Genomic DNA, 243,793 nt, shown 5'->3' with positions numbered 1-243,793 from the left:
TCATTTGTAAAATCCCAGTTACAGCAGTGTGCGTGCGCGCGTGCCAGGCCCGGGACCACCTAAGAGGGAAGGCGGTAGGCGCCCTGAGATCAGCGCAGAGACAACTGGCAGCAGACTTTGAACCTGATCATATTCCGATTTGCATTGACAAAAGCGGCGGCGGGGGGGGGGGGGGGGGGGTCGAAGGAGGACCTGCATCTTTATTGTGTCATCAAAATTACCAGTGACAGTTTGCGTCCTCGGCCCGGAGCAGAGCAGAATACAGAATACCAGTTAATCTTATTGACATTCCCAATAACCTCTTTGTGTTTTTTTTCCTGTGTCGACACTATTAATAGCCCCCAAGATTTCTCTTTCTCCAACGCGCATTCCACTGCGTAAAAATAGAAATACAGTTGTCCATAACTGGCACCCATTGACACAATAGCTCCCGTTCCATAGACGTAGCTCCTCCCTATGCATGTGTGAGAGAGAGTGTGTGTGTAGCGGGTGGGTGACAGCTGGGCTTGCTGCGCTCCGCTTCAGTCTGGTAAGAAGCTTCATCTCCAAATAGGATGACCGTCGGCTTTTGTGGAAGGGACTGCGTTCAGCTCCGTAGCTAGTTCTGGGACACCCGGTTGTTTGTGTTCGTACAGTTTACCTGAGGGAAGTTTACGAGGCAAAGCGTCCTTTTTTGTCACTAGTGTGGATTTCCGATGGATATTCCGATTTGAGTGGTGTGATTTGAGCGCGGCATGTAACAAAAAGAAGCGCATGAGAAAAGTAGCGCTCGTATTGTTATCCTAAAGCGAGCACCATCTGAACTGCTTTGAGGGACACATCTCATGGATTACTAAAAGGCAGAGCTGTGTAACCACTCCGAGGGATATCCATTCATGAGCTGAAGGTGAGATTTCTTTGTTTACGTCTAACTTCATGCGCTCATAGCCCGTACCAGCCTTTCTCAAACCCCGGAGGCTTGTTTTCTGTGCAGCCAGGCTACCGGGCGACAAGTGCACCAGCTTCGCGCGGTAACCGTATCAACTTAGTATGTTTTCGGGTATTTACAAAAGCATTTTTATTAAATGTGTGAATCAGAATGTGTACATTTTACATTCATATGAGAACTGTGATCCTTTTCCGCAAGAAAAATACCATCTGGTGATTTAAACAGATCATAATTTCGTGCGTAATCCCTCCTATGCTGTTTGTTCATATAGTAGAAAGAAGTGTAAGTCTCGGAGGACCTATTTTGGATCAAACTAGTGCGTCTAAACACGAGAAAAAACAATACCAGTGTATAATTTCAAAATATGAAAATAAGGAGGGGAAACGTGTTTGTAGGAACTTGCTGGAGTGGACCGACTGTAGTCCTCCCGCCCCATGACTTCACAGTGCTTACTTTCAAACTACAGCCATTAAACACACTTATTAAGATATTAATGTTAATGTTATGAAAACGCATAATACTCGAGTCCTCGCTTCATTATTACAGTGCATGACGGGATTTTCATTTGCAATTTATTTCCACATTACGTGGAGTAAATGTATCTGTATTTAAAGCAGATATTCATAGGGTGGACTAATTTTGTTAACAATCTTTCTACTTCACAGTATTTCTACAAAACTCTTGATTGAATCACAGGGATGTGATGTGAATTAATCATTTTACATTCATGTTTTTATTGCGAAGTGAGCTACTCTGCGGGCTGAGACTTTCTTCCTCTCTCTCGCTTTCTGCGTGTGTTTCATACACACAGAGGGACAGGCACACTGGTTAGGGTGTGTTCAGCCACCAGGTGATGGAGTGGTCACTGTTACTCTTTTCCAAAAGATCAGTCAAATGTTTCTAATATTGACCAGGGGCGCAGGTTGAGAAGTGGATTAGCCAGTAGAAGAAGTGCTTCTGCACATTATTTCTATTTATTTATCAAGCCTGGAGGAGAGATAGAGGCCTCACAAACCACATCCAACACAAGTGCCAACACCCAGTTACTCTGTGATTGCCCCTCTCTTCCCTTCCCTTCTCCTCTCCTCTCCTCGATTTCCCCAGAGGCACTGGGAATAGCTGGAAAAGGAATTTTCAAACTCTGAATGTAGGTTATAGATTAGAAAGTGTGCAAGTGAGCTGATAGAAATGGGTGAATCCAAGCACTTTTGAATGCAGACCGCAAAATATGCATCATGTCAACTGTTTTCCAGATGCACCACATGGTGTATCAGCCTTTTTTTTCTAAGTGGAAAAAGAAAAAAAAACTTTACACCAGCTCTGAGAGGAAAGGGTGTTGTAGTTCATGTTTTCCCTGAAATGCCTGGAAATATTTGGGGCTCCTCTGTGTTTTTTCACGTGTGACCTTATGTTTTTTTGCTGTCAGCATACACACTGTGCTGGGTATTACACACAGATCTTAAATGGGGAAAGAGCAAAAATGTTTTAACATGTTACCTCTTCTCCTCCTACAACATTAGCCTGGAGGCATTGAAAAATCCTGGAGGCATTTTTTTTTCTTAAGATGTTGCACAGCCCGCAAGTCCCACCATATTGCCTCACGCAGCATACAGCACCACCAATAAGAGTGCTAATCCTACTATTAGCACTTTATATTTTGACATGTTGGTTGTGCTGACACATGAATTACAGCATGATTACCTTAGTGACAACAGTCTGCCTGTTGTCCTCCTGAAAAAAAAACCCCAGAATAAAGCAGGGCGACCAGAGTTGCTGCTTGTATTTGGAGCAATGCTCTGTGGAGCGTTTGATCCGCCGATCCCCTAACAATAGCAACGGGGATGGCATTGTGTGTGACTGATGTGCATTTGTCACACTGTATGTGTGCGCGCGTGAGTGTGTGAGACAGAGAGAGGAAGAGAGAAGCAGAAATAGAAAGAGCGAGACAGAGTTTGTATTTACCTATGCCAGTTAAGGACAGATGCAGATGTTGCTTTAATACAGTGGGTCTGAATAATTGATAAAGAGCTTTGCTCCTGTTCAAATGAATTGGCCCTCTATTATAAACAGCCACAACAGTCAGCCACTGTTAACTGCTGGTCCTCATTCAGTCAGTGTCAATAGTCTGCATTCAATAGTGTGTGTATTTATGCATATTTAATAAAAGCCATGTTTTATTGATGCACATCCTTGGTGTGTGGGCTTTTTTTTTTTTTTTTTTAGAAACAATTAGACTACAAGAAAGCATCAAACGCATCTTAGTCATCTGAATGTGATTTATTGATGCTTACCCCATTTTCAGCTTCCACGTCTTTCTAAATTGCCGCCGCCTCAGTTGCACTACCGTAACACTAAATAACAAACCTCTAGTAACAGAACAAAGCCGGAGAAAGAGCGTAATCCCGGCTTTGTGGATGTGCTTTTAACACATTTTGTTTTAGAAACGCGGGTCAGCTCAATCAAAGAAGCTTGGGTTTGAACTTTTGCATCACAGATGTTATGGCACAGTGTCTGTTTTTGGCTGGCTCTCTTTTCAGATTCAGTGGGAGTCTGCTGTGATTCAGAAGGTAAAAGAAAAACAAGCAGGAAGATATCCTAACCTGCTACAACAAATTATACAACTGCTCTATATAAACATTATTTTGTACTTAACCTTCTGCTGCTCCGTCGCACTTTTTTTGTTGGCAATGAGTTCTGTGATTATTTGATAACTACATCATTTTATCTGAAAAAAAAAATGTTGACAGAGATATAAAAGATATTAGACCTATGCTGAGATTTGCATCCACCCTTTTGTTTAACTTATATTTGTGATTCCTTAATAAAAAAAAGTTTATTTACTCATTATACACCATACAGCCTTCTTTTACTGGAACATGTTGCTCATTGTTTATATGAGATGATAAATGGTATTCACTGTACTACAGGCACTTGATATATATCAGTGCTGTAGAGTCCTGTATGCTCCATTCACAGCATGGCTCATTGAGAATGTAATCACTAATCACTAGCTTCTGCGCGTTGTTCTTGTTCTCGCTGTCTTTCACACACACACACACACACACACACACACACACACACACACACACACACACACACACACACACACACACACACACACACACACACACACACACACACACACGCATGCATGGATTCAATGTGTTGTTCTAACTGGCTGCTTTCTCCCACTTAGCCTTAACCCTTGTGGCTCCATAAAAAATGACTCTACAGTGCGTCCACAGAATTAACCATCCATGTGTTAAACACTCTTCATACTCATTACATTAGCATAATTGATTGAGCGTGTTGTAAACTGCATGCCAAAAAAGCCAGAGGCATGAAGGACCAGGCAAGCAGTGCCTGTTGGTGTTTTGGCTGTTGGTCCTTGGCAATGCTTTGTTGTTGGAAATTAAGTGAATTAGAAAGTGATAGCCAGCTCATCTAGGACAAGACTGAGAGAAGCCAAACTTTGCCGTGCGTGCTAGATGAAAACCCATCCACTGAAACATTTCAAATCAGCTTAAATTGTGCACTTTCTCTTCATATTATTATTTTAAGCACTTAGTGTATGCTACATTAACATGTGGTAATACCTTTGTCACAGCTGGGTTTGGTTGCCTGTCATTACTCAGATGGAATGGAAAGGAAATACATTTGCAGGGATAATCCAAAAACAGCAGGGCTTTGTGTGATTGCCTGGGAGATGGATGAATGAGTGGCCTTGAAAACAACCAAGTCTTGCGCTACAGTCCAGATGATGTAAATCACGGCACACAGTGTTAAAATATGATGTCCTAGTTCCCGTCCTGCTGTTGTGCTTCTGCAGGTAAGAGAAGCCAGCTGTGAGTCATGGACACATCCACAGTCTTTTAAGACTCATTAGGGCTGCATCCGCTACTGTGGTTGTGGTTATTTCTGTGGTTAGTTTGCTTGTTGGGAGCCAATAAGAAAGGTTGTGTGTCATGTGGATGTTAAGCATCAGAAAAAACCCTGCTTACTGCCTCTTAATTTGCTTATGTGTCTGTGTCTCTGTGTAGTGCCTAAGTCAGACCCTTTTCCGTGCGTATAGTACCACAAAGCACAGAGGGTGGCTAATGGCGAGGGGGGGTTTGAGTGTGCTCTCATTGTGTGTACTCTCTGCGTCTGTGTGTGCGTGTTTGCGTGGCGTTGTTCGAGTGCATCTGTCCCTCCTCCCCAGGCCCCAGCGATTGGCACTGCATCTCTCATCTATTAATCATAGAGAGCGCTTGCTCTCTCATTCCGTTGCCATAGTTTCAGGACCTGAGACAGTGTTGGGGTGCGTTACTGCCTAGAGAGAGGAAAAGTGAGAGAAAGAAGGGGAGGAGAGAGGAGGAAAGGAAAGGAAGGAGGTGTGACTAAGGAGGAAAAGAGGAAATTATATAAAGAGTGTAGTGTGGGGAAGACTGAACAATTGAAAGAGAGCAGAGGAGGGAAGAGGGGAAGTGACTGAAAGAGCAATGCCAGGATAACGCACCGAGCAGGTCCTCACGCTGTGGGTGAGAGTGCTTCAAGAACCAAAATGGATTCCATTTTTATCTCAGCAGTAAATCCTCTATCTCCTCTCTCTTTCACACACATACGTACATAAACTCTTTCCATCTCTCTGCTTTCTCCTTCCTAAAGAGAGCAGAAGAATATTTTCACAGTAGGCGTCATCTTGTGAATAGCAGGCTCATGGGGCTGGTGCATCTCCAGTGTGTTACAGTACATTGAACTGCTGCTATTTCACCTTGCTTTACAATGGAAAAATCCTTCCACTAAGCTGAAATGGAAGATGGGCAAGGATCGCCTGTTTCATGCTCAGTTGGTTGTTTTGATGGCAAATCATGCTGAATTCATGTGTTATTCCATGATGGATTAGTCCATAAATCGACCACTATGGAAATTTCCAAGGCAGGGAATACCTCATGCTATCAGCTCTTGTTTCTCAGTCTCTTAGCATTTTATCATCTGCCTATCTCGTTGCTTTTTTTTCCTTTTTTTTTCAGCCCTGTTCTCCTTCTCTCCAGATTTATATTTGCTTCCTTTCACGCAGAAGGAAAACATGAACATGTGCCGGTACTTTCACAGAAGGACTTCTTGTTTTGGCTGTAGGCTTTGTACCTCCCATATGACCTCATAATCTCATCTGGGTCTTTTAATGGCTAACCATGCACTAATGTGGTGGTTGTATTATCGCCTTGTCTCATCACATCATTCCCTGCTTGTGAGTATTTCCAGTGGGGGCTTCTGGGAGTGCAGTCCACTGGCAGCACTGTAATCATGGGATTCTCACTGCACAACCACCTTTCACTCAAATGCGTGTACACAATTACACACAAATTCACTCATACGCACACAAGGCGCATTTTTAGTGCACACAAATTCATGCGTCAGGGCAGTTTCTTTCATGTCAGTAAGATTGAAGAGGGATAAAGAAAGCTTGTCATTGTTACAGTGGTGCACGTAATGGGTGCTAGTGGGCAGAAACTCAAGAATACCTGATTGTACAGCACACTCTGTAATTCTCCCTTCACTGTGTATGGACTTTCTGCTGGGGAATTACTATTAGGGGACATAGGGACAAAGGAAGAAGTGAGAGGGTGTGTTTGCTCTTTGTACTGATGGCAGTGAGGTGCTTTTGTGCTTTTGAAGTAATGGGATTGCAGGTGACATCATAGTGCTCGCATTCTCAGGTGCAGCAGGTGAATTAATCCAGGTGGGGGAGGGGTTAAAGGTTGAGTGTGTGTGTGTGCAGATTTTATAGCTCTGTGAGTAGCTGTGCAAACAGACATGCACGGTTGTGCACGTGTTGATATACATGTATGTGTATCACTTGTCAAAGTAGAGGAAAGCCAGTGTGTAAGGTGATCGGTATGCTCAAGGCAGAGCAGCAGTCACTCTTCCAGAGGCTATAAGCCTCGCTGAATGTGGGAGGAGCAGTTGTCTCTGAAAGCCGAACTGCTGGTTTAGATACGCGAGCCAAACAGGACTTGACGGATTTCGTTTATGATCCACGTTTCTGGATTTTTCTTTTTCCCTCCACAGCAATATTTCTGTTTAAATTATCTGCCGTTCGATAATCTAATGTTGCTTGCTGTGATACAAGCAAGCATTAGCTTGCTCTGAGCTGGGCAAGCTTATACTTAAGCAACCTTTAATTGATATCCGAGTCAGCATGTGATTTGTAACAACCATCCCAAACTCATCTGATTCACTGATGATGATCATAGAGTTCTTGTAATTGGTCCCGGGTTCATATTAATTATTTACAGTGGTCTCTAGAGTTCTAGGCACATAAACATGAACGGTATTAAGAAAGGAGTTTTACATCTGGTCATATGCGAGCAATCAGAATCAAGGAGTAGATTTAGTTGCTAACATGAAAAACCTTACCCAACCAGTATTATCTTAGTTTATATTCACAGTGTTTCTTATTAGAGGTAGAAAAATCCAGACTCTGTGTGCTTCTTCAGCATTTGTCTCAACCCTTGTTAAAAAATCTGTCTTCCCCTGGTCACAGTGGCTGGTAGACTACAAGTGATTCCCCTGAGGGTCCTCTATTTCAGAATCCAATCAGGCAGAACTCCGAACAATATTACCTCTGTGTGTGTGTGTACATTTATTACATAGTTAATGAACAAATTGCAGCCATGTGGCAAGCTCTGGTGGCGTGGCTGGCTAACAAAAAAAAAGCAACACCGAAAGCATGTGCACGCACGCACACACACACACACACACACACGACTCACCACAAGGCTCCCAATGTTCTTGGCCTGTCTGTCCATCAGCTCATGCAGAGCGCTGGGCTGGGAGTACTTATCATCACTATGCTGAGTGGAGGCCTTACAAAGGCGTACACACACACACACACACACACACACACACACACACACACACACACACACACACACACACACACACACACACACATTCATGCATGCAGTTCAGTCAGCTCAGGGAAACTGCTTGGTATAGTCAGGGCTCCTGTAATGATTAAATGTATGGTGTGACAGCAGCCTGAGCTTAGGAAACTAAACAGATAGGCAAACAGGGTGACTAGCAGGCAGGTAGGCAGCTAGAAAGGCAACTGTATCTCCAGTTGAATATATTTAAATAGCTGCCATAATAGTGTTTACAGGTAATGTTTTTACAATCCAGGAAACGTAAATCCTTATACAGCAGAAAAGTCACAGGAAGGAGGCCGGGGTAAATGGTGCAGAATGCAGGACTTCGACATAAACACCAGTAAACCGATTCCTAATCCCACGTGTTGTTAGGTTCCTGAAACACTTGGTCAAAAGAAAAATTGTTGTTTTGGTTTAGTTAAAAATCCGAAGCTTTGTCCATTTATACTCGAAGCCAGCTGAAGGCCAATTTATGGTCCCGCGTTGGTGTCTGTTTTTGTAGCTTCCCACCTACGCAGGGAGATGGATTATGGGAATTCACACAACGTGGAGGCTCGCGTACAGTCCTTCAACGAGCAAACACCGTGTCGCCCCTGGGCGATGACGCTACATGTAGGTCAAATGATGATTGGTTGAAAGGTTGGCTTAACCAGGAAAGCGAATTAACACAGTACACCGCAAGAAGGAGAAGCGGGAGAAACAATGGAGCACGAAGAAGTACATAGGAGAAGCACAGACAGTAGCTGCAGGGGATCATTTTAATTATTTTTACACTCAGTTTCACCCACCTAAAACAAAGTTCTTTATAACCTTTGACTTTGGTGTTTCTAGCAGCAAAGAACAAAAAACAGTGCACGCATAAAAATAGAGAATTCTGCATTTCCAGTTGTTAAACATATTTTTGACTCTGCCCCCAAATGGCAGCAGATAGCCAAGCTTAGCAAAAATACGACAAACAGGGAAAACCAGTAGGCATGTTTCAATTACAGTGAAACTTAAAATAAAATAGAGAAATTACACATAGTTTTGTAGCAGTTTCCCAATGTAACTCAATCATTGTAAGTTGCTCACAAAATGTATTTGTTAGTGCTAATTAGTGACATAAACGTAATGTATAGACAGCAAACTTGAGCTGGGAAAATAAACAAGACTGTCAGATAGACAGTTATGCTAGGGGCATGCAGGAATGCAGACTTAGAGATAACTGGGACATTTAAAAAGACAGGTACAGAGGAAGACAGCCTGTCAAAGAGGGTAATAGAAAGAGTCTGGACAGTTAGGAAGGGAGGCAGTGAAGCTTTGAGGCACAGCAAAGAAACCAATGCATCTCCTTTTCAAAATGAATTCTCGTGAAAAGAAATAATATTTCATCCTGCCCCATCCATCCCCCTTTAATCTGGACAAAAGGTCCTCTGTATGTGGGCAGGTAATCAGGCAAGCAGGTTGATAGGCAGGAAGACAGACAAGCTGTGAGGCAGAAGAAGAGAATTTGTGCCTTGCATGATAATATATTCATTCATCCCCCACTCTGATAATGTTCACAGCATGCTTGGGTTGATTCATTCATCACAGCCTACTGGGGGCCTTTTTACGTTATTTGTTAAAAAGCTTTGCTTTTCTAAACCTGTTAAGGTTTGCTGACTGGATTATTCTGGAGGTGAATGCTTCTGGGCTTGTGAAGGTGGGTAAGGCTATAGTGCATGTATTGGAACTAGTGTCTTGTTTGTGTAGGTATGCACTCTTGCATAAATTGGTGTGTGTCGAGACTGAGAAATGTGCAGCGAGGCTTATTTTGGTCTCTGAGTTTGGTTTGATTGGGCAGTGCAGCAGCTGCATACAGAAACGCTGTATCTTTTGATGTGCTCCCATCCTCAGCTAATCTTGGACCTTCTCATCTGTTTCTCTGATGGTTTTCTGTACTTTCTGTGGGATCTGTTTAACTTCATCCCAATAACCAAGACATTTTCTGTCTATTGATTATGGTATTATACAGCAGTTGAACCCTTGATTATTTAATTGGGTTTGGAATCAGAGTGAGGAGTGATGGCTACGTGCCGAGCTCCTCTGAAGAGAATTTGATGAGTCAACGCTGGTCAGGCTTTATCACAGAGAATTATTTCTGTTTCGGGTAGATTATTACAATCTGTGCATTTTCTCAATATCAAATCTTGTTTGCATAAAGGCTTTTAACTGTTCTCAGCTGGTTGACAGGTAGGAAAAACAGAAGACAGCTAATTCATTAGTCAACCACTTCAGTTTCTCTCTCCCTCGTGTCTTTTTTCCTTCTGCAGGTTTTTGTCATGGTACATGTGAGCTAAGCCTGGATGGACAAGATATCCTAATTTTACCTGGTCTAGTAATGCTAGCCCGGTAACTAGATAGGAACACTGGGAGGAAGGTGATGCTGTGTAGACGCACTATCAGTTAATCATTTACAAGGTTTCGGAGGGTTTTACTGATGAAGGAAGTTTTTTTTCCCTTCTTCTTCCTTAAGTAAATTATTTTTGTGTTTTAAAAAAAAAATCAAATTTATAACAGAAAGTTATTTCTTTTTAGCTGGTTCCCACCTTTTAAATGTGTATTGAAGGGTTTAAAACATTTTAGAAGATTATTGTTTTGGTTCCTCTTTGGCTGACTTATTCCAAAAACTAGTTTTGCTCTTGTCTGAGTGTTTTCACAAAGGAAATCCACGGCTTTGCTACCTGGTCTTCATCTTGAGAGTTTACACTGCAAAATTACATTAGATTACATCACCACCCATGACAACAAAGAAATCAAACAGCAAGAAAAGGCAGTGTGATGAGTCTGTGGAGGTGTGGCTCTGACCTAGATAAGATTGGGAGTTTGGAGCATTGAGCTGATCCCGTGGTGTAGGCCTATTGTTGTCATTCAGTCTGTACCTGACTTTGATCTCCATCCTTCCCCCGTGCCACACTGGATTTGCTTCTCTGTTCAGTCCTGTGAGGTGCAGTCATCCAGGGCCAGTTGAATCCCCTCTAGCAGACTGGTTGATTGTTGCAGACTCTATCTAGAACAAACAGCGTTTTATGCAGCCAGCTGATAAGATGGGACATGGTGGTGTGTTCGCTCTGGCGCCGCTGCAAGCGTCATTTGTTTCACACATTAACAGGTGAAGGACTTAGTGTGTGCTTACAACTATGATGGTGTATGTGAGTGTGTACTTTGCGTTAGTCAAGCTATGTAACCCTGGCTGACCCACACTGTGGTAATTTAACAGTCACAGATAGCACAAACCCTGTGAAGAATGAGGATGTGGTTACCAGTAATTGCTGTAGCTTAAGTATATTGCCATATGCTTTATATGCACAGTGGTTCATGTGCTTCTTACGCACACATGACACCATGCACATAAGTATGCACAAATATAATCATGTGAGCTCAGGACCCCGTGACAGCTGAGCAATTAAATGACAGCCTTAAATACATCCAATAGGAGAATTCAGTATTTATGGCTACTGCGAAGTGTGCTTCAAGCTGCACATGTTTAGAGTAACATTATACATATGCGATGCAGTTTCGCTTGCCATTTTAGCAACACTTACATTTGTGATATTTAAAATAATACCACTCACAACTCATCCATCCATAGTGTAACCTGCTCAAACTGTTTGTCTTTTAATGCTTGAATAGTTAATATTTTATTCTGGTTCTGATTACAGAGGTCAGACCACTGCAGAGTTTCACTTATTTTCACTTCCACTTTACATCAGCATCTTTCACTTCACACCAGGCTTGTTCAGGGCAATTGTCTGTAAGAAGCTGCCTACACGACCTTAATTACCTGGGGAGGCTGTATTTCTTACCTCCACCACTTGCATAATAAGGCATGACTGTCTGTTTGAGTGCTCTCGTTTCCTGTCCCGCCCTTGAGGCATTCAGATAGTTATTCCATCATCACGGTGATTTCCATGCCTGTAACTCTGGGCTAATTACTTATAGTAAATACTGCCTGGGTTGTGACTACAGCGTCAACTGGAGCGGTGAGCACAGGGGAGGTACTTTTCATTAATTAATTGTTATTTGGAATCCTCTGTGAATGATTGGAGTCAGTTTGACACAACACAGGAAGAGAGGTGCTATTTTTATCCAAAGTACCTTACTGGATAGCAACAGAGTGGATTTTTGAACATGTCTGAATCAGTTGCAGCCACACAGAGGTACTGTGTAAACTTTAGTTAGGTGCTACGATTTAGTGGCTAAGCTTCAGTCAATTTAGGGTAACCAAGTGTCTCTTACTCTGTTCTGACTTAGCAATTTCTCATCTGCTTTTCATCCTTAATTCCTCGTGCCACTATACTGAGATTAAATAAAGATTGTGGTTGGGGGAAATATTGATTTTAGTGGCTAGAATGTTAGCCGATTCTCAAGAGCTTTTTATAGCCATTAGCAATGGTTATTCGTTCCCTGGGATGCATTGTGTTACATCTAACGAGAGTGTAGAAGCGGATGGCAAGATTGTAATCAATAGAAGCATTAATACTGTTTGCCCTGTGTGCCTTTCCTCCTCACACGGATGACCGCTGTCTTCCTCTTTTCGGTGAAACCACTGCTATCATGAGTTCAGCTCATGGGTCAAATATGCTGCAGTCACCATATGATGTGCTCATAAGAGTGCACCAATAAAACCGTAGTGGAAAGGTTAGTCATAGGAAACAGCTTGCTGACTACTGTAGGCCTGCCATATGCCTCAAGTAAACAGAGCTAAAAGGAGATATTATTCACAGTGGGACCTAATGAGGAGCTGAATGTAGAAAAAACGGGGGACCTGACAAGTGTTGAGGCTTTGGTTACCCTTTTAACTGATAACTATCTCTCAAATGGACAGAGAGACGAGCGCACCTGTACTGCAGACATTTGTATAAGAGAACAAATAGTGTATTTTATTACCTGGCAGATGATGGAACTTTATCCGCCTCTGAGGGGTTTTAAGGTGGAGTTTGATGAACAAACATGTGTGAGCGATAACAAGCTTTTGACAAGCTTTTATGGGATTATGACCCTTATCTGGAAATTCTAGAAGACCTCTATAAAATAATATACACGGTCAGGCTCAAGCACGCAGGTACGTGCACAGAGGTATCCAAAGAAACACACTTTGCCTCAAGTTAAAGGCATGCGATTCGATGGGCTGGGTTACCTGTCCGGTATCTGCTATCCAGGTTTTGGGCTGGATTCTGTGTATCAAGTGACGGTGGGTCAGATATGCACTGGGAGTCAGATGACTTTGTGGTCAGACGAAGATCTGATCCATGAGAAGGTGGATTCTCTGACTCGGGTTTTCTTTGTTTTCCTAGTGTCAGGTGCCTGCTGGAGACCACAATTTAATGATGAAGGAAGGAGTCAGCTGGGATGTATGAGCTTAAACTGAAAGAATTAAAGGGTTAATCTATTAGGCAATCCACTAAAAATTAATTAACAACTACAGTGATAGTCAATTAATCATTTGAGCCATTTAGTGCAACCATTGCTGCTTCCAGGATCTCACTTATGAGTAGGTGGGTTTTTTTGTCATGCACTGCTGAGTATTTGTTATAAATCAAACTATTCAATTAGAACACTGTGAGTTCTGGAAGAAGTTGTGTGTTTTTTACTGGTGACATGTGGAGAGTCCAGACCTCCCACCCCGAGACCCTGAAGTGGATAAACGGTTAAGAAAATAAATATGTGTTCCTTTTTTTAACTTCTTCTGATGACAATAAAATAATCTATTATTAACAGAAACAATATGGTGTATCAAATTGTTTTCATCATAGAATTACATTAATCATTACATTGATTGAGATACTTTTTAAAAATATGTACTGGCCACTCATAGTACAGTGGTGTTATATAAAATATAATCAATCCAATGTTTTAGTCAGAGAGAGAGAGAGAGAGATAATAGCGAATCTCTCACACTTAACACAAATGCTAGATCTCTCTGGCTTGATTGTTTTTGGCAGCATCATTTCCTACAACTCAACTGGGAGCACTAAAACAAGGTATGGTACAATATTGCTGCATAATATAACACTTTGTCACGCCATCTGCTGTTTCCAATTTCTTTGAATTACAATATGTTCACGAATACGAACATCAGAGTGAGGCCAAACTAAGAACACAGAGTCACGGTTTGTAACAGCGTGAGTATTTCTGCAATTACAATTTTTGGCAGTGTGGTGAATTTAGCATTTTTCCCCCCTCTTTGTGATGTGGAGAAAAGACATGTCACTGTGATGTAAGTAGATCTGATTGCAGGGTGTGCTCTGCGTTTCCTGTTGAAGCATATTATAGATCTGGTTTGCTACGTTCAAGCAGAGAAGAACATTAAGTGTTCACTTGAACCCATCTGATTGTGCTCCTGCCCACCCACCCTGCAGCCTGAGGATGTAAGCTATAAGCTGCAGTGGTGGATCACAAAGAGCCATTGAACAAAACTTCCTCCCCTAACCAGATCAAATATATAGATAAGACAAACAAACTCGTGTCGGGTGCCCAGCCAATTCATCTGATATTTCCCCCGTCTCCGTTTCAGTCAGTATGGCTGCTCTTGAATGTAGCAGGTTTGTTGTGTTAGCCTTTAAGGTGTAGAGATGCACAGGAAAGTATCAGGTCACGAGAAAAGCGGATCTACCTGCCTGCAGGTAGATTGAGAAATATTACTCGCAAGTACAGTTTGTCCTTGTACACATACAGATATTTTGGCCAGGTAAAACAAGCCAGGACAATTTAATGACACCTTTCATAGCAAGTGCCGTCCCGGAGTTGCATTGCAGTGCAATCGGACAATGAAAACGTATCGGTTTCATTCGTTTTTGTTCCCGTTGCTGTCTGCCTTGTTTGTGTCTCTTAAGCTACTGTCGTTGGCTCACAGAAGCGGCTCCGTTCTTGCTATTTAGTCTCTACAAACCTGTTGTCAGTACAACGCAAACTGTTGTGCATAAGGAATTTTCTCCAAGAAAAAGTCAGACTTCCACTGAGCTGCGGTAAACTGCAGTTTAAATTAGATCTGTGTTGTAGTGTGAACTTTTCTATTTTAGTCTGAAAATATCGAAAAAGGAGGAGAACGTTTTCATCCTTCTTAAAGATGTCAGCTGTTGACATGCTGTACTCTTTGTGTGAGGAGGTGGACGAGGGGAAGAGAAATAGATCTGTCTTTGCTGGAGGTTGGCTTCTCAAGTGCACAGTATGGCACTCTCATAGTTGAAAGCGTGTGCATGTTTTTGTGTGAACATGTGTGCAAGTGTGTGTACATCAAAGTTTTCATTTCATGTTCCGTGTTCTCTGTACTTATGCCCATACCCTGCTGTGAGCTCGTGTGTACTTTACGTGTGCGTGTGCGTGTGTGTGTGTGTGTGTGTGTGTGTGTGTGTGAGCGTCTTTGCTGCTGACCCCTCATGAGCTGAATATTGCAATGCTGGGAAGGCAGAGCCAGGCAGACCAGGCTAGAGCACCAGAGGCGAAACAGGGCAGACAGCCTGCACACAGACCCTTCTTTATACCCCATTAATAACACAATTCTACGAAGGACAGCCTGAGGCCACAGAAGGTCTGTCAAGGTAGTTCATTGTGTGGTAGGAAGTGAGTTGTTCATATGGTAATAGCTGCTGAAGCGGGTCCCTTCAAAGCCCGTTTGTTTTACTGAAAGTTGTAGTCACTCACTGAGTGGGACTGGATGGAATGTGACAGGGTGCACTGCTGTTTAGTTACTGTAGCTTAATTGACCCTGAGAAAGGCGAGTGAAGGCGGAGGGGGAGGGTGGAGGAGGCTGGGAGAAGACTGAGTGCAGAAAGGAACAGAGGAAGAGGGAGGAGAAAGAAATGGACAGGGCAGTAGGGGGCAAAAACTGAGAACAGATAGAGAAAGGGAAAAAAATGAAAAGAAACAGAAAGAGAGAGAGAAAGAAAGAATGCTACTTCTGCCATAATGAAGCTCTCCAATGGAATCTGTTTAGTCGACAGGAAAAGTCTTATTGGTGAACGCGCAAGTCCCTTTTTCTAATGAGCCGGCTTGTCTAGAATGATCATCTTTCTAATTATATACTTCATTCTTATTTATGGTTTGTTTATTTATCGGATGCTGATCCGCTGTTTCATTTTCTGGGTCAGGGAAAAGCTGAGTCTTGTCTTTTCTCATTAGGCTACATTAAGGAAACGGTCAAAAAGATGCTGTGCCCCTGCAGGGAAGCGGATGTGAACGTTTTTGCAAAACAGCAATATCGTCACCAATGTGAGATAATGCTAATGTCTACACCAAAAGTGAGAAAAGCCTTTATGTCTTCGAGTGGAAACTTGGCTCACACACAGCAATCAATATTAAGAAAAGTAGAAGGGACAAAAAAGTATAAAAACAACAGTTGATGCAAAATATATGTATATATATATATATATATATATAGAGAGAGAGAGAGACAGAGAGTGAGAAGCACAGTGCTGCATGAGTAAAGCGCTGTTAGAGACATTGTGGTTCAAACAAGAGTGAAGATATGCTGCAAACTGCCATCAAGTTACCAGGTAAAAACATTCTCACCACAAACGGTCTCCTCAGTTTATCTTCTTCAGCTGAGGAAACCATTAATGAACAAAACATTGTAGCTTTAAAGCAGAGCTAAGAACAAGAGAGGGTGAACATCTGTGCTGGATGTACGTATGTGTGCCTGTGCCACCGGATACTTCTCAAAGTAGTAATGGCCCGTATCAGATTGCTTCAGATTTTCTTTCTTTTTTTTTTTTTTTTTTAAATCTGGAGTCATTAAAGTTCTTTAAAAAAAAAAAAAGTCCATACCATATGTGTTAATCTTATTCTAATGTCTGCTGTAGAACTGTTGTCCCTTCAGAAGAGGAGTCTTTAATAATACAAGAAAAAGTCTTAAACTGTGTGTGTGTGTGTGTGTGTGTGTGGGTGTGTGTGTGGGTGTGTGTGCGTGCATGCACGCGTGCGTGCGTGTGTGTTTGACTGTTTGACATTTGCCTGAAGCCATTACTAGGTAGGTCTAATCTGACAGATATGATGGATGATTACTCAGACACAGCACACATGCTCTAACAGTACACACACGAACCTGTTGTGCATGAGCTACATTGTCACCTTTCTCTCTGGTTTTATACTCAAAACTCTAATTAGAAAAATAAAATAAAAAATATTGGCCAAGGCTCCAGACAGAGACAGAAAAAGTCAGAAAAAAGCTCCTGTCCCACTTTTCTATCTCGTCCGTATGAAATCTGTCTTCTGTTTCTACTCTCCGGAGGTCATGAGCTAATCAAAAATGTACAGACCTCGGCAGACCTTGGTCAGCCTCTCCATTATTTGGGTTAAAGCTGAGCTCCAATCGGTAGAACTATTTTAAGGCATCGGCTGCTGCTCGCCCTGTACTTCCTATCGCGCTCTCTGTGGAAACACGGAGTCATTGATCTATTGCCTAGCAGCCCTCCTGCACTTCCCCACCTCTCAGTGAGAACCCACAAAGCAGCTTTCACCTTCAGATGGCATACCGGCTATACTGTAAGGTAATGAAATACCATTGTGGAAGAAGACCAGGTGAAAATGCTTTAAGTGACACTGTCACCTTTACATGACAAAGACCTGAGCCTCAGCAGAGGTTTCTGTTTTGTGTTTGGTACACCGCAACTGTGAATTGTAATTCATAAATTACAGTCTCTGTGACACTTGCCCTGTGTAACATTTGAGAATATAAAAGTATTCCTCAGGTATGGGAACTGAAACAAAGATAAAATGCTGCCTGACTCTCCAGCCAAGCATTAAATAGCCTGGCGGAGCACTATTGCTGATGATGATGAACAAAGAGCCCATGCGCCTCACTTGGAGAGCATTCTCTGTTTCTGTTTTGCTGTTCAGAGCAGAGCCTAGTTTTTTATTTATTTATGTATTTTTTATTAAATGACTTTTTGGAGAGGATCATTTAACTGAAGCATGACCTTGTACATGTTTTTATTCAATAAACCTCTACAGCACATAAGATTTAAACTTCTTTCTATGGAAAATTTATGATGCAATTTCATGATGTTTTAGGAAAGACTGCTAAAGTGTCACTTAAGAGAATTTGAAATCCGATTGCTCAGACCAGGTGGAAGGTGTCCTGGATCTGGTCTGAGCAAGCTGGTCTTTCATTTTTAACTGGGAATGTTGACAACACATCCTTTTATGCCTCAATAACCCTATATCAAATAACAGAACATATCGATTTTATGTTGCAGTTAAGTAAAGTAAGTGAACCTATGTGTCTGTATATTTTGTTACAGTGGATTGTGGGTCTTATTCCAACTGACTGGAGCAAGTCTAAATGATAATTTCAGGTAACAGGCATTTCCCAAGTGTGGCTATATAGTATGTATAGACAGATATTAGCTGAAAAAGAGAGCTTGTGTAACAAACAGCTACTTGAAGTCTTGTGCACAAGGCTCTCTTCTTGCAAACAGCTGAGCTAAGATGCATGTAAATGCATGACCGCAGCCTATCACAATAATGCCTGAGAGTCGGGACTTTTTTTGCCTTACTTTGATCAGATGGGAGGTCGCCGTAAAAGCTTAACCTGTCTTGGCTTGTCAGTACTCAGTTCATTGGACAGGAGGATGAGCAGCAGGAGAAAGGATTGCTGGAGAAAACTCATGTCCATAAATATCTCACATTCATCCTCTTTTCCTCCGGTCTCTCTCTGTTTCTCCCTTCTTTTGTGTTATGTTCTCTTAGCTCTCTGCCAATGGCCAGTCTAAAAAAGGTGAGAACAGAAAATGGCACGTTTAAATCTGTGTGTGTATGTATGTGTGTGCGTTCGTTAATTAGACTGTCTGCTTGCTTCTTGGGCGCCTTATCTCTTAGAGAAAAAGTCAATGCATTCAAACTGTTTTTCAAAAGGATGAGGAGATGAATGTTAGCGTAGTTAAGAGGTGTGGAGTTTTAAATTCAGACAAAAATCTCTTGAGTCTGTGTCTGAATAATTTTTGTATCGAGATAATTTTGACTTACAATTTTGACTCATGAAAACCTTTATTTCATCTATAAGCAGGAAGAAATTAGCCTTTTCCTGCAAATTAAGGCCCCCCCTTAAAAGCTAATCCATCTCCGATAAGCACTTGAGGGAGGGGCTCGTAACAGTGATAATGCAACTATTGAGACATCTCGTCACTGTGACTTGTGTTACGGTTCACCAGCAATCACTGTGTTCATTCAAAGGCTCACCCTGCTCCTACTCAGTCACCACTTTAGTTTACATAGCTTGTCCAGCCGTGTTGGGTTCCTGTTGCAGACTCTCCTGCTATGTCTTTGTTTGTTTTGGTAATGGATTCCAAGTTGGTATTGTTGCTTATGTCACTTGGTGATTGATGGGAAAAATTCACCTTCTCTTAACCCCCCCTTCACCTCCCAAAAGCCATCCTTGTGTGCCTTGCGGGGTGAACACACAGTAAGTTCCATCGCATTCTTCTGACAAAGTGACTCGCTGGCATCCGGATGCTCGCTTTTTGGACCAGCGAGCCGTGTCTTTAAATCAAGAAGGCTCTTCTGAAAACAAGGTGGAATCTGTGTGGCTGTGACAGTGTAACTTCCAAAGCGAAGGCTGAGATTATATGCGTGGACGGTTTGGGGGTCTTTCTATTCATCGCCCTTGTCGCCCCATGGGGAAGGACTAATTGGTGGCCCCAAAGAACCCCCTGTTTTGTCCCCGCTGCTCACAAAGGCATCTGGGTGCGGTCGCGTAGAGGATGGGGGTGGAGGGATGCAGCAATGGCGATGGAGAGAAGAGCAGGTTTCCCATAGAATAGTTGGCTGAGATGAACTTGAGCTGGGGAGGAGGGGGGGGGGGGCCCTCACACCACTGGGTTTGCAAGGGGACATGACACACTCGTTCACTCACCCACTCACTCATTCACACGCTCACACATATACACCCTCAGTGGGGGATTCTGGTGCCAGTTGCTGGCCTTCTAGTCTACAAATGATCCTAGGCTGACCCACATAGTCAGCCATGTGTGAGGCTTCCCTTTATCCCGAAGCCCAGTTGAAACACTGAGTTATGGGTGTTTTCTGGTGCTCCCTGCCTTCTCGGCTGGGACTGCACAGGGGCCCCATGTGGGACGACATTGTTCACCCCGACCCAAGGACAATGAAGCTGTTGGCTGGGCTGAGAGAGAGAGAGAGAGAAAGGGAGGGGAAAAAGATGGGTAGAAGGGAAAAAGAAAGGAGACAGAGTGAAATAGATTGCGATGGACAGCCAATAGCTGGAAAGAGAAAGAGTGGATGAGTGGCTCAAATGGAAAGATAGGAGGTATAGAAAATGATTGGGGGGAGAGATTACACCTTTGGTAACAGAAGAAGAAGAGATACGAAGGCAGTAAGACAGATGGTGAGATTGACAGCGAGCTAAAGACTGAGCCAGTATGAGAAAGTATTGATTGCAGCGTGTGCTGGGTGTCTTCAGCTGTCGTGGCTGATCCAGAGCGAGGTCGTTAGTGTCTGCGAAGCATGGAGCCACGGACATTAGTGGCTCTTTAACAAACTCTGTATTGATTGGGACTTAGAGGAAGACTTACATGTATACCAAGGGATAATGTCCTGTATGTAATTAGCACCAAGGCTGTGACGGTGACATTGCACAGGACGTAAAGAGGGAAACCTTCAGTTGCAAGAAGAAAAATGCACTTTAAAAAAAAAAAAAAAAAAAAAAGTAAACTCTTCTTTTGATCATTTCTCATTTAGCAATTTTATGAGGCTTTTAGCCTTTTCACCTTCACCAATAGTCAATCTATATTCATGCATTTATGCTGCTAAAAGCAGCCGATGAAGCTAATGCCAATAGTTTATCTTAAAGGCATAAAAAGGATAAATCAGAGAACTGGAGCTACAAAGGTTTCAAGGATCATTTAATTTGTTCCTATTCCCTTCTCACCACCATAATTTCTCCATCTCCAATTGAACATGATTTGTGGCTGGACTCGGCTCTCAAAAGAGGGCAATTTAATTGACAAATGACTTTGAAGCTAATCCAGTGATTGAGGTGACTGAGAGAAAGTGTTGACTCATATGCAGCGCAGCAGGTCAAGCACACACAATTAAAAAGTGTATATTTACTGATTCTGTTGCTGTTTTTTTCACGTGTGCTCGCCTGATATTACACTGTTGCTTCTTCCACTAGGATGAAATTCTTTTTCTTTTCAAATATCATACAATGTGTGGGAGTCGTCTATGTTATGTGTAGCATATATACACATATATGTGTCTGCTTGTCAACACAGACACACACATCCACGCACCCTTGCTGAGTATGATGTTTATATTACCCGAGACAAGCAGATTCATCTGTGAGACGTCTCTTTCTTGAAGTAGTTCCTCTGAGCTATTTGTTTTGACATTTTGCAGCATTGGCATCCATAGGTACAGTTGAAAGATGGTGCTGAATCGGATGATAAAAGCTGCTGGTTCCTACAGCAGTACAACAGGCAGCTGATGTATGTCACCTGTCATGTTTTAGGTGCATCTGGGAAGATTAAACACTTGTTCGTGTGGGACAGTAAAGAGTCTGTGGACATTTTAGTCTGCATCTTTGCAAAGAGTTTGGCATCAAAGGCTTTGTTGCAGTTAATTGCTTGTAGCATTAAAGAATGTACGACAAAGTACTGATTTCAAGGCTTTTCGTGTGCTTCAGTCAGTCGCACTTCTGCGTTGCCTCATTTGAGTTCTTATCCTCAGCTCATATTCCAGCTTCTCCTCAGTTTACCACATAACCTAAATAAAAACAAAGGAATTGATGGTTTTTCTCACTGTGTGCGTGTGTGTGCTTGCACGTGTGAGCGGTGTCACTGATTAATGATCTTCATATGCATCTTTCAGCACACATACACGCACACCAAACCAAACCAGTAGCTCATGATCAAAAGCTTAGACTTAAGTGCTGTGTGTACGCAGCATGCTCGCTTCTGGAACCCATTTTAGAGTGGGGTAAAACCACATGAAAGGTCTGCCCCTATCCTCAGACCCTTATCCCCATCCCTCCATTTTTTAAATCCCTACCTCCTTCCTTCCATTGCTGTTAGAAGATTAGACAACTTTACTGGATCTTATAATCAGAGATGTCAACCACAGATTAAAATACCCAACCGAATGCATTTTGATAGCTCCCAAAAAGAAGGAGACATATGCAGGTCATTACGCTTTTTCCTCAAAGACAGCTGCTGCCTCTGGATCTCAGGACTCCCTGAAAGTCTCTGGCATAAATGGAAGGTAATTACCATATCAGAGATCAAGACTCTGGGCTCTGACACCACTTTTTCAATTACTCAGAAAGGTTGTTAAGATGCAAATTCAACAAAATGGCTCAAACCCCCAGAGAGGGATACAGTTTCACACCCAAAGCTGCTTCTTAAGTTTCTTAGCTCATCACATTTTGACAGACAAAGAGAAAGATAGAGGCAGAGATAGACTCTGGGTGGGGTGATGCAGGCGATCTATAATTCATTCAGTTTGTTAGCATGACGACTCAACGTCTGTCATCTGAACACAAACTTAATTTTAATTGTGCGCTCTTGGCAGCGGGTCTTCATTTTAAAGCATGAAAAATCACCGCATTCAAACTCGATTCGGGTCTAACTTTGTGATGACACTGTGGACGGGGGAGAGGAGAATATGGTTTTTCACATTAAATATACACGAGAAAGTTTGACTGTCCTTAAACCGAGGTCTGTATTTCCCCCTTAAAACTTCGCAAGTGTCTCCATGCCATTGCATATGGAGGCAACTCATTCTTACTATCCGTTCGTTTGCTTTTCAGAGTTCTAATATTTGGTTTTCTTGGAATTATGTCTTGCAATGTAGATGAATTATGCAGCAGCAATGTGCAGTATAGTACATCTCTTGCTATAGTTATGCAAATCTGGGATTCTGCCCTTAGCGCAAGCTCAGAGGAAATGATTTGCATTATATGTAAGGTGGATGTTGGAAAGATAATAAACAAAGTGGACTTAGTCATGACAAACTGGATGTGGACAAAATAAAAAAATGTCCACATTGGATAGAATGAAATAACAAAAAAATCTCTTGTTTTGTTTGTTAAAGCTGAGCATGTAACTCACTTGTTATAAATAACATAGCTTCCGTACAGTTTCCTTGCACTGACTAAAACGTAAAGAAATCCAAAGAATATTTTATTTTGTATGGCCTGTTAGGAAATTGGCTCTAGGTGTAAATTTGAATGTGAATGGTTGTCTATGCATCAGAGTTAGAGTACCCTGCCTCTCGCCCTGTGACAGCTGGGATGGGCCCCAGCCCATTCCTAACCCTGAACTTGATAAGTGGAAGAAGATGGAATGATGGCTGTTTACTTCTTACGAGTCCATTTTGATTAAATATCTCTACAACAAGAAGATCTGAGGGTTTACCAGTGGGAACCAACAGAAACTGTAATTTTGATGTTGTCGAAAAGCTGAAAAATTTGTTTTCGCTAACCGCCTGCCTGATGGTCTAGGCGACTGACCAACATTTGGCGTCCTTACAAACCCAATGCTCTTGCTACCACTGGGCTAGCAAGATCTGACTGATATGAACACTGAGTGAAACTGGCATACCCTGTGTTTGTGCTAATTTCACAGTTTCAAGGCACTGAAAAAGAAGAAGAAAAAAATCAAGACCTTTTTAGAAAATGTTTTTGAGAGGACTAGATGGTGCATCTTTATTGAACTTTAAGAGTTTTTTTTTCCACTAAAGCTACCAGTGGAATAAAACCAGATATAAGAATGATCACGGCTGTACAGGGAGACTTAGAGGAAATCATCAGAAGAAGTTACTAAAAGATATGGCAGACTCTGGTTGGACTGGTGCTGCCAGGAATGCTGGGAACACTCTATATATCTATGTGTGTGTGTGTGTTCATGGGTGTACATTTGAGTGCCAGGGCCTGGAGGAGGGAAGTCTCTTGCTGAGGTCATGCCATGTAAGCCTCTCCTCTGGGGCCCACCCTGCCTGGCAGCCACACACACACACTGGAGCTAGCTCCACACAGAGACTTGAGGAGACTCCGCGGCTTTGTGCTATGAATGGCTCTCTGTTGACTCTGTGTTTCCCTCATCATGATGGCCTCATTATGACGGACCTGAATTGTGTTGGCTTGGATGTGTGTGTACATGTGTGTTTTTGAGTAAACTGAAAAAAGGAGGAGAAAAATGAGAAGAAGATTGACAGATCCAGTGACACAAAGGCCTTGATGTGCGTTCATGTGCAGCATGTTCATTCAGTGTGTGCATCTGTGTGTGTGTGTGTGTGTGCTCAGGGGGTATTCACATTTACTAGAGTGCTGGAGTGTATCAACAGGATATTTCTTCTCGGTGGTAGGATGTCTTTATATAGTGAAAGAACAGGACTCCTACAGTTTCAAGGAAAGCACTGAGGGGCTTATGTAATAATTCATTAAACTACATATTATACATCAAGTTTGCTTTCTATTGTTGCTCCTGTGCCTTGTGTTTCCCTTGACAGTCTACGCAGAGGATTCATGCATTATGCAGATCACACAGGGGGACTGGTTTGCTGTGAAAGGGGAGAAAGAAAAACACAACTCCATTGCGAATTATTACAATACATACACTCAACAACACTTATATTTCAAGAAAGAAAAGGCATGAGAAATGTAATAATTGGAGTGAAGTTCTTTTTACTTCTCCCTTGCCAAATGCAGTTTTTTATACAATAAAAAGACTTTGGTGGCAAGAGGGGATTTATTTGTATTTCCATGCCAGGCTTTTCAGTGCCAGTCTTTGTTTTCCTTTAAGTAAACAGGAGTATATCCCATGAGCAGTGCCCTCTCTTTTCTCACTTCTACTTTCAAAATCCCCCCTCGCCTCTGCCTTCTATAGCCTAGCACTTATCTCTTTACTCCCTTGTGTAGATTATTTGTAGTGCCTCATCTCCTTACCCCTGATCATTCTCCACACATTCATAAGAAACCCTTATATTTACACCCAAGTCTGCTCCTGCGTGCCCTACTTTCTCCTCCCTCTTCTCTCAAGTCGCGTCATCCCCTGTGTACTCCCCTTTTTCTCATTGCACATTTGTGCTGCTCCCCATGGACAGAGCCCTCCCCATGGCCCTTCACCCAACCCAATTCACACATTGGTGGCATTGCAGTGGCATAATAACTCCCTGTGCACCCGGTGCTTTCATGATGGCCTTGGCTCCACTCCTGAAACAGGCATTTCTGATTGTCGCTCTGAGTGAGCATATGCCTGTCTCCTACTTGATTAAAAGAAAGCCTGTGCACATGATAAAGGAGTGTGAGGTGAGAAAGATGAAGACAGAAAGTGAGCAAAAGATGCTACAGGGCTAAAGTAGGGAAAGGAGAGGTAAACAAAGAGAAGGGGGACCATAATCTTACACAGAGTTTCAGAACGTGGGCGAGCCAGCAGTAGACGTCACCTTTGCTTTTAAAATAGTTAATCTGCTCCCAGAGGGACAATGACTGCTTTAAGTCCCCCTCCCTTCTCCCTCTCTCTTTTCTAAGTCCCTCCCCAGGGCTAAACCCCTCGGTGGCACATTGCATGGATTAGCTTGTGTTGTTGTTGCATCTCTTTAGCTCTAGTCTATAGCACCAGCTATAGATGCAAATACAGCAGTTAAACTTTTTAAACTGGCAAATCCACACACAGGAGTTTATAATTGTGGATAGAAGGGGCTGGCAATTTTGTAATCTGAAGGCGTATCGGGTGTTAATACACAGAGTAAAAAAAGACATGAACAGTAACTGGCTTTTTTCTTAATACGTAATGTTGCATTGCTTTTACACAACATCAATACTTCCGACTTGCCCTCACTACTTGTCTTGTTGTTGCACTTGAATGGAAAGCAACAAGAAAACTGCTCTGTTGAAATGTGGATCTATCTCATATTTGTGAACACAGCCACCAGGGCACTTAGTTTTGCAAATAAAAGTATTTGGGTTCTTGCCCAGTGATGTGCTCTGGTTGTAATTTGTATGCCAATTTATTGAAACTGCTTCAGCCTCTGGTTTGAGGGGTAATTTTACCTTGAGCCTTTCTGAAAAATGAAAGGCAGATGGGGTTGGTTGAATTCTGATTCTTACCACAGAACAATACTACCATTACTGTAGCTGATAAACTGTAACATCACTGAGCATAATGAAATGACATGTCTCGAGATTATATCTGTATGCCCTCTAGATTATCTATTCCATTTGGATTAATACTGTGTACTAAATTCATTTTAATGTACACTTATAAAGTCAAATGTAATTAGAGAGAATGCAGCTCTGTGAGTCATGTGGCCCTCATCCAACCCCTGTCCCCTAGAAATTACATTTATGTACTACTAATTTGTTTTTCCAATTATGGTTTGTTAGGCAAGGTAATTGTGGCCTGGATTATGTTACCTGCCAATGTTTTTCTTTTTTGTTCTAGGAACTATTACCTTTTTGTACTGAACATAAGCCATAAGGATGCGAGTGACGCAGGCTTTCTGTGTTGGAGTAAAAAATTAAGTGTAATTACTTCCTTTTGAATTTAGGTTGAAGGGCTTTATCACTTCCGGATAAAGAAACCTATCACCTTAGACCTCTGTTCTCCTTCACCTCATTCAGCCGACCTCGTCTGAGTCTTCTGTGCATGCTTGCGGTCTGCTCTGCTGCTGCAGCACGAGGGGATTAGCTGCCGCCGCTACCATTGGTCACCAAGGTAGCAACAGTGCCCTTAGCAATTCAGAAGGGCTATTTTGCTCCCCAGCCGCAGTTTGACAACACTTCACTTGTCAGTTTCGGTCTTTTGACAGATGTAGAAATGGTGTCAAAGGGCACGTGTCTGTGTTCTTTTGCAGACATGTCAGAAGCAGGCACACCTCTGTGTGCTTGTGATTGATTTTACAGTAATGGCTTGGATTCAACATGACAGAAGGATACAGACTTTGAGTCTCTTTTTACTTGCTTGTTGCTCTAACCCCCCCCCCCCCAGGAGAGGAACTCGTTTGAACAAGCTTTAATTAAAGACAGCTGCTGGTCACACAGTATTCTCACTTGCTTCAGCTGCAGATAACATTCGACACAAATCCCGCTTTCCTGTTTGCTTACTTAATTCCAATAATACGTGTGTCCTTCCGATTAAATATAGTTAAAAGTGGCGATATGAATCTGGACCTTCTTGTTAAATCTACCATCATACAACCACTAAAACACCTCATAAGCATCCATTGTAATTCCATCCTTACCTGTCAGTGTGGGATTTTAATTCATCACATTAATATGCCACGAGAGAATGAACCTCTACAGTATCATTTCACAGATGGCTTATCTTTGCAGGAGAAAAATGAAAATGAAAATGAAGTCTTCTGGACTGTCGCACTGAATTGGTTCGTCACAAACTAAAGGGACTACCAATTAACAACCCGAAAGAGAGAAACAAAGACAATAAACGATTTGACATGCAGTGTTAAATGTTATTTGCACATGCTAATGACTATTATTTATTCTGGTCAAAGTTTTCCTGTAAAATCGGACTTAGATCAGAAACAATGGGCCTGTAGTCAGCATTGTGTGATTACATTTTTGAATTTATAACCTGCAGTTACTTACTACATAAGATATGGGATTGGCTGATTGTGGGATTTATTTATTTATCTTTTATCAAAAAAATTCTAAAACTTTTACAAAAAAGTAGATTAAGAGAATGGATTGACACTAAAGGACTTATTTTACATAGTTTTAGCACTTAAAAATGGCTTAGAAAAAGAAGGAACTCAAATGTACACAGAAAAACAAGCCTGAAAAATTAGTCCAAGACAGGTATATCATTGTGTTTTATCGGGTTAAGTCCAAAAGTCTAATGCTAATTATCTCATTGTCATTGTACTAGCCTTGTTTTGCAGATTTAGTTTTAAAGTAACAATAGTAATCCGTAGATCCTCCTTTAACAATGAGACTAAATGTTGTGGAGGATCCGGACTGCAGCACTTAAGCTTTTAAGTTAATTACACAAAGACAAAGTTTGCATTTACACAAGCACACCATGGTGTGTTTTTTTTTTTTTTGTTTATTATTGTTTCAAAGACAAAAAAAGAAGAAGCCAATGTTAAAAGTCCCTGCACCTTTTTTTTTCTAAAATATTAGAAAGAAATACACAAAGTGCAGCTTTTCAACTGTTAAGGTTGTTAAAGTCTCTTCAAACGAGAAGTCCTCCAAATTCATTTCGGTTAAGAGTCTTAAGCCTCATTGTTTGACAAGACATCTCCTTTGCATTGTTTTCTGTTTAAAAATTGCATGTCAATGGAGTTAAGTGCACAAATGGTTAAATGGTTTAAGTTACCGGATGAGCAACTTGATCCTCTTATGTCTTTAGGGGTCCTGACTCTGTCAGTAAAGCACAGATTTCATTGTTGCAGCTAGCAGACTGTAAAGTGCTGTCTCTTAGGTTTTCTGTGTGATTGTGTGCACGTGAAGGTGTGTGAGCATGTGTGTGCATGTGCGTGGTGCTACAGCCGCTGTCCTTGGATTAGTGATGGTGGTGGTGCTGCTGGTGGTAATGGTTTGGACGGGATCATATCTGGTTGGATGAGAGGATTGGGTGGAGGGATGGATGTGAGGGAGGGGCAGGGTACTCCAGGGACTCATAGTAAGAAGACAAAAGAAAGGAAAGATGAGGAGAAAAAGTTGGTCTATCCTCCTCTTTGTTTCCCTCAAAGGCCGGTGTGACAGCAGCTGAGGCCTGCTTACTGCTTTTGCATTTCAGTTGAGTGGAAATCTGAACCCTGAGCAACCCCTGTCCCTCTCCTCCTCTATCTCTTTTTCCCTCTTGCTCCTTCATTTGGTGTCTCCAGTTCCATTAGGTTGATTTACGTTATTCAGACAAACTCATTAATCACGTTTTCCCCTGGATATAATCTGTTTGTCAATCTGAACCCTGGCGAGTAAGAGGGGAGTAAACCCCAAAAAAGGAGGAGTGACTGAGGTAAGTAAAGACGAGGTTGACAGATGGATAATGTTCCACAGGAGGGTCACTTGGACTAAATAACCAAACTGTGATTACGTTCATCTTTATAGATATTTTGTCTGGGTGAGGAGAGTCAGGCTTGCGTTTATCTCAAGAGCCAGATGGACCAGAGTAAGATAGAGAAACATCAAGAGAGGACATGAGAGGTAAAGCCAGAGAGGCAAAGCCAAAAATGGGGGCAGAAATGGGAATGAAGAGGAAACCTGGAGACAGAGGGAGGGAGATGGAGGGGAGAGACATGTGAAGTCGAGGGAGGCTCCAGTCCCAGTCTTTTAGTCGATGATGATGAATTACTTTGACAGAGACAATCAGGATGAAATGTTAATGCGAGTGTGCTGGAGGATGCAGTCTCAGCCAGACTAAGTCCTCCTATGGGGAAATGAGATGGTTGGTTACAGCACAAACACACAAACACAGGCAGACATACTGAAATGCACACACATGCGCCCAGAGATACATACAATAATAGAACAAACCTCTGGAGAAATGGCAGTTATATTTGCTGGCCGCTAGTTTGTGTATGTACTGGCGATGTGCTAGAGTAAGCAATGAAATGTATGAAATGCCACCGCTCTCCTGACCTCTGTATACAAGTAGGTGTGCATATGTCTGGTTAATGTTTACTTCAGGAACCAAGGAGAGATTTTTATACAGTGTAACAGAGGCTGTGTGGGCCGCAGGGTGTGCTGTCACAAAACAACAGAAAACTTTAAAGCGTGAACACATCCTGCGCTCTCTGTTTCCGCTCACTTGCTTACTTTACAGTGACGGCTGATTCTCAGCAGCTCATTGTCAAAATACTTTCCTTTTTCAGATTTAAAAAAAAAATCATTCCAAAAAGGCCTGGATCTATGAATGAGTCTGAACAGATCCCACTAACTATTGCACTGCTATGAAAGGGCATTCCTGGACTTCCGAGGAATAACCCCACTACACTATTAATCATCTGGTTGTTCATCATGATCAGTTTCCAGTTGAACATAATAACATAATTGGTAATTTCCCAAATTTTCCTTTGTTGCTACTATCATTTAAAAAAAAAAAAAAGTGCAATCCACTGTTTAATGAGAAGTTACTGAACTAATTCCACTTCTATCACTCTGAACTTTCCCTTGTGCTAATTAGCAAATCTTGGCGTTACTATTATGGCCCTAACTGCCAAACTTTTACACTTTTTCCCCCTAAAGAGAGTCAAAACATCAGTCAGCTGCAATAGCATATACTGCACAAATGAAGGTGTACAGGTATGGCACTGCGGGCATAAATCAATGTCTTCTCGCTCTCAATCATTCATCTTTGATAAAGCATTGCTGCTCTTTTGTCTCTTTCAAACTTCAAAGTGTTTGAGACAAAGAAGGAGCCCCCCTCCGTATGATTCATCAAACTCCCATCATCCTCTGGATAAACAGCTATGATAGATATGTCTGCTTAACCAGACATTAAAAGAACCTTTTTTTCATCCCTTCTTTAGCACGCCTCGGCAACCGATCCCCAAACTTCTTCTTAAACTCTCCTGAACGTTTGAAACCATATAATTAAGAGGAACTGGTTTACCTGATTGTGCTGAGAGTTTGTTGTCTGGCAGTCAGTCAGGCAGACAGAGCTGTAGACAAAGATATCAGGCAGTGAGGGAAATAACTAGGTTTATTTTCAAGGTTTTGATTGAAAGGAAGCAGTAATCTTGGCATTAGCTTAGCATCACGGTGAGTGGGCTCGACTGGCTCAGGTTTCCCTCTGTGTGTCCCACGGTGTAAAAACCTGGGAACTGCAGGTAGGCGCACGCCCACCATCCGACCAACTGACTGTAACACAACACCTGCAAGGGCAAGCACATAACCACGTCTCAAAAACACTCACAACCCTCCATCACTGCAGCCTCTCTCTGCGGTGTCTTCACACTCCATCCTTCATCATCACTCAGATTGAGCACAATAGTTCAGGGTTGAGGTTTACTCTGGCTCTCCTCACTTTTATTTTCTCCCGTACTGCCCTTTATGCTGGCAGGGTGTCGTAAATGCACATCTTTAGAAGTTGCCTGAGTGGGGTAACGCAAGAGGTTCGAAGGTTGCAGATGAAAGGCAAAAGATTCGGTCGAGGGTTTTAGCAGAAGGTTCACGTGTTTGAGGTTTCCTTCTAAACTCTTTGGTGGCGGATTTAAAAGCAAGTTTTAACCCCTCCTACTTCCCATCCAAAAAAAATAAAAAAAAGTAATCAGGATTTGTAGGCGTGAAATGGTAGGCTGTTGAAGCTTTTATCACTTGAGAGGAACAACACTTGGTGAATTATGGTGTGAAAAGGAGAAAATAGCTAGAATGGAGAGAAAGAGTAATTGTATCTTCCACCTTCCATGTAATTATGCGTAAACAGGCTTTCTTCTAGTTTAATGTGCACTTGTTTTCTGCAAATTATACTTAGCTTTTCTTTGTGTGACTCTTAAATAAATCTATCTTTTATTCTTGATCACACATATTTTTTCTGTATTGTTAGGGAATAGACAAAAGTATCTAGTGATCGTGATCCTAACACCCAGATACGGTGGCCTTTTTTTGGATCCAAGAACAAATGCATTAGACACTCCAAACATAGCGTGGTATGGTTTCATAGAAAGTCTCTAGCGTTGTCTGGCCTGGTTCACCTCAGCTCCCACAAGGGAAATATACAGGCATGATGTATGGCCCGAGCCACTGAATTAATGCAACATTTCCATTAGAAAAATTGCTTGACACGGCCGATATAAGAAGTTAGTGATCACAAAGAGGCTCTGACATAGCATGGAAAATTACTTATTGGAGAACCGTCATCTGCACTTTGCTGAAATTTGTGATGGAAGGCAGAGACAGGGAATGCAATATATGTGATCCTGTGCATGGGCTGCATCTCCTAATCGCTCATGCAATACTTAAAATTACACTTCGGCGCAAATGTAAATTGTGTTCTGATGCTTACAAAAACAGAAAGGAGGTGATTCAGATTTAATTTGACACTTTTTAAATACGAATTAGATATGATTTTGAAGTCTGAAGTACAACCAGACAACCAGTGCTCAGTGTAATGGTACACTGTAATTATTGCATGATTACTGTGCATATGAAATCTCGTGATGTGAGTCTTGGTTCCAGCAGCTTTATAAAAACACCATTGTACAGTACGTCTTAGCTCTGTGCGTCTGAATTGCAGCTTTTCTTTTAAAACCTCTTCATTGTCAAGTATGGAACCCAAAGGTGGCTGTACTGCGTGTGTTCATCTGTTTCGAAATTACCTCACAAAAGAAAGCAGCATGTATTCTTACTTCCATTACAATATGTACTTTTTCACTTCTAAACCAGTCAGGCATTTAGAGCGCCACACAAACTTTCATTACGATTATGCAACAATCGGAACATTGGGAGGATTGTATTTCTTCTCCCTGAGCTGATCACATAACATTTTTAACTAGATTCACTCTCATCCTAGGGCTTTCCTTATATCCTGCTGCCTAAATGAACTTGCAGAGCTGCGCGGCGTCTCCTCGGCATTGATTTTGTGGTCTCATTATAAAGAATGCACCTCTCTTGTGGCACCAGTATTCATACAGCTCATTACATAATGCTGGCATTCAGTGTTTATTAACTTTTGCTTCAGCGCCTGCCATGCGAATGCTCTCAGTTTTAGGATGTGTTTGCCAGTAAAAAAACGGATCCACAGATCATGTGGTAAGAGGTTAATTCTTACCTGTTATTTGAGACCCCAAATATACTACATGCACCGAAACCTAAAACATACCTCGAGTTTACTGTGGTTTTGTAATAATCCACCCTCATGGATGCTAGGGCTGTCATACTGAAAAAAAAGAAAATTGGTGGATATTACAATAATGTATTATTGTAGGGTGTTTATCTTACAATATAAAGCACCTAGAGGCCACTTTTGTGATTTGGTGCTTGAACTGACTTAAATATTCGTTAGCAACAGTGTCAACTCCTCTCCCTCCCCTCACTCTAGCAGCTGAACACATGAACTGTATGAGGAAATTTGAGAGGTCAGTAAAGCCCCCCATTTAACAACTCTGAAATTATTATAAATGTTAACCTGGCACCTTAATGTTTTAACTATTAGCAATTACCTGATAGCTAAAATGGCTAATAATGTAACATTAAGGTGAGAGGTTCCCATCTGTAAATGTATTGGATGGTGTTAATTAAATGAGATATCAGGAGAATTTGTGTCTCAAAGGTCTTTCTTAAAGCCCCAGATTTCAGCTGAGTTCTGTCTACCAGCAAGTAGACAGAGATAGCGATAACCTGCCTAACCAACTCTATTTGAGACACAGTGTCAGCAGTGAGTCACCAGAAGCACACCAACACCTCAGACAACACAAATTTTTTTTTTCACCCAGAAAATTATATTGAGTATTTTCCTGTGTATTTATATTGAGTTTGAAATTCTAGTATTGTAGGAACCTTAATGCATGCACAAACTTAAAGATGCTTTTTAAAAAGTTTTTTGCAGACTTGCAACTCATTACTAGTTTGGGCGTGGCTTTATGAATAAAAATAAATGTTATTTATGCTTTACTTTATAAGACTAGAAATAAAAAACAAACATATTTGTTCACATTTTATATTTTACATTAAAAATGTTACATTACCACGGGCTACCACTGAGTCATGGCTTGCCTTTGGACAAGCTTGCGTTTATCTTGTTATGAAGCGTGTCTTACGTCTAGCTACAGTAGCATGTGCAGCGTGGGCATAGTGACACACTAATTACACTGATCGGCCTGGCTCTCATCAGGTTTACAGGCATAGACAGTGGTTTGTAAAGGATTACTAGGTTATATCACTTCCCTTGTGTTTCATTTAAGGCATTTTGTCTTCCTTTGCATAAATGTACTCATTTATCCATATCCTGTTCTCCTGCAGGGTACATTATTGGCAGTTAAGCCAAAATAGCATTCAAAAGTCTTCCCTTTGTCAGAGTTGGTAACTGTACTTGTTATATTGTGTTAGCTCATCCTTTGACAAACAGTAATAACAATCTCCGCTGCAGACTGACAACATTCAGAACTATTTGCAGGTGTTCTGTGTTGTGTAACAGATTTCATTTCCATACATTTTGTTTTGGACACTGGTGGGATGTCTCAGTGATCTGCCTGCTGGAGCATTGTCATTTCGTTCATTAGTACAGAGCTGGATGTGAGCTGCATCACTCCTACAATATGGTCTGCGGAGATAACAATTCAGACAGATTCATTCTGTACATTGGCAATACAACAGCTACTGTGGTACAATGCGTTGTCAGTAAGTGACTGCGGCCTCGTGCTGCGGCAGGATTGAATGTCCTGGTTTATCACAGATGATTCATATTGCTATTGGATATGATGCACTAACACAAAACAAGATACTCTGTTATCAGTATCACAATATCACGGGCTAACACAGACCATAATTGTGTTTAGTTTATTCCATTCTCCATTATAAATATATGTTTCCTGTCATAAAAGAGCGAGCATCTGTGGGAGGAGTTTTTATTCTATTTTGAAGATGGATTTGGGGTTTGGTTGCGGGGTGTGCAGGGAAGTGAAAGAGAAAACATAAGGTATACAGACACTGACTGAAAATGTCTGAGACAGATAATTAGAAAAGGACTGAGAATGTGTACTCGCGGTGTGCTTTTCTCTTCCCGATCCGTGGCCACCTTAATAGAGATTAGGATCATGCTCAGTCAGATCTGATAGGCCTGTTGCTGTGGAACGGAAGGCCAGCCAGTCAGTTATCAGCGAGGACACAGACTCAGTCACTTAGCATAATGGAACCTGCATCAAATGAACTGGAAGCTCAACGAGAAAAATGTCATTAACAGAGCTGAAATGATTTTGTGTGATGGTAAAATCAGCAAATTAAATCAAGGTGCATTTGCAGGCTTTATGACAGAAACAGATGCACATAACGTGTTATCCAGCAGCCTCATTTACAAGGTTACATGGCATTTATACAGCATGTGCTTCTTTCTTTGGACCCATTACTTATGATATGTGTACGTTGATGTTCCAGTGTTAGCAGCACAGGGTTGTGAATTCTTGCAATAGCCTAAAAACAACTTCGGATTGATTGTCAAAAAAACACTTGAACATGCTGTAAAGTGTGCTGAATGGAAATATATAGTGATGACTGCATTAGGTACACAATGAGGCACTGACAGAGACTGTATCACACCTCGTAAAACTCTGAAGCACACCTATTATGAAGAAGCAGGAGGCTGCGAGATGTGAAAACTGCACCAGATGGATAGAACAACAGAAAATCATAACACCTCTTATTCAGTCCCTGCAGGCCACCCTCTTATATCCTGTGTCTGCTTTTCTCATTTAGTTGCAAGCAGAGGGAAAGAATGCAACAAAAACAGCTGCATAGGTTGACCGTTAAAGCATGTGCCAATCTAAAACAACGACACAAAAGGCCACAAGAATTATGAATTTATATGTGGTATATTCTTTGTCTTTTTCTGGTTAGTCACAGATATGTGTGATGCAGGGTTTTTAGATTTTTTACATACATGTCATATTGATTACAACTTTGTTTATTTAGTCAAGGTCCAGAAAGGAGAAAAGAAATGGAATTTCTTTCCTCCACATCTCCTTGAGCCTTTTATAACCATAGTAAAAACCATTTAGCGAGCCGTCGTTGAATATTGACTCTGAGACTTTTCTCATTTACAGCCCAGGCCTGTCGAGGAAAAGGGTTTGCAACTATCCAGCTCTTGGGCCAGAATACAGCTATTGTTTTATTGATTGCTCATCCTCTTTTATTTGTGGGGGAAAAAATACTCCGGGGACACAATGTCCCTCAGCTTCTTCTCCTATGCTTCTCTAAATGCCCACACTAATTTCTGCTGTGACTCAGAAAACTTATGCATGGATTGCTGCAAGTTTATCCTGCTTTCCCCTCTTCCTCCTAGTGAACTTTTTTTCTGCTTGTAGAAATTACATAAAAAATCATTTTAGGGCTCATGCATTTTGGATTTGGAAGTACCGCAGAAATGGATTTTTCTGTTATGCTTCTCCCTGCTGATGGCTCAGCTGATGTTTACTAAAGACAAGAGTCTGAGTTTCATTTAGTTCTTCCTGTATTGGGCACACATTTCTAAATATGTTGTCATATGTTTCCAACCCCAGGCACCCTAATTTAAAGCATTACTTGACTCACTAACCTTACAGACTTGAGGTCCCAGGTCTGTTTTATGACTAAGCATAGCATGAAAGGGTGCAGCAGTGCCTGAAGGCACCCTGCAGTTGGCCTTCATGAAGTGAGTTTCTAAGTAAAATGCGCATTATGCCGTGTGACAGTTTCAACACCCCAATCGCTGCTCCACAGGGCACCACTTCACTCATTCCAGCATCTGTCTCCATAGAGTTAATGTGGCATTTAGCTCAGTGGCATTCTGACTCTTTTTTAAAAAAAACATACATATCTTCCCTCAGTCTCAGTTGGTATCGCTTGGCTGCTTTTGCTCTTTTGACAAGGTTTTAACTTAACAGCACAGACAGCTGATCTTTACTCAAAATGACCAACTATGTGTATTGACAAAAAAATGACCTGATGTTACAAGACATATTAAGAGTAAAGGGACAGGCAATATTAAGAAACTGAGATAGAAGAGTTTCAGACCAAAGAGATAATTGGATCAAAAGAGACAGAGAAGGCCATGTGCTACCAAGCATGTCCTTATCAGCAGCAATTTTGTCTGCTTTGCCCACACAGCTCTGTATCAGCTGCTTGCAGAGTGATTAGGGTGCCCTGCTAATATCGTCACAACCAATGATTGACAGGGCTGGAAAAAGCTCTGATATTTAAACGTGTAACCTCCTGTTTTTTGAGGGGGGGGGGGGGGGGGGGGATCTCTTAAGCAGCCGTTGTTTGTGTGATGTGCGTTGGGCTTTGTGTTGGGGTGTGTGTGGTTGAATGTGTGTCACTGAGTGGGTCTTGTTTTGATTCATAAATGCCTTTTTCAGACGAAGCAAAGGAAAGGAGCAACCTACATCCCACATTCACCTTTTTCTTCTCTGCTGCTGTTCTCAGGGAGATTTGGAAATATAATTAGTAGAAAGAGAGATTCGAGAAAAGGAGGAATGATTTTAATAAGGGAAAAAATGTTTTCATTATGCCTGAGAGAGGTAGTGAGGCAACATTTTGGGCAACTTGTTATGTGGGCCTGACAAAGAGCAATAAATCAAGACTTAGAACAAGAGTCTTTCTGACACTGGGTTAAGACGCTGCAGGTTAGGTGCTAAATGCTGAACATGTTCACATGCTAAGGTGGAAAAGTTTATCTGGCATCTACCAGATATATTAATTAATATTATATATATTATAAGCATCCTAACATTTGCTATTGTGCATACAAAGCAAATTATAGGCTGTTTTCAGAAATTGCTAAAGCAGAAAAATGTAAAAATTTGTAATAAAAAACTAAATGGTCACCAGATTATAGCTAGTCATTATCCAGTGCATTTTGGCAAAAGCCAGCCCTCATTTGCACTGAGCATGGACTGTTAACTTGCATGCAATCAAAGCCTGCTGTGACTTGACTGATCAGTAGGGCATGGACTGCAGTGTACTTGCACTTTTCTAGTCTTGCTGATCACTCAAAGACTACAAGCTACATTCATTCGGCGCTTTATTCTGCACACTCTATCGGCCTTGGAATCATTCACGTCTTCAGACTGTGGGAGGAATACCTGGAAACCCGCGCAGGCACAGGGAGAACATGCCTGCTCCACACAGAAAGACGCCAGCTGGGTTTGAACCAGGTACCTTGTTGCTGTGAGGTGACAGTGCTAACTACTGCAGCACCATGCTGCCAAAAAATGAACTAAGAAAAGAAAACAGATTTTTTTCCCACCCAAAACCTGTTGATTCCACTAAAAACAAAAGAATTTAGCATTATTTCAAACACAATACATACAGTTTTTTAAATGGCAAAATAAGTTTGCATTGCAACTGCTCAGTATTATGGTGGATTCACTAACTGCCTGACCAGTTCTGCCATTGCTAGAGCCATGCCCTCTTAGCAGCACAGTAACATGTCAGCAGTAAAATGCACGCTATTTCCCTTTATCATTTGTTTCTAGCATTTAAACTAACTCTACCTCTGTCTAATATATTTGTCTTGAGGGTTAAACATTTATCTGTTAGAGGTTTTCCAGGGTAAATTTGGAAGCTCATCTCTGGCCCAGCAGCCCAACAAGTTCCTGACCTACTTTCACAAACACTGTAGAGTGGTAGTTATCTCTTCTCATCTTTCTCCTCTGCTGATTTGTGCTGGTGGCGAGGTTGGTGTGATGTCAGTTTACTTTGGATCATTCTCAGACAGTGAACACGCATTAACCTTCCCTCCTTTTCCCCTCCCTGCTTTGCTATCTTTTCTTTTCCTTTCCTCGTGTCTCTTTTAGGTTTAACTTTTTTCTTTTAATCCTCATTTCTATATCTATGGTAATTTGCTACGAAGAGTGTCCTGAAAACGTCCTGGAAAAGGATATCCATTGCTTCACAACAGATAATTGTTTTTAATGATTAAGAATCACAGAGGCATGTCGAGGCCTAATAGCTGTTAGATCACAGAGGCAGTGTTATAAAGATAGGCACTTATCACCAGTCTCTGAATATCTTTGTTTCAAGTTGGCACTTTGCCTCTCTATTCCCATGCTGTTCTCCTGTCTCTCTTTTCCCCCTTTTTTCCCCCTCTCTTCGTCTTTTTGAGTCGTCTTTGGCTGTCCTCCAGAATCAATCCGTCACCTCTTTAAAGGGAGACGTTCTCGGATTTTGGCTTCTGTTTCCATAAAGAGCCTAAAGCGACAGGGTGCTTCATTCATGTCCACTTCATTGTCTTTTAATAATCAAACCATGATGGATTACCACCATACAGATATTCGTTTCAAAGCAGCATCTGAGGGATGAAAAACGAAGGAGGAACAGGAAAACACCAGTATGCTTTTTGATAGCTCAAGGATTGTTGTAGGAGTATGCCTGCTAGTGTGTGTCTGTCTGTGTGTGTTTATATTGGATGCTAGTTTGGCTCTTGGTCTCAGAAAGACAGACAAGTTCCTCCTTCTCACTCTCTTTCCATTCGCTCTTCTTATCATGGCCTCTTGGGTTCAGGCAGACAGCTCCTCCTGTCTTTTCTCTCTGATTATCAGGCCAGGACTGACAAGGTAAACACCTGGCAAGGTATCCTCCCCATTTGGGAGCCCTAGGTGGTTGGATGTGTTCCATTTTTTTTATTCCCATATGGTGGATCAATGCATTGCTCTCACCTGTCTGTCTTTTCAACCTTCTCTACCTGGTCCGATTCTCATCTGCTTTCATACTTCACCTCCAAACAGCATTTCTTCCAGCAGGCCTGTGAACAGGTGACATAGTGGATAGTAGTGGCATCTCGGTTGGGGTTTAGCAATATGATATTTTTGTGGCTGTGTTGTAAAAGCGTCTGATTTTAGTGCGGTCTGGTGATGTGATTTGTGCTGTGTTAACACGCGTGTGTAAAGCCTGTTTCTTCTCTTTAACGCTGGGAGATTGTCACACAACAGAAACTTCTGAAGTTTTTGGAATTACCCTGCTGTCACTCATTCACCTTTAAAATCACTTTAGCTTTCATTGGGTTCCAGCAACTCTGAAAAGCAACAACCATACAAGGTACTACTTACTCTCAGACATACTTTTTTTTTTTTTTTTTTTTTTTTACTGGTTTTACTAATGTTTGAACCCTTGCTTTATCTCTTGTTTGGAGGTATTTTGTCAGTTCTGATTCCATTTGTCCAGGTTTTGATCCCTCTCTTTTTACTTTTCTGCCTCTACCCAAGCACACTGCAGGTGACTCAAATCACAGAAACACAAAATGACTTTTAAAAAAAACACACACACACACATAATAGTTTCTCTTCTTCACAGAACATGTGTCAACAATTTTCTTTGGAACTATTTCTTCAGGAGTAGTTCCAAAAGGACTACACGTAATTAGGCCAACACTTTCATTACTACTGAAAATTCACAAAAGAGATAAAACGAATACTAATGTGGCCTCCATTATGTATATTGTGAAATTCCAATTACAGATACAAATGGCTGCAACTGCTGTAAATGTGGTGACTGACCATAATTACAGACACGTACCAGCACATTGCCAGTAAGCTACCCTTCTCTTTGGCATTCCTGTCATCTGTAAAACCTTCAAAACCAATCTGTGGACATTACCCAGATTGCCAAATATAAACACAAGCAGACTGCGCTCGTATCAAAGCTGTCAGACAGCATTTACCAGAAGCTGTTACTTTAAAACCTTTATATGGAACACGTCCTCCATTCCTTGAGATGATCAAAAAGCCAATTGCAAAAACAAATGTCTCTTATACTCTGTAATGACAATGAGATGTTTGAAAATATCATCATCTCTGCTGTGCAATTTGTCTGATGAGAGAACATTAGGCACACCCACACAAGAGGTCTGTTCTGTAAAGCTGTGCCTTGTAAATCCACCTATACGTAGCAGCAATCCAAAGGCAAGGTCTCAAGTACAGACTGATGGCCGTGAAGTGAAGTTAAGTGCGAACGATCAAACACAAATACATGAGTATCCACAGGAGTGTGCAGCAATTGCAGCAAAGCTGTCATAAATAAACTCCTATCTGATCATACAGCGCTACAGTTACACTTGGTTAACGCTAACACACAGTTTGGGTCAAAATGTAGGAAACAAAAATAAAAAGCTGCCTTTTGTGTTAAATTCTGCTTTTTGTGGACCCGTCCACCCACCCAGACAGCTTCCCTCTTCAGGCTGTATGGCTTTGTACCAATTTCACATCACACTCTTCTGATAGACAATCCTCCTATATGGCTTTGTCTCTCAACAAAATTGTTGTTTTTTAGCTAACAGACTGTCGCTGCTGTTTCTCTTGGGCTACCAGCAAATTCAGAAGCATCAGTCTTTCATCAGCCGGTCTCCTCCACATGTAATTGAATGGCAGTCTCTCACTCCACTGCAATTAGCAAAGTGGGGGCTTCAGAAGATGAACATTTGGGACCTTGTCAAGGCTAACTAGGTGTGTAGGTGTGTGATTGTGTGCTTTACGTTTGTTTGTAGATTTAACGAGACCGACAAACAAACCTATAGCTAAATGTTGCCCAACATTTCCTTCCCGTTCATCACCTAAAGCGCACTCTGGCTGACCTTGACCTTGTCTTTATAATAAATGTGTGTTATTGTGTTCATGTTTAAGCTCCAAGCAACCATAGTTAACATGTTGATGCAACAGCAGCAATAACATAATTAGGCAGCTAATTTGTTTATTGTTAAAGGTAATGCAGCTTGGGTCAGCTGCCCCCACGGGTAGCTGCCTGCATCTGTGATTGTTTGTCTTCTTCGAGATGTATGCGTTTGCTTATTGCTTTATCACTGGGATTTATGTGTGTTTTTTCAGGCTCTCTGCTTCTAGTTTTGCGCACCACAAGGCAACTGAGCGTGAATGTGCCCGCATGCACATGTGTGTTATTCATAAGATGATGTGGTACGGCGAGGGATTCTGGGGGGTCCTTGTGTTTTTATTACCTGCTGGCGGCCTCCTGCCAACATCCAGCTTGATTAACTCCACCCCCTCTCTCTCGCGCACACACAAAGTGCTACTTTATCACTACAAGTCTGCAGGAGTTGTAAAGGAGCAGCAGCCAAGGTTCTCAAAATGTTATTAGCTATTAAAAGCCTGAGTAGGAGACAAAGGGATCCACTGTTCCACTTTATTTCTTACGACACTTTGTCAACGAGAGCTTTTACAAAAGAGGAAATCCACACGCTCCCACCTGTGCGATTCAGATGTTTGCTAGCAGGTAATTTATTACCAAAGCTTGAATTGCGGGATGTTCTCGGTTTGCGCGCGTCTTTACAGATGTCTACAGTACTTTATAAAGGTAACATTTTAAATAAGAGTCTAAGGCACACACGGTAACACTCTCACACAAGGAAGCAATTTGCTCTTCCATAGAACGAGTGTAATTTGGTAAAGACAGACTGTGTCCCGCTGCCTCCTGTTACTCATGTGTGGCAGCTGGTAATGAAAGGGCCACTGGAAGTCTTAGGGGTTTCACTTAAGCCATTTTGTGCTCAATTTATTTTGTGTATCAGAGTAGGCAGTGTGAGATGGTTTGTCTAACAGTTTTTTACAACCCACTGATATAGATGGACGATGCGCCTCTCCTTAGGCGTCCACTGATTAAAAGAAATGTCTACCATATGATTAATCTCTTGATGTTTAAAAAAAAATACAAGTACAGGATCTACGTGGAAGAAACAGGTATTTCCGACATAATTAGGTCCTATCTAAAAATACAATTATAGTTATTCCTCCTTACTGTACAGCGCTCACATCTTGATTTCATGGTCAGTGCAGCCTCCATCCATCATCCATTGAGTTAGGTCCCTATAGGGTAACCCCTCTGTCTTATGCCACTTTCTGCTCATCAATCAGTCAATTACTGGAGGAGTTCAGGGTCAAAACTCAGGCCACACATACATTTAAGCCCTCTAAAGTTGTTCATTGTACTGTGTAGAAAAAGCCCATTTTTATTTACAATTTGTATAAAGTCGCAGTGTGCAGTGCAAGCTCAGCTCAGTCAGCCTGTACTGTATGATGAAGGAAAGCTGCAGGAAAAATCCGTTTTTGTATTTTTTTCCCTTCATAAAATATAGTAGTACATAAAAAAACGAGTGTAAGGATAAGAGGACTAGACCAGGGAGTGAGAAAGGAGGGAGGGGAATGGAGCGGCTTGTGAGATCAAGGTCGTATCCAGGCTTTAGTATTGGTATTCTCCTCAGTGTTAAAATGATTCTACCAGTGAATAGTGTTTTCATTCCTCTCCTGAATGAGATTCACAGGAGCATGGAGAGAGAAAGGGGGAACAGGAGATGGAGAGAGAGCGAGAGAGAGAGACATGACAAAGAAAAGAGAAAGCTACCCCTCCCCTCTCCCTCTTTTTCTTTCCCCTTCCTCCCTACAGTTTGTGCTCCCCTTGGACATACAATAGCAAATGAAAATACAGCGTGGGATAAACAACTTTTATCAGACTGGAGCAAATGAAATCGACTATTTTATTCAATTCTTCATCCCTGAAGCATCCCTTACTCCATTTACCCAGCAACCTCACCCCTGCAGTTTCATCAGAGAAAAAAAAAAGAAGGTGCTTTATGCAAATCAAATGCTTTATTCTTGATTAGATTACAGACGCAATAATTGTCTTGGATGATTTATGGTTGTAATTGGTTGCCACAAACTGCTGCAACAAAAGCTCAGTTGCCATGGTTTGTGCTATGAAGACATTACATCAACAGATTTTAGGGTATCTCCTATAAAATCCACTTCTGCAGGCACATATAAGTTACATTAGAAAAATTAACTTGCTGAGCATGTGGAGTTTTCTAGGTTTTTTATTACTTAAGTTAAATGATGATGTCCACAGTTGCACTTTTCCCCCACCACAGACCATATAAAAGATGGACAAGGTTTAAAGGTCTGAAAATGAAAGTTTCTTAAATTTCCATGTGTTTAATGACCAGCAGGGGCCACTTCTCTGGTTGCAAAAAGACTTTTGGTTGTATAGACGTCTATGGGAAAGGGCTACGGCTCCTGTGCTTTATGACCTCAGTAAATGCTTTATGGGCTAAATGACTAATTTCAGGTCATACTGAATAGAACATGAAGGCTTTTCTATAAATTATGGTAATTCTAAGAGTCAGGAAAGAGAATTATCCAGGATATGTTAATTAGCTACTGACTTGTGCTTGACAAGTTGTTAGCCTAGTCCCAGTCCCTTATCTGTCATAGCGCCAGAAATGATTGCTGCAAAAAAGGCCTCGCTAACCAGTGGGTGATGTAACTATGGTTACGTTCACTTTTTGTATAGTGTCTTTGGTTTTTGCACATGAGGGATCTCCCTTCACCTCAGCTTTGGAAGATCAATGGCCAAGCTACGAGACCTGGAGTGGTTAATTAATTTTCCCAAGGGGCCACAAGAAAAACTGGGGTTATTGTGGAGGGCCTCAGCAAGAAGCTTATAAAGAGATAAAATTAATAATGAGCCGAACTGTGTTCCTTTTAGGGTTGTGGCCCTCCACAACAGTCCCAGTTTCTCATGTGGCCCCATGGTGAATTGAATTGCTCACTCCTGTATTAGACAGTGCCACAATAGATGATTAAAATTGACTCTCCCTCTCCTACAGCCTCCTACATCATGCAAACACTAAGCTGAACCTGATTGGTTGAAAGCCTCATGGTGACTGTCTTCTCATGGATTATAAAATGTAACCAACATGGTGGATCTTTGACAAAATTTTGAGTCTGGCAAAATTGTTTTTGAAAACACTGGAAAGAAATGAGGAGAGTTGAGAATCAACTTTCATTTTACATCGACAATGGATGGATAAAAAGTTTGGGGGGAGTTTCCAGAGTCATACTATACATCCCTAACTTGCATAAAGGAGGAACAAATGACTCGACAGCCCATCGTTTGAAACCCAGCACAACCCTATCAGCATGCATTGCTCGGCTGGAATAGAAGAGATGAATGGTGAAGCATGGAAATGATGAATCCTGTGAACAGATACCACGTGTGGAGACCAAATGCAAAAATAAAAAAGATGAATAGGAAATAATGGAAACAGTTCTCCAACCAGAGCAGTGCTGAAAATGAAATATTTAATAGCCAGACTTGTAATTGAGTCCGTAGAAGTCATCAACCTGTAGGAGTTAGGACATGGGATTGCTACCTTTGTAAGAGACAAGTGGCAAATTAGGTGCCTGCCATTCCTTTCCATTATCAGGTGCTGCTGATACTTCTCAGCAGGCTAATCTCACCGAGAGCTCTTACACTTCACTAAGACCCTGTCACAGACAGAGTCAGTGAGAGAGAGAGAGAGGCACAGAGATCTTCTCTGCTTGACATCGATCTGTGACGCATATCACCACCCCTAATCCAATTAATTTTGTTTTGCTTCCATCGTGGCTTACTTGAGTCATCAAAATTGCATACACAAATACATCTCTGGCACACTGCATTGGGCCATACAAAATGCACAAACAGCTAAATCTGGTAGAGTGAAAATTCTTTGGGTAATTCCTTTCTGTTTCTGCCTGTGATCGAGTCTCCAGCCTTCCTCATTACTTTGTTTCATGCAGAACCCAAGAAGCCTGAATTTATGAAAGAGTTAATTGAAAACACTGTTTGACAAACTCCTTTTTTCCCTCCTTTCTTCCCCTTCTGTCATCCCTCTCCACCTCCTCCTTGTCCACCACTTCTGCCTCTCTTTGTACAGGCTGAGGCAAATCTCTAGTAGAGGACCAGCAGCAGCAGTGTTGGTGCGACCATGAGGTCAGAGGCCTTGTTACTCTACTTCACACTACTGCAAATAGCCGGGGCGGGCTTCCCCGAAGACAGTGAGCCTATTAGCATCTCACACGGCAACTGTAAGTATATCCTTTTTCTTGCTTCTCTTCACTTTCTTTATGTCTTTCTTTCGTTCTCTGCTTGAGCACCGTCCCTTCTCTCATTACAAGTCCTCCCTCGCTCTCTGCGTGCACTCTTTTCCCTTTCCTCTTTGTTTTGTACTTCGCAAATCCCCTTCTCGATATCTGTGTCACTTGTTCTATCCTTTTTCACTCGTCCACATCCCTCTCAACACTTCTTTCCTCAGCAACCCCCACCATCCCCTACACTCAACGCATTCTGAAGGCATGGAGTGTAATTTGGCGCCCAAGGATAGCCCCTCTACACACACAAAAACGAAAGACTTAAGGCAGAATTTGAAATGGAGCCCACCCTACATCAAAGGATAATCCGCTATTTTTCTGTTGGGCTCCTAATGCTGTGTGTGATAGTGTAAATGCTGTGGCAGGCTATAAAGATATGGTCATTGTTTCTGCTGATTCTCTATGTGTCTCTCCCTGTCCTGTCCTGCTGTGCTCACTTTGGGCTTAACGCTGTCCGAGGGAACTGAAACGCAGGCCAGAAAGCCTCACATAGACCTGCGCTCCTCTATCACAGTGTTTATTCAAACTAAGCGCTTTCATCCAAAGCCACTAACAATAGAACGATTGCATGGTACAGTGCAGCATATTTTTAGCCTACAATTTATGGTTACACGAGAGCCTCAGCTGACAATTGCGGTGGCGTTTTCTTATCCAGCAAAGACACATAGGTTGACATTTGACCCCAAACTCCTGGGACGTATGACAAAAGCTTTGAAAGCCAAATTACAAAATCCCTCACACGAGCTACGATAAGTGGGCACACACAGGGATTAATTTTTGTCCTCCTTCTTGCAGACACAAAGCAGTATCCAGCATTTGTAGGCCACAAACCTGGAAGGAACAACACGCAGCGGCACAAACTGGACATTCAGCTCATCATGATTATGAACAGGACATTATACATCGCTGCCAGGTGGGTGATTGTACCTCAATTTGTGCAGTTTTAGAGAGACAGGCATTAATTCTGCTTTCATTTATGGAATAATTACAAGGAATAAATTCAGGCCATTGTAAGTTAAGCATCTTCAGGATTATTTTATTCTTTATGACCTAATACTAATTACAGTTGCTTTGTGAACTCCTGTTTTAGCTCAATAAATGTAAAACCCTCACATTTTGAACCATCAAGCTGAACTTCGGGGGCCTGCTGCGCTGGTTTCTTTTAAAGTTTTGGTTAATCAGGAGGGAATAATTCAGAGCAAAATGCTGAGACCTGAAATCACTTAGCAGTCTGGACTTTTTCCCTTCATTACCTCTTTGTTGTTTTCTATTTTCAGCTCACCGTCTGCCAAATCCCTCTTTACCTTGTACGATGTCCCTATAGACTTGTGCCCTGCTTTTTAAAAAAAAAAAACCATCCAAGCACACAAACACAGAGATAAACTGCAGATAAGTTAAAAACTAATGTCAAAGAAAACCATTTTTTTCCTGCTTTTTGTGTTGTCAATAAACAGCAATACAGGACATACAAAAGGTATTCCTTCATTTTATGGCGGCCTAGTTGCTCTCAAAAATCGATTTTTTTTTTAAACTCTTTGTCGCTTTGTCTGGCTGACCCCCACTCCCCAGTCTGTCACCTACCTTTATTGCTTTTTGTCCATCCATCAATGGGTTTTTCACCTGTGCATCTTTATTTGGGTGTGACTCATTTTTCCTGAGATAATATAACTCACTTACAGCATCTGGAGCCATGGAGAAAATCAATATTGATTTTTGTCTTTCCTCTTGTCATCAGTATTTTTTAAAAATGGCGATGTTGCTTCGCCTGATTGCAAAGTGAGTGGTTTGACAACCAGTCAGCTCCATTAACAGGCAGGTTTACCTTCAGCATATAACATTACAGTAGCATTAAAAAGGCCTTAATAAAACTGATCCTTATGTGCTTGTTCTCTGCCCTCCATAGCTAATTGAGTGGCAGGCTTGATTGGATCCTGTTGAAAGCCACAATAGGGGTCTTTCTTTGTTTCCCTCCGAAGCATGTCAAATTAAGTGGCTGAGGGAGGCTGCTGCTTTAAGAGAGCTGTTTTTTTAACATATCTCTGGTCATTAAGAGGAGGTGTATGGAGAGCGAGAAAAACCAGACTAAAAAAAGAGAGAGACTGTGTGTGTGTGTGTGTGTGTGTGTGTGTGTGTGTGTGTGTGTGTGTGTGTGTGTGTGTGTGTGTGTGTGTGTGTGTGTGTGTGTGTGTGTGTGTGTGTGTGTGGTGGTTTTTCCAGAGACTTTGGTCTGCCTGTCGCCCACCTGCTCCACATGGGGTGGCAGGGCCTTAGGGATAAGGGAGGGAAATGAGACACATGGGGTTTATTGGAGGGGCTTGACTGTGTGTGTGTGTGTGTGTGTAAGAGAGTGAGTGAAAGAAGGGTGCGTATATGTGTCAAGTTTAGTATGCTGACCAGTTGTCTGATGGCCACATGTGTGTAAATAAATATATACATTCAAGGGTAGTGAACATGTGTGCTGGTGGGTGTGGAAGCTAGTCTGTGATCGTGTCTGCAGTGGCTTGCATGTGTGAGGTGAACCGGTGCAACAGTCCTACACTTGCTAAAAGCAGACACATGGCCGAGGTATGTGACCCCCGAATGACTGGAATGGCTGCCTCAGATTAGACTGAGTCGGATGACCGCCATTGATCCGGACACAGAGAAGAATGCTGGGAGTCGATAAAATGGACACACAAACGACGGCCCTTCCTCAAACATCCATCGGCTCTAACAGAATGTCGATAAAGACACGTGAAAGTTAAATGACAAACAGTTTAAGGCAAACAGCACAGACAATTACCACTTCAGAAATCAATGTGAAAGTGAGCCAGCAGTTCACCCAGCAAGACTCATGCCACGAAACAACGCACAATGGTGGAAACGAGCCCCCCCCCCACAAAAAAAACTAGGCAACATCAATAGTTGCTTTTATGACGGTTGTCCAGTCAAATGGCTTGTTTATTCTGGAGCCAGCGTCACACAGCTCTGCCATCATGCCTCTAGACCAGTGAGCCTCAGTTCTTGGTGTGCAGCAGCTTGCAGATGGCCACTGTGAACGCAGTCCAAAGCCCAACACTGTTTCAGGCTGTTTTTTGAATGACTGCTCAGTGTATTAAATCCCTTTGGCTCCTGTTTTGGTGCTGGCAAAAAAATCACAAGATTTTTAAGCTGTGAGATGCATACAAACATAGCAACTAATGAAATTGTAAATAGACAAAAGTGCCTTAATCCATAGAGAGAAAGAGTCAAGTCTTTGGCAATGTGTGAACTGAGCAACAGATGCAGCGATTGATAATTTATCCTTAGTTTTAAGTCTTGAATGAAGTGTATTGATATGGTGAAATCAGGCGATCGAGACCTGTTTTAGCCAGTGTGTCTGTACAAGTGTAAAGAAAATAGCCTCTGCTAATGAGGTCATATATCTCTTCTAATATTTGTAAAACACCATTAGCCTTATTAGACTCTTATATATTGGGTGTTAATTATGTATTCAGTTCATGACTGCTGTAGGTTTTTAATATTATGAATATGATTCCATGGCCAAGTTTCTATCAAGCGCATTATCCAGAGGGATCCTACAGCTTGATAACATATCTGACTGCAGTCTTTTCATATGCAGCCTTTTAAAAGCCCGCTTGTTTGTTAGGATTTAATAAGACTGGCACTGGATTGAGTATAGTATTGATTTCTTTCACTTTAACTTAAATATTTTCTCTTATCAAAAGGGATGCATAGCAGATCTTCTGCTAATAAGATCTTAAATAGAAATAAAGTAGAATAGAAATACAACATGGAAGTTATGCCAAGAGGTGTTTGTAAAGTCATACTAATGACCATTAGATTCAGCCTTGCAGCAAACTAATTGCTTTGAAGCAATCAACAATACATTGTCCATGATAAACTGAGACATGGTGTATACTAAAGTGCAGGTAATGAACATGAAAACATCTTAATGTGCAAGCTTGGTGGTTTATGCGTGTCTGCTGTCATGTGTATTTTAGATGTTTAGCAGCAGAGTCACGTTTGGTAAAAGCAATAATTTGTTCAGTGAGAGACGGACGCGGGAGGACTCGCATCCCAGAGGTCCATATTTCATGGTCAGGGTACACTGTGTACTCCATTCAGAGGGAATTCATCATGGTGCAGTGGGAGATTCATCATTGTGATCTTTGCACGTGTGTGTGTGTGTCAGAGTAATATGGTTTTGTGTGTGTCTTCAGCTGTAAACAAAATAGCTCGTCACAAACCTCCACTTTCATGAGAACTGCTTTTTAGTTTGGAAACTTTGCAAACTAAGTCTAACCTTAAAGAGACTCGGTTACTTAAACATTTATTTTATTGTTTTATTACTTTTTGTTTAGATCAAGTTCTTTTGGGATATATTTTTTGTAGTTTTCAGTGACATCTTGGCAAATTTTGTTAATCCTGTGCTCCCCAGTGAAATTGCTGGACTCTGGAGAATGTTTGATTAGGTGAAACAGATAGACCGGCTCTTCACATGCGAATATATGAAAGAAATGGGATCACCAAGACTTTCTGTTTGGATGCTTTAAAAAAAGCTGTTGTTCAAGGTAACCACTGTTTTTGCCAATTGCTCTCCACAGCTGTTTGCCTGCATGCAACCAAAGACTGCCCAAACCTGTTTGATCAACAGAACTCAGACTATAAGCAGTTTCCAGTACCAGACGTCTCATCGACTGCCTACAGATTCTCTATATTCATAAGGAGACAGTCTTATTAACACTCTGCTTTTATCCCCTCACAATGTCTAACCACCTTTATTTGGAGGTAAATAGAAAGGATAAGGGCAAAATAGTGGTCATAATCACCCACTGCTCAGCAAAACCGTGTGTGTGTGTGTGTGTGTGTGTGTGTGTGTGTGTGTTTGTGGACATCAAAGGCAGGTGCAATACTTCAACTTTGGATGAAGAAGTCAGTCTAGAAATTTCAGAATTGCTTACAGAAGATAGACGTATGGTTTATATATATATATATTTTATTTGGCACATAAGTTAAACTGACATGGATATTTGTTTAAAGTCTGTACGATCATGTCACGGCCTGTTTCCAATATGTCGTTTGCCTAGTGTTGCCAAAGGACGTGATGGCTGAAACTATGAATAGGTGTCTCAAAGGTTCACGCCAGCTGGAGAAAAGACATGGAGAGAATGATAAAGACAGTCCATACATGCTTGTGCTTGTGGGTATGTGTGAACGCGTTGCTATATACCCTGCCTTGCGAGCATATCCTAGACCTCTCCACATGCAGGGCATAGTCGCCATTCCTAGGCCACAGTCGCCCTTCACCATGGTAACACCAACCACACTCTGTTTACACCCCTCTATGAGGCTGCGAAGCATGGGAATCAGAGAGACAGAATGTGTATGTGTGGGACAGACAGAGAGAGAGGGAAAGAGAGAGTGATCGCCGTGAGTGAAAGACCAAAACTTGTGATTACAGCGAGACACGCTCACAGACGCGCACTCAAAAATCCTGATTACCTTGTCTCCGTTGAATCCTCTAGAACAGCCATGCCTCTGTGGCTGCTGTTCTTCCCTGTTGGGTCTCTTTGGGTCTCGCAGTGGAGGCCACTAGAGTCTCTATTATTGTAGCTCCACCAAATCCTGTTAAAACCCACTAATGATGGGGATTACACGGTTGCCTCCTCTCCCTCTCCTCGCAGCACCGACGACATCCAGCTATGTCCACCCTCTGAACCAACTTTTGCAGCTTCGGTAATCATAATCACCTGAAATGAAAATTGGAACAAGTTTAATTTCATAAAATAACTCTGCAAGCATGTAGAAAGAAATGTCCTTTCACCCATTCTTTGGACATTTGCTGCTGATCATATGAGAAAAATATTTACACAGCCTGGCTGGAGTATACTCCTGCACTAGAATTAGTGCCACATTGTTCTCATAGCTTGTCTGGTTAGCTAGTGAGGAGTATCCTGGGTAATAGCAAAAGGCACTGAGATGCTACAAAAACTTTATGTGAGAGTATATGAAAATGCATGGTATCCTGATAAATGCACGTATAGAATATGAATTTAAATTAATGTAGTTTAAAAGTTAAAACTATCATGTTGAAATGTGTTAGACAACAGAACATCTTCAGCATTATTTTACTGTATGTTAACAATTTGCTTAATTGCATGTTCTTGGAATTGGGGTGCACAGGCAATTCACAATTTAATTACAAGGGAATAAAAAAAACAATTAATTAAAAATTAGGAATGACAAACAAAATATTTCCCATACTGATCTCCTTGGAAGTTAGATGTAAGATTACTGGGTAAGGTTCAGTAAAGAAATCACATCTTATACTGTGATTATGCATATCTGCTTAATTGTTCCAAGAGTGCACCGTCAACACATGCCCCTTACCATACTGAAGCAGCCACGCACAAAAAACACACATACATTCACATACAAATACACACAAAAGGAAAGGTGGAGGGAATGCTGAAAACCATAATGAGATATCCAACCTTCGAAAAGAACAACCTGCCTCAGCCTGGGGGTGAGTGAACCCTGGCTTGTTGGATTTCATGCCACCACATCACCGAGGGCCTCTCGATGCCCTCAACCCATTCAGAACTTCAACAGCTCCCTTCACAGCCTGAAGGTGCCTGCTGGCTTCCCCAGTTCCCTCCCGCCTACTTTGTGAAGAAGGATTTGAACCAGTGAAAGCCAAAACAATGCAGAACGGGCCATCCTCCACCACCCATGATCCAGTTATGAAGAAAGGGGAATATAGGTGAAGAGGGTGACGAGAGAGAAAGTGTGGGAGGATGGATTGCAGGAATTAGGTTTGCGGAAAGTGGAATGGTGGAATAAGGTGCGGGGCGCATGCTAATTGTGTTCCCCTATTTTCTGCCACTGGAGTGGGAGATAGTTTCACAAAGGCCCAGCAGATGGACCGCGCTGGCCTGTGGTTACCCCAGAAGAAATGCGCTGTTATGAAAACGACATTCCTCCACACAAAGAGCCTGTGTTCTCGTGGCCACGCATGGCTACATGTCCGACGCAGACCCTTTCTGTCATTCTGTTGCACTCAATCTCACACTCTTGCCCACGCTCAGTTAGTCTACTGTTCTGACTGGATCATTCAGCTCTTCCTCACTGTGTACCCATCTTTTTACAGTGTCTCCATCTTTGTCCCTAAGAGGATATTTGCATACCTTCCATCCTACTCACGCATTTTTTGTCCCAGGATTTCGGGAAATGAGAAGCCCACGCCAAGTGATTCACATTGATACCCAATGTGTCGCGTTCATCCACTGTCAAAGACGCCTGTTATTTCTCGTTCCTCACAATCTCACGGTGTTTCTAATTTCATCATCTGCACCACAGCGCTATAGAACCGCTTCCTTTGTGTTAAAGTACTGTGCCATCCTCAGGCTGTTTGATTTACAGCTGAAAGCGGGAAAATTATGGGAAAGTGAATGAGTTGCAGCAAAGCACCCTGTGGATTTTAGTTAAAAAGTTACTAAAGTCTTAACCAAGTAAAGACCGTGTCAAACGCATTTGCTTTAAAAAAATCTCACTGGACTGTAAATTTTAACATCAGAACAAGCAGAACTTGTAAAGAGCATGGCAAAGATTTCAAGATGTGACGAGTACCTCTTGAGGAGGTTATTGGGAGGAGGAGGAGAAAGAGTCGGCAGAGGGCACGAGACAAATATACTGCCTAAACTAAAAGATACAGGTGCATACAGGTCTTTTAAAAACAATGAGAGGTTTGCTCAGGGTTACCTCTCACAGTTACTGCAGCAGATTCTCCTTGTAAACACTTTTGAATTCGTAGCTGATTGTTGCAAGTTGTGTCAAAACTGTAACTTTAAACACACTCACACAAATAGAGCATCTTACAGGATCTGGAGATGTAATTATTTATCTCCCACATTCAGCATGAACAAACATCTATGAATCTCATGAGAAATAAGAGAAAAACAAAACTCCTGCCAACTCCACGACTTGCATGGGAATGATTAGGCTTTTCTCAGTTTCTTCACTACCAAAGTAATCCAGTGATAGTTTTGTATCTACAGTTACACTGCAGAGCCGCCAAGTGCAGATATTTCATTCTTTTAATGTTGCCAATTTGCCAAACAAATGTAGGCTACCACAACACGGCTCAAGTTGTAGTTGTAGTAATTTTTAAAGTATTGAGGTTCAGAAAAGCAATAAAGCGTAGACTATACCAATACCATGACTTTTTATATTCCTGAAGTTAGAGAAAGAAGGGTGAAGTGGTTTGGATGTACGGAGGAGGGATAGTGGATATAATGGGCAAAGGATGTGTAACAGGGAGCTGCCAGGCAGGAGGAAGAGAGGAGGAATACAGAGAAGGTTCATGGATGTAGTGAAAGACGAAGGCTGGTGTGACAGAAGAAGATGCTGGTAATAGGATGAGATGGAGGCAGATGATCCAGTGTGGTAACTCCTAAAGGGAGCAGAGCAAAGAAGAAATTCTGTGGATAAACTATGTGAGCTAAGAGTCATTATTACTAATGCCATGCTCTCTAATTCTTTACAAAACTTGATTCTAAGACACTTATCTGATCTAAAGCACCTGGATTAAGCTGCATACTGCATGCAAATTAAACAGAGTATCACATTTTTCATTCTCATAAATAATTTTACAAGTAAAATTTGTACATCAGTACGGCAAATGGATTCCAAGCTTGAAAACAATAGACAATGGGACACCTATTTTTGTATTCTCAGTGAACTGCTCAGCACATATGGAAATGGGCTGTTGCATAATAAAATTGGTCTTTGCCATACTTTTGCCCCAGCAGAACAAAAGCTTTTACTCACAACAGGTTGTTTAGTCTGTACTGTGCTCAGCAGGCAAGAGCGTCTCTGAAATCAGAATATGTTGCGGGGTTATTTTGGGGGGCTAAAATATTTGCAAACCATCAGATGAAATGCTGAAATATATTCAAAGTGACATCTACGATGAAGGCGTCCTATTTTGTAGTAACATAAAAATAGTAGTAAAACGTTTCCTGGTTATTTTCCTGAGGGTTTTTCAAATTAATGACTTCCCTTCAACCCACCACAATCTGAAAAAGAAAATCAATTTATGTGCCGTTCTCGAAGACTTTAGAGTGAAAAGTTTATATGAAGCCTTTATAATACAATAATAAATTTTTTCAGCAATTATTTAAAAAAAAAAAAAAGAAAAGAAAAATCCATTATTCATTTCAGGTATGTTTTCAAGAAAATATGTCAAAAGATTCTCTGGCTGTGTGAAGTGTGTGCTGTTTTTCTCAGAACTTATCCTGTTAAGAAAATATGCATTGGATATTTTGTGGGTGAGTTTACATGACAAGAAAAATTTACATTTTAGGGGGTCCGTATTGGAAACAACCATTTTTTGTCATAACATAAGCTGAAGGTCAGATCATACGTCATGACAATAACTAATAACAAATTAGCAACAATGTGACTGTGATGGATCATGTGTTTTATGCAGGTTTCATCTCTGGAAGTTGACTTTCATATAATAAAAGATAAATATAACTTGGAATACTGAATGCCTGGAACGTAGATAATTGATTTTAAAACTTCAAATTAAAAAATATAGTACTGATGTTTACAACATCCAGTTTAATGTTGCACAGATACATGTTGTACTCTGCCTCTGCTTCTTTTCTTTCTTCTGAGTGTTTCATTGTTGTGACTCAGAGACCACAAGGAAGTGACTGTGTTGTAATATGAGTTCAGGTGCAGGGCTGAATAGGGGAAAGGGTGCATGTGAAATTTTGTTGGGGTAAAGACTCGGGGGTGGGGGGGTTGTTCCGTGCACGTGTGTGTGTGTGTTTGGAAAGCTGGTGTTGACACAGACACAGCCGCTCCATTGTACTCCCCCATCTCCAGTCAGTATGTTTGAGGAACGCCTCATCGCTTGGCTCGCTCTAATCTCTGCTGGAACCAGAAACCTGCGGCGGGAAGGCCTCAGCCCAGAGGACTTTGTCAGCACCGGGATAAGAGAGGCACAAGTCAGGGAGAATCGCTGGGATGGTTACTACTGAAAATTATGGAGAAGTCAATTACAGATTGCTCGTGAGCTGCTTTAAATTTGCAGACAGTAAAATAACCCAGGGGGTTGCAATAAATCCGCTAAGTAATCCTTTGATTTAATAGCTTTATGAAGTTTGAATTTTAATATAAAGATAAAACAAGTTAACTTGCTGAACTTAAGGAGACAAATCAGAACATTTTAGTGATCATCGTCCACCGTTTTTATCACCTCGTGTGTTTCATCTCCATTTAAATGTGTCTCTGTTTTTCCACTATTTTAAATGTAGTGGTGCTGATTTTTATAAGCCAGCTTTTTAAATATTCACATTTACTCTAGAACATGTAATTCTGACTGCAGTGAAAGGGATACTGAAAAAGGCAAGACCGACTGACCCGGGAAAATCAGTCCAGAACAATTAGCACAGAGCAGTTCAATGGCAGTGGAACCAGTTAGGCCTAATGAAAAACATTTTGGAGGGGAGATTGTGGTTTTGGCCTGAGCCGCAACAACCTGTAACTTGTTGTTGCTCAGTTTTTAATCATGGCAGACTGCGCAGCGACAGTCAGCATCTGGCATTTCATGAGCAAAGGAACTTGGAAGGAAGGCCACGGGATGAATCTGAGTGACCTAAAGCTGACTTTGCTCTTGGCTTTTTTCATGAAAAGGGTTTTCTTTTTATTTCAGCTGAAAGCAATAATCACAAACATTTAGTTATAAGAGGTAATCCACAGGCCAACTTTGAAATTAGTCAGTATTGTCCATAAAAATGGACTTTTGAGTGCGCTGTTGTGGAAAATTAGTTTGAGAAGGGATGAAAAATGGGTGACATTTTTTGTTTTTAAATGGTAAATGGCAATTTGCTAAAGGAATTTTTGTGCTTTACATGACAGTGATGATATTGATTATGTATATATTTTTTATACTGATAGGTCTGATCAGTGGACAGTTACTATAGAAACCATAAACAGCCTCAGTGTGGAGAAATGAAAAAAAGATTCATATGATGTATTTTACAGTTTCTTTGAGAAATTTCAGAAGTTAAACCGACAGAAAAAACAGGTATTTCGCCCCCGGCCTCTCTGGAAATGTGATGAAAGCTGAAATGTTTTCCTAATTTCAACCACTCTTAAAGATTAATTATTCAATTTAAGAATTGTGGCTGATAATGTACAGTAGACTGGGTTTTATCCTCAATGAGACTGAGGTGGCCCCCAGGAAAGCGATATAAGTGGATTCATTTCAAGATGCCTGTTCCTCCAAAGACTTTATTAGATTTAGTTAATGAGAGAGCAAGGCAGGCAGGCTGGCTAAGCGCAGGTTGGGGAGCTGGAATATAATTAAGCCGTGAGTCAGATGATGCCACTGTTACACACTTTGATTAAAAACACGTTCAACAGCTAATCTTCAACAAATTAAAGCGGTTACATCGTTTGGCACGGTCACCTTTGGTTCTCTCCTCAAAAGAAAGCTTTTCTTTCTGACTCTTCCGTTCATGCCACCTCTACACCTTCTACCTCCCACCTCTACACCATTGTATCCTCCCTCTCCATGTCCGCACCCCAATTCTCCACGGTAAGAAGGTGTAGCGGCATGGCTGGTCAACTAGCCTTGTCTGTCTGTCTGAGATGTAGTTAACCCTTGTGATTTTTATGTCTTCCATATGCCCTGCTGGGGCCTTTATGCCTGGACTGTGTAACGCAGGAGAAGCTTGTATATTTCCAGGCCAACACACATAAGTCTTCTTGTCTGAGCTATAATGAGTGTTAGTATAGATTTCCTGTGGCTCAAACACTAGGCTTAATTGACCTGAACAGCTCTGAGTGACTTGGCACCTCCCGTCTCAAGCCTTCCCTCCTCCCTCACTCCCCACCAAGACCTTTCTCTGGGACAAAGAGGCTTTTGTCCCCAGGCCTGCGCCACGGCGCTCCGAACCTTTGTTGACTGTTTCTGTCTGACAGAGCAAATAGATCTGGCCTCCTTTTGTTTATTGTCATTTTTTGAAGTTTGAACAAAGTTTATACAAAGCTCCATTTTCTGACGCTGTTTGCTGCCTGCAGGGGGAAAACAGAGAGGGAAGAAAAGAAATGGGTTTATTGTTTGTTGAATTTTGACTGTCTGCTGCTGTCTGACCTCTTCTCATCTCTCCCTCTTCTTTCTCCCAATCTCTTTCTCCCTTCCTCACTCGCTTTCCCTCAATCACTTGCAGGGATCATATATACACAGTGGACACAGACACTGCCAACAGTGAAGAGATATTTTTCAGTAAGGTGAGTGAGACGTCTGCCTCTTTGAGGATGTGTTGTTCTCTGCGTGATTGACAGCGTAACCTCACTCTGACTGCAACAGTGTGTACGTATGTGCATGTGGGTGCATTTGTGTGCCTGCCAGCAGTCTTACTCACCCGCTCACCGATTGGACCTGGCGCGTTCGCAATGGTGACCCTGTTAAGAAGATTATTTAATCAATCAGCTAGCTTGCGTCATCCACGCTCATCAGTGGGACAGCCAGAGGTCTGATGGGTGCGTAACGGAAGCTGAGGGGACAGCGGAAGAAGAGCGAGAGGGAGGAAGGAGAAGGGGGAGGAGCAGGAAATGGAGAGCGAAAGCAAAGGTTAGATGAGTAGCAGAAGAAAGACAATACGGATGCAGAGGTGAAGAAGATCCCATTGTATAGTTTCAAATTATTCCAAAAAGGGGCCTCATATTTACATAGGGCCTCGACTGTAATAACCCACTCTTTATTCCATTTCAACCACTCATCGCATGCCCTAAACATAATGCATGCAAACAGAATTCAGACAAGGCCATTCTCGTGTATGCAACAACCAGCAATCCCTCCACCTCATCCACTTCAATGTCAGAGCCTGGCAAGTGGGTCTTAATGAGAGCAGGCTGCAGATGAAAGGCTGGTGGGAGACGCGCAGATTGATTGATGACTGAGGGTCTTTAATCAGTGGCTGAGCTCCAAACATGTTGTACAACAGCGGCAGGTACATAGTGGTCTGAACCTGCGGCTGGGAGCTGACCCTCAGGTGACACAAGCCAGGGACACACGTGGTGTGTATGTGTGTGTACATTTGTGTGCATGGCTATAACTTAAGTATAATTACCTGTATGTCTGTTTGTAGTCCAGTGACAAGTAAAAGAGGGCTGATCCACAGGTCAAGGCAGTGCGTGTGTGTGTATGTGCACACGCAAGGATGGCAAGCCTATTAATCCACAGATTTGTCCACGGATCTGTCCTTGGACAGTCTGTTCTGATCCGGGGTCAGTATTGTATTTCCTTCCCTCTGGCAGAAAATTCGATGTTCAAGGAGGTAAAATGATCTCCAAACAAACTTAGAATAAAGTTTGCCTCAGAGCAGGTGCCTCATGAGAGAAATCAATGATGTAGAATCTCAAATGATGATTATTGATCTTAATATAGATGGGTTATTGAGCTCCATAGTGCTGTCTGTTTTTTCCTCCTCCCACCTCACTGTTTAGCCTGCTTTCTTTGTGACTTGCTATTTTTCTCTTTAGCTTCAGTTAAACTTCCATCTTTTTCTACAGAAAATGACATGGAAGTCCAGACAGGGAGATGTGGACACTTGCAGAATGAAAGGGAAGCATAAGGTAAGGAAACACACACTACAACATCATTTGTAGAGCAAACGTCACTCGAGTTTTTCCAATTTTTTTTGTCAGTCACACACTGCATGGCAGACAACCTGTAACTGATGTAATTGCGCACAGTCTCTGTTTCATTGTCTTGCTCTCTCTCTCTCCCTCACACACACAGACACTCTTAACACACATTTTAAAGACACAAGATCCTGAAGGTGCAATAACACACTTCTTGCAGTTCATATAACCTTCTGCTGTCAGAATTTATAGAGCATATCAGTGGGAATCTTCATATCTCGTGGTTGTATAACTTTATTTTTTTCCTGAACTTAATAACACTTTCATTATTGTTTGAGAGGACGTTAAATGGCACATTAAAATCTCCTGCGGATTTGCCTTTATGTGCCGTGATCAAATGCATGTCACGATACTGTGTTTGTTACATATGCCTCTCCCTGCTCACCGCGTGCCACATGCTGCACTTCAAAAGACAGAAAAGCAAAAAAATAACAGCCCACATGTGGCTACAGATACAGATGTCACCATGGACTTCCTTTCTTCTTTTTCTCTTTCTTTTTTTCCTGCCCTGCTCTCCCCGAAGGATGAGTGTCACAATTTCATCAAAGTCCTTCTGCAGCAAAATGAAGACACCTTATTTGTTTGTGGAACAAATGCTTTCAACCCCTCCTGTCGGACCTACAAGGTAGGAAAACACACACACACACACACACACACACACACACACACACACACACACACACACACACACACACACACACACACACACACACACACACACACGAATGACTATTTTGTGCTCTTGCCCACTTTTGTTTTATCTCAGTGACATTTTTCACATCTATCATTTTGCTCTTTCACACACACACGCACATAACACACACTTATAGGATTTTTGACCCCAGCCATGTGAGAGTTTAGAGGGGGTGGGCTATGGAGCCACGGACATAGATGGATGACTTTCACAACTCAGCAGGCCGTCCTCCTGTGCCTTTACCTCCAGGTGTACTTTGACAAACTCAGTTCAGAAGCAGAGAAAACTACTCAATCTCACCTGCTTTCATGCATGCTCGCACATTGCCAGATCTGTTTTAACCTTTTCCTGAAAACACATTTCCGGCCATATTCAATTTATGGAATAGCATCAAGATTCCTTCAGGAAAAGTAAAACCACGAAAAGAAATGGTGCATTTTATTTCCTATGAGTCACTAAGGAGAGCACAGGTACACATTAAGATTGACTTTGTGCACCAAAATAGAGATGCCAATAAAAAAGCAGATGCAGAGAGATGATTAAAGTTTGGCATACGTGGAAGCAGATGAACAAACGTTAAAAGCAGATGGGCTGTGTTCAAATTGAACCTTTTTTATTTGCTGTCGACATAAATCTGATGTTTCTGATGCTCCAGTGTGAAAAAGTGAACATAATTGCCATTATAGTCTTAGTTCGTTCAGCTTGACTGACCTACTAAGTTTGCTAAGCAATAGTTGAAAATATTGGAAAATATTAAAGTTTTAATTGGTATTTGTCTAATTTTTTTTTAGCATACTCTATGACAAATCTTCTGGAAACCAACCAAAGATCAGTATCAGAGGTTTAATCATAGTAATACTGTACAAATACTATGCACTGCTGTCCGGACAGACCCAGTATGAAGGACACCTTACAGAAAAGGAAGAATGTGGGACAGTGGGACAGTCGGATAGACATGCAGACAGTAATAGAGACAAAAGGACAGGGAGACTTAGTAGCAGTCCTGTCCTGAAGGGTGTTGTTCTGTGGTTTATAAGGATGTGTTGTGATGGTCAAAGCACACAGAGATGTTATCTAGGTGGCCTGTGGGGAAAACGCCCCTGCTTTGGTTCAGCAGATCTGCTTACCAGAAAAGCAAGACCTCTTCGCTCCACTGCCTTTGTGGTTCAGCATGCTAAGCACACAAAGTGGACGTCTTTCAATTCACTGACTCCTCCAATAGGGAAAGTGGAATTTATGTCTCTGCATTTATCAGGCATGGTTAGCTTTTATAGCGCCTCCGGTTATGGTTTCAAGGTTTGTGTTTTAGCTGTTGCTGCACTGACGTCGCTGCTAGTCGGCTGAAGTTAATGGGAAGGGAGGGGAAGTGTTGTACATCAGTGTGAGGTTTGGTAAAAGAACTCCACATTTACACACAGCCTGTGGTATAAAAATGATGCTTTTTATTGATCACTTATGTTAAAAGTCAAACTTCAGTCAATAACGGTATGATAAAAAAGGCAACTATTGTTCTTTAAAGAACACCGATCATTAAAATTCATGTTTCGTATTTGCTCAGTCCCTGCCCTACCTTACCCAAGTGAATTTATGTGTTTGCAACTGCCCTTCCACACCTACTAAAACACTCATGTTTAGTTGAATAAAATAGCTGTTTTAGCCAGGAAACAACTGAGTTATTACCAAAATCATTACAAGAAAGTCTTGACACCTTTTAAAATGCAAGAAATATGACTGATTATGGGCGCAAAGATACAAATCCACACGAAACACATATACAAGAAAATGTGCACCCATGCAAACACTGACTGTGAACTGTGTACATTTTAAAATAGGCATCTCTCTCTCTCTCTCTCACACACACACACACACACACACACACACACACACTGTACTGCTGGCAGGCTGGCAAACTCTCTGGGCAGATACCAGACCTTTGATGGCGTGCTGGGCTCATCCACTTCGCTTGGTCAGAAGTGTATTTGTGTGTGTTTGTGTGTGCGTATATGTGCTTGTGGTTAAATCCACCTTGGCCACAGTTTGCCTCTCCATCTCCCCAGTGTGACAGCACTGAAAAGAGCTTCTGTTTCGGGGCCAGCCTCATCCCACATTAATCAACAGCGCTGCGAGGGCAAGCGGGAGGGAAAGGGAGGCATGGAAGGGGAGAAAAGGTGGCGGAAGACAGAGGAGGGAGACAGAGGGGGCAGGGAGGGCAACCGCCCAAACCAGCAACACCTCATGTTGGTTTTTGTGTTGTTTTTTCCATCAACCCCCTGCCTGGTTACCTCTGATTTTACCTGACTTTGAGTTTCTGACATTTATGTTTTTTTAAACAAACCTACCAATTTTCTCTCTTTATTAGCTGCTTCTTCAATTGGTGGTGTCAACATTAAAAAAAAAACATGCACTGTCACAGATGCATTCATATAGAAAAAACACAGGCAGACACCTCGGCAGCATGGCACAGCCCTCTCCCTTAGCACCACACAGCACCCAACTCCCTTTTTTCTTCTATTCATCCTCCCTCCTACCTCTCCTCTTCTCCCGCCAGCCTTAATCCCCCCCCTCCACTTCTCCCACCACTCCGCCATCTTTCCCTCTGTAGCTTTCTCCCTCTGTCACTCCCTTGCTGTGTTGTAATAATAAACACTCCGTCCAGCTGGGCTGATATATGACTGGAGTCAGTTTCATCGCCTGTTGCCGGGTGAAGCAGGGGAAATCAGTGGGGAGTCTTGGAGGCAGTGACTCCCAGGTGATGCGTCTTAGACCTGATACCGGCTAACTGAGGTGTACTGGGAAATTTCATCTCTTCTTCTTTGCATTTGAAACGACGAGGTGGAAATGCTTCCATGCATGCCATTTTTTGCTGCAGCTTTTCCAGAGGCTGTCTGACTGACACGTAATAAAAGACAATACAAATTTAATACACTGCAAAAGCATTCATTAATTAATGAATAACTCTTCAATAGTAACCACACATAATTAACAAAAGCAATTGTTATATTTGTGTAGGGATTCTTCAGCAAAGTGTATTCAAAAAGATCAGTAATTTTAGTTTATATATATATATATTTTTTTTATTTCCCCCATAAAACAAACTAAACACGTATCTCTTTCAGCAGCTGCTTAAATTCCTTAAATTTCCTGCTCTGGTGTAAAAGGTGGTTGGGGAAAGTTTTCACCCTCCCACTGCTCAGAAACAGGTTGAAGAGAAATGGGCCATGACTATTAATCTCCCCAGGAGATATGTCCTTGTTTGGTTTATACAACTGCTCCTGGTCCAGGTGTGAACTTGTACACTTGACCTTTATAGATGTGGAAGGTTGTTGCAGGTGTATGGATGGCATACAAATAAATTCTAAAAGCGTGCTACTACTGACTTTAGGTCACCATGTAAAAATGTATCAGTATGCCAGTGCCAGTATAGTCTGACAGTGGCTGGCCTTTCATGAGGTGCCTAAGTCATGCATTATTTTGGAAGCGCAGTTTTGCAAATGGATATGTCTCAGTAAATATGCCCTTTACTGTGCTTATTCTATTAAATAAACAAGTCTGGGATATTTCAAGGAAGCTGTTCCGAGCAAACACTTCATAAGTGGGACGCTGGTTCAGTTTACCCCATGTTTGTCCTCAGTAAGATTTCACAAATCCCTCAGCAATGATAAATAAAGCCCATAAAAGCGTCCTCATAAAAACAACAGAGACATGGAATCAGAACATGTCCCTCACCCCCCGAATACTGGTGCTGATGCTGAACCAATTAAAACACTCCTGATGGGCATGTTTTGGATCTACATTGTATTTGTCTAATTAATTAGCATATAGCCTATGGAAAACACCAATGCGCTGTTGTAGTAATTAATTCATCTAGATGCACTGTGCTCCCAGCCAAGGTTGCTGTACATTCTTCTGCTAAGCTACAGTAGATCCCTATAGATCAGTGCGCTTTTAAGGCAGGCCTGACAAAGTGTGACAGCGCCACTGTTCAAATTACTTTGAATTGTGCTCCCACTAAGTTGAAGCACTTCTTTCTTTTTTGCAGCAAGTGGAGTTGACAGTATAATAACATTTTCCGGGTAAACAAGGTAAAGGAATAAGAATCCATCTTGCCGCTTAGACATCAAATTTCTTCATGGTAGCATTTAAAAAAACATTGTGGTTTAGTGTGGCTGCTTTATAGATTTCTTTTGCCCTTTCAAAAAAACCCCACTGGTTATTGCTTTAGACAACGGCATGGAAGTCGGCTGTTGTTTCTCTTCATATGCAAACTTGACAGGAGACTGAAGCCATGCGCTATCTGCGGCTGGGTTGGGAGTGTCTTCCCCTGTTCAAACGGCAGGAATAGATTAATGACAGCCGGCCAAACCCAGTAGACAAAGGTCACTACCTTGGTGAAATCCAGCGGAGGAGATGGAGTGCTGGGGGTTGCTCCTTTGGTATGAGAGTATGTGAGTGTGCATTTGTGATGTGTCAGAGAAGGAGGGAGCGTTTGTGTTAGGTAGCTGACACAGAAGCTGCTGACGTTTCAAGCTTAACTAAGTTCCCATGTCACTCTGTACACACAGACGCTGTGATTCAGTAGACACGCATGACCTTCAGCTACTCACGTCTCTTATGGTTAACTCAGTCTAATCTATAATTACAGCCCCCTCCCCCCAATCTAATAACAATATATGTCCAGCTTGCTTCCATATATTGTCTTTCCACAATTTCTGGAGAAACAGAAGGAATGAGAAATCGAGAAATACACTGCCGCTGGTGGCTCTGTGTTTGTTGTAAAAGGTCACTTGTAATATTCTCTGCCAAATCAGCCTCAACAATTTCTCTGGCAAGCTTTTTTAGCGTTGCGCCGGAGTGTGTGTGTGTGTGTGTGTGTGTGTGTGTGTGTGTGTGTGTGTGTGTGTGTGTGTGTGTGTGACCTTTTTAGTGGGCAGATGATAACCGTTTCCGCCGAGACAGGAATAGAAAACAAAATGACCTGTTTAGAAACCAGAAAGGGCGGCGTAAGCAGTTTGCAGCCTTGGCAAGCTACGGACCTCTTTGTCGAGAGCAAGGGAAGCAAGGAAGAAGAGTATGGGATAGATAGAAGCAGCGATAGAGAAGAAAAATGACTATGTATTTGTGAACTGTTGGGTAAGTGTGTGTATTGTAATCTTCTTTGACCTCAGCTTCTGGTCAGCGCAGCGCAGCCTGTCCTCTGTGTGCATGTGTGTGTTTCTCTGAGCTTAAGCCATAGAGAGTGTCCTGAGGCATGCTGGGGAAGACAAGCCTACCCACGGTGGGATGATAGTGACCTCTCACCCACATCTGATTTTCTGCCATGCTCTGCCAATTGCACTGTAACCAAACTGGACTGGACTCCAGTTCACAGTGATCAACGCGCTAAGGAGGCCCAAACTAGCACTTTTTAAACAATGAACAATGGCTCAAAATAGTTCTAAGAAACGAGACTGCTGAGTGACTGAATAACAAAATTGAATTACTTAACTCACAATGCTGAGAAAAGACAACTTTCAGATTGTCTAGGGGCAGAATTAAAATTAGTATGTCTTATGAAATATACAAAATCAGGAGGTAAGCATTGCCCAAGGAAGAGCTCTTAGCACATGAAAAAGTTTGTGCTGCAAAATACGACTTAAAAAACGGCAGCCGTACTCTGGTTTTGTGAAAAATTCTCACATTCCCAGCTCAGGGCTGTGTGCTAATTTATTTTTCCTCTCTTCAGAACAAAAGCGCAAGCTTTAGAAATCAGGACAGGGGAAAGCGGTGCTGTAAATGGGCTGAAGATCGGTCTTGAGGGTCATTATAACGCTTCTTTAAAATGAGTACAGCTGAAGGATAAAGGATGACGGGGGAAGCAAACCACTACTGTGAAACGTGTTGCTGCGGAAATGTCTTTTTTTCCACCCTCCATGACAGTTTTGAGATTTTCCCAGTTGCTTTGGCAGCCCTCAGCAGGACACCAGAATGGCATACAAGTGATATTAGTTAGATTGATACACTCTCGGGCTGCTTTTTGAGGGCTATTTTATTATGACTCACACTTCAACGCTTTTTAAGTGCTGCCTATAGTTTTTGATTGTCTTGACATTTTGACACATTTCCTCTGCTAGAGTTTTACCTCCAACTGGGAACCAAGACTTCCTAAGTTTTTTTTCAAGTACATTGTTTTGTTTGACACCGCACACCACTTTGCTTTGACCCCCTCTTGACCTTTCATCTCATTCCTGACCTTAGATTGACACCTTGGAGGCTCAGGGAGAGGAGATCAGTGGAATGGCGCGCTGTCCGTATGATGCCAAGCACGCCAACGTTGCCCTCTTTGCTGGTAAGATTAAACATTTCTGCGCATGCTAAACTGAAAGCGATCTGTAATGCATTTAACATCACTGTGATTTTTAAACTTCAGTCACTGTCCTTTGGGTTAAAATGAAAGAAACCCAAATTTCCATAAGGTTAAAATAGTTTATGTGATATTTCTACTCTTCATTCAATGCCATGAGGCAAAAACATTAATCCCAATTTTCTCCTATCTGCAGTTACTTAACACTGGGAACAGTTTGAGCTAGATGGGAAAGTTGAGTGTATTTGAGTGAGGGATTAGTTGCGGTTGTATTTAATATTCTTCTTAATACCCTGCGGTTTACTCTAATGGCAATACTCTGACATGTCAAAAAAGAAAGCCAATCTATGTTACATGCACTAGAGCAAGTCATTCGATTTGGCGCTACATTGCTCTTCTTATTGGAGCCTTTTGGAAACACTTTAATAGTACTGTGGTAACAGATTCATCTGTCTACGCCTTCTATTTTCTGTGATTCTCTTTGTCTCTCATTCACTTCCATTCAAAATGCTCAAGATTAACATAAGTCACACATGGATGTGACCAGAATGAGTCATCTTTCCGTCGGCGTGGTGAGATTCTTCTGGTGCAATGAACCCACGGGCTGCTAAAGACATCCAGTCCCTATACACATTTGCTGTGAAGCGATTTATGGCAGTATTGATGATCTGTCCCTGCCGGTTTAAAGTAGAGGACAAGAGTAAATGCCTAGCTTGACCAGTTAATGTGTAGCAGAGCTGCTTGGAAGAAGCTGGAAGCACTGAGTAATCAACAGGGTTCCTCTGACTGCTATCCTTTCAATTATGTAGTTTGAGTTTCCACTGTGGTTATAGCTGAGGCAGGCTGAGGTCATGCTAGCGGTGGATTGTGTTTGTGAAGAATGTGTGTGTATGTATGTGCATGTAAGCGTGCGACTTTGGCTTTCTGTGGTGCTCGAAGACTGTATGCGAGTGCAGGGCTACAGTGTTTGTGCTTTTGGAGAGTGTTTGCAAGATTGGCCAATTACAAATGTTTAAGTGCGTACAGCCTGTTTGTTGTCCATCAAAGAGTGCCTTCTGGTTGTGTGATTCATTCATTTTCCAGGTCTGAATCATCTGAAACATGTTTGTGTATCTCACCACAGGGAGCAGGAATCTCTGGGTGGCTTCATGCATTTCTGTCTTGATTAACTTTACTCTCTTCACCTTTTTTTCTTTTCCTTTATGTCTCTCTGTGTCTTTCGCTTTTTGTCCATCCTCCTCCCTCTTCGTCTACATCTTTCCTCCTTATTGCTCTTTCTCCCTCTGTGTTCGCTCACCAGATGGCAAGCTGTACTCGGCCACCGTTACAGACTTTCTAGCGATCGATGCGGTCATCTATCGTAGCCTTGGAGACAGCCCGACTCTGCGCACTGTCAAACATGACTCCAAATGGCTGAAAGGTGAGTGGGGGACACAAACACAGTCCCTGTGGTCGGAAAGTGCCAGGCTGATTGACAAGTTAGAAAAAAAACCTAAGGTTCGGACATGCATGCTTGGCCACGTGTTTGTATTTTATGATTCATGTGCAAACATGTGTTTGTCCCTCTGTGTATGAATGACGGTATGAAGAGCTGGAGCATTTATGCTACATGCTCTGTTTGATGCAGTCATGTTGCCAGCCTGCACAAGTAGTGTTGAAATTACTCTGCCCTGGGGAGAAACAAGCACAAGTCCAGTCTGTCAAAACTCAATAGAGAAATCCGCCTTTTCTCGCATGTGAATTGTTTTGCTAATATGATGGATGATAGTTTGAGGCTCTCAAGGCTCGCAGTCGCTACCTTTCTGCATAATATGACAGATATTCTGGCGGTTTACTGTGAAATATGGTGTCAGAACTGTTTTGTCACAGCAAAAATGCTTCTTTGACTCATAATAGTTTTTCTTTTTCCCTTCGCAGAGCCCTACTTCGTCCAGGCAGTCAATTATGGAGACTTCATTTATTTCTTCTTTAGGGAAATTGCTATGGAATACAATACAATGGGAAAGGTAAGCACATACACTATTGTTTTAAACTCTAATCAGAGGTGACTTCCTATTTACAGGGAGAATCAGGAAGCGCCCGAGGAAACTAACAGGATATGGGTAACGCATAACGGGAAGGAGGCTTTTAGGAGCAGTAAAGTGGACAAACCCTTTTCCAGCAACAGATAAACACTAGGCAGGAAACGGCACCTAAAATAGGTTCAAAAAGAAAATATATGGATGTCTTGAGATCCCATTTTGAAGTCTAAATATATTACTTGAATTGCACGTCCGCATCCATCCTGCATTGCTCCCATTTGGCCTACCCTCTCAGTGTTTCCCATGAGAAAAACCGCCCAAGTGTCTCTTAGAAGTGAGACAAAGTATCAGAAGAAGACGGGAAAAAAACCCAAGCTTTTCTCAGGTATTACACCATAGGGACAGAAACGTTTCTATTAATCTCTTCATTCCAGGTTTGGGCCCTGTCCTGCAAAAGTTTAATTGGACACCAGGTAGAAGAAAATACGTTATGCAAATGAATCATTCTTTTTATATTGTGCAGAATAAATGAAAGAAAACACATAAGAGAGAGTGAGAAAGACCGAGGGGACGAGATGAGAACAGAGCGGAGGTAACATAGAAATAATGGATTCACTGCCAGAAGTGACAGCCATGTGTTATTGCAGAGCATGAATACAGATCAGGCCTCTCAATCTGCCGGGTGTTTTGAAAGCAGTGTCAGTATAATTATGTATGTGGTGGTAGAACTGATGGCGCAGAGAGCAATTTAACATTTAGTGAATTGATATCTCTTTATTATTACGAAAAAGACTGGCCTACCCTGACAATGTAAACAGTCGTCTGTGCTTTATGGCAAACTGATAAATCCGCTGTGGCAAGTTGTTTGCTTTAGATTTAATGTCGGGTTGTTACATTGTTATCTAGAAAATACAAAAGGATAAACCTTTCAGTGCACAAGTGAATTAAAAAGCCTCCACTAAGGCGTTTGTTTGGCGAAGCGATGTGCATATTTGGACCATTTATGTATATGCGTGTATTGAGTTGCGTCCAAGTCGCTCACAGATTAGCGAGTGCAGAAATGTGACCCACTGATACACTGTGTAATCTCAGTAATCTAAAATTTCACACTGAACGGGCCTGTGCAGGTTCTAGAGTCTTAGCTGGAATTGCTGCATTGCTTAATTCATATTTGTGCATGGTTCAATGGGAAAGCGGAGGGTCGTGGTGTGTTTGCAAGAGTGAGGGTGTGTGTGTGGTTGTCTGTGGGTGTGTGAGTAGGGATCTGTTTTAAATGCATGGTTGTTCCCATTCACACCATCAATTTCAGTTCAGGGCAAGATTTATAGCTGTTAAGTATAGTGTCACAACAACTAATTACAATTCTGGCTACGTGAACTTACGACAGAGTTGTAATTACAGAGCTCGGGCCTATTTGAAGCCGTATACTTTAAACTTTCTGTTGCCAGGTGCTGACTGTTTAACAGCATATCAAATGCACCACTTTTCTTCTGTCTTTAATTTGCTATAACGTGACGAAACCCTAGATTAACACATTGTGGTGTACCTACAATTTCTCCCATTCAAAAAGGCCTTATAGCAATAAGATTATCGATGTGAAATGTGTGACTGTAGAAATCTCAAGGTGAAATCTTAAGCTTCTTAAATATAACCCACGTTTGACTTCTTCAGGTGGTGTTTCCACGGGTGGCGAGGGTTTGTAAGAACGACCGAGGCGGATCGCCGCGTGTTCTGGAGAAGCAGTGGACCTCGTTTTTAAAGTCTCGCCTGAACTGCTCCATCCCTGGCGACTCCCATTTCTACTTCAACATCCTGCAGGCTGTGACCGATGTCATTCACATCAATGGGAGGGATGTAGTGATGGCAACTTTCTCCACGCCTTACAACAGGTAATGACGACAGAAGGTAAAAGTAAACAAGCAGTGAAAAGTGAGCAATAAACTGGTTTTGCTGAGGGTATTTTTTCCAGCGTTTCCCAGCATCTCAGATAAATTCACATGCACCAGCACATGAACTTTCCCTTTATTAAACCGATTATCTTTCTCAGTTTGAAAGACATTTTGAAATTCATCAACACTTTGACAGTCTGACCTTTGTTAACGTTGGTAGCGTGTGTCCCTGCCGTGCCTCTTGGCGGCGTGTAATTTCTAAACCCAGTGGGTCAACATTCACATCTTCTGTCAAAACAGTGTTGTTGCCCTTTTGACATGCAGGTGCTTAATCTTATTTTCCCTCTTATAATTCATATTCTGCACGGCTTTCATGTTCGCAGTCAGTGGGAGTTTTTATCTAAATTGAAAATTACCACAAAGCCATACAGCTTGGCTGATAGCTCACATATTGTAATTTTCCATTTTATGGCTGCTTTTTAGCAGATAAGACAATTGCTTGTGACAACGCAATTGAGCATGGTTAATGGACATTAAAACCCAATGAAGCAGTGCCTCTGAAAATTTCTATAAGCGGGAGTTTTGATCCTAGCATTAATTTTCCATTTCATAGGGGGTGAAGGGAGCACATTCAGACAGTAGGCAGCACTCAGGGTTTTGTGTCATTCGATTGTCTTGCTGAGTTGCTTCACGGCCCAGACTTTTGCTAACCGGCCAGCTAATTCTGTCTCGTTAGCAGCCCGATATAAACAGACATACGACTGTCTAACTTTTTGTACATATTCAATGCAGAGGGTAATTACTGTAATTTAGTAGCTAAGCCAAGAATTAACAGCTTTCTGACCTTGCTCTCAATAATGCTACCCTTGTGTCTGCTGTCTTCCAAATGTCTACATGATGAGTTTAACCCATGATGTAACAGCATGGAAATCCAGCAAGCTGAGAGAGAAAGAGAGGTTTCTTTCTGTAAACAGCCCTTAGTTTTTATTTCTGGACACAAAAAAAGCATAAAAAATAGAAAAGTGACTCAGTAATCTGCTATGCATTGATTTCACACAGACACAAAGAAATCAGTGGCTCCACTGCAATCATAAGATGGGTATTTTTCCCCTTAAAATGAAAAGTGATAATAAGATAATCTGTTGCCCATATTTGGCCCCAAGCGTGGACTGGTGATGAACTTTGATGCCTGGAGGCTTTCGGGGAAAGTCAGTGTTAGAGGTTACTGTACGGGAATGTGTGAACCCGTAAATCACTACATTCAATAACACATAAGTGAATGCACGAAAGCTCTGACATGGTGATCAGTAGAGAACAAAAGAAATAAATGCTTTTATTAATGAAAAAAATTGATCAAATTATGTTAAAAAATAGAGGAAAGTGTAAAGTGTCTTCTTGTATACCTAAGGGAAGTGAGGATAAACAACGCACCTCTTCTTTTTTTTTTTAATCTGGCAGAACCTTCACAACACTCAAAACTTGACTGTATCACCCAGTGTAAACAGGCAACAGCTAAAATAAGCCATCCTCAAGGGATTTAACCCTTCTGAGAAGGGATTGTAAATCCATTTTTCTGTCTCCTGGTGATAGCAAGGTGTTTCTTTGATATGCTCAGTCAAGAGGATTGTTTATTTAGTTGTGTGTGCTTGTGTGTGCCGTCGCAGTATTCCAGGTTCGGCAGTGTGTGCCTATGACATGGCGGAGGTGGCCAACACGTTCACAGGGCGTTTCAAAGAACAGAAATCACCAGACTCCACCTGGACACCTTTTCCTGAAGAGAAGGTTCCCAAGCCAAGGTACAGCAGCAGTTAATTAACCAGCGAGCACACTTGCATACACGCAGGCACGCACAGGATTTAAGGCAGCACACACACCAGTCACAGAGTGTTTCTCTTCCTGTGTTTCTCCTCATTCCTGGCTGTCTCACACGTGCACGCACAGACAAGATATGTAACTATGCAGTCAATTCCTAACACTTGTTATACCACAATGGGATAATAATCACTTATTCTTAACTCATGTTGCCTCATATTTAGTGCATCGCTAATTTCGTCAGAAAACGCTCATGTGTCAAATTGTGTCACACGCAGCACGCACCTACTCATGTAGAGACCACCTTTTTTCACAGTTGCACTCATATCCCATTACCTCACCTTACCGCTGCCACCCACGCCTCACACGCAGCTAATTTAGCTTCAATAAACGAAGCATGACATCATTTTACAGATGGCTGGCTAATTCCACAAATGTACCAACCTGATCAATCTCCCATCTATTGCAAACTAATTAGTGCACTAACAGGATGCTGTCCTTTCCTCCAGAAAAGAGAGAGAGAGAGATTTGCAACAAAGATCTGGGCCGTGATAAATGTGTGTGTGTGTGTGTGTGTGTGTGTGTGTGTGTGTGTGTGTGTGTGTGTGTGTGTGTGTGTGTGTGTGTGTGTGTGTGTCCCATATGGCTGAGGACACAGTTCCTCACCATCAGAGAGCCCGTACTGTATTTTGTGCATTAATCTCCATGCATTGTGTGAATGTGCGTATCTGTGTGAGTTCACGCACTTACCTCAATTAGCATGTAATTACTTGTTTATGTTCAACAAGGTCAGACGCTTCAAAGAGCAGGTACAGCCACCATTGTTTTTGTAGTAACTGATGTGATTGATTTCATTTCCATCCCTTGGTTCTTTCAGACCTTTTATCACTGAGCAAACAGACGGAGAGTTGTAACAAAGCCACCTAGGTCTGGCTCCGCAGCAGACTGTTACTCCATGTGTTAGACACTCATACTGAATCATTTACAGATTTTCGTATTTAAGAGATGTCTGCTTTCGTTCTGCTGCCCATATGCGCCCGGACGTAAATGCAGTAACAGAAATGTTAGAATTCTAGCACAAACTATTATTCTCTTCTTTTACAGTGAAGCAGTAATACTTGTGAGAATAGCTTAACATTAGAATCAGCTGACATGTTTTCTATGGTGTTCCCTAAAGTCCTGTAAGTTGATGTTTATATCTGGTGTGTTCAAGTTATTATCTTGCGCACCCGAGATAATTTGCTATAAACGACTTCAGATGCACACAGCCGCCATATAATACAGAAAATTCTGCTAATCATGTTCAGCCCACAAGGTAATTTGTTGTAAATTCACATGCGTGTCTAATGGCTTTAGATGCACACAGCTGCCATATAATGGAGATCACTTGTCTAATCAAATTTTTGTTTTGCACCAGAATGCCATACAGTGAAGTTTTTGCATGTAAACGTGGGGATTTCATTAGCACGAATGAATTTCTATTTCATACAAATCAGCAAAGGTTTCACTGCATCATTCTGTCAATAAAATTCTAATTAAATAAATTAAAAATAACATGTGCATATATACATAGTAAGGTTTGTATATTTTTATAACAGACTATAGGGTTTGGTCTTTTCATGTCACACATTTAGTGGCCAGATGGCTAATATTTCTGGGATCTGTTGTGGATTATATGCTATGGCAGGGTATCAAAGACCAAGCAGTAAAGGGTTTTAAAGGCTCTCAGAGGTGAGATGGCTGCAAAGGGGATATGCTATCAAAAGAAGCTTCTCTTTTACAAGAAGCTCACCAACTCCCCGTAAAAGGATCAGATAGATACAATGCTTCAGTGCTTTAGCCTGAAGCCACAGAAAAGGAGACATCTTGCGCCCTCCTATGTGACCAAAAGCCTCTTGGAATGAGAGTTTAGTCATTTAAAGCAGCACTTTCATTGATTTTAAGAAAGTAGAACTTTCTTTCCTCCGTTGAAGCTCTTACCATGAAAAATGGCTCATTCCTACTGCGGTCAAAGTGGTGGTTTTTCATTTGTGCTTTTTTCCATATTCTATTCACTATTTTTTTCCCTCTGCCATTATCGCTCCTCTTCATTACCTTGCTCTTCCGCCACTCCATTTGTAGGCCTGGCAACTGTGCTGGTACTCCACCGATGGAGAGGTATAAGGTATCCAATGAGTTCCCCGATGACACACTCAACTTCATCAAGATGCATCCTCTGATGGACGAGGCCGTACCCTCCATTGCTAACAGGCCCTGGTTTCTCAAGACCATGGTTCGGTAAGTATCGCACACTCCAGAGGCCATCATCATCATCAAGGCTACAAGCCTCTTCAGCCCAGGACAATAATTACATGAAGTGCTGCTGTGAGAATCAGGCTCATTAAAAGAAAGCCTGAAGGTACTCCAGCCACTGACCTATTTTCATTGTAGTAGAGGAAACACCTATCTATACTAGCTTTCTCTCTGAGTGACAGCGTGGTGATGTCATGAAGACAACGCAAACAGTTTGAATCCTTAGTGATGCTTATCTTCATGCTGAAACGTGTCATTTACACGAGAACAATGAGTTCAGCTCTTTGTCAGTTGTTTAAAATCCTCTTGGGAGATTTCACAGGGAAAAAACAAAAAAAACCTGATTTTTTTTTTTGTTCAGTGGTGACTTTTCCTTTGAGTTTCTGTAGTTGAGCCCATTTCTCAAAAGCCAGTGCACTGTGGCTGATGCCGTTTGATCATAAAGGTCTGTCTGGCTTTTACTTGCACTACACACAGACATTTCAGCCTCTGGGGGGAATGCGACAGCACACCGCCATCCCATCGGCAGGGCAAAAGTAGCTGACAGAGCATTTGGTAAAAAGTAAAAGATCTAGTTTTTCATTTGGACTTGGATATGGATTACAGCTGCTCAAGATTTAAAGTTGGGCTTGCCAGATCCTTGACAGGCCTCAGTGGTGGTAATATCACTTTAAAGATAGCTACATAAAGAATTCTTCATACGTTTTACAAGTTATTTGCATCATATCACATCTTGCTGCTCCTTTGCCGAGGTCTGACCTACATACTGCAGTGGCTTAGTCAGAATATGAACAGCTTTCATCAAGGTTATCCCTACAACTCTGTGTTCATTAGTGTGCTTTATCACAAGAATACATTATGAGTGACACGCTTTTTTTTCTTTATCTTTACATAATCAGCAATCAGACGATTTGATTTGATTTGAAATGTCATCACAGCGAGCACAGCGAGCTTGTAGGGAAGTCAGAGGCGGTTCTTGAAAGTATTATGTAGGCCCAAAAAGCAGCATGAAAGCATATGCGGTGGAAGAGGAGTGAGGCTTCTTATGATATCTGTCAGGGTTTCAATGTGGAATACTGTTCTTCAGCTGAAGTCAATTGGAAATGAAATCGGTAATAGGATTTGATCCTTGTTACACCCCAGAGGGGACACCTCAATACACAGAAAGAAGTTCAAATTTGAAAAATCTTTTCCATCTTGAGACCGCTTGAGACTTGCTGTGCAGTGGCACAGACCTCAGCTGTCTGGGCACAATGAATCACCAAGACGTGTGAGACAGTGAAGAATCCCCTTCTTGTGATTTTTATTATCATGAGTAGGAAAGACAGTGAACGTCTTATTCTTTGAGATTGTATTATTTAACTGGGATCAGCCTAATTGAAATGGTTATTGGAGCATCTGTTATGAATGAATAGATCAAAATCAAATTAAATCTTCAGACCGGTAGTAATGTTGACTAGATAAAGCTGGAGGCACAGAGCATTTCAAAGGATATACTGTATAAAGAAAACAAAAACAGTGAATGGGATAAGAGGATGTGGCTTTGTTTATTATTTTTTTAATGGGCTCATGGTGTAAAACTGTACTCGAGTAGGGTTAAGTTTAGTCTCATTACCCCCAAATAAATATGATCTGATGACAAACTTTTTCACCTAGACAGTATCTAGTAAACATTAACGAGGACAAAACAAACTTCCAAGATTTCTGAATACACTCTCATCTTTAGATCACATATACTTCAATTAAAAATAATTGGTGATTATTGGTGTTCACATAGGCAGCATGCCTTTGTGATTACTTAAACAGTATCTTAGTTAGATATTTGCATCAGTCGGTAAGAGTAAGCAGCCTCAGGAGGTATTTCTAAAACCCGTTCACCCACAAGGATAACAGGGCGCCGGTCCAGATCTCACTGACTGGCAGGTGTCTAATTTTCCAACCTTAAAGTGTTTGGTATGCTTCTGAGTTTTATGCACATCCAACTGGTGCTAAGCCAAACTGTGCGATCAGCAGCTGTCAATTAGAAATTGAAAGTAGAGCTTGTTATCTTTTGCTTGAGCAACTTCTTTGCAGTGTTTTTACTTGAGGAACCACCTGACAGGCCCTATGGCAATCTGATTGTGAGCTTGTAATCAAATGACAATCAGTTAGTGAGATTAATGTGCGCCCCCTGCTGTTCTTTAGTCTATTTTAGACCTCTGACATGCGTGGTGGAAGGTACGTTAATTGATTGGCTGATTAGGTAATTATTATCTGGAAAATGATATCCTCCTGTTTTTTTTATTCTATTTTGTTCTTTGGCTAACTTTTTCCAGTGGCCCAGATGTGGAAGAAAAAGTTGAAAACAGTTGCATTAGGTCCCTGCTGTTGGTGTTGCTTTTCTAGTGAGCAAACATTTTCCTCTGCTTGCAGGCTAACAGACTAATTAATTGACTGATTGGTTATTTTTACCTGCTGCTCCTTTTTCAGGTATCGTCTGACGCGCATTGTGGTGGACAATGAGGCAGGGCCGTATAAAAACCACACAGTAGTATTTCTGGGGTCTGAGAAAGGCATCATCCTCAAATTCTTGGCCAAGATGAACAACGGCTTCCTCAACGAGAGCCTGTTTCTTGAGGAGCTCAGTGTCTACAACCCTGACAAGTATGTAAAACCGAGCATACGTGTATATGCAATGGACAGAAATAGAGAAACACATGGATACAGTTGCTATAAACACAGAAAGTACAGTTATTGCATGCGTGTGTGCTCTGTAGAGAGTGAATGTGTTTAATTTTGCTTGTTTCCACCATCTATCGGCTCAGCCAACCCACCAACCCACCAGCTCCATCACTACCAGTCCGTTCCCCTGACCCAAGCTATGTTGCGAAGCCAGCCAACCAGATGGCTACTCTATCATTTAAAAGAGTTTTATCAGGTTACACTCTGCCCAGCCACAGCTACTAAATTAAAGACATAGACCCTAAGGCTCTGGATAACGTAGCACTGTGGTTCGCAACCACAGCAGAGCTAAAACCTTGGCTGATTAAAGGAAGCACACGCATAGAAACTCACACTGAGGTCTGTGTGTGTCTCAGAGCCAGCCTGGGATCTCTCGCTAATACATTACACATCTGTTGGTGCATGTATGGATGTAAGTCTGTTTGTGTGTGTGTCTGAGTGTGTGTGTTCATGAACTTGGTACAGAGGGTCGAGCTGGGTATTGTTGTACATCTGAAGTAAAAGTTAATAAGGAAAAATCAGCCACAGTTTCACTCTGCCAAAACAAATATTTGGTTGAGAGGTAATGGATGGAAGCATAAACACAGGAGGGAGAGAGAAGAGTGGTAAAGACCAGAGGGAAGAGATGGGAAGACTAGGGGCTTGTGTTAGGAAGCAGAGAAGAATACGGGAAGGAGACGGAAGGCTTGATGGGAGGGCTTTCAAGGCTCCTACTGTTGATTATCCAACATGCTGCGACCATGTGATGGGCCATATGTCCGGGATGCAGGGCAGGCCCTTGCTTCTACTTCTTCACTTCTACTTGCTGTGTCTCCTTTTGCCTTCTCCCAGTATCGCGTCCCTTTGTTTCCCTTCTCTCCTGTTCTGTGTATCTCTGGCTGGGACCGAGCATTCGTGGGCTGATGGCCATCTGGCTTTAGCCGCATACGGCGTGTGACTTTGCCTGCCTGCTTCCCTGCCTGGCCGGCCGGATCAGTGTAGGCCTGATTGCTGTGCATTACCCGGTGTAGATGAACTGTAAGCCCCAATTTAGAGCGTTAATACAGGACCAAAGCTCTGCGAAGGAAAGATTAAATCCCAGGAGTTGGATGGTAGAATAGACAGAGGAACAGAGGGAGCGAGAGAGAAGGGATAGAGTGATGCTTGACACGCCCCAGAGGGATTACAGTGCACTCCTATGGGGCTGTTGAGACAAAGAAGACTAGCTGAGATAGAGGAATGTTGGAGTTGGGGGGCTTTGAGTTAGTGTTAGAGGATTCTCCAGTTAAGTGCAGTGTTATGCTCACAGTGCCCATCTGTCTGTTTATCTGTTGTATCTGTATCACCCTTTTCTTTATCTCTCTTTATCTCCCGCTCTGTTTGTGACCTCATGTTCCCAAGTCCAGCATTATCTCTGTCCTCCCTGACCTCACAGTTTGTCTCTCTGCCACATCCTAATCTTCCCCTTTCTTTCATTAAATAAGCTAAATCTCATTTTACGATGCCCAACTTTTCTCTACTCTGTCTTTAAACTACCATATAGTTAAGGGCGATATACCCTAGATCAGCTTTGCTAATGTTCCTCATTTATCTTATGCTGGCCCTTTAGTTCATTCCATGAAATGAAACAAAGAGTTTTAGCTGCTCCGAGTCTGCTCCTTAAACCAACTTTTTCTGCTTGCCTACCCCTTGCAAACAGGAGAGTTAAAGAGCAGGTAATTTCTTGCGATCACAGTCAGAACTGTGCTTGATAAGACCTGATTACAGATATCCACTCTCTTTGGCACCATGTGGATCCAAGACCCAATGAAACTGTGAAATTTATTTGAAATTGTGCCTGTATTTTTTGAGCATTTGAGCACCATTTTAACAGCATCTACTGAAAAGCACAATAAATCAGCTGAAAAAGAAAATACAAAGTAATCAGTTTTTGTCTTCTTTTCCTCCTCTAGGTGCAGCATAGATGGAGTAGAAGATAAGCGCATCGTAGGTATACAGATAGACAGCAAGAGTCACGCTCTGTGGGTCGCCTTCACCTCCTGTGTGGTTAAAGTGCCGCTCTCTCGGTGTGAAAGGCACGGGCGGTGCAAGAAGTAAGTTTGCTACTCTATTAAATCATCATTCCTACTCAAGTGGTTGAGCTATGTGCATTCCTTCTGAAAGAAGAAAACAGTATGTGCAGAATGGGCCTAATGGTGTGTGCAATTCTTCTCCAGGTCCTGTATAGCCTCCAGAGACCCATATTGTGGTTGGGTCCCAGAAGGAGCCTGCAGACAGGTGGTTGGCAACACTAAGTAAGTAATAAAGACAATCGAAGTCAAAGGAGCTGCATGCTTTGGGTATTTGGCTTAGAGCTGGGCGATAGAACGATAACGATATGTATCGCGATATAACTTTTACTCGATAGAGAAATTAAGCTATCGCGATAGACCTCGCAGCTCTTGTCCTCTTAAAAAAAAAAAAAAAAAAAAGTCAGCCGATCCAAATTCAGTAGCGCAGAGCCGAACCAATCACAGCCGCAGCGTCACGTCGCGTGACTTGTTACGTACAGCACAAGTGCCAAGCGTTTGTTTGTTTGGGAAGCAGCCAGCGGGTAATGGAGCTAGCGCATAATGGAGGAAATGAGTGTGCCGACTAGAAAAATCAACCGAGCGTGACCGAAGAGAAAACAGATGATGGTTCCAACGCCGGAGAGATTGTCGAACGGAAGAGCCATAGAAGTTCCGTAGTGTGAAGGTATTTCGGCTATTTCAAGTCTGACAAAAACAGAGTAGCGTGCACTGTAAATTGTGCCGAAAGCAAGTCTGGAAATACAATAAACTGGTGCATGCGCCACGTTATTGTTTCGGTGAAATGAATTTCTACAATACTGTTAATTCTACTCTCTGCAGTGTTTAAATGCTTACATATACACACAGTTACTGTCCCTCCACACATACGACTCTGTTCTGCTTCTATGCCCCAGCTTTGTTTACTTTTTCCCACCGAGGCTTCTAGACTTCTGATTGGCCAACATTTCTGCACGGTTAGGAATCTAGCGCCACCTGCTGCTTTGGCATGTTCATAGCAGCGTTTTCCTTCATTTCTGCTTTTATGTGTGGACGGGATTATTTTTTAAAACGTAAACGGAAAATCTCCGTTTTCAAAAATACCCGTGTGGACGTAGCCTCAGTCTCTGACTGGAAGCGCTAATTCGTCATTCGGCTTTTGTCAGACTAAAGTAACTGTTAAAACTGTTTGAAAAGCTAAGCTATACAACAAGGAGAGATTGAGAATTTCCTTTTAGTTCTCAGTTTATTTGATATTGACAAAAGTTAGTCAGTTTTGTCTGTTCTTCTGTAAAACAAACTAAGATTTATTTTTAGAATTAATACTTTGTTTCTAAGTGGAATTGACAATTTAGTCTGTTTCATTTGTTCTATTTTGAAACTTAAACGCTTTAGCGGCTGCCTTTTGTGTAGTTTGCAATATTTGCCTTTATTTATCTGAAAAAGTCTCATGTTCCTTAAGTACATCTACCCTGTTGAACTTATTATGGGAAATAAATATTTAAATAAAAACAAGCTGCTGATTATTTCACATTTTACTTGTGAGCAACGGCACATTTAAATCTTACAAATATAGTTATTTGGCTTATATCGTGATAGATATCGTTATCGCCTGAAATGAAAAAAACATATCGTGATATGAAAAAATCTCATATCGCCCAGCTCTAATTTTGGCTCCATGAAAATGTATTAAATTGCATTCAATAACTTAGTTGTATACGTTAGTAAGCTGGTTAATATGCTCTGTGGAAATTTAGCACTTTTTTGTTAGCTTTCTGCTGCTCTTCCTTTACCTCCAACTGGAGTTGAGGCTCATGGGTATTGTAGTATTTAGATGCACGTACTATGCCCACAACATCATCTCATAATACATTTATCTCTAACAGTGTATTTTTTCATTTAAACTGTTACTGTGGACTGCTTTGGAATTGGCTGAATCGAACTAGTAAAACAGCATTTCGCCTTTTTGTCATACCTGGTGCCAGTCCCTCTCCCTGCTTGTCATATCTGTGATCTTTCTAATTTTATGGTTTGTAACTGCAATTTCCTTCAGCTGAAGGGGCTATTGGAAGGATGAATGGAAGGAAAGTGTTGTTTGCAGCGGGCTCGGGGTTTGGTACGCAGCGCTCAGGAAAGCTGGATGGTCGCAGTAACTATAATTTGTGGCTGTAGTCATGACACAGAACCACTTTATGCTTTCTGAACAAACAGCATATGGAGTTTTGTGGTGGGAAAAAACATTTTGCAGATGAAGTCATAACAAAAGGCGCGGTGCTCCACTGGCTATTTGACGATGAATGAATTTGATCCCCCTGCTGCAAAATGATTGGTCTGGCATGCCAATACACCAAAGGCACACGTTCCCGCTTGCACACACAAAACTTAGGGGAAAAACCCCCACACACTCACACACGCAAGCACACTGCCCATCCTATTATTACTCTGCAAAGCCAAAGCAGTGGACTGTTCTGATTGAGTTTCCACAGCAGGAGGAGCAGGAGCTGACACAAAGGCATTAGGAGGGCAGATGACCTCGCTCCTTTACTGTACAATATTTTTAAGTGAGAGAGGGACGGGATTAGATCTGATAGGAACTGCAGGTCTGTGGTGAGCCATTCAAAACATTTGCCAGGCTGGACAGAAGGATGGATAAAATAAGGGAGGGGAGAGTCGGTGACATTTTGTTGTTTGCTTACACAAATGGATCCCTGCAGAGAAGACAATTTCATTCTGCTTTTCTCACTTTCCGTTCTCCTCATTAAAATTAAAAAACAAAACCCTGCTTTCTTGACTGCCTACCTAATCAGCTACTCGTTACTTGCGTATATCCATCCATGTCTGTGTTTCTATTTTTACCCGTCTTTCTTTTTCTATCTTTCCTCTGACATATTCTTTCTCTCTTGTAACCCTCCCCTCCTTTCTTCTTCCATCTGGCCCTGATGCTAGTGTGCCAGCTTTCCCATGTGAAGTTATGCCTCTTATACCCGCTGCCTATAAACAGCTTGCACTCTGGTTTCCTGCAATATGGCCCCTAGTTGCCCAGTGTTCATACATTTAATTGCATATGATCCTGGATGGTACTAATTTTGTAAACAAAAAACCCAGTTATGTTGTTATGAGCATCGACCATTGTCTAAAACACTGCAGTGAGTTTTCTCTGGATTAAACTGAGTGAATGTGCTCTTGTGAGCCCCCTGATCCTTTGTAAATCAAAGCCATGAATCAAAATGAATGGGTGACTTTGAGGGAACATTATGCTTACTCTCTTTACACTGTACACCCAGTATATGAAATCCCTGGCCGCCCATTCACTTCTGATATGAATAATTAATGCTATTATGCCTGACCTGCATTTTCGGCAAGCAGTTCTCTGTGCAACCACATATCTCACATAATAATCACGCCCGATGCGAGGTAATATAAAACGGAGGGCTTGGCTGCCTCCAGTTATGTACAATGTTGCTTGAATCTGATTTAAATATGCATTATGTAGTTTCGGTGGGATCTTAACCCCAAGCTGAACCATCTGTAATGTCACACTTGAACAGACTGCACTTCTGTTGCTATAATGCAGCCGCCATGGGACGTGAACCCGTTAACTAAAGGTTCGCACTTTGGTTCATTCACTTTTATATGTGCCAAGAAAAGCCCAGACACTGCATCTGTATTGCATGTCTGCTCATTACTAATTCGCCCTCCTTGGTGCTATTATAAGTCTGAATTGGAAACCATGACGCACCTGTGTTTTGCAGGCCAAATAATATTTTGTGATAGGGTGGGACGAGGTAATGATGTTGTTGAGGAAAATCCAGCAGATTCCTAGAGTGCCTGGACTGTATTTGTGCTTAGACAGGTTCAAATGTGCAACTCTGCATCCGCTTTGTGATTATGACTGTGGATGATAAGCAAATCTGATAAGCTGATTAACTGTACCCCCAGATATGAAGAGAGGATACTGCTATTGTGTAGTGGTTGTTGTTGTTGTTCTGCTTGAAACTGAAGGGGGAAATTAGCAATCAAATCTGTAAAATTAACCCTCTCCTTTCAAATTAAGGGTCTGTTAAACTGGGGGAAAAAAAAAAAGAATAGTAAATTAATTTGTGACTATATTTCAAAACATATGATCTGAGTATCAAATAACAGGGCTCCAACTGTCCGTTCTTCCTAAATGTGCTGCTTTTTTCACATATTTTCGACTCGGATCAGGCCACAAAGGTTGGCTGATGCTGTTTTAGAAAATAATTCTTTATTCTGTAATTGCGACCAGCGGAGGGTGAAGAAGGTGGGAGGCGGGTGGACAAGCAGGAGGAGGTGGAGCAGCAGCAGAGGATGGGTGGGGAGTGGGGGTAGGCTAAGGAGGACTGTGAAGAGCTGTCATGCGTGATCGTGATCCTGCTTGACGGTTGGTCCGCTCTGTTTCACAGATCTTCTTACTGTCTGCTCGGTGGTCTTTCAGGGAGAAAACAGGTCTTGGTGCAGATTGCATCAGAAAATCACATCTCTAAACTCTCTCCCTCTGTGTCATATGATGGCCCTCAAGCACGGTTACCCCTCACTGCTCTGGTCTTGGCCCATGTGATTGTAACTACACACTCATCTCCTCTAAAGCGAGTTGAGTCACACACTGCATTCTGTAATAGAAGACAAGACTGTGCAAAGTGAAGTTCTGGTGAAAGCAGTAAATTGGGAAATACACCCTTATGCTTTCTTTCTAAGAGTACGGTGAGATTAAAACTTCTGTCGCAGCTATATGATGATTATGAAGCTGGAGCAAGCTTATCTTAACCGGAAGTGCTGTTTCCAAAATAGCATGCTTTCACGTTAATAATAAAGCTCACTTTATATTTCAAATATATTCCATATCAATTGATATTAAGTCTTTCATCAAACAACATATATGCTGGTAATGACTGAGCAATAGGCTATTTCTCCATGTTTTTCCACATATGTTATTGCACTAAGTTGGGTTAGCTAGCTTCACATTCACCTTCTAGATGAAGAAATCAGTCACATCTAGCTCCCAGCAAGGAAGCAATTAGGGATACAAATTGTTGAACAGTTTTTTTTAAGCTTTAGAGCATGAGATAATAGTTTTCATTGCAATCGCATAAAAGAAAATCTGTTTTTATCAACACTACTGGCAATACGTCTTGTGCCAGCTATGGATTTACTAACCTGCTTGCATTCTTCATAGCCACTGATTTTAGGTCTCCGGGGCACCTGCTAGGTGTTCTTTGATTCTGATCCAGCAAAGGGCTTTCTGCAGCTCACACTGTGTGTTAGCATAGAATATGCTGCGATTGGTGGTGTTTTTTGTAGTTGCTTTCCTATAGCTTTGTTACTTTGTTAGGTGTGGCGAGCCTGCATGGCCTGGCCTGTTTTCCACTGCTGACCATGATGTCTCTGTTCCCTGCAGATCAGCCTTTGAGCAGGACGTGGAGCATGGCAACACAGATGGCCTGGGTGACTGCCAAAGTAAGCAGGCCCTCTTCACTCTTATCTTTCCTCCTTCACTCTGTACCCCCACCAGCACCACCAACACAACCACCCCCACCACCATTCCTCTCTTCTTTGTTAACTCCATCTCCCTCTTCTCTCGGCTCTCCGTGTGCTTCTTTGCTGCCGTTACCTTTTTCCCATCCGCCTGTTCCACCCTCACAATCCTCTCTTTCACCCACTTCCATCCATCTGTCCTTTCGGCCCTCAGCCTCCTCTGTTGTTTTCCCGCTGCTTTTTGGTCCCCCCGGTCAATAGAGCGCTGTGTCCTATTGCCGAAAGACTGAGGTTCCTTCTTGCAAATCACTTCGAAAACACAACACAAACATTCAGAGAAACACAGGGAAGGGATTTCGCTTGTGAGCAGTCACAGGGTTCATTTTGAAACACAAAACAAGAAGGGGCTCTCAACCGAGTCAGGCCAAAAAGTCTCGAAAAGGCCTCTTTTACTCTACAACAGTGAATGGCGCATATACAGAGACAGTATTTCTTATCTTTTCATGTCCAAAATAACAGCTTGGTTTCTCCAATGGGAAACCTTGTTGATATTCTAGTGAGCAGCTCAGTTTGTGAAAGAAACTTCAAAACAATTTGATATTAAATCATTCATTTTGGTTCATCTCATCTCAATTTCAACTGTTTACTGAGAGTAAATAAAGGCTATGCATTTTCCCTCTGGTTTCATTAGTATGTTTAGTCAAGGGAACCCATAGTGTTGGACTTTCATTAGCTTTAGAAGCTATATAGATCACCACTGATTAAGGCTGGGAGAATATCGAGCAGCCAGTCGATTTTAAATTACTTTAAAAGTCATGGCTTTTGATCATGTTAAAGCATAAGCTCCCTTTACTGCAAGCAATAACAGGTTTCTCCCTCGTTTCTTTTCTTTTTCTTCCAGATACATTTGTGGCCCTGAATGGTAAGTACCCAACATGTCCTGCACAGGCAATCCAATAAAAGACAGGAGCTGCATTTCATCTCCTTTTAGTCTTTAACTTCAGCCACACCTTTTCGTCTAGTCAGTCAATCATCCCCTCTCAAGGAAATGAAAACTCCTCCCACATGTATAAAGAAGGGTTATTAATGACTCAAGGTTTTAACTGAATTGATTTCACTCCTTCTTTTTGATAGACGTCCCTTCCAGTTACGAAGGTAATGAAACATTAAAGTACACTCGGTCACTTTCATTGCTCATATTATTTCTCCCCGTGCTCCTCGCAGTGTTTAGAATAAAGGTCGCAGTGATAGAAATCAGAATTAAAGGTCTTTAATGCTGATTGTGATTCTATTAGTTCTCTTTTCCCCCTCCTTGTTCCCAGTGCCCAATCGCCTTATCCCCATGTGCAACAGCATCGATTATCCCTGACCTTTGCTTTGCTAATTGGATAGATCTAGTTGTTAGTGGTTAAAGGCCTTGGTGGTAAAGAAATACTTCAGCATGCACATTAAACAGGATATGTGCTGACAGAGAGAGAGAGAGCGAGAAATAAAACCGGCCTGTTTCGAGTCTGGAAATATGTTCCCGCTAACTGCACAGACTCTTTGCACAGTTTGAGATGCTTAATTCAAAAGGGCTAATGTAAACATGCACAGACATACATGCACACTGTTCTACGGCTGGCTTCCTTTCCTAGCAGATATGTTTACTCTCTTAATCCCACAACACAATATTACGATTACACTTCACTGCCGCCGATTGATACCATTTTCCTCACTGAAGTCTCTTTAAGGAATGATAAACAGATGTGATTAGCCTGCAGTAAAGTCCCTTTTATCCATATCACCCACACCTACGCGCACATCCACCTTATTTTTATCTAATCGGAGGAGGCATTAGTTTTGTTTTTAGTGAATCTCTTTCTCTCTCACACACATACCTCGCAGCTGCCAGATCAAAACAGCCAGATCCATACAGAATGACAAGAATAGATATTTTGAAGCCGTACCAGAAAGCCCAGCACTTTCTCTCGCTAACCCTCCTGTGGCTGTACCCCCACTGTGAATCTCCCTCCTTTTGGAAATCCAGGGTCATGGAAAAAGCATCTGTGTTGGTGTACACCCCTGTAGCGCTGAATATGCTCCCACAGGCTGGGCTGTGTGTTTTCAGGCACACACTTAAACACACCTAGTTTACAACACCCTCCCCCCAAACAAAGTCTCAGCCCTTCCATCTATCTGTCAGTGGTTGATATGGATTTGAAGATAAATAAATGCCCTTTCTCTATTCTCCTCTCTCCTACTCCAGACTAGACTTCCTTGCCTCTCTTTTAATCTGTAGAGAGAGAGATGTGCATCCGTCGGCAGTTTAGGCCCCTTTTTTTCTCCCCTGATCCGTGGAGGAGCTCTGAGGCTCCGAGCTCTCTCTATGTGTGTCATCTGCCTAAATTGCACTTCCCCTGGCGGTGGGGGAATGAATTATAAAATAGGCCTGTCACACTAATCTCTCAGCCTTGGGCCAATAGTTAAATAAATCATTTTAATGATTGCCACGCCACACAGAAGAGGAGGAGGCTCTAGGTGGTGTTGTGTAGGTGCCTGTTGTGCGTACTCTACCAGCAGCATCAACCTTAGCCTTTTGAAATGCCTCCCCACCTTCAAACACACGCCTAAACACATATTGAAAAGGAACACACATGCGCATGCACACACACACGCACATTGCTGTCACCTCCTTCACGCAGATAGCGTGTCAAAATGGTAACTGGGGGCTGAGCTCCACAAGAGGCTGTTGATAAAAGTGTTGTCACTCTGCATCTAGGGATGATCAAAAAACAAAAAAACAAAAAACACGCGGCTCATTACATTAAACACAATGTATAGCTTCTTCAGAATTGTGTAGGGTGGCTTAACTGTAAGCATGTGGGATGGTAATGTGATTAGCATGGTTCAAAAATAAACTCTTCAGCAAAGCTTATGTACAGATTTTGCCTATGAAACAAAATGAGAAAACTTAAGACTGACAGAGACAGGCAAGCACAGACTGTATGAGTTATATGCAAAGCTGGACACAGAAGAGGGGGGTATGATCCATCCTCCACAAACGAAAGAGTACTGTGTTGCAGTAGCACTGCATTTATTTCCTCTGAGATACAGCTGGTGTATTTTGTTCAGTGTTAATGGGTACATTTACATGGAGCCTGATATTCTGCTTATAATCAGTTTAAAAGCCCAAATAGAATAAAAGTGCTCCACAAAAATCACCTCAGTTAAAATAAACGGTGGGATTCAATGAGTTTCCGAGGGGTATAAGAAGCATCTGATCAGTGGGAAAACTGTACCAGGTAAACAGTTTATCAGATACTTTCAGGCTGCATTTTATTCTGCGTGCCCTCTGTGTTGACTCAGATGCACGGGGACATATGCAACATTGGTTTCCAAAGATGGCAGCTTTCCAAGCCAAACTTCTCGTCTGCAGATGGTTTGGTTTTAATACAAACTCAAAGATAATTAAAGAATTAAGAGCAATGCAAAAACAGCAGCTTCTCCACCGCGCAGAGGATAGACATGTGTTTGTTTCAGAAACTGATAAAACACCTGCCAAAGAGTTTGACATTTTTATGCATGCCACACTTTTTCAGTTAAGTGTATTGAAGTATGTAAACACTATGTCATAACGATATTATATCCTATCTAAGCAGTGAAGACAAGATGAAAATAATTAGCATTCTGTGCAGTTACTTAACGTATTGTCTGAAAAAACCCTAATTATTAAATTGCATGTTTTTCTTTTGCACACTATTACATTCAGTAACTAAAAGCAGTGAATCTTAACGGTCTGGAACTAGAGCTGCAAAATATTTAGGATTTTGGCTTGAAAATGATTTAAAAAATGGTTGCAGAATGAATATTAATTTTCTTTCGGCTTCTGTTTAATACAGACTGCAATTTTGAGTTGGAGAAGACATCGGTGCACATCGAAATGAATTAAACATTGCTGCAGAAATGATTGGAAAGCCAGATTTAAAGTTAGCTTGAGAAAAGGAGCAGGATGAACATGAGCAGAGTTAGAACGACTTTAGCTGGAGAAAAGTTACAGGCAGACTTCTTGACAGGAGCGATGGAAAAGAAATTTTGTCTCTTGTCCTTCATATCAAAGGCAGGCACCCTACGGTGATTGTAGAGAAATACAATTGTACTCTTTTCAACTGTGACGGGCCCAACAGTGTCAGTCAGAACAGGAGGTGGGAGAATGATAAAGATATAGAGACTCTGAGAATGACAGACGAATAGAAACACACACACATTCACTAATGAGTTGCCTAGGGTCACACTTTGTTGCCTTACACAGCCCAGCAAGTGTGTGTTAGTGTGTGTGTGTGTGTGTGTGTGTGTGTGTGTGTGTAAGCACCCCTGCTGTGCTTTCATGCACTGAATCTGTTCCCTGACTGCCACGAGAGTCAGTTAACCTGTGTTGTGTCCGGCAGGCCACCATCACCACCGTCACCACCACACCCTCTCCCTTCCCACCTCGGCCCTGCCTGAGGCCGCGGATGGCCCCCTGGGCCGGGGCCGCATGGTGGAGCGGAAGGACCCCCCCATGAGTTCAGACAAAGGGGAGGACCCCTACATGGCCGTACCCTCTCAGACTCAGCCAGAAGCCAATGGTAAGCCTTGGAACGTCACAATAGCAGTCAGTTTGGTCCATTGTCACCTGTGGCAAGGGAGAGGGAAGGGAGGGATAAAGGGGAAGGGAAGGGTTTGCGTAATTGAGATTTACGGCCGCCTAGCTGCTTCCAGCTGACGAAGTGTAGAGATGGTGGATCGCTTTCTCTCTAGGGGACAAATCGCTTCACACTGTGCACATAAACCCCCCACTGAAACATATGCGCACACATTTACATTTGTAGGTACATGCACATAGACATTCGGTGGTCATAAGGTAGCATATAGGCTATGTACACACCAACCTTCATGCACACACCACTCTGTAGGATGGATTTATTGTCCGTGGATTGTAATGCCCCACAGGAGATGTAATATCCAGACCATTACACTCTGAAAAGGAAGATGGCGATGTATTTATTTCCTCGGGAAGATGGCCCAGTCCCCAGCTCTGTCATGCTTTGCGACACGGTGACATGACATTGAACGCCCTTTTCTCCTGTGTTAACAACCTGCCTAATGCTGTACCGCCTCAAGGACGGCTCACTGGATAAATGAGTCAGAGTGAAAAGGGAGGAAGGGGAGGAGACGAGAGGGACAACCCACATCGTAGATGGAAAGAAAAAAAGGTCACTGCGGTGCTGCCAATCCAGCCTGCTCTTTACTGTCACAGACAAAGCTTAGAAGCCATTACAGCAACATGCAACATGTTTCTGCTAGTTTGTGCGGTCCATGCTAACACAGGCATTACCCCGAAACATTAATTGAAATGACATTAATATTTTCATTCTGACTGTGGCCTGAAAGATGCAGTAGCATACTCTCTACAAACATACTAAATGTAAAGAAAGACAGAAAGATCAGCTAACGAGCTGAGTCTAAAATGTCTCCTTACTGAAGTCAGTGTTTAAAAAAAACATGCATGCCTCTTTCAGTTACCCAGGGCATAAATGCAGTTTCAACCTAAGAAAGAACATACAGAATACTTTCTCATTCACAGGCTTGGAAGAGACTTTGAAGATGCTGAAGTGTTGACAAGTGAGATTGACGGGTTGATTTTACCTGCGCTGAATAAATACATTTCAAAAGAGTTTAAAAATACATGACGGTATGACTCAAATGCAGTGTCTTCACAAGAGAACCATAAACTGGGGCTAGCTAAAGTCACTAGTGCACATTTTAAATGTCTCCTGTCTATGGGATAAAGTGAGGAGGCACAGCAGTGATTGAAGCACGTCAGCTGGAAGCAGTTAAGCACCACTTGGTAGATCCAAGCACAATGGTGGCAGAGACTTCAGACAGCATGCCTACAACCAGCATCACAACATGCTGTCGCTCCCCTTGTTGCCTTTGCCTGAGCAGGTGTAACCCGACGAGGAATGGCAAGAAATGCTGAGAATCAAACGTAACGAGAGCCAAAGCTGTCTTACGGTAATAGCTTTTTCCAAGAATAACATTCTGATTTCGGGAGATTTGTGGGTAACTCCGTGCTCAGGTAACTGCAAGACGACTTCATATTTCAATACAATGCTTCCTGCTGTTGTTGTTTTTTTCTTTCTGTATGGTCATTTTTATTATTATTCTTATTATTATCATTTTATGAGACACTTTTGCAGCTTGTGTCACTATTTATCTGTGCAATTTTAGCTCTACAGTCTTTTCTTTTCCCTTCGTTATGAAAGTCGGCTCTGATGATATTTTCTTTCTTATTTTACTGATTTGCGTGGTTTCTTGCGAGCAGTTCTTGATATTTTGCATGGCTTGATCTCACACTATGTCTTTTTTTGCTATTTATATATTTGCCTTTCTTCCTGTGTTGATTGCTTTGATGGTATTAAGCACAGTTTTGCCTCCATACAGCTTAATGCTTTCAGCATGGCAAATTGAGCACCACAATCAAGAGTACTCATTTCCCGCTCCACCCATCCTTCCTCCTGTTCCTTCCTGTCTCCCTCAGTATGATTGGCTTCAGGTGTCAACTGTACTGTGAAAACTTAGCAAACTGCATGTATGAGAGTGAAAACCCAAACATGAATAAGCTATATTAGAAAAAGAAAGCAAAGAAGTCATTTTATCGGCATTTTAATTGCAAAGCAACACATCCACGCAGCCTATTTTGCAGAAGAAATCGGGGATAAACATTTAACCGATCAATCTCAAGTTTATGCTTGAGTGAAAATGTATTAGCTCATATCCAAAGTCTTTTGCGAGCTTATTTGTGATTTAAAACAAATTACAATTACGTCCCTAACTTTTTCATTTGCAGTTGAGACATTGTGGAATCTTATCTGCTAATGAATATTACAGTGCTGCCAATATGTATTAGTCCAGCACCACCAGAGTAATTAGAAATGCTGCAAAGTGATGAGTATTTGCACGCGAATGATATTCAGCACCCAACAGCATCACTATCTGCCATTCCAGTGGGGCCATCACAGTAGTCAGGTGGCTGCTTGTGTTTCACAGTACATTTGAGCTCAGGGTCTGTTTGTGTGTCTGGGCATCATCTGTTATATTTTCTTCTACTTCTGTCATTCCACCATACACTCGTCGTCTGTCCTCCCGTCGCTCATCCAAACCCCAAAACCACCACCAGCTCTGCCTTTTCCACCATCTGCTGCCATTGTGATCAGTCTCCCTTCCACAGGACCTCTCATCTGACTGGGATGGCATGTTCCAAGGCTATACCTTACCTTAGCGCAAATTAATTCCTGAACCAATTTATGGAGAAACCTTCCTCAAATGTCCCCCCACCCTCTCTTCCTCCACCATCTCTGTATCTCTTCCTCTTCAGTTTCTCCCCTTGCAGTCTGCCTCTTCTCCAACTGTAGTCATATCTCTTCCCCCGTCTGCAGGAATGAATCCTTGCTCTGCTCCCCACTTTGCTCTCTCTCCTTTTTTTTTCTACCTGTCTCCCTTTCTCTGGCAGGCTCAGATCTACCCACCTCATTCCCTACTTACATCCACCCCTCCCCCTTTAAACCCGACCTGTAGCCACCGCTGTGTTGCTCCAATTTATGGGTTCATTACAGCAGCTATCCAAGGGAAAAGGAAAGTGGAGAGGTGGAAGGAAAGGGGGATGGAGCGAGACAAGAGGGGACGGAGACTTGGGAAATGAAGGGACTGAGGTACACATGATAAAGATTTATTAGACAGAACAGGGCAATAATGTAACATTGAACAAAGCGGTAAACAGACAGCAGGTGAATGAACTAGCTGAAAGATCTGAACAGAAAAGATGCAGGACAGGTGAATCAGAGAGGAAATAATATATTGTAGTTAAACAAAGTGAACAATATTGTTTCTCTCTATCCCTTTCAGTCTATATTTTATGCTTAGTTAGCTAACGCTAAAAGAGCTGAATGTGAAAAAAAGAATCAAACTGAACATCTGGTGAAACTGAAACAAATTGCTCTAAAAATACAGGATGTTGTCTGCAGTAATGTAGCATTTTCTGTGACTCAGGTTCTGAACAGTATGTGCTGATGCTTTTGAGAAGCAAAACATGAACAGCAAGCACTTATTACTTTTTACAGTTTAATATCACTTTTGCTGAATATTTAATTTTCAGTCATTAGTTTGCATATTTTTATGGTTAATTCAGTTAGGTTGCATTTAGACTTGAACACTGGTTTCATGTTAAAGTCTAGCTGGGCCACAACAAGAGTCTGGTAGTGATTAATCATGTTGAAGGTCTTTATTAAAATAATAATTACATTAGCATTCCTGCAAACATGGGTATGGGAATTTCAGCCAAACTGATATCTTGTCATACTTCAAGACAGAAAACTGAATTCAGTTAAATTAACCTACAAATGCTTTTTACAGCATAATTATTTTTGTAAAACAAACAAACAATCAAACACCCAGATTATCAACAGAATAGATTTATTAATTACAATTAATAACAATAAAAGGTTTTCAAAATAATAATGCTTTTTTATAACAAATCTTATCCATGTTTCTTAACAGTCTTTTTTATTTTGTTTGTTTTGTTTTTTTATTAACTATTAATCCTGTGACTCCATAGTGTACTGGTTAACACATTGACGTAACACATAAAAGATCCCAGATTTTAGACCAGTAGAAACTAAATCCCGAGGATGGCTGCATATGCATATGGTGTGTAAACCATAAGACAAATAAGGGGGCAGCCAAAAGAAGCTTACTTATGAATATGTTATGTAGTCTAACTTCCTAATGATGTTCTTCATATTTTAATAAGGCAATTATTATTTCCTTATTACCAATTAACTAATGTGTGGAGCTTGAAGTTAAGTGTTATCCCTTCAAGAAACTACGACTTGAGTGTAAAGTATAGCATATAGACATTTCTACACAAGCTTTAATGCCTGAGTATTACACATAATCCAGGCAACAAGTGCAATTCTTACTATAGACTAACTAAGAAAGTATTAAAAAGTGTTAAGAGACTAAATGCAAGTATTAGATGCCACAATTATCTGATGAAATGTTTTGCTCTGTCGTGTAGTACCATTAAGTATTGGTTTACCACACTGATTCAGAAGAGGAAACAGGACGAAGAAAACTTCTTTTTGGATTTAATGTGTTTCTTGTACAGCATTAAAAAAAAATTTTTATTTTTTTATTTTTAATGTTACAAAACAACAACTGTATTTTTCTAGCGTATGCTTTTCCCTCAGTGTCAGGTTTTCACATTAATAGCTGTTGTCATCTGACAGCTGCTCTGCAAGGGTTATTTTCAGCTGCAGGCAGCTCTCTGACACCTGTGTGCCAAGGTGAGGCTGCTATGATAGAAGGAGAGTATGACCCTGCTCAGACAGGATTGCAGCACAATTCTTTCTATGACAGAAAGTCTTGAATTTGACTTCATCTCAGTTGCTGGAAAGCAGTTGACTGAACATCTCACCGTAGTTACTGGGGATGCCCTGTCAATCTTAAATGTTAACTTTACTTTCACCAGGAAAAATGTTCAATTATGCAGCAGAGAAAATAGCACGTTTGTGTACAGTCAAACAATTGTTCCAAACATTACTGTATTTCACTGCATTTTATTAATTTTAATGATGAATAAGGATGGCTTTAACCATTGATTTGTCTTTATATTAGCTTTACAATTCATTCAAAAACAACTAGTGCTAAATAGATGAAGAGGGCATAATCATAATCTCGAATGTGACCAGTAATGATCGCCTTTTACCATGTAGCTGCGTTTCTTTTGCAACCTGTGAGCAACAAAAAAAGATAAAAGATTATTTCCTTGGTTGTGTGATTATTATGGGTATGGCTCTTGTTTCAGAATGCCCTCTTTTGTAGGTGAGCCAAGAGGTTTTGAGGTAACAGAGGCTTAGACTTAGTTTACCACAAACTCTGCTCACTGTCAGATAATGCACTTGGCTCCTGAAGTTTTTAAGGAGCCTATGAGGTTTAGCAGATTTGGAAATTTAATGTTAGTAGTTTCATATGTCCTTGCAGTTGAATGATAGGATTAAGGTTAATCCTGTAAAGTAGGATGATAGGATTTAAGTTAAAAGTTTATGGAGTGGCCCTTTAGGGCAGGCTGAATGTCTCTGTGTGTGGCAAAGACTAAAAAAAATTTAATTAAATGTTCCCACAACCCATGTTCCTGTCATTCCAACACCTTCGTAATTAAGTAGTGGATTTCGGTTCAGTGTTTCTTACTGGTCAAAGATTGGGCTGGATCTTTGTGAAGCAGATGAATTATTCGCAGCTCATTGTGAATCATAATAGAAACAGTGAACTGGATGCGTTCCCAGCATTACGCACTTCCCGGACTGACGTCAAGCCATAAGCCATAATTTCCTCCACTGATTAGCTTATTGTTCTCTCAAACTGCTTTTGTTTAAAACACACATTCGCGGCTTACTTTTCCACTTTTATGTTTTGGTTACGCTTTTTAATAAGTCCCCCTAACCGTTGACGGTTCGTACAAGAGCTTTGCTTTGTCTCTCGCCCATGTGAGACTGAATCTCATATCACTGCGGCTCATCCCTTTGTGCTCTTGAAGCTTGTCTAACCCACATTCAGCTGTCATTATTATACTTTGAACTGGATTTAAACAGTTATGTTCACGTTGTCCATGAGTGAGCCCTCATCAAGTAGATACAAGCCGAGGCTTTGTTCTCTTGTTGAGCACTAAAACATTTCTAAACAATTACCAATGGCTGCCTTTATGGATTCAATGAAATGCAATGCGTATTAGCACACACATAGCACTCCAGTGATACACAGAAGTCATTTTCTGCAGCCCACATGGTGAAATACACTTCGGTGGGTCACCGGCTGTATTACGGTGACTCATCGAGATTGAATATTAATTGAAAGAACTCAAGATTATAGACACGAATGCACACATAATTTAAAAGTCTACACTGTTTAAATAGTGACAAGCTGTTTTAACAGTTGCACTCTAATGTGAGGGACCTTTTTGCGTTCAGTATATCAGCATGTAAAAATCTATCACCCAGTAATCCGAACGGGAGCGCTGTCAAGTCGAGGCATCAAATAGCTGATGAAAAATGGGATGTTTAATTTATGCTGATATCTTGTGACTATTAAATATTACAGTTTGTATGCAGGGAGTTGGATAGGTTAGTACATCAATGTTAATACCTCAGGTGCTGAATAACATAATTAGGGGTTTAATTATATCTTAACTCGCTCATCAGTATGCATTGCTCCGACTCAGGATTGTCTGATGAATGCTTTAATATTGAATAACACCATTAATGCAAGTGGCTCTTAACCCAAACATACACAAGACTTAATGGGATAATTTGCTAACAGGGAATTTAAATAGAAGTTAATGAATTGTTGTCACCATCCAAATACCAGTGTCCTTTTTAAAAGATGACAACAAACTGGTTCCTAATGAAAAAATAGGGCGTTTTTCGAGCTCCCGCGTCAGAGTAAATAAATGCACACCACTTAACATTATCTGCTTTTTCATCCTTCCTTCTGTCTGTAGTCGGTAAGGTCCACTGTTTCATCTTTCAGCGAGTGAAGCATAGTAAGTAGCAGTTAAGTCCAATTAAGATTTTTATCATTTTGCAGACAATGTCTTTATGCAGTCGCTCGCAGTCAGAGGTTAGTGCCCTCTCTGTAACCCCTCTGTGATTTTTAACTACCTTTGAAGTTTTCTTTGCAACAACACAAAGACAAGCTCTGTGGGCTTAAGTCAGTTGGTGCGTCTCAAAAGATTAAAAGAGTGGAAGAGCATCTGTGTGTGTCAGACAGATAGAGAGAGCATTCACAAGTTCCAGTCACAATAGATTACAATGTTTCTGATTTATAAGTAAGTGTTGCCGACCCGGCCTGTTTTGACAGCAAGACATATCTGAGTATCTGAGATATGTGTTTAATATCTGAATGTTGAGGCTCGAGGCGGTGTGAAATTCAAATCAATTCATCTGCTGAGAGAAGTGTTGAACTGCAGGATGCCTTATGATGCATTCTGGGGGCGAGGCAAGAGCGAAACCAGAAGATTATAAGTCACTGTATAGTCAGAACCTCAACAAGATGAGACTAAAGCGGAAAATCTGTGAGTTTTAGCAACACTTTGATACTTTTCAAGGTCAAGTAGTGGAAGTTTTAGAAAGTTTACAAAGATCGCAAATGATCAGAAATGAGCGGCATAGCCATCTTGATTCAAAACCCTGAGGTCCCGTGATTCAACTGAGACGGCCTTGGTGTCCTCTGTGGCAACTTTCATCCTCTTTGATGTTAAGATGAGAAACAATTCCTCACTTGAAAGATGGAAGTCTTCAAAGTTTAGCTTTTTTTTTTTTCTTTGTGTTTTACCCGAGGCCTTGGGCTAAGTACCTTCTGGAAATGTCTGCGTGTGCAGGAGAAGTGAGTGATGGAGGAAGGAGAGGAGAAAAAGAATAAAAGCTTCAAAAGAAAAAAAAAAAGGAGCCTTACAGGGCAGGTTAAATAGGGTTTTAACTTTAGCTCACACACCCACAAGAGAAGTCAAAGATCCAGCTCCACAGTTCACCTTCTTCACCAGAATGGACAACCACTTGGCTCTGCCGCCCTCCGGCTTTGTTATTCAATATGAAGTCCAAACGCTCAATCAAAGTTAGCCTTTAGCAGTAATAAATTCACTGTCATGAAAATTCATAACAGTTTTGATTTCCTCTTTTCAGCTTCAATGTCAGCTCCACAGACAGAGACATATGAAAGTATTTACTTTTAACAAGGATTATGGAAAAACGAGAGATTTGCCAATGTATTTGTTTATGCTTGCACTTTTATTTTCCTACATAACTGTTCTTTGGAGATTTCCAGGTCTCCTGATCTCAAGTGAAACTGAATTCCTTTTACATCCCTTCCGTGTGCGCTGAAATATTTAACCCAGCAACTCTCAAAGAGCAGCCAGCCCCCACCGCCGCTGTTGTTTCTGCTAAAGGGTGATAACTTAGAAAGATCACAAGGTTGTAATTACAGCCTTCCCGGTCTCCACTGAATTGAACACTTACCATATGGAGGCTGAACGGTGTGAAAGAAAAAGAAAGTCAAAAAAGTGATTCATTGTTTCTGCAAAGGAGAGAAGTGGCAGAAAGTGTGAATGAAAGATCTAAGTGAGGACAGTGGAAAGTCAAAGTTAAAGATAGCAGCGCAGAAAAGTATCTCTCTCGTTCTCAGATGTTACAGGATGAGATGGGAAGCAGATGTTTCATCAGACAGGCCGGCCATTTGATCACGCAAGTTCGCAGCGTAACACTCGTCAAACGTGGATGCTGCGCTGCAGATAACGCTCATCACTTCTCACACTATCCACACGGCTGAGCGTGTCCTCGATAAGGAAAGGTTTTGGCCGGGAAAGATGCTTTTTTTAAACCTTTTGTTTAACTTTTAGTGAGTTATGGCTGTGCTGCATGTTGTCAGCACTCTATTAAGGAGAAAAGTGAAGTTTTGTTTTTACAATAAATGAGGAATGATCTGGGTAAATGTAAGTGTCCTTTCTTATCCAGGTTGAGCTTCAAAGTCCAGACAGAGACTAAAGAGTGCTTAACTCCGGCTAGGAAAAAGGGGCTTTAACTCATGTTGTTGGGCTAATGAAGTATGACTGCAGCGAGTGAGATTATGGATGTTAGTTTAAGACAGTGTGGATTTCAGATCCATGAGAAAAGATTACCATGCTTTCTCTATGTCTGTGTTATGTCTCACTGAGGAAATGCAGAAAGAAGATACTCTCCAAGTACATCCTCAGTGACACCGCTGAGCTGAAAAGCCAAACATGATTAACCAGCTCCTTCAGGATTTCGGAGAATTATTGGAACTAATGTTTGTTCTGTGGAAACTGCTTTTGAAAAATTACAGGGCAAATTGAAAAATTTGCAAGGAAGACGAAGAAAGTGTCGCGTGAAGACTGCAAACTGTAAAAGGACGAAATTACTTGTTGCTTGTTGACAACTGTTGTTCAGCTTGCCTGTGAGCAAATGTTTATATTCATGCAGCCACTGTATATTTCATTATCTGCAATAATACCTGAGGCAGTCAGCAAAAACTGAATTTCAAAATATCAGAAAAAAAAGATTAACAAGACAGAGTCTGAAGTTGGCAGCAGAAATATTTTATTAATGCACTTCAGTAAGAGCAATCTCAAAGAAGTGAAACAAAAGGAACAAAAAACACATTTTCATCCAATTTTTCCACCTGTAGCTGGATTAGTACTAAATGAAAATGTCTGATTTGTAAAAGCTGTTGTACAAATCATATCACCCACCTACTGCTTATTTTAGAACACCGATTCATTGTAAACAAACCTCCTCTGTACAGGAAAGACTCACAGATATCATCTTAAATTACTTCACATACATTCCAGCTTGTTTTGGATTTTTTTTCCAGCATTTTGGGGTAAAGATTCCTCAGTGTTGAGGAATCTATACATGGCTTACACATGTGAAACTGAGTCACGTTGCGGAGACGAGCGATGCCCCTGCTGTAGCCCCTTTACACGATAGAGCCCACCTGCCTAATCCTCTATCTGTGGTAACTGACCTGTACGGGCCATAGGTCATGTGTGAAGGCATTATAAATCTCTCGGCTGTGGACCGGTGTGTTTAACCCAAAGAATAGTGTGCTGCATTAGATGTCTGCGTTCATCCACAGGCTGCAGGCTATCATCTTTGAGCATGCATGTGTGGGAGGTGCATGTGTCCACACTCGTGTGTGCGTGCGTGCAGTCTGTTGTTGACCCTGTTTTATTAAATACAACCTGCCGCTCCCGCTCACCCACCGCTAAAATGCTCCATAGCATCCTTTATTGAATTATCTTTTATTTGGCTTTATCACAGTGTGTTTTTGCCAGTCTTTGAAAGTGGCGCTTTCATAAGACACTGATGACACAGCTCATTGGATTTAGCGCCTAATCAGAGGCTTTTTAATGTATTCGCTGTGATTCATGAGATTGGATCCAAGCTTTATGAAAAGTCTTCCATTTGCATCTATGAGAAGAAAGGGCTCGGGTATTTCAGGTTCCTTTATCGGAGCTCATATCTTTTTTCATTTCAGCAGAAGGTTTTATCTGGGATTTAAAATGTGAATCATAATCACCCCTCCAAAACACATTTTCACTCTGAGATTGGATTTTGGGGGAAACACTGAATCTTGATACTTGAAGCTACAATTTTGAATAGATGTTTCCTATGATGGAATAAATCCTTCTGCATTTGCATGTTTTTCGTGAAATTATTTAAACCGTTAATCTTTTTGCCCAGAAGATATCTTAATTATTGTAACTGTTTTTTATGTTTTGCTTCATCTTTTAAGAAGAATCTTTTCCAGCATCTCTTTTATTTTCTTTGAAACAATTGGCTTCAAAGCATCTCTTTTTAGTCTGCCTGTCTGAATGTCATCTCTGTGTCTCTCTGCAGGCGTGATCCGTGAGAGCTACCAGAAGGGTCGTGACCAGCTGGTTCCTGTAACCCTCTTGGCCATCGCCGTTATCCTAGCATTTGCCATGGGCGCCATCTTTTCTGGCATCATTGTCTACTGCGTCTGTGACCATCGTCGTCGAGACATGGACCTGACGGGCCGTAAAGAAAAGGACACCCACCACCTCCACTCCCGCCGGGGATCCATGAACAGCGTAACCAAGCTGACGGGTCTGTTTGAGACGCAGGCCAAAGAAGGTCGCCCCGAGGCAATTCTCACACCTTTGATGCACAATGGAAGACTGACGCCAAATGGGAAGATGCTCATAAAAGCAGACCAACACCACCTGGACCTTGCGGCTCTGCCAACGCCTGAATCCACCCCCATGCAGCCGCGTCGTAAGCCCAGCCGGGGAAGCCGTGAGTGGGAGAGAAACCAGAACCTCATCAACGCGTGCACCAAGGACATGCCACCAATGGGGTCGCCTGTTATCTCTACCGACCTGCCGCTGAGGGCCTCACCGGGGCACATCCCTAGCGTTGTAGTCCTACCTTTGCAGCAGCATCAGCACCAGCTTCAGCCTCATCTGCAACAGCACCAGCAGTCCTACCAACATGAGTATGTGGAGCAGCCCCATCACAGTGATATGAGCATGGGCCACGGTGTACTGGATGACCAGGGGGCCACCCTGGAGTACAAGACAAGCAAGAGCCCGTGCCACAACCTCAACATGGCTGATCCAGATGTGGTGCTGCCACCTCGTGTGCCCCAGCGGGAGGCCTCTCTCACCATCCCACCTGCTGTCCCACAGATGGGCAAACGCCTGGAGGTCCACTCGTCAGTCTACGGGCTTCGGAAAGGATCAGCATCTGGTGCTTGTGGATCCTCCGCCCTCAAGAAACACAACACCAACTCCTCTAACTCCTCCCATTTGGCGAGACATCACAGCTTCAACCGTGTTGAGACTCCACCACCTGCACCTCAGAGGGTGGACTCCATACAAATGACAGCACAGGGCATATCTCTGTCAAGGCAGCCTGGAATGAGCTCCTACGGATCACTGCCTCGAACGGGCGTCAAATATCTCAAGCCTGATGTCCCCCCCAAACCCTCTGTAGTCTCGCTCTCCACAAAAGTCAAGTCCAGTGACTCTGGCACATAGTTGGGTTGTTAGCCTGTCGGTCCAATGTGAACAGACAGTAGTGAAAGGCGTTTTCTGGCAGAGAGAAAAAACAGGGAATACTGTACAACTTGCATCTCTTTTTTGTGTTTTTGTTTGTTTTTTGGTGTACAGTACAGTGGAAATGCAACACAGTTTTTTTTCTTAAAGAAAACACTTTCTTTTTATATAAATATGTAAATATTATACCATGGTTGTTGTCGGTTGTGGCAGTCATCGAGCTCATGCTCTGGCTGGCACACAGCTCCTCTGTAAACACACATGGGAACATGTGCTACTGAAAAAGAAGATGATGCTTGTCCTGAATATTTCATCCATTGGCACCCTGTAGCATTCAAGACAGTGGCTCTCTTGTTTGTGGTGTCTTTGTTTACTGAGACTTGATTCGATACTTCGTCATGCTGGTAAAAGCACATACGAAGACGTCACAAGGGGGTTGGAGAATAATTGTTGTACAATACATTGAGGACAGGAGGATCTGAGCAAACAAGCACTCAGAGAGAACGAGTTCGGACTGAAAGGACAGACAGCTGCCTGAGTTCTGGCGGAAACTGTGAAAAGCCTCTCAGTGTTACAGCAATCAAGTCCTGCCTGGGCATGACTGAAAGCCTGGGCCAGAAGAATCTTCTACTGTACTGGTGACTGAATAACACATGACTGTTAATACTAATAGCTTGTTGTATTTATTTTTATTAAGTGCTTTTGAAAAACAAACAGACTGACTTTCTAGGCTTGGAGAGAAAGAGGACAAAGAAGAGATCTTTTAATATTAATTAATCAAGAGTGAGGAAGAAAATATTTAAAGTCATTAAACTGGAGCCAGTAGAACTTTCTTAATGACTAAAGTTCAACTAGGTCTTACTGTGTGCTCAGTGGGACCTGCAGCTTGAGAATATACGTGACCTCTGTGACGACGAGGAGATATTTATTTAAACTGTGCCAGACCAGGACTTTTACTTTTACGGACCAGAATCTCCTTTGTTTTAGACCAATCATTTAAAAAAAAGAAAAGAAATCCTGAACCTCACCCTTTCACTCCTGCAATCAGCACTGTGGTTTTGTGTGAGTCCCAAACATTTGTCCTGATTGGTTGCTGGCTTACTGGTGCCATCACAGCTCACTGTTGCATGTTGCAAATATAAGAGAAGCAGCTGCAGCAACCGCACGGGGGGATCTGCATACAAAAGGAAGCTGTAAGTGAGGCTGCAAGCAAACGAGCGGTGCCTCCATCTTGGAACGTATCGTCTTTTCTAGCGGCGTCACGCGGAAGAGCGGGCGAAAAAAAGGAAATTATAGGAACATCTGTCTTGCCTGCTTCTTTTTCCACATGTAAATTTGTGCCTTACACCCTGAAGTAGTGACAATGTTTTCTTTAATAGCTGTTAACTCTGTCTCCTTGTTGTATTTTTTTATTTTCTTTTTTTTTCTTATGTCATGATATTTCCCTTGTTTGATAAAAATGCAATTAAAGAATGTAGGTGTTATTGTTGTAATTCTGGTCCCTAGACAAAACACACTTACAGACCAGAGGGAAGAGAGGAAGGAGCAATTCCTTTCTTCATTCACACACTCTCGCTCTCTCTCTCTCTCTGGCACACACACATAAACACATGCACACATACACACACTCATCTTTGTGATTCATTTCTGATTGTGCCATTAATGCGCTTAAAACGACCCTTTATGTTGTGCTGGCAGTGTCGATAAAGACTTTGTGAGTGTTTTTCATTTCCTGTTTTATACAAAGTCCTGGTATTTGTTTTTACTTGTTTTTGGTGTTCGTTTGGAGTGATGGTTAATTGGTTAACGGAACAATTAACATTTGTTGCTTAAGGAGGCCAACGTAGGTGTATCTTCCCTTGGTGCACTGCGATAGCACCATAGCAAGCGTACAGTACGAGATACACGTGAACACCCAGCGTACTAACACGAGTCGAGGCTTCTTGCGCGCATTGAAACGTTCACTTGTTAGACGGTTGCATAAACAGGCTGGTTCCTGTGGAAAAGAAAAAAAAAGATGACATTTTGAAACAACACTATTAAAAACTGTACATTATTTAACCCCCTTTTTGTAAGCGAACACAGTTTGGGAAGTTTAGAGATTTTTTATTTTATTTTGCCTCACTAACTCTCATTATCAAAGCCTTATGAATGGCTGAGAGTTTAACTAATCAGATGATTTCACTTCCTTTTTACTTGAGGGTTTTTATGGATCACCCCACACTGAAACACTTAAGTCATTGGAGCACTCCCTTAGTGTTGTATGTGTAGATAGGTTAAAGTTTTCTCGATATCAATATTCTTTCTGGAGGAAAGCCAAGAGTGTCTCAGTCCACAGCTCGAATAAGACTGACATGCAGGATCTGGGACCTGACTAATGTGTACATAGATGCTCGAAGGGAATGGTTGCACATGACGAGGTCATGGGCAATGGATTAGTTCAAAATATGAACCGAGAGGAACGCGTCCCATCTAAAACATGGTCCGGGATAAAGCTGCAACAGTTATAGCATCGATTAACTTGAAGCGAGGACCTTCAAAGTTCAGATAAGCATAGACGTGTTTTCACTCCAGACTTTCATAAAACTACTTTGCTTTAAATTAGTGTCTGAACACCTTACTTACACCCTCCGGTGCACTGAGTGCATGAACCAGCAACATTCCCACGCCTGGAGTAAGGCTTATCCTCAGCTGAGTATTTCTGGTTTTGAAATGCTCAGTTGCGTTGTCTCCCACCTGGATGAATTGTCATGTCCACACTGAATGTGAACAAGAGAACCTGTCTAGGTTTGAAGGTTAAATGTCCACATCCTGTGTAGACAAGTGCTTTTGGCTGTGGGTGCATTTATGATTCAGCAACATCAAGTGTTTTGATATTAGAGAAAAGTTGAGCGTTTTAAAGGCTGAAGGCTGCTGTGGACAGTGAGGTTCTTTGGTGTGTGCCTTTTTGTCTTTCACCCTTGTTATAATACACTGCTGTTAGATGCAAATCTACTCTCTTCTCAACTTCTCAAACTTTTGAACTTTGTAAGCTTGTAAGATATCGTGACGTCACAAAGTTTTTTGCCCTACTCTCTCCACTTCCTTAACATCTGATTCACAGCTTAATGTATGTTGTAAAGAAAAAAAAGAACTCTTTAATTTAATGCAAAATGTAATAAAAAAAAAAAAAGAAAATAAAATTCTTGTCATGAAGACTGTGATATGTCCTTGACTCTTTCCACTTGTTTCCTAGCCTGAGGTTATCTTTATTCTGGGAACATCTTTAGTTGCTGGATTTTGTGCAACACTGTCTGGGGAAAACCAAGCCTTGGTTTTGCCCAGGATTTAAACGTTCTTTTGATAGAAGATCCCTTTTAAGAAAATATTGTACTTTTATGACCTGAAGTACACTATTCTACTTTTGCTTGTAATACCACCACCAACCCCTTGAGATCTGACAAACATTTCCTACAAAGCAAGCGTGAGCTGATAAAAGGAAACTTAAATTTAAGTAGTTCTCAACTTCATTATAGATAAGTGAAAAAAGAGAAAGGTTATGAGCAGAGGGAAGAAGCCTGTACTCCATTTCTATGGTTGATCGTGTTGGTTAAATGAAGCAGGCAGCTTGATGGACTGAAAGCAGATTTCTGTATGCAGGTTGGTACTCTGAGCACTCCAAATGACCTTTTAACCTAGAAGGAGCTCGGCCCATTATACTTTTGGTGTAATCCATTTGATGCCATACAGGCAATCAACAGAATTCTTCACAGATGTTCTGAAGGCAAATGAAATAGAGAGATTTCTTTCACTTCCATTCAAAAACCTTGCAAGTTTTGTGTACATGGACTTTTAAGTGAAATCAATTCAATCCCTTCTCGAGGGCAGAGTCAGATGGCTCGACTTTGGAAACGCAGATAAAAGCATTACCTGTTAACTTCTCAAAATGACAGTAATCAATATTGTTATCAAATGACTATGGGAGGCAGGTGGACACTAGAGATTAACCCACAGAGAGTGATCCCCCAAATCCATTCACAGTATCCCATCAGCCCACAGAGTACTACAATGTCTTGGAGTTACTACTAAAATAAAAGTAATATATTACACATTACTTATTACCTCTCTTTAAAACAATGTGGTATATAACCTAATGACTCAATGAAGAAAATAATTTGTTACACTACTTGTTACATTAATTTCATATATTGCTCTGTAACATGACCTATAATGCATTGTTACATAATTATTAGTTAATAATATCAAGCTAATGCCTAATGCTTCAGTGGGAAGTCTATCTGTAACTTACAACATATGCAGAAATCCTTCTTAACCCTACGCTGTAACCCTCAGCACAACCTGACGTGCACTTCTCGAGAAATGTAACTGAACGTGAGGTCAACGCAGCAACGACTCTGACTGGCGTAGAAGAGGGTTGCAGGCTTAACAGGGGTTTCTAGCTACTTCGTAAGTTACGACATAAATAATGACACAAATCTTCATCATAACAAAGAACATTCAAGATTTTTGTTCTAGTGTTTTATTTTTTGCTTCTAGTGCTTAAGGTTGAACACAAAAGTCAACAACACAAGGAAAAGTTTATCTTTACAAAGAGTCGAGTTCGAGTCAGCAGAATGTTTCCGTTTTGGACACCGATTGCATTTTACATCACACTCTTGTCCTTTTGTACAATAACGATAAATTTGATTTCCACATCTCCAGACCTCAGAGGTTGTGGACGACATCATCATTTTCTTCACCATGAACTAACATCAGCTGTTTGTAGTGCAGGAAAAAACAGTCATGTTTGATGTTTTTATTGGGGTTTTTTCCCTATCATACTATCATTCAAATAATTGAAGAACCTTTATAATTGAAGTAAGAACATAATTCTATCTCCAGTGTAATTACAGTATTCAGTACAGTTACATTACCACGTTACTGAAAAATATAATGTGATTTCAGTAATGCTGTACTTTTGAATGCACTGACTTTAATTTATGTTTTTTTCAGGCACATATCTTGTTTTATCAACAGCACTAAAAACTAACATTAGAGTCCATTTTCTTAGCCCAGAACTCTGTTTTTTTTTTTCAAACCAATATAAAAAGAGGTCAAATAATGGACTTGCATTTATCAAGTGTACATGAACACTGTGAACTATATTGTCTTGCAATTTTGAATAAGACTCAAACATGATTCCCAAGATTCTAACACGTGTTATGTTTTATGCTGTCATGATTTTTCACACTGTCTCTCTGGTTCCCTGAAGGTTCTCTTTATTGAGTTAAATAATGTTTAAGGGCATGCTTAATTCAAGCCATCACTCAGTAGTATCAGGTGGGTGATTTGTGTAAGAGATTATTGTTTTTCGGTGCATGAGAATGAATCAAGGTATTAGATGAGCCTTCTTAGGTTTCACATAAAAGGAGACAAAGGAGAAAACCACAGTTCAAAACTTCACCTCAAATTCCCCTACTGACAGTCAGTCTGACCTTATAATACCTGCAGTATAACTTTCATTAGATTCCTCACTCACAGATCATGAAAACAAATCTCATTACCTGCAGATGATCACTGCTGACTAACACTGACCAGAAAAGCTCCCATTTCAAATAAGGGTCTCCAGTTTCGCACTCTAGCACTTTTTTCTTACTGCTTTGTCATGAAATGTGGCTTTGGCATGTAGTTTGACACTCTGCCTTTGATCTTGAGGTGAGTCACGAGTCTCAATCATTGGTATAAGTCAGCCTTTGCATGGAGATCAGATAACCAGGATGCGGTGTAGCTAATGAGGCCTGTCGCTGCCTTCACAATGCTGCATTGTGAAGTTTCCTTTCAGGCACCCCTGTGTTGTTGCACTACTCAGAGATCAAGATTCAGATATTCACCACTAAGTCTTCTCTAACATGACAAGCACACAATTGTATCTAATGATGACTAGTGTGAGCTGGTATTTTCACAGAGCTAGTCAGAGTGTACTTCAAAGGTTAACTTTCAAGGAGTCAAAACTGGGGTATGGTTGAGGGGCAGATTGATGGTGAGAGATAAAGACAGCAAGCAATACATAATAATGGAATTCTAACACTGTGATCAGCAGGACATACAAGCAGTATATTTTATATATTATAGAATCATGGAAAAATATGGAGCTCTGCGATATATTGGTTACCTGTCCAGGGTCTACCCCGTCTTGTCACCCTACAGCAGCTCCCTCCCAACCCTTAATTGGATAAGCAGGAGAAAATGGACGGATGGACAGAGGAAAGAAAGAAAATGTTGTTTCCTTTCAAATAATTAAGAATCATTTTAATGCATTCAGAGTTTTTTCTATGGAGCCTGCAACATGGATGAGACAACAGCTAGTTTTATCTGTCACTCCTGTAGATCTCCGTTGTAGATGCAAGATGAATAGACAATAAAGTGCCTATTATCTGTGATTATTGACAACAGATTCTTTAATAGAACTTATTTTATAATAAGTTTTGAAAATAGCAATTCAAGTCATGAATAGAAAATTAGCATGAATATTACCAAAGAGCGTGTTGGTTATACGTTTATGTTACTATACTTCTTCTTCTTATTATTTTTTTACTAAAGGAGTCATGGTGTAGGGCACCTCTGTACTGGCTTTACGTTTAAGACCCTGCAGCTTCATCCATCTTTTTAAGCCTGCAGCTTATCGGGAGGTCTCTTGTAATTTAGTTATTTCTTCCACCTCAGAACAATTTTCAGACTAATTTTTTTTTCTAAATCCATGACATCTAGAAAAAGTTCTTCAAGGCTTTGTTACACCTAAACTGTGCTACTTTAAACGACTGTAAACTGGAACTGATGAATCGTCTTTTGCTTTGTTTACAATTAGTCCAAATGCTGCAGGCACGTTACTGACTGGGAAAACAAAAGCAGACCAGAATACTCCTGTGTTAGCAGCTTTGCTCTGTACTCTGTGTCTTATAGAATCCAGAAAAAAGTGACAAAATTTATTTTTTACTTAAATGCTCTTTCATCTCCATATACCAGTCAAAAGTTTTAGAAAACTCTATTTTTTCCAGTTATTTATTGCAATTCACTTTGAAGTCCAATGAACAGCTTGAAATGGTAAAAGGGTAAGCGGTGAACTGCCGGAGTTAAAAAAAAAAACTGTAAGGTTACTCAAAACTGAAAAATAATGTACATTTCAGAATTATACAAAAAGGCCTTTTCAGGGAACAGAAACTGGGTTAACAATTTAAAGCTGTTCTGCAGCAGTGGAGGTTGATCAAGCCTTGAAAGCTGGTGCTACTAATTTCTACAGGTGTTCCAGTTTCTTTGGACTACTTACAACCCGCCTGTCTGCATAAAAACAGTGTTGGAGCACACTGTGATACCATACCCTCGTAGTGTGTTGCTACAAAAATGGTGAGAAAAAGCTATTAACTCATTCACTGCCAGCCATTGGCAGTGAATGAGTTAAACCCATTGACTCATTCACTGCCATTGACGGCTATAGACGTCAATGGCAGTGAATGAGTTAACAATGGTAGAGAGACAGACCATCATAACACTTACAAATGTAGGTCTTTCCTGCAGAGAAATTGCAAAGAAAGTCAAGGTGTCAGTGAGTACAGTTTCTTTCACCATCAAAAGGCACTCAGGAACTGGGGCAAACTCTGGGAGGAAGAGGTCTGGCAGACCCAAAGATACAACTGAATCAGAGGACAAGTTTCTGAGAGTAAACAGCTTGCGTGATAGGTGGCTCACAGGACAACAGCTTCAAGCATGCCGTAGTACGCAAGTCTTAGTTTTAACTGTGAAGCGAAGACTTTGAGTTGGAGCAAGAAAGCCATCGTTAAGACGTCAGAATAAGACAGAGAGGCTTGCCTGGGCCATGAAACACCATCACTGGACTACTGAAGACTGGAAGAAGGTATTATGGACTGATGAAAAAAATGAAAACTATGGTTCATCACTCAGGATCAGGATCCAGTAGGTGAAAGGATGCCTCCCCAGTGTGTGGCATGAACTGTCAAACACAGAGGAGGAAGTGTGATGGTCTGGGGCTGTTTTGCTAGATCCAGGGTCGGTGACTTGTACAGAGCGAGAGGCACCATGAACCAAAACAGCTACTGCAGCATTCTGCAGTGCCATACACCCTCTGGTATGCAGCTAGTTGGTCAGGGATTCATCCTACAGCAAGATAATGGCCCAAAACATTAGTCCAAACTATGCCAGAACTACCTCAAGAAAAAAGAACAAGAAGTCAAGCTTGAAAACATGGAGTCTTCCACAGTCTCCAGACTTAAACCCCATCGAGTTGGTTTGGGATGAACTGGGCAGAAGAGTGAAAGCAAAGCAACCTACAAGTGCCACACGTTTATGGAAGCGTGTGTGACAGATATGGGGAGAACCTTTTAAGAAATATTTGGTTTATATTGTAGAAAGAATGCTACAGGTGTGTTCAGCCGTTATATCTGCCAAAGGTGGCTACTTTTATGAGTCGAAAGTTTAGAATACAATCTGGTCTATAAAGTGATTTTATGATTTCTCAAATTGCTTTTTTGTACTATGTTTTAATTTGAGGGTGCAAAGAGGCATTAGACTGCATAACTTTCAATAAAAAAACTGTAAAAATTGGGGTGTTCTAAAATTTTTGACCAATAGTGTGGTTGACATGGTGCATCCGTATATACCCTCTAGACCATTAAGGTTTGCATGCCAATGACTTTTGACCATCCCACAACTGAAGCGTATAACGCAAAAAAATGGGACGAGTTTTTGCTGTCATTGCGCCAAGACCCTGGAATGATCTCTGAAGTGGTCTGAGACATGCTGCTGATCTCTGCTGATCGAGGTTGATCGAGATGGTTTGTTGTTGTGTTATTTGTGCAAGTAGTATGAATGGGGCTTGAGAGAGTCATCTGGAAAACCTTCTCTTTTTCTTATTGGGAAACACTTTGGTTTAAAATGTGCTACATAACTCAATTTACTTAATTATTTGACTGTATTTAGTTTAAACTGCATGTTTCTAATTAATTTAACTTTGTGGATGCCAGAGAGATTCTATTTAAATCGCTCAATGATTAGCTGCTTGGGAAATACCACATGCTGTAAATCTTTCTGGTTTAAATCTAAATGAATCAATCAAAGCTGCCTCATAACCTGACATTATGACTTGTTGATCCAGAGCTTGGTGGCTATTTTCCCCAACAGATGGCAGCCTGATGGGCTTTCAATGAGCCAACAATCCAACCTCCTACCAGCAGACCAGTAAACCAACCAACAAACCAGCCGTTAAAACCCTTCAGACAAGTTGCTTTTAAGTTAACCTAGTCATTCATGGAGCCAGCAGGCCCCCCACCCCCTCCAGACCCTCACAGCTCTAATCCACCTTGCTTAGCCGTGGCCTAGAAGTGCTCATTTCGAGTGCCCCACAATCTGTGGTCACAACAAGCTTAGCTGCGTGCTAATCCGCCTTGTTCCATCCAGCAAATCATTATCCTCTCACTGATACTGTCTACACCTGTTACTGCTCTTAATGGCATACATCCTAATGTTTTTTTCATGCATCTTTCTGCCAAAATATGGTTTCTCCTACAATGACTCAGAGAAAAAAAGAAAAAAGAGTAGACACAAAGACACACGTGCACGCACGCACGCACGCACGCGCACACACACACACACACACAAAAGAAAACAGACAAATAAACAAGCGGAGGGAATAATTACCTGCCAAAAGGACCATGGATTTAAAGTCAAAATAGACAGCAAAGCAGACAGACAAACAGATTTCCGCTCTCACACACGCATTAACACGATAAATTATGTGTCCCTTGTGAATTTATATTGCTCTCTATGAGTCATTAATGGGGGTCAGTAGGTCCCTAAATGCCCATTCCCATGTTGGCTGGTTTGTCATTAATGTATCACGGTCAGTGTCATAATGGAGTCTGCTTTACAATCGTGTGTGTGTGCTCGTGTTATAGTCTGGGATCATACTGATGAGGACGCTCAGGTCATGTCATCTGTAATTATTCTGGCAATTTGAGGCTTTGAGAAACACAGTTTACATTCCAAAGTTAAAAAAAAAAATTGCTTAATTTAAAATAAACAAAAAGAAAAGAACCCAGTTTAAATCTAGAGGGGAGAAAAACAATAAAGAAGTATTCGAATGTGTCAGTTTATTCTTGAGAGCATAGGAAAGAGAATATTTGCACATTATATGCACATTATGTCAAATGATCTCAAATGAAAGTACATGACTTTAACTGATTTCACTGGTTTGTTAATAGTAATCAAAGTGTATTAAAAAAACGAGAGATAATTCCCATTTCAATCCAAGCTTATTTATTAGGCATATTTGAATAGCCAGATCACAACAGTCACCTTAAGGCACTTTATACTCCAAGGTAAAGACCTTCTAGTCTTATAGAGAAAAACCCCAACAATAAGACTAACCATGAGCAAGCATTCGGTGATGGTGGGAAGTAAAAACTCCCTTTTAACACAAAAAAATCTTAAAATCTTGCAACCAGTATGGCGATTAGGGGAAAATGAAAAGAAAAAGGAGAGCCTTCTCTCTCACTATGAGAGAGAAGATGTCATTTAATGACAGGTGGCAGCGGGAGTAGTAGATCTGTTTAATTTTGGGGTTATTTTTATTTACGTATTTCCTGTATTGCTGAAAAATTGTGAAAAATAAATGACAAGGAAACAGATCATAAGCTACCATGTTTCCAAGCAGTAAATACAAGGAGTGATAAAGTTACATGGATATAATATTATGGAATAAATACTGCAGGGATAGACTGTACATAAAGGATGGATGAAATCACCATGCTCCCAGCTGACTTAGGTGTGCTTTAGATGCATGTTGATGCATGTACAGGCTACTTCAAATTTCTGGGATGATGCAAAAAAACATGAAGGCTCATGTTTAAAATAAGTAAATCCCAGGTTAGGTTGGGAAATAAGCTCCTGGATCTAATTCAAGGTCATATCAACGTCATCCTTCTCTTTCTTTTTCTGCATTTGGGGAAGTTTGCTTTACCCAGTTTTACCCTTTAGATAGCATTATATTATATGCATATTTCTTAATCCTCATTATAACGCCTTATCTTGTTCAATGTGACGACCAGATATATCAAACACATTTGGATAAAAAAGGGAGGCGGAAGCTAAAAAAGATTATGTGAAAGTTAAATAACAGAGACACTCTACACTGCAGCATCAACACTTTCTGTTAAAAAGCCAGCCTGAAACACCAAAAAGTAGTCTGGAGGCAAACACTTCAAAGCAGCAGTGTCAGCTTAATTAGCTAGCTAGCCAGAGCTGTTAAAACCTGCCAGAACCAGTTAGCCAGAACAAAAAAGTCAGAATGCAAGGGGGCTTTTGTTTACCTGCTTAACATAATTTCACCACTCTGTCAAATAAATGTAGATGTATGAAGTAAATTAGAGCCTAACCTTCCGTCTCCATATTTATCTCAAAGAACATTTTTCCTTTCTGTTTATTACGCTGTCTGTGCATATGGCTGCATGTGCCCAGTAATTCTGTCTTTATGAATTCTAGAATCTGGGACTCCTTGAAAACAAAAATTATTTTCCTGTGACCTTGCCCTGTTGTGCTGTAAACAGCCCCACAAGATACCCCTACAATTAAACAAAAATATTAATCAAATACTGGATTAATTTTTGATGGTGTTACTTTTTCTGTACCTTCATTAAGTTCTTGATGACATATAATGCCAAACAATACATATGTTATCAATTCGAAAGCAAATGGAATAATTATTATAAAAAAAGAGTGGCAGTAAGGACCACAGCAGTAATCCATACTAAGTGGAGGATCTCTTGCAGCAGCAATATTTCACATGGCACCTGGTGCCTTGTGCACTAAACACTGTCTACAGTAATTCATATTAAGCTGAAATAAGTCTTGCAATAATCTGGATGCTGGCCAAAATTCAGTGCAGAGCAGACATTATTGCCTTGTAGAATACATAAAAGTACACTAGAGACATTTTACCCTTGTAGGAAGCACATTAACACATCTCAAGCACTTAAACAGCACTAAATGTACCTTTAAGGCATTTAGGTGGCCTTGTTGTGAAGTGGGAGAAACCTGGAAAGGTTTAAACAATGAAATAGGCCTCCAAGCAGCTCGTGCAATTGAATCATGAAGTCTGGCAGCCACAGAAAACAGAGTCGAATGTGGAAATACAAAAACATAAAAATAAATGGAAGAAAATAGATTATGACCTTATCCAGACACAAAACTGTGAAAATGAGAGTCACTGTATTAAACTACAATACAGTGAATCATTGTATGACCAGTAGCCACTCTCATTTTTTGTCCATATTTATACAATGTTAAGTTCTAGAATTCCCGGCCTGCACCCGGTCCATTTACTTTAACCAGGAATCCATTAAAATTTCCTTTAAAGGGTGTTATGATATGATGGTTCAGTGAGAAAGCAGAAAGATGCAGCATAGCATGCCGAACACTGTCATGGCGATAACAGCCTATTCTTGTATGATTTCCAGTGCACTGAATCATGCATCATTCAGCTCAAACTTCTCTGAACCCAAAAAGTATCCAGCCGAAGAGTCTCAGCAAGGATTTGCAGGAACCAGGGCGAGAGCAACTGTCTCTCACGCTTTTGAAAAAAGCCTTAGGCTGTAAAGAAGCAGCAAGAGAAGTATACCTCTGAGAGTTCTGATGGCAAAGTGAACAGGGGAAAGAGCCAAGCCTTGCTCTGCTGTTATAAGCCCTGAACTGCATACGCTGACGTACAAGCAGGGGAGAAATTGGGAGTGGGAATAAGGGCAACACAGTGTAAATTTGGAGCACAAAAGGCTTAAGGGGACACTGTGCATTCATCCCTGTGGCCCTGCACACACACATTCAGTACAGTATGCATGGGGCTTAAGAGGTGGCTGTGGAGAATGGCTGGTGAGGAGATCAAAACAAAGCCCATGGGTGATGTTGGAGGGGAGCTCTGAGAATTGGGATGGAAGTCTGCTCCTCATCTTCTGGTCTTATCCACAGTGGCATGTGCACACACTCACACATATATTCACTAAGAGCATAATGACCATAAGAAAAAGGGAGATAACCCAAAAAGGCACACCAGCAGGAGAGAAAGCTGAAACCCACATGCACCACCAGCACAAGGCTTTAACTGGCTGATATTGCCAGGAGTTCCAAGGATAATCCTGTGAAACTGTGTTTGTGGGGAGAAACTTGCTTTCAGTGGCCAGGAGAAAACACCCTCCAAATGTTGAGTGAAGATGCCAATCAACTTCATACCACAGTCATAATCTGTGACCTGGTTTCTCAGTGTTGTCGGCCTCTTTGAGGGGTGAAAAATAACAGCAAAACAGCTCCATCCAATTATTTTTGTTCCATGGCATTTCAACATTTTCTACAAACATGTCTGGTGTTTTCATAGTCACAGCTCAGAGCTACGATTGGCCTGATCTGAACACCATATGTATATATAGCGTGGAACAAATAGTGTGAGTTGTATTTGCACAAGCCCTTAGTGCGATAAAGACTGCCACCAGAGTAGATGCACTCTGCAGCAGGGAAATGTGGCCAAAAATGTACAGAGAACCAAAAAGACAGAATTTATGGGAGTGCAACCTCTATAAATTGTGTCACCCTGCAAGAACCACAACTGAGGTGACAAAGATAGAAATGGGAAATGCCATTTGATTTATGAATTCACATATGTTGTTAATTTTGCACAGGACAGACTCATCACTGCGTTTGCACATAAACAACTCACTCCCAAAGCTGTAAACTGGCGTAGAGGGACTGTTGAGGGAATGTGAAACAGATCTTTGCGGGAATGACAGTTTTAACAAAATTAACAAAACTATCAGCTTGACGTCTGAGGATCTGTTTTGCAAGTCTCAGTGAGATAACACAGAAGACGGTTTGTATTTGTGTTCAGACGTAAAGCTGATTTCACACATAAACTCCAGATCAGGACATTGTCTGAAACTGATCTTCTTTACACACAAACACCACCACAAGTTCTTGCCAGTGGAAATATTTCATTTGTTTTAAGCGAGGATAATGCTGGGATGGACACAGGACGGAGGAGGCGAGACACTAGCTGGCTGCAGTCCTCACAAGCACTCTATCAGACATCAGACAGACTTTGTTCGGGAGCTGGCAGAGGCAAGGCCGCAAATGTCCAAGTCGACTGTATTGGATTAATCTAATATTCACCTCCACTGGGTAATGTCTAGAAAAGTTTAAAGCTTTAGCTCTGACTTTCTGTTATATGGCTTGACTTCAGCACTGTTGGTACAATCAGCAGCAGAAAGAAATCGTGATCATTTCAAGGGTAAAATTCATAATTTATGGGAAAAGAGCTCCTCTTAATGGCGTCATCACAGGAGGAACCAAGAGCCGCAACTGGGGTGACAAAACCTTCAGTATTGCAAATATTCATAACATCATTATGCTTCGACTCGTCTGACTGCTCATCAGATGTTGGAACGGCATCTGAAACCTCCTTCCTCTGTGCCTTTTGGTATCAGAACTGGGGGAAATGAATCCAGCAATCATTCGTTTCTGAAACCAATCCAACGTTCACTTCATGAAGTAATTAGCCGGGCGTGCAGAGGTTAGAAAACAACCAAGGTTTCTCTACTTTTTCACAGTTATCTCATGCAGCTCTGTATATTCCTACAATCAAACATTGGTCAGATGTGTTTACTATTTGATTGATTATCATCATTAATGCTATTTCCTATTACAGTAGAGTTTATTTTTCTTTTGCTAACCTCATAACCCCCTGGAATGCAGTTATCAGATGTGAGTAATACACTACTTATTCTTATATATCATCTAATGAATTTTTAAAATATTTTCATTTCATTGTCACAAAACAATTTCCTCCCTAATCACTGCTTAAATAGAAAATTAGACCTTGTAACCACTATTTACTGCTGACATCAATGGAGCTTCTGTTCTGTTTAGGAAGTGAGCCTTAATTATTGTGATTAGTGACACCTGTGGTTGCCTTATAGTGCCACAGTTTCACATCAACATGAACACTTTAAAAAATGTCTATCATTTTGTCAACGTGTGTAAAATTGCCATCACACAGTCTATGCCAAACAAGTCAATGCAGGCAGAGAAGCTGTTTGATCCTTCAGACCGAGAAGCAATAAAACAAGAGCAGCTTAAATAGAGGGACTTGGTTTCTTTTTGTTTGAACTGTCATTGTAGTCCTCTCCCCAAAACCTGTTTTATGTCTTTGCAGTCAACAAAAATGTGAGAGGAAGAGGTCATAAGAGTAGTTTGCTGAAAGTCTCTCCTTCCTCCCTCCCTCTCAGGCATCTGCCACAGGGGACAGAAGTGAAAACACGCATGTGTGAAAGCTGTCACGTATTTGTTAATTTGCTGACAGGTTTTTCATCCATCTACACTGAAGGGGTTGTGATCCGGTCTTTCCCGTCCCTGTGAAAACGTACAATAACATCTTTCTTTAGTTAAGTTCTATCTTTTTTAATCCTTTGTCTGGGTTTATTTTATATCATCTTTCACTGTGTATTTATTTTGCAGAGGCCTTGCCCCGGCGTTGCTCTCGCTGTTGCTTGACCAAATTTCCAGGATAACATCAACATAGAAAATTGATGAAGCTGTCATCAATGATTAAGTATCAAAGGGATTCATGGCTGTTTACTTTTTACTCCCCTCTTCAAGTGCCAGTCATTCAACTGAGGAGAGAAGGAGTGTGAAAAAAAGATGAAAAAAGCGGTTGGTGAACATTTAGAGACAGATTCCTTTTTGAATGGAGAAAAGCTTTCTTCAGATAACGATACAAATAGTTATGTGCAGATAAAATATATAGCAAATCTGCACCCAGCTTGAAATTTGATTCATGAATTTCAGTATATATGGGTCTGTGAGGTTCCACAGTGCAGTTCTGATCTAGGCTAATATCAGGATGATAGCACCACATTCCAGTGATAATGTGACCTGTTAAGTATAGGAGTGAAATATTTGTCTAAATAACCAAAGACTGGCCTTTTTTACTGTAATAAGGCTGGAAACAGGAGTATGAATGAATAAAGTCCAAGGAAAAAATAAAAAAACTTCAACCCAGTATTATATAAGGAAAACACAAGACTATTTACAGAAAAGAGACATGGAGAAATATAACAGATGCCATGACAAAGACTAAGGGGAAGCTGGGGCTTTTTATACACAGAAGGGCAAACAAGATTGTGGTGAGACATGGGTGCAAGCAATCATACACAAGTGATGATAATCAGGAAAATCATGAGACAACAGACAGGAAGTGGAAGAAATAAGTAAAAAGACAAATTATCAGACAAGAGACTCACATTAATATGAACACAGAGACAGATGAACGCAGGTATTCAAAAATACCAGCACAGCAAATCATAAACAGATCTCCAAAAATACATAACTCCACAGCAGCTGCAAATCAACAGTGCAATAAGGCTAGACAGCATGCTAACAATTATGTAGTAAAGACTGAAATCAAAGAAATAAAAATATCTCTAGGAATCAGATTCACTATTAGAATAACAAAGAATAAAGGACTCCGAACTCAACCTACCAGGACAAATTGTCCTGGGCACAATATTAAACTGTAGCCAGAGGCTTCGGCTCTGGTTTGGTAAGTTCAGAGCTCTGGAGAAAATCGAGTAGTCCCTTAATTGCCACTGTTCCCAGTTTTGCTCTGGCCCAGAATGAGGGCTTCACCTATGGTTGAAATAGTCAGCCTGTCAGCATCCCATCTGGCGGCAGCCCAGCCAACTGGGATTGGGTAGACAAGGCTTGTTAACCTTGGTGGTTAGCTCATCTAAAAATGAAGGAAAATGCTACTTTCAAACCTCTGATACATTGTGGCAATAATCATATGTGGGAAAGGCCTCAAGAGTCCATCACAACAGAAAAAAATCTAGAGTAGGAGTCCCAAACGCTGCTTCAGGCCCCACACTTCAATGATCTGGCAACTCCTGCAATGTTGCTGGAAAGTGTATTGGATTTCATCTTTCCAATAGACCATTTCAGCGACTTTGGAGACAGAGTACACACCACATGGGTGAGCTTGTCCTCCATATCCACCAAGCACTATGTCATGTTTTGCTTGGGAATCAAATCGTTAGTTCACTACCATGAATTTGTGCTCATTTCTTTGTAAGTGAGAAAACGTCAACATTCAGCAGGGGATCAAATAATTATTTCCACCGCTGTACCTGGGCTTCGTGCACGGGCGAGGTCACTGCAGCGTCAGTATGCCGTGTCGTCACAATATCAGCAGTCTGCCAGTGATGACAAATAGCCCTAACTGAGACTGATGTGTATGCCATTAGTTCAAGTACTCAATCAAACATCAAACTGTTGGCTACGTTAAAAAGGACTATTGCTCTACACATGAGGACTGAAGTGATAATAACTCCTGTGGGAAACATTGGCAAGTGATTTTTATAGATCAGTGGCAATGAAAGATGGAAAGGAAGTCACCAAAGTCAAAATATTTCATCATACTGACACCATAAACATATGAGTCAAACTTAGTAATGCTGGATAGGTGGGAAATTGGCTCCAGGTGCTGTTAGACAGAAAAAACAAACATATATATTCTGGAGATGCTGTTGTTGCAAATCTCTGGTGGACTTACAGATCAGCTCATGCCATTGTACAGCCATGATGCACATTTGGAAAGACCTCCTGTCGAAGACTGCAGTCATTCATTCATCTTACACAGTGGTCATTCATCCAGGAAATATATGGCTGTTGATAGCTGCTGTTGGATGAGATTGCTTGGGCTTGTCAGTCACAAGAGTAAAAAGAAACATGTTGTTTCGCGAGTGTGATTACTCTTCTCTTTTAGCAGCCATACCCTAAAAAACAAGAACATCCTGCTGAGATCACAAAGGGATTTGTAAGCAGGCTTTGAGCCACCAGTCATCCCCACTGGGTCAGAACATCTTGTTAAGAAAAAAGTAGTTTCATGATTCAAGTTATTCTATGGCTTCAGCAAAGATCAAGAGTGCCTTAATAGCATTTCAGCCGCCTTACATGTTTGAAAAGAAAACTGTCTGAACTCGTGACACCTGGCAACTGTTGTCTAAGGAGATTGTCTGGTTTGTCTGACTCAGACATCCACATTAAGCTTTATAAAACTGAAAAAGTGAAAGGCTTGTCATGATAATCATTTCACTCGGTCTCTGTCTCGCTGAGAGTTACAACTTGAAAAGAACAGTCTTGATGTTGAGACGGACAGACACAAACTATCTAAATATCTTTGGCACAGAAAGGTTATTTTGGATATAATTGAGCTTGTTTGTAATAGAGTCAAAATAAAATATGTGACATGCCAGCAATACCATCTTTGGCTTGGATGAAGAATTGATCATTATTATGTTGAAGGCTAAATTCTTTTAAGTTGATATTAGTGCAAATATGTCCTCAGTAGATCATATTTGGATGGAATTAGAGGCAGAGGAGCCTTCGTGACCATTTTGTGAACTGCACTGAAACTGTGTTAGGAAGAGACGAGGAGTTCAACGGCTCTGAGTATTGAAACAGCAGCATGAGTGAGAAAAATATTACAGTACGTGGGAAGGATGCTTGTGTGCTTGTGTAACATCTTTGGCTCTGACACAGTCGAGAGGAGTCAGCCTCGGACTGAGGAATGGGTTATGCTGAAACACGCCCACAAGACTGCAATTACTTTAGTGTACAGAGAGGAGTGGAAAGGTCATCGGAAGTTATTTTCTCCAAGATATGATGTAAAAAGGAGATGAATTCAAGTACAGAAGCAGGTAATGCAGAAAGATATTGCAGGGATAGCTGTAGATGTGCAAATAAAAGGAACATTTATGGCTCAGATTTATCGTGCAAATGAAGGAGAGAATCACGTGTTTGAAAGCAAAATGATTGTTTTCACATAAAGATTTATGGTTGGTTTTAAACGATTATACACATAATTATATCATTACATATCTTTTTAAGCATATGTGTGCAAATCAGATGTTTTTTTCCATCATAAGGAGGCTCCCCATTTTCCAAAATGTGTTCCCGGGAGAAATATACAAAAAAACAGTTTTCTTAAAATACAGACCTGCGTAAGCAGATCCCCTCTTCCAGATGATCCACCTCCCATATCTTCACACATTACAGCCTCGCCGTGATATCAGCTCAGCATGTGCGAATGCAGATGCAGCCGTGTGTAGTGGTGGCAGTCGTCCCAAACTGCAGTTCTGATATCAGAAAAGGGATATTTTACTAACCACAGATGTGGCCACTTAAAGCAGTCGCTCTGCTCCCAAGAGGGAGGCTTTTTCAATAAGCAAAATCCAACATAAGTACTGCAGCTCTAAGAAATGTGAGAAGAAGTAGGCGAAGCAATTTAAAGCAGGTGTGGGCAAAACATTTCAAAACAAACTTTCCATCACACGATAAATAACATTTTTAATCTTACTCTTCTTCTAGAGATGCAGTCCCAAGTGTTTCAGATATAGCCTCGCATGCAAAGGGGCAACAACATTTTACATTTCAAGTGATATAGAACAGATTTCTATTTTATGTTCCAGCTATTGGTTCATTTGAAAACCATCATCGGAACAGAGAGACCACAGATATCAGAGTCCCAGCTGATGCCCTAGTTGCACGAATGCTCTTGAATACTGCAATAAGTCTGGCTTGCTGAGTTCTTTCCTTCTTGCCATGCTGGCCATCAAAGGTCCGTTTCTAATTCAGATTTTCAGACATGATCCCAAATCAGTTTGAATCTAACACATGAAGGATGAGACCCACAGCCCTTGTGTGGAAACATACATGGAAAGATCTGAAGCCTTTAAGGGTAGCAGCTGAGTGCTTCCTTTCCTCAACTACACGACCCGGCATGACGAACAGTGAGAAATGTCTTCAAAAAGAGTGGAACTGCAGATGAAATACATTTTGTTTTACAGATAAAACCTCATATGAACATCTGACTTATGGTGGTTTGTATGTGTGTCCTTTAAATCTTATTTCGAAAGCACTTCAGGGATTAATCCTTTAATGGTAAGCATGATGCTAAGGAACCAGCTGGCACACCCAGTATTTGATAGCTGTTATTTGATTGTGATGCTTTCACATCTGCACTCTCTGGTGGTGATGTCACTGAGTATTGTTTGTTGGTTTGGGGTTTCTTCTTCACAGCTCAAAGAAATTTTTTCTGTCATCAGCTGCAGTTGCTTTATGTGGGCGATCTGCCCTGTGTTTATTCTGAACTCAGCCAGCTGTGTCTTTTTTCCTTCAAACCTTCCACGTCGCGCTCCTTGATATAGATTTTCTGCACTAAGGTTCTTTTCTGCTTCCTCTTTTTCTCAATGAACTGTTTTTCTTTCAGATCTACAGTCTCCATTTTAATGTGTGTGTTGTTTTTTTTGGTTTTTTTGCCTTCAATCACAACAAATGAAGAGATGACTAAAGTAAAGTCTGGACACCAACTGGCCTTTTATGTGTGAAGGAAAAGAGATGTGGTTAATAGCAAATAAGTCAGTACTTAATTAACTTTTGCACACTTGAAAGTGGGGACAGTTGACACAACATAGCCATTTCTGTGGTATTTAAATTAATGATAAAAACACCAAATGTCCCCTGCTGATAAAACACTTTTGAAAGATGGTACTTATGTGCCACTGAAGGATTAAGGTAGCATCATGGTGTCTTGTATTTTTGGCTAGCTGCTGAGTGGCTGTGTGCGGTGAGTGTGTGTCATGTCTGCCACTGTCAACGCTCCGTACAATCCATCAGCTCACAGCTGTGACTGCCTGTTGGTTGGTCAAGGTCGCGTCTCTGCTACAAACACACATACACAGACTGTCCTTGCATATTGATGTTCATGATATATATATATATATAGATCATATCTGTGTTATAACTGCACCTCAGTGAGTCCAAACTTTGGGAAACATACTTTGAGCTTTTAAAATTCTATGTGTTTTTTTTCTCTACCTTATGTTTATAAAGCATTTTCTTTTTGAGGTTTGGAGCATGTTTAATTTAATGTCTTTTTCTGAATGTTTCCTCAGTATGTAATTAAACTGTGACTGTCCATCAGCCAATCAGAGCCCACAGCCCCGCCTCTTAAAATGGCTGAGCTCAGTCTGAAGATTACCACAGTCTGAACAAATTTGTCCTTGTCATAATGTCTGTCCAATTAATTTACCTTTTGCAGCTGAGGCTTTGTGCAGATCTTGGCTAATTGCTGCCGCCTCAGTCAAAGTCATCACAAACACAGAACCAGAGAAGAACGGGCCATCTGCACAGTCTGTTCAAGCAGTGACGCAGTTAGTGAAACACAAAATAAAACCCAACAGGTACACGGTATAGACGAACCACCATCTCTTTATTGAAGCTACAAGCACCAATTTAGCCTGTGTGAAAGTGAGGTCTGGACATTTCAATTTAAAACATTTAAATGTTAGAAGTGCAGAGTTAATTGTCATCATCTTTACAAGGTACAAGTGATTTAATTGAGTTTGATAATTCCAAATTGTTATAATTTTCAGTTTTACAGAAGCTGGTAATAACAATATTAGCTCATTTTGTTTCCAGCAAAGCCCAGACACGAGTAATATGAGATGTTCCACCGTGTCCGGGTTTACCTTTGTCACCACCTATGTTGATGCTGTATGGTCCTTGACGATGGGGGTGGGGCGAAGGGGGTGCATGTCTATGTTTAATTCAATTCAATGTTGGTGATAATTGCATGGATTACCTGAAGCCATAATCACATGATGCGTGACGATGGGAAGGTAAAATTCAGGCCATCTGGTCTGCCTGGGTGTGGCTGAGATAAAGCACACACACACACACACACACACACACATACTGTGTGTATGTGGAGGCAATGCATGTAGGAAAATCTCCAGTTATTCCAGTAATGAATTATACCAAGGTTTGAACTCAATATATGTCCAAACATATGAAGAAAGTATGTATTCTTCTTTCCTTCTTCATTTTTTCAACAAAATGTATCCAAGAATCGACTTTACTATAGCATATAAAAAGTAGGTCAATTTTACGCTATCTCAACAAAGCATGTTTCATCAGCATACATTTAAATTGATTGTTTTAATTTTTTTTCTCCATTTTTGTACTTGTCTCTTCAATTATTGTACCACAGCAAGGAAGCAACTCTTAAAGAGATTTTATTTTCCATTAAGAGAGCTTGATATGTGACAAAATGTACCTTTATGTATGTTGCATACTGTATGTTGATTATCAGAGACTTTAGCCTACAACTATCAGAAGTCAAAACTCTCAAATATACCAAAACAAGCAATTATATTAGAAAATCACAGGCATGCAGTAACATATTTGTATTATTCATATGCATCCGCAGACTGTATCTGTCCTTGCATCACTTTTTAAGCCCTCCACACTCAGCTGTATTTCTATCTATTGTTTCTACCTATCTCCTCACCTCCCCTCACCACTATTGCATCATCTTTCTTGCTCCACCCTATTATCACATCCCTACAACTCACTCCTGTTCCTCCTCCCTCTTATCAGCTCAGTCACCAACCTGCCACTTATTCCTCAGAGCAATAGGACACAGCTGCTGGGTATTTGTAACCTCAATACACATGCACACGCATGTGATTGTCCCCTTCTGCCACTCTGGGCTGTAATCAGTGGTGTCTCAGCTGCAGGTATGACCATCTCTTCTCTGAGGACTGCAGAGATCAGTTTCCCCTCCTGGGGAATGACAGTATGTGTGTGTTTGTGTATGTACTACAATTTTCAAACACTTGAGGACAAATTTAGGGTTTAAATTAATTGCCCTGTCTAATTAGCGAAAAACTGGTGTCCCCAAATACTTTTTACTGCAGCTGCATTCAATATTAACTAAAACAATTTGGATTATCTGAGCATTTCATTCTGAAAACCTTTTAAAACAATGTGCAGTGATGTTTGTTTGGCTCCACATCAGACTGACCTGCTGACTCATGAAACTCTGTGGCACTTAATAAAGTCACCATATCTCATAACTCCATCAGCCAAACTCAGCCTGATTGATGATTATTTTGTGGGGGAGGTTTTCTGCTGTTCACTGAGCTGGTTATATATGAAGATTTCCATTCACATGTGATCAGAAATCCTGTAATTCAAAGTTAAAAACAAACGAGTAAAATATGAATCACAATTTAAACACAAGCAGTAAATGCTTACAGTGAAAAACAAAACAAAACAATAAGTTGAAAGATGCTGAAATACTGAACTGCAAAGTTTTGTCAACCATGATTATTAACAACTAATAATAATGATTTTTTTCAAAAAGGCCACTCATCCAATGAATGTTTCATATTCTGGGGAAGAAAGTGACCTTTTTTATTCCATTCCTGCATTATTATTATGCATTTTATGGAGTAGTTAGGTCAACATGTCAGTGTAGTTCTCATAGAAGGAGATTTAAAACAGGATGCATATCTGAGAGGCAGCTTTTGAAGAAATTCATTAATCGTGTGTGTGTGTGTGTGTGTATATGTGCAAGCTACTGTGTGTTTGTCTGCCTATCCATATTATACGTGCATGAATGCACACATGTCAGTGCCTGTGTAAGTTCTCCTGATCCCTGAAGGTCAGCGGTGAGGTGATTATGCTTCAGCTACATCCAGGTCTGGAGCACAAATGTCTGAACTTCCACATTGATTTCCTGTCACTCCAGATGGAAATTCGTACTGTATGCCAGATTGGACTCCACAGCCCCACCTCAACCTCTCTTTCTTGCTCTCTCTCACACACAGACGCGCACATAAACACACATGCAGACTAATCATCCTCAAACTGATGAATCATTTCAAAGTTGGCGGTTAAAAGGTGAAGGATCGGTCTGTGTTTGTGACAGTTTGCTGATGGTTTTTGTGGATGGGTGGAAATGTATTCTCTTGGATCTGGATGAACTGTCAAATGAGGTTATAGGAAACGGTTTCATCTGGAATTTTAATTCTGAAATTTTAAACGTCTGACATGTTATTGAAATTCAAATGACCACCTCCCCAGTATTTCTCAATCTTACCACATGAATATGAATGGAGCAATAGCCTCCATCTGATTCTTCCTTAATATGCATGAGAGCAGAAGACTTGATGAATTGCTAAAATCTGTGTACTGATCTCTATTTGCGATTATTGGACCAAGAAACCAATTGTTCTATAATGAGAACCATTTACGCTTGCTCCGAATGGACTTTTAATGTTATTTGGTTTCCATACTGACCTTATATGAGAGGTCAAGGGTCGTACTTTTTGTGAAGGGAGCATCCGTCACACTTGACATTTTGTACTGACCTCTGTAGAGAGCGCACTGAGGAAGCTGTGAGGGCGGGGAAGCTGCTGACAGTTCATCAGCAAAGGTGCAATGAATGGAAGCGCACATAAACACAAGAAGACACACATGCATACACGCACACACGCTTTCCAGTTTTCAAACGGCACGTCTTCCATCCCACACGTGTTTTAAAAGCTTTTCATTTCAAACAGTGATTGTGGGCTTTAAACACAATTTGTGAATGGGGACCACCATTACGCGTTGTTCATTGCTGTGCTAACAGCCCTGCTCCCGGTGACATGTCAGGGCTGAGTAAGTGGAGCCACATAAGTGATGAAGTGGCGCAGGATGAAATCAATGCCTAATTTCTATGCAAAAAGCTTTGCTGCAAATGAAAATCATCATTTGGCATCCTGCCATGTAATGAATTTCAACCCACCATATTTGACCCGCAGTCTATAATTTTACTCTTTCTTCATTTTTTCGATTATTTTAGACTCTAAATCTCAGCAAGTTGGATTCGAAAACCATTTTCTTTAGAACATAAAATCGGTGGTGGATGCTGTATTTAACGTGAAGCTGCGGGGTACTTTTTACTGGTGTGACTGGGTGAGGTCACCTGTGAGCTGGATTCTTATGGTGGCTGCAGGACACATCTGTGATGTACACAGGTCTAAGATTGTGGTTTGCAAACTGCTTTCTAACACTTTAAGGAATGAGCAAAATAATATACTAAAATGTTATAAACATGCAGTGAGCATACAAGTAATGAGATGCATAAATGCATTAGTGGAAATTAACATTTCTTCAAATGTTGAAATTTTTATATATTGCTGGGTAAATGTAACATTAAAATCAGGCACCTCATTAAAATGCTGCTCATATGTTGTTGCATCAGCAATCAGAGATGAGAGAAGGTATTCAATCAGAAACACCTCTTCTGAAACACCTAAGTAGATGTTGGTGCGTAAAATTATAATTTAAAAACCCTCTTGCAATACAAAGTTATAACAGTTGGCAATTATACTGAGCTATAATAATGGTACAGCACAAGAGTTCAAATAAAGAGTTAAATACATATTATTGAGCATACCAATTTCAAATGAGTGATAACTTGAACCTTTCTACTTATAATGTATTTTTTCTTATTTTAATTGTAACCACAGTATCTGATTACTTTTCCCACCACTTCATTTAACTGCAAATTTGAACTATTGTGTCTTTGTGCTGCAGCGGTAATGATTTCCCCCTCAAAGAAAGAAAAGTTTAGTGCTGGAATAAGGTTGATTGGAGCATTTGTGTCTTTGCAGGGAGGGTTAGATGGACACGACCAGCACATTTGTGCAGGAGCTTTCCTCACAGACGCAGACACACACAAACACACACTTTCATAATTGATGTGGGAGAAGGGACTCCCTAAGGGTCATCTCCTCTCTCTTCATCCCTCCCAATTTCCCCAGCTGTTCTTGGCTGTCTCCCACTCACTTTCGCCTCTCCTTCTTCCTCGTCTTTACATTTTCAACCCTTCATCCCCTGCCTTTCATCATCCATTTACATGCCTACTGGCTCTCAGCCATTTAATACACTGACAGAGCTAGAGGTTACCTGTTTGAATCCAGAAAACCACTCATAGCAACATGCTTTTCTTTTTCACCTCCGCATTGCTTGCGCTTCTCCCTTGGCGTCTCTGCTACTAGTGCATATATGTATCTCCAAATAAATTCACCCTCCCCCACAGGCATGAATTCACACAAAACCCTCAGTTTGCAATTTACTCATGGATAGACGCTCAGACATATAAGCACCTTGTATTCTCTGACTATCTCTCTCTCTCTCACTCTCTCCTCGGGGGCTTTTATCCACCATACCTGGGTCCCTATCCAGATGTTAAGTGTCTTGCTGGCTGGTGGAGATATGAGTAAGGAGAAGTGAGGCAAGAGGAAACACACAAAAACACACACTGAATATAGATATCCATGGTATGGTAGGGACCACCAGCACCTCACACACATACGTTTACGGAGACAGACTAAGACATTAGTTTAGATCTTGCTGAAATCTTATATATATATATATATATATATATATATATATATATATATATATATATATATATATACATATACATACATATATATATATATATAATATATATATACATATACATACATATATATATATATAATATATATATACATATACATACATATATATATATATAATATATATATACATATACATACATATATATATATATAATATATATATACATATATATACATATATATATATATAATATATATATACATATATATATATATATATATATATATATATATATATATATATATATATATATATATATATATATACACACATATATGTATATATATGTCTTATATATAAAATTATTTGTATATAAAATTACAAATGGTGCGTCTCAGTTTATCAGACGTGACAGTCATACTTTCTTCAGCAGTAATTGTGGCACTACGAGTTGATGTTGCATTAAATTTCTTTTTATTGGATTTATTATCGTGGTTGCTGAAATGGAACATGTTTTATTGTGGAAGTGAAAAAAAAATACACACCTCATAAAATCACTCCGACTGAGTGAGAAGATCTGTTACATTCTAACACACAAAAATCTTATTCTATTCCTTGTGCAGAAGCTCATCAAAAATACTGTGATAAATGGAACATGGAAGTGTGAAAGAGTTTGGGGAAGTGTAGGAGGCTCAACTTGTTCAATAATTGAAAGTGAACTTAACTGAATTAAAATTCAATTAGATGCCTCCCTTAATTTTCCAAAGTCTATTTCCTTTTGTCCTCTTCACTTTAATGTTGGCAGTTTGATTTTGTCAGTCTAAATGAATGAACTCGCTGTTGTTCTGCTGCTGATTTCAGCTGGAAAAAGGTTGATAGCAACCGAGTTGCCTTCTATTATTACAGCATGTTTGAAAAAAAGAAAAAACAAAGAAAAACACAGGGCACAGTTGATCTTTTTGCTCAAGGTTGCTGAGCCTGTGTGTACAACCTGAAAGGAAGACCTCCGAACACTGTTCAAGGCTGGGAACAGGTTTTATTTTGAGATGCTTGTAGGGATGTCAGATGTCAATTATTTTGCATGCACAGCCATTTTGAATAATTTATTTTGCACCTAATTGATTTAAATGTTTCAAAAATAAAGCAAACCACAATAAGCACCCATTTCTCTTTTAAATGACAATGCTTGGGTGGGTTATGGGTCACACCATAGCCTGAGGAGACTGTCTGGAGACTCTGTCTGGTTAGGGTGCCTCGCAGGCAGCCCCAGAGCCCAAGGAGGGTCCCTGCTCCCTGGGGACCATATGACCAACCTCCAATCACTAAATCAGCAGATGGTGGAGCACTGATTGATATGAACTCTCTGCTGAAATGGTCTATAAAAACAAGTGATATAAGTGAAAACACAGCCAAACCGAGGAGCAACAATGAATAAAACATAGGGCTGTGACTCCTGTTTGACTCCTTTCTGTTGACATTTTTTCTGTTAAAAAAAAAAAAAAAAGAAAAAGGAAAGAATGACGAGCTCTTCAGTACAAGAGTCAGGGGAGATTGGGTAAATTTACATGCAGTAGATATACTGAAATGATTTTATGTGACAGGAGAAACTGACGATTATGAGACACCTCTGCTTTAATACTAGACAGCAGGAGAGGGAGTAACAGGGACGATGGGCACCGGGAGATGTGAAACAATGTCTTTGAGTTGGTATCAAACCTGCAAAACCCCAAAAACTCATGTACACAGAAAACACGAGGTTTGCTCTGTCAAAACACAGGAAAACAATCTTTTTCACTTGAACTGGAATTTTTTTAATTTAATAATATTATAATAAAGCTCTACGCTGTCATGGCAGAGGCACGTTTAAATTTCATCTCTCTTCTATCTCCTAATAGGCCAAAGTTTTTGATGATGATCTATTGCAGCAACAACAACTTAGTTTCTATTAACTTTGAAGAATGCAAACTTTGTCCTTGTAGTCCTCTGGAGTAAATTAACATCAGAGTTTGAGAAACAGTTAACGGGATAAGTCATGCTTGTAGTGTTCAAGTGTGTTCAAGAGATTAGGTGTGCTGCTGGAAAATTACTAACACATTTACTGAATGGAATTCTAAATATCAATGTAGTCTTTGTTTCAGTACGAGTTTGCAGCATTTGTAGCTGAAGTAAAGATGAAAATAATAACATGGTGCTTAATTGCTTCAATAACTGATGTTCATAACATAATCGAGCATATACTTATTTAAACAGTTTAACTTTCCAGGGTGACACTCACAGTACTTCGTCCAAAACAGCTGAGAAAAGAGGGTTAAATTTGCAAATGTACGTCAGTGCATCAGCCTGCATTCCCAATGGGTTTCACACATGGGTCCCGCACATGCTGTATATTAGCTGATGGATCACACGATTACAGGAGTTCACGCCGGTTGAATGGGTGGTAATCATGCATGTTGCAAAGTGTTTTTCACCACTGTATTAGTTGCAGGGCCCACATCTGCTAAGCCTGAGAGAACAAATGGCTCCATCTGAAATATTCGATCAGACACGCATGCTTACAAACACACACACACACACACACACACTGAGTTATGTTTACTCCGCAGAGACAAGCTCATTTACAACAAATGTGTAGCAGCTTTTACCATCTCTCACATAGTTCATGATCATCTAAATATTGTGAAGTGTGTGGAGAGATTCATGGCACGGTAGCGCTGATGGATGGGGTGAAGCTCCCAGAGTCCTTCCTGCTCATATTGGATTAACACAAACACACTCAAAAATAGAGCTTCCCAAATCACTGAAATGGTCCTTTCACATGTGATAAATCAGAAACAACAAATATGCAAAGAAAGAGGTGATTTGATTATAGCTGACACCAGTAAGTGCTGATTTGATACAATAACAGAGGCCAAATTTGCTTGATATCATTTAGTTTAACTGGCTATTTGTCTTCCTCAGTTAACCGCAAGTTACTAAAAAGGTCTCTGTCCCTCCATTGCAGCTGCCATGCACCCAATTAATTTATATTTCAGAGGTTGATGAAACCTTCAGCAAGTGTTTGTGTTTCCCCATTTTGAGAATCAACCCTACCTGCAGGTTTATACTGAGATGAAAACTGTTGCACTTGTTATAACCCGAGACCACTCAGTGAAAGATGGCTAAGGGGGTTCAGGCTGAAGGTTAATAAGGAAGAGGGAAGAATGAATGTGTTAGAAATGCGTGCGCACGCACACACACACGGACTTCTTTCTTTGTGAGGACAGTCTTTGACACATTGTGTTTCTTGACTCCATAAAGGGTGCGTACACAGGAAAAGACTAGCCTTTCTGCTGTGATATTTGCGTGGTAGGGTCAAAACTTAATTAACATTAACAACATGAAAGCATGGATCCATCCTGCCTTATATGAACAGTTCAGGCTGGTGATACTGGTGTAGAAGAATATCTTCTTCACCTCCTTTGATTTTCTCATTAGTGGCCCTTTTTTATTGGGTGACTGTGGCTCAGGAGGTAGAGTGGGTTGTCTAATATTAGTTATTTTACTTAGATGTAGGAGTCATTAGTGCAGACTATGGGTGACTGTGGCAATCTGCTAAGAACCAAAGCAATCACAAGGAGGGTTTTTTAATGCCGTACCCTTGTGACAGACAGCAACTACTAGAAACCAGTTAGTCTACTTGGAAAGAAGAGACTTGGTCTCCAGCCTACATGCTGAAGTATCCTTAGACAAGATGTGTGTGAATGTTAGCAGTGTGTGTGTGTGTGTGAGAGAGAGAGAGTGAGTGAGTGTACCAATCCATTTACTATTAAGTATCAACTGAGTATTGTTTAAATGCCGCATCATAGTCCTTTATGTCACAGCAAAATGATAATTTCTTAACCTAATTTTAATCAAGTGAAGTTTAATCCTTAAACACTCTTTGAAGGAGTGACACAAAGTAAGAACCTGCTAAAATGTATCGCTTTTCTCATTTTACCTGAGAACTGAAAGTGCTTGACACTACACCCAACATTCATGCCCTGTTTACCTGCTAAGTTACAGCTGCTCTGCGTCCTCACTCAGGAGGTCTATAGGGGTAAATACTCTGACGCAGACACAGACAGCTGCAGTAATCATTCCTGCCTTGTTTTATTCAGGACATGTGCAAAGAGCATCGTGCCCACCATGTGATTTTTTTAAACATGGAAACAAGTAGACCCTTGTGCACTCACAGGCAGCGATACTCTAACACCTATCCAAAAATCCAACCGGTCCTCAAAAAGATAGGTGCACGGGCTAACACACACTTTGAGGGGGAAGAGTGAATGTGGAGGATTGCTCTCACTTGTCAAAGACCTATTTTTGTTCCCATCATTTTTACAGTTTTAGGACTATCCAAATGCCAAAATCCAGATTGGAGAAGGGCTGAGTTGATCAAAATGCAAAAACTCTCATCTGAGTCACCTTGAGTTATTACTCTGTGCTCACAGATTTAAGCTTTACAAGCACTAGCAAATCATTTTGTGGATCTTTGTGCCCCGTGGCAACATTCAGCACAAGCTACCCTACAAGGAAGACTGCAGGTCACTACTTAAAGCGATAAAAGTCATCCAACTGTTCGGCATTGTTTTTGCAGAAATAGATCATCAGAGATTCATAAGTGAAAGATAATGGCACAAAGATAGCATTCTTTATCTTACTCAGTGAGCTGCATGCAGCATGGCTCCTGCTTAGTGGTGTTGTCAGTCTCATTAGAACACACATGCTTTCCAAGTGCTTGGAAAACACATATCTTTGCTATGGATGGGGACTTTACACACAAATAGGAGTGCTTTGGAAAATATATGCAGACAGAGTAAGAGACAGAAGGCATAAGCGCAACGATCCATGCAATCTTTCTGAAATCCCATGATGTTAATAAAGCACTTACAGGTATTTAGTTGAGCCGAGAGCACAGAATATCTTCCACATACTCTCATTTACACACACACAACATAATCCATGCTGTTGGCACTGGAGTCTTGGAGCAGTTGCCGTGCTGCACACACTGAAACATCATCTGGCTACTGAGAAAAGCCTGTCAGCTATCACACATTTGGACAGACGTGTACAATCCTGAACTTGCACATCCACATACAAGTACAGTCACACACTCTCGAAATGTCACAAGCACCCACATCACGCAATAAATTATGAAGTAAGCTGTGCAGATTGAATGTAGGTGATCTTCTCTTCTCTCTTAGAAAGGAACACTTGAGCTGCACAGCAATGAATATGACCTCATGAATTCTTCACTAAAACTCTATCAATAAACAAACAGAACAATAAATAAACCACTAAGTTTAGTTGCAGCAAGACAACAGACTGGCAGGAAGGCAGGCAAAGAAAGGCACGGAGTGTCCCATTTGTCTGTTAGCTTTTTGTGTCTGCTTGAGATATTCTGCACAACAATGCACGCAGTAATAAACTTGAGACATTGTTGATTATAGATGGGGTGCAGGGATTTAGAGAGTGATTTACAGGAGAAAACATCCGGGAAGGCAAGCTGGAAGGAGACAAAGGCAGTCTGGAGGACAGTGGATGCCTGTATGCTAAATCATATGGAGAAATGTGCAGCACCAATAGGATTTTCTCAGAGGAGTCCAAGGTAGTGGGATTTGGGCAACAGGATTAGCTGCTGTGTAATAATGTGGATGTGATGGGGGCAGCATGCTCAGAAGGTTCAGCCCATGTGGTGTGTGTGTGGAGCGGGGGGTTGAAGAGAGCAGTCAAAGGGATTAGGATGGTCCTGAGAATGAAATGTTCTTCTCCGTCTTCCTTTCCCAGTTGACAGATTTGATGTATCCATCCCAATTTTAGGGCGTAATGTAACAAGAATGAGGCCGGCTTGGTTTGCTGGTTTGGGGCCGTTCTCATCTCTGTCTCTCTCTGTCTCTCTCTCTCTCTCTGTCTCTCTCCCCCCCCCCCCCCCCCCCCCCTCTCTCTCTTCCCCCTCTCTCTCTCATGCAGCCTACACATGCACACTGACACAAACAAGACCAGCCCAAACACAGGACTAAGCCTCCCAGTACAACAAGTATTAATTTTAGAGTGAACATAAAAATAATCCCCAGTGTTTTTTGATTCCCCACATCACAACAGGTAAAAACTCTGAGGTGAACACAAGAAACAGTTATCAACAAATTAAAAATAGGAAATGATAAAATACTTTTCAGATGCAGTCAAGAAAAACATTTCCAAACAATTCCTGCTCTGATCCTTGAGAGCAGATTTTTCTAATTTGGGCATTTTTTGAACAACTGAAGAAAACATCATCACATTTATGAATTCTGCTACTGGGAGTAACCACCGTGGAAATTCACACTCGGGAGGCAGACAGAGTAAACAAAGAGCACACCTTTATTGGTGTGCAATCAAAAGAAACAAAGTCCGTGAACAAAGTAACCTACATTGAGGAGAAATTCTGGGAAACACACCAAGAGGTTATACAGACACTGTAACAAAGGACAAAGGGAATATGGCAGTATTTATACACACAGACACACTAAAGGGAATAGGAAACACTTGGATAACAAGCCACAGATGAAAACAATCAAAACAACAACACACAATGAAGCCTCAAGGGCACAGATACAGACAAAAAGGGGGGAGGGGGTTGTCAGGTATTTGCATGACAGATGTCAACTTCTGTGCCAACACTTGCAAAATACTCTGAGCTGTAATTAAAGTTGCATCTTTTGACTTTGAAGGCAATGGTCGCCGTTCCTGGTTTGCATTGATCTTTTATAGCTTCGCCACCTTTCCGTTTGCAGACGTTTGGTAGTTGCCATTGTCCGTGAAAATTACTGCCGACTGTGGCAACCTGCTTGAGACCAAGAAAATTGCAACTAGGTTTTCACTGCACTACCAGGAATTTCACACTAGTGACTGCCAGCAACCACTTGCCAAACACTTGCCAACCAGTTGGGGAATATAGATTTTTCCCTTGCAAAGTCCTTCTCTGTGAGGTTGAAAGAGCGGCAAAAAAAAAGAAAAAATGTTTGGACTTTTCTCAGAGGAACCTAATATTATTCTTTTTTAAACTTGCTCAGTCAATCCTATCTGAATCCATTATCACCATAGCTGTTATTGTTCCTGCTGTTTTGTTTTTCAGTGTTCCTACTCAAAAACTGTTCACACCTGATAAATGTTTAGCCAGCCTGAGGACTGCTTTGTTAGAAAACAAATAAAATAGAAAGACATGAGATTATTGACATTCTGTAAACCACTCACCAGGGCTATATTATCTGCTGACACATAGTAAAGCTAAATATGTGAAGTACTGGATTGCGGGGAGACATTTTAACTAAGAAGACATAAAAAACATGTTTAAATCATGCTGATCTGGAAACCCAGTCAGTGTATTCGTAAAGACATCCTGTTTTCCACCACAGCAGGAAGAATGTCCGGACCAATGTCTAAATCCCAATTAAACAGAAAAATAACCTAAAAACTGTGGAAGAAATGCACCACCGACACACTTTTCCTTGTCAGCTAGAAGTGCACTTAAATGCAATTAAAGAATGATCTTTTTTATGCTAACTGTGCCTTTTAAAGCAGAGACACTCAAAAAAAAGACAATTTAAATGTATTGATTATATAACTAAATACATTGTGTCATTTTTAGACTGTCATGCCTCTTGCACAAATCATCAAGAGAAAAAGCAGAAACATTTACCAAGTAAAAATGCAGGAGCTTCCTTATTTTGTCAGTGTAACAGATGCTGATAGCATTATCTGCTGTGAAGCGTGTATTGTCTACAGTTTCTGTCCAGATCAGACAATTATCACCATCAGAAAACCCAGTCAAGGTCAGACTGAAATTTGCTGAGACTAATCAAGTGGTTGTGACATGTACCTCTTGACCTTTGCATGTTATTACATTCCTCTCTGCAATCCCATATCTTTTTCTCCACTGAAAACCAACTAATAGAAAGAACTTCAGAGGAATCATATCCTAAAATATCATCTGACTTTCTGCCTATCTTTTCATATCTCTGTTTACTATTGCTGTGCTTTGAAGCACATATATTAAAATAAGTAGATGGAAGTGATATTGCTGTATTTTCACCTCAAGATACCTGCAGATAAAGAAATACAGGCACAGGGAAAATGAATCTAGATGAATGGAAGAAATAAAAGAAAGTCAGTTTACACAATACTAACATGGTTGTCCCTGGATCCACTCTGCCTTTGTTCTTGCCTGTGCTTCATTTAATATCACTGCTAGAAAAAAAAAAACCCCACAATAAACACAAATATGTCATCTCATATCTGAAATAGGTTGACTTCAATACCTGTACATAGCTTTCTGCTCTCTCAGTTAACAAGCTCAACTCTCTCTCTCAAATATTTGTATCCTATCATCAATGTAAGTGCATTTTTAAAATTGCGTCTCAAAACCTCTATTTTTGTTTTTTGGGGGGCAGTACACTGCAAAAGTCTTGACCCAACCCTCAATTATATTTATTTTGTTTCCAAGGAGCCAGACCAGACTTAATTGTAATTTTTTAAAGTGGTCTTAAGCAATAGTTCTCCAAACCACTTCTTCATTCATTCATCATTCACATTCATTTTCAGTCCGGTCCTTAAAAAATAGTAGGGGACTGGATAAGTGGAGGACAAAAGATCAACAGTATCTAAAAGTATTGTTCTTAAGAAATAGGAAAAATTCAGCAAAGACCTGACACAGGACCTGAGAGTTGCATCTGGCCCTTCATTCCATGTGCTGTTCGCTAAAGCTCAATCAAAAAAGGATCAATCGTGAAGCCCGGAGAACTATCCCTGAAGACTACTTAAAGAAATATCGAGAAAGCTTGCATAAGAGGGTTCAGGTTGCGTTAAAGAACAAAGGTGGTCATGCTAAATATCAACTTTCAAGCTCATTAGAAACGTACAAACCTTGTTTTTGCCTTATATGAAATATTTCTTGTATGTTCGCACGTTTCAATAAAGTGCTGAACCTGCTTCTGATTTTTCTTGCAAAATATACAAAAATTAGGAGTGCTTGAGTTTTTTGGCACAGTATTGTGGAAAAATGAGTCCATTAGACCACCTAATTTACTGTCCAGTTGTGATTGCTTGTGATTCAGAAGTTGTCCAAATGAGAGATATTTATTAAAGATTATTTCTAGGCTTTTCTTTTTCTTTCACTAATGCCCCCATGTTGGAATCCAAAATACACCCTCATTTCTCTCAGTACAATCCCTCCAGCTCCAAACCCAAAGGTATTCAATTATATTCATAAACAGCAGGGGAATGTAAAATACCCGAGAGCCTTGAATCCAAACATATTTTGCTTTGTTTCCTCAATGCAGGAACTTACAGAGGCAATCGATAATCAAAATCATTGCTATTCTGCTTCCAATCAATTAAGTGAAAAATATACCCTTCTTTCTATGTGTAGAATGTTCAATACAAGCTGTAAACAGAGCTATTTATCTTTAGTTGTTTATGTATGTTTTTATTTAGTTTGTTCCTTATCAACTCTTAGAACGGTATATCTTAGAAAAGGCATCATATGTATGTATGATTTGTACTTTTTTCCTTGTGTTGCCAGGTTTTAAAGTGTAACCACCAGATATTCTGTCTTGATTCCTTTTATTCATTGTGATTTTGTTGGTTTATTCAAGTCCTGAAATATTTCATTCCTCATAATTTATGAGTTAACAGTAAAGTAAAAGATTCATCGTGACAACATCTAATCAAACTTAGCAGGTTCTACTGGAAGAGAAGCAATCACTTGACTGAAAATTTAATTTCCTATCCATAACTTCAGGAAACTCTGTGTTGAATTGGCTGGATTGGTTTGTAACACACCATGTTCACTGAACTAGCGAGCAGAACTTCCCCATCAGGTCCAAATGCAAGACCAGCTACAGCTGCAAAATACCCAGAAGGATGTAACAGTCAGTCATCCCTCTGTCCTACTTTCCCTGTTTTCATATTCCTCCTCCTTCTCCTCCTCCTCTCACATCTTCCCACTCTCTAACTCCATCCCTCCATTTTACTCATTCAATGCAAGAAAATAGCATCACTGGTCTGATTGCTCTAAAGTGGCATCAATAAAAATAAAAACGCCACTTTGTGGATGTATCTGGGAAAATTCGCCAGAACGCTGAAGGTTGTTCTGGCTGGCTTGGATCATTGGATATTAAATTACAGATGCCCTTCATGGGAGACAATTTGGGTAGCAATTCTCTAGTTCTCGCTTCATATGTGCAGTAGCTAAATATTAGAAATGAAATAAATTATAAATACGCACAAAGGGTAACTAAAGAGTAGATGCGTGAGAGTCATTCCAATATTGATAAATCTTAAAATGAACAAGCTGCAGAAACACGTAAGTTTATTTCTCATTTCTTTCTTTTCGGTGTCCAAAGAAAAAGCGCCGAAAAACCAAGAAAGGAAGTCAGTATAGAGGCCTGCAGTGTATTAAACTGCTAACTACACATGTAGTATTTAAAACAGCAACTTGTGCAATTCATTCATACACATTTTTTTTTTTTTTTTACAAATGTTAAAGCTTTTTTTTAAGATGTGCACACATCACTGTAATTCTCTGCTTTGATGGGGGTTTTTAAAGACACATGGGCAACACAACAAAGCCTATTTCAGTCTGCAGAATAGTCAGGAAATTGTATTTATTTATTCGTGTTTTTTCAAAGAAATTGTAATACTTCCGAATCCAAAGAACAATAAAGTCTGCATATTGAGGCAAGATTTTGAGTCAGAGCCAGAAGTCATTCATTTAATAGACTTGACTTTAAATCCCAGCAGCAATCTTATAATACCAATAATAGCAAGTTTTGGCTGTCATCCTCTGTTTACCCTCTTTTTCACTTGATGTTTGGTTAGGTTGATTAGCTTTTGGCACCAAGAACTAGATCATGTTCTGAGTTAAAATAAAACTTCTACCACTCACTTTGTTAGGTGCAGCTTGCTGGTATGGTGTTGGCCCCACTTTTGTCTTCAAACTGCTTCATGGCAAAGATTCAACAAGGTGTTGGAAACATTCCTCTTAGATTTTGGTCCATATTGACATGATAGCATCAAAGTAGCCGCAGATTCTAAATTGATACTGAGGGGCTCAAAGTGTGCCAAGAAAATATCCCCCACACAATTACACCACCGGCAGCCTGAACCATTAATGCAAGGCTGGATGGATCCATGCTTTCATGCTGTTTCTTGCCAAATTTTGATCATTGCAGCAGAAATCAATACTCAACAGACCAGGCAATGTTTTTTTACATTTTTTGTTGCCCAATTTTGGGAAGCCAGTGAGAGCTGTGGCCTCAGTTTCCAGTTCTTAGCTGACAGGAGTGGCACCGCATGAGGTCTTCTGCTGCCTAAGCCCATCTGCTTCAAGGTTCGACATGCTGTTTGTTGTAACGAGGGTTTATTTGATACTCTTACTGTTGCTTTCCTCTCAGCTTGGAGCCTGGCCATTCTCTTCTGACCTTTGGCACCAATAAAGCGTTTTTTCCCAGTGAACTGCCCCTTAGTGGATATTTTCTCTTTTTTAAACCATTCTCTGTAGACCCCAGAGATGGTTGTGTGGGAAAAATCCCAGTAGATCAGCAGTTTCCAAAATGCTCAGACCAGCCACCCTGACACCAACAAACATATCATGTTCAAAGTCACATAAATCACCTTTCTTCCCCATTCTGATGATCGGTTTGAACTTCAGCGGGCCATCTTGTCCATATCTACACGCCTACAATGTGTGTACAACTATCTTCCCACAGCTTGTATATGGAACAAAAATGTAACCCTTCCATTCCAGAAGAGCATAACCAGCAAAAATCATGTCTGGTTTATGAATGTGGGACACAGGATTCAAGATTTTATTGGTGAATAAAGTAATTATTTGCCAATTATGCTTTAACTGTGCTGGACATACGAAAACTACAGAGATGCAGACAGACAGACACAGAGAAAGACAGCGTGTCAGACCAATAGAGGCAAGGTCAGCAGGTGCAGAAGACAGGAAGAAACACAGAGAGGAAAGGACATTGACAGACATATAAGACAGAGAAAGACGAAAGGCAGGAAGAGAGGAGGATGGTGAGCTCCCCTGGCTGTGAACCTGCCATGTGTAGAGGCATGCTGCACCAGCTGTGTTGAGACTGTTTACGTAACACACCGCTGCCGCAGAAACCCTGCAGATGCACACCCCGTACCACCTTGCCTAGGACATCACAGGGCAGGGCGGTGCCATGCTTCACTTCCCAGAGCAATGAAAACAACAACAAAAAACATCCACAGCAAAATCCAATGAAAACAAAAATAAAAGTCAGGATATACACTAGACTACAAACACATGAGAAAAGAGGATATAAAGTTTTACATTAAAACATGTGTTTTTTTAGATTTCAAGAAAACACTGGCAATAAAGTCAGAGCCAACAGCAGTCAAGAGGGAAAGAAATCGTGCAATAAAAATGAAAGAACTCGACAGCCCGATACTGCCAACACTCGTCACCCTGTAACAAAACATGACCCTAAACAGCAGTGACAGCCATTGACTGTTGTCTGTCATTAGACCCAGAATCACAGCTGTAAACAATGACCCAAGATACAACCACCACATTATCTGCTGAAGCTACGCACTGAGAACAAAGAGAATCAAGACAGTGAAAGAAAGAACAAGACAGAAAGAACAAACAACAGAAGTGATGTCACACATATTGACAGAGAGGGCAAGACAAGGCAAGACGTGAGTTTTGTGAGAAGGGAGCCTAACAAGTGTGAGAGGAGGAAGGGCAAGTGGGGTAAAAGTAGACCATGAAAAAATCGCCAGGGAGGCAGGGAGAGTCTAGTGCGTGTTGACAGTGCTGTCGTGTCTTGGCAGTGCCAGTTAGACTCTGGAGACGTCTTCAGCAGACATCGCCGCTTTTTGTCCAGAACCAAACCAATGTCCACAGGGAGGTGGTGGTAATTATGGTGGCCTCTTAGACTTATTTCGCCGTCAAGCAAAATATTAAAATTTTCACTTCATTTTCATTCCGTTTATTTATATAACAACAATTCAAGACAATAGTTGGCTTGACATGTTTTATTTATTTAGTAGGCTAGAGCCCTTACTTAGTCACTTAGTACTTAGTGACAGTGGGAAGGAAAAACTCTATTTTGACAGGAAGAACCAACAAGGACAAGGGTCAAGAAGGGCCAGCCATCTGTCATGACTGGTTGGAGGTGAGGGGAAAGTGAAGAAAGTATAGGCAGACAGGGCAAAAGAGACATTATAGAGTTAAATAATTACTAATGCTGGTTTAAACCTCTAAACGCAATAGTGGTGTATAAACACATTAAGAACGAAAGGAGGTGAGTGAAGGAGAAATGCTCAGTTCAGTGGGAATGCCCCTCCCACCAGAAGCGTACCTGATCGTGAACCATCTCTTAGCTTTATCAAAAAGGAAAGTTTGAAGTCTGATCTTGTGAGTAGAGAGTGTGTGTCTTCCAAAACCAAACTGGAGGCAGGTTCCACAGCAGAAGGGCCTAATAGCTGAAGGCTCATGCTGTTCTTAGTTTTTCAGCATCACTTCGAGACAGGATGTTTCTAATTTTAGACTGCAGTAGGAGGCACAAGAAGGCAATCCTACATATTTGTTTAATGAATCCGTTGAAGGACATATCCTGGTCAGAACTACAGATTCCTTAGCTAAGTAATGTTGTGCATTGCAGCGAGGAGTGCTCAGACCTCCGCATAGGAGAAACCAAATAGCCACCCCATAAATGCATGGCACAACATAGACGAGCCTCCTCGACAGAACAAGACTCTGCCGTACATCTGCATCTAAAGGACAAAGGTCACAGATTGTTTAAAAGAGGCACAAAAGAGGCCATGCAAATCCACTGTGGACAACCATTTTTGAACAGTGGCTGTGGTTTATGACACCAACTGTCTACCATACACAGCGCAGTTTTGAACTGAAGAAGCTTCTTGGATGAGAGGTGTCTTTGAGAAACTTCAAGAAGTCCAGTCCAGTCGCATTCTTTCTAAGCTCTTTAGACTACCATCAACTGGATGACTGAAAACCTACACAGACATATACACAGTGAAACTGTTTGGATGATTCAATTTAACCTAGCCTGCTAGCATTTGTGGTAATTGAGCATAGTGTTGGATTAGATAGGCCACCGAACTAATCCTTCAAATTTGGTACATGAGCAGGGGACAGTACGTTTTAGTTCATGCCCTTCTGTTCATTTGTTATGTTCTCTTATAACTTAACTGGTAAGTAACGACGCCTTCTTTAGTCGTAGGAATTTACTTTAATAACCAGTCAAAGGAAAACAACAAGGCGCAGGCATATCAATGCGCACATACACCACACTTTGTGTTCTACACTCAATAACAGAAAGTAGTGCCACAAACTATAAACTGATTTTACTAAATACATAACAGTTCCTCCCATCCAACCTTGATGAACACAATAGGTACCAAACAATCAAAATATTTCAGATAATGTTGTAAACCAATAATTTAACTTGAACTGAAATATGACATATACCCAGTGATTTACAACATGTAGGTAGGTTGTTTCCTCTTAAACATTTGAACTGCTTTCCTACAGAATTAACGTGAAACCTATAAGTTCAGTCTCTGAGGTGCTCTGCGATTTCTCTCAGGGTACCGTCTGCCTATTTGGTCAGACTCCATAGTGCTCTGTGTGGTAAGTTCAGGTGTGTGAGCATCGGTAGCTTCACGTAAATCCTGAACCTCAGATGGTGGAGCGAGGGCAAACTCTTCTGAATCTTGGTGTGTAGATGTGCTCTCAGGTGGCTGTGGAACCATGTGGCTTTCCGCATCTACAATCTGATCAACATGTCTACGCCAGACTAAGTTGGCTCCAACATCTACAGTATATGTCAGTGGTCCGGTCCGTGACAGGATCGTGCCAGGCTGCCATTTCTGACTTGGGTCTCTGTAGTCCCTGGCGAGAACTTTTTGTCCGGCATTGAAGAATCTAGTTTTGTTTCTTGTTGCGTCCACCATGGAAGACTGTTTGTCTTGGACATTCTTGCGAATGTCTGGTTTCAGCAAATCTAGACGTGATCTCAGATTTCGTCCCATGAAGAGCATTGCAGGTGTGTGTCCAGTTGTTGCATGGGTGGCGTTCCTGTAAGCCAGTAAGAAATTGTCTATTTTCTGTTGTAGCGGCTTCCCCTCTGTGCGACTGGCTTTCATTGACCGCTTGAAGGACTGAATGAACCGTTCGGCTTGTCCATTTGTTGCAGGATGATGGGGAGCTGAAGTGATATGTCGTATGCCGTTACTCCGAAGGAAACACTGGAACTCCTCTCCAGTAAACTGACGACCATTGTCACTTACGAGCTGTTGTGGCAGAGAGTTCAGCGGGTGCAGAACTGTTGAAAGGTTTGGTAGAAACTTGTGGTAATAATTAATTAAGCCCAAGAAAGAGCGCAGCTGACTCACATTTTTAGGTTCTGGTGCCTTCAGGACTGCTTCAACTTTGTCCTTGGTTTTGTGGAGCCCATGTCTGTCGATCTTGTGTCCACAATACTCAATGGCATCCTTGAAGAACTCACATTTGTTTTTGTTTGCTCTCAGTCCATATTTTTCTAGCCTGGCCAGGACTGCTGTTAGGTTAGCCAGATGAGTCTCCTCATCAACACCAGTGACGATTATGTCATCGAGAAAACACTGTGTTCCTGGAATGTCTTGTAGGACCTGATCCATGGCACGTTGCCATACTGCTGGGGCACTGGCAATACCAAATACCAGTCTGTTGTACTGATATAGGCCTTTGTGAGTGTTTATTACCAGATATTTTCTGGATGTCTCTTCTACTTCCATCTGGAGATAAGCCTGGGCAAGGTCAATTTTTGAAAAGTGTTTGCCACCTGCTACTGCTGTGAATATGTCTTCTATCCGTGGAAGTGGGTATTGATCTATGCGGAGAACTGGGTTCACTGAAACCTTAAAATCACCACAGATCCGCACACTGTCACTTGCTTTCTTGCTTACTGATACTATTGGTGTAGCCCAATCTGACCATTCCACCTTGGTGAGTATTCCTTGCTCTTCCAAGCGTTGAAGCTCTGCTTCAACTTTAGGGCGTAGAGCATAAGGTACAGGGCGTGCCTTGTGGAATCTTGGTTTTGCATTGTCCTCTAGTATGATCTGTGCTTTAATATTTTTCAGGGTGCCGATTCCATCTTTGAACACCTGGGCATGGTTATTAAGGATCTGTTTCAGTCTTTCATCTACAGAATTTGCACTCAGGCCTCGTTCCAGTCTCATTGACTTTATTTCTTTCCAGTTGAGGCGGATGTGTTTCAACCAGTCACGCCCAAATAATGGCACACCTCCATTTTTCAGAACATAAAGTTCCAGATTGCATTTCTTTTTCTCATATTCCACTTTCACTTTTAGTTTTCCCAGAGGAGTTATTCTTTCACCTGTGTACGTTTTCAGTTTCACCGAGGTGTGCTTCAGTTTCAGATTGGGGGAATTTGCTTCTATAATCTTCATATGAAATCAGTGAGAGAGCAGACCCGGTGTCCAGTTCCATCTGTAACTCAATCCCTTGTATTTTAGGTGTGAGCCATATTGCATCGTTATCTTTCTCTTGCATTGTGTACAGTTCCAGGCATGCCAAATCCTCCTCAGAATCAGTTGGCTCTGACTCGTTTACTTCATGCAGCTTTCTGTCTCTTTTCCACATTTTGTTTTTCTTTTTATCATACTGCTTTGATTTACACATTTTCTGTATATGCCCCTTTTTGTTACATTGCAGGCATTCTTTCTCTTTAAACCAGCAATTAGCAGCGTCATGTGACTTCTTGCCGCATCTGAAGCACATCGGTAATTTGTTATTGCGCTGCGGATATATTTTGTTTACAGAACACGGCTCCGTGCCTTTTCCCTGAAGCTCTCCGGCATCTTTTGCTGCTGTCTCCATCGATATCGCTATCTCTAATGCACGGTGCAAAGTGAGGTTATCCTCTGTGAGAAGTCGTTTCTGTGTGCCTTCATTGTTCATGCCGCAGACGAAACGGTCTCTCAGCGCATCTGACAGCCCCTCCCCGAACTGACAGTGTTCCGACAGCCGCCGGAGTTCCGCGATGTACTCCGATGTGGACTCATTCTTTAGTTGATTTCGTTTATGAAATCGGAAACGTTCGGCTATAACCAGTGGCTTCGGTTGGAAATGTTTTTGGAGCACTTCTGTGATCTCCTTGAAACTTTTGTCAGCTGGTTTGATCGGTGTGATGAGGCTGCGCAACAAGTATGTTTTCGCTCCCATCACACTCAGTAACACAGCAACTTTCCTCTCGTCCTCTACTTTATTAGCTCGACAATACTGTTCAACTCTCTCTACGTATGTTGTCCAATCCTCTGTGCCATTATCGAAAACGTCCATTTGTCCAACGCCTCCTGACATTTTTCGGTATTTTTATAAGCGTCCTTCACTTAAAATAATTGATGTTACTCACGTCCTCTCTTTAGCCAGGCAGGTGAGCTAGCATCCACACGGAGGGTTAGTTGTTTTGGCCCTAACCGTTTTTCGTGTCTTTTTGGCCACTTTCACAAGGATTTCCCCCTCTCTGTCGTCCAATGCACATCGGGGATCCGTTTTAATCCTCGTCGCCAGTCTATTATGTTCTCTTATAACTTAACTGGTAAGTAACGACGCCTTCTTTAGTCGTAGGAATTTACTTTAATAACCAGTCAAAGGAAAACAACAAGGCGCAGGCATATCAATGCGCACATACACCACACTTTGTGTTCTACACTCAATAACAGAAAGTAGTGCCACAAACTATAAACTGATTTTACTAAATACATAACAATTATTTTAACAAATCTAATCTGGCATCTCTTATTTAAGTTCCCTTAGCCTGACTGCAGTTGGTGCTGATTCTGCAAGCAGCTTTGCAAGCCACCTCCAATTCCAGCTCTTCCTCTTCACATTGTGTCTGATTTAATCAATGTCATGTCTGTTCTGCTGTGGTAGCTGATCTCCTCCCTTCACATACCAATAAGGGAGGGCTGGGAGTTCCCAGAATGGAGTATTTACTAAACAAATTACTGTAGATGAGAATAAATACCTACTTTTGACTAAAGTGGTCCAGACTGACAAAAAAACAAACAAACAAGATTTTAGCAATATCTGCATTAACACAACAATAGCTAATGGCATTATTTTGTGGAGCTTGAGGTTTTGTTAGAAGAAAAAAAGACAGAGACAAGAGCATCTAAGTCTAAGTTAGTTAATCAGTCCTGGATTCATTGTGCACAGTTTTTATTTGTGGACATAAATGAAACAGTGTTTATTGTCATGAAATTAAAATGATGGGTGTTATAAGTAATTGGTCATTTTAGCCCAATTTGGTAAGTGGTTGTACATATTCTGATTCTGATTTTGATATCATAAAGACATAAAATGTGATGTAGAAAAGACTCTTCAAGGTCTACAATATACTTGTATGCCAAGTTCGGCTGCCCATTTGATGTGCAGGACTAAAGAGAAGCAACTGTGTTCTAGAGTCTGATATCTTTATCCTAAAATCCTTCCTTGATTCTGTTACATTTTTCTTACTCATTACTGTTGTTAGGGGCAAAACAGCTAAAAAACCTTGGCTTTTCTTTCATCTTCTCTACACGGATCATCACCTATAATAGATAAAACCCTTTAGTAGGACTGCGTTTTTAATCACTCTGCGAGCACTTGCTCAGAGCAGCCTTCTGTTTCTTGTTTTGCCCTAACGCTTATTTCTGTTTTGTTTTGTCAATCAGCTTCTTTTTCTGGTCCGTGAACCCGACTTCCTGCTTTTCCCACCATTGTGATTTACATTCCCTTCCTTATTGTGTGTCTCCAGTGTTTTTCCCTTGTCGTATTTGTTTCCCTGATATTGATTCCCCACCTGTATACTAATCCCTACTTGCCCACTAAAGACTTGCCCTGCCTTGTCCTGTTTTGCAGTCGTCTGGTTGTTAGACAACTACCAGAGTTAAGTAGCTAAAATAAGCTTTCATGAGTGAAACATGAAAAGCTGCTTCTCTGCACATGTTGATAGGATACAAAAGGTTATTTGAATAAAAATCTGATTAAAAATAGTAATATCATAAAACCTAGGTAAATACAGCACCCGAGTGCATTGACAGAAGCTGAAACTGAATATGAATGTCCTATAAAGTCAAAGGGACATGCAGTATCAAGGTTTCTGTTTCACTGAGAGATGCAGAGCACCATATGTGAGACAAACCTGCTTCAATGGCATATATAATTCATCAAAACACACAGAAAACTGCATAAAAATATTCTTATGCCACAATAGCAAACTTCTTTCATTTATGCCAGGTGAACTTTGCCTGCGCCAAGGTCGTCTCCATAATATCATATCGCAAGATCAAAACCGCAACTTGTTTATTGGAAAATCTGCCCATCTGGCTAAGCATCATGGCTGGCAGCAAGATGAAAAGATGACTCACTGAAATAATGTTGGGGAATGAGGGAAAAGCAAACGATGTGAATCATGAGTATAGCCTGGCAGCACCCGATTGGCTCTATAATGGAAACCAGACTATACTCAGCCAGACGAGGCTGGGTGCCCAGCATTGCCACCTAGGGCAGTGGACCAGCAGAGAGGCACTAGCTGAATGAACATGCCTATTCAATTTGCCAACTGTGCAGCCAGCTAGGCAGAGCATGGAGGCAGAAACAGAGAGAGACAGAGAAAGATGAGAGTTTGAGAAAGACATCATGGTCATAGCTAGAAGGGTTTGGAAGAGCAAAGACTTTGGAAAAAAAAGTGAGGATGGAAAGGAGGACAGGAAGTTAGTTTTAAAAGAAATAATGATGTATCTGCTTTGAACAATGTGGACAGCAGGACAGAAGCAGAGCTATGACCTTTCAATGGAGCGGCCTTTGTGGTGTTTCCTGTGCTATGCTTTTTAGTGATGAAACTTTGACAAGTTTAAGTACTATGCAGGAAGCTCAGCAGGCTTTAGTGTCGTAGCAACACTGCATGTGTAAAGATTTCAGACCCTTTCTGCAAGTTTTCTGCATTTTGGTTTTACACTAATCTTACACTAATCATGGAGTGGGGGGTGGGGTATCTATGCACCGTCATTTTTTTTTTCTTTCCAAGATGCTGTATTGGGGTCAGGCTTGAATTCTGGCTGTGGCACACTTGGACATTCACTAAGTTTTCCTGAAGCCCATCCTGAGCTTTCTTGGCTGTATGTTTCTGGTTGTTCTTTAGTTGGAAAAATGAAAACCTTTTCTCTAGTTTCAGCTCCTGGACAATCTGGCTTAACATTTTTTTTCTGCATCCATCTTTCCCCTCTGTCCTAACCACTCTCCCAGTCCTTGTCACCAAAAAAACATCCCCAGAGCATGATGCCCCCTCCCCTGGGTTTGACTGCTGTATTGCTTCCTTTCAGATATGACAAAAGAGATGCATGTAACAATATCTGGTGCTATGAAACTCTAGTAGATAGGAGGCAAGTGGAAGCAGGGCGTACCAAAAGAAGAAAACTGCAGTTCAAAAAGAGAGTTATTCCCCATACTGTCAAAATACCTATAAGGAAAAAAACCATTGCCAGCCTAGCACCAAAAATGATTGATATCTAATTTTGCTCGGCTATTCTTACGGGACACAGTTTGGAATCACATTCTTGCTTCAACTGTATTTAGGTAAATAGCTGAGAGCATTTACACTTTTAACGACAGATAGGTGCCAATAGCAATCTGGGTTAGCAGAAAAAAGCCTTTTCTTTCTCTCAAAAGAACATGGTAGCATTGGTAGTATTCCAGTGTCTAATGTAAGGCCACCTATCTGAGTACTAAAGTTTCAGTTATTGCTGCGAAAGGTGGTTCTTGGAGTTACTGAATGATTAAGGTAAAGTTTTTCACAGGACTACATAGAAAGTCCTGAAATTAGCTTTAATAGCTAGCTGTCTGCTAGATGTTCCCTTAGCTAACTCAAGTCACTGAGCTGGATTTCATGAACCAGTTGGTGACCTCTTGGTATATGCACCCACTTTTTACAGACAGCTACACTGAAAACTGTGTTCATTGCAGATTTTTTTTTTTAAAAATCTGTCATATTATTATTACATGGTAATTAAAGTACCACTGTTTAAAAAAATCCCCACTTTCTGTTAAATTCATGGAAGCTCTGAGTTTTGAGTTTGTCTCAAATCCACTTAATTTTTGAGGTCCTTCCTTGCTCGTTTTAGTCTCCTGAATTCTTGAAACTTGTACTAATTAAAGCACGACCTCCTGATTGCTGCTTCTCAAACTGTGATCTTCCTCAGAAACAATCCCATGAAACAGTTGTCAGAGAAGTCCCTGCTTACATTTGCATTACCACAAGCGTAAATGCAGCTTTGGCAAGAAAATAAAGGTGACTCATTGCCAACTGTGATAGATGTCATGCCAACTTCCAGCATCTACGAGATAGTTTTCACATTTTACTATCATGAATGAAACAAATGACTCCCTGCAAGGTAGAAAACAAATCAGTGAACTTGTGTTCGAAGATGCCTGGCAGCAAGATAAAGTACATGATTTGTAGTTAATGGGCTAAAACAGACCTTTCATGCATCCCACTGTGGAAAAACAACAACACAGTTAGCATATTGAACTGTTTCAGCATGTTGCAAAGGTTAAAGGAGCATCAGTTTATTATCTTTAATTTTATTGACAGTTATTTATCATGCTTTGCCATGTCTAACTTAAAAAAAAAAGAAATTAAAAATTTATATATTGGAGCAGTTCAATGTCCACATTTTTGCAGACATAAGTTAAGAAAGTTGAGTTTGAAAAGGGAAAGCTGGAGAAGGAGTTTTAACATCCCCTGTCTAGAGGAGGAATACTTGGTTCTGAAGCTAGAGAGGAGCTTATATGTGTAGAGCAGACAGAGTTTGGAAAGTCACGAGAGAATGTTGTAAAAATCAAGACGATGGGATACGAGAAGACAGAACCTGTGAGAAGCTGAGTGCCCCAGTTCATTTTTAAAAAACGAGATGAAACTCCATTCAAGTCAGCAACTTTCATATAAACATGCAAGGAAGATACCGCTGCTATAACTTTTCCTGTCTGTGCCCTGCAGCAAGATGTTAATTCTACAAGGATAATAACAGAGTGGAAAAAAGAAGAAATACATAATACATACATAATTGGAAAGAAGAGAGTTTTAGAATAGAAGGGAAAATCATAATTTGCAAAACATTTGTTTGTGTGAGGACTGACCACAGGTGGATTATTGGGGCTTAAGGTTGAACGGCCAATTTGGAAAGAAAACAAACGTAGAGCACCACTGAATATCTGATGTGGCGATTCTGCTCGAAACAGCCAGAGGAATGATATATGACCATTTATCACCGTGAGACCATGAGAAAAGTAGTGCATTCTCCTAAAACATTCCCAAATTCCCAAATTAAACCAGCTACAAGTCCAGAACTATAAACCATGTAACAGGACAGAACCCCTGAAGGGTCACAAAGGTAAAACATTGATACCTTAGCTTGCAAAAACGTTTGCATTTCTTCTAGCCCTTACAAGAAAGCTCAGCTGTATGATACTGTAGGCTATTATGTACAGTAGATTGCCTCTTGTTGTACAGTACAGCTGGAGTAACTGCACTCTCAGCTCTAGCAGCACCGGCACAAGTTTGCACCATTGCATTTAGAAACAAAACCAAAGAAAGTCACTGACCAGCTCTCAGACTATAGGTTAGATTATGACTGCAGCCTTGGAAAATATGACCAGTTAGACAAAAAAGCAAATCAAGTACCTGCCATGATTCAGCAGTTTGTAACAGCAATAGCAAATTTACTCTTCTTTTTGACTTTATCTGCCTATCACATTATTGTGGAGGAATTTTTCTCGCTCTACTTTATAACGTTGCTTCAGTTCATTAATGTTTGAGAACATTTTCTTATGGAGCCATTGCAACACCTTGATTCTTTTCTCTTGTTGCAGATGCATATCCCAGTTCAGCCCAAACTTTAGCTGTCAGCCTCACGTTTGACTACAGTCATGGTGCCCAGGTCCTATTGCTACAAATCATTCCTAAATCATGATCCCGCCTCACTGTGTTTCATGGTGAGTATGAGCCAAACGTGTCACTGTGACCAAACATCTCCACTTTGGTCATGTTTTAAACATGCTACCTGAGCCCTGAAGAGTCTGAGATGTAGTTTTTGCAGTTTTTGTGATCAGTGCATGGGTGAATTTGCAATGGGAACTACACTCCTGGGGCACGCACACACGAAACGAATGACAGACTTGCTACTGGCCCAAACTTCTGCTTTTATGCAGGTGGTCGCTCTTACTGATAATCAATCAATTTGATTATCAGCACCTGGCTGCTACTTACCGTCTTAATTCCTATGGAAGCAGCAAAGGTACACTTTCTTTTTCACATTACTGTAGCTGTCATAGTGATCTATCACTGGGGCTTATCACAGCAAAAGAGATAAAAAGGAAAATAAAAAGCTATTTATGCATCATTTCTAGCACTATACTCAGAGGTTAAAGTGGATTGGAACAAGGGCTGCTGTCCTTCTACAGAAGAGGAGCCGGCATAAAGAGAGTAGTAATGTTTTGTGGCAGTTTATTTCAAATGCAATCTTCTAACAGCTCAACAAATATCAGCAAACACACAAACTGCGTCTGTTCAGCGTGACACACAATGTGCCTGCTAGCTAAAGGTACGGCTGCTTTATTTCCCAGGGAGAAAAAAGACAGTGTGATAACTTCACTCAGAGATGGAAAAAGATGTGAGAAAGAAAGATTATTCTTTTTTTAAAGGCAAGCGCTGCCCAGTGACATTTGATAAACTGGAAATTTAAAGCTTACACGTAATGTCCTCATTCATTCTATTTTTTGAAAATAAATCTGATATTGGATGTGCACATGATGGGAAACATCCTGCGAAACAAATTGAGGTAACACAATAACTTTGGTTTATTCAAAGGTGCATAAAAATAGTTTGCAGTTTAGTGCAGGCTACAGTGTTTAGTTTGCAGTGCTGTGGGGAATTCATAATAATAGACTATGTTGGACTGGCGCAGAGAGGCTGTGGTGTTCAGCGTCAGTGTTACATCAAGCGTAGTAAACATCAGTTTGAATTTAAGCTGATGTTGGTGGTTAGATTCACGCACTTTGCACCTTTGCACTGTCTAGATGTTGGAAATCAGCCACGATAGAGCTCGTGTAACCTGTAATCTGTCCATATTTTGATGAATTGAGCATGTAAATCCACAATGAGCAATAACCCTCAGAGCAGCAGCACCAACACATGTCAGTTGATCACAGCCTGTACACAAAGAATATCTACTTTCACTCAAAAATATGAATTAATGTGACATTTTTCTATTTTATTTGTTTCCTCCCATATTGCACTACAAGACCCATCTGCCACATTAAACCCTGACTGTATTCAGTTTTCTGTTCAGGTGTGGAGGTAAAGTGACTTTACTTTTTCACTTTTATTTAGAAACTATATTTTGTGCTTACTTGTGTCATCTGTGTCTAATGTTTAAGTGCATTTGATCATCTGAAACATTTAAGTGTGACAAACACTTAAATGGAAATCAGTGTGTCACACCTCTTAATGCAAAACATAGTTTTTTGGCCTTGTTGTAAATTTCTCAGCTGTAACTGTTACTGACTCTGAAGTGGAAATCAAGCAAAACAGTGCTTGACAGCAACCTTCTAAAAAAGGTTGCATAGCTGACACAGACTGGTCCCAGTACAGCAATTTCCAAGTTAAAAGGTGGTAAAAGTTGCACAACCTAAATGCGTGAAGACACTTTTGCGCGGCGTATAACTGTATACCTTAAGCCGTGGAAGCAGTGTGTAAGTTTAAAAAAAAAAGTGTGTGTGACAGGCAGTAAAGGGGAGAGGACGTGGCATAAAAACAACTGTTAACAAGTGAAGAGTGAAAAAACAAATAAAAGCAACTGAAAGTGCAAAGTTTAAAAGGAAATAATGAGTTTAATGAAGAACTATCAGACCTGCTTTTCAAACTATCGCATGGATGTATCATTGAAGTCCAACCTCAGAGGTGAGTGTAAAGTTCAGGTGTTTAACTGTTTTCATATTTGTCTCAGAGTTGAATGTGTCCACTGGTTTCCAACTCTGCTGTAGATTAAAAAAAATATCTGCACTTCTTGATCCACGCAATTTGAGCTGGGATCATGATACAGCTTTTCTAATGGCTCGAGCTGACAACGTGCCCTTAAATCGCATCAACCCCAGAATGCCTCAGATATGTCACAAAAAGGCTACGGGGGCAGGGTGACATGTCTCAAGGTTGCGGATTACACGAAGAAAGCAGCCCGATCTACATTATTACTAATTTATTTCACATTAGATATCCCTCAGCCCATTTCAGAGCTTGTTGGAAGCCAGAAGGAGTTGAGCTGTGAATCCAAAAGTAACTCAAAGTTTTAATAATTCAGTTCTCACAGATCTTGTGACAGGAAAGAACCTCTTCACTCGAATGCTCGTCATCTCTTAAATAAACAAAACAGTCAAAATAAACGTACCTTATTAAAGAGCTGTCCTTATTTGATAAGCTGTTGTTTTTGCTTCATGTTCTTTACTGGCTCTGAGTTATTGTATTTGCACAGTGGTTGCAGCTTTAGACATTCATGATGTCTTAATAGACAAAGTGATAGATAATGTGCACTGGAAATAAGTAGCTGCAAGGGTTTTAGGAATCACTCAGACTCTAAAGATGCATCAGGAGAAATGCTGTTCCCTGTCATTCGTAGGTGGAATTGCCTATATACTACAGTTGTGTACATTGCCTGTAAATGCTCTCAGTGTGTTATAGCCTTAGGAGAAATTATATTACTTGTCAGTTTTTGCAGGTGTTTCACATTTTGCAGCATCATGCCTTAACACGCCTCAAGAAACACATCAATTCAGAAACGTGTTCGGATATTTTCGTGCCTCAGCGGTAACAAAATCACTTGCACAGTGCATCTGTTCAGTAAACCTGACGGCAGCCAATCAAATTGCTTGAGAAAGACATCACTTGTTCATGGTTGGAGGAGAATAGAACTTCTTTATCTTGCGCTAATAAAACCTGAAACTTCTTTAACCCTGTCATATTACTGTTTATGACCTTTTAACTAACCAAATATGCCCCAAATAAAGAGTTTTATTGAGTTATATTTGGTTGTAGTGTCATGCATACAGTGCACTTCATTCTGATGTGTTCAGTATTTTACCATAAATGTGGAACATCAGCTGTTAAACAGTCATAATTGTGATGATTTTGTGCTTTTGGGTGTCTGAGAATAAGTTGAGAAAATACTTTAAAACTAAAACCACAGTCTGAATATTTGCAGTAAAATGAGAACTCATTTTAAAAGGTGAATAAATACATCAATCAATCATTAATTCATCAATCTTACACTGGCTTTCCTGAGCCGGCTGAGAGATGCAGCCACAGTAAAGACAAAGTACACTCTCTTAGTACTATAATAAAAACAAATAACTAGTCTTTATCAGGTCTTAAAATACTGGCTCACACTTCTTTACAACTTTGCTTCAGTTCATTTTGGTTTGTGGGCATTTATTTAAGCACAGCTCCCACCACAGCATTTCAATCAGGCTGAGGTTTGGACTTTGACTCAAAAACTGGAATACTTTGATTCTATTGTAGATTTGCTTGTTTGCTCTCTTTTTTCATTGCACTGTCCTGTCACGTGAACAGAGGCTTGTAGACTCCCTCTTAAGTTTTTTGCAGTTTCTCTGAGCATTTCACTGTCTGACCTTGAGGTTAATTTGCTGGGACATCCATTCCTGAGAAGGTTGGCAACTGTCTTGAACGTTTTCCACTTACGAACAATCTTTCTCGCTGTAGAATGATAGATTTCAAATTGCTTGGAAATGGACTTATAACCTTTCCCAGATTGATGGGCAGCAACAATTCCTCCTTGGCATTGTGTTAACACACACCTAAATGCTTCAGACCAGCAAACTGCCCAAATGTCTGCTTTGATAAAGGTGGCCACACTTGGTGATGATCATTTAATAATGAGCACCTGGCTGCTACTTACCCTCTTAATTCCCTTGCTTAGTTTTCCACACACTGCTTCTGCATTTTTGGCTTAGTTTTGTTAAATAAATAATGACACGGTGTAATATGCCATGTGGTGCTGTTCATCAGAGGTTATATTTAACTAATTTTAAAACCTGACAAGGACCAGATTATTTTTATTATGTTTTGATAAGTGGGTGTACTTTCCTTTTACCTTGAATATATAATCACTCAGTTTCTAGGCTTGCCCCGGGGCCTCCTGCCAGCTGCATATGCAGGAAACCCTTCAAGGGGAGCTGGATGCCACCATAGCTGTCTCCTATCAGCGTGAAGGAACATTAGCTCTATTCTGACCTCTCTGCTGACGTCTGTGCTCCTCACCTTAGCTTCAAGTCTGAACCCAGCCACAATCTCACTCTCTCCTATTAAGTTGAGGATTGGAAGTTGGGTTGGAAATACTTCAGCGTCCCACTCAGCGGTCTCTTCACCACAACGGTCTGCTTTACACACGCTCCATCAATCCACACATCCATATCTCACACGCTACCTTCCCATTATAGAAGACGATCAGGATCTGGAGCTACTTAAACTCCTTCTCTCGAGGCAACAGCTCTTTCCAAATCAACAGGGACAAATCAGCCATTTTCATCAGAGAACTGTGGCCTCAGATTCAGAGTTACAGGCACTAATTCCAGTCACTTCATACTCAGCTGAAAAGTGCTCCAGTCCATCTTAAAGGTCACATTTTGATAAAACCAACCAAAAAAAAAGAACCTGAGTTTGCACTCTCTAAAATAAATATATATTCCTTGAGATTCTGTCTATGGTAATCACAAGAATGATGGCAGACAGGGGGCAACCCTCTCAGAGTCCAACACCCACTGAAAATATATTTGACTACCTGCCAAGGACACAGAATGGCAAAAACAGTTCTGGAAATGTGGGAGGTATAGAGGTAGGTCAAGCTGGTCCTTTTATAACTCCACTTTCTACTGGAAAGAACATTTTAAACGTTTTAACAACCAAGCACACATAAGAGACAATGACATGCAAAAACAAACTGCTCTTGACACGACACAGATTTATTATGACTACCTCTCTCCCCGCCATTGTTCACTTTCTATTAGCTGCTCATGGCGTGCGTGTCCATTGTGAAGGGTTGCTCGTCATAAAAGACTGGTGCTATCTGTGCAACTTAATACTACTGTTGTGACTCTCAGCCGTTGTTCATCTCTTACAAAAGACACCCATGATCTTGTCTCCTTTGTTGTTGGAAAGTAGCAGTTGTCAAGCAGGCCCGAGACAAGCGTAGCTGTAGAGACGGGGATTAGACATGTGAACTTACTGTACACACACACAAGCTCATTGTCCACTGTTTAGACATAACGCCTTTATAAAATATAATAATTATACAGACAAATGCAAACATCTATGCTGAACCAAAAAAGTTATATCTATTTTACTTCATGTACAAATTGAGCTAGACAACATGTTTTTGGCATAATTGGACAAATAATCCATAAGAACCTTTCCTATGAATTAATTTTTTCTGTTAACTGGACTCTTGTACTTCCTCTTGGTCCTCTTTTTAGATTTGAGAAGATCTTGCCTGTGATAGAAGACTCTGACCAATCACAAGGCTAGATCAAGTGAACAGTGAAAAAGTCTGCATATGAAAAAAGATGCAGTTAAGCAAATAAATTGTATCTGGTTACTAGAGCTTCAAATACAAGGTGAACCAAAAAGTTTGCACTGATTTCCTTTTAGAGCTTATAAAGTGTGTGCATATGCTAATCTGATGGGAAGGGCTACAAAAACAGAGGGGAGAGACACATGATGACAGCCTATTCTGAATTTCTGCCTGTAGATTTCCTAGTTAAAAGTCAGTTAAAAAAGTAAAAGCTACCAAAGGTAATTGGATGAGTTATTGAATGCAGAGCACCTAATCTTGAATGCAGTGCATGTATAAGCTAGTTTCTAATGTAACAGTTATTCTGTACCTACAAGTCTTTGTTATTTCTGGCTCTGCATTTCTTTATTTCTACTTTTTGGTTTGCAAGACCTTACTCCATTTACATCTTTAGATATTAGCTTTTGGTCACAGCAGCTTTAAATCAGTACCCTTCAATGAAATTGCCTCAGTTTGCCCAGATCAAGTACATTCATGTGGCACTTTCACATTCCAATGTCAAAAGTTTCAACTTTTCACATGTAAATGTGCAGTGAGGACTGCTCGCCAACTGCTGAGTCTGAAATTGAGAAAGCATCCAATTTTATACAGACGTGTTCTACTGACTAGGAAGCACCATGAGTAGAGTTTTCTCATTTGTAACAATTTGCCTCAAACTAAACTGGCGACATCCAATGACGAACCCTGCACAACCTGCAAGCCACCATTTCAATGAGCTTGGAATGAATTTCACAGGGAGATTTTTTTTTGCAATGACCAGGCACTTTAACGAGTATGGGTAGGTTGTGTTACTGCTTCTTTTTGTATTTGCTCAGTCTGGGTTTTTCTTGGTGTAACAGCTTGCGTAAACATTGTTGCAACTTACTTTTAAAAAGCTTCCCTATCTGCAACACATAAACCTGTTTTTTTTTACTTTACGTAGAAGGCATGACTGAGTAAAAACGAAGAGGAAAATTGAGTCAGTGTTGTGGGTAGTGGCGCACTACTGAGTTCAATTGTTTGTTGGCTTTTCTGTATCCTAGAAGGGAACTATCAGTGTCTGTCATCTGTGGCTCAGCACTGTCAGCCCTACAGGACCACAGCCACATATGGAGGCAAGCCCATTTGAGACTTATTAAAGCTAGACAAGTACAGCATCCCCCGACTAGCTGCTTCGTAAAAAAAGTGTGTTCCTCTCTGCGTGGTGTCCAGCCTGACTTAGTTTGCCTCATAACACACACCAGAGCAAGTAAACTGCTTTGACAAGTACACGCAGAGACCCAACTCACCAGACATTAATACACAGGCATAGACACATACTCCTCCTATTCCTCTCATTGGGACTGTGTGTGCTGTATCTTGCTGGATCTCAGTGTGAGTCTCAGTGTGTGAGTGTCTTTTTTCCTCATCTTTTTTTTTTTCTTTCCAGGCATCCATCTCTGCATCTCGGCCTTGCCTTCTGTTCTCCATGCTGTGGAACATGGCGCTCCCTCTGGCTGCAGGCGTTTTCACATGGTGGCAAAAATTGTCAATTGTGGAGTTTTTAAAAAAAGGGAAAAAAAGCTGAGGACAGAAATTGTTTAGGATGTGGTCTAAAATGCCGCAATTCAGACGTGTGTAAGGAGTGTGTGTGTAAACATGTCTAGTTTTGATCTTGTTTGAAAGGTGTGGATTATTTATATATACGTCTTTGCATATTACTTTGGAAGAAATAGCAGTTTTATCTTTCCTTTTTTTTGCACTATATTTAAATAGTTTAACAGTTGCTACACTAATTGGCAATTACTGGACCTACTGCAAGCAGGGTTCCCATAGTAAAGTTTTTCCATTTTAAAAGCTGGAAGTGGCAGTAATTTTGTTTGGTTGAGTGCGTATTTTTGTTTTTATCATCTGTCTACCTGCTGATTATCCTATTAACAGAGCTTGCCACCTGCTAAAGTTGGACATAATCAGCAGTAGAACCACATGAAAAGTTGCCTTCTGACTGAAGGAGAACTTTTTGAAATGCAAATATAGTTTGAGATTTTTTTTTTTAAACATTTCCAAAGCAAAGACAGGCATGAGAAGTTTCTCCTAACGTCATATTTACGACTCAATTTCTCCACCACTAATCTGGCTTTAGAGCAGCAGCTTGGGGTTAAGAAAAGCAGCTTTCTCCCCAACATCTTTCTGCCAGGAGGAACCAGAGGGGTTCCTCAGCCAGGTGGCATTTATTATCACTCTAGTGTGTTTTGCACACGACTCATGAGATGTCTCAAATGACATATCCAAGAAGCATCCTGATCCGAACCCCAAGCCATCTTAACTGGATCCTTTGAGCTCCTCACCCTCTGGCAAAGGAAAATTCCAGGCATCCAGCAAAGAAAGCTGATGTTTTTCATTTTTGAGTGTTTCTACTGATCTAAAGCCACAGCTTACTAACACCAACACAGCAATACACCACGAATCGCCGGCTGATGTTATCCTGACTCATTAACAAGACTTCTGATGTATTTGCAATAACAACCTGCTCCAAAAACAATCCCAAATAATTTGTCTTCAGAGAGCCACAGACAGAGAAACTAAGTCACAGATGGCTGGAAAGCAGCCTTACTAAATAAATGTTGGAGATCAATGTCTGAGGGCAACACATCAATATCACCAGCAAGAAGCATGAAAGTTAAAATGCCATCTCTTAGTAAACAAAAGAAGAATCATGACAAGGTACAATCTGTTTCTTGTATGCTCATAAATTGAACTTGTAATTAAGGCCTCAGTCACACAAGGCAAGGGGCTGGTTGTCCTGGCAACCTCTGGTTGCTAGGGAAAAATGTATATTCCCCAACTGGTTGGTGAGTGGTCGCTGTCAGCCCCCGAATGAAATTGGTCACAAAGAGGCCACAGCACCCAAAGCTTCCTTGTCATGGCTTTGGTCATTAACAGACTGGTGCAGCTGCCCATAGCTTGTATAGAAGATGTCACGATGTTTGCAAATACTTGCCAACTACTAGCTGGGCAGAAGGCAATGCTAAACAGTGTGTTGCAGTTTTCACAGTTTTGTGACTGCTCGGTTAGTAGTAAGTGTTTGTGGGCGAGTTGGTGCCTTCCATGGAAGTTTGGGCGACTATGGCAATCTGCTGGTGATTAAAGTTATTACAAGGAGGTCTCCTTTGCCACCAAATCCACCTTGTGACTGCCCGGAATCATTTTCCAATTATTTGAAGAATATACAGGCCACCCTCCCAGCCAGTGATTGGGGTCTCTGAATAGTCTCCAGGCCTGCATCACTGGGGCTTTTACAATCAATCTCACCCTAACTTCAATCTCTAGCAACCACTTGCCAGTCTGTCAGGGAGTACACATTTTTCCCTACCGGTGGTTGCTAGATGTTGACCTACTGTTCCCTCTCTGGTGCCTAACGGACTTAAAATTTCAAAAGCCATGTGACAAACACTACATAGGTAAACAAGTTTGAACATATACACAAATAGGAACTAACACCATATACACGCCACTGACTCTACACTTTACAAATGAAATTCTTCATTTTGCCAGACAAACCCCCCCCCCCCAGTCTAACAGATCGAATCACCAGAGAATGCAGAGAAGAGCTATTGGATAGATCTAATAAAGTAAATGGGTTCACTAAAGCTCCAGGGGAAAACAACACCTGGGAATTAGGGAACTTCTCAAGCTTTAGTTCAGTGTGGACGCGAGGAAATTATGCACATACAAGCATACACAAAAGGGCAGACGCACAAACAAGGACACAGTCATACACCCATGTTCTCACAGACACACAATTGTGCACACAGTCTCATACACACAATCACGCTGGAGGTCTGCTGTGCCTCCCAGAACTCCCATCTGTTGAACCAGCAGTCCAGGTTGGTCTTAATGAGAAATAATGAGCCTTCACTAAATAACAACAGCTTGGATGGATTTCACCTCCACTTCAGATTTTATTAGAATGCCATGGAGAGTAGTTCATTCTTCAAGCTACACAATGTATTTGTTGTAGTTCAAAAGACATTTTGACATTTAATTTCCTTTTTCTTTTTTTTTTTTCTGAGAGTACAAAGGAAACTTGAAGCTAAATGACTGTTGGCACATTTTCATCATCTACATCTTGTTATAAGGAATGTATAAGGAAAGCAAGCATTAATTTACTAGAGGGTGGAGAAAACATTATTAAACAAACTTGTTCAAGTACAACTCATACTGATGAATTTGGGGTAATTTCCCGCTATAAAATCCAGGCTCTGAGTAATGAGTGCAAAAAGGAGTTCAAAAGGGAACTCATTTCTTCAAACTTGACATATTTCTCAAATAAATCAGAGCACAAAATTTAATTGCTAGGCCTCTAACAGCTGCATGGCTGTCAGCAAAAACACCATTAACATATAGTTCGTGTGCTTGAGTGTGTCTGTGTGTGTGTGGCTGTACAAAGTCCAAAAGGCATCATGTCAGGGAATCCAGCTGTCCTTGGACGATTTCGAGCTGAAAGAAAGAGGGGAAATGATGAGTTTTTGGAGCGAATGTGTGCACAAAAGAATGACACAAAGAAGGAGAGGAAGTCTGAAAGAGATATTTAAAAAGATCGAAGTATGAAGGAGTGCAAAATGCAACATGGATACTTGGCACAAAAACACGAAGATGATGTGGCATGAAAGTGGCACGGACACACACACGAAACATAATGAAACAAACCTTGTTGTACAAATCAAGCAGTTGCTGGTGGTTAAACTCCACGAAGACATTTTCCTGAACCTGGAGAGACAGAGAGAGAAACGAGGTTAGAGACAAGCAGAGAGGCATGACATTTATGGGAGGAAACAATCGAAAAAGTAAGAAAACTTCAGAAATATACAAAAGCAGCAGCGATGAGGAGAAGCAGCGGCGATGAAAGCACATAGGTAAGAGGCATGACGCAGATTTCTCGAGCTGGCTTCTTGCGCTTTCTATAAAAGCCTTCATCAATTATTACTGGTCTCTGACCAGTATGCACCATCTTTTAAGTCTTATCCATCAGTTGTTTAAAAATACACAGAAGAAAAAAAGCTGTCCACCATCTTGCACAGGGAAAACCCATCACTGTCTCCATTCTGTTGGCTTACTTTAAAACCGTGTCACCAACCGTAGTACAAAACTACACACGACTCAATAATACAGGACACTGCTTCTTCTACACTGTCAAGCATATAAACCATCATCCGCTTTCTATATTAGAATTAAATAAAGCAAATACTCTTTTTTCAGTTTATTCTTTAACAATGTTTTTTTTTCCCATTTCATAAAACAAAAAATATCAAGTAATATAGATTTGAAACACCATGAATGCAATCATGTGATAGTTTAATGAAATTAGTCCTGTTCAAGAAACATTTGCATATGCATGGTGTGACTTTTAGAGCTAAAAACATTTCGATTCATTTGTCTACATTTTTGCTTTTACCAGCAGACAGGTGTAGTGTAATGTCACAAACAGCGGGTCACCCAGGGGAAGCTCATACAGCACACTGACGTGAGGTTAACACACTGCCGACATTCAAGAAAGAAATGTGTGATTTGAGTAATGGGGAGCCTGTGCCACAGTAGATCTTTATGTCTAACAATGCCTCTGGCTCCTGTTATAGACTCAGGAGTGAAGTCATGTTAATGATGGATCACGAAAGTTAGAGGAGCTTTTGTTTTTTTATACATTAAATGATGCATTTTTCATCTGTGAAGCTGGAATATGAAACTAAGATACATGAACAGTCCAAGTTTGCCTTTAGTTTCATAAAGTTTACTACTTTATGTGCTAATTCTTAGGTTAACACTGGAGCCTTTTTTCTCTGCAGACTCTGTAGAAAACTATACAGAACCAAGGGCAACCATCACTGAACTACCATCATCATCATCGTCATCATTATCCCATCAGAAACTCAGACTCAACGATAATCCACCTATGTGAGCGGGCGTAATGGGGAGACACTTTATCAACACCCATCACAGAGAAAATGAGAACAGCAGTTTTGTAGCCAACTAAAGTGCATTTATTGATGTTACCCTAAATGTACCAAACTCTGATCCAAGAAGGATAGCAGACAGGAGGGAAAAGACAGAATGAACGAGATAGACATGAAGGGGAAAAAAAGGAATTAAATAAGTTCATGCTGAAAGGCAGTAAAACTAAATGTGGGTTTTCTGATTGTACACTCCCATCTAAAGCTCCACTCCCAGCAGTTCGGTGCTTGGAGACTAAACGGAGCTTGGGGGCTTGAAGCTAACTGGCTGGCTGGTTGGGTGGGTGGAGGGAGGCCATGTGTCATGGTAAATTAATGACAGAGATATTAATTAGAAGCTACATTAAAAGTCCATAAAAGAGAGAACAGAGGGCTGTTATCTCTTGTCAAAGCTCCCACTCGACAGCAGCTTCACAACACAAGGAAAATGTAGGACAGCCTTGAATTTAGCTACAGCTGAGGGAGCGCTGCAAGGACAGCCCAGCAGGTACTGAAACAACTAAATAAAGTGTTGTTACTGAGCGAGATAAAATGAAAAGAAGATGCACATCAAAGAAGATCTACGAGGTGATAAATCATTTCTCAGAGGAAAGACAGTTGCCGTTAGGAAATGATTTGATTTGAAGGAAAAAATTGTGCATGCAGTGAAATTAGTTGAATGATGAACACGTTTTGCTTCCAGTAGCATTAATCAGCCTCAATTCACGCAACTCCCTCCCATTGATCTCCACTGTGGCAAACACTATTATAATGAGCAGACTCCTGTGCTGCATAATAACTTATCTCGGTTAACAGTCTTTAAGTGTGCTCGGGTCACAGCAGCACCAGGAGACTTGGTGGAAAAGCAGAAATAAACACTTGTCAGCTGGCTGAGCTGCCTATTGTTTTCTGACAGAGGTAAGACAAGGGACAGCCAAAATGACGGTTGTATGTGTGTGACTGTGATCAAAACTAACCTATGAGAAAAAGCGTACAACAAACCGCAGTAACGCTCGGTGTCTTCATGTGAGACTGACACTGTGTTCTGATAAGATTTTCAAAAGACTGCTGTGTGTGTGTGTGTGTGTGTGTGTGTGTGTGTGTGTGTGTGTGTGTGTGTGTGTTTTATCTTGGAAAACGCATTCCTAAATGTGTATGTGTATGTGAGTGTGTGTTTGGCCCATCAAATTGTTCCTCAGGGTTGAGATTTTGCCAGGCAGTAACCCAACAAGGCTCTGACAGATCTGGGCTAACACTAATGGGGATAGGATGCATCATCCTTGTCATCACAGCCCTGTACAGCCCTAAAGTAGGCGCACGCACGCACACAGATATACATAAACGTTTCATCTGTCGTAGTGCTAAAAAACAGAAAACAGGATAAACCCATTAACATAATCACAGAATCACTTGCATCTGGTGTTCCATATGCACTACATGTTAAACCGTATATAGGCTAGACACTGAGGGAAACCCAAAGCACGAGGTAGAATGAACAAGCAAAGGCGTAAATTAGCAAATAAATGACCTATAAAGTCATAAAATAAATCAACAAAACTCCTTGAAATATATCCTTGAAATGTAGGACAAACTTTTCTTCTCTCAGTGCTAAAAGCTCTCAACAATGTCACTTGTACAATTCTCAAGATGAGTCAACAAAGTCACAGAGGATAAAGACTCTTTGGGGATTACAGCATAACTCACCATGAGGACACCCTGTTAATTCTTTAGTCTCTGGACACTTGAAGCAAAATTACAACATGCACATGATTTCCACAGCTCTGGCCTTCAGTGCTATCAGTAATAACAATGTTATGTCAGTTTCTCCAATCTGGATGTGTTGTTCGATAGCAGAAAAACAAAGACAGTGAGATATTAAATGGATGCACATTATAGGAAATGTTATTTAGAAGGGAAAAAAAGGTACCATTAACGAGGAAACTGGCTGTAATGTCAATGTAACATCATTATGTAATAAATGGTTACTGATATTCTGGCTGTGTTCACTTGAACTTTTACTTTTAAATCGTGGTAGACAACCTGTCTAATTGGCAGCTTTAAAAACTGGACCCCAAACATCCACCAGATTCACCAAATTTTTTATTGCACAAAAATTGGGTTAAAATTCTGTTGTGATTATTATTATTTTCGTTATTCCATTTTTTATATATGCCTTTCATCCCCAGGACTGCCTTAATTCTTACAGGTACTGGAAACATTCCTCAGAGATTTTAGTCCATATGGACATGATAGCATCACACAGTTGCTGCAGATTTGTCAGCTTCACATCTATGATGCAAATCTCTCATTCCGTCACATCTCACAGGCGCTCTTCTGACATCTGATGACTATGGGGGCTATTTGAATACAGCAAACTCACTGTCATGTACACGAAACCAGTTTAAAATGATTTTGAAGCTTTGTGACATGACACGTTATCCTGCTGGCAGCAGCCATCAGAAAATGGGTACACTGTGGTCATGAAGGGACATGATCAGAAACAGCAGTCAGGTAGGCTGTGGTGTTTAAACGATGCTCGGTTGGTACTAAAGGGCCCAAAGTGTGCCGAGGAAATATCCCCTACATCATTACACTAACACCTGGCCAAACTGCAGGTACAGAGCAGGATGGATGCATGCTTTGGTTGTTGCTGTTTTTGGCAGATTCTGACCCTACCCCAGCAGAAATAAAGGCTCATAAGACCACACACTGTTTTTCCAACCTTCTACTGGTCAGTTTTGGCGAGCCTAGGCGAACTGTATAACAATTTCCATTTCTTAGCTGACAACAATGGCACCCTTGAAGCAAACGAGCTCTAGTTGCTGCTATAGCCCATTTGCTTCAAGGTTCAACTGTTGTATTCAGAGATGCTCTTTCCCCTACTTTGTTTTGCAACAAGTGGTTATCTGAGTTATATCAGCTCGAAGAAGTATAGCCATTTTTCTCTGTTCCTCTTCGGCAATACAACCCTTTCTCTGAGAGATCTGCCACTCACTGAAAATTTTCTCTTTTACCGTTTTCCCCTTCTGATGCTGGATTAGATATAAGCTATTTGTATTAAGGATAAACTGTGGCTGTTGCTCAGGAGGCAGAGCAGGTCATCTACTAATCGGAAGGTCGGTGTTTCGTTCCCTGGCTGCTCCAGTCTGCATGCTAAATATCCTTGGGCATGATACTGTGAATGTGTGCAAATGTTAGACAGAAAGCACTTAAGCACAAAAAGGGCTTATATGAATGCATGAATGGGGTATGTTGTATAAAGAGCTTTGAGTCCTCGAGTAGAAATATATAAGAACCAGTTGCACAAGTGTACCTAATGAAGTGGCTGGTGAGTGTATATAGTTTTCAGAGATGGATTTCTATGAACTTGCCACATATATTTGTTGCACCCAGGTGAGGAAACCTAGTAGCTCCAGTCATCCCCTGACTTTGTATCCAGAGCTGCAAACACCAAATCTTTAAATCTTTCACAAATACACTGAAATATTTCAAAATTAGATGTTGGAATTCATCTCTTTTTCCACCAGCATGACATTTGTGATTCATAGTGCAGGTCTGGATGAACCTTAGATAAACTTCTTAGGGTGACCCGACTTTACTGGTCCATTGACTTTCCATCGAGTGTCACAATCAGGTCAAATAAATATCGGCATATTTGTATGACAGGTGTGTTTTCTTTATGACCTCAGAGAGTCACGAGTGTGAATGCAGACTCTGTCTTGTTCTCGTACAACCTGTTTACTCTTGGCCTTCTGAGTTTTTTGGGGGTTTTTTTGGCTTGTCATATTTTATTTTACAGATCTTAGTATTTCTGATCTGAGACATTACTCCGAGGAACACAACAAAATTTGACCATGACCTAAAACCTAAACCCAAACTGAAGCATTTTAAACAAGAATTTCCCCTTTAAATAAATATGAAATGGAAAAACACTACTCCTCCTGAAGCTCAGAGGGGCAATCATCTACTGTCATCTAGACGAACAACGGGTAACTGCAGCACTGACGTTGAGAACAGAGCAATTTCGTGTTATTCAGCTTAAAGAGGTTTGTTGTATTCTTGAGTGTGTTCCAATTGATAAAGAAAACGACACTTTCAACAAATGGTGCTTTTATCTCATCAAGTTGTTACTGTGGCCAGTTCTAACAATTTTAAAGAGACTGTGGTGGACAACATGGAGCAGTAGCGGCTTTTAATTCACACGAGTTCATTGGAATGGGGCTAGGAGGACGCAAAAACGCACTCTTCATAAATTATTTGCTCCAGTACAATAAAGTAAAGCTTGGATTTAAAACACTTGTCAAAGGAGTGATTTTTTTCTTTCCTGAGTGCTACACAAAAACTGGATTTCTTACTTCTGACAAATATAAAACAAAGAAGGGCATGATGGGAATAAGGAACGGGAGAGTGAGTACAACATGAAAAGAAAAATAGAATGACAAAAAAAGAGAGGATGGTAGAAATGAGCAGCATACTGAAAGAGTAGAGGACAAAGTGAAGAGTCTCAAAGACAGAATAGTATCTTAAAGGGCAAAAGAATTGTGATTATCTAAGAGAAGGTTCTTTGTGACAAACAAAAAAAACCTCTTCTATTACTTAAATCCAGAAATTTGCAAACCAGATATAAAAACACAGCTGTGGATAATTTCACGGAGAGCGATAGAGACTCAAAGCGGGCACTTTGTCAGCTGTCTGCTGGGTGAAGCAATCTTAAAATATGCATGGCAGGGTCGATACCAGACAGACACGATGTGAAGCAAATCAGACTCAAGTGTTGAATACAAGTGACAATCAATCTTCTGCAGAATAGTTAAATGATATGTGTGAAGGGGCATCACAGTGGTGCCGCGGTGAACACTGTCACCTCACAGCAAAACAATTTTCGTGTTTGATTGAGAGCCTTTCTGCGTGGAGTCTGCGTGCCGTCCCTGTGCCCGTACAGGTTAATTGACCATAACCTCGAGTGTGAGTGAGAAGGGTTTGTACTCTCGCATTTTTGGAAGATTGTTTGCAAATTTAAAGTTAGGTTCTCAGAACAGCAGTTTTTTTGTGTTTGTGTGTCTATTTTCAAGGCACATTCTGTGAAGTTCAGGGTTGACAGCACTCACAGTCCTCTGTGCAAAAACATGCTCACTGTACAGCTTTGTTTTGCTGCTGCGCTCACGACAGTTTCAGCTGAAAATAGTTGTGAAATATGACTGCGCTCGTCTGTATCACTTCTCAAGAAGTGGCGGCATTTACAATACAAACACTGTCCTGTCATGTCTGAGGTGAAACTAATCCTAACTGTGACTAACCTAATTATTTTGATCCAGTGCCTGTGAACACAGACCCTTAAATTTTTCTGCAAGATGAATTCACGAGTTATTTTTTTAATTCTGGTGCAGCGATCATCACGTGATTACTTTCTGTAACTTCTCAGCCTGCCTCTGTCTCTGTGTGTGTAGAAGCAACCAGCTGTGCCATAGACATGACACTATCTGGGAAAAAGCATTTCCCCAGATAAGCGTTTTCCCTCTGGGGCACCCAGATACCCATGTGGAAGGTTTTTAACATGAAACTTGGCATATCTTCCAGAAATGATGTCACATTCATGAGAGGTCTTAATTAGCAGAAAGAAAAACATGAAGGTTGTGAAAATTTAAAAAGAAAAGACTCATCCTCTTGGTATTTACACAAACTGTAAAGAGTAATAAAATATTTTTAGGCCTTGATATGTCCCACATGTTTATGGCAACTGACATAAATGATTTAAGAAGTTTTGAAGCCACTGATTCTGACAGATTTTGAGAGCATTAAAGTTGAAATATTTAGCACGAAAAAATGTTTTGCAGTTCATCTCAACCAAAACAAATGTGATGCAAAAGTTTTAATGAAAAACTTTGAATAAAAGTGTTATTAACCTGCCTTTCTGGTTCCTTTAATACGACAAAAGAAAGAAAGAGTTGCTCTAATTTCACCAGCTGAAGAGCTCTGCAGTAAGAGGATACGGTACAATCTCTATGACTTTGCTGCATTACAAGTTTTCTGTGACTATGAGCTCTTTCAAAGTTTGTTCAATCGGCAGACTCTGTTGACTTTTCCAGACAAAGAAATCTCTATTCTGAAAGACAAATAGATAGATAGAAAGGGAGATGGATTATGCAGGAGGTTAAGCTGTTGGATTTTCCAGGCCCTATTCTCACCACACACACACACTCACACACTCACACACACACACACACACACACACACACACACACACACACACACACACACACACACACACACACACACACACTTGTAATTAGTGACCATCTTTTGATGGGAATACACCAGCTGTGACACCAGCTCTTGGACCTCAACTGCTGTGGAAAATATTATATTTTAATATACATAAAATGATTTTAAAATATTTTAAAAAACTACAGCGGCCTTGAGAGGTCAAACACATTGCAGCGTAAGAAAACACCCGCAAATAGAACAATGTTGGAAAAACCTTGCAATACACAGCGGAAATTAGGGAAGGTAATGATGCTACAGACACTCTGTAAATGGCAGAAACTGAAATATGTGAAAGATTACACTGAGACACACTTAAAAGAAGTGGAGGATTCATCGGTACTGTGAGGGGGAAAATATGCACGTTAATGTGTGTTCTTATTGCTTTATTCAGATAATACTGTAGTTACAGGCAGCTGCTCCAGCTCAGTGTTGACTCCTCTAAATCACTTCTTTTTTTCTGTTAATTTGCTGGTCTTTTCTTCAGTTTCAGTGTGTTTGACCTAAGGTAAGATGACCATGGGATCGTTGCCTGTCCCACAAGGCTGTGAAAAAAAATGTAGGTACTCAATAAAACGAATTGATATTAAAAATTACTATTGGATTAGGTATGCATTGGTAACAGCAATAGTCCCGTCTTCACCTCCTCCAGTTAAACGACTTATAACCAGCATGTTTGCAGACTGGCAGGCACTCGCAGTGGAAGTAGTTCATACCAAGTTAAGCCCCAGTCACCCAGGTTTAGATAGTGACCTAGTAGCAACCCGAAATCCTTGCGATGTCCGGTAATTGCTAAATGACCAAAATAAAAATTTTCATTTGCTAGCTTATTTTCCATTTGCGGTTGGTGTGTTGGAATACACATTTTTCCCTAGCGACCATTGGTTGCCAACCCGTCACTAGGCCTGAGTGCTCGGGGCTTTACTCAGTACTCATATCTCAGACCAGATCCATCTTCAGACTTTAACTTCATTTGAAACCACAGCTGTAAAATTTGGGCTTTGCATAACTAGCGCTGTTATTGTGTTGACAAACTATCTGGACAGACCGACATAAAAACATCTGCCAAAGTGCTCAAAACCCTCTTTGTCCTTCTTTGCCCCTCCAGGGCCAGACTTTGTCGAGATGACACACAGACACACAAGGTGAAAACAATACAAGCTGTGCTTTGGCGGGTGGTTACAAATACACCCTTCCCTTTCCTGGTTGCTATACGGTATTTTAAAATACACATATGTTCTTTGTTTCAGCTTGGCTTCACTGAACATACAGAGCATTAACAAAAAAAACAAAAAGGAGCAACAATGGAATGAGCGTTGGTTTATCTTATTCTTGTGGCTCCAAGTTGTCTTTATGCTTGACTGCCGTCCTATCTCTCTGTAGCCAGTTTACAGTAAGTCCTCTGTACACCCCTGTTTGTCAGTTAGCCTAAAGTGCACGCATCACTGCAAACCTGTCTGCTTCTCTGTGTTCGTGCAAGCCAAATTTCACAAGCTCTACCTGGCGTCTCTGTTTCTTTCTGTCATCTTGCTGAAGGGTGATCAGCAGGAGTTACTGAAAGAGGATACGCTCGTCTTTCACTGTGCATGCAGACAGGTGATAAAACTGTGGCATAAAGACTGAGTGGCGTTTAGGAGAAAACAGCAATTACATCAAATACGCTGGAATCTCATCATTGTTGATGTACTTAATAAAGTTGCATACTAAAACTTCCTTTAATATCCAAATTAACAATCAAAACACATCTGTTGCATCACAGCAAAAAAACAAAGTCAAAATCAAGTGTGAGCCTAGTTTATTTATATATAAGAGTGCTTTTGGTTTGTTTGGTGGCGCATGTGTTTCCATGTACATGGTTGTAAAGGCGCAAAGCTGTCTGTCACTAACAACTCAAATACTGGCAGGTGTGCTGACAAAACAGTCTTTAAACCTCTCAAACATTTTTGTTGTTTGCAGCACAGCCACAGGTGTGCTACATCCTGTTTCATGCCACGAGTGCTTCTGTCAATGTGTCTATCTCATCAACACTTCTGAAATTTGCCTAGATTGCAGCCACCTGATTCACCTTGTTGGATGAAGAACTCAGGTGGGAAAATCAGAGACAGGTCAAAGTTGCAGCTGAGGAGAAAAACTAATTTGTTTAAGCATTATACTGTGCTGGGGAGCTTTAAACTCATTATGGCACACCAATCAAACAAAATGTAATGTATCATAAATCTAACATGTGCTGTAACTACATTTTCGGAACAAGCACAGGGTGCCATAATAAGACAATTACAAAATGGTGACTACTGACCCTTAAAACTTCCAAAATGTCATGATCTATTAGAGCCAGCATTTCTCAAATTAAGGCATGTTGCTGGGTATTCCCTCAGCCAGTTAGTGGACAGGCACAATACATGGTATTAGTATTCAGAAGGTTTTATGGGGTAAAGCATGATTTGCAAGTAAATGGTCACTACTGATTACAAGATGTAATTAATACAAAGATGTTTCTACTCAAGAACTCCACCCAGTGAACTGAAAACTGCCCACAGGTTACAGATTATAGAATTATCCTATCCTAGCATCCAACATTTGCACTATTTTTGCGTTAACAAAAGTGCTACCTACATAGAACTTCAATAAAGTATGACATCCTATCTCTGCAAAACCACAAGACAATTACCTGCTTTTTTGTTTTGCTATTACTTGCAAAAAGGGCGACAAGGTTAAAGATTGTTTCATCTCCCTGAGCCGTCAGTGTCTGACATTTTTGTCCTCACATACACCACCATTAGGCAAAGATCAGAGTAGTTCAGTGCTCTTCAGTGCTGTGATCTAACTTTCGTTTTAGATATCTGATTGCCAGAAAAGTGAGTCGAAAACACTGAAATACTGGTATTATTTTAACTTTTTTATTTTATATTGTAGTAGTAAAATGCACAAATAATAATAGAAATGTGAAAAGCACATTTTCAGTAACATTAAATCTTTCTTTTAAAAACATACAGTGTAACAGTACACAATAGCTCTTATGTTCAGAAATGTAAAAAAACAGAAATCACCAGCTCAATAATTAACCATGTTTAATCTTCCCATGACCCATTGAGACCATAGCCATTGAGAAAAAGCAGTCTATAGGAGCCACATATGCTCTGTGCATAAATGCTGAAAGAGGGGCAACCATTAACTGGTATCCACTCTACAACACTGCCCTGTAGCCATCACACAGTGACAGACATGGAACCTCAAAACGTCAGCCATTCACCAAAAGCCCGTTGAGTGCAACAAATAAGAGCTGTCAAAGCCAAACACTAGAAACTGTCAATCACCTCTGGTATTTATAACAGAAACGGGCACGAGCAGATATGCGCGTACACGTGCACTCCCCACACAAATACACAGAGAAGAAAAGTTATTTTCCAAAGCTCTGTGAGACTTATGACATACAATAGATGACATGATGGAAAACCCATCCTGCAAACGGTAAGTCAGGGGCCTTCTGAAAACATGTAATGGGGCCAACACGTCACTCAGACTTTCTAATTTCTTTGATTTGGAAAAAAGAAGAAGAAAAAAAAAAGCATCGAGCAATAAACTGGCCCACTGACTTTATCCCTCTTAATATTTTCTTCCTTTTCCAACTGTCCTTTTGATAAAACCCTCATTTTCTCTAAACTCTGAAAACCACGGGGAGTAACTAAAAGCATAGAAGAGTGGAGTGCACGTCAGGGGAGACAGTGGGAACTTTGACGACAATAAAAAGATAAATAAAGAAGGCAACACAATAAACAAACTGTAGCTCTTGTTTTGGTATGAAGACAAGAGGAAGCAGCAGGTTCTAAGCCCAGCGGGTAGGATTCCTGAAAGCACACCAGGACACACACATCTCTAACTAGCCCCCACGACAACAAACAAAACATAACACATATATTATAGGCTCGTGGGGACATATATACACAAGCATGCATGGGTACAAAAGCTCACCCACCCAATAACACAAACAATAACCATATATATATTTAGGAGGAAGTAACTTAGAAGAGTTGCTTTTATGTTAAAATGCTATAAAAAGCACCGTTTGTTTGCATGTACACTAACACATCAATTACCCTCTGGATGTTATATTAGGCCATTTATTATTTAAAAGCGGTTGCTGCAATGATACAAATAAATAATTAATATTTTCCGTGTTGGTCTGGGTGAATATGTCAGTGGCCATTAATTTCTGATGAAGGACACCTGCTAAGTGGTTCCAGTTAAGCTGTCTGTTCATTGTTCTTGATTAATGGGTAGCCTCTATCTCTATCTATCTAAGTTTGCCACCGTGTTACAACAGTTAGCGAGTTAACCAGACGATACCAAATTAAATAATTCACACGAAGCACGGTCTAGAACAACGCTCACAACTGTCAGTGATCTGGTTTTTTGTTCTTATCGTAACGCCACGCATCACACTGTAGAATCCTACGTCAAGGTCTTGGAGCAGCTGCTCCCTGAATTTCCTCCTGATGAAACATCTGCTTGAAAGATTGGGAAGTCCTGTGTTCAGAAAGTCGAGCGAATTTCTGCCCACTTCCACCAGGAAATTCTTACCCAACTTCAAAACGTTGGCTCAGGTGGCACTAAAACTAATTCTAGTTTTGAGTGGGGCAGTAAAGCCTAAACTCATAGTTTAGAAATTATAAATTAAACTGGACATGAAAAGCAGTCACTCTGGGGCCAAAACTTGAAAGCAAATGACAATCACCTCTGTAGGCAACCTCTTTCAAGTAAGCATCTACTTCAAGTCTTTCTTTTTTATCAAAACTGCTTGTTTAAGCACAAAGACTGTGGTGTTTTAGTAACATGGGAAAAAAATCATCTGCTTTCATGTGATGCCTCATTTTCATCTCTTCTGTCTATCCCCTTACAAATGCACACTCTGTTCTCCATCTATCCATTTTCTTTCGCTTATCAAGGTTTCTGAGAGGCTGGATCTATCCCAGCTGTCATGGGGTTGGGTGCAGCCTGGACTGGTCACCAAAGAGACAGACAACCATTCATGCTCGCATTCACATTTACGGTCCATTTAGAATCACCAGAGATTATTAGGAGAGCATGTAAACTGCACACAGAGTTGGAGCTGGTAGATTTGAACCCAGGACCCCTCTTACTGGGCCATGACAATCCTAACTGCCACACCACTGTTCCACTAATGCGCATATCTTTATACTCAGTCTGCTATGTTGGTTATTATTGTGATTGTTTCTTTTAAACTACTTCAAGTATACAAGAATTGGGATGCAACTAATAAAACAATAAAACTGTGAAATGTGCAGTTAATACACCGAGAGTCCTTCTAGCACATAGAAATGAAGCATCTCCCCTATGAAAAACTGCACTGCCGACGCTCTGAATGTGAAACTACAGGAGTTTAAAACTGCTGTGCACTCCAACAAGTCAGATAAAAAGTACAGTGTTACCAACCTACTCTTCTAGTAACCATAGTTTAACTAGATTTAATGTCAAGACTAGAAACAAGGTGTTTAAAGCCAGACAAGTGTGTTACATTATAAGTGGTGAAGAGACCAACCTCCACCCCTCAAACCTCCCTGCATCTCTTTCTATCAGTGCATCCCTCTGCCTGGTTACAAAAATGTTGTTTGACATCCAACTGTTTTTTTGGCTCTGCCTGACAGGATGGGCAAGTGAGCAAACCATCTTTCATCCTCCACAGAGATGGAGTCAGCCTGGTGCACAGTCAACAAACTAAGAATCATAAAAACTAGACTAACGCCCACAAGGAAAACCCAAGAGGCTTTTCTGTTTGAAAAGTCTAATGATCTGCTCAAATCTGATACAATCTTTAAGAAATATCACGTCACGTACACATAATGTCTCTTGATATAAAAAACATGACAGGCTTAGACTAAATATTGTCTCCTCCACCCCTAAACCTATGAAATATCCTTATTATTTAACACCTTAGGCATTTACCCAAACCCCAACATTCAAAGCAATGCTTCGGGTCAGCCCCCTGACACAGGCCCAGAGAGCTATCAGATAATGTCAAGACATTAATGTGAGGGCAGCCTGCAGGCTCACTGGCCCCCATCACTGTGGGAGAGATGAGCACAGAGTCGTGGCTTGTCATATTCCAATGTGCCAACAAGCAGTACCCACCATGGCCAGCTGACAGCTGACTAACAACCTGCTTCATAGGTCACTCAGTTTTCTAGTTTTTAGTCTTACTCAATGCAAGATTATGTTAATTTTGTAAATTATGGTTCCTGTTATTGTCAGAAAGGAGGATGAAGCAACTTTAGGGTTGGTCGACCTGCAGATTGACAAGTTGCTACCACGCGGGCATGCAGTGTCCCTCAGTTTCTTAGTCACCTCTACCACTTACTCGTCATGACTAGTTTCAAAAGCGCTCAGCTAAATGCTTTAAAAAGTTATCTGAATAACAAATGGGTGATGTCACAATTGCCAGGACCTGCCAACACATTTGCATGTTCTAAATATTTACTTAATGTATTTTAACTAGGAATATATTTAATTTAACTACCTAAAATGTACTTTTAGCTGTTATTGTCAGCTAAGTAGTTCTGACGCCAGGTTATTATTGTTCCAAATAACTGGCAGCCAAGTTGGTATCAGCTGAGCTTTGAACATCTCCTGTGGTAAACCCAGTTAGAAAGCGTCGCACACACAAATCACAAGTTTGCAGACTCACAGAGATACATCACTGCTAGTACGTGACCTCCTTCCTGTCACACATGCCATGTGGTTTCACAATCACTGCCCTCAGATTGCAGTAGCATGAGGTGAGGTTTTGCTCCGTCTCCTTCTTCCTGTTGAGGTAATTTCTGCCTCCCTGTCCCGCTTTCATCTTTCCCCCATCTCTCACTGGCAAGAAACACTACCCTTTCTTGATGTATGCTTTTTTCTTTATCTCTGTAACTTCGCCTCATCTCCTGTCTTGCCTTGCATTAAGTGACGTCTTGTTATAAACAGCCCATCAGTGAGCTGTCCATCCGTAACCCGCCCGTGGACTGACATTTATTAGGAGTCAGCTTTGCCTGCAGTCTCCCTGCCTCGTTCTGCATCCCCACATGAATACAGAGAACCAATTAGAGAAAGAACAGGGCATATGTAACGTCTACATGCTCAGAGAGGTTAAGCCACATACACAAACAGATATCTAAACAGAGACAGCAGACAGATGGAGGAATGGACAGAGAAGAAGAGGAGAAGGGGACAGAGAGCAGATGAAAGAAGATGGGAGTAGATGAGAAAGAAAAGGGTGCAGGGGAGGATTTGAATGAACCTCAATAAATAGAGAAATAGAAATACTACCTACGGTGCTAAATGGCTGCTGCAACAAAGGCAGAGAACGGAAACACACTAGCTAAATAAACACACAGCACCTTTATTCAAGAGATTAAAAACACTGGGAGACTGCAGACAAGTAAATTGTGCAGCAAACTCTCATTCAGCAATGATGAGTTTTGACATTTACCATGAGCAGCAGGAAGCAGCTCCTGGGGCTATACAAATAATGTCCTCAGTGGTGGACTGAATAGAACGAGGGATATTTTGCCTATTGGTTTAGTCCCACATGGATGAGGTCACCTATGTCCTGTCTGTCCAGTTTCGGTGTTTGTGCTTGTTCCTTATTTGTTTGTGTGTGTGTGTGTACAGTCCACCACATCCTGTGTTGTGGCTAGAGACAATGGGACATGACTAGGTTTCCACATCCGCCTCTTGAACCTTCGCATGCTATGCAGCAAAACACAGCGCAACACAAACACAAACACAAGTGACTTATTGATGATGAGCTCCATGTGACGGATTAATTTAGGCATGAATCACACTCGGACGAGGCAGGGAGACACAGAATGAAATAAACTCCAGTTAGGTATGACATCTGGAACAAACATTGTTCTGTCTGCCTTAACCTTACACGAACAGGTCTTCACTTTGAAAAAGTTCCTTCTGAGCCTAAAAGATCAGAAATGCAACACAGAAAGTTTATTGCAGGCACAAGTTGAGAGACTGTTTGCATTCCTTACAGCCATCACATTATCTCCCCCTGAACAAGCAAAGACTTTTCTATTACACATACATTTTCTTCCACATGTGCAACTTTGATCACGTACCTTGCAGAAGTCTAATGCCTTCAGAGTAAATCTCCCACTTTGAAAAGGATTCTGTGATCAGCTTTTTTACCTAAATTATGAGGTTTAAGAATGTAAAATTTTAATCTAGGTTTCCAGTGACAGCCTTTGAAAATATATGGTCATTGAACTTTAATTAAAATCCCTACATACGCCGTTTACTCGCCAGCGTTTTTCCTTAATACTCCTCTTCTCGGGACGGTATAAGCAAAAGTGCTGACTGATACGTTGTGTTTTCATCATAATCGAGCTACGAAAACACATCACAAAAGACTGCCTGAAATGCAGTGAACTGGAAAAGATATTTTAGTTACCTGTCTCATACAGCGTGCAGGATCATTTAATTTCTTTGCGTTGGGATAGACTGTTTAATGTCTGAGGTTTCTGTAAGCACTATTAAAGCAGAGACACACACAGGAACAATATACCTAATATGGATACTTCTATTTTATTACCAACTATTATCACCACGTTGAAAAATATTATCCCTAATCACAGATTTTTCTCACATCATGCAGGCTGTTATTAGTTTATGTTCACAGCATAGTACCGCACAATTTCATTCTGACTGGAGGATTAATTAGCATGATGATTGAAAACGTGGAGTGTGTGCAGGACAATGCAATGCTTTTCACTCCGCACGTAGTAAACTTTATTAACAGGCAGAGTGGGTATAAACATGTGGAAAATAAATGGTTTATGTACTAATAAGTGCAAGCACACCGGTAAAGGTTTTATTTAGATTCTTAATAGTAAACCTAAATGTCTAAAAACTAAAGAGCGTGAATTACTGCGTAAACAGTAGTAGGTATGTAGGTAAACAACAAATAAACAGTGGAAGCCACTTGATCAGTGAATTCTCTGCTAAAGGCAGTGCCAATCCTAACGCTGTATCTCAAAAGTTTAACGAAAGTGATGCCAACACACACAAAAATTGATTTAGACTTCTGTGGGAAATCTACATCTTCACTCACGTAGTAACCGGACACTTCTTATATGCCTACACTGCAACCTACTACACCATGCAAGTTGTAATGGTATGTGTCGACCCAATGTGTAGTTACATTTCTCTGGAGGTGCACATCAGGTTACGTAGAAGGTTGTTGTGTAGGGTTAAAATGGGCTTCTGGTTATGGCGTAAGTTTTTATGACTTGTTTTGGCTCATTGCACTGACCAGAGGAAAACAGGCAGAATTTACATGGATGCTGAGATAATAGTCTAACCACACAGTCAGTGTAATGCCTGAGGAAAGAGTGTACAGAGGGACACAAAGACAAAGAGAAAGAGACAGACAGGCAGCAACAGTGGAGCTGGGTCTGAGAGAGAACAGTGCAGCGCCTGCCAGAGGTCATTTGTCAGGCCATTAGGTTCACCAGTTAATGCAATAAAGGAATAATAACAAATTCCCCTGTAATGTCCAACACAGAGACTGGCTGTTAGTGTGGAGTCCTTTTTCACCCACCACTTCACATCCTACACACATATGAATACATGTACACACACACACACACAAGCACTGTCTTTTCTTTCTGGGTTTCTTTCTTTCTTGCACACATACACACAGAGCTGACAGTCTCTAGGTGGGCAAGGGTGGGATTTTCACACGCCTCACTCCCCAGAGCACATTCAGTACAGTACAGAGCGTGGCAGCAGGACATACACACAAAGGCTGGGATTGTCGGCACCCCATAAGCCACTCACTGAACTAGAATGACAGAAACACACTGAAGCAAGGATGCACACACATACACAGGCTCCTTGGGGGCATGCCTGAACACACACACACACACACACACACACACACACACACACACACACACACACACACACACACACACACACACAGACTCACATTTTTCAGAAGTCAGCAGAGCAAAAGCTTTGCCTTTTGGGGCCCCACGACAAGAATGAAGACATCGCCATACAGATTCATTATTTCATCCAAAAAAAAAAAAAAAGCTAATTATGCAGCGATGCAATCACTCAACAACATTAAACTCACACACTCACTCTTTGGCGAGCTTTGGACTCAGGCATGTTGTTTACAAGCTCAACAAACACAATTTCAAAGAGAACCAATACTCTATATGCAAATAATACCCTTATCAACCTGCAGTCAAGCCTTTGCTAACTTTAATGCATTTTGACAAAAGTTCAGCTGTTCCACTTTGATGGCCCTCCTGCAGAGTCATACATTTTTTAGGCATTTTTAGCAGTTAATTCATAAATAATGACCAAGGCCACAAAGGACTCTGGAACCTAACTGAAATAAACATCCAAATCTCACTTACTGTTCGCTGAATAAAATATTCTGCTCTCCTTATTTTATCAAGCATGGCAATATGAAAAGCTCCCTGTATCTCTGTCAAACATGGATGGTTTCTTTCAGGACTGGCTGTTGACATGCTGTGCTGAAAGATTCATAGAGAATGGATAAACAGTAGAGAGTGGCATATGCACTAAGAGTGCTAATTGTTAAATTTCCTTTCAAAGTGTGGTTTGTGCAGTTTGTTACAGACAACACTTCAGTTTTGTTTGTTTTTTTACATTTTAAGTACATTCTTATTCTTTTCTTACTTCTTTACTTCATCCCTCAGTAGTTTAGTGTCTTCCCATTAAAGGCATTATTTAACTTTTGATGCTTTTTCTAGAAGCAAAGTGACACACTTAAAACAGCATGCCAAAATATGCTAAAAACAACAAAACTGAAATAACAAAAGTATAGATTAGCTGTCTAATAACTGACATTATCACTTCTCCAAGAAAATAAATAGAAAGATTCTTTCCGCTGCTCCCCTCCTCACAAGGCGTTCGCATACTTGATCTGGCAGATTTTATGCTGAATGCCCTTCCTGACATAACCCCCCAAAGGATTTGTGTCTCCTCCCTGTCTCGAACTGGAGACCTTCCACTTCACAGCCAAATGTGTAAACCGCTAACTATGGACTATGGGCCACTGCAAGAAGGAAAATAAGTCGCCCTTGAAAGATCAAATTGAAGTGCCTACAGTAATTGATCTACTTCACATGCAATGACTCCACAGGAACACAATTAAGAGGTAATAATCAGCATCCAAGCAGATTATGAGCATCTGAACTTTTAGCCTTTGTCGACCTCGATGAATACTTAAAAAGACACTGTAATTATTAATTACTGTAATGTTAACAAGTCACTTGGGGAATCAAACCCTGGACCTTTGAATCCTCCGAGAAAATTACTCACTCGTATCTCTGGGAGACGTTATTTTTCTCACTACCTACAAGTTGAGGCAACAGTATCAGATGTCCAAAACTATTTACAGTTAAAAATGCTAACAAATGTCAAATGAGTGAAAAAAACACATCTTTCTGCTTGTTTTGAATGGACTGTCAAATACTTTGGTGAGGTTTGATAAAAAATAAATAAAAATGCTGTGCATACGGTACTAATTACAGTGAGGAGGGATTCTGCCAGTGTGTTACAAACCCCAAGAAGCACCAGACTGACCCGTTGGCTTAAGACCCAGGAGATTTAGTACTTTAAGATATTTACGGATATAAACTGCAACTGCTAAGTCAGCTAATGTATCTTATTAGCTAGTCTAACCTGAAAGGATTATTAAAACTCTAAAGAAAAGAAAAAGCAGTTTAAAAAGGAACCAAACAGATGTTATGTCTAATAACTGTGTTGCTAAAGTGGTTCATCAATATAGGCTGCGTTACATTTATATTTATGAAGTGGGAAATGAACTCCCTATTGTATCTCTCACTCTTTGCATCAGCAGGAGTACATCAGCTGAGTCGTAAGACCTGCACCTATGCAGCTCTGCATATTTTAGAGCAGATGACCAACAGAGCAAAGATGCAGATGATCCCTGAGTTTTGTGGGCTGAGTAGCAGCTAGAACCAGGATCTGACACTGCATTTGCATCATATGTGTGCATTGGACATGTGCACAAAACATGATATTAGTATGTGACTTTAAGTAGAATGAAAGGCACAGGTGACCCAAAATCAAAAATTTCAGACTTTTCCTCTGGCCTGTAGTACTAATCCTTCTACCTTGTTTTACCGAGGGTTGCTTATATTTTGAAATACAGGCTGTAGCTCTACCTTCTTCACTGTAGCTAGCCCAACACTAATACTGATTTCTCTGCTCTGCACTGATGACATAACATTCACTTAATTAAAGAAGCAAAATGTCCGTTTGGGCCAGAATGTTAAGAGTTCAAATAGTTGTGTTGATAAAACTCTAACAGATAAAACGAAATTAATCATTTTAAACACCAAAGCTTCCATCTAACACTGGATCTGATGAGAAATCTTATCATGGAAGATAATCCCTATGTCTTCCAGATAACTGTGTCATGACTTCACTGGAAGGCAAAATATCCCCGAATTCACTTAACGTTTCATTAAATGAGCCAAAGCCATAGCCTGCAGGTGCAAAAATGCAATGTGGATTTTAAAGCAAGATAAATACAAGCTGACAGATACGTTTGTCTGCTTGTGATGAGACGAAGGGTTTCTAGTGACTTTCATAAATGGGTGAATGTCAAGCCATGATGTTTTGGAATAAATCTGGTTCACATCTTGCAGGGGCGTGCACTCGTGGTGCTTCAGAGGCAGCATCTGTGCTGATCAGTGGCCTCTTTGAGGCTAAATGACAATGACTGGGACTACCGCATCACTTCCACATCCTTTATGCATGTCTGTCACTGCTTAGCAGCCTCAACTTTAATCAAAAACACAAAAACATGCTCGGCCACAAAAAACTTCTGTGGGGTTAAAAGCAATGCAGTAATTTTTGTGGTGCCAGTGACTCTTGTGAACTTCCATGACAAATGTTCCGATTTCTCTCCTCCTTCCGTGAACTCTGTTTCTCCAACTTCACTCAAGTGAGGTGCAGCCAAATTATTATTCATCCACATGGGAATCTCTCTCTTCTTGCTCAAGGGAAATATGACAGTTCCTCAATCCCTCTATCCTACTCCTACTCCTCCCTCCCGACTGTGGTCACTGTTGTATAGAAACAGAGCCTGGTTCTGATCATTCTTCTAGCACGTCTGCAATGCGTCATCTGCCATATGCTGCGGTTGCTGGGTTCTCCATGGCTTCACAGGCTCTAAGCCTAAACCAATATACAAGGAATAAGTGCTTGTGTTATTGATTGGCTGCATTTTCACTGCCTAATGTTAATATGCATCCCCACTGCCTAAAGATTAAACCAGAAATCAATAATTCAAGCTTTCAGCGATGAGAGTTTTTCCTTAAAAAACACCACGATGTTATTTTAGACTGGCTGTGGTGGGTTTTTTCATTCATTCATTTATTAATTTACTTTTTTTGCTTGGTCATTTTCTCTGCCTAATAACTGTCCTTATACCAAGCCTCATGTGTCAGCCAGGTTCGATTATGCTTCCAGGCAGCATCGCCCAAAGCTGAGCCAACGGCAGCAAAAAGGAAACAATACACACCATAGCATCTACAAAACAGCTTTTAAATTTTTAATAACTGAATCTGGGGCACTTTCTTCATTTTTTAGAAGACACTGAAATACTTATTGAGGTTTCATATCAAAAACATCCCATCCATTTTATATATAGTACATTTATTTCTATGCTTTCTGTTGTACTGAGTACATTTTAATTCTGTGCCTGACACACTATACTTTGATATATCAGTAATTCCCCCTTTGAAGCCCAGCGTCTGATGCATGACTGATAACTGCTCACAATAAAAGAAAATACATGCAGAAGGCTTTATTAGACTCTAATTAAACCTCTCCATATGTGGTGCGGGAAGAAGCAGTGAAAGCCATTAAGTTTTTTCTACATCAAACCAGTCCCCCAACCACCTAAGCTTGACAATCTTAATGTGACAAACCAGAGCAGTTCGTGACTATTTCATTGATGTATGAACTTGAAAATTTGTAACAAAAGCCTCCAGAGAGTCTTTAAATCCAAGTGCACCCTTAAAAACTCATCTGAGACAAGGCTCAGGCACCTTTTCATCATCGCAAGAGGAATCCTGAGGTTTCAACCCTGTAGTAAATTTCTGTACTGTGAGATGCACAAAGCAAGAAAAAAATACATTTAGCTCCCACCTACAAACCTCCAACTTGTATTTCACGCTCTTTAAATTCGCCCCTTGTTGTATCTTCCAAAAAACAAGCGCTGTTTAAGCTACTACCAACGTATTTTACTCATTCACTCTGTTGTTCTGCTGTGGAGCTTATGAGTATGGGATTCACAGAAAGAAAGCTGCACTTTGAGAGGAATTTGGTCAAGATGAGAAAGTCAGCTTAATGCCAGCTTAACATAAGTGGAAGCTTGTGTTTAGGCACTATGTTGTGTCTGCAAAAATCTTCTCTGTACCTGACCTCATTTTAAATATTTTCTCAACAAAGTAAATCATGAAATGACAAACTGGAGCATTAAAAGATAGAAGATACTAGGGAAAAAGAGACAAAGAGAGCATGGAAGAGGACGTGGAAATAATCCAAGAGCTGGGACAGCAAACTGATGGAAGAGGACAAAGAGAGAAGCCCAAAGATGAGCAATTTCATTTTGATTGTAAGAGAAAAAAAAGTTAATCCATTTCATAGTCACCCACCACACCACCCATCATATGTGGTCTGTGGGAGTGGCAAGGGCTGGGCTGGCCTAGATACATGCAAAATGAATAAAGCTATATTATCCTTTGATACAAGTCTTTGAAACACGTTCAGCTTCGAGCAGCATCTGTTCCCACTTTTAATCTGGTTAGGGTATTTCTCTAAATACAGCCAAGTATTATCGTCATCAGCAGGCGTTACGGATAGGGGGATGTGACATGATCAATGGAGTGCACTAATTTAGTGGAAAATAATGTCAATAATCCTTGTTAATTCAATTTCTCAGTGTACATTTTTAACTCTGTCAGCGACTGTGAGATCCGTATAGGAGCACCGGAGGAAAAACAAAACCCATATAAACACAATAATGTTGATGAATAATAAAACAGCTAATTTGGGTGTAAATCTGAGAGAAAATAGGTTTGCTATTTGGCTCATACTGTGCTCTATATCTCCAACAATCTCCCCTATGTGGCCTATTTAGCCCAACTAACATCCAGCATCTGAAAAGGACCAGACCTCAAAGTGTGTGAAGCCTCTCCCCGTGCTCGTCATTACCATGTTTGTTTATCTACTGCTCACTCCCTCAAAGGAACACCCAGCCTTGTTAAGGAGGGAGAAGAAAGCTTTAAAAGTGGAAATAAGGCATACATTTGAGTCCGATCCCAGGACGATGCGCAGCGCCGAGCTATTTCCATAATGGTAGCTTAACGGGAGCTAGCCGGCTGAGCGAGGGGCACGTCGCCCTCATTAAGGCACTCGCTCAGGAACAGATTAGCGCTTCATTAACATACAGAGAGAAGCGGGGGAAATTACCACTCTCCATTTCACAGTCTGAAAGGCAGGCAAAGACCAGTTAGAGATAAGTGGTAGGGAAAAGATGGACTCAATTCAGGGGATGATAAAAATCGGTGTACGGTATAAAATTTCCTATTAAAGCATCCTGAATGTCTCTGACCATAAATGTGCATGACAGAGTTTCCTGTTTCTGTCCCCATATTTCTTTCGCTCCTTGTCAATCTCTCTTTTACTCTCTCTTTTTAACAACTTTGGCACTCTTACTGCCCCATTGCTTTTAAAAAGATACCTTCATGGCCATCATTATACATTAGTTTGAAGAGAATGCGAGTAGTTGCCCTAGGCTGTATTGCTATATCCTAATACCCTAAGTTTCTGCACAATCAGATGCATCAACAAAGCCAGACTTCCCTCTTCCTAATTAGCCTGATGCTAAACGGGAGGAAGACAAGGCAGGACAGTGTGTTGAATAATGAACCAGCATCTGAGAAGCCAACCTGCCGTTATAGCAAGTCACACTGAACATTATGAATCTTAAATTTTACTTGTAATGAGCTCCTTTAACTATCTCAAATCAACAATGTACATATGAAGGTCGTTTGATGTTCATTTAAGTTGGAAAAAGAATACCGTTGTATCGTGGTGGGTCCCTTCTGTCAAAAGTCGAAGCTCAGGGAGCACGTTTGGCAGAAAAAGATTAATTAGCCCTTTGTGAAGAATTTTAAAAGAAACCAGAGTGGTAAAAAAAAGCCTTTTAGAAAAAATATGATTAGGCTTTCTCCAGCCAATTCTCCAAATGCATATGGACAATGTTCACAACAATTTCCTATTAACCTGCCCTTCACCTTCACAGTCTCATGTCCGATCTTTACAATGATAAATTCCGCTAAAATGTATTTACTGGTTACATTTAATGCGCCTAATTAGTGAAACTACCTGTCAGAAGACGGCAGAAATAGAAATGACCCTTTTGTTAAAAACTAAAACTTAGCTTAAAGAAGTGTCTAATTAGGGAAGCTACCTGCAACAGGACATTTTCACAAAAAGGGAGAATGAACTTTTCTCACCTCTAACTTCATGAAGCGACTTTTACACGTTTCTGCCCTCATGTTAGTGACCCTCACAAAATTCCATATTTTAACCTTTCTAGGATGTTTAATTAGGGAGAGGTCTGTCTTGGCGCTCTGGCCAATTAACATAAGGAAGATGTGAGCATATCCTGGATCCTCTCTGTATATAGGATAAGTATACAGCTATGCTAACTGATCCAAATGCAAACTGTAACAAAAATATTTTGAGCCCTGCTTGGCTCTAATTAGCCTCTGGAATCTAACAAAGACAACTTAGTGCTGAAGTTAACTTACCTATTTTATTCCTTGTCCCCCCCCGCTGGTATTAAATAATTTACAGTAATTTCCAACCTACTTAGAGAATTTTCCCCTTTGTCAATCTGTTCGCTATTGATACCTTTCTTTCACTTTAACTCTCAACTGGACTCTTGGAGGGAAGCTTATTATCCAAAGGTTGGCAGGGTTATTATTATCTACACAGTCTGAGCTGACTTTGGCCAGACGGACTCTGACTGAACAATGTGCTCCAAGTTAATAATCTGTGCTTCATTCTATATAGAAAAGAATATATATCAAAGCTCTGTGAACTACACCTCACTGAAGCCATATATTAAACTTTCAGGAGTTGTTTTAAAATCTCTGGTGTCAAAAATTATTTTTTCCATACACATTTTTATTTAACCTAAGCCAGAAGGTGAAGCATGAGATAAAAGCAAAAAAAAAAAGAAAAAGTAGTCTGGTGTGACACCACACTATGTCGTATTCTCCAAAATTCAAAGCCTTAACCCATCAAATTTCAAAATAATCAACAACACAGATGATTTTTGCCTTCAGGTTTCCTTTTGTTTTTGCAGCTTATGGTGAATTAAATGACCAGTAAAAAGCTAATCTACTACTACAACATCACTTTAAGTTAGAGCTGGGCGATAGAACGATAACGATATGTATCGCGATATAACTTTTACTCAATAGAGAAATTAAGCTATCGCGATAGACCTCGCCGCTCTTGTCCTCTTAAAAAAAAAAAAAAAGGTCAGCCAATCCAAATTAAGTAGCGCAGAGCCGAACCAATCACAGCCGCAGCGTCACGTCGCGTGACTTGTTACGTACAGCACAAGTGCCAAGCCACACGTGTGTTTGTTTGGGAAGCAGCCAGCGGGTAATGGAGCTAGCGCATAATGGAGGAAATGAGTGTGCCGACTAGAAAAATCAACCGAGCGTGACCGAAGGTTACAGAAGAGAAAACAGATGATGGTTCCAATGCCGGAGAGATTGTCGAACGGAAGGGCCAAAGAAGTTCCGTAGTGTGAAGGTATTTCGGCTATTTCAAGTCTGACAAAAAACAGTAGCGTGCACTGTAAATTGTGCCGAAAGCAAGTCTGGAAATACAATAAACTGGTGCATGCGTCACACTGTGCGCCACGTTATTGTTTCGGTGAAATGAATTTCTACAATACTGTTAATTCTACTCTCTGCAGTGTTTAAATGCTTACATATACACACAGTTACTGTCCGTCCACACATACGACTCTGTTCTGCTTCTATGCCGCAGCTTTGTTTACTTTTTCCCACCGAGGCTTCTAGACTTCTGATTGGCCAACATTTCTGCACGGTTAGGAATCTAGCGCCACCTGCTGCTTTGGCATGTTCATAGCAGCGTTTTCCTTCATTTCTGCCTTTATGTGTGGACGGGATTATTTTTTAAAACGAAAACGGAAAATCTCCGTTTTCAAAAATACCCGTGTACGTGTGGACGTAGCCTCAGTCTCTGACTGGAAGCGCTAATTCGTCATTCGGCTTTTGTCAGACTAAAGTAACTGTTAAAACTGTTTGAAAAGCTCAGCTATACAACAAGGAGAGATTGAGAATTTCCTTTTAGTTCTCAGTTTATTTGATATTGACAAAAGTTAGTCAGTTTTGTCTGTTCTTCTGTAAAACAAACTAAGATTTATTTTTAGAATTAATATTTTGTTTCTAAGTGGAATTGACAATTTAGTCTGTTTCGTTTGTTCTATTTTGAAACTTAAACGCTTTAGCGGCTGCCTTTTGTGTAGTTTGCAATATTTGCCTTTATCTATCTGAAAAAGTCTCATGTTCCTTAAGTACATCTACCCTGTCGAACTTATTATGGGAAATAAATATTTAAATAAAAACAAGCTGCTGATTATTTCACATTTTACTTGTGAGCAACGGCACATTTAAATCTTACAAATATAGTTATTTGGCTTATATCGTGATAGATATCGTTATCGCCTGAAATGAAAAAAACATATCGTGATATGAAAAAATCTCATATCGCCCAGCTCTACTTTAAGTTAAAAAATAAAATGTAAGAGCTACCATTCAGATTAACCCCAGCACAACATGACCATGAATCGGATAAGTGAATAAGAAAATAGGTGGGTTGGCAGTAATATGTTTTTAACAATACTGGATATCGATTTTGATTTCGGCTTTAAAAGCTGTCCACAGTCTTGCAGTTTGGTACTTGAAATGATTTCTCGAACACGTAGGAATATTTGCAAAGGTTGTCTGAGTAGTAAGATTTCTGTGCTGCTCTGTAGCTCACATAAAAACAGAGACCTGTCGGACACCAAAACAATATAATTAACATGGAGTTAGTGGTGTAAGATACACTGGACTTTAACTACAGCCTACAGATTGTGATAACTTGCAGTGCAATAATTAAAATTCACATTTTAACCTTCTCAACTCTCACAAAATTAAATGAATTAACTTCAGCTCTCATGCAGTAGTGTTCTCCTCTCCCCGAGGAGTATGTCAGTAAGACTACAGTTGGAATTAAATGATAAATGAACCATACAGGCAGCACCACTGCTGACAGTGAGAACACTGATTTACAACATAATGAGCTCAACCTGTGCAATACGGTTCATTCAAAGTGAGACAATTGCGTCTTGCAGTATATTTTATGTTTCTCAGAGAGCAGCCACAATAGTTTATGGTAAAAGCAAGAAATCGAGTTGACTTATAACCCTTGCTGTGTAATATTAAATAAATATGGGCATTTTGGGAGGTAAGTTCTTTTCAGAAGTTTTTTTCAATACCTCTCAAAGTATAAATAGTCATAACTACTTTTCTATATGGATGCGTATCGTTTAGGTTTTATCCGATACCAGTACCAAACCGCTACTTTTGAAACGGTGCCGGTGCTTAAACGGTGCTCAAACCAGTGCTTAAAGAATGAAGAACACAAACTTTGTCCAAAAACCTCTCATGTTTAGCTGTTTTTTTGTAAAAGGATAACAATGTTAGCCTTTTCTGCAGCTATAGGGGATTTATGGTATCACTCTTGGCTGGAAGCAGTGCTTAATCAATGGAAAAAAAACAAACAAAAAAAAACACCAACTTTGTCCAAAAACCTCTCATGTTTAGCTGTTTTCCACTTTTTCTTTGGTCATTTTAGCTTTTTTGGCCAGGGTGGAGGGAGTACCTGCCATCAAACAAGAAGACAGCCGCATGTAACTACCACGGTGTTTGCTAGTTCACCTTACATGCATTAATTTAATAAGTGGTTAGCCAACTCAACGTAAATTACACACGAACAACATTAAGCTACTGTTCCAGAGAAGAACGGCTGCTGCTGCATCATCACCCGTCATTATTTCTGCTACACTGGCAGGGCTAGGGGCCAGGACTCTCCTCTTCGGGTTCTTGGGGGATGTTGCTAACTCCGGGTCCGATAACAGGCACCACACCCGCAGTAGATGTGCTCAGTGTGAGCTCTTGCAGCAAGCTATTAAATACGGTGCTTTTCTCGGCTTTTAAAAAAACGCTATGCGTCGCCAGGTGTTTCATCAGATTTGAGGAGTTACCTCCTTTGCACAGTATCAGCTTAAAGCACTTGTTGCAGGCTGCTGAGTTTGCATCTTTTGCTGAAATAAACCGAAATGCACCGAAATAAAGCACCGAAATGTGCGCTGCTTTTTGGTCTGGTTACTACCGTTTAAGTCAGAACCGGTGCCATCCGGATACTGGTACCCATCCCTACTTTTCTATTTGTTATACAAATGAGATAAAATGTAATAATTAGACAGCCTTAAAGGTGTCTGCTGGCAGTTTTGTTTTAGTTTTTCACTGAGCCAGGATAGCTGTTTTAAACTGCTTCCTACACCAAGCTAAGCTGAGCTAAAATAAACCAAGATAAGATAAGCTGAGTTGCTTTGAGCTCTTGCTTCACATTTAACACATACAGCAAGACACTATTTCAAAGTTTGGATTTAATCGTCAACTCAAACCAGCTTTTACTCCCATATTATCCTGATTTTATCAGAATTCTCATGAACTTGAGTAGAAATCACATTAAACATCAACTCGATAGACAAAACATTCTCAACACAGGAGCCAGTAAGATAGCAGAGGTGTCCACATTTTCAATCGTATCACATGATCTTCCTTAGCAGATGGAGGTTACACGGTTATGATGCAAGGAAACAAGTTCAATCTCACCTCCAATCTTAAAAAAGGCATCTGCTGAGCATTTACCAACAGTTAATGTTTCCAGTGCTGTAGGTGAACTCATTTTAACTTCAATATTTCATACTGGATGTCATATAGTGATATACAGTGGCAAAACAGTTAAATTATAATAATTATTAATTATTCTATTTAAAAAAAACTATTTGTATCCACTGCATCATACTGAATTATAAGTTTGGTCACGTGCAAGAAAATAATTTTTATGATTTCATTTTAATGGAGAAAGACAGAATATCCAGCTCCTGTGGACTGGCCATGTGCCCATGTGGCACAAAGATTACAATCAACTAATGCACAAGGCTGGAATATCCATCAGCAATAAGCTTGGTGAGAAGGTGACAACGCCTGGTGCGATTATTTGGGAACTTAAATAAATATAAAATGACCGTCAGTCTCACTCGGTCTGGAGCTCTAAACAAGAACCTCCTTCTTTCACCCAGAACATAACAATGACCCAAAACATACCGCCAAGACAACAAAGGCAGAGCTAAAAGAAGAAGCTTATTGAGATCACAGAGTGGCCCAGCCAGTCTCCAGACTTGAATCCTATAGAAAATCTGTGGAGGGAGCTGAAAGCAGCTGCCAAGAAATCAAAAAGATTTAAAAAGTTTCAGTCAAGAGTCATCTTTTGCTTAGAGGTCAAATAGTAGCATGCAAATCAATTTTGCAATCAAGTCTTTCTCCATTAAAATGAAACTACCATAAAACTTAGACACTGTTTATTTCTTTGAATGTGAGCAAACTTGCAAATTCAGCATGGAATCAAACAATTATATTCCCCCCAGTTTACCTAATCAGTATTTTACTAGTTATTTAAATATTGTTGTGAAAAAGATCCCAACCTCCTCACCTAGTCTAAATAGAAGAGTAAACATTCATTCATTCATTATTCAGATTAACTGAATAATTTCACATGCAAAGGGAACATATGTCACAATTTCAGCATGCTTTAAAATGATGCATTCCTGAAATAAAATTCAACCCCATAAAATAACATCACAGACTCAGCTCATCCCAATGCAGTAGCCTAGTTTCTGTTTCTCTCTTTCAACATCTCACAGAGGGGGGAAGAAAGATATGAAAGCTTTGATTGTACTTTATCCTTGAAGTATGAAAAAGTAAACGCACAGAGAGAGAGAACGGGGGAAAAAAAGGTGGGAAAGGAGCTTCAGGTGCCATCCAGATTCCACCGCTATCTTTAGGTCTTTCATGACCAAATCAAAACATATCTAGTGTCTCGTCTTTATTGTCAATCCCTTTAATGTCTTTTCCCCTGCTTCAGCTCCTCCATCCATCCATCAACCCATGTTTTTCTAACCTTAAAGCACACAAAGGCTCATGCACAGACAAATAAACACTAAATAGTATCCCATCCATCTCACACTAACAGCCATAACCACACACTTATTACGCAGAAACAACACATGCCCGTGCGCTTACACATGCACGCCTGCATATGCCACCCATTCAGAGAGACACACACCTCAACCACCTTTAACCATTCCTGTCTCCACACTCAAGTCGTGATGGCTGCTTCCAAGATGTGGGAGACAGTAGACGCGTAGCCTCTGCTGAGCCTCCTGAAATGCAAGAGTTGTTTTTCAGCCAGGCTTTCACGATCTCAGGTCAAATATGCTTGCTGCTGAAGGCATTTCATCATCTCGCAAATTTTAGAAAGGTCTATGAAAGGTTTTCCGATGTTTCGAGTCCAGGTTGCGTGCTGTCTCTTTCAAAAATGGATGACTTCTGTCAACTTAAGTGCCTTGCTGGAAATGCAATTCCAAGCTGAACCATTTACCTGCGTGGGTGCGTTCAGGTGCTATCCAACTTTAAAAGTCTTTGTGGTGTCAGTGTTAATAAGAAACTTTATTCCATGCTGCAGGTACAAAATATGAACTCAACCCTTAGACTAATGTGACAGCCATCCAATTTGAGATAGTCCAGATAACTTTGTAGGTTTAAAAACTGTAAAAGCAAGAGTGAAACATGCCTTCAGATAGAATTAACTAAATATTAAACCAATGGTGACAAAGATGAAGTGTTAAAATGTGGGGTGTATGTTGGGGTAACTGTCTCCCTCTGAGGGTTTCTCCCATCTCTGCTGTGACTAAAAGGATTGCAGAGACTTTTTTTTTTGACGTAATAGCAGAGAGAGGAAACAGCCTTCTTGGAAGCAACTGCCAAAATGATTTTTCCATCCTTGCCACCCCCTTTGCCACCTTCCTCCTTTCCTCATCTCCTTTCTCCTCCTCACTAACCTATCTCTTCATACTGCTCTTCACACCAATGTGTCTTTTTTAGAGCCTTCAGAGGCTGGGTGTCTTATCGAGGTTTCCCAGGTCTACGGGCAAAGCTGAGGAGAAGCTACTGTCAACTCCTCTCTCTGCTATCAGCCCCGTGGCAGTCACAATGACACTGACATGCATACTCAAGCAAGCACATTACCACACGCACACAAATGCACGCACGCACACACACACACAAGGGAATTTATCAATCCCAAACAAAAGTCTGCTTTAGACTGGAGTCATTTTCCCAGAGGGCTGCAGCAGAAAGAAAAATTGTGCTTAATGGACATTATTGTAAAAGTGCTTTATGAAATCTGTCAAAAGGCTACCAGACCAGTAAATAGAGCAGGGTGAAGCTTACAAGAAGCCGACACCTTATTCAAATAAGATGCTGAACACATCTAAATCCTATCCAGTCGGTGAAAAGCAATGCATAAAAAGCACATTCTTGCCAAAATGATTTCAAGAAACAAAGAACAGGACCATTTATTTTTTTCTCCTCAGTTGCCTCAAAATGATGTAATTGACTATGTTTCTCAGTGTTAATAAGACAAAACAAAAAGATCCTTTACCAACTGTTTTAACTCCATATATCAGCTGTTTGTTTACTTCGTTGCTGTCATTTCACGGCTAACTGTCATGTTTGTCTCTCTTAAAAACAAAGAACAGTCAATGAAGAATCTAGACTGTGTTTATTATTATAACGTGGTTAACTACAAATTTGTGATGAGTCATGTCATAGACAAAAAAGTACGCTGTGAAATCTTCCTGTTCCTCAAATTTACATAAGATCTCTGATAACAAAAAAAAAAACAGAGAATGGAGAGCCATTCCAAGAATGAGGCAACATGAAAAGACATGCAGACACTTTAGTTCTTTGTCCATTGTTCTCTCACCCTTTGCCAGCGTGTTTATCAGATGAGCAATGTGAACCACTCCCACTGGCTTAATTGGTGACCCATGTATCTCATACAGTAAACAAACACTCTGAAATAACTTATTACGCCCTGTGCCATGTTATTAATGTGTGTGTGTGCGCGCGTGTGTGTGTGTTAAAGGGAGGCTGAGTTGGAAGGAGAAAAGGTGGGTGTGCTGTAGCATGACAGAGAAAAACATTCTCACAAATTAAAATTACTACACTAAAATGGGCTTCGCTTAGCAGAAGGCAGCCAAAGAAATTAACAAGCATGTCAGAAAATTCAGCCAGGATCATCTATCTACATCATCAGAGGTTCCTAACTGAGAGAGTTTGTCATTAATATTGCTTAACATAAAGAGACTTTTAATATATGTATATATTTATATATAAAATGAGTAATATCATAAGAGACACCACAAGCCTCCACACTTTAAGTCTTTAAGTAATGTTAGATATGTTACATGCTCCTTGGGGAAATTTGTCTTCTTCATTTGACCCATCCAATCTAATTAGAGGCAGCAGGCACTCACAGTGCAGCACCCAGTGGCCAGCTCCAGCTCCTTGGTCAAGGGCAACAGCAGGAGTATTCCCAATATCTAACACGGTGTGAGAGAAAAATGGCACACACAGTGAAAGCGAATGCAGAGAGGACAAGTAAAGTTTTTCCTCTCTCTTCTGTTCTGTCTTTATTTAACCTACTTCTCTATATCTAGGAGAAAATTGAAAACAATATCAACTTCATGCAAAGCGAGTTTAATATTGCCTTGGAGAGTTGGGGCATGTGACATTTAGCTCTGGTAACCTTTGCTTTCTGTGGCTTTACTCTCAAAGCTGCAGGCAAAGTTAAATCCCAGCAGTTTTGTTTACACGGCGTCCAGTTTTCCTGACATGCACAACAGGATGTGTGTGGGGGGGGGGGAATCACTTGCAGGATGCATTTAATCAATAACAACCGCTGCAAGTTGTTTGTGTAAAAAGATGTGCAACACCAACATGTGTATGTTACATGTCCAAGAAAGGTTGCCCGTTTTGCTGTTGTACAGAAACTTAAATATATATATGAAGGGGCCAAAGTCTGTGAAACGTAGAGGAAGAAGACGCCTACATAAACAAGTGGGTTCTGACACTTGTACTAGACTTAGAACAATGAGGATTACTTCTCAACACCCACCAACACTGGCATGTTCTGGCCTATCTGACAAGCTGTCATCTTCTACATTGTTCACTCTGTGCAATTGCACAGTGACAAATGGTATGAACAAAACTGTGTAGGAGAATAGCACAGATTTAAGAGAAAAAATGTCAAACTACAGTACATAATCTCTGCTACTGGCAATCATTTAAACAGCTAAGCTAGAGCCATGTGCACTGAATCTACCTACACATCAAATATCGAGCTGAACGCCACATCTGCACTGTCAGATATCTTCAATGGTAATCCTTCGCCATTCATATCAACTGTACAATGCTAATGCTAATACTGAAAAACAGTGCCAACAGCTACTGCCCTTCTTTAAACAATAAGTTGGCTGTCTTTCATGCGACAGTGTCAGTTTTATTTGGCTCTCAACAACACATTATACAAACTGAAAATTAATGCAACCTTCAAGCTGTTGAACCATCACCAAGTCACAGCTGGGAGCCACTTGGAAGGCTTTTATAGTTGCTTTAAAATGGGGGATATATTCAGAGCACTAGGGGGAATTACAGCTGAGTGTGTGTGTGTGTGTGTGTGTGTGTGTGTGTGTGCATTACTCATTTAGTGGGGACATAAATCCGTTTATATAGTCACAGTTGAAGGGCTTTCCTTTTTTCTTTTTAAATAAACAAGAAATATGACAATTAAATTAATTAAATAAAATTTTATTTTGTCCAGTCTAATGATGGCCTCCTTCACTTTCATTGACATTTCTTTGGAGAATTCAGTTCAACGCTTGGATCCAACTTCAGATCTTCTATCTGCTTAACTTGTCATGAAATAATGAGGGAACATGCTTCACCTGGACCTCATGACTGCTTAATTGTCCAATTAACTTTTCAGCCCTTGAAACTGTGGGACTGTGTATAAAAATCACTCATTCCTCAACAGTTAATTCAATACTTACATTAAACCCTTCAAGTTAAATGCACTCCAATCACATCTTGATGGTCTAGAGACAAAATCACCAAATATTACCAGAACTTTGTGCTGTCCAAATACTTTAGGACCTCACTGCACCTGTACCTTGTTTGTGTGATGAAAAGCATGTGTGCTAGAAATGTTACAGCTGCAATAAAGAGGTGAAACTGGAGCCTTCTGATGTGTGACCTGTGGCTTTTTTTGCATTCAAAATGTTGACTTGCTTTGAGCCCAATACCTTCCCTGTGTTTTCTTGGTATGGATGTGTGTGTATTTTCTTCTACGTTGCTTATCTGTACCTAAAGCATAAAGTTTAGGGTACGCATCCCGATGAATGTGTCCTCGCAAACACAAAGAAACCAACAAGTGCGGAGTGTGTGCACTGCACATCTGTTTGCACATAATGTTTGAACATGAGAGAGCGTGTGAGTCTATGCATGTGTGTGCACCATCATTAGAGGAAGGTCAGTGTGACACCCTGTATGCTTTATAAATAATGTAAAACAGCACAGGAATTAGACTTTGTAATTATAACTCTTCACAGCACTATGGCTGCTCTTTGCATGTATACATGTGTGCATTATGAGCATCTGTGTCTTTGTGTGTGTGTTTGTCTAATCTCTAATTAGCTCCAAGAGAATACACTGCCTACTAAAGTGTTGCATTACTTATTGCTGGGGATGAGGGAAGTGGTGGAGGGCTAAAAATGCCTCGGTTCATTATCATTTGTCTCGTGTAGTTTATGTGGCTGTTTTAAAGAAATTCACAAAAGGAATACGTGAGAGAAAGAAAATGGGGAGAAAAGAAAGACAACATTTAGAAATATGCAAGCTCACAGGCTTATACTCTATTTGTATGAATGAGCATGAGTGAATGGCTCATGTTTATAAAGTGAGCCTGGCAGTGAGTGTATGTGAGTGTTGCACTTGTAATCATATTCATCCCTGTCAGGTCAGCCACAGTTTACACTGCCACTTTCAATCTAGCGGCTGTGACTTCGCTTTAAACAGCACACACATGGTATTTGGCTGCTATTCTAATGACATTTAACGCTGACCGATAGGGACTGCATGTCACTCTAATTAGAAGCGTTCCCCTGTATGGCTAACTGTTAGACTAACATCGACTCCTCCCTGCAAATTTGGGGATGAATTATTGAAAAGGGCAAAGCTGAGCACCTTGATGAGGATGGCACATTTGGCTGGCTGAACGGTCAAACTGACACAGCTCAGAGAAAGAGAATAAAGGCCATCACTATCACACTAGTTCAGAGTGCAGCTTTGTGTGGAACCTGGACCTTATCATAGAAACTACTGGCAATCCATCCCAAAGATGACCTAAAAGCCAGAAGTTACCAAAGTTCAAATTAACATCAAATTTTGAACAGCTGCCTTCGTGGTCGTATTTATCAGAAACCAGCATTATGGCTCAGCCACACTAGAGTAAAAACAGGATGGCAACTCCCTCGTGATTAGGAATAACTGGTGTTTGCACAGTAATTACAATTAATTTATGTCCACATTCAGCAACAGACTGCTGGCATTTGGGGTGAACAAGTGGTTGTCCAGAGGTTGACTCACAAGACAACTGCATGGCTCACCTGGTCGGACTAAATCTGTCTTCAAACAGTCGCAGTTTGAGAACTGACTGTAATCACCTTCAGACAGACTGACGAAGATTTGCAAATAATCACAGTCTAGTTTATAAATGCAGACACTGTCCTAAACATTCAGTCAGTGTGTGCACCACAATTCATTTATGACGCATCTCTTTTCAATAACGGACTTTGCTGAACTGGTTGTCAACTGGTTGTATGAGTTTCTGGCTGAAGTTACTGCGAAGTCCCGTTTAATGAGAATTTCTATGCATACAGATGCAATACATTTGCAATTTCCACAAAGTTACCGTAATCGCTGTATGATCAGAAACAGTTCTCATATAACTGCCAACTTGACTGGATAGCGGACATATTACTAGTCATATTATTGTTTTATCGTAGTCTTGATAATTGGTCACAGTAACTTTGGTCATGCCACAGTTTCCAACCTCTGTTTTCCCTACTGTGACTAGGGCAGAGCAATTTGGCCAAAAATATTTATCACGATATATATTTGAAAATTTGCAAATACTTTACAACTCCACAACTTTATTAGTGCAAAAAAACCCATCAATATATTTTCACTTAAACAAGCAGCTGTTTTTTATGTGCATTAAAGCTATATAAAAATTTAACAGTGCAAATGCAAATTCCTTGCTGACAGTTTAACCAAAAGGCATTTCCAGTGGAAATTGGCCGACAGGTCCTCATCATAACCATGTATAATATCCACAAAACTTAAAAAGAGGTTATACACACACACACACACAATACCGTAATATTATGTTGAAGCACAGTACATATCACTCCGCGAGGCTCCTGACTACAGTAGCCGTAATGCTGCGACAATCCATCAAGCGGAGGGGCTTCATAGCTTAGCAAAGTCGTACTAAAACATTTTTTGAGAGATTTTCAAGCGCCGTGTACGACATAAAATGGGTTCGAGGTCAGTAAGCACGACCAGAATTCATACATAAGACACACGGGATTATACGATTTTTCAGAAAATCAAAGGATTGATTTTAAGTGTGCCTTATTTTCTGAAAAACATGGTAATAACGACGGCCCGCTTGCATGCTCTACCAAAAATAGTGCTTTGGTGTGTATCTGACGGATGAAAGCCAAACCAGTTCCACACCACTGAAGTTCATTTTTTCAAACCAGTTCTGGTTCATCTATTTCATTCAACGATCCGCTTTCGCCCTTCTCATTCTCCGTTGCCGCCATGCTTTTTCCGCCATGTGCGAATGAAAACAAAGGCACTGCACATGCGCGTTTTACCCATATTCTATCGCGATATTTCACTTTCTTATCATTGCCCAACATTATACTGGTATTACCGTGAACGGTATGATATGGCCCAGTCCTAACTGTGACTGTAGCATTAGGTATTAAAATGTTTTGAATGCAAAGGGTGTAGCTTCAGTGCACCTAGCAGCAAGAGCTTAATGGCCCTCATTTACTAATATGTGTGTAGAAATCTTCTTATCCTGTGCAAATAACAAGTGTGTACACAAAATTACCGCCGAATTTATGAAAGGTGCACACTTGTGTATTTGGTTCTTACCACTATTTGCACATTAATATATCAGAACCAATAGCTTTGTCTATTTTCCATACAATCTGTGTACCATCTAGATATTGCCACGACCTAATTCCTCTAAACTTGTTTGCTTCCTGGTGAAGCAAAGGCAATGTTGTGAGACAAAAATCTACACCTCGCAGGAAAGAAAGCTTGAGTGTGTGTGTGTGAGAGAGAAAGAGTGTTGAGTGTTGCGTGTGTATGTGACTTTGTCACAAAATGTACTTAAAATTGAGGGTGGCACTCCACAAAAATGCACCCCCCCCCCCCGGAGCCAGAGGCAGACAGAGATGGATGCAGGAGAACTGGGCCATCCACAAACCCCAAGAGTACCGAAGACCTAAGGCCACACATCTCGGTGATATCTGTGCTCCCATCCTAGTAAGAGAAGGAGCCACGGCCAAGGGGTGGAAGTCCCAGAGGACCAGAGTCGACTGGTGCGAGCAGAGATCAGGCTCCCAGGGCTCCAGGTGCCCAAGAACCGCCCAGAACCCGGTAGAGCAGTTTATTAGTCAGTGTAAATGTTTTTTTGAGGACACTGTAAAAAGAACCAATACATGTGCAAGTACCAGCCTGTTTTTAAATTCAAATTCAAATTCAAATTTTATTTGTCACGTACACAGTCATACACAGTACGATATGTAGTGAAATGCTTGGACAACTGCTCGTGACCTAAAGAAAACAAAAAGGAAAAGGCTATGAATAAGATAGGAAATAAATATGAAAAATTAAAAAGGGTAAATTTAACTAGGAAGGAATAAAATATAAATTAAGGTTAAAAATGAAATAACTGTACAACACAAATTAGAATGAAGGGTAAATTTAACTGGGAAGAATAAGATAAAGATAAATATAAATTAAAGTTGAAAATAAAATAACTGTACAACAAAATACACAATATAGAACTATATAAGAATGTATGAAGAAATCTAAATATAAATAAATATATACACAATAACAGCAGCTGTACAAGTATTAACCGGAAATGAAGAATATAGTGACCAGTGTTGTGCAAAACCAAAGTCCAGAAAGTCCAGTGTGTGTGTAAGAACCATATGTGTGGGTCAGTACTGTGTGGTGGTGTGATTGAGAGACCGTATCGCCTGCGGGAAGAAGCTCCTCCTCAGTCTCTCTGTGTTGGTCTTCAGGGAGCGGAATCGCTTTCCTGACCTCAACAGAGAGAACAGTCTGTTGTTGGGATGGCTGAGGTCCTTCACGATCTTCCTGGCCTTGGTCCAGCACCGCCTGCTGTAGATTGAGTGCAGGTCAGGGAGCTCGGAGCGGATGGTGCGCTCAGCTGACCGCACAACCCTCTGTAGAGCTCGTCTGTCCTGCATGGTGCTGTTCCCGAACCAGGTTAAGATGTTTCCCGCCAGGATGCTCTCTATGGTGCACGAGTAAAAGTTCCTGAGCACCTTGGAGGGCAGTTGGAAGTCTCTCAAGCGTCTGAGGTGGTAGAGACGCTGTCGGGCCTTTTTCACCACAGTGTTGATGTGACAGGACCATGACAGGTCCTGCGTGATGTGAACTCCGAGGTATTTGAAGCTGTCCACTCTCTCCACTGGGCACTCGTTGATGACGGGGGTCTGGTAGTTCCTCTCCTGCTTAGTGCTGAAGTCCACTATCAGCTCCTTTGTCTTACTGACGTTTAGAAGGAGGTTGTTCCTCTGGCACCAGTTCTCCAGATTCCTAATCTCCTTCAGGTAGGCCGTCTCGTTGTTATCAGAGATCAGGCCCACCACGACGGTGTCGTCAGCAAACTTGATGATGGTGGTGGAGCTGGTAGTGGCCACACAGTCATATGTGTACAAAGAGTACAGCAGGGGGCTCAGAACACACCCCTGGGGGGCTCCAGTGCTGAGAGTGGTGGAGGCTGAGACATGTCCGCCCATCCTTACTGCCTGTGGTCTGCCAGTTAGGAAGTTGGAGATCCACTGACACATAGATGAGCTGAGTCCCAGATGCTCCAGCTTGGTGGTGAGTGTGGAGGGAATTATGGTATTAAATGCAGAGCTGTAGTCTATGAAGAGCATTTTAACATAATTCCCCCTTCTAGTGTCCAAGTGAGTGAGTGATGTGTGGAGGAGATGAGAGATGGCATCGTCTGTGGAACGATTTGGACGGTAAGCAAACTGTAGTGGGTCCAGTGTGTCTGGTAGTGAAGAAATGATGAAGTCTCTGACCAGGCATTCAAAGCACTTCATCACTACTGAGGTGAGGGCTACAGGGCGATAGTCATTGAGAGAAGCAGGGTGGGGTTTCTTCGGGACAGGAACAATGATGGACTCTTTGAAGCATGTGGGGATCACCGACTGAGATAAAGAGATGTTGAATATCTCAGTGAACACAGGAGCTAGCTGGTATGCGCAGTCTCTTAGGATACGACCTGGGATGCCGTCTGGTCCTGCTGCTTTCCTGGTGTTCACTCTCCTGAAGGCTCTCCTTACTTCATGCTCGGAGATGACGAGCACGTTTCCGGTGCTGGCAGTATCTTCCTGTCTGCAGCCGTTAGCGCCGCTAACACTAGCATTGTTGGAGACCTTAGCTGCAGCCTCGAAGCGAGCATAGAAAGTGTTCAGCTCGTCTGCCAGAGTCACGGCCGCGTTCGTCATACCGGTTGTTGGTGCTTTATAGTCCGTTATTGTCCTTAGTCCCCGCCACAGGCTCCTAGAGTCACTCTGTTGGAGTTGTGACTCTAGTTTCCTCCCGTAGCGCTGCTTCGCCTCTTTCACCGCCCTCCGCACGTTATATGACGCGGCTTTGTACGGGTCCATGTCCCCCGTCATGAGTCCCGTGTTGTAGGCAGCGGTGCGGGATCTCAGAGCGTCGCGGATGGTTTTATCCACCCACGGCTTCTGGTTGGGAAACGTTGTGATAGTCTTTGTCTCCACGGTATCATCCGCTAGTTTCCCGATGAATCCCACAACCGCTTCCGTAAACACGTTGACGTCATCGTCGGAGCTGTTTCTGAACATGCCCCAGTCTGCGTCATCGAGTGCGTCCTGTAACGCGGCCACCGATTGATCCGTCCAGCGCGCGACCTTCCTCTGAACCGGAACTTCCTGTTTCAGCCTTTGTTTGTATTTTGGCATGAGGAAGATGGCGGCGTGATCAGATTTGCCAAACGGGGGGCGGGATTGTGCCTTGTAGCCGTCCTTGACCGTAGTGTAGCAGTGGTCCAGTGTCCTTTCACCTCTGGTGGGGCAGGTGATGTGTTGATAAAAGTTCGGCGCTGCGCGTTTGAGGTTGGCGCTATTAAAGTCCCCCGTCACAATAAGCGCAGCGTCCCGGTGTTGTGTCTGGTGCTGTGTGAGTGCCTCATGCAGCTCGCATAAGGCGGTGACCGTGTCCGCTTGTGGTGGAATATAAACGGCACTTACAATGACCGATGTAAATTCCCGAGGTAGATAAAAAGGACGACACATGATGGACAGTAGTTCCAGATTTGGTGTGCAGGAGCGTGTGAGAGGAACAACGTTCGCACTGTTGCACCAGTTGTTGTTCACCATTAAACACACGCCGCCTCCCCTTGACTTCCCCGAGTCCCGTGTCCTGTCCATGCGGTGAACCGAGAAGAACTCGGCCGGCTGGATGGCGTGGTCCGGCACCGCTGGGTTCAGCCATGTCTCGGTGAAGCAGAGGAGATTGCAGTCCCGAATGTCTCTCTGGAACTTTATCCTGGCCCTGAGGTCGTCAAGCTTGTTCTCCAGTGACTGGACGTTGGCGAGCAGGATGCTAGGCAGAGGTGTGCGGTGTGCACGAGCTCTCAGCCTGTTCCTGACGCCGGCTCGCTTCCCTCTAGGCCGCCGCCGCTTCCCTTTGTTCTCCCTCGAGATCTCACTCGGCCAGCTCGGATCCGGAGTTAAAAACTTCGAATTGTGAGTACATTGTAAACCAATAGAAACAAGAGTGTCACTGTCATACCTAATGTACCCAATGGTGATGATTTTGCCGATTTAGAAACGCTGAAAACTAACTTAAAAACAAAGACAAAGAAAAAGTGGTCGGAGCAGTCGTGACGGCAGCCGACCTCACCGGCGCCATCTCAGTGTTTTAAAATGTATAAAACCATAATATGTAAGTGAACTGCAATAAGCGATATGGTGTGTTTTTGCTGGATGTCACTTGAATTCTTAAAGGCTGCAGAAAAAAGATCAGACTACCTCAAAGTGTCCGGTGAGGTGTTGATAATCAATTGTACATTCAGACATAATCGAATAAATGTACTTCTTTGTTTTCAGTAGCAGACACAGGGAAACAAAACAAATTCATTGATATGCCTTCAGCTACCGTGGGGACATTTACTTAAATGACTAAACTGAGATGACTGAAGATTGAAATCTAATTTGTTGCTTTGCTACATTCCAAAAGCTTTCTTACCGATCGCTTTGATGGCTGAATCCAAATTTTGCTACAGAGCAACCCAAATAACTAAAAGATTCAGTGCAGTTGTAGATCCTGAATATGTGTATAAACCTCTTTCATGTGTGAGCGTGAGAGAAATAAAGAGTGTGTTAGCCGTTCCCAAGTGATGATTGACGCCGCTGATGACAGAACGGTGGCATCGGATTCTTTTCCGTCTTGCTCCCAAGGCTCCTGACCCACCTAATTGGTTTTCATTGTTTAAAAGACCAAACCATGAAAGGCACCACTGTCAATCTGACGGCTTTCACTTTCAGATTAGGCTCTCTCTATTATTTATAACTGACAAGAAACTTTCTGATATACTCTCTCAAATATACAGACAACAATCCCAACTTGTCTACATACAGACCACATTTTGGTGATCACATATGCGCACTTATGCTTTCTCTGCGAGCGTGCGCGCACACAGAGTGTAAGTACGTTCAGAGACAGCCAGCACACCCTGACACAGCAAAGAGAATATATGACCAAAGGGACTTTTTCAGTGTGTCTGTGTGTGATTGTTTGTGGATGTGGTATGTTTGAGAGAGGAAAATGAAGATGGACAGTGTGTGTTTGCATATGTATGTATTTCAGAAGGAGACAGACTGATTTTGTGAGTGTGTGTATGTGTGTCTGTGTGTGTTCAAAGCCTTCATATTTTGCCTCTGTACAGACTCTGCAGAACTGCTTGACAGTGCAGAACTACCGACACTTATACAAGTTCTGTGAGAGTTTTTGCTCCAGACAATACAGAAAAGGCTCATTCTAATGATCAAAGCACTAGAATAACCCAAGGAAATGTCACTACATAATCCTGGACATTAAAAATAACCTCATAAATTCTTGTTTAACTTTGCTGAGCACAAAAATAAACACCACGCACAATGGACTCGGAGGCTTAAATGTTAAATTCCAATCAGAGAAATATTTGACATAAAATAAATGTCTCTTCCCTCAAAATGACTTTCCCATCGCCACAAATAGGCTAAACTTCAACAACTCCTCTGACAGCTACACAAACATCCTCCCGTTCAGCCTGTTCCACATCAGCACGTTAGCTAACGGCTGAAAAAATAGTCAAAACCACTACAAACAACATTTTCCTTCCTGCTATGCATCTAATCTGCACCTATCTCCCCTATCTCCACATCAGGGATACAAATTTAGCACAGATTGAGTCGTACTTTGACAGGAGGCTAGATGCTGTGAAGCTATCTTTCTAGGTTGGTGGAACCCCAGTATGCAGTCTGATAACATCAGATACATCTCAAACCAGGAGAAGGTCCGACTCCACCTACTTCCACCTACACATGTTCAAGGTATTCACTACACAAACACATACACACACCTCTTTTATCCCAAGCTCTGTTCCCTCTTTAAGATGCCAATCAAACATTGATAAGCACTTGCTTTTAGACTTACAGTGACAGCATCCTTCTCTACCTGCCTGTCTATTGTCCTTTCTTCTTTACACAGTTCTGACAATATGAGTTTTGTCAATATTGCATAGCAGCCTCTCTTTCATTCTCCCTCTTTTTTCCTACTGTGATAGTGATCCTAGCGATAAAGCTTGCCTCTATTATTAGCAGAGTAATAGAGGGCTGTGGTTGTGAGGATCTGACAAGGAGATGATAACAGAAGTGCTTACTCCTCTGTTCTCCCCGTTCTCCTCCTATATCATTTAGAAAATAGTTGCAGTGCCGCAGCAGATCATGGCTGGCTAATGGCCTTAGAACGTAACTGCTGCCACAGTAAGACACACTTACCATTACTCAATTTGTACAGACATTAAAAAGAACATCATTAAATGTAAGAATGTATCTGTTATTTCACTACTCAAACATGCTCCAATAAATATTTGTGACCAGGCACAAGGACCAGAAGCCAAATTAAGAGGTGTAATTAAGAAAGAGTGAGACTTGAGCTGTGCAGGCCTGGGGCTGCTTTCAGGATTGAGCTTCCTATTACGAACTCGCAGCTGCTTTGTCTGAATGTGCATACCTCCTGGTTTTGGCAGCTCTCAACCAAAACATGCATCTTTTTCTTTTGAAATTGCCAGTGGGTGCATTTCCAGACATACTTATCTTCTGTTGCAAATTATTTTCTTTGGAGAAGCTCCAGATCTGACACCTGGCGACATCAAGGAGTTAAAATTAGGTCTACAACATTAGGCTTTAGGGGAGTGTGCTCATTCAGTCCCGAAATACAGATCACATTTTGTCTGCCCAGCAATGTAACATCCATGGAATAAAGTAAAGACCCTAGTTGAAGAAGGAAACCACTTTATTTGTAGTTGGGTCTAATTTCAATAACAATATGCAAATGTAGACAAGTAAAATACTGAAATCTGAGAAAACAAAGCCAACACCGCATCACAGTAAAAGAGGGAAGGAAACAAAAGCAGTCATTGTTAGAACAGCAAAAGTAACCATCACCAGTCAAAGTTATGGTCACTTTTAACAAACAGACTGGGTAAAACTGTTATAAATGAGTTCATCTTAGTGTATCTGAGGGTTTCTTTACAACTTGTAACATGTCACGCCTTTTGCTGTCAAGTATTTTCAATTTTATTGCTCTTATTTTATTCACTAACCTTTAGTGTAATTAATTTGTATATTTTAATCAATTTTTTGTCTTTTTTCATTAATTTAACAAAGGGTTTCTTTGAAGCTTTTTCTTAACTGCTCATTTTTTTAACACTGTGTGTAATTACCAGTTCGTTCAATCGTCTGTGAAGTACTCTGAAATACACTATCCTTCATAAACGATCTTATACAGCACAAAGCCTGATTGATGTTCACTTAGTCCGTACAATGCTGTTATTACCAGCATGAATTTTTTGTATGGCATCCAACAACAACAGAAGACAACACAACATAATGTAGTAGTGTGGCAGTGAAGAAAACGAATGAACAGACATGAATTAAGATTTCAGCAGACACGACGTAAAATGGACCACATCCCAGTTTGAAAATATGTGTGAAAAAGTCCTGTTAAGAACGTGTGTGAAGTTTCTCTATCTGTTAAGCTCAGAAAAAGAACTATAAACCACGAGCTTATTTCCACAGGCTAATGATTATTACACTGCAAGTATTCCTGAGCCTGTTCTGAGAGAAAGGTCAATAAGAGGTGCTTTTTGTATGAGTTTGGCTCTGACAGCATCACTGAAGACAACCAAGACCTGCATAGATTTCTAGGGGGTATTTATTTGAGCGCTGTGGGTGACTATGGAAAGCGTTCAGAATAAAAAAGGAATAGTTCTCCAAGAGACCACCTGCTGTGTGTCTCTACACTATGAGTTTTCTGCTATGCATCTGTTACTTACATACACACAATTTAGGCTCGGTTTGAACACATTCACCTCAAATGGTGTGCTTCTCTGTGTGTTTGTGTGTCTGCATCGAGTCTAGCGCTCTCAAGTGTGTGTTCCACCAAGTCTAAGAAGGTGACATATCGGCGGAGCTTCCTGTATCTATAATTCATAGTGCAGCCTCTAAACAAAGAACTGAGTGCTCGACTCCCATCAGATATGCTACAGGGGAACTGACACGGTTGCAAAAGCTGCAAACAAAATATAGCTGGATAGCTAGGACCTGGAGCTAATAAGAGGTATTACAGACTGTGATAACAGAAAAGAGTACACAGACTGACAAGCAGGCTGACAGCCACATGTGGAATAAGGAATACTATTTTCTTTCTGTCTCTTTTTCTCGCTGCCTTGATGGATTTTCTCTGACCCACATTATCAGGAAACAGACAGGCAGACGTGTAAACAAGTTCAAATATGACTCAGTGTGCTGTCTACACTGAAACAAAGGCTCTTTCAACGCACTGCAATATTTCCTTTGTTGTGATAGACACCTGTAATCACCCCGTGCTCACAATGAGGACAATCATGCAATATTTAGAAACTCAAACTCCAATCATTCTCCGAGGGAAGATGCAACATTTATACCTGTTGTGTGCTGAGGTTTGTCTTCATGCTACACAGGTAGAGGTTTGTCGCATTAGTCAAGCAAACCACAACCCTGCCGAAGGAAACATTGTGCACCTTTTTCTTTAAAACACGGGGTGGGGCGGGCACAGATCATTTCAAATAAGAGAACAGCCAGAGTGCAAATATTGAACATAGCACAAAGGTGAATAACTGTAGAGCTGAGAAGATGAAAAGCTTATTTGTGTGAGAAAAATTAATAATCTGCAATTCTTTTTAAATCAACTGAAATGTTTAAGTAATCTTTCATCTGTTTTATATAATTAGCCAGTGAATACATGTGGATTTTACAGAGTTAATATAGATGTTCCCTCTGACCACACTGACAGAGGTATATGCAAACACTTCTAGTCTCAAAATGTGTTCATGGTGTTCTGCTTGTTGGTACTCGCAGTTGCGTGGAAAATGAACAGAGAGTTTAAGAATTTATCTTCTGCCTGCTGTTTGTAGCTGTGCATGTTTGTGAGTTTGGACATGTCTTCAACAAAAAACATGAACCCTTAAATTTATTATTTGCAGAAGTTCAGACAGACCTAAGTTAATCTTAAACAAAGACAATCAACAAATTAATATTCTGTGTTTAAATCTATAAACCTATTTCAAGTTCCGACATTTGCCTTTCCTAGAAAACAAAATTTACTGCTGCAAATAATGAACACTCTAGTCACACACTCTCTGAACACTAAGATGCAATGATGGCAGCATATAGCACCAACCTCACATCTGTTCCTGTGAGTCTGTGTCCTCTTAATTAAATAGCTCCATATTGTTAATAGCAGGTGACAAATGTGATTCTCTCAAACACAAATTGTCATGGGCTTCTGATAACAATGAGATGCTTGCTGCAATTATCGCACAGATGAAGGAGCCAGGCAGAAGGGAATATGTTCATTAAGACGGTACAAGGAAAAATAACCTGTTAGAAGAAGACAAAAAGAGGTGGAAAAAGAAGGATAGGTGATTGCAAAGTTGGTAAGATACATTTAGATTGGTGTAGACGAGACATCGGCAATGATGGAGTGGGAAAAAAGTGGCTTTTTCACCACTGATGGAAGAATCATTCCTCGTCTATTCAGATGTAACTGGCTCATCCTTCAGTACAGCCAAAAATAGCTTCCTCGCCAATTGCACATGGTACATTCCCCATCTCATTCATTCTGTTCAACACAATCAGAGGATGAAGGAAAGTAAAGGATGTTGGGATTATAATTCATATAAATATGTAAACATGTGCAACAGCATAAGACTAGTACAGGACTGTGATATGTTCACTACGGTGCAATAATGTTCCACAAGTGTAAGATTTTTTATAAAATTTGCTGTGATTACTTCTGGTTGTAGAAAACTGTCACATTTGCATGAAATGATTCATTTATTTCTTTAAAAAAATCTGTTTTTATTAGTTAAATTATCATGATAACTGATAATGATTTATTAAAAATAAATAAAGCAAAACAAGGTTTCGAATTTAAAAAAAAAAGTATTATTAATAAACTCCCAGAAAGGTCTGTACATCAACACTCCCCATCCCAGCCAAGAGTCTGGCTGATTTTGCCAAGAAGAAAAGGAAAAAACCCAAAAGAAAGCTGTGCCAAGCTTGTAGCAAAATTTCCACAAAGACCTGAGTCTGTCAGTGCTGCCAAAGGCGGTACAACCAAGTACTAAGTAAAGGGTCTGAATACTTCATATTTTATATACCCAAATATACTGTTCTGTAAGTTTTACTGTGAGAAAATTAATACAATATAGAGTGGTGTGTTTAAATTAATGTGAAATATATTAAATTAATTAAGGTGCATATTAAATATTACAAAATTGAAAGGGTCTGAAAAAGGGCCAAGTATACAGGTATTCACTGAGTGAACACAAGACTTGATGTATTGTGCATTCAGAGTTACTCCTGCATACTTTGGTTGTAACAAGAGGCTATTTTGGTTACCGTTTCCTTCCCACTAGCTTGAAGAAGTCTGGACATTCTCCTCTGACCTCTGACATCAACAAGGTATTTTCGCCCATAGAACTACTATTCACTGGATATTTTCTCTGTTTCAGAAATGCGTCTGTAAACCACTGAAGTGGTTGTACAGGAAAATCTCTGTAGATCAATAGCTTTTTAAACAGTCAGACCAGTTGGTTCGCCACCAACAATGTCAAGTAATTTAAATCACCTTTCTATGTGACTGGCTGATTAGATACATCCATTAAAGACCAGTTGAACAGGTGTACCTAACACCTTCGTAGCCAGTGAGTGTATATAAAGCACAACTTTAAAGTTTTGCAAGTTTGTCAGTACTCCTGATGATGCTTGATATTGGCACCAAAACCAGGGTTTGGGGCAGTTATATAACACTCTTTTTAAAACGACTGGGCCATCAGGACTTATAAACACTGACAAAGGCCAAACTGTAAACAAAGGCAAGAGTAGTTGGAGAAATGTAACTAATGTGCAAGTGGAAACAGATTTAACAGCAAAAAAGCAACAAGTACAGTATATCCTATTAGAATGGCACCTGTCTGGAAGTAGCCTGGTGCTTTCACATTGTTTGTTGACACCGCCCACGTTGCTTAGTTGGAGGGTGACACTGAAAGGACGCAAATCATATTAGGCACCTAAAAATTACTGAGTCCTGAACTGGAATGACTGGAGCTGGCAGCTTATCCGTGGGCAGAGGAAATGCTGCCTGTGTGGACCATTTATCCAGTGCTATTCAGCATCTGATTTTCAGATCAACCCTCGCAATGCTTTCAGCTCATTTAGGCTATGCCCACACCAATGAGATACAATTAAAATGCCTTAAACAGGTGAAGAAGATTTTTTGGAATACTGCCTAAATTATTTTTTTTAAGTTGAGGGCACAAGGGTAGTCTGATATGTTGTTTTTAAGCAGCTTAATTTTTAAGCAGTAAAATCTTCCTTAATTAAAAACTAAATAAATAAATCAGACTTTTTAGAAGTTCGATTGAAATCAGTCAAAGTTTGTCCAATTTTCAACATCACACTTGTCTAAGTTACTCACTGGATTGGGTTTGAGTTAAGAAGTCACAAATCTTGCTCAGTGCTGAAGGCGCTCATCTTCAGCACATATTTTGAGTTCAAACTCTCAGCAGAAGCATTTCAAAATAAAATTTCAAGTACTTCTAGTGAATTACTTTACCTCAAATGCATTCGACAGCTGAAACAGCAGTCGAAGAACAAGCCGTTTATTTCTCATAAACATTAGTATTGATCACATTTATGTATTTATCCAAAAATCTTCAATAAACCAACTTTATTTATGATGTAATGTTAACTTTAAATTAATGTGCATTGTGCATCATGTGGAGCTGAAGCAAGTCGTGTGTAACTTGAAGCCACTTTTGAATTTCTCATGAACAATTACTGAATGACTTTATTAAACCATTTAAATGTGTCTGGCAGCACTGCAGACATAAACAATGCTCTTCTGGTGCCTTCCTGACAAAGTAGAAGCTTAATGAGTGTTTGTTCACTGAGCTGCACTCATTGAGCTTATTGTTAATACCAGTAAAACTGCCAAGGAAGGCAATTTTGGGAGAATCAGGTCAGGATATTTTTCCACAGCTGTCCTTTCTAACATGCAGAGCACCTGCAGGAAACACACTAATTACTTGTATATACTTCTCATTAACACTTTGTTAGAAGCTCACATCATCAGCTTGTATCGAACAGCTGCAGTTCCTTGCGTTTTCACCCACATGCTGATCTAACACAGTCCGTTATTTCCTCAAATTCTTTTTTTAAACCCACAACACTCATGTTTAAGAGCATCTAAATCAGGAGGCTTGACGCTGTGAGCCAGGGAAAATGGAGACACGATCAGCTCAAGCGCCAAGACAAACAAGCCAAGGAACACGAGCCGCTTGTGAGCCATAACAGGATCATTATGGTGGTGGCAGCTAGGTACCCTCGCCTGATATGCAGAAACAGGGAAGATGCCATGTCATGTACCAGTCTCTGCTGCCAAGCTCATACACTCTGTCTCCTTTCCAACAGGTCTGGGAAATAACGTTCCCACTGATGTGCAGCTACCACGGGAAAGCTGCAAAGACTATATATTGACTGCATGATGTGAACTAATTTAAGAGCTCTAAATTTTGGGCTCCTTTTGCATAAAACCCCCATGTTTGACAAGCCCCAAGTTGTACAAGCAAATTTAAAGTTTCCTCCATCAGACCCGATGCTCACCTCTGAATCTGCTTACTACAACATGATATCGAGACAGCACAGCTAAAAAAAAAATCTGTGTCAAACCTTAATCATCTAAATGTGTGTGGGGTGAGTTGAGGAAGAAGTGCAGCTAGCCAACATCTTATAGCACGGGCCTTAACTAAGGCTTGGTGTGCCAGATTTGAGCATGAGAGGCACTCAACCCCTTCAGCCAGGGCCTCCATTTTGAAACAGTAGGCATTTTAATGTATTAAGTTGGCACAAGGTTAGAGTGGAGGTCATGGGTAAATGAGCTGGGTCCGTTAAGGAGAGAGAGAGAGAGGCTCGCAGAGGACGAGTAACGGCTGCTATTCACCACTGCAGGCCTGCTTCTCTCTGCTATGTGGCAGCCCTAGACGATTACCAAGGCAGCCACCCTGTGCCCCTATGGTATGTAGACACTGTCGCTCTCATACACAAGGAAAGAGAAGGGGGAGTACTGAAATGTGCGTGTGAGAGAGAGACAGAAAAAGAGATATGGGGTGGGGTGGGTTGAGGGGCAGTTTACAGTACAGCTTGCAAGAGACAATAGCCGTGATCCTTCCAATACAGCAAAACATTCCATCTCGACCGAACAACACAAAGCCAGATATAAATATGGTGTCATCAACAAATACTGTAGCTATGAGAAGAGACAATGAAGTGTTCCCACTTCTTTCCTGTTCTATAGTTAATGCCAAAATACAAAATCTATTTATTGAACACGGCTAGTTGGAAACCTAAAAATGTAAGAATCAAAAGGAAGGAGAAAAACAGGTATTCAATGTCAGGTCAAGTGTAGTTTTCACTTAAAACCCCAATTTTGAAAACACGGAGATGTTTTGCAAAATGTAAAAAAACGAACAATAAAAAAAACCCAGAATGCAATGATTTGCAAATCTCATAAACTTTTGTCTTATTTACAATAGAACAAAAACAATAACAATAATCTGTCATTTTTAAAACTGATGGTCTGTCTACAAACTGTGCAACAATTTCAGAATAAAGCCCCTAAACATAAAATTGAAAATTCTTTGAATAACTTATCGTCTACAGTATAATATCATCAAAGTATTCAGAGAATCTGGAGAAATCTCTGCGAGCAAAAGACAAAGTTAAACAAAAATAGTCCCCGTCACTTCTGGCTTGCACTGTATTAAAAATCAGGCATGATGGAAAACACTGCACGGACTTGATGATTTCTTAAAAAGATTCCAGAAATCACTAACTGTGTATACAGTTTGCTGTGCGATCCAAAAAATGCTGGTTAAAGTGCTATCAAGCAAAGTTATATAAGAACATGCTGCTGCCTTCTTTGGGCCAGAGCTCATTTTAAATGAACTGAGGAAAAGTGGAAAACTGTTCTGTGGTCAGATTAATCAAAATTTGAAATTATTTTTGGAAAACATCTCGTCCTCCGTGCTAAAAATTACAGCGAGACCATCTGGCTTGTTATCAGTGCTCAGTTCAAAAGGCTGCATCTCTGATCGTATGGGGGTGCATTAATGCCTATGGACCTAGCAGCTTGCACATTTGGAAAGGTGCCATCAGTGCTGAAAGGTATATACAGGTTTTAGAGAAACATATGCTCCCATCCAGACAACATCTCTTTCTTGGAAAGCCTTACATATTTCAGCAAGACAATGATAAACCAAATACTGCCGCTACTACATCACCATGGCTTTGCAGTAGAAGAGGTGGACCTGCAGTCCAGACCTGTCACCAACTAAAATTTCATGCATCATGAAATAAAAAATACAACAAAAAAGACTTGGACATCTTTCCTCTCCCAAAAGTCCAGAAACTGACTTCAGACGTTTACAGGCTGTTAAAAGAAAAGTGGAAGTGACACAATGGTAAATGTGGCCCTTTCCCAACGTTTTGAGACATGCTACTGCCGTCAAAAGTGAAATAACCTTGTTTGTTAAAATGTTCATTTCCTTAGTTTAGACATTTAATATGTTTTTAATGTTCTATTGTAAATAAAATATGAATTTATGAGGTTTGAAAATAAGCACTTTCTGTGATTATTTACCTTTTTACACAGCGTCCCAGCGTTTTTTTTGTTTGTTTTCTTGATTGGGGTTATATTTCTTTGTTCTTTAATCACTACACGTCCATGCTACAGTAGCGTTTGGCCTCTTGGTGCAGATGACTATGAAATGAAAATGATTCAAAGCTTTTTAGAGAGCTGTAGGTACATATAGGCACAAAAGAGGTCATTTTAGCCTATTACTAAGTGGTTGCTAGGAAACATGATGACATCATGATCTCTGATATGTACCTTCAGCCACCTAAGATGTACTTGCAACACACAGACAGAGATGTCGTGTATTACAGTACAATACTTGTGTGTATTTAAAATGGCCATTTCTTGTACGGCTTCCTGTTTTTAGACACCATTTGAGATGCTTGATTCATTTTTGTTAAATCAGAAAACAGGTTTTATAGAAAATCGTGTTTATTTGTCCATCTCACAAATGCAACGGATCGCATATGCTTCTGATCAGTCAATACAGCTGTCTGCACAGCAGGAGCAACATTTGGTGTTCCACTGGTGCTTTACAGTTGCAGTCAAGAGCCTAATTGAATCCATATACGTCTATACATGTGTACTGTGTATACATCTATACCCATGGTGCAGGTGAAGCAAATAAATTCCACTCTGAACATATAAAGTAATTTCAAAAGTACTGCTTTATCTTCCAACAGTCAAATACCAGTGTATCATCAAAGAGGGTGGGCATTCAATAAGAAACTGGTGACAATTTGTTGATATAGGCAGAGGGAGCAGTCTTTGCCCTATCATTGCAAGTCAGACGACAGCAGTGTCAGGCTGCAACCCACTCATTATAATCATTATTTCAAGGCAGGCAAAAAGCCTATAGCTCAGATCCTTTCATTGTGATTACATCTCGTCACAGTGTGATGCAAGCCGACAAAGACAGCTCGGAAAACAAAAGAACACAGCGACAAATACAATAGAAACCAGAAGAATAAACATCCAAACCTGTTCCTGATGCGACGATATGTCTACATTACTATCAATATCTGGCATTTGAATAAAGCAAAAACAGCCTTTTCATTCTGTATGCCTATCAGATAACTTTCACTGGAATGAATGGATGTGATTTGGCTCTATGCTTCTGCAATCAGTGCGTCTTGTTTAAACTCAAATAGTTCAGCCAAGTAGCAGAGCATCTTCTCAAAAATAAATGCCAAAAAAAATGAAACGATGAACAGAAAAAACACACACGCACATCTGAAAATGGCACTCTTAAGCATTTCCACCAGCTTCTACAAAATGGCCAACAGATTAACAGGGGATTAATGATTACTTCACAAACTGGGTGTAAAACAAAACAGGCTGAATAACCAAAGAGAAATAAAAGCTGATCACAGGAGTGGGAGATGTGAGAATAAAAGGGCGACGTTAAATCAATGAGATTTAAGTGGAAGTTGCAGTTGGATTTGCAGGGTTGACGGTTCGCCTATCTGGGTGTCAAGCATGTACCGTGGGTGTGCTAAACAACATCCAAACATACCCAAATCCCCCAGGCGCCTTTTAAGAGGCGAAAGAATTTGGGAAGGGGATTGGCTGAGGAAAACAGGAGTGGAGGTTGGGGAGAGAGCGGGGTGGACAGGAGAGATATAGAGAGTGTGTAATGGGGAGATCGAATCAATGGGTACCCCCGGAGCAAATAGGAGCCATGACATCATCGTATGGCAAGCAGCAAGGAGTGGGGTGGCGAGAAGTTGGGGGGAGAAAGAGAGAGAGAGAGCGAGAGAGCGAAGGCAGAGACGAGAGGACCCACAGTCACCCATTCTGCATCTCGGGGCCCATCCACTAGAATGGATAAGAGCTGAACAATGCACTCTGAATGAATGGGATCCCAAATCCCAGAGGAGAAAAACAAATCACCAGTGGGAAAGTGGAAGGGCGAGGGAGAGATGGAGAACGAGACAGAGAGAGATGGAGAGAGAAAGGGAGACCCTTAAAAAGATGTGCACACAAAGCAACAAAGCATCTTGGGACATGTAGAGCAAGGCAAGTAGAGACTGAGACAAAGCTGCTTTTGTCCTTCCCGGCTGGTGGGTGGCTTGGTGTGAAGGATTTGAACGTGGTACCATTTACATCAAAGCTCTCAAATATATTGATTGGGCCATGTAATCCCTCAAATGGAAAAATGAAAAGGTTGGATCTACACCGGATGAGTTGTTTTTTGGGTCTACATGACGACAGCATGTGGGAGGCAAGAATGAGGCCTTACGTAACTTGTCAGGAGGACTTTGAATTGCGTTCAAAGTTTGCCCGGCATCTTCGTGATGCCGGTTTGACAGAGACACGTGAGGCAAGCAGGGATGTTCAGGGAGGCTCTGATCACAGCACCTCCTCGCAGAAGTCAAAAAGGGATGTTTAATTGCGTGCCTCATCACACAGTGTTAATAAATAAAGTCACAGCCTTCACCGAGAGGGCTCAAAACGTGCGCCGAGTGTGTATTGTTGTGTGCTTTCGAGCACAGAGCTTTCATTCCTCCGTCATTACAGCACCGGTGCTATATGCCAAAACAGAGAAAATAAATTAGAATCACACAACAAAAAAACTCTTTCATGTTGGATGCCTTGATAAGAAAAACAAGCAGGTTTCCACAAACTACATTTAGTTGTCTTATAGTTTGGAGCTAGCTAGGGACAACTTGACACACAAAAAAAAATAATAATACAAATTTATGAGATTCACTCATAAAAAAATCACAAATAAAAGATAGGAGAGAAAAAAAAGTAGGTCGTGAAATTTATTTGGGGATCGATAAAAAGGAAAAGTGCTGAAAGCGTGGACTGGAGTAAAACTATGCAAATTTGGAAGAATCAGACAGAATAAGACCCAGAAATGTGAAGCAGGAATCAGAAATATGCTCTTTCTGAAAAGAAGCACTTGCCTAGGAATGAGCACAATTAACAGCAAGCTTATTTGATGCTTAGAAACACTCTGCCTACGAGAAAGAAGCCGCTCTTCCGAGTCCAAATTTTATTGAGAGCTGTTTAAACTACCACAGCATCATCCACCATCCTTCAGGAACAGTGACGCAAAACAAGCTCAATTGTTCCCTTTCCAGACGCTACAACAAGTGGACTGTTTTACTTTGGTTACAGTTTTGTGTTATACTATAGTGATCTGTTTGTACTCTGTGACATTTAAGAAGCAGGTGAGTACAGTTAAAATGACAGATGCATTTAAACATGATTTATATAGCAAAAAGCTGAGATTGTGAGGTCTAAAGCGAGCCCAGACATTGAAAACAGGACCAGAGGAGACACTTGTTAATAAAAATGTAATCTGTTAGTGGACTGAAATTACCAGGAGTGAAATACTGTATCTCTATGAGATCAGAGGTGCTGACCCTAATCTCTAACCTCGGAACTTCTTTTAATTAAGAAAGTATTTTCTCTGCACTTACTCTAGCTACATTTTTCAATCAATTAATTGATTAGTCTACAAACTGTCAGAAACTGTGATAAATCCTTGTTTTCTGAAGCCCACAGTAAAATTCTCAAATTGCTCCTTTTATCAAACTAAACATCTGTTAAAGTTAAACGATAAAAAACAGCAAACATTTACATTTGAGAAGCCAGATATAGCAAATATTTGCCATTTTCAATTTATAATTACAAATTACAAAACCCCCCAAAACAAATTCCTATTATCTCAGGTGACAGACACTTAGAGAAGATCCTCCTCTAGTTTGAGCTTCTCCTCTTCTCTCCTTCATGTGTATATATTCCCTCTTATTTATAATGGGGAGGACATCGCTAGGTTTGTTAAAACTGTTTGAGTTTAAAGAAACATTTTATTTTTATCGTTAAAAGTTTTTTAGAGTGAGGAGGCTCTAAGGCCAGCAGGGTGTTGTATCAACCAGTCACTTGAGCCCCATAGTGAAATGAAAAACAACAAGACTGAATGAAACAAGTACTTGGGCGGTGTCCAGTGGAAACTCCAGCTCTAGGGGAAAAGCTATTCCCGCTTACAAGTTTTTGATTGAATAGGCCATAGGAAGAACATAAGAAAAATCTGTTGGGAAAAGTCTGGGATTTGTCTCAAAGCTGCATTTAGTACATTTTTTCCCCTTTGAGGCTTAAAAACTCAGAAGAGCTTTGCTTTATCAATTCTCATCAAGTCTGTCTGAAGCTATCAAGCAAAGATATCCTTTGAAGTCAGAGCCAGCATGTAGAGGGTACATTAGCTCACTAGCTCTTACCCCGTGCTTTTGCAGCCTAGCATGTGCACAATAAATATTAAAATCGACAGAGTCTGTCAAGTCAAGTCAAGTTTATTTATAGAGCACATTTAAAAACAACCAAGGCTGACCAAAGTGCTGTACAGTAAATACAGATAAAAATACAATAGAACACAATTTCGTAATAACACCTCGCTGATAAAAATAAAATAAAAATATATAAAACAAATAAATTAAACCTTTCTAAAAGCCAATGAAAAGAGGTGAGTTTTAAGAGCGGTTTTAAAAGTTTCTAGGCTTTTGGAGAGTCTGACGTGAGGAGGTAAACTGTTCCACAGTCTGGGTGCAGCCACAGCAAACGCCCTCTCTCCCTTTGTCTTTAATTTATTAGTCTGCCTTGCAAGTGGATGTTCCGTATTATAATTTTCACCCTAGCCTTTGGTCAGCAGGGCAGTGGCTCATCCTAACGCCAAAAGATAGAGACAGACACCAAGAGCGGTAAAAGATTTTAATTTTAAGACATCAGAATTTCCGTTTTATGAATCTATGTTTAGAAAACAAAGTTAAGCATCCAAAGGTTTTTTAAATGAATCAGTCTATCTTAAGGTGGTCGCAAGTAGCACCGCTAAAAGGGGTCAAAAGGCTGATTTGTAATATTGTTTTACAAGCTAACAAAAATTTTAAACAAATGCAGGCTGTGCCCACTTGAGTATAGCCACTTGTACTTTCCTCCATGGAATATCTGTCTTTTCATCGAATTATTTATCCGAGCCTTTCAAAACAGAAAAAGATCCAGTGTGCTCCTTTAAATGAGTGAGTGGATATTACATCCTTAGCAGTGCTTAAAGCCTCCTCAAAAAGCCTCCATCAGAAGTGGGTTTTCTCTCTGTCCTATTCCCAAAGCGTTGTGCCGCACAAATTAATAGTGCAACTGATTGACGTGTTTACACTAAGCTGCTTATTCTGTGGCCAAATATTTTGAGTATGACTAATGGCCCTGCAAATGCTTACCTTACATCATATGCTTAAAAGGATCGTTTGATACTGTGTCTTTATTTTTTTTTTGTCTCATACATATACTTTAGAAATTATGGCTGCCAATACAAAACATGCCCAAAATTTCAAATAATGAAGTTGGAATATGTACAAATAATTCTTGTGCTCTAAAAACTCAGGCTTCACTCTGGTCTAAACACTGAGATTCAGACAATCTTTCTTCTATACGATGTCAAACACAGTTCCTAAATATGATCACAGTCATGGCACAATGAAGGTACACTATCTGTCAATTTAAATGTTTTATACAGGGCATAAGTTTTAAAAAAATCTACTCGTATTGGTCTAAAAATTAATTCAGGGGCAGGGATAGCTCAGTAGGTAAAGTGGTCGCCCCATGATCGGAAGGTCGGCGGTTCGAATCCACTTAACGGCTACCCTGAGGTACCCCTGAGCAAGGTACCGTCCCTACACACTGCTCCCCGGGCGCCTGCTTAGTGGGCTGCCCACTGCTTCACTGAGTGAATGGGTCAAATGCAGAGAAAAACAAGTAATTTCCCCATGGGGATCAATAAAGTATCCATTATTATTATTATTATTAGGTCAGATCAACAACATATGGCACATAACATCACATAAAGCCATTATTTATTTAGTGTGATTAAACAAACCCCGAGATTAAACAAAACCAGCTTCAGCAGAAATAACCTGAATTGTTTGCTGTGTAACTTTATTAGTCGTTCAATCATTGTGAAGGAATTTTGGCGCGCTCTTTTTTACAGCTTCAGTTTATTGAGGTCATTTGTTTCCCCACAGCTCTCTTAAGGTCCTGGCACAGCACTTAAGTCAGGATGAGGTCTTGACTTTGACCGGACAACTGCAACACCTTGACTATTTCGTTTTTCAGCCATTCTGTTGCCGGTATGCTTGGCATGATTGTCCTGTACCAAAACAAAATATTGCCTAGCTTCAGCTGTCGGACAGATGGCCTCACATTAGACAGAGGAGTTCATGGTCGACTCAGTGACTATGAGGTTGCTGTGGCTGCAGAACAAACCAAAATCGTCACACCTCCAACACCATGCTTGACAACTACTTGATTTAATAAACAGTACATGGCTGCTACTTACCCTCATAACTCCTGTGAAAGCATTAACTTTACTTAGTTTTTCACACTGTCTGGTTTGCGTTCAAATCCTTTGCTTTTGAGAGGCAGCCAGTGTTTCCGCACCTCAGAGATAAATAAGATAAATAAAGATGTGAATAATGCAGAGTTCCTGCAGTTTAGTTCAAGAATAATTCACTTTAATGTTTTACTTTCAGCGCCCTTTTTATCTTTGCCTTTCTTTTATCTATTATTGAAATATTCTCCTCTTGCATGTTTGCTTTCTGTGAGCTGTGTCTTTTTACAAATTCAATAATCACAGAAAAATAATGATATCTTGTTAAATACTTTGTGGCCCAGTCATGGTGTGATCATGAAAACATATGGCTAAAAAAAGATCTCACTTCCTCAAGTTTTCAACACTTACGTTTTTGTCTCTGCTGCTGTACAAAATTGTGCCATCTGGTTTGTTGGCATGTTGGTTTGTTGTACTAGAGATGCAAATACATAAATTTATGAAACTAAGAATCTTGTTTTTTTTGTCAATTTCTTTCATTCATAACCTACCGGCATATTTGAAGATTTTCAAAAAGTTTTGCACTGAAGGATAAAGTCAGTAACTTGGAGAATGAAAGGGAGATGTCCATTTGGTTCTACAAACTCAAGCAGTCCAGTATGCATACAGCAGATGCTGGGTAGAAAGCCAGTATCTGTTTTACACATCATTATTTCTCTAAAGGCAAAAGTCTCACAAACAACACACCTCTGACATAAAATGGAAAAAACTATGCATTTATATCTCAAGGTCTATGCAGCTGGAAATGTTTAATCGGGTTATCTGCAGTCTAGCTAGCATGCCAACAAAAACCTTCTCGAAATACAGATAAAAGCAGACATTCCTGTTTCTCAGAAGCTCAGAAACACTTCCTGTTGTAAAGTCGCATGCCATACACACGACTATTAAGAGGACTTCACATAGCCTAATGCAAACTGCATAAAAAATTTCAGCAAATTCTCACTCTCATCTTTCAGTTGCCGTTCTCGAGTTTTCTTTGTAGTCTTTTCTCTATTGTTTGTCCTTGCTATCACCTTCTGCTGCATCCTGATCTTCTCCCTTCCATCATCTGCTCGCATCAAGTTTTCCCCCAAACTTTTCTTTCCTTTTGACAGCAGATCAATCAAGTCATTTTTCTGTCTCAGCCCCCTCCCCACTGGGATAACAATGCAACAGGTCTTGCGTCATACCTTCACTGAACGAGGCCAATCTCACCGGTCCTTATGAGGGTAAACTAGAGCTCTCACTCCTGAAATATTAAGGAGTGCATGAGAAGACATTTATGCCTTGTGCCGATGTACTGCAGTGCTTCCTCGGTTTTCATATCTGAAACAGCAACTTTTCACCAAACCCGATACAAATTCAGTTATGAGGAAAATATCATCTCACATGGGTGAGGTCACACAATTATTGAAACAGAAACTATAATCCATAAATTCCGTGTTGGTCCACACACTTTAGAGACAGAGGGTGTTATGAAGATCTTCCCCTGATATTATATACTTCAATAAAACACAGAAACAAATATAAAAATCCACTCCACTCACTTTTAATTTCAAGTATGCCATCTAACATCTTATCCACTCTACTGCAGATACACTGTACGTCACATATAGTTTGGAGAATGAGATGTGAAGCCCCCTGGCAGTCCTCCTCCTCAGGAAGAGTGCTAATGAAGTAGGAGGCCAGTCGGATGAGAGAGTCTTACTCTCCACTTAGGTTCCAAGCAATCAATAAAACACAAAGTGCCACTGTTGCCATCCCCTTACACATCTTTTGCTTTCTGTTCTTGATCCCAATTTTCTTCAGTATTTCTATCCTCTTTAATTGTTTTACTTGTTTTCACTCCCTCTCTCACCTTTATATTTCAATATTTCTGTCCTTGTCACCTCTTAATTCTCTGCTTTCTTCCATTTGCTGTTTTCCCTTCCCCTCGCCATTAGACAGCCAGCAGTGACGGTGCTATAAATCTGTGCTGTAATTAGTATGACACTTGCAGCAGAATTTCATTTCTATTCACAACTAATTTACTTCTCTGTCATTGCAGTGTTTTGACATCTCAAAAGTTTTACTGAGGGATTCTCAGAGTTTGGAAGCAAACAAACTTACTGTCAAGAAACTCTAATCAGAAAGCACCAATGGAAATTTAAAAGAAAAGTGCACGCTCAAAGTACCTTAATACAAACTTAAACGAGGAATCTTATCCATCTCAGACACTTCACTGCCCCTGAGGGCTGCTTACCAAACTGTGAGGCAACAGTGCCCCCTGTAGGTCAACGGTGAACGTGCACCTCAATGATGTTCAGTGAAGTTACACTTTTAACCAGCCTTGTTTTAGCCCCCCAGCTATCTCCTCCCACAAGGGAAATTGTGTAAGTGGATTTAAATAAATTAATACCTCTTCTGCAAAGCCTAGGGAGAACACAGAAGAAAACCACAAAAAAATAAAATAACGTACCGCTGTTGCATTCACAAAGATAAAGCAAAACACATATTTTTTTCTGGCTAACGCCTATAGGGCCGCATTTAAGATGACAGCAATTTGAATATGTCATGCCTAATTCTACGTTCAGACTGAGCCGACATTCTCTAGGGTCTGAATACAAAGCAGTGTGCGAGAAAGACACTTGACTAGTCAGCTGGAACACCACTATCCAGGCTGTGGGGATAATCAGTCTCACCATTCTGAGACAAAAACTGCTTTACAAGAAACCGTTCAAGTGCCCAAAGACCAAAAATCAATTTTTAGTATCTGTGCCAACAAACAAAAGTCGTGTGCACCACTCATAGTCGGCAGAATACATTTCAAGTATTTCTCAAAAAAAATAAAATAAAATAAAATCAACAACATTTCACTAAGTATGTGTTCATGTTTGAGGCTGAGCTTGTTAGGAGAATTAAATCATTAAGACTCAAGAAAATGTTTCAATTAAATCTCAAACTTCAAAGGTTGAAAATCATTTAATGTTAAAAAGACACTGTCTTTTGAGTTCTGATTGCTTCCACTACAGCTACAGAGCTCTACCTCTCCCAGTGGAAAAAGAATAAATGAGTGAGGGAGGCTCATGAGGTCTCAGTTATCAGAGTAAGTACATGGTTTTAGCTAATTGGGATCCAAACAAACTCTGAATGAAAATAAATAGAAACAGGAAAATGCTTTGATAGAAAACAAAAAGTCAAAACAATATGTAGCTCATGCTTCTTGGAGTTTTCCTTTAGAAGAGAAAATATTTAAGGTTAATTAGATTTCTGCTTAATTATTTGTCCTACTATTTGTGGGTAAAACTTGCCTATTAAGAATCTTAATGAAGAAACTCACTAGTGACCTCAATAAGGCAGGCGCCGAGACTAAATCATATTCCACCAGAGCTTAGATGCTGGGCATTCAAACAATTCAGTGCTGGTAACAAAACAATGCCCCAACACACTGACCAATTTCAACCACACAATAAGTCTCTCAAGAGAACAAAAGGACCCACGAGGTTTCTGATAACAAGCTCCCTGATCTCTGATCCATACACTACAGTTACCCTGGAGCTAGATGCAAGTCTACCTCTGGGTCAAGACAGAGACCAGAGGGATTAGCAAAAGAACAGAGAAAGACTGATGGTGCCTCTTAATTGACATTTACAAAGAACAGCTCTGTGATCAAAGTGCACAATAAGTCTTGGAGCAAATAGGATGTTTACAATAGATAAGTAAAGCTATAAGAAAAGCAGACTGTCTGTATGTGTCCATACCTCAGAGTCTTCACCCTGGAGCCCCAGCTGGAGGACAGCACTGGGAGACTTCAGTCTGGCATGGCTGGACTGAGCCATCTGCAGGTTCAACTGCCAGCCAACATACTCCAGCTGAAACACACAAACAGAGTTTTAGAATTAACATAACCGTAAAAATAAAGCCTCACACTTCAGTTTAATAACTGCCTCAGGCAGCTTTTCAAAGACTTAAAAAAGTGTTTTTCCCATAAAATAATTGCTATTTTATTATTACTTCTGCCTCATCCTCATTATCTTGGTACTTTTGACCTGATTTTTTTATTATCCTTCATTTCCTTCTCATTGTTTTTCCCTCTTTTTTTTTTTTACTGTTTTATGTTTCCAAAGCACTTATTAGTCAAATTAATCAGCATTGCACTTTTTTTTCCAAAGTAGTTATTACTAATTTAGACTTTTCAATATTTCATCTGTTCGTGTTAACATTTTGCCATATTGCTTTGTTACAAGGACAAAGGAAAACTGCTATTTGCTGCATGGCCACATTTGTGTAGACTTTTACTTTATCCCTTCATCCAAACTTTTCTCCAACAAAAGTGAAAAAAAAGACGGTCTGCGTGATGTGATGTGAACTTGTAAAACTTGCAGCGTCTCCTTATACCAACCTCACCAATTCCCCCACCTGCTTGGCTGATTTAATGACAGACACTTCACCAGTCAGCTGAAGCAGTGTGATAGATTAGCAGCGGTGAGTCAAGGCGGGGCAGTTAAGTGTTTTATGATGCAGGGAGAGGCCATAATAATAAACCATGTGTGACTTATTGGTTGTGGATGCATCACAGCACAGGTGTGAGGTGGGGAAGGACTGAAATACGTTTATTTATACTGCAGAAACATTCAAATTAGCAGGAATAAACATTACAACTCTGCGGTCGTTGGTCTTTAAGTTTCTTTACATGTAAAGGAATAAATCTGAATACATTTAATAAACACCTGCATATTTTATTATCTTGCATAAGATCGGTCAAAATAAATGAGCATTCTAATAGTACATTACATAGGCATTGCTTTCTAACACATTTCTGCTTTTACTGCTTGATCGTCGGTCAGTTTGCTCATTTTTAGATAAAAAAACAGGGAATGAAAGGAACTGTCCCGACAACCTCACATGAAGGAAAAATTCTTAATTCTTAATTAAAACAGCAAATAGCCCATTCAATCACACAACAGCCAGTAGCAAGCATAGAGATTAACTTGAGGTCCTGTTCCCACATGTGTGACATTTATATTATTTTGGTATTTAGTTCTCACAACTATTTAGATCGCTGGGGTGATGTGGTCTGTGATTATTTGTAAGACCGTTGCTCGTTTCTGCTGTGCATTCAAAAAACTATTTACTTAATTTGTCAATCATGACACACACACGTATATTTGACACGAGCACTGAGCTTACAGCTACATCTCGCAGTTATTTTCCTTATTGATTCATCTGCTGATTGTTTTGTCGTTTGCTCTGTAAAATGCCAGAACACAGTGGAAAATGTCATTTATAATTGCCCAAGGTGGGATCTTCAAATGTCAGCTTTTTGTCCAACCAACCAAAGATATTGCATTTACAATTGTGATATTATCAGTGAAGAAAAAAAAGAACCAAGTCCTGATATTCCAGAGGCTGAACTCTACAAATTCTTTGATACGCGCAATTAATTGCTTAATCAAAAGCGATGCCAGTTAACGTTCAGTTGGTTGACTAATACTTGTAGCTTTATTTTTCACACCCAGTTTTGATATTGAGCAAGAAATAAGAAATTTATGGCTTTATGTTCAATGAGCATGTGGCAGAAATGACAAGATGCCTGCTGAATAGAAATGGTGTGTATGAATATGAGACTCAATTTAATCTCAAATGTGCATGTGAGACAAAACATATTAATTTAATTATTACAGTATTAGTATAATTACGACTCTATTCTCAAGGATCAATAGCTGTCACATCCTTCCATGTATAAATTCATTAGGGAGCGAGGGGAAGATTTGCCAGACACGAGCAGGTGAGACATATAAATGTCTGACAACAGCAACGGCCCCAGCATAATGTGACTGATGTGTACATGCTGAGTATTTATTCCGCGTTTGATCTTAATTCCCTCGTCTCTGAAAGGAATGCTGTTTGAAGTGTCGCTCTTTAATCAAGTTATAGAGCGAAACAAGTTTAGAAATTAATGAAACAACTTGTGTGAGCTTTGAAAGACGTCTTTGTAATCCATATGGCTGGAAAGAATTCACACAAAAGCAGGTCAGTCTTAATGTGGACAGTCTGATGCTTATTTTCAATTCAGTATCACATTATGAATTCAATAGAACTCGGCTCGCGATGAAAATAAAATAGAACGGGCGGCTTTGGGTTTTAAAGACGTTATAGCAGGTGTAGTCAAAGTTCAGGTATATCAACACTAATAATGTTCCCAAAAGAATATTACACTGTGTACAGTGTTGCTTGCTTTTACTGTTCCTCCACAGACTTACTGCAACTGAAATTTCTCATTTACACCAGCACAGGCACAACTGGTGCATGAATGACAAGAATAACTGGTTTATAAGCACTGTAAACAAGCAATGTAGTTTCTGCATCAGTGGTAAAACTCTTGTTTGGATATATTGTTTGTAAAACATAAATAACAAACTGTAAAGGGTTTGCTGTGTATATTCTGCTAAATAAAAATAAGCAGTCTGATGCTAACGAGGACAAAAAAAACCTTAGACTGTACCTTCTTCGGGGCAAACAAATTACATTTCAGTTTCTCCACCAGTTCGGGTCCAGTAGTTGCCCAGGTCTGAGAGAACACCTCAGCCTTCTCTGGGGTTAGATGGACCATCTCCAGCTGTTGTTGCAAAGAGGCTGGCTTTACATTATGATACACTGCCTAGTAAAGGTGATGAGAGAAGAGGACAGGATGTGTTAATCAGCATCAAATGTATTCATTTATATCGGGTTATTGTGCAGTTACAGTTATAAAAGAACAATCCATTTAATCTAATACCAAACACAACATTGGAAATACAACTACTCGCAACACAACAGTGACCCCAGGTGGAGAAATAGGCTCACTGTGTGATTCAAAAGCTACAGTACACACTCCATGCCAATCTCCTCATATTAAGATATTTAGAAAATATGCAAAATGTGCATCATTTGAGTCACTTTTTATGTGCACTGCAGGAAAAACAATGTGACCACTCACTTGCTCTAATATAAAGGCAGAAGTTTCCAAGACTAGGTTGAGAGCATTTTTATCCAATGAGAGAGCAGCCTGGAGTTTTTCCTCCTCTTCCTCACTGAACGTCCGCTCTCCCTGTGTAGAAAAAAATCCAATGCAATGTAAAAGCATCCTGAAATAATAACTAAATATATGAATGAAAAGACACCGTCTGCTTGACAATCAAAACATTTTCAGAATTAGCTTTAAAACACAGTATGTGGGTGTCAGTGTTAATCTGACAAGTCTGACAACAACAAAGGTTTTCCTTGAAAGGAGCTTATATTCATAAGCAACATACAGTATTAATCTCATGTTACTCACACTAATGTTTTGCTGCGCGCAGCTCCTCTGCTGCCACTCGTGAGTGACAGTCAGTTCAGTCAACAAACAGATTTTTATTATAGTTTTATTTTGGATATTTTTAAAGCAAAATGTGGAACATTGCAGTATCACAATTACCAAAGTTAAGTCCTTGTCACTCTGCTTTCTTCAACTTATCCAATTCAGGGTCATATAGCAGCTAAAGCCAATGTCCTATCTCAGTAGTCATAGGGTAAGAAAGGAGGTACATCCTGGATAGGTTGCCAGTTTATCAGGGCTAACATTGAGAGACAGAGAGAAAACCATTCACACCAACGGCCAATTTAGAATTGCCAGCTAACCTAACATGAACATGGCTTTGGAGGAATCCAGAGTACCTGGACATAACCCACAAAGCAAGAACGTCACAGGTTTGAATGCTTCTGAGTTTGCAAGTTCTCTCTGGGCCTGTGAGCCAATGGTGCTAACTACTGTACCACTGTGCCACCAGTTAAGTAAATAAAGCCCCTAATCTTTATTTAATGTGGATGGTAGGTCATGGATAGACTGAGGCTTGTAGCAATTGAAATCAGACATGCAAAAGGTTGAAAAACTGCTACTGTATGAATAAAAAACAAAGCATAAACTAACAAGGAGTTAAAATATTCATTCTAATTTCATAAATATCAACAAAACAATTCATCCGCTAGGCTGAATTGCAGCATAAGAACATTAAATAATATGATCGCCTGTTGATACATGTCAAAATATCTATTTCATTAAATATTATTATTTTTAAAAGTTGCACTGCCTCCTATTAGCACTTCAAAAAAAATAAAGAAACCACCCAAAGAGTCCCTTGAATAAAACATTTAGTTTGACGAGTCAATCTTGTGACAAACCAGAAAGATTTGCAGATCCAGGTCTGCATGTGCATTCATTAGAGTCAAGTGTGAGCGATGCTCCAGTAAGTCTTTATGCATGCACGACAGCTGTGCTGCGAAGCCTCTCATCTTTGGCACAGATAACATTGTGCAGTCTCCATACCTTCAGATGAAGCTTCTGTATGATGCGGGAGATCAGTCTGGAGAACTTGTTCACATCAATTGCATTGATGAAAGTCACTGCTTCTTTTATGCTGTTTAAGAAAAAAATAAGAGTCACACGTGTTAATGACAATGATGTAGGACATTCTCAGATCTCTTAGTTAAGTATCTGAGTTCAGGGCTCAGCATGAAAGATGGTTCTCTCAGACTGTCATTGAATTTCAAAGGTGCTTCTAACTAAAAACATAAAGTCCTGATGGTTTTGTACCAAAGTAGCAGATCTCACAAGGTAAAAAAGAACATCAGCTGTAGTGTGAAGAGTGCATAGCAGCGTAAAATGAGGCTGTGTACTACAGAGTGAATGTAAAATTCTGGGACAATACTAATAATAATGTGTTTTGATTTTATTGTAATTTATTTCATGTTTTTAAGCCAGACAGATGCATGAATGATTCTTGTAAAAAAATAACTGAAATTTAAAGGTCTTTCATTTCTTCATCACTACATTTGAGCATCTAGCTCAAAATTAAAATTACGCACCTACTTCGGTTTACTAGCAACATATCAGTAAAATCACTGGGTACAAAAACAGCATCTTAGAGAGACAGAGACTATCAGAGGTAAAGATTGGCAGAAGTTCACCAATCTCCACAAAGAGAATCTGGAGAAATCTCTGTGCACGAGGGACAATTAAAAACAGGCGTGATTCTGTCATAGAAATCACTGCATGGGCTCAAGAATACGTCTGTGAATGCAGTTCCCATGCCATCCACAAATGCAGATTAAAGCTCTAGCATATAAGAAGAATTCACATGTGAAGATGATCCCGAAATGCTGCTATCTTCTCTGCGCCAAAGCTTAATTCAAATCGACTGAGACAAAATGGAAAACTGCTCTGATGAATCCAGGTTTGAAATTCTTTTTGGAAAAACATGGACGCCACATCATCTGGGCTAAGAAGAAAAGGATCAATGAGCTTGTTATCAGCACTAAGGTCAAATGCCTGCTTCCCTGATGGTATGTGTGTGCATATGTGCACCGGCAACTTGCACATCTGGAATGTCTAAACCCATATATACCTTTCAGTGCTGAAGGGTATATGCTTCCATCCAGATGATGACTTTTTCAAGGAAGGCCTTCTCATATTTCAACATGACAATGGAAAACTGAATACTGCACTTAATACAACAGCACGGCTTTGTAGTAAAAGAGAACTTTCACCAACTGAAAACATCTGGAGCATCATGATTTAGAAAATACGGCAAAAAAGTCTCAGGACTGTTGAGCAGCTAAAATCCCAAAGGTCAAACAACTTGTCTCCTCAGTTGCCAGATGTTTATGTACTGTTGTTATAAGAGACAATACCATGAAATTAACTTTCATGAAATAATGAAAAGTCTACAGTTTACAAATTTGATTTTTTTTTCTGTTATATTATTCCCAGATCATTTCCCATTGTTTTATTTAATACTGCACAATATCCCAGATAGACAGACATCTGTGCATCTATCTATGGTTGAGTGCACTGGCTCCTGGAAGAGATCTATCCTCTTGGGCTACATGGGCTAAAGGTTATCACAGAGTAAAGCCTGATGGAAACGGGAATATTAAGACTGTTACAAATACAGATAATCAATTATTTAAAAATCCAACATGCTGAAATACTGGCTGATATTTTTTTTCATTCAGACCCACTAAACATAAACATATTTCCCTAATTTTTATAGTATGTAGTTATTTATGTACTCGTTTACACTCAGTTTGGCTCATTTGTAGTATTTGTATTTCTTTCCAAAAGGGAAGTTGCAGAGTGCCCTCGGGTGGACCAGTTATGCAACATCAACACTCATAATATGGTTAAAGGGTGTTTCAGCAGTCTCTTCTTTACTCTTTCAATGTTAATTTATTAGTCGTTATAAACTGCGATACTAATAGACAGGCTGCAGATAAACCAGCCAGGCTATGTCCGTTAGAACCATTTTCTCAGCGATCCTGCTTCACAACCAGATTCAAAACCTGCAAGAAAAATACCCCAAACAGCATAGTAGTGACACCACATCCCCTTGTTGCAGGATTCAGGGGTTCAGGCCTTTTTGTTTTGTTTTTGTTTAGGGTTTGTTTTTTTTTAATCTATCTTGATCGTAAACTGGCCTTTTCTTTCATCAAAAAGTTTAAAAAATATATTTAAATCTCTTGCAGCTATACTACATATAGTAACAGAAAGTCTAAATGGGTAAAAGTTTTTTTATTCAAATCGATTACATGATATGATTTCAACTGTCTTATTAAGTGGTTTAAAGGCGGCCAATACTTCTGCCCAGTTTCAAGTTATAGTAGTTTTGTTTTTTAAGCATAAGTAACTTTAAGTAACTTGTACAGACTTAACTCTAAATATATCCTTGTGGGATTTTACTTAACCCGGCACCCCAGTAGTATTTTTATTCTACAAAGACACTGCTTAAGTGTCATTAAGTCATTGTGCGCATAAGTTCGACCACTGTACCAAAGTATGACTCGTTTACTCCAGCCCACCAACATACTTGCTAATGTTACCATACCAGACTGAGCAAACGTGTAAGGCTAAAATGGAAGAAGGCGCATTTGTGCAATTCAATCTCACCAAAATGTAAAAAAGATAAATATAGATACCCTTTGCTAACATGTATTAATGCAACAAATTACAATATCGACTTTCGGCATGCCTTCGTATGCTACAGGTAGCTCAGGCTTTGCTACAAGATAAAATGTCGTTACATGTAATTTTTTTTTACATGGGGGGTCCCACCTTTGTGTTTCTTTTATAATGGAAGTCATTGTAGTCTGCGTCCTTAAAAATAGTGTTTGAAGAATTGAAAAGCGTCAAAGCCACAGCAGCATCCTCACACTGTTGACATTCCGGCTTCCTGTTGTCACAAGACAAGTCATGTGACCGTCAAAGCTGCGCGGAGATGCGCAGTCACGGCAGAGAGTGGATCCGCGCTGGCTGCTGTTAGCCTGCTGGATGGAGGGAAATTATTTACTTGCATTAAAAAAAAACGAAAACTTACTGCTGACATTTGTCATCATGTCACTTTCTGCAAAATAAAGTTTCTGTGAGATTTTGTTTTGCGTAAAAACTGCGCACAGTGAATCTCTAGTCACTACGGAATCAGCATTGGACAAATCAGTGCCTGTCCTGCAAGAAAAGCGCTAAGAAAATAAAAAAAATTAAAAAAAAAACCGGCAAAAGCACATAAAATGTATTTTATGCTTTATCTGACATTTACCAGAACAAATTTAGGGCTCTGCTGGGGTTTTTTTTTTTTTTTTAAACCTCCCCCTTGCAAATGGACTGTTGTTCTGATAAAAGCCCAAATACAATCATGATAATACGTCATTTTAGTTTACTGGTTTTAGTTTTCTGTTTAACTTGTTTTTAGGCAATAAAGGCGCGACATACTGGATAAGAAGGTTTTTGGGTGAGTTTTGTATGTTTTTGTCCCAAATTTATTTTAAATTGTCCATTGCACTGTTCTTTTTCTCCACCTCCGTGGTTTAAAGTTAAGATTTGATAACCCAAAAATGTTTTATGAGTTGACTTGACAAAAGTAAAGTACAGTGGATCTGAGAATTTGTAATAAATGTTAGGCAGCATATTTATTTTAAACATTTAGTTAAATGTAATGTACCACATACATATTTAGCCAAGTATCAGGGGTGATTTGTAGCAGGAGGAACAAGTGTGAAAGGGAAGGTCTAGATGATAGTGAGACTTCTTGTGATAGATGGTTTGGAGACAGTGGCACTGGCAAAAAGACAGGAGGCCAAGCCAGGAGAAACCGGGATAGGGTGAGACGGAGGCAGATAATCCACCATGGTGACTCCCAACAGGAGCAGCTGACATAAGATCTTTATAAAAATGAAGTAAGCCAAGCACACAGGTTTCGTTTTGACGTTTATTATGTTGAAAAAAGAAGAGAAAATAAGTCATATACACACAAAAATTAAGAGCATCATTTGGTAAGACATGGTGAATCTTTGAAAAATACTTTGCATACAAATAAAAGAAAAATCATTTCATATATATTTTTCTGTCACACAGCATATCTTCAACATAATAATCTTCTGTACCCTAAATCTCTCAATACTGTACTAAACTGGTTCCAATTTTGGATTCGAAATATTTTTGCTTTCACTTCTACATGACTGATTCTCTTAGTCTGGAAAAAAACAAACTCGTAAGACTGCCCCAAAAGGTCACTTCCTGCCACGCAATTCTCTTTCAAGTAAACACTTTAGCCGATTCCAGTGAGCTGAAAGTCATGAGCCAACCTTCAGTGAGGCGTAAGGAATGTACCATTCATAAATAAATACTTACTTTTACTTCAAACTGAGAAAAATAACACAAGAAGAAAGAGAAAGCACACGTACAAGGAGTGTCAGATCACACAGTACCTTGAAGATTTATAGTTTTGATAAAAGTTGGTGAATTGAGGTTGTGGTAAACAGATTGCATCACTGTAAACATTGGCTGACATCTGCAGGTTCGGGATCTCGCTGCCACTATTTGAAGGAGGGTAAATTTGGCACTTTTATGCTGATGTCACCAATGTTGATGTTTCTGGGCATTTCCGGGAGGTTCATGTTCTTTACAGCTGATACGGCACGAGCGGGCGCTCCTGCAATACCGGCCTATACACACACACGCACAAAAAACACACACAAGGAGGGTTGATAAGACAAACCAGTGAAGCAGAAAACATGCCGTTACAGGACGAGACACTGAAAAGTGAACACTCGACACACACAGTGCTAAACAAAGTACTAGACAATCAACTGCTGACAAAATGCAAAAGCACTGACAGCTACTGAGACAGACAACATGTGCAAATGTACATTCAGGTGCCTTCATAGCTTCATACGCACATGCATTATTTTTCTTATTTTCTCGAGAATGATTGGATCACAACCAGAGCCAATTATGCGTCAACGGTGAGGACATACTGTACTACACCATTCACTGATTTTGAGCACTACTTCACATTCATCAAATGGACAAAAGGCAGCATTGCTTGGAAAGTGAACCCACCGGACTCTTGAGGACCGATAAGGTTAAAATGGAAGGAGAGAATTGGGTAAAGCAGAAGAATGGATTTTGATATGAAGACGGTAATGATGTTCGGATAGATAGGTGGGTAGATTTCAGAAAATGTACAATGTTTGCTTTAGGAGTAATAGTACAGGTGATACTATACCTCTAGTGAGTTGAATTACCTCTGGGAGCCTACACATGACAGTAGCTAACATTTTTCTGTCTAAATACATATGAACAAAAAAAAAAAAAAAAAAAAAAGTGTGTCATTTGCATGTGTGCTGTGTTAACTACTGATGATAGGAAAAGGCTGTAAGCCTACTAGCACTAAACTACAATGGGAGATCTGTTTTCAGTTACAGAGGAGGCACTTCACTCTAACACAATGAATCTCAATGTGAAATTATATAAGAGAAATTGAGCGTTTTTAAAGGGAAGAAACCAGCCAAGTATAGTTTTTATGATCAATAACACAGATCTGAATACTGAATGATTTGATGTTTTTGTCTCAAGTACGAGCAGACATTTGAGAATCAGTGCGGTTAGAGAACCCCCAGCTGAATCTTTGGAAGACAGACCCAAAAATGACCAAAAGGATAGAAAACTGCATGATCGCTGCCTCGCTAGAAATGAACACCCTTGTAAATAATTTCAGAGCCTGACACGCAAGGTACGCTTGGAATGGAGATTAATCCACTTCATGTTTCATAAGGTTATTTCAATAGGCTGTTTGTCTTAGGGGGTGTCCCTCCCTCTGCCAGGAGTCAAGGAGACTTGTGTTAGACGGAAAGATAACCGTGTCGTTAATCGAAAGGAATGCTGAGCCAGCAAATTGGCTCGGCATTAACAGTGAAGGATACTTTGTTGCTTTGCAGCAGGTCGCCTGAAGGCCTGCTGTGCAAATCCATTATAGTGGGTTTTTAATAAAGTACTGCGTGACGAACACACACAGAAATAGCAACGCCAGCTTCGTGTCACATAACTGCAGTTTGATTCTGTGCTTCATGCAAACAAATGAGCCTTTTGAAAAACTCACCCTGGGCTCAGTCTCGTTTATAAATGATATCAGTGTTAACCTGTAATTTAGCATGTAGATTGAAAACCCCGGGAAACAAATGAGTTACTTTTGTCTTCTGGCTCTGGTAAAACATGTGAAAAATCACCTTCCAGCTTCTCCAAAGCTCGCTGTGCATGTGTAAAAACAATGTTTCACTGTTTAAAAAGGGACATTTTTGCTAGAAATGTTCTTGGCTTGGACTTCTATTATTATATTGTTTCTGCTGCGCAACACACAATCCTACAGTAAAGTCTCGAGCCACCCCTCATTTCTTTATATTTTGCTTCCAAGCAAAAATTGGTGTTTAACAATAGTTCTCCGTGCTGCACCTAGATCCCATTTTCCAAATAAAAATAGAACTCAAGACTTTTTAGCGAATAGCCCAGTATACAATCCCAGACAAACTGCACTTTGGTGACCTTTAGAGATACTAGTTGGTTTTACATAGACAAGGTAAAACATTTCTTTGTTTCTATCTATGCAAAGCTAAGTTATCCACCTGCTACATAAAAACCACTCACACATAAAAGTTGTATCTTTTTATTTTGTTTTTTTATTAGAAAGACAGCATGCTACTACATCTCTAGACTGCAATTTCAACGACCGCGACCGTTTTTGTTCCTGATTAAGGAGGGAAACATTTTTGGGTCTGCCACGAAAGATTCCTACTGTATGTTAGTGACGTCACTTTACTTCAACATGGAGGGCCATATGAAGAGACTCAAGAGGGTGGGGGGGGGGGGGGGGTGGTAAACTGCAGTTAAGGTTACAGTACTTGGTTGTAAATTTAGCAGTACCTGTGTCTACCTGTCCTGCCTGGTAGACTGAAAGATAAACGTCTGTAAAGAGAGAGAGAGAAAGAGAAGAATGGAAAGAACTGGACAGGGTCAGGAAAAAGAGGAATGAGGAATGTTAAAGCAGATTAAAGTAATTACAGTTTATCTCCACAGAAAAAAAGTGATAGGACCTATCATACACCACAACTGTAAACTGTATACTACAATTATGTATAGCTGCGAAATATAGAGATATTACGTGACAAGAACGTGCGTTTTGAAATGCGATTAATATCATAATCGTTCCTTGCCAGTCGTGGAGAAGAACGGCTCGTTCCTCGGTCTCCAGAGACTGACCTATAATAGAACGGTGCCACTTTCAATTAGCATCAGTGTGATAAACGAACTCTGTGGTCTACGATAGGTCCAAGAGGGAAGAGACAGAGCAGCTCAGATGATCGTAGAACAGTAAAAGATCTGCTTACAGAAGGTCAATCGAAAAGGAAGAGTCTGTCTGCTTAAAATCACACAATGCAGCTCAGATTATTAAAAAATATATACACTTTTTTAAAAAAAAGAAAAAAAAGGAAATCTACTGTTAGAGCACACAATTAATCAGCCAGTTAAAAACCTGAACATGAAACCCTTCAGTTTGTCAAGGAAGCAAACAAAGTAGAAACAAATTTGTATGACTTTGTGACTTTCGCTGTAAGAGTAAAACAGGATTTCACCAAAACTCTGACTCAATGCTGATACATTACTGCAGCGTGCTGCAAGTACTTTGGAAACAAAGGGCCAAATCATTAGTGCAGTTCGATTTTAGGACTATCAGATGCTACAATCCACATTATTTTGCAAATAAGTGATTTCATAAAATTGTCTCTGGCTGTCTGTCAAATTAAACTTTTCAATTCGTAAAATGAATGTTTCTCTGCTAGCAAAAGCTGTGTGCAAAGCAAAGCAATGTCCTTGCATAGAGCAGTTATCTAAGCAAGGACACTGGCTTGTAGATGCAAGAAAACAAGTCTGAAAAGCATTTACTACAACACGGACAGCGCAGAAACTTCACATTCTCTTCTAAAATAAAGAGCATATAAAGACACAGCCTGGAACCAGCATATTTTCACTACTGTATTTCAAATATAGATGATATGGCTGATTTTATGGTCACTGAATCTGGAGGTGCTTTGGAAAATGGTACAGTTAAGTCTTCATAGAAATGGTAGAAGTGATGACTATGGCTGTATAGTATACTGAGAGATACAGGAGAGAATATGTTGAGTCTTGATCTGAGTTGAGAGCAGTGCAGCAGCAGGAAAAGAGACCAAAAAAAAAAAAAAAAAAGAGCACAAACACTCAAGAGTGGGTAGGGAGCATCCACAAGGTCACTGGAGAATAGCATGCAGGGTGCAGCATACACACATGCCTGCATACTGTATACACCACCTCAGAGTTTGGCGGTAGCATCAAGACATACAGTTGAACTGTCAGGGTCACGCTTACCTCAGACTTCTCCATCTTGTTCTGGGCATCCACCTGCGTGATGATTTCATTCATGTTGGTCTCCAGGACCATCCCACCCATTACCATCTCGGCCAGAATGTTGTGGACCTGAGAGGAATTACCGGTAGACGTGAATCTAATCGTCACGCAAAACTTTTTCCTCATACTGCAGCATTACAGTGCTGTGAGAAAGTCTTGAGACACCCCTTATTCTGTGTATTGTTCTATATCAACATGACATGTCTCGGCATGGTGTGTGGGCCTGGATAAAGAAATGGGAAAAATCCAACAAAGACCTGACTGATACATCTGGCCCTTCGCCTGATCCATCTACTGTTTGTCAAAGCCTCATCGGAAACAGTCTGAATGCAAGGGTGGCTGCCATGAAGCCATTCATAAGGAAGGAAAATGTGGAGAAAAGACTGACGTATGCCAAACTGCACAAGAACTGGACTAAAAATCAGTGGCAACAGTTCTGATGGAGTGATAAATCCAAATGTGACATTTCTGATTCAATTCTCATCAATATGCACAGAGGTGCAACAGTGAGTGTCAAAAGCCATCTTTAAAACACAGAGGAGGCTCTGTGACGGCTTTGGATCTTGACAAAATTGATGGAATTTTGGACGTAAAAAATCACCATCAAATTTTGAACCACCATGCAAAATCATCTGGAAAGCATTCAAATAAAAGCTTTGGTTGTCCTCCAAGAAGCCTGGAGAATTATTGCTGAAGATTCCTTAAAGAAATTCAAAGAAAGCTTGTCTAAGAGAGTTCAGGTTGTACCAAATATCAATTTTCAAAGCTGTTATTGCCTCACATACTTCATTTCCAAGTTTGCACCCATTTCCCATTTTCTTTGCTAAATATAAAAGTAAAGTATGTGACCTTTCTAAGTGTTTTATTCTTAAAATAACAATGCAGGGATTCTTCTGGTTTTTGTGGCTCCCCCTTAACCAAGTTTAACCAGAACCAAAGCAGGATTGCCTGAATTATCAAACAAAACAATGAGGGTGAATAGACAACATTTGTAGCCAAACTACAGTTCAATCTCAATCGGTCCCCTAAACACTGAATTAACTATATAAGAACAAAAATGCCGCTACACAACATGTTATGGAACAAGGCAGGTTATCAAATTTTGTACCATAACATGAGTCACTAATGGCTACAACTGATTTCTGATTTCATAGGAGGTCGAGGTCGTTCCGAGGCTCAAACAAATGGTATTATAAACATGTTACATCACAAAGAGACAAATGAATTTATTACCTTGTCGACATGGAAAATTAAGTCAAGCTCACAGACGTTCTCAAAGCACTTGTCCAGCGTTTCCACAAATACCTGCAAACAAAATAGAAGAAAGGGCTTGTAGACCTAAAGGAACACAGTCTGCAAGAAAGATCCTGAAAGCACACCGACAACTATGGTGAAAGAGACGGTGGCATTATTGTTTTTCCCAGGCTTTTACCTGGATTAAGTCTAAAATTCCTAGTTCGCTCTCTGAGGAGTCGACACAAAAGACAAAGTACAATGTGGCGTAGTGTCTGTAGATCAGCTTGTAGTCTGATCCTCCAATCAACCTGAAAAACAAGAGGCAAGAAAACATTAGAGAAATTGCTCCTCATGAAATATATAATGAGGCCTGTCAGGCATGCCATAGAAACTACGCTCTACTATACACTTAGATAAGGGAATCTTAATGTATGCTAATCTTTTGAACGTACGCACAAGGTTCACAGGGAGTTTAACACTCAGAGAGAACTCTGAACCCTGAGAATGACCTGATTTAACTAGTATGAAGTAAACACAGATAAAGACGTGAAGAAAAATAACAAGATCTTTTCAGTTATTATGAGTCAGTGTAACGGTAGTACACAACATATACAAGCGTGAAAAGATAGAAACTGGTAGTGGTTATTCAGCCTCTTGCTGGGTTTGATAAGAAATCACAGTTTCTGTTAACAACAGGAAATGTAGGAACTCTCCCTCGGTATTATGCAATTATTAAATAAAATGAGTAAATGAAATTAGTTTTGGGTTGTGGGCTTTTTTATGCGTTTGTTGTGCTCTCCATTCAGTGACTTGATTCTTATTAGGTTTTTTTGCTACGTATATTTTTTCATTACCCTTCAATTTTGCAAAGTGTAATGAGACAAAAAAAAAATATGCAAGAGCAACTGCGAGCAGTGGTGTTTCACAGCTCCACGCCTAGTTCCTCATTCGTGAATGTTAAATGAAGATCAAACGAACACCGTTGCTATTGATTGCCATTCATACAGCCCTCCGAGCTTTCCTTTGGAGAGTGAAATTAAGTCCTGTAATGTTGCGTCAAAGTCAATTATCTTCTGGAGTAGATTACTTCCACTAAAGCCTGCTTCTTTAGCATTTAGACACAGTCGCGTATGCACAAACAGGCTCAACCGAGCAACCTCATAACTTACATTCCTCCTTCGAGGAAATTGCAGACATTCTCATCTCTTTTTGAGACCAAGTGGAAGGTTTCCCTGATGATCTGTTGCTCTGTGTCTTCATTCTGGAGGACGAATTAGGAAACAACAGGCTGTTAAACACAGCGACAGTAAACAACGTGATGTTTGCCCACTTAATTGCTTCCAGTGAGCCAGTTCATTACTATTAGCCAGAAGACTGGTCTGACAGGATATTAATGGTTCCTCTCACCTCTCCCTTTTTGTTTTTTTATTAAATACGTGTATTCCTAAGTAGCTAAAAATAAAAGATTTATATAACAAACACATTTTTCAAAATCAAATATACAATACCCAGAGGTCACAGAGGCTCTTACTAAACCATGTCAGGGAGGCTTATCTCTGCAAAGAGATGAGATTATGTTCAAAGCATTCAATATCCTTAGGCATGTTTGAATGAATAAGGGAACAAAAATCTTCTTCATCAGATTGTTCTGTCTTTTAAATCATATTGAGGGCTCACAGAAAGGATCTAAAAAGACAGTCTCTGCGCTGTCAATACAAGCTCAACAACCTTGCTAAAAATCTGCTTTACTGCAACTCTAACAATGACACAGTCTCACCAAAGGGTGCTAACGTCCTCTCTGGATCTTTAACAGTTCAGTGAGTAAAGGGAGAGCAGAGGGTGACCAGTATGCAGCTGGCTAAAAATCAGTCATGTGATGTGCAGCATGGGACTTAATGATACAGTCACAAAGCAGAGAAGAGCAGTGAGCCTATTGCAGAAACAGCAGCAGCTTTTAAACATGTCAGAGTTTGAGAGTTTCCCCATCTGGTTACATGAACCTGCAAATCTATTTGAAATTCTGGAGGTTCACAAGCAGCAACACAGTATAAGTTACATTTAAGGACCAACAGGAGGCTAAATAAATAACACGATAATATATGTTAACATATTTCATGTGGTAGCCAAACATACCAGAAACCCTAAGATTATAGAAGGAGATTTTTAATTACTAGTATTCAAATTTTAAACCGTTAAAAATATTACCAGGTGAAGCGATTTTCCCGTTACGATACCGAGAAAATCGTTATCAATAACGGCCACCAGAAAATATCTGAGCCCTACTCACCTTTTTCAATCCCCCTCCACCTGAGGACTAACCAGTTATGGTGAAACCACACCCACTGTAACAATTGTTGGAAATTGATATCACCATGGTGACAAATGCAAGTCAAAACAATGATCAAAACTACATATGATGGTCCCTATACAGCATTTTCCATTATGCAGTAGTTAGTATGCCAACGGGGGGCCAAAGAAGGTCAGCCAATGAGCCTGTGACACAGGACATGGCTGCCTAAGGCTCACTGATGTACAAAGAGTGCAAAAAAGATCTACTACAGCACAAGATGCTGACAACCCTAATGCTGCCTGTCATAGAAAGTTGAACCTTTATTTGTATGGGGCCTGTGTAGCCACAGACCACCACCGAAACCACCAGCAATGAGATCAGAACAGAACAGTGTAAAAAGGAGAACTGGTCTGAACATTTACACCACATGTGCCATCAGGTCTGTGTTGCATTATTTACCTGTGGAAAGAAGGCAGCCAGTTGCACTATAGGAACTGGCTTGCCAGCATAGCCATTGTGTTATACTCTGTGCAACATCCAACTGGGAAACGGTGGCTGGCAGTTATGTTTATGCTACATTAACAGATAGCGTATATCCTTTCACTGCAACAGTTTTCACTGATGCAGATGTGTTATTCAGCAGAATAATGTGCTCAGCAACACTGCAAAAAATAACTCTGGAATGGGAATATGACAGAGGTCAGCGTCACTGTGCTTGATAGCACAGGACACCTTCAGAGCGGTTTTGGAGGTCAGAGCTGTTTTGACAGCCTGGACGAAGGGGAGCTACAAAATATTAGGCAGGTGGTTTTAATGGTGCAGCTTTCACAGTGCATGTTCATCCACCAGCCTCCACTCATGGGTCTGCACATCTCTCCTAAAGCATGTTTTAGCACATTGTTACTTTAACACGAGAACCACGACGTCCTCATCAAAAAAAATAAATCATAAAATAAGCAAAGCAACTTTTTTGTAAAAGCAGTAGCACAAAAAAAAAAGTCTATACTGCTACGTAAAAGTTATGGCTTACTTACTGATGATGAATGAATTATATATAGGGAGAATTTTTATGTGCACATATTTCTCCCTCCTCTCAGACTGGACACATGCTTTGGGTTTATGTCTGAGCCAGCAGGCTGGCTTTAACAACCAGAACAACGCCTCTTCAGCTCTGCCACTCAACGCAGACACACACACACATATATAAGGCACAGCCACACTAAGACAAACAACATACCGAGGCTTAACAATAAACTCTTATCAATAAACCGAGTCCTAAAGATAGTTTTCACAGTCAGTCGGATGTGTGAAATTGTATATGCAGCCAGCCTGTAAGCCGACACCTCAACTGGTAACATAACAGATGGCATCTACATGGACTACTTCTAATCCAATCAATTTGTGTTTACCCTCCTGAAATACAAACGCATTAATGTCCATCTCAATAAATAATTATGCAACATGGAAAATGAATCTGAACAAATATTTATATGGTTAAATTCATTTGCTGCTTTCTATTTTGAAACCCCTTTTAGAGATTCTGCTTTTTCTGATTTCTGATTCTAAAAATGATGCATACTGCCAGACTGACTAATCAATCAAATTACCACTTGGTATATACTTATGTTTTTAAATACAGACTGCTGGGTGATGCCCATCATCTGTTTTCTTAAATCGAATCTTTTCGGGATGTTGTTCTACCCTAAAAACATTCAGTTATCTAGACTGAGATCAAATCGGAAATCTGCATTTATGAGTTCCAGCTGAATCCATCTCCAGTGCTTCTAAATCCACTATTGAACAGCGCAACGAAACTCACATGTGAAAAGCAGGTGCTTGGAAAGTGTGCAGAATTTTTAAGCAGGTTCAACTTTTTTCTGGCAATTCATCTGTTAATCAACTTTTGTTTGTGTGTGTCCCCAATTTGTCCCCAAGAGTTCATTCAGGGAGCTGGACCAACGCATGTGCAACCTTGTTATTGTGATACCTACATAAAAAGAAGGCGGCCGTCTTGAGGTATAAATCCAATTATAAGACCAAGCCAGCACAGCTCACACAGCAAATGACATTACATAACCTGGCATTTGTTCCCTGTAGCTTTTTAAACAGAGCAGGTAGCCTGCTTTAGTGATGCCAACTTACAGGCAATAATCTCATGGCATCAGTGATGGTGATGGGATGGACTGAGCACGAGTCACTCACAAGGGCCACAGCTATTACAGTCATGTGACACAAACAGTAAACCTGCTTCGGGCTGTGCATCACACAGACTGTATATAGGCTGCATGAGATTAGATTTAATAAGCTAAGTGAATAAAACGGAGCTCACTCCTGTTCACGCAGCCTCAGTGGGAATGTGATAGCCTCGCTTCGGCTTGCACACGTTTAATTATTCATATTTTTAAAGGCCAGCGTGGATCAGAGTGGCATCTTATAGCCTACATCAGTTTGAAACAACTGCACATTATTGAAGTACCCACAGCTTCCCATTCAAACAGTGTGCAGCACAGTGTCATTAATGCTGACAGTGATTGAATTTTTTTAAAAGTGTCCTCAGCACAGCTGTACAGCTTGTGATATTTTTTTTTAAATTAACCGTTTCCACGTTGACCCGTGAATCTTACATATGTGCAGCAAATAAATGAAAAATATTAAGAAGAAATTTTCACTCACATAATGTTCGTAGAATTTAGAAAGCCTTGGTTTGCCGTGGTTGTTGAATATTAAAATGGCTTTTATCATGATTGTAGCGGATCAGAATGAGGCGGGGAAGAGAAAGGGATCAGTCTGCGAAAGACTGGTGTCCGTCAGCTCCGGTGAACCCAGATCTGAGCGGGATTCACGGCTAAAGCCCGTCTCGATTTAAGGTTAGTAAACGGGATAGCTTCGAGCTACACTCTGCTACTCCTTCATCGTCTCTTTACGGAAATATTCCACGTCAAGGACCAGTCATGCTCTCCTCCTCCTGCTACAGCAGCCGAGATGGCTCAAACTTTGCTGTGGGTAAATGCAAATCACGGGGTTAAAAAAAGAAGAAGAAGAAAGAGCGTTTATTGATTTGTTCCTCATTCTAAGAGTGATTCTCTCCACATCCACTGGAGTCAGCCCAAGCATTTTCTTAATCACTGAACTTATTTTACTGTGATCACCATTTTTAATATTAAGTTGATGTTTCTTCATCTTCTTCATCTTAGTGGAACTTAGATTACCCCTAAAAAGTCCTGAAAACTTATTAGAGTAACTTTAAAGGTAGGATAATATTCATGACAGTGACATCTTTGGCCAGTTAACCTAAAGCACATATCTCTGGACAATGAGATGCAGGTGGTCAACGGCGTCACCAAGGGGGGCGTGGCCACTGGCCAGCCACCAAGATTATCCTATGTTGCTAATAATGTTAATAAACGTGATTACAAGAGAGCAGAAGGCACCCAACAATCAATCGATCACTTAAAAAAGATTATTATGGATTTCAAATCTTTTATCTTATTTTCATCTTATTTGGTTAAATGTTGGTCACTATTTTCAGTGATATCAGCTTTAATAGCAGGAAATTAAGTAGGTATATAATAAGCTATATTTGACAACAGCATAATAAAACTAGAAATTTTGTTTTTAGTGTGCCACACCAATATTTTTAGTGGCCCCCAACTAGCCACCCCAATGAAAAAATTCTGGAGGTGCACCTGGGTGAAGTAACTAGAGGAAATCCACCCAAGCACCCGGGAGAGCATGTAAACTCTACACAGTTTCAAACTAACCGTCTTGCCATGAAAACACAGGACTAACCCTGAAGCACTGAATGCCAAATGAAAATTTTATCCAAAGTTCACAAGGTTGATTATCTGGGAATATTTTATATATTGTTAGTGCATTCTCCAAAAAATTGCATTTGGGTCTGGTGACATTAGAGGAAACGTGATGAGGTCACAAACACTGACCAGGTTAACAAAGGACCAAGAATTCAATCATCAAATTTCATGACGATATAAAAATATGAGATATAGCCATGCTCAAGAAGACAACAGTAAAATGTGCTGTAGTCTTGTTTATGTTCTTAGTTAAACTTTTAACTTTGAAGGAACATTATTTGAAATTATAAACATAAGAATTTTTAACATTTGTCAGTGTTTGGAAATGTTGCCTCACAACTTGGCACACATTTAGCCTTTGTGTCTTTATACAAGCTTTTAATGTTTCATTTAATTTAAACATGTTTTTAATCGTTTTTTGGTCCATCCATCCATTCTCTTCAATTTATCCACATTTTGCAAAGGGGGCTGGAGCTTATCTCATCTGTCATAGGGCAAGAGAGGCCAGGTAGACCCTGTAAAGATCACCAGTCTATTGCATGGTCAACACATTTGTGCTTAATTTTATGACACAAACCTTTTTGATTTTGTGTTAGAAAAAACTGGTTTAAAAGTAACTTAACTCTAAGGCAACTTGTTTTTTAAGTTAGAAATTCCACATTTTTCACAGGATCACATCATTGATCCTGGCCGATTTCAGTAATATTTATTATAGTAAACGTTAGAAAATCTGGTCCTCTAATGGTTTTTATATGGT

The 243,793-nt window shown here is 40.6% G+C and overlaps 3 protein-coding genes across 6 annotated transcripts; 1 reads left to right on the top strand and 2 right to left on the bottom strand.

Moving 5' to 3' along the window:
* Positions 1 to 499: 499 nt before the first annotated feature.
* Positions 500 to 101,166, top strand: sema6a (sema domain, transmembrane domain (TM), and cytoplasmic domain, (semaphorin) 6A). Of its 3 annotated transcripts, XM_026188312.1 has the most exons (20): positions 500 to 886; positions 45,162 to 45,312; positions 46,171 to 46,288; positions 57,603 to 57,663; positions 58,948 to 59,010; positions 59,603 to 59,704; positions 66,008 to 66,098; positions 67,414 to 67,533; positions 68,031 to 68,119; positions 69,806 to 70,023; positions 71,688 to 71,819; positions 73,957 to 74,112; positions 76,597 to 76,770; positions 78,780 to 78,920; positions 79,044 to 79,121; positions 84,292 to 84,350; positions 85,270 to 85,290; positions 85,503 to 85,523; positions 88,796 to 88,975; positions 99,857 to 101,166. In XM_026188312.1, exons 2-20 carry the CDS (start codon positions 45,213 to 45,215, stop codon positions 101,017 to 101,019), a joined length of 3,087 nt encoding a protein of 1,028 aa, XP_026044097.1. In that variant the 5' UTR covers positions 500 to 886; positions 45,162 to 45,212; the 3' UTR covers positions 101,020 to 101,166. The 3 variants fall into 3 exon arrangements, with proteins under 3 accessions (XP_026044097.1, XP_026044099.1, XP_026044100.1); XM_026188314.1 differs by lacking the exon at positions 85,503 to 85,523; XM_026188315.1 differs by lacking the exons at positions 85,503 to 85,523; positions 88,796 to 88,975.
* A 58,839-nt stretch (positions 101,167 to 160,005) lies between these two features.
* commd10 (COMM domain containing 10) lies at positions 160,006 to 230,249 on the bottom strand. The gene is made up of 7 exons (XM_026186316.1): positions 230,038 to 230,249; positions 227,254 to 227,344; positions 225,889 to 225,999; positions 225,415 to 225,570; positions 222,671 to 222,781; positions 160,783 to 160,842; positions 160,006 to 160,572 (listed from the first exon to the last, which is right to left on the bottom strand). The coding sequence occupies exons 1-7, from the start codon at positions 230,064 to 230,066 to the stop codon at positions 160,534 to 160,536; spliced, it is 597 nt and encodes a 198-aa protein (XP_026042101.1). The 5' UTR covers positions 230,067 to 230,249; the 3' UTR covers positions 160,006 to 160,533.
* A 924-nt stretch (positions 230,250 to 231,173) lies between these two features.
* ap3s1 (adaptor related protein complex 3 subunit sigma 1) lies at positions 231,174 to 242,475 on the bottom strand. Of its 2 annotated transcripts, XM_026188143.1 has the most exons (8): positions 242,374 to 242,475; positions 241,898 to 242,221; positions 238,104 to 238,195; positions 237,131 to 237,242; positions 236,932 to 237,003; positions 235,660 to 235,767; positions 234,178 to 234,219; positions 231,862 to 231,923 (listed from the first exon to the last, which is right to left on the bottom strand). In XM_026188143.1, exons 2-7 carry the CDS (start codon positions 241,964 to 241,966, stop codon positions 234,184 to 234,186), a joined length of 489 nt encoding a protein of 162 aa, XP_026043928.1. In that variant the 5' UTR covers positions 241,967 to 242,221; positions 242,374 to 242,475; the 3' UTR covers positions 231,862 to 231,923; positions 234,178 to 234,183. The 2 variants fall into 2 exon arrangements, with proteins under 2 accessions (XP_026043927.1, XP_026043928.1); XM_026188142.1 differs by lacking the exon at positions 234,178 to 234,219 and having other exon boundaries at positions 231,174 to 231,923; positions 242,374 to 242,458.
* Positions 242,476 to 243,793: the final 1,318 nt, after the last annotated feature.

Source organism: Astatotilapia calliptera, chromosome 12 (genome assembly GCF_900246225.1).
Source record: "Astatotilapia calliptera chromosome 12, fAstCal1.2, whole genome shotgun sequence".
Classification (NCBI taxonomy): Eukaryota; Metazoa; Chordata; class Actinopteri; order Cichliformes; family Cichlidae; genus Astatotilapia; species Astatotilapia calliptera.
The sequence above is the reverse complement of the archived record's forward strand: the minus strand, read 5'-3'. Positions and strand labels throughout refer to the sequence as shown.

Bases quoted from the DNA above. Each gene is read 5' to 3' on its own strand.
- commd10 (XM_026186316.1), bottom strand. From the start codon at position 230,066: ATGACTTCCATTATAAAAGAAACACAAAG. The intron at 226,000-227,253 runs GTATGGAGACTG...TTTTCTACACAG, and splicing joins TACAGAAGCTTCATCTGAAG to GGAGAGCGGACGTTCAGTGA. The intron at 160,843-222,670 runs GTATGGACACAT...CTGTCTCTCCAG, and splicing joins TCCAGGGTGAAGACTCTGAG to GTTCAGGAAAATGTCTTCGT.
- ap3s1 (XM_026188142.1), bottom strand. From the start codon at position 241,966: ATGATAAAAGCCATTTTAATATTCAACAACCACGGCAAACCAAGGCTT. The intron at 238,196-241,897 runs GTGAGTGAAAAT...TTCGTCCTCCAG, and splicing joins CTAAATTCTACGAACATTAT to AATGAAGACACAGAGCAACA. The intron at 235,768-236,931 runs GTAATAAATTCA...AATTCCTCTCAG, and splicing joins TAATTTTCCATGTCGACAAG to GTCCACAACATTCTGGCCGA.
- sema6a (XM_026188312.1), top strand. From the start codon at position 45,213: ATGAGGTCAGAGGCCTTGTTACTCTACTTCACACTACTGCAAATAGCC. The intron at 68,120-69,805 runs GTAAGCACATAC...TGACTTCTTCAG, and splicing joins AATACAATACAATGGGAAAG to GTGGTGTTTCCACGGGTGGC. The intron at 79,122-84,291 runs GTAAGTAATAAA...TGTTCCCTGCAG, and splicing joins CAGGTGGTTGGCAACACTAA to ATCAGCCTTTGAGCAGGACG.